The sequence below is a fragment of the Lacerta agilis genome, chromosome 11, assembly GCF_009819535.1.
Source record: "Lacerta agilis isolate rLacAgi1 chromosome 11, rLacAgi1.pri, whole genome shotgun sequence".
Classification (NCBI taxonomy): domain Eukaryota; kingdom Metazoa; phylum Chordata; class Lepidosauria; order Squamata; family Lacertidae; genus Lacerta; species Lacerta agilis.
The window spans coordinates 16,396,778-16,685,135 of record NC_046322.1 but is presented as its reverse complement, the minus strand read 5'-3'; the positions used below and the strand labels follow the sequence as shown (position 1 = coordinate 16,685,135).

The window sequence follows — 288,358 nt, the reverse complement described above, 5'->3', positions numbered from 1 at the left end:
TCAGCTGCATTATTCTGGCAGCAACCAGAAATTTCTGTACAAGTGAGCAATGGCTTGATCATACAGTATCGTCCTGTATACACAGCAATAAATAAGTAATAATTTTACTTGGGGTTATTTACAACAAATCACTAATGGTTTTAGTGGTGATTTTATATCTACAGTGCATGTTACACTACTATAGTTAACTTCATCCAGTAGGGTATAACTTTTTCTCATTTCTGCAAAAAAACCTCAAAGTGGTGTAAATTGTTCTCATTTCTCCTGGTTATACTCATATCAACCCCATGTAGGTTAGGTGGTATTATTTGGCTGTTGTTTGGGTGGTTTGCTTGGTCTTGACTTAATGCAAAGATGAACCATTTTAAAATTATTTATTTAAAATATTTTGAAAAATACAAAATAGATCATTGCCTTTTGGACAATTTTCAGTGATTTGCTAAACAATATGAACAATATTTTCATGGCACAGAATTCCATACGCTAAGATTTCAAATGGAGAGGTGACTCCTTAACTTTACATTAATGCAAAGCCCCTGCTAAACCAACACACTCTCAAGTATGCTTTGGGACCCCCTTTTAAGTTTCAGGATACTTTTTTATTGGAATTACACACAAACACACACAAATTCCAGAAGATATTATAGGTTTTGTCAGATACTGAGTAGTTTTTAGTAACTTATAGGTGAAGTTGCTCAAGGTGGCATACATGTTTTGTTGCATTGGTTGCAGCTAGGATCTGTGAATACGGTAAGTGCTTTCAGAGATTTGATGATAATTTGATGATGATTCTATTAGGTTTTTTTTAAAAAATATTTCTTGTATTGGTTTTTTTTTTTTAAATCCCTTGGTTCTGGCTTATATTTACTATATTTTATATACAGTGTTTTTAGTACAGTATTTGCAACTGCAAATGTGATTCTTTGTCTGTTTTTGAGCCTATTTGAACATTTGCAAAAGCCTTTGGCCATAAGCAATAAAAGTTTGACCTGACCTGAGTAATATGCAAAAATAGGTTGCCGGGAGGCTAAATACGTTGCAGCCATTCTGCAAACAGCACAAGATAATAGGTAAAGGTAAAGGGACCCCTGACCATTAGGTCCAGTCGTGTCTGACTCTGGGGTTGCGGCACTCATCTCGCGTTACTGGCCGAGGGAGCCGGCGTACAGCTTCCGGGTCATGTGGCCAGCATGACAAAGCCGCTTCTGGCAAACCAGAGCAGCGCACGGAAATGCCATTTACCTTCCCGCCGGAGCGATACCTATTTATCTACTTGCACTTTTGAGGGGCTTTCGCCGGGAGGCTAAGTACGTTGCAGCCATTCTGCAAACAGCACAAGATAATACCTAGTTCCAAAATGGCAGGTAATTAACACACACACCATTGTTTGCACTCCTAAACTGAGGATGTGCCAGGACTGAAGGCTACCTGGAAGTGACAACTTCCATTCTTCTTGATTAGAGAGAAATGACAGTCTTCTGGAGGGTGTGTGTGCAGTTACTCAGTGGTGACGGAAAGTAACTGCACATGGGGGGGATGGACAGCAAAGTCCAGGCTCAGCTGACACCTTGTGACCTCTGCCTTTCTCCTCCTCCTTACTCTGTTCTGACACTCTGAACATTTCCCCACCCCTGTACACTGAAGGGAAATGCAAAGGGGTGCAGGGGCTCTGAACAACCCACTGGCAAGCACAGATCACACAGCAAATAAGAAAGCAGATGCTAATAAATGTTTGGCAGGTGCATGTTGAATTTCCCTGTGGCGGTGGGATGTTATATGGCAGAAGAGGAGTAAAATGAAATCTCTCAGCATTTGCAGCTACACTGGAGCACAAGCCTCATTCTTGATTTCTCTCTCAAGTACAGTCCTTCACACCGGGGAACAGAAGTACTTTGCTGCGCCCATAATTGATTTTTCCACATGAATGAGCTCTCTCCTTTATCCTTCCCGCATGCTGTTACACAGACACAAACTCTTGTTCTGAATAGGGTGCTCATTATGTACCCCTGCTCCCACATAAAAGCCCTATTGAAACACAGCAGAATTGCTTGAGCCCTTTTTATTCCAGGAAGGAGGCACTGTTTAGGAGTTTTAACTGTTTAACAGGTACAGTGATTGTATCTAAAAAGCTTCTGCCACTGACAACCATTCACTTTTTAAAGTTGGGCCAAATGCTAACCAACCCAGTTTTCAGAATGCTATGTAGTTGGTTTGTAGGTAGAATTTGCTACTTCTCAACCTGGCCACTGCAAACAAAATTCAGCATAACAACTTGAGTCCAACAAGGGAGGAATGGACATGTATCAGGCTTTCTGTGTATACAGAAGAGATGTGATGCAAAGGCACAAGGAGCCAAGGATGCAATCCAAATGCTCATTATTGGGTGCACTGCACCTTGCTTCTTGACTATTGGTTATATGCAATCCTTATATTGCAAGTCCCGCAGGGGGAAGTTATAGCTCAAGTGGTAGAACAGAATGTCACAGATTCAATCTCCAGCATCTCACCTGCTTGGAATTATGGAGTGTTACTGCCAGCCAGTGCAGACAAGACTGAACTAGATGGACCAATTGATCCAACTCAGTCCAAGGCAGCTTCATTTGTTACTATGTCCATTCATATTTTGGCTAATGTGTACATTTTTTTGTTACTCCTTTGTATCGGCACATTCTGTTTCCCTGTGGCTGTGTGTTAAGATCCTCCTCACTTCTCTAATATACCACAAATGCCAGGTATGCAACAATATGTATGTATTACAAAAACATTTCTCTACAACCAGGCCTTTGGCTGATTAACATTCTATGGCCTTTTAAGTGTGCTTGTGGGAGGTTGTTGTTGTTGTTGTGGTGGTGGTGGTGGTGGTGGTGGTGGTGGTGTATTTTGTGTTCTCATTTTATACTTTTATGTTGTGAACTGCCTGTGATCTTCAGATGAAGGACAGTATACAAATTTAATTAACAGCAACAACAACACACTTGACTGACAGTGCACATAGAGATTCAGTTTGCTGTGTTTCATCTTCCAGTTCTCTCCTCTGTTCCTTTAAGTGAACTGCAATGGCACAGCAGGATATGGTTGTTTCAGTGAACTAGTGAGAGCTAGCATTTCTGTTTAGAGAAGAGGTGGGGCCTGTTAATAGTCTTCTTAATTGAGATGGAATAAATGCTTTCTGGAGGGGAAAAATGGGTTTTTCATCACCTGTCTTTCATATGCATACATAGGAGGGACCATGCTCCTAAACTAGATGCTACAGCCTAGCAGGATGGGAGTGTCTCATAACATGCTCAGTGGTTATTCATGTTAACTGTTTTTGTGAATTAGCCCACAGCATTAACTATGTCGTCCACACCCCAGGAATCAGCCAAAGCATGACCCAGCCTGCATGCTTTACGCCAGACCCCTACAAATTCCCTGTTAATGACAATAAACATGCTACCACATCCACAAGTAATAGATTGGAGGTACCGTGTTTTCCTGAAAATAAGACATATCCATAAAATAAGCCGTAGCAGGATTTCTATGCATTTGCGCAATATAAGCCATACCCTGAAAATAAGACATAGTGACGTGGTGCCTCCCTTAAGATGGCCTGGATAGGCGTGGTTATGCAGCGTACCAACATGGAGCAGTTAAAATAAGACATTCCCTGAAAATAAGCCATAGTGTGTTTTCTTGAGAAAATAAAATAAAATAAGACAGTGTCTTATTTTCGGGGAAACATGGTATACTTGCACTGCTGGGGCTCTGCTTAGTTGCATGTATGCACTCTGGGAAAGGAGGGACATTTTTTAAAAAGTTCATGCTTCATCCAGCGAAGGGAAGGACTGAAGATCAGTGATAGAGCATATGCATTGAATGCAAAATCCCCCATCTTTGGAATCCCTGGCACGTAAGGAGGAAAAAGGAAACAGGTAGAAGGTATTAAGGAAAAGCTTCTTCCTGAGACTCCACAGAGTCACTGCTAGTCAAAATCCTAAGCTAAATGGACAGATAGTCTATCCTGGTATATGGCACACAACGGTTTTTTAAAGTTACTTAAAGTTCAGTAGGCGAGGTAAGCTCATGCTCATGTATTTATTTATTTGCTTTCTTATTAATATCCCACATTTTTTCTAGCAAATGTATATTTTCAGAAGTGGAACTGTGCCACCCATTTTCCCCATCAAATCCTCTGAAGTCACATGATGATGTTCGACTGTTAAATTAAGCAGGTCTAGGCATCTACCTACCTTAGAGGTGGAGAATCTGTGGCCCTTCTAATGTTATCGGACTACAGTTCCATTCATCCCTGATCACTGGTCATGCTGACTGGGACTGATGGAAGTCTAGCAACATCTGATGGGCTACAGCTTCCTTATCCCTGATAGGGGGTACTCCAGATAGCCCACTTTGGAACTATACCATAAGCTGTTTGGAAAGCTCTTCAGAGGAAGATCAGGGTAATAAATAATACAATAAAATAAATAACTAAATGATGGGGAGCTCTATGTTCAGGTGAATGTGTGTCACCAGTAAACTTGTTTCCAGTTTAATTCAAACCATCCACATGAATTCTGCTGTTGTTGTTGTTCAGTCATTCAGTCGTGTCCGACTCTTCGTGACCCCATGGACCAGAGCACGCCAGGCACACCTATCCTTCACTGCCTCTCGCAGTTTGGCCAAACTCATGTTAGTAGCTTCAAGAACACTGTCCAACCATCTCATCCTCTGTCGTCCCCTTCTCCTTGTGCCCTCCATCTTTCCCAACATCAGGGTCTTTTCTAGGGAGTCTTCTCTTCTCATGAGGTGGCCAAAGTACTGGAGCCTCAACTTCAGGATCTGTCCTTCTAGTGAGCACTCAGTGCTGATTTCTTTGAGAATGGATAGGTTTGATCTTCTTGCAGTCCATGGAACTCTCAAGAGTCTCCTCCAGCACCATAATTCAAAAGCATCAATTCTTCGGCGATCAGTCTTCTTTATGGTCCAGCTCTCACTTCCGTACATTACTACAGCTCTCACTTCCGTACATTACATAGCAAATATAATTTTCATGGCTTTGGGAACCTGTCTTAGTTGAAAAGGGGAATATAAATCCTATCAATCAGTCAATATAACTGAAAATAGTGTTCTTAGAGAAAAATTAAACATATATTGTATGGTAGCCTTTACCAACCTGATTCCATGCTGGCTGGTGCTGATGGGAGTCTGTAATTCAAAACATCTGGAAGGCATCAGGTAGGTAAAGTCTGTGGTATAAGTATAAGGTCACTTATACACTATCAGTATTATGCAGGAGAGTTTTCAATACCTTTCCGGACATTTAGGTTTGCTCAGTTAAATTGGATTAATATGTCCTGTTGCTCACGTGCAACAGGGTGCCCTCCAGATATTGTTGGACTACTTCCCTGACCACTGACCATGCTAGCTGGGGTTGGTAGGCATTGGAGTCCAACAGCATCTGGAGGGCATCACATTTGTTCCCTCTACTCTAGTGCAACAAATCCACTTCTTAAAAATGGACTTTTTGCAGCTAGGAAAGTGATGGGGAAATGCACTGAAAATATTGGGCTGAATGAATAGTGGGAAGATGTATAAACATTGTACAAAGAGCTACGGATGAATGGTCATTGTTGTACAACTTTTCTGCAAACAAATGCAAATGAATGTTCACTAAAGACCACACACAGCCTAACCCCCTGTGCCAGTTTTGTGCGAGCAAGTCAGGCTGAATGCTCAAAACACAGGTCCTCTGGAAGAGAGCAGAGATTGACGGCCACCAAAAGCACTGTTGGCTTTGAACGAAGACTTTCCTCCTTTTTGTTGTTCTTTAGTTGTCCAAACACACATCTTTAGAATTGTAGCTGCTCTTTTAAACAAAAGGGTTTTTGGGGGTACAGTTTCTTGTGAAGATGTTGTTGCTTGTCTGCATCTGCAGTTAGCATTCAGGAATCTGAATTTGATATCTTTTTTTGAACCTTATCCAAAAAAAGGGGGGGGGGAGCCATGACAAGGCAGCCAGGGGGTTTCCGCCTGCCACAAGTGATTTATGCATTAGACAATTTAATAGGCAAAATCCTTCCATGTAGTGGGAATGAACCAATTAAAAAAGTGAACATTAGAGCTTACCCAATTTTACACAACACATTTAAATGATAATTTAGGCAAGCCCTTGAATACCGTCTTTGTCCAAAGATACCTTGCTGAGATTTATCTGAAGAAGTAAGAATAGCTTGAACTCTAACACAAGAAAATGGAACTGGATTGAAACATGTTGAGCAACTGATGCTAGCAAAGTTAATCATCATCAAGTTTGCTGTACAAAATTCAGCTGCTGGCAATGCTCCTGTAGCACCATGTCCTCCCCTCTTCCTTCCCAATACTTCAGTATATTGGAATGGAAAAACAAGATTTTGCACATGTGGTTCTGTCTGAGCTCTGTTAGGTCCTCCTTGCAAGCTTCCCACAGGTGGCCCACCATGAGAGCAAGATGCTGAACCAGAAGACCTATTGGTCTGATCCAGCAGGCTCTTCTTATGTTCTGAGCTGTGATTTGTGTCCATGACTTGGGCAAAAAAAAAAAAAAAAAAAAAAAAAAAAAGATTAATTTTACAGAAATGATAAGTTACAACCAATACTATGTGTCAGTTCAGAACTTTTGGGAGGGAGGTAACTTTTCTTGTAGGCTCTCTCATGATGCACACAACTGATGATCCAATTCTGAAGTGAACTGGGGGGGGGCATTCACCCATCACTACATGCATCTTAGTCCTGTGCATGTTTACTTGCATATACACTAACTTGAAAGCAAGTCCCATTGGACTAGTGAGACTTACTTCTGAGTAAGCATCCCATTGCCATCTGGTTGGCCACTGGGCGAAACAGAATGTTGACCTAGATGTGCATTTGGTTCAATCCAGCAGGGCTCCTCTTACGTTCTTTTTTTAAAAAAATAATTTTTATTCATTTTCCAAAAGAAAAAAAAATCATATTAATAACAAATCAAGCCAAATCTTACCACATTCAAAAACAAAAAATACAGCCAATTATATAGTCCGAATTAATTAATTTCAATGGGACTTCCCATGTTCTGGATTTCAAGAGCTAATGTCCATCCTTTATTTTCTGCTAAAAGGGGTGGTGGTGGCTTCTCTTATGTTCTTAACAAGCCTAGAACATGTGCTCTCTTATTATGTGGAAACAGACCTGGTAAAAAGGCTGATCCTGAAATTTACTGCCACTATATGACAAGTTATATAGAGTGTGAAGAAAATTTCTTTTACAGAGTTGTCAAAATATGATATACAACAGTACAGTGGTACCTCGGGCTACAGACGCTTCAGGTTACTGACTCCGCTAACCCAGAAATAGTACCTTGGGTACTTTGCTTCAGGATGAGAACAGAAATCATGCGGTGGCGACGCGGCAGCAGCGGGAGGCCCCATTAGCTAAAGTGGTACCTCAGGTTAAGAACAGTTTCAGGTTAAGAACGGACCTCCAGAATGAATTAAGTTCTTAACCCGAGCTACCACTGTACAACAGAATGTTGGTAAGCAATTCAAGGGCTCCACATATATTGGGATATGCCAGCTCTCCCTCCCCACCTTCTCTCCACTTTCATTAGTTACTGGTATGCATGATCTTGTTGGTTGTCATCATGAACCATAATTTAATTAGTCCAAGTGAGAGAGTGACCTTTTCTTGTTTTGGGTTACAGAGACAAAAACAGATAATTATATATATAACTATTAACAAATTATATATAACTATTAACAATGGCTGATGTCTACAACCCAGTGTCAGCAAAGCTGTCGTATGATTCTCCAAGGTTTAGTTCAAGGGTGATGAACCTCTAGTCCACAGGCTGAATGCAACCCTCCCAGCATCTGCATCCAGCCCTCAAGATCCTTCTCAAGCCATGTCATCTTCCTAGCCTCCCCCCCGGCAGGCCATGCACAACCCCACCCCACCCCCACACCCCATGGTTCTGCTCCACACACTCTTCAACTGTTTTTTTTTTTTTGCCTGAATAGAACATGGCATTAATTTATAATAATGCCTCTTTCTTGCCTGGATGGAGGTGTGTATATGTGTGTAGAAACTGCTGGCTTCTGCATGGGTGGAATGTAGCCTACTGTACAAAGTAAAAGTCAAATCAGTTGTTCTGCTCATTTTTGCCTCTGGCATGCAGTCCAGAAGGTTGACCCCAAAGAGTTGCAGCCATTGGACTGAAAATGCTTCCCCAACTCCCGCAAACATTTTAATAGCATGGAGAGCAGTGCATCTTCAACATTAATAAAATTAAGGTTTTAACATACAGAATCTATGCCTTGTACCAACCAACTTAATCTCTTTTGCATTTAAAATATGCCCCCTGTCCAGCTGTAGTTCCATGCAACTAGCTTTGCATAACAACCAGAGTTCCCAGGTGTGGGATATACATCCCCAGTTGTAGGTGAAGTCCAGTGAGTCGACCCATGATCTCAAAATGCAAGTACTTGGAAATTATGCTGAGCTGAAACATTACACTCACCTCATGCTGTCTGCCATTCTCATGTGATGCATTCGCAACATACGTCATGTTGGAGAGGTGTTTGGAGTCTCCCACTTTCCACCTCAGGAATCCAGCTCATCAATTCTATGATAGTTTGGTGTGCTACTCTACTTGCGTTAAGTGTAGTTTTACATTAAGTTCATGTGGGGCGAGGCTTGGTTTGCCAGATCAGTTTGTGTGGTGGCAAGAGCAGCCAATTCTGCAGAGACAACATTGCTCTCTGTTCCTCTGTGGTTGCCTGTTAAAGCACTTGCATGAAAGGTGAGAATCATTAATGTGGTTAAATAAGAGTAGCAATATTAGTTAAGGACAGACGCTGTGGAAAGAGACTTCCATTTCAATTGAAAACTTTCATTTCAATACCACCTATGTCTGATGGGATATATTTCTGCACTATATTTAAAACCCCCACCCTCAACAAAAATGGTCATGTTCTACAGGGGTGTGGGGGGAATGCCATAAACAGGGGATGTTCTCTCAGAGCGGATGTCTGCAAAAAGCAGGATTTTTATTCCTGCCCCTGTCCTAGGTGCTTGGGAATCATGACATCAATTTTATGATGTCATAATGACACCATCTGATTGAGAGATGGGTTCTCCACAGATATTCCTGTAGTGTGCCTTGAGTCAGAAGCATGATGGCATCACAGTGGCAGTTCACAAAATGGCATCTTAACCTTATACATCCACAATGTTCCTTGCTTTTCAACAATGTACCTTTGTGGAATACTGTTCTGCACATTAATATAGGTTGAATATCCAGTATCACTAGGCAGAATCTAGTTGGGATTGGACTGTAAACATTCTCCCAAGTTGGTATGGAATATTAATTGTTCTGAACTTGTGCCATTTCACATTATCAGATGTGGACTGTTTTCCTGTTAGGTGGCTGGGGAGATCACCTTCTCAGGTGGTACCAATACTAAATTAATCAATAAATAAACCAGAACACACTGCTTGTTCACTACTGTTTAACTTAAAAAGAAGAAGAAGAACTGGGATTAATTTATGCACAACAATGCGAAGAGTCCCGTTATTCTCTGGAAGGCAAAACACCACACAGTTCAAAAATAAAAATGTAAAACTATTTTTTTTTATTGAAAATACATCTACAAAGTAATATTTCTCAAGCCACACTGGGTGCACCCAGCTGCCAACCCAGAGTGGGCAGGGAATAGAGATTGTTCTATGGTACCTGATTTCTGTAAGAAACAAAGTTAGTGTAAAAAATATTTTAAAAGCTGTCATGCTTTGTAACACATTTTCCCCCCCTACAGTGATGTTACGGAAGGACAACCTTTAACACGAAATCTTCTTTGCAGTGTATTTCCATAAAAAATAGTATCCAATCAAAAGCAAAAATGTAATTAAAAAGTTACTCCATATAATCTAATATTAACTTTTGTACACACATACTGTATACAGTATTTCTATAAAAAATATCTCTAGTTACATGTCAGAAGATGCCTGTCTGTAATCTAGTTTTCCTTTCTGTTAGCACAAGTAAGAAATATAATAAAAAGGAGCATCCATTACTGCATTCAGTTAGAGATGACCCAAGAGCTTTGCATTGTTTAAAACACCTCCAATTCCTGAATGCACTGGGTTAACTCCTATCCACTTTCTATAAGGAAAGTGCTCAAGGACAAGCTAAGTACGTAGGATCTGCAACTTGTGGAATAAGGAGCCTGCCTCATCAGTCCAAAGAAAGACCGCCTATGTCCAGCATTCTGAGACTTTGTCCACTTCACATTTTGTTGTATGTGTGTCTGCAAGTTTTATTCACAGGTCACATTTTGGAACCAAAGATCCCCTATACATTCCAGAAAACCCTTGGTGGTCAGTGGCTGTCAGGGCAGGATTTTGGAAAAGTCCATGGTTCCATTCAGCAGAGTGAGCAGGAGGGCAGCATCCAATGCACTGTTAGCGTAAGGATTGACGCTTGTGCAACAGAACTTACCCTCTCCTCCAGTTGCTGGGAATTGAAGGTGGGCAGAGTGCTGTCCAACTTGCAGGCTTCCCACTGGTATCTGGTCAGCCGCTGTGAGAACAGCATGCAGAACCAGATGGTCCACTGGCTTGATCCAGTGGGCTTGTCTAATGTTCTCCTCCTGTGCCTGCCCCGTGCCACCCCCAGATCTGCTCCAGAGGGTTGGGGGGGGGGGAAACCCAGGACAGATTTGGCGGGTGCATGGTGGGTGGGAGGAAGTTCTATTGCACAAGTGTCAATCTTTGTGCTGATGGAACGATTTACTTCATGCTATACTGGATGCATGTTATCTTCTAAAGAACTACATCCCATAAGATCAGTGATTACCTAACTGCACCACTGATGTCAGTGGGCAATTCATCAGATGGGCTTCTTCTCATCTTACCAGCTTGGCAAGGGAATTTCGTACAGTGAAAAGAGGGTATGAGATGGGTTTGGGCCACGTGGAAAGAGCTGATAGTAAGGCTCCTCCCCACTTTTGGAAACAGTGGCACTGTTGGCATAAGGAGGAGCCTCATATTGAATTACTCTCTGATGGTCCAGCCTTCTGATGCTACCTTCTGCACTCCCATGGAAGTGCATGCAGGAAGCATGCACTATCTGCCAGCCAGTCAACCTGAACATACTTTTAGTTTTTTTACAGATGCACAGATCCAACATGGGACATGGAGGAAAGGATGGTTTATTGGGCAAAAGTTCTAGGAATTTTGTGGTGAGGAAGGACCTCTGCCTTCACAATGCTCCCGTGATACTGATGCCATGATTACACATGCATTTGAACTCATCTGTTTTGCACACAAACACACGTGTGCATTGCAGTAGAGTGTGTATAACAATGGAGGTCTCCAGGATCCAGCCTCAGCTGCACACCCAGTTTGCATCTAATTCACAAATCTGTATTTATACAGACCACCTTCACTACTGCTTCAAACCCCCCTTTTCCCATATAAAGGAAGACTGTAGTGTTAGGTTAATTCTGGCCACTTTTGAAGGGAAGCGAGGTAACAAAAAAAAAATCAAAGTTTAACTTCATAGCATATTGCAATTTAGCTGAGATGGTCTTGCAATTCTCAGGGTTCTTTGCCTTCAAAATCTGTGACCATAAGAATGAACTCTCAGGGACAAAAATTACATTGAAATGGTTGAGTGGCAGCTGCAACACAAGAAATTTATTGTACCTATCTCACAGAAATACTATTAATTCCCCCACCCCCATAGACTATGCAACCAGTTTGTGTGTGTATATATATCTACAGTACAGCACACCATCCCTGTTTCACTTCCATAAACCTTTCCCATTTGACTGCTATGGCAATGCATGTGTGTGTGTGTGTGTGTGTGTATAAATCATTCTTTTCTTTTTCATAAATGGGCTTCATTGGGGAGTAAAGATTGGAGCAGGAAAAAGAAATGATAATATATGGATCTCACCTCAGTGTGTAAGATCTGCCTTGCCTCTTACTCCCAGAAGAAGACTTATAATATTGCTCTTTAAAAATCCTCTCTTATATTTTCAATATTTATTCAACGTATTTGCTATCCTGCTGATATATATATATATATATATATATATATATATATATATATATATATTTTCTTCCTACTAAAAGTAATTGAGCACCACGCTAGTTTCACTATTCTAAAAGATTACTCCCCCTACATCAGGGGTGTTGCTAGTATGGAGAACTTGGCAGTGTAATGGGAAAAAAAACCCTCTTCCCTTGTAACCCCAATGTTGGGAAAAAATGCATTTGGCAACAATTTCTTTTGTTTAGCAAGACAATGAAACAGACCAAATTAATTGGAAAATCACCCTGTTTGGAAGCATTCTCCTGTCCCCTGCAGTTCCAGTATGAGAGTGGAAATGTTACTGAATCCTGTCAGATGCTCTGTGCGTTCTGCTTTCTACCTCTTAGTCTATAAGTGCTTCTTTCCATCGGAAAAATCTCTGACACAAAGTAGATAGGCAAGGGTGAAGATGGGCAAACATTTTAACTGTGCAGAAGTGGTTGGAACTCACATTGCCTGCCCTGAAAAACAAATGGTTCAGAATACATCAAAGATGTGTTCAAAAACCACTATCTAGAATGCTACTCTTCACCTTTAGGTGGCCAGTTTTAACGAGCCCTTTACAGCAATTAGAAGTGAGATGATAAGCAGGTTGTATCCCTGTCACAGATTTAAACTAGCCTAATAAGTACCTCTTTTTGAGGGGGCGGGGGCTAGGGATCTTTAATAGAATTATCAGCACCAGCTAAAGTACACACTTGAGTGGGTATAAAACTGATATGCCTTTATAAAGTGTCACTTAGGATCCCAACTCCCATCGAAAGTTAAAATGCATGTCCAACTCAACTCACTGTGCAGCTCGAGATCTAGGGCAGGCCTTCACAATTTATGGCCCACGTCAAAGCCAAATGTAGCTCACTATCGGTCTGATGCTTGATAATCCCCTTGTTTTTGTGATCTGTCGTGTGTAGCAACAGCAGGAAGTTTCTTGAACTTTCATTACTGGTGGGCTACATGCAGTTTGGTGGATCACAACTTGTGCAGGCCTGATCTAGTTAAATCAACGGAATGTTCAGAGTTAAGTAAGTGGTTGGATAATTATGTCCGGTGGGAGGGGGACGCCTAGAAGTTGTTTCTAAAAAGCCCACACTGATGTGGTATCAACAGTTTAATATCCCGCCCCCTGCAACAAAGGGATGAAGGCAGTTTATGTTCCAAAGTGCATGTGTATATCAGATCTCTGATCCTGAAAAGACAGTGCGCATAGGTAACAGTACTTGTGTTAAGTAGTAATGCCATCATCCAAAAGAGGAACAGTAATGTTACACATACACAAATGCATTTCTAGGTTCATGATCTAGGAATTAAATGGGACTTGAAGGTGCACAGTACCAGGAAGATTTTCCTGATCCTAAAATATCCCATTAGGTAGAAATGAAACTATGATACATCCTTTTTTGCTTAGATGGTAACTAGAGCAAGTTGTGGGACATATTGTCCATATATTTAAAACAAAAATCAGTATCCCTATTTTTAGTGCTCCAATAGCAATAAAATAAGGAAATAATATATTTAAAAAGAGAAATCAATATTTGCTACTCACTTTTCTGGAGAATAGCATCAAGTGTAAAAAGTAAATTTACAATGCAATCCTTTATGTGTCTACTCAGGAGTAAGGGCCATTAGATTCAGTAGGACTTACTCCCAGGTAAATCTGTATAGGATTACAGCCTTCCTGGTGTGAAGAATGTGTAACAGTCAAACAAACAAACAAAACCACCACCCACCCCTTTTCAAGATTTCTTGTCTGCTTTGCTGCTTCAGCTTACATAAAGTGAGATCACATTTACAGGACTATGCAACATGTGCACTTGAATATTCTTGGTAATTTGATTACACAATATATCCCATCCCCATAGCACATCACATCATATCATATCATAATGTTGTATGCTTGGTATTTCTTCTTCTTATTATTATTTTAATGGGATACAATCATATAACACATTCATTACTAAGTAATAGGGCATATTTTTCAGCAAGGACTTAACTAGACATTACAGTAGATGTAGCGCTGGAGCCACTCAATCTTCTTTCCCCTCTCCTTCCACATGCCACCTGAAACCTTTATCCAGGTAAACATACCACATGGAATGATGTCTTTGTGCTGTGCATTGCCCTCCTCTGGCCGCACAGGACTGGATGCAGGGCGATGCACACAGTGATGACATCACAACATGTGTCATGCTTACCTAGATGCAAGCACAAGGAGAAAGGGGCGAAGAGACCTTGCATGTAGCCACCATGGGTTTTATCCAGTAACGTCACTGAACTGACAGTAAAGCTTCCATCAGCGAAATGAGGAGGGAAGCACTGTAGCCCCCACTTCCCTAAGCTGCACTGGAGGGTTCCACAACTCTCAGGAGCAGATATAGGGTGTGAGAGGGGCTCTAGGCCTATGAGGAAATTGCTGAAAATAGCTTCCCTTCCTGCTGATGGAAGCCTTAATAACAGCTGAGTGACACCACTGGATATAACCTCATGTCTCTCATCATGTCTAGTTAAGCCCTAAACATTTTCAGTGCTCTGCTTGTATACATAGAGAGAGATGAGGAACAAACGGACAAGTTACAGAAAGGATTGGAGAAAGTGTACGCTTTCTGCGTATCTAGTGCTTCGTATCGTTCCTCTACCTTACATCTTGGTTTCACTGTCTAAGGGCTTTTCATTCTCATTCTCTTGGGAGATCAGCTGGTAAGGCTTCTTCATTTCATTCTCCTCTATCACAGAGTTACCCATCTCAGCATCCTTGTTCCTCAACTCATGCCGTGATAAGTGTTCTACAATCCCTGCGCCGATAGAGTCTCCCAAAACGTTGGTGGTGGTACGCAGACGATCCCTATAGAACAATTAGCAATTTAAACAAGCTGGGCAGTCCCAGCCCTCCAAAGCCCCAATAGATTACACAGTACATTATTACAGTGATTCACTGAAATTAGGAAAGGAAGATGTAATCTGCAGTGTATTTAACACTGCAACTCTATGCTCAAGTAACAAAACAAAACAAAACAAAACATGCAATTGTATATAAAGAAATTTATTTGTAACATTTCCATTTGATCCTTTCATCTAAGGCCAAGGTTCTTAACCTGTGGCCCATGGAGTGGTGGGAAGGGGCTATCCTTTTCCCCAGCACAACAACCCTATGAAGCAGGATAGATGAAACAAAGTATGTTTCTGGCACAACATCATCCAGAAAGCTTCTTGAGTGAGCAGAGATTTGAGAAACACAATACTTTCAGGGCATGGGGAACATCCTAATCAGTGCTGGCTTGCTTTGCACTTAAAATGATATTTTTTTTTCATATTCTATGCAATACGACTGAATATTGGTAAAACATTCATGGGGAAATGAACTAAAATGACTTGCAAGATCAGTTTTCATGAATGCCCACTAGCTTGCTTCATTTTATAATATACTTTACACTGCAGAAATACTCACAAAAACCAATCCACTGCAATGATAAGGGTGATATCGTCTGTAGGCAAACCAACAGATGTCAATACGATCACCATAGTGACGAGGCCAGCCTGAGGAATTCCTGCTGCACCAATGCTGGCTGCTGTAGCTGTAATGCTGTTCAAAGAAAGGAGACACCAAAACAATCACACAGAGCTTTTACTTTTTAAACACATAGGTTGTGTTATTGTTTTTTATGTGTGTGTGTGTGTGTGTGTGTGTGTGTGTGTGTATGTAAAGGGACCCCTGATCATTAGGTCCAGTCGCAGACGACTCTGGGGTTGCGGCGCTCATCTCACTTTACTGGCCGAGGGAGCCGGTGTGCAGCTTCCGGGTCATGTGGCCAGCAGGACTAAGGCACTTCTGGCAAACCAGAGCAGCGCACAGAAACTCCATTTACCTTCCTGCCGGAGTGGTACCTATTTATCCACTTGCACTTTGACGTGCTTTTGAACTGCTAGGTGGGCAGGAGCAGGGACTGAGCAACAGGAGCTCACTCCGTTGCGGGGATTCGAACTGCCAACCTTCCGATCGGCAAGCCCTAGGCTGTGTGGACAGCACCACCCGCGTGATACATACAGTGGTGCCTCACAAGACGTAATTAATTCATTTCGCGAGTGTTGTCGTAGAGCGGAAATTTCGTCTTGCGAAGCACGGTCAGAGGAAGCGCGGTTTTACGAATAAATAAATAAATCGCAAAACGTTTTCATTTTGTGAGTCACGGCCATAGGAAAATTCGTCTTGCGAGTCACCCTTTCGTTAGCGAATGCCTTTCGTCTAGCGAGTTTTTCGTCTTGCGAGGTACCACTGTATGTGTGTGTGTGTGTGTGTGTATATATATATATATATATGTATGTATTACAAAAATGTTTTTCCCGCCTTCCTTTATGTCTTATGAGAAAAATTTCCACATACTCTAGATCAGCCTTTACTTACCTGGTGCTGTCCAGATGTTTCGTACTAAAACTCCCATCTAGCCAGCACAGCCAACTGGAAGGCAACAAGCTCAAAAAGCCTGAGCCAGATCCGTCACCAGGGACACCTCTCTCCTCCACGTTGTGGTGCCATCCAGTTGTTGCACTGAACAGAGGGTTGGCAAAGCACTTTCCTGCAGCCTTGAACTCAGCTGATGGGTGGTTAATTCAAGCCTGCTTTGTGCAGGGATTAGTAGCACTAAGTGGTTTACATTGAAACTGCTAATAAAACGGAGGAAAAAAACTCAGGTGATGACTGATTGGGGCACACCTGGCTCCTGCAAAGGAACAACCAGGAGCTCACCTCAAGCTCCCAAATGTTCCTTTGTAGTCACATGCAGAGCTACCCCACACCTGATGTAATACCGCGTATGACATCAGATGGGTGTGGTTTGTTAGGAATGGCCAGATTTGTCCCACAGGCTGGAGGTTCACCACCACCCCTGCTGTAGCTGATTAAGACAGTGCAGTAATCCTATATACACTTATCTGGCAGCAAGTCTCACTGAACTCACTGGGGCTTACTTCTGAGCAAACATGCATACACTTGTAGTGTAAAGTGCAGACTAAACTGATATGTGTATTATAATGCTTTAAACATATGTGCTATAATATGTTTTTGGGACGTGTGCTTGCTTTTGCCTATAACCTGCATTTGGCTGACTAATAAAATCTGATGATAACAATGATATTCAAGGAATATCTTTACCCCTGATTATACTTATGGAAAATTACTAAAGTTACAGGAATTACTGAAGATTTTCTCAAATGAATACAGAACAAGCTCAAGGAAGTATGCTGAACTGTGTCGATAAAAAGGCATATATTTAAATGGGAGAGAATTATAGCCCAGAAGTGAGTTCAATGGGACTTGCTCCTAGGGAAATGTGCATAAAATTTCAGCCTGAATCATTAAGTTTTTCAAGGACCCCCATTTTATTCAACATTATGGTGATCCTTTTCTTTCTTCTTCCTTGTACAGTCTAGGGCTATATTGTCACACCCATCCCCCTGTAAGTGAGCTACTTCACTATGTTAGGTGATGATTGAAGACCTATTGCTTTCAGTGGATTTACAAAACCTGGATTTAACTCATAATGACAATGTTTTCAATCATGGGCATAATGAGGTACACATAGAGGGCAGTTGAAATATACTGTGGCTCCTATCACATGTCTTTCCCACTACCATATCATGCAAAAAGCAGCCCATGCAAACGTCTAAGGTTTTGCAACATTTACAAACCTGATTGTGATAATCTGTCCAAAGTTGAGTTCCATGTTATTAACCTGTGCAATGAAAATTGCAGCCAGGGCCTCATACAAAGCTGTACCATCCATGTTAATAGTTGCACCCACGGGAAGCACAAATCTTGTAATGCGTTTATCTACTCCATTATTCTCTTCCAAACACCTAAATGTGATCGGCAAGGTGGCAGAACTAAAGCCAAAAGGGGGGAAATGGAGAAAAATTAACTCATCGGAAAAGGCAGGTAATATTGATATGGATGGTGGCTATACACATTATTACTGACATTATGGAGCCACCCAAAACAAGTACGACAGACAGAGATTTCCTTTCTCCTCAAATTACCTAAAAATTATTATTATTTAAATGAAATTAGTTCACATGTTCAACTGTGTACCAGTGCCCCAATCTAGTTAAGAGCATCTCCACACATAGTTGGGTGTCTGTGTGTTATCGATAGAGCCCATACCTCAGTGGTGGATCTCATGAGTTGCCTGCAGATGTGTCCTGGTTCACACCCTGTCATTTCAGTTGAAAGCCTTAGATCTGGAAAGCTAGTGCCAAAGTAGATAGCACTGGATATAAAGTAGCTCCAGATGGATCAGGAACCATGGGCTGTATCCAATGCTAGTCCATCTCAGAGTAGACCCATGAGTGTAAATTGGATGTCCATTGGTATGTGCACCCAAATGTGAAATCTCTGTCCCTCCAGATGTTGCTGGGGTTCAGCTCCCATTAGCCCAAGCCAGCATAGTCAATGGTCAGGTTTGATGGGAACTACAGTCCAACAACACCTGGAAGGCATCAGGTTTTCCACTCCTGGCCTAAACTTAATGCACTGCTGTAAATGTTATGTGAATTGAAATGAAGTTCCCTGTCCATACACTGGCACAGCTTGTCATGTTTAATTCCCTTTGTAAAACATGACTAGAGCTGGACTGAGGCAAAAGTTATTAAAATGGTGTACATGCAAATGCAAACTCAATGAACTCCTCCCATATTAAATTCTACTCAAAATCAAACTTGATCTGGCTATGAATATTCCTACCTTGAAGATGTTCCCAGGGCTGTGATGAGAGCTTGCAGCAATCCTCCAATAAAGACCCAAGGGTTCTTTCGAGTGATTAGGAAGTAGAGTAAAGGGAGCACCACAATAGAATGGATGAGCAAGCCAATGATGACAGTAACAGTATACATGGCAAGCTGTCCTCCAATCACACCCATATCTTCCATCTCAACAATTTTTCCAGCAATCAAAAACAGGATACCAAGTGGTGCATACCTACAAACAAATCACACAGTTAATATAATATATGGCTACCCAATGAGAAGCCTAGGTGTGTACATTTTTGTGGTGCTATTTGCACACACTCAGAAATTTCCTGAAACATTCCAAGGGGCCTAAGGCTGAAATCCTAAACACATTTACATGAGAGTAAGCTTCACCGAATACAGAGGAACTTACTTCCAAGCAAACATGCATGAGATTGTTCTGTTATTTAGCCGCACTGGAAATTAATGGCAAATAAATGGAGAATGTTAGGCAGGGAAGAGATTTTTCCTCTTGTACTCTGTAAAATGCCATGCACACTGATGGTGGTAGATATATCAACAAATGTAGCATTCAACACCTACCACATGATTAGGGATACGAGGCGCATGATAGCCTCATTAAGGCAATCAAAGAATTCTCTCAATGCACGTCCTTGCTCCTTCATGTTCCCTATCACCAGTCCAAAGCTGATTGAGAACACAACCAATCCAAGTGCATTTACTCCATTTACAGCCCCTGGAACAGGGATCATCTCCTTTTTCAACTGAGTTAGGTTTTCCATTGCTTCGGACACATTGTTTATAATGCCAGCAAGGACAGATGTTTCGTTTGAGTCAACTGCTATATGAGGTGTCCGTTCCTCATAGTTTGTTTTGAACTGTGAGAGATGGGGAAAAGGAGAGACGTTATATCCGTGTCTTTTCTAGGCATTACAAAAACATAATGGCTAAGACTACTTAGTTGCATCTGATCAGAAGATTTACTTGAAGCTCCCAGACGGAGATAGATGTAATTAAAACCATACGTTGTTACCTGTTTAAAGCAGGCTTCCACCAGATTCGGAGGGAACATGTTTCTGTGAAGAAAGAACAATAACTATTTGAGGCATAGTACACATCTTTTATCATTTCAAGATGAAGCCCTATTGAAGATGGTGGGATTTACATCAAACGTAATATGTATAGGGTTGGGCTCCATGGTCATCTATTTGGCCTGACCCAATAGGATTCTTCTTATGCTTATAAGAAGCTTCCATACCATACTAAGTCAGGTTGTTTGTCCATCTAATGATGATTATCTATGGTGACTTGCAGTGGTTCTTTGGGCAGAGGTGTTTCCCATCATTTGCTACTTGATCCTCTTAATGGAAGATGTCAGGGACTGAATATGAGACATGTATTCTACCACAGACACATGGTCTCAGCAGTATATTGAACTAGCATCAATTCACTCTCTCCTTTAAAAGAAAAAAAAGACTGCTACTTTTTACAATTCACCAAATTAATCTCAGCGAACTTTCTTCTCAACCTTTTGAGCAGGTACTGCAAATCTACCCTGCCTCAAGTTTACCTTGGTTAGACAGTAGAAATAATAAATACATGTCTTCCTTGATTCAGAATATAAACAACACTTTTGCAGTGAGAGAGTAAAGCCACTGAAAGAGGAGGGTATAGAAAGAGGCCCTCCAAAACTTAGAGCCAGAGCATTGTTTGAAATCATAGTTCCAACAGGTTCACAGTCAACCCACAGAAAAAATTCTCAAATTCCTCACATGCTTTTAGAAGGCACAGCTGTGGGGAGAATTGGGGCAGGTCTGCCTAAGGCGTTTTGCTAACACAAAGGATAAGATGGTGTCCCCCAAATCCACATATCACAATCCACAACATTTTTGTACATTGGCCTTAATGATTGCCAGAATGAAATGTCCACAACAGGAAGTTAGAACAAAGTCCTACTGTAATCTTTCCATTTTAAAAATTCTATGTAAAATTTTATTTTAGTCAGTACTATAAAATTCTAAACTTTAAAAAAGCCACAGACATCCTGTTATTATGTCAAGGAGTCCTACACTAACTACCTTCTTCTTTTACTTTTCCATTCTACATACAGAATCAGACTGGAGCACTGGAAGATAGGAAGCTGCTATTTAAACAAGTCAGGCCATGGGTCCATCTAGCATCAACATGCAGCACCTCTCCATGGTTTCAGATGGGATATTTCCAGCTTTGCTTGGAAATGCCAGGGATTGAGCCTGGTACTGCCTGCATGGAAAGCCATTGCTCTACTATTGAGATCAAAAGTTGCTGCCCCCCCCCGAATCTTCAATACTGGTGATGGGACAATTTCCTCCACCATACTGAGCACAGCAGGAGAGTTTTGATAGTGCAGAGTAGATCAGCTTAGGGAACTCAGGGGAAATGGTGGGTGACTACCACCTCCTCAATTATGTTCCCTGAGGCAGCCATATTTGTTGTTGTTGTTTAGTCGTTTAGTCATGTCTGACTCTTCGTGACCCCATGGACCAGAGCACGCCAGGCACTCCTGTCTTCCATTGCCTCCCACAACATGGTCAGACTCATGTTGGTAGATTCGAGAACACTGTCCAACCATCTCGTCCTCTGTCGTCCCCTTCTCCTTGTGCCCTCCATCTTTCCCAACATCAGGGTCTTTTCCAGGGAGTCCTCTCTTCTCATAAGGTGGCCAAAGTATTGGAGCCTCAGCTTCAGGATCTGTCCTTCCAGTGAGCACTCAGACCTGATTTCCTTCAGAATGGATAGGTTTGATCTTCTTGCAGTCCATGGGACGCTCAAGAGTCTCCTCCAGCACCATAATTCAAAAGCATCAATTCTTTGGTGATCAGCCTTCTTTATGGTCCAGCTCTCACTTCCATACATCACTACTGGGAAAACCATAGCTTTAACTATACGGACCTTTGTCGGCAAAGTGATGTCTCTGCTTTTTAAGATGCTGTCTAGGTTTGTCATTGTTTTTCTCCCATATTACATATTACTCTGCCTAATAGTAGGGCTGGCCCTGAATTGGGGAATTATGAATTGCTTCAAATCTCATTAGTAAACCCCACAGTACATTGTTAAGAAGCTTAAAAAGCTTTAAAAGCCTGATCAGTAAGCCTATGTTTACAAATTATTTCTGAGCCGGGGGTGCCATTTTGAAAGGAAGAGAGACAGAGAAGATTGATAGCTCTGGGTGTTAATGCGTTCAGTCATATGCTGTAACTTTCATTACCTTGCTTATATGACAGAAAATGCATTTTTACCTGATCAAGTCCAGAAAGGCATCTGCGGCTGTCACTCGCACTATCTTGCCTTCTCGATGCATTTTTTCCTTCGATCCTTTCCCTGGATGGATGATGACCACCATGATAATTCCAATCAGGACAGCAATGATCGTGGTGGTCATGTAGTAGGCGACGGCTCGGAGCCCCATCTTCCCTGATGCTTTGCTGTCCAGGGCAGCAACTCCTAGCAAATAGAACAATGAGAGTGAAACTAGAGTCTATACATCACAAAAAAACTTTGAATACACATACTAGAATAAGCATTCTTGTAATACTAGAACCCTGATGAATGGCGTGGCATTCAGAAAATCAAGTATTTCTTCTCAGAGCGTGTTGTTAAATTGTGGAATTTGCTCCCACAAGTGACAGCCACCAGCTCTTACGGCCTTAAAAGAGGATTAGACAAATGGAAGAATAAAGCTATCAGTGACTACTAGTCACGACAGCCATATTAGCAACAGTATCAAAGATAGAATGCCTCTGAATATGAAAGCAGATGCTCTCTCATGGGGCTAAAGTCCAAAGAGGGAAGGGTCATAGTTCAGTGATAGAGCAACTGCTTTGCATGCAGAGGACCTCCCTACCCACAGATTCAGTCCCCAGCATCTCCAGGCAGGTATCATAGAATCAAAGAACTGTGGATTTGGAAGGGACCACAAGCATCATTTAGTCCAATCCTCTGCAATGCAGGAGTGTTTTGCCCAACATGGGGCTCAAACCCATGACCCTGAGATCAAGAGTCTTGTGCTCTACTGACTGAGCTATCCCACTTCAGTGTTGATGATGCTGATGTAGATGGCCCAGTATTTAAATAGAGATGAAAGAGATACATTTCCATCTGAACCAATCTGGCCTGATATAAAGTGACTTCCTTTGCTCTTATGTTACTTTTCTCCCTTGAAATTTGAGACATGGTGTGCTTTATAACAGCACAACTACGGAGGAGATAAAAGCTTCCCCCCTCTCCCTTGATACACATAAACTACCCTTGGATTGGGTGAGATGGTGTGTCTGTTTTCAGAATGCATTCCAAATGCTATATAATACAATTATTTTGTGCTTCGTAATTTCTTATTTACAAAATAAGCTGGTCATGTTCCCAAAAAATGTACAAATTGTTATAATTCACAAATTTTTATTTAAAAATGGCACAAAGTAACATATGAATATATATTAAAAATATATAGTAAAAACATCACATTATACACAGGCTGTAGATGCTATTACCCAAAAATATTGAGCTGGTATAATCTTTTACTATTTCCACATACTTTCTAATATATGTATTCATTATTGATTATTTAATTTCTATAGTGCTTAATATATTAAAAAATATCTCCAAGCAGTGTACAGAAAGCTGAAACAACAGACAACTTAAACAGATATTACAAAAACACACAGCTACATATAAAAATGTTACATTAATATGAAGTTTGTAATATATAAAAATATTACTTCATTTTCCTTCTGACACCCCTTCCTCTCTGCCTAGAGGTTCTCACCCAGGTCCAAACAAACTCTCAGCTCACCCACAAAAGTTTCACAATGAAAAGAGTTCCTGGAAACAGCTGACCTCACCCTAGTCTCTCACTCTGGACTTGATTTTTATGGACATGCCCTAGGCTAGGAGGATGGTACCACCTTAGGCTGCCACAGCTGCACTCTCCATACCCAGTTCCAGATGCAGCAGGTTTGATGAGTTTCCCAGGGGGTCCAAAGAATGGGAAAAGGGCTCCCTTCCATTCGCAGCTCTTTCTTCACTCTCTGTCCTCTCCTCCTCTGGTTTCATACCCCTCCTTCAAGCATCTTAATTTGTGGGAGTGCATCCTTCCATCAGTGCTCCCACAGATACGTGAGTACAGGTGTAGAGGAAATTCCACATTTAAACAGAGATGAAAGAGACACAGGACAAGAGTTCTATCTGAACCAATCAGCCCCTTGAGCTATAAGTGGGGCCCTCTGCTCCCTGATTCCTGCTTATTGCTGCAGGCAATGCACCAGGTGGGAGTTAAGTGAGAAACAGAGTAGTGTTAGGGTCCCACACTTTAAGAACTGCCATTTTTCAGGAAGTGGGTAAAGCTTGGGAGAGGTAATCAGCTCCAGGAGCAGTAAAGGCTTTGCTGATTTTTGGGAAGTATACGAGATCCTGTGACTCTGACCTGATCTGTTAGACCAGCCTTGTCCAAGCTGGTGCCCTCCAGATGTTTTGGATGCCACCCCCTTTCAGCTCCCACTAGAAGGGACAATGGTCATGGATGATGGGAACTGCCGTCCACAACATCTAGAGGACTCCAGTGTGGGGAAAGGCTGTGCTAAACTATCCCTCCTTGTGAACTTCTGCTCATGATCAGAGCAGGATGCTAAGAACACAGCTAGTACAAGTCTGAAGGAACAGCTATCACAGCTAGCTAATCATAGCATGGACTCTGTCAACCAGGAGGTCTGTTGTCATTTCAGACAAAGGACAACAGTCTTCTGATAGCATTAAAAAAACAGAACAAGAAGAAGATTGGAAAAAATTTAAATTGTATTTGAAAAAATATTGTAATATTCAGTAATGCTAACAGAAGTAGCTATAGGTTTTTCGGAATTTAGGATATAGGTTAAATTTTTAAGTTGTTTTATGGAATTATGATATGAGGTAATAATTTAAAGAGACTGCCAAAGAAAAATAGTTACAGGTAGGTAGCCGTGTGCACGCACACAAAAGCTCATACTAAGAACAAACTTAGTTGGTATCTAAGGTGCTACTGGAAGGAATTTTTTTATATATTTTATATTTTATTTTGTTTTAAAGAAGAATAGGTTAGTGAAATCAGAGGGAGGGGAACGGAGGAAGTCACCTATTGATGTAAAGGACATGTTATGATTTATCAAGATGTTTTTGTTTTTGTTTTGTTTCTTTTTTCTATGTCTTTTTATAAAATGAATAAAAATTATTTTTAAAAACAAAAAACAGAACAAAAGCATTTTAAAATACACAGGGAGCCTCTGCAGATATAAAAAGGTCCATGCTTTAGACAACCACTTTCTAGCAGTTGGAAGGTGATGAAGAGGATGAGAGATGGGATGCTGCTAGTGTACTCATCTCTACTTGCCCCCATCACATGTTCACTGTCCCCTATTCATAGCACCTGAATTGCTTACTGTTTTTAGTGTATGCCATATGTTTTTAGTGTAAGTCCCTTGTTTCCTTGGGATGCTCCTAGATTTTTTTTTATAGGGTTGTTTGAAACTCTTTAGAAGACTGGTTGATCATTGTGTGTTTCCAATTTCCTCAGTAAACATTCCTGAAGGGTGTATAAGAACATTAAAAGTGCCTTGGTAGGGTCAAAATCTCAGCAACTATCAAGTGAAAAGAAATTAGCTGGCGGTCCACCTGTGGACTATGGTGGTCTACCTGTAATATCCTTCACTGAGCTCTCATGATGAACCTATGGATATTGTATCCCTGGCATATTATACCTACAGTGTCCAACAAAATTTTAAAAATCAACACTTTTAGCTGCTGAAAATGGCAGGTTGACATGCTGAAGTGTTCCCTATACTTATGGGAACCAGGTGTAGAGGAAATTATCACATAGTGAGCATACAGTTAAAAAATTGGTCTGCAAACTGAATTCCCGAATTATTTGGAGGATTGACGACAAAGCAGCTACTAATATGCTAATAGAAACTCAATTCTGGAATGCCCTCCCCTAAAAGGCTCACTGAGTGCCTAAGTTGCTATATTTTGGTGCCAGAAAAAAAGTTATTTGGCCAGGTATTTTAATTGCTGTCATCGCTAACCCTGTTTAATATAAACAAAGCAAAACAAACCTGGCATTGGCCATGTACGCTATGTAATACAAAGAGACCATGGTTCATGAATCTTTCACTGGGGTCAAGGCCTCTTGCCCTCAGACAGGTTCCCCAATGCCATGTTTTGTGGAGAGGCTGTGATTACTTAGAGACAATTTTGTACATGCTCAGGTTCACTCTTGTCTTTTTATCATCACTTTCCAAAACTCAGCCCTTGGCACCGAAGCCAGGTTCTATAGCTGAAGAGCATAGGAAGGCTCCAAATAAACTCCAGACATGCTGTGCTTTGAGCTGCAACTGATTTATCCTCTGAAACTTGTCAAGTGCAAAGCAACAAGGAACTTTTTGGATGCCCAGACCAGCAGTACATTTCCTGTTCCTCACATCTGCCAGGGCAAAGCCCTGCTGTGGGGGCTGTTTAGATACTAATTTAACTCTTTGCATGATTCCGTCTTTTGCTCACTGTATCGGAATGTGCCACACAATATGCTTTTTGAAGGGAAACTAAAGGCGTAATTTATCTTCTTTATGTGTGCTAAGCAGAGCAAGAGGTAAGGACTCGCAGAGATTCACAGCAAGCCATAGAACAGTGATTAGTAACAGCTGACAGCCTCGGACCAAGGCTCTTTCTCTTTGGTCGCCTCATTGTAATACCAGAGCACAAAGAACTTACTGTCCCAGTGCCAAGAATCAGAAGTGCAGGAGCACAGAGAATAGCAGCACAATTTTATTTTTTTTACAGGAACAAAACACAGCTGATACCTGCTTAGTGGAGACCTGAAAAGGCCATCCTTTTATGGATGTGACATCTTGATTAGCATTTCCCCCCATCTCACAAGAAGGTTTAAAGTTGCTCATTCACAAAAAGAAGAAGAAATGAGTGTTGTCAGGGAGGGGAAAGGGGGCGCATGCACACTCACACTCACACCAGTCATCCACTATTAAAGGCGATTTGCTTCTGGAAAAAAAAACCTTTCAGTTGATGATTTTGTTGGCCCTCCTAATGCTAAATAAGCATGATGTAATGCGGTGAATTGCGGTACTTTAGTTTAATTAGAGGAGAGTTCATCATAGTAACTTATTAAGCCAGTCAAATGGCATGGTTACTTGGGATGCAGAGCAATTAAAGCAGAGAATTAATACACTAGTAAAAAATAATACATCAGAAGCAGTTTCTTGATGCATGGAAATAGCAGACACTTGTACGTGGCAAACCAGATGTTGTTAGACTACAGCTCCCATCATCCCTGACCATTGATCATTCTGGCTGGGGCTGATGGGAGTCAATGTTCAACAATATCTGCAAGGGTAGCCATCTTTGGCTTCAAAGATCATTATGTTCATTTGGCTGGGTTACCCTCTCTCCCACATCAAATTCCCCAGTCAAGAACAAAAGGATTCCAGGGTGCTGACTTGGGCCCCAGATCATGGGTGCCCAGAGGTGCTGTTATAACATGAAGTCATGACTTTACGTCATCCCCCGGAAGTGGTGTTGGAGGCCCTGCGAGGCCTAGGACACCCCTTTCAAGGCCCCCCAAGGCCTCAGTTGGGACCCAGAAGTTGTGTCCAAGGCCCCACAGAGTAGGTGCTGAGCGAGCCCCCAGGGCTTCCTGGAATTGCAACCAGTGATGGATTTGTATGACCAAACTATAGATTCAGCTTCATATCTATAGAATGCTTTCTCAAAATGCCCCACATATACAACTCGCACAACTTGCAACTCAACAGGCTGAAAGCAGTGCACCACCTGTGTACTGCAGCCCACCATAAACTGAGCACTGTTTTTCCAGTGAAAGTGCAGGATGCACATTTTCTCAAAGAAAATAAAATAATAAAGTTTCTGGAACTGCAAAACCCAAAGCAAGAGGTTTCAATGGAAAGTGGAGCATATTGCAAAATGCAGTTGATGGGGTTTCTTATGCTCAGGGGACCATAAATTGCAATGATTAGTATATCTTATACTAATAATTATTACAAGAACTCTGAAAGATAGATTAGCATTATTATCCTCATGTTTAAGATGAGTGGTTGAGGCTGAAAGATAAAAGCTTGGCTAAGACTACTTAGTAAGTTTGAGACTGGGACAGGGCATAAATTTGGGACTTTCACATTAACAAGGGCCAAGTCAAACATTCTCTTAAAAGAACTTTTGGCTCAGGATCTGGGAGCTCTGAGTGAGAGTCGAGATTTCCCAAGACCACCATCCTTCTTGGTTTGCCCACCATCTGTTTTACTGTCCTGGTGATTATGACAATGGTGTTCCTTGGGATTCCAGTGGCTGGTTGCTGGCATTGCCATCCCCCAACTTCCAAGAGTGACAGCAGGAAGTATTGCCCTTACTCTCATTGACTCAATGGTGACACCATGTGGTGACCTACTGCCCTCAATCTAGGAAGTCCTGGAGGAAAAATGGTGATCGCCCCACACTAGGAAACACTCTGGTCACCAACAGCAATTTTGCTGCCTATGTCAGCCCCATCTCTTCTGTGCCACAGAAAATCATCAAAATGACCTTCCAAAATGCAAAGCTGCTGAATGGGGTGGCAAAACTGGGGAGGCCATTTCAGCTCAGTCCTGGACCAGCTCTTCCAAATGCTGCTAGTTCTTCCAGGTCTATGGAATTAGATTTTCTCTGACGATAAGTTTGATGCTTGGAGATGGACTCAAAACTAAAACCAGCAAGATGACATTCCCCTGAAACATGAGCCATGGAGTTTTTCTCCTATAGCTGCAGGCAGGGGTCATGGTGTCACAGAAAAACCAGATTTCCCACTCCAGAATCAGGCGCAACTTTCTGACCCCTGGAAATGTGGGTCAGAGTTCATGGCCTTGTTGGAAATGCTGTCAGTTGTGGCAACGGTGCTCTCTGAATGCAGCCACACATCAAGTTCAGCAAGGAATTCTTGCTGTTCCTGGGAGAGAAATTTAGGCCCAATAGAGTCATGTGGCATAAGGGAAGGGAGTTTTGTGGCCACAATGACACTCATCAGTATGGTGTAATGGTTAAGAGTGGTAGACTCGTAATCTGGTGAACTAGGTTTGCGTCTCCGCTCCTCCACATGTAGCTGCTGGGTGACCTTGGGCTAGTCACACTTCTTTGAAGTCTCTCAGCCCCACTAACCTCACAGAGTGTTTGTTGTGGGGGAGGAAGGGAAAGGAGAATGTTAGCCGCTTTGAGACTCCTTCGGGTAGTGATAAAGCGGGATATCAAATCCAAACTCTTCTTCTTCATCATCACTCACTCTCAGAAAAAGAGTAATAATTGCTGGATAATCTCAGTGCATGAAATGGGGAAGAAGGATGCCAAGCATGAAGCTGCAGTGAGAAGGCAGAACAATCGCAGGGTGCAGGAGAAAGGAAAGAAACACCCTAGTCGTCATGCCTCAGTGCAGTGACTTGAAACTTCATGGTCTCAGAATTGGTCAAATGGGACACAAACTGCTCCTGAGAATGACCACTTGGCGAGCTCCATCTCAAGCTGCTATTTGGTATGGGAGGAAAAACATGGAGCATAATATAAAAATGTTTTAATTATTAAATGCCCCTCTGCCTAAGGGGGAAAAAACAGCTTTCCAGGGGCAGTACTTTCCACAGTACAGGACCCCTTCCCTGCACTGTGGTTAAACCTGCTCTCTCCACCAGTGGCTGCCTTTTTTAAGTTCAAAAGGCTGAAATGCAATGCATGACATTTATTGTCATGACTAGCTCGACTCTCAGTCCTGTAGTGCTGGTTCTGGAGTTTCTCGCTGAATGGGAATGTGAGGAACAGGTTGCATATCTATAGCTATATCTCAGAAACACCTTGTATCAAGATTAGTACGTATATAACACCACAAAACAAACAGTGATTAGCAAAGTTCTGCCATTTCATGCAAGTAACTTGCTTTTTAATAATAATAATAAAAAATAAAAATTCAAGTTTGGTGGGGAGGGAATCTTACATATGCCCAAGGTTAGCAACTAGATTTCTCAGAGGTGGGGATGATTGAGGAATGCTCTATTTAAAAACAGAGTTGATTTTCACTCCCCCAGCCTCTGCAAATGAGAACAGGACAATTATCTTTCAGATTTCACACTGCTCTGAATATTGCGACACAGTTCCCAGCTATTTTTGTAAAGCATTTATACACGTATAAATGTGTACTTTGTGAGAAAATGCACCCAAAGATTCATATTCCAATATGTATTTAAATGTGACTTCTGACGCAGATTTTTTTTTAAAAAAACAACAGATTAGTGCAGAAATGGAATAAGCTTATGAAGCAACAAATGCAAAAATGACGTGGAGCAAAAATAGACTGATCCATCCATCTTTTCATAGAGAATCACTTTGAGAAGGTAGTTTGTGGGGAGAGATGGGCCACGATCCAATGCCCCTCAAAAGACTTACTGCTAAGTTGTATTGCCTCAATGAGACTTTGTATCCAGACAAAAGAAGTGGATTCTTTGCACCACGCGAAGCAGCCAAACAACTTGTGTTGAAACATCAGAACGAAGAATCCTTACCTATTCACACTGGACAACTGACCTCATTCCCTTTACAAACTAGCTCCCTGCTGCAGACAACAGCATATGGACATCAATACTGTCTACAAAGATACTTCTAGCCATTGATAAAGCCACTCTGTCCTCCCTGCTCAAGGAAAGTGGAAACCATCCTGTTTTCTTCTCAACCACCCCACTGCCCCTCTTCCCTCGCACCCTTCTTGGTTCAATGATGGGTATTCTCCCTCCCTCTGATATTTGTTGTATTTATAAAAGGGTGGAGGAAGGAGGGAAAGATATTTTCAGTTTTTAAAAAATATTACTGCAGTCACACAAAGCAGATGAGAAGATTCTTATGCAGAATCGTAAAATAGTCTTATACTTTTGCTACAATTCAAAATTCTCAAAGCACTATCTATGCAGCAAACCTATTTATTAATTTATTTTTAGGAGGGGTGTGTAAATCCTAATTTCCCTGCTTTGTTATTTGTGGCAGCAGAGAGGGTTTGTTGTGGCTAAAATGTCTTCCACATTCTTCCATTCTTCTACTTATGCGCAGCCTGTATAAATACAGTGGTACCTCTGGTTATAAATTTAATTTGTTTCAGAGGTCCCTTTTTAACCTGAAACCGTTCTTAACCTGAGGTACCACTTTAGCTAATGGGGCCTCCCGCTGCTGCCTTGCCACCGCTGTGCGATTTCTGTTCTCATCCTGAGGTAAAGTTCTTAACCCGAGGTACTAGTTCCAGGTTAGCGGAGTCTGTAACCTGAAGTGTTTGTAACCCGAGGTACCACTGTATATATAAACAAAACCTTGCATATCACAGAAATGCCATCATTCTCCTGCGGCCTTCATTCCAAGATAACCTCAGGGCTCACACTAGAACCCCCAAAACCTCTCACTACTCAGAGACTGGGGTGTGTGTAACAATATAAAATAAAGTAAAACATGAGCATATTTGGTATGACCAAATATGACCAAAATAGAGTAAAACATGAGCATATTTGGTATGACCAAAAACAACTTCAGCTCTGAAAAAATATTTCCTTCTATTGTAAGGGTTGCCATGGGATTGCAAAGCCCTTCATTGGCAGCCCCAGGGAGGAGGCCCTGATTCTGATATTTTCTTTTTTTCAGCAAGTAGGTCTGTAGCTCTCCTAGAAAGAAAGTTATGAAGCAAAATGTGCAGGTATGTTTCCGAGCAATTTCTGTGAAATCAGCCAGCCTTGCTGCTGACTGTCAGTGTTTTTAGGCAAAGCAGCTTAGACCAGGCCAGACAATTTGCTCACCTATCTCAATATTGTTCCTTTGAATGGTAGCCACTTTCTAAGATCTCAGGCAGAGAGAGATCTTTCTCATCAAGTGCAAATGATGTCAGAAACTCAACATGGGACCTTCTGCATGTAAAGCATCCATATATAAAGGAATTTAATTTTCAATTTCTTTCCTAATAATTCTCATGATGTATTACTGCAGAGGTCACCAATATTTTTAAGCCAGTGGGCACATTTGGTTTTTTAAGCAACTCCTCATTCTGGTCAATTCTTTCCCCCTTCCTTGAATCAGCCCCTGCCCTCTGAGAAAGAGAGAAGCGCATGTACACACCTCACCTTTCCAAGGGAGCTGGGTAAAAGTCAGACCCAGTGGAGTTAATGAGCTGAAGGAGGAAGTGGGAAAGAGCATCACTATTCCAACTTCCTCCTTCAGCTCTATGCATTTTTCAAGGGAGAAAAAGGTAACCACCACTTTGTGATCAAGGTGTACTCAATGAGAGGGGGTACTCAAAGGCTTTGTTGTGCCAAGGGAAGACCCCAAGGGGACCACTGCACCCAGAGGTACCATGTTGATGGCCCCTGAATTATTTTACCAAGTATCTGAATCCTGGAGTTTGCCATCTTTCATGCACTCGGCTGTAAGCTTTTCTTTCTGTTTATCAACACACTGGCGAAAGGGAAAGAGAAAGCAGCAGCTGCTTGCGAAACAGAAAAAAGGAAAAGATAAGAGTGTACCTGTTACTAAGCTGGATACAATGAGAGGCAAAACCAGCATCTGCAACATTCTCATTAAGAGTTCGCCTGGGAAGGAAAAGTACTTTACTTCTCGGTAGCTGAAGTGGTATGATCGAAGACCAAATCCAAGGATGATACCTGGGGAAAAAGTAAGGGAAAAAAAATGAGACTACCATCTTCATTACAAATTGCATGTATTCAGGGTCAACTGAAAGGAGGCTCATGGAAGCTCTGAGCATACACTCAATAAACTTTCAAACGGTCAAATACTTTGCTGAAATCAAGATAAATTATATCCACAGCATTCCTACAACCCACTAAGCTAGTAACCCAATAAAAAGGAAGGTAACATGTAATCTGTTGGGATACAAATCCATGCTGACTCCTACTGTAAGATCGTCAGTGGTTGCTCATGAGTAATCAGCAAGAAGCCGAACTTCTAACAACTAAGTTCTTTATTGTGCAAATATTTACAGTGGAGCTAAAGTAAAAACGTACATCTCATCCCTCAGCAGAGTCCGGGAATGACAGTTTCCGGTTCTTGGTCCAGCACGGAAGGCGCGGGATTCTGAACCCCCGCCTCCCACTTCCACGTCCTTCCTCCCTGCGAACTCGGAGTGCGGGAAAAGGTCCCTGTTCCCCACTTCCTGCTTGGTGCTGAGGCTCTGTGATCCTGAAACAGCCCCTGTCCCGACTCCCTGCTTCCATCTCCCCCTCCCCACTGGAGGAGTGGTCTCCTCCTCCAGAGGAGGAGGATGACGAACTGCGGAGGGGGGGCGGCGGTTCCCTGTACCGCAACGGACCTGGGAATGCTACCTGCTGGGGTGAGGGGGGTTTCCTGACACCTAGTAATCACTGCATTATTATCAATATGCTTATAAATTGTATCCATTACCGTACATTCTTCACCAGTATCAAAACATTTCCCGTTAACTCTTCCCTTCTCCCCTTTTTGGAGACTGGGACAACATTTACCTGTCTCCAGTCCTGTGCTACCTCACCTGTTCTCCAAGATTTCTCAAAGAAGGTGGACAAATGTTCTGGACGTACACCAGCAAATTCCTTCCTTACACTAGACCTGAACACATTTAAGGTAGCTTTGTATTTCCTCATCAACACCTTAGCAATCATGAACCACAATCCTGACCTTCCTTTAGTTATGCTATTTATGCAAGGTTCCTTGGAGCAAGGCAGTGGCCATTAAACCTGCTTGTCCATAGTACAAGCATGCTCTGAGTTCACTTGCATGCGGCTTGCCCCTGAAGAGAAAACCCCACAAACTTTTATTTCATTACAGTAACTTGACTTGCACTGAAGGTCACCGCACATGAGTGCCCTGCTTACAGAAGCTTGGAAATAATCTTTTCAGACCTCTCTGTAGTGATTCTCCCTTCTTATCCTAAATAGGTCATGAGGCATGTTCACCTCAAGGAACCCTTGATGTTTTGCTCAGCACTATGGCCAGCACACGCAAGGTGGTCCTGTGTACCAGCCTGGAGCGTCCCCAAGGACATATCTGTGCCAAGTGTAATGGACAGCTTGCTCCTGTTTGACCTCAGTGGCTATGGAAGGACAACTTTAAATTACAAACTCTGCAATGTGCAACAGCTCTGTGCTAAGTCCCTAACTATGCTCAATGTGCCTCTTTGGGCAGAAGAGCAAAAAGATGCTGTGTGTAAATGAGTGCATTTACACTCCCACAGATCAGTGTGTGTTTCAGACAGAATCCAGAAATAGCCCAGATATGCAGAAAACTCTTAGCAAATTCGGGGTCCGTAAGCTTTTTTTTTTTTTTTTGCATCTTGCTGATGTGAACACAGTTTGTGCGTAAGAAGGGCTTCACCCATCTGAAGACGCTGGATGCTGCTGGATGTTCTGTTATCAACTCCCTTTTGCTACAGTCTCTCTCACAGCACATCTTTCTGCACAACATAGAGAACACACTTCAGATTTCATAGTTGAGCTGTGGCTCATCCTGTTTCCTGGGTATGTGCTTGTAGAAACTAGCCTACTGCACATAGGTAAATTTTGAATGCATTGCTCCACCTGTTGTTTCCTCTGTCCTTGGCCCACCATGGGCATGTGGCCCTCATAAGAGTGCCTGGGAGAGAATACGGCTCTCAGGATGAAAAAAGTCCCTAAATCCAGATCGGGAACACAGCAGGAGGCAAAGGACTAAAGCACCCTGTCTTCTACTCCAGGATCCCAACCCAGACTGGACTCCTTATGCTGGCTATTTCTGCAAAAAGAAATCCTGCACTCAGGGGCAAACAACATGATAATTGTCATGAGCCGTTTGACCCTCAACAGTACAACTATACTCTACTACAGAGAAATGGAGGTGCTGAGTATCACTTAAGAGGAACTTAGCACACTAAAGGATCAGACGTAAATTGACTAGACCTGGAGCAAGCCCTTTTCAGTAAGAGTTTCAGGTTTCCAAATAATTTGTGAGCCTTTCAAAGGAACAAAGGCTTGTAAGAAATACCCCAAAGCTGTTCTACAGGCTTTGCCTTGACCTTTCACATCAGTGGGGTAGAAAAAGCAAATATTCAGAGAGAGCACAGGAGAACCACATATTTTCATATAATTAAAAAAATCACCAATCCATGCCCTGATTGTTTTCTGGAGAACAATTTATTCCAGTTTTAATATAATGCAGAATCAGAAATGCACTTAAAAGATTCAGCTGTGTATAACCACCAAAAAGAACAGAATAAAATATAAAGCCTTTTTATTCCATTTTATACTTTTTCATGTTAATGGGCAGACATTAGGTTTAAGTGAGTTTTTAAAAGGCAACTCTGCCATGTTATTAGTTACAGCTTGGTAATACTTGTATTTGTTTGACCATAGCCATGCAAGATGATGACAAACAATAAGCACATCAGATGAATAATTACGGAATGATAAAACTACAGAACTATAAAACCAATTTCGAGGCAAGCATTCAATAGATTGCATGCTTATCCAAAATTAGATCTTTTACCAAACTCTGATCACACCAAAAAGACTATCCCAGGCACCCCCAACCTTCGGTCCTCCAGATGTTTTGGACTACAATTCCCATCATCCCTGACCGCTGGTCCTGTTAGCTAGGGATCATGGGAGTTGTAGGCCAAAACATCTGGAGGGCCGCAGGTTGGGGATGCCTGGCTTATCCTATGAAACGTCTATGGGTAAAACAACTGGGTTCTGTGAGGCTCCTGAACAGCAATGAAACCATGTGGTTACATTTCATCCTCTTTTATTCTATTAAAATTGTATCACACTTTTCATTTAAAACAAATCCAAGAGCAAATAATAAAAAGCAGTAGACAAGCAATGAAAATAACCATCTACATACAGCAGTAACAAAATTATCACATCTGTGAAAATAACCCAGCTAACTCCACCTCCAATTAACACAGTCTATGTAAATTAAAACGTTTATAATAGGTGGTGGATAACCATCAAGGTTGTTGTTTTTAACATTTATTGATTTGAATTAACTTGCTAGTCTCTTAGTACAAAAAAGTCTCTAAGAGACTCACACAGAGGGGAGGAGGCATAACGTACAAAACAATAAATGTCAATAAAACCATTCCAATAACCCACAAGGAAACCCAGCAGAGAAATAAAGAAAACTACAGCGCCTAGAACCTTTTTTCCAATAGTCCTTGTCCATCATCCATCTTTTGATTGCAATGGGAGAGGATATACATTTTAGCCTGGTGGCCTAAAGGATGTTGAAGATGGCACCGGGCAGACCTAACTGAGAAGAGCATTCCACAGACGAGAAGCCACCTGGCACTGAGGGGAGAGCATTCCACAAATTGAGGTGCCGCAGATGACAAAGCTCCCTCACTTGTTGCTGCACAATGCATACTTGGCAAATGTGGCACTATTAGGAGGGCATCCCAGCCAATTTTACAGCAAGGGCAGGTGCATAAGGGAGTAGGGACTCCATCAGGTATCCTGGTATGAAGCAGCGTAGGGCTTTATGTAAACACAAGCACCTTAAACTTGGCTTGGTAGTACACTGGTAGCCATTGCAGCTATTTTAGAACTGGTGTGACGTACTCATCAGCCTGCTCCAGTCAGCAGCCCCACACAGAGTGCACTGCAACGATCAATTTGTGAAGTTACCACTGCATGGATCACTGTGGCCAAGTTATCCCTGCCTAGGAATGGCCCTAGATGGCACACCAGCTGAAGCTGGACAAGAGCGCTTCAAACCCCATGGAGGCTACCAGCATTTCCATTGGCAATGCTAGATCGAAGAGTACCAACAGACTACGTAGCTGTTCCTTATAGGTGACTGCAACCCCATTCAGAACCTACCCAGTTCCCAGATGTGGGAACCTTCAATTCACAGGGCCACCATCTTATCAGGATTCAGTCTCAGCTTATTGGCCCTCATACAGTCCATTACTGGAACCAAATATGGCCAAGAGGTTGCCTTGCCTCTCCTGACTCAGGTGAAAAAGAGAAACAGAGCTGTGCATCACCAGCATGATTGTATGCTTGCCTGTCCACATTCACACAAACATTAGCAGCCCTCTGATTTGCACCTTACCCTCTGCCACAAATATTGATATCTACCCTTCCACTCCAATAGCCTTTTTTTCACACATTCACTATGCAGACGTGCTCTTGATTATCCACCCTCCTTCTTGTTATCAATGTCAGCCCAACATGGCTTCTGGCTGAATGTCTGCAGTGCGGAGTCTGCTGGACTTCCCTGCACAATTTAGAAGCTTGATCACGAAGGGAAGTTCATGACGGAGAAGGGAGAAACAGGACTGAAGTCACACAAAAGACTTGGTCCAGCAGGCACAGCATTTTATTAATGGACTCTTTCTAGAGATACCAAACATGATCCTTACAAGGCATTGGGAGGTACTTGGCTTTCTCCAAATCATACACAGCATTTAAAAATAATTATTTATTAATGTCAAATATGTATATGGTGTTTCTGTGGTATATCTGATTGATACCTGCCTCACCTGTGAAGGCGATGGCACTGAGAACTAGGCCCCAGAGGAGGACCTTAAAGAACAGGGAGGTTTACCGGTATATAGGAATGGGCAGTCCTTCAGATAACATAAGCCCAAGACATGGAAGATTTTATTTCTTTTTAACAATGTGATAAATGTCATGTCAACTTTACCCCTTTATATTCCAAAGTTGCAGCCCTATTTTGGTGTAGGTGCCATTTATTTATTTCCTGATACTTTGCATCTTGGTTTTCCATCTTAAAAAAATACTTACAGCTTATAGAAGGCAAAACACTGTCTAAAACACAACTGTGGCAATAAAAATTCACAGAACCCAACCTGAGCCAATGGATTCAAGTTACAAGATGTTATATGGACTTTATATGTTAACATCAGCTCCTTGAACTGAATCTGGTAACTGGAAACCGGTGAGCATTGTTTTAACAGAAATCTGTGTTCCAAGCCACCCATGCCAATCAATTATGTGGTGGCCATGTTCTGAACAAGGGGACAGGAGAGCCCCAACACATTGTAGCAGCCAAATCTTCATCTAGGGGCATGGGTAAGTGTGACGAGGGTCTGGCGCTGGAGAAAGCAAAATCATTCCCCTGATACCACTTGGGTCAGAGCTAACAGTCCTCCTAAGGTGCAAAACTGGTCTTTCAGGGAAGTGCAACCCCATCCAGGAAAAGGTTGAACGTCACTTATCCATTCAATCACCCAACTAGCAGGATTACCAACACTGGTATTACTAACACTGGTATTTTGCTTCAGTTTCTTAACCCATCATTCAGACCATTACTGATTCCAGGCACCCATTCAGCACTTCCATCACCTCATCTGACTCAGATGAAAAGGTCAGGGCACCCGGGTGCTGAATTCTGGTGGGCGTCAGGCGCCCGCCGCTGAAGCCGCCTAAGCTCTTAACTATCTACCTGTTATGAAATAATAAATAATTTTGATCAAGGTAGAAAAAACAAAATACATATATAGGTATACCGAAATGTATACCTACTGTTTCACTAAAGGACTTTCGACTTTGTGTGCTCATTTACCAAAGACATGCCATGCCAGCTTGTCATTCACAACGGTGGCGCTTGTCAGACTTGGGGGCGCTGGGGGGATCTTGCCACCCCGGCGGCGCATATGCTAAAGACCCCCCTGGAGAAAGTGATACGGAGTTCTGCATTTTAGTGACCTATTGGTGACACTTGAGCCCAAACCTCTGAACAGCCTCATATACATTTGGATCAAGGTAGCCAATAGGGTGCCCTCCATATGTTGTTGGACTACAACCCATATCATCTTTGGCCGCTAGCCATGCTGCATGGGAGTTGTAGTTCAACATTACATAGAAGGAACCACATTGGCTAACCCCTCTTTTAGGTGTCTACCACCTATCCAGTGAACTAAAACCAGATTTTATTTCTGACCCAAGAAAAGGAGAATATAATTTAAAGTCAAAGAAATGAAAACAACAGCTCAGAAGGCTATTTTTTATGTTTTCTTTTTCCTTTCATATTTCAACAACACATCTGAGCCCAAAGACTACATGGCTGCTTGCAGGGTAATAAGCACAAAATTGGACAACTGCAGAACTTTTAACAGTGTCTTCTTGGTACAGTGAGCTGTGGCAAAAAGCCCTGGCAGGAAAAAAAAATCATGTACCAACTTAAATTAACTGGAGGCAAAGATAAAATATTATATTTTCATATAGTGTAGTTTGATTTTATCTCACAAACCAGGGACACATACAGCAGCATTTATTACAGCCTCTCTCCAAATGATGGAAAAGAGACTAAGTACACACTGTAATATTACGATGAAGAATACAGAAAAGCTCCAAGTTGCCAATGGATGTTACATAAATGTTTACCTACACAGAAATGAAAAATATGTTACATGCATTACCTTCTGTTAGTAATTACAAGATGTAACTATTTTGTTTACTGTTGTTTGTTTTTGCAGTTTGGATTTTTATTTTAAAAAATACATGCCACTTTGAGTTGTCCTGCATCTGTTTAAATTTGTGGCAATAATTCACATCAGTTAAACCTGTGCAGTACAATCTTAGATTTGTAAGTCTCATCAACTTCAATAGGACTTACTTCCTGGAAAGCATTGTGTAGGATTGCTTAGTTTGTTAATCTACTGATTAAGATGAGTAAAGCTAGCAGTCCTACATAATTTAAAATAGTTATTTTACTACAATAAAATGTAATTAGCAGCTGACTGGTCTAGATTTTTGGAACTCTCATAAGACCCAAAGGATCCAGGTAGGATACATTAGGAGACGGGAAGAAAAAGGAGGAGTGGTTTCTAAAAAGCAATGCAAACTTGAGAAGGAATTCGTTTTGATATGTCATCCAAAATGATGTCCTCTTGTGCAGAGAAGTGTCAGAGAAGTGTTATCTTAGTAGAAATAATGGTGCTTCCTATCCAAAATAAACCAGCTGGAAGAACATGGACAAAAACTAACGAGAAAGATGAATTTATGGCTGGAAGGATAATCTATTTAAAAGAGGTGCACTATGCAAAGAGAATGAAAGGGTAATATAATATAATTCCTCCTCGCGCCATTTATTTATTACACATATAATCCAATTAGGTCCTCTAAGGAAGTCCAATACCAATAAGATTTAGCTTGGTTTTATTTCAGGTTTGTCCAATTCTTTTCACTCCCTTTGATAAACATACACATCCAATTCAGTGGATAAGTTCAGGTGTTGTGGCCAAACCAAGCTTTGTCTACCTGGATTGTTCTTCAGGCTTTTGTGTAACCCCCTCCTTTCTTTCCTGCTTTCTTCTGCACCAATTCCCTCTTTGGTTTGCAATAACTAGTTTGACAAGACATCCCTTTTTTAAAAAAAAAATTATGGTTGTTTCAAACTACAGCTTGGTTTTGAGAATGGGATATCAATTTGAACTGACTTCCAATTCTGATAATAACAATAGTTTGCTCAAAGCCCAGGAAATCTTGGAGTGCCCAATGGGCTACTGTTTTTCTCAAGCTAAGAAGGTATAATAATAAGATAGCAGTATTTTAGAAACCCCATCGTTTGCCCTATTAGTCATCATGGCAATTTATAGTTATCATGAAGCAGGAAATGAGGGAGGGAACCACAGCATGCAAACCCAAGAAAATGGCCCTGAAGACCACCCATAGTGTGGTTGTGAACCAAGCCGCTATTAGCAAACTATTGCATTCTTCTTATTCATTATGAAAAATAATCAAAATATAGTGTATAAAGTCAAGAATCACACAAATAAGCATGAGCTTGCAATAAAACAACTCCCTCCTTATTAAGGCAATTCAAGAGCTTTCTGTGGCATAACAATAAGGAAACTAATAATACAAGAATTGCTGGTGATGCAAAATTATCATCTCACTCAGCAGTCAAGATGATGTACCTGGAAACCTATCAGAGAAAAATGACTGTTCTCTCTTACTGTTTGTTCCAGCATTCAGTAATCATATGTATAAAACAGGGTAGTATACCTCTGCATAGTAAGTAATACAAATATTGTTAACATGTTGCTAGCTTTCCTAGCTAATAGCTATTGCAAGACTGTTCTCTGTCAAAACCCATTCTTGAACAATCTGTCTTATTTAGCAACACAACACACCATCTTGGGATCAGTTCTGTATGTTATTCCATGTGAAGAATAACTAGACAAGGAAAGAAAAACGTAACCATGCCCTGCTAGGAACATCATGAAAAAAAAAAACACCAAAATCTGAAAAAAATAACTGGCACAAAAGACAGTAACATCAAATGCTTGTGAGCAAAGGAAAGTCTTGAGCTGGCACTGAAAATATTGTAGTGTTGGTGCCAGGTGGGGAGAGCATTTCATTATCAGGGGCTCTTCCTCTTTGCCTCCCTCTAAACCACCAAATATACTCACTCCAGAATTTTCATACTCTCATAAACTTCAATGATGTAGTTGCCGCCCCTAAACTAAGAAGCATCCCAAATGTTTCTTCATAAGGAAGCTAGTCCAAGCTCTTGATGCAAGGATGGGGAACTTGCATCCCTCCAAATATTGCTGGACTTGAACTCTGTCATGACTAATGACGTGGGGACCCAGCCATGCATAGTGGGGGACTCTGATGAGGAGAAGGTTCAGGCATCTTCCTTGAGGGAAGAACCATCAGCATCTCATTCAGGGCCCCAGAGAACACATCCCACCATAACTTGACTCAGAGGGAAAGCACCTGCAGAACATCTGTCTTCTAGTCTCAAAGAAGCCATAAACCGCAATATAAGGTGACAACTCTTTAACCAGACAGCCTGCTCTTTCAGGGAGGTAAAGCCTAGTACAAGACAGGCCTGGTCAGCCTACATAAGGTTCTGGTTGGCCCCACAAGGGACATCATCTCCAGTAGCTGTATTAGTAGGGCACCTTGGAGCTGTCCAAGGTTCTGTATACTCGCTTCTTTACCCCAGCATTGCCAGCTTCCCCTAGGAGCCTCAAGTGCCCACCAAACTGGACCAATGCCCATGATTCCTGACCATTGACCATGCTGAATGAGGCTGATGGGAGCTGGAGTCCAACAAGTTCTGGGGAGCCTTAATGGACTGAGCCTTTGTAATGTACATCAAGGGGAAAAGGAAGAAGGCACAAGAGACAGAGCTCAAGGGATTACAATGTTATACTAAGTTAACTGAATGTACAACTAGATGTTTCTAGTTCAGCTGTAATGGTTTTCGACCTTTCACAAACGATGAAAGGAGTTACAGTGGTACCTCGGGTTAAGAACTTAATTCGTTCTGGAGATCCGTTCTTAACCTGAAACTGTTCTTAACCTGAAGCACCACTTTAGCTAATGGGACCTCCTGCTGCCACTGCGCTGCCAGAGCACAATTTCTGTTCTTAACCTGAAGCATTGTTTCTGGGTTAGCAGAGTATGTAACCTGAAGCGTATGTAACTTGAGGTAACACTGTACTTAAATTAACCTTGCAATCAATCTGTGCTGATTGGTTAAACTGGAGCTAAGGCAAATAGTTCCAGAAAGGTAACCAGTTCTAATGTTCTTTTGAGGCCTTAAGCCCTGAGTGAAACCAGGTGCTAAAATCTGAGCAAAACATGATGCCAAACTTAAGTCTCACTCTGAAGTCAGAGCTTTCTCCATACAGAGCAAGCAAAAATAAACTATGTTGGAGGTCAGCTGGTTGGAGACGAGGCAAGCAGTAAATCAAAACAAGAGCTGCAAAGGGCAACATATCTCTTGGATAAGTTGAGACGGAACTGACCTGGCTACCTGGGAGGTATTTATAGGAATCATGGGGCATTAAAATTTAGACAATCAATGTGGTGGAGATGATAGTGTCACACAAGGCGATCCATGTCCAAATCTATGCTCAGCCATAAAGTTCATGTGGTCACCTTGAGCTCCTTACTGCCTCTTAGTTTCGCTTCACCTCACAGCAGGTTAGTGATTATAAAATGGAGGGAGTATTTCTTACTGATTGTAGGTGGAGTTTATTACTACCTGGTCCAAAGAAAGAGAAAAATGGCACAGTTTTGGCTAGAGCAGAAATGAGAAACCCGTGACCCTCTAGATGCGATTGGATCCCATCTGCCCAGACCATTGCCATGCTGCCTGGGACTCCCTTGGAAGGTGGCGCAACCTCCTTCCTTTTTAAGCAGAGGTTGGGTGGCCATCTGTCATGGATGCTTTAGTTGAGATTCCTGCATTGCAAGGGACTAGATCAGGGGTAGGCAACCTAAGGCCCGTGGGCTGGATACGGCCCAATCGCCTTCTCAATTCGGCCTGCGCACAGTCCGGGAATCAGTGTGTTTTTACATGAGTAGAATGTGTCCTTTTATTTAAAATGCATCCCTGGGTTATTTGTGGGGCCTGCCCACAATGTGTGCTTTTATTTAAAATGCATCTCTGGGTTATTTGTGGGGCATAGTAATTTGTTCACCCCCCCCCAAAAAAAATAGTCTGCCCCCCGCAAGTTCTGAGGGATAGTGGACCAGCCCATGGCTGAAAAAGGTTGCTGACCCCTGAACTAGATGATTGGTGCCTTCCAATTCTGCAATTCTATGATTCTGCTGTTCCCTGGTAGACCAGACAGGATAGCAGAATCATTACAGGTGGCAGCTACTGCCTCACCACAGCAGGACTGCTATCTCTTAAAACATCTGCAAAATGAAGCGCCCCTCACTTTAGATGCTTCAAGTTCTATGCTACCATTGCTGCTTGGTGCTGGATCTGGCCACAGGAACATGAGACTTTCCTCCATACTGATCCTGCTAGTCATCATGAATTAGCAGTGGCTGTATCATGCTGCTGGCACTCACAATTCAGATTGCTCATCACACATGGTATCTTTGCTTCCATTTTACCGTGCATTTATGAAACCCACTAAAATATTCCTTATATGAGAAAAATCTTTTCATCCTGGTGTTAACCATTAGGTCTCCTTCCCCCCTCCTCCTTGGTTTTGCCTGATGGACACAAAGTGCCCTTAACTCAAGCTCAGCTCTCTATTTAGAAATGGCGCTTCTCTGTGAAGTACAAATATCCATCCTTTCCTTCACCACTTCTTTCCAGTTTTCATCCCTTCACCCCCCAAAATCATGACCAGTAGGAATGGTTCTCCTTTTCAGAAAGGAATTCTCAATGCTCTGCACCAGGGTTGCATAACCTGTGACCCTACAGAAGTTGTTGGACTCCAACTTCCATCATCACTGACCATAAATCTGGGGCTGATAGGAGCTGAGTCTAACACCACCTGATGGGCCACTGGTCCCCCATTCTTGCTCAATGCATTCCTGATTAAAATAAACAATATCCATGCAGAAAGAGGGGGAAAAACCAAACTCATAGGATTCCAGAAGATGACAATGTAAGATTGCATTGCAATTGGCCCGGTTGATCCATTTACAAAACATCCATGGTACAAAACTAAATATTTTGCATGTGAGGCAAACTAAATTAGCCTGCAAATAAACATCTTAAGACTATCATATATTGCTGATTGGACTTTACTACACTATTTTATAGAATGGGTGTCTGACCAGTGTCTGCATTGCTATGTTTTAGAATCATGCTTCAAACTTTCTTATTCATGCAGGCTTTCCCTGCCATAGTTGCCTGTGCTGTTGAAGATATTTTGCTCTTTTTCTGTATTGTATTTTGCATATACCACAATTTCAGATTTTAAAATGCACATTGCTCATGTATTCTAAAACGTTAAGCGGTATAGAAATCCCAGCAAATAAATAAATTCAACAAATAAGTTCTTGTATCAGCAACATTCTTTTTCTCATCCTCTTTCTCCTTCTCTTTTTCTTAAAGAGCAGGAAGATTTCCGCAATATTCAAAAGTTAACTCACCATATAGTTAGGCACTGCTACTGTATGGATCCCGCCCACAAAGTTAAGTTGCTTAAATTCAGTCCTCCAATGAACCATTTGCAAATGTGTTTCTGTGAGATTGTATCCCAAGACCTGCAATTCTACCAACCGCATTCAGTTTTGGGGGGGAAACACTAGAAAGGCTCATTTCCAAATTATAATAGACATTTCAGAATATGTTAGCACACTAGAAAGATGGAACATCAAAACTTCGAATGCTGCAATTCAAGGTTTCAATGCTGTCCAATATGACTGACAAGACAGGAAACAGCTCATATGAAATCATTCCCAGTGGTTTCTCAAACATGTACAATGTTGCTTTCTGTTTTACTGCAACAAATGGAAACACCAAACAAAAATAGCTGTTGGTTCTGATGTTCAGTTTGCAGCTTGGTTCTGGGGAAAACAACCGCTCATCCCACACCCCACACAGAACTTACAGAATCTCTCTCTTTTGGGGGGGGGAGTGCACAGCAGGTGAATCTAAGTTATCCTTAGAGGAACTGGGCATGAAAGGACTTTTTAAAGTGAATCCACCTGTCCTTTTGGTTCCTTTTTATAATGCAGAAAGTTTTGCCCCGTTGAAGCTATCACCCCTAATTCTTTAGCCGCTCTTAATAATTGTTTGCATAGATTTCAAGACAATTTTTGTGATTGCTTAGAGTTCCACAACAAAATGTGTGTGTGTGTGTGTGTGTGTGTGTGTGTGTGCTAGATAATATCCATACATTAGTCTACGATTCTATCCAGAGACCAATCTATATATATATATGATGGTGCTAGATTGAGAATCTGTTAAAAACCATGCAAATCTAAGCCTATTCAATGCCCGAAGAGAGATTTCCCAAAAGGCGTGGGAGACAGTCTTTGCATTCTGAGGGAAATGCAATTCTTAAAATTGCTCACCAATATTTATTTTTAATGAAAGCTGTATCCATGTAGAAACAGTTAGGATTCTGATGGTTACATTTCCAGTACCTAAACAGTGACATCCTGTAGATCTTATTTGCAGCATAGCCTTACATAGGTCTATTCAAGCCCCACTGAATTCAGTGAGGCACGCTCCCAGGTAACATATGAAGAGTATTGCAGTATCAGGTCAATGGCCCATCTAGTCTAGCAATGGCCCATAGTGGCAAACCAGATGCCAGTGGGAAACCAGGGAACGGGACCCAAACACAAGAACGCTCTCCACTCCTTTGGTTTCCAGCAACTGGGATTCAATGGCATTACTGTCTCCAACCATGGAGGCAGAGAATAACCATCATGGCTGATAGCCATCAATAGCTGCCACCTCCACAAATTTTCCTAACCCTTTTAAAACCATCTAAGTTGGTAGCTATGCACAACATGAAGAAGTACTTCATTTTATTTCTGCTGAATCTTCCAATGCTCAGCCTCATTGGATGTCCATGTTCCAGTGTTCCCCTACCCATTTTCTCCATGTTATGCATCCTTTTTATAAACTTCTTTCATGACACCTTTTACTCGCCTTTTCTCTAAACCAAATCAAAACGTCACACACACTGCAATCTAGGGGAGTCACTCTATCCCCTTGATCATTTTGGTTGCCCATTTCTGAACCTTTTCCAACTCTGCAATATCCTTTTTGAGGTGAGGTGACCAGAATTATACATACTATTCCTAGTGCAGCCACACCATAAATTTGTATAACAACATTGTGATATCGGCAGTTTTATTTTCAGTTCCTTTTCTAATTATTCCTAGCATGGAACTCTTAAGTGATTTATGAACAAGTTAAAAGAACAAGTCCCAATACTCATCCTTGGGGTACTAATTTTTCTACATCTCTTCGTTCAGAGAAATGTCAATTCTTTCCTGCTCCATGCTTCCTGCTTAACCAATTCCTGATCCACAGGAGGACCTCTCCTCTTTTTCCTTAATTGCTAAGCTTACTCAGGGGTCCTTGTTGAAAACTTTTTGAAAGTCCAAGTACATTATATTAACTCTAATTGGTTTGTGAGACAGGTTCCGGGTCACAGGATTTCAGCCTTACTTTTTCCTGAAGTACCACATCCTCCCTCAAATACAGTACATAAGCTTCCTCTTGGGAGTCCAATTTGTTTCTTAAGATGAATCGTGGCATAAACTAACTAGAAGTTTTCACTTGAAAGCCCAACTGCATTGATTCACACTCAACTGGGCCATTAAAATGTAATGACGAAAAGGGTGGAAAGCTTGGGACTCAATCTGCACATAGTGCAAACTTTGGGAAAGTGGTCCTGGGTTCTGTGCATCTTCTCACTGAACCAGACACCCCATTAACATCCTTGTGAAATTCCTACAGGAATATATCCATGATGTGCAATCTTTGCAGAGGTTTAGGAAGCAGGCTGGGTCAGCCTCTTTCGCTGTATTTGGCAGCCTTTCTGTCTTACTTTTAATAATAGCCAACACCTGATACTCTCCAAAATAAAGAATGCGACTCTCCAGAGTGCAAATGATTTTTGTTTGCAGAAAGCAGAATCCCAGAAATCAAATATTTTCATACACACCACACTTTCGTGAATTCTTTTCTTCCTATAAAAATATTTTCTCACAAAAGGAACCCGACAGCGATGGCTCAGAGAGCTACTTTAGGCGTGCCTAAGGAGTTGGACAGGCCTGGTGGGATCAAAATGGTTTTTCATTTGAATGGTGGATGAGAACGCTGTATCTTTTTAAAGTTTCAAAAAGAGATTTGCCATGAGGCAAATGGGGACTATCAGCCCAAAGTCTCCTTGCCATGTAGAACTAGCAACCACACATTTCTGTGGATTTAGGCCACTATAAATGCTTATCTGAAGTTTTATATATATATATACACACACACACACACACACACACACACACACACATATTTGGGTGGATTGTAAACACAGCAAGGAAAATTCCCAAGCCAACCTTTTTCTTTCATCTCACCGGAGATATTCAAAATATATAAAAAGTGCAAACATTACCCTAATCGGCTTTGTAAACAAAATCCAATCAGGTTACCTTCCAGGCAGATATCTTAATAGCTACTGAATTGCATGAGTAACACATGAATTTCTTTAAAAAAAACAACAACCCCAAACCAAACAAACCATAAACTGCTGACCTTGGCTGTGTGGCTGTAATTCTTTAACTGTGAGGGGGGGAAATAGCTTAATATTGAGGCTGTTATGTTCTCATTTTTGGATCTTTAATTTGTTCAAAATTAAGAGACATTGGAAACTTTGCTCTAAGAGCTACCAACTGGAATTTAAGCATGAACACCAGCAAAGGAAGACCAGCCTGACTCAAACTGGGTATAACAAATGCTTATAACTCAGCACTTCGTTCAGGCCTCAAAAAACTGATCTCCTCTCCTCTAACTTTCTTTCCCTTTACTCCTCTTCCCCTTTGAGTCTTGCCTTTTTAGTTTGTAAGTGTGATGGCTGGCCTCTTTCACTCTCTTTTTATTGAAGTGAGCTGCTTGGGGAGACAACGGTTGTCTGGAACGGTCTGAGAAGCAGGATAAAAATATAGTAAATAAATACGTAAGAGAAACACACCCTTGGGGAAATTGCACTGAGGCGGTAGCCAATTTTCTTTAATTGTTAAGAAGGATTAAGGACTCATAAAAAGCGGCTTCTAATTAAGGGCTTTTAAAAAAGGAATCAGTAAAATAACTCAACCATTTTCCTTCTGATTTTAACCCCCTCTGAGCTCTGCTGATTTAAAACACAGAGAAGTGCAACTGCAGTCAGACCTGACCATCAACAGTGAAACTTTTACCAACTCCTGAACAACGCAGAGTGGTTCGGATAGAAAACTTTCCAAGCCGGCAAGTTCTTCTCAACAGGGAAGAAAGTGGACAACAGCAACCGCTCTGTCCAAGTGATGTTTTTTTTCAAGATTTGTTGCCTCAGTCAAAATTACTCACCGACAATGACACCGAGGACGGTGAAGAGCACAAAAAAATTCCTCAGTAAGTAACTTTTGACATCATCCTTTGTGACGCTCTGCACTTTCTTCTTCGCCCTGAGAGCACGTTTCCGGACTCCTTGCTGAATGCGCTCCATCCTGTTGCCTGACCTCGTGTCTTCACCGTTACTTTTAGTCATCTATAGCTCACAAAGCCTCTACTTTATAGATTTGCTGCTTTTAAAATCTCTGTGGTGGGGAGGGGAGGGGGAGGAAAACTCCTTTTCCTTGATCAGTGACAACAGAAACCCTAAGAGAGAGAGAGAGAGAGAGATTGAGAAAGTGGAGTTTTCACTAACTGCTTTCAAAACCATGCAATAGAAACCCAACTTTCAGCTCTTTTATGCATTTTTTTAAAAAAATAATAATATTCAAGGCATTGTAGTTAATATGGAATAATTTACATCACAACATAGGAGAATAGAGTCACTTGTATGAAGAGGGACGTGGACACAATCCAGCTATTTTAGGGCGCAACGGTATGCGTGCTTATTCAGATATGAACTGCACTGTGTTCATTGGAGCTCAGATAAGCAGCATATTAATGCATCCTCAAAGTTCCAGTGCTTACATTAAAGAACAGGTTTAGCACCCCCACTAAAAGCAACAGGACTTAAATTTGCCTGTGTTGCGTCAGGATATCTTAAGGTTGCTTTAAAAAAATCTATTTGTTTCAGATCAAATTACTTATTACAGTATTGTTATATTTTTTGGGGGGGGGGTCATATCACACTTTAGCCAAATTTCACAGGTTTTGTGCAAATCATTTTTAGTTCTCTGCTGACAGTATATGAGTAATTTACATTATCTTGTACATGACCCCAAACAAAAGCATGCAATCCATTCATCTATTTAAGAAGGTTGCTATTAGACAATTTCCCACCCACAGGCACTACTTTCTCTTGAGGTATGCTGCAGTCTGCATATCAACTCAAAGCAGGACAAATTAGAGTTTAAACCCCTATTAGAGGGACACTGCTTGCTTATTACATATTTACACTCACAAATACTAATATTTTGCTGCACTGCAGCTCATACATCAAACCCAATTCTAAAGGTGTGCATGATTGGTTTTTTTTTTTTAAAAAAATCCTTGACTTGAATCCAACTTCACCTTCCACATTTGATCGTAGTATTTAAGACAGCTGTTCCCGTCTCCCACTGCAGAAGTTATGAGGCTGACTCACAAAAGGTTAGAAATGATAATAAGCTGCGTACAGACAACACGATTTTCCAATTGTATCAACTGCTTAACATCTCTAGTAGCTGGTGGTTCCCAGCTACTGAAAACCATAGAAGTTTTAATAAAGTTTCTCACAAGTACCGGTACCTGCTGAAACATTCATCCTCTCACCCGTGTTGAAATATTAATTTCTGCATTATTTAGAACAAATAAAAGTTTCCCACTGTCAGTTGGTTATAGAAAGATAGCGTTTTGGGGAGGAGGATCCTGTGCAGAACTATTTGTAAGGTGTATCTATATTTTTTACCAGAGCTGCAATCCTGTACCCCTTTTTTGGGGAAACAGGTCCCACTGAACTTCGGGGAACTTACCGGTACCTGTCCTAGGAGACACTTCACAGGTCATTACGCTGTTAAAGAAACAGTCGCTCTTCTCCCGCATCCCAAATCAGGAGCCCCCCCCCCACCTGTCGTATCAATGTCCAGGGTGCAAGGAGTACCCCAAAGGGAGACAGCATCCACTGAGGCAGGAAAGGACGGCGGGGTGCCAAGGGGAGAGAAAGGCATATGCAACTTCAGAAGGGATAGTACAGCGAGACTCTTAACCTCGGGGTCGCGGGTTCGAGCCCCACGTCGCGCAAAAGATCCCTGCACTGCATGGGGTCGGGCTACACAATCCCCTCGTAACTCTACAATTCGAGATCGAGAGCGCGCGCTCACCTTTCCAGACTCCGGAGTCCTCTCCGAGCAAAGCGGGCGGGAGGCAAGAGGCGAGATTCCCTCCAGATCGAGCGGAGTCCACGCGGGGAGGGGCGGAAGCTGTCCGGGGAAGCGGGAGCGAGAACGTGGGCCGGGGGGCGCAGGCTGGGACTCTGCCGGAGGCAACTTAGAACCGCAGCAAGTTAAGGAAAGGGGAGGAGCCGGGCCGGGCAAATGTGTGTGCGCGCAGGCTGCGGCGCCGAGGGGCGCTGGGAGGCGAGCTTGGCGAATACTGATGAGCCTCTGCGCTCCGCAATCGGGGTGGTTTTCCTTTGTGTCCCCCCGCCCCACTTTTAGGCCACTTTCACGCTTTGTCAGTTCAGCTTCCTTGGAAATGCAAACTCTGGATCCGGGAGAGAATGGCGAGCGCGCAAGCCTCTTCTCTTTCCTTCGCCGCCTTGCCAAACGAGATTTCTGGGTCTCCAGATAGCGTTATGCAGCATTATATAGGCTACATGCATGCATCTATCCTTTTAGGATAATAATAATAATAATAATAATAATAATAATAATAATAATAATAATAATAATAATAGTGCAAGTGTGCCCTCTCTTTTCAAGGCTTCCTGTAGGAGGCCAGGAAACGAGTTGGCATTTTTATTTGTGTGTGTGTGTGAAATCAATGCTCTGTGAAAGCTGCCCCAGAGGGCGAGTAACCTGTCTGCGATTTCTCGGGAGTGAGCAGGACCAGGACAAGGGAAAAGTCAACAGAAGCACAGACGGCTCTTCTTCCTTTCGCCCTGCCTGCCCTCTCCCGTGACTCGTCGTTACGCTACATTCAAGACAGGGCTTGTTCTGTCAACGTTTTCTTTTAAAAGCCTCCCGAAGTAAATTCAAGCCCAGCCGAAACTTTCAGCGCTTTAGAAGCCGTGAAAGGTAACGAGGGAAAGGACAGCTGCTTCGAAGTTTCTCTTTTGCTTTATTTCACTGTGTGCACCCAGGATGCAGACTTCCAAAGAATGAGCGCATTTTAAGATGCCGAGTGAGACCTTGCACAAAGTTTAAGAGGAATGCTGGCGGCTCCTTCAGGCCACTCATAAGACATTTCCATTTTTATTTTTACTCTCTGAGTCATGGATAAAAAAAAATGCATACCTCTATATCTGCAAACTTATTCCCCGAGGTCACGTGCATACCATACATTTAAAGCACTCTTATATCACTTAAGAAGTCATTGCTTCCCCCAAAGGATCTTGGGAACTGTAGTCTGTTAAGGGTGCTGACCTCCGAGCGCTATATTTCCCAACCTCCATAACAAATAAGCACCAGCACTTGGCCCTTCTGCAGTTTGTGGCAACTGGTATTCAGAAACATACTGTCTCCAATCACGGAGGCAGAGTAGCCTATAGCCATCGTGGCTAGGAGCCATGGAGAGATAGCTTTACCTGCCCTGAATTTCATTTATTAAATCTGCATGCCATCCTTCACCCTTAGTTCTCAGCGTGGTTCACAACATAAAGATCTATAACAATCATAGGGCTTGTTTCTGGAGTATCACAGTTTTAGTCAAGGGCTAACTAGCAAACATCAGTATTATGAATCCTAAACTAGCAGTAGACATATAACCAGAGTTTTGTTGTTCGCTATAATAAAGGAAGTTCAGGTAGAATGTATATCAGGAAAGGTAACACTAAAGTCAAGAGGATGGCAGCGTAGTTAATGGGCAGAGTCAAGGAAGGTAAGAGAGGGAAGGAGGTTTCTCTCAGTAAACGGAAATCTTTAAATCTGTTTAAGCCAGTGTTTTTCAACCTTTTTTGGGCAAGGGCACACTTGTTTTATGAAAAAAATCACGAGGCACACCACCATTAGAAAATGTTAAAAAATTTAACTCTGTGCCTATATTGACTATATATAAAGTAATTCTCTTGAATAGGAATCAAATAAACACAATTTTTCCCACGGCACACCAGGCAACATCTCGCGGCACACTAGTGTGCCGCGGAACAGTGGTTGAAAAACACTGGTTTAAGCGATCCAAGTTGGGGGACATACTACCTCTTGTGGGAGCAAATTTCATAGTTTTATTATTTTATTTATTTATTTCATAATGTTTATATACCACTTGACAGTAAAACAAAAGCAAAAATCCTCAAACCAGTATGCACTGCATTAAGAATTACTTTATTTTGTCTGCCCTGAATCTTCCATATTTCAGCTTCACCGCATGTCCCTGAGTCTCATGAGAGAACATTATGCAGGAAGTGAAGGAAGTGCATATGGAGAAGTAATTTATACACCTCTATCATGTCTAAAGGGACCCAGGTGGCGCTGTGGGTTAAACCACAGAGTCTAGGGCTTGCCGATCAGAAGGTCGGTGGTTCGAATCCCTGCGACGGGGTGAGCTCCTGTTGTTCGGTCCCAGCTCCTGCCCACCTAGCAGTTCGAAAGCACATCAAAGTGCAAGTAGATAAATAGGGACCGCTCCGGCGGGAAGGTAAACGGCGTTTCCGTGCGCTGCTCTGGTTCGCCAGAAAGCGGCTTTGTCATGCTGGCCACATGACCCGGAAGCTGTCTGCGGACAAACGCCGGCTCCCTTGGCCTATAGAGCGAGATGAGCGCCGCAATCCCAGAGTCGGACACGACTGGACCTGATGGTCAGGGGTCCCTTTACCTTTACCTTTATCATTTCTAAACTCAAAAAGCCCCAAACGTTGTAAGCTTTCCTCACAGGGAAGGTGATCGTTTTGATTGCTCTTTTCCAAACCTTTTCTAATTTGCCCAGTGGCCAAAAGACACTGACAACACAACCCTAGATATGCCTACTTAGAAGTTCAATAAGGTTCACTCCTAGGTAAGATCACAGGATTTCAACCTGAGTGTCTGTCTGGAAAATAAACCGAATCAGAACTGGGGTAGGTGTGGGGCCAGCTCTATCGTTAGGCAGAGTGAGGTAGCTCAGGCATCAGCAAAGTGTGTGTACCATGCAGGTAGCTCTGCATGGCGAAGGCAAGCCTCACATGTGCTGCCGTGTGTTGATGTTGAAGTCAGATTAAATTGCTAGCCCAGTTGGCCTCTGTATATAGAATTTTATGTATATAGAATGTCTCAGGCTCAGGCAGCAAAATGTATTGGGCTGGCCATGGGTGGGAAAGGAATGGAGTGTCTGGCGAAACAAATCAAAACATCAAACACAGTAAGACATCAACATCAAACATTAAAAACCTCCCTACACACCATCCCTGACAGCATCCCTGACAGTATTGGCTAATAGGAGCAATTTTTAAAAATCTGGCATTAGCATTAATTACTGATTTCTTAAACAATGTTTGTTGACAAAGTCATTTGCAAAGGTGCTGGTGCATTACAGATAAGATGGTGAACTATAGAGGATGTAGGAACCAATCAGAATGGAGTGTAAATTCAAAAAGTGCCACATGAATTTACCAATAGATGGAATGATTTTAGACTAGGAAGCTAGCAAACAGTACTTTTCACTTGCAGTCATAATTGAAATTGGAAGTGTGCAACCCATTGAAGATCTGTGGGAACAGGGATGATGAACCAGTAACACTCTAGATGTCGCTGGACTCCAACTCCCTTCATCCCCAGCCAGCATGGCAAATGCTTAGGAATGATGGGAGTTGTAGTCCAACAACATCTGCAGGGCCCCATCCCTGTGCTATAGAGACACCATTTAAATACATACCCACCCACCCACCAATAACCTCTAATTGTTTACCATACCCAGATGATCTCAAGTTTGGTGTGGAATATCTGCATGTTGGCTGTGACACAAGGTGGACAAATCTGAGACAGATCTGTTGAGAATTGCAGTTTATGCATATAATGGTGTGAATAGTGGAGGGGGACTCAGATTCTTCATCAATGCAATTTGTTTTTTTCAGCAACGACAATGTTGTGTATGTAATGCACACAAGTCATTTAAACTACCGGTACTCAGCCAAGAGGAAAAAGTTCATTGTATGCAGAGCCTGATGTTAGCATGAATTTGCAAAAATACACATTTATGGCCACAGAATCATTAATCACAGGAATCAAGACATATACAAACCATTTGCAGCAATAATTCTAATTTAAGAGTGCTCGTAGCTCAAAGTTGCTGTTGTAGTAATGACTGTTATAGCTACTCTTTAGCATTTGGACATTTCTTTGGCAGGAGGGGAGATATTGTCTATTGTGGTGAAAGAAACGCGCTCTGAGAAAATATGCAGATTTGGTAGCAAGGGAAAATGCAGCTTCAGGTTTTGAAAACAGGATGCCCGAAAGTCTTATATGCTGTGTATGCAAATTGCATGTATACACATAGCCTAGTCACAATGGCCGAGGTCATTACAAGCCACTCCATTATGTGGTTTTCTATGAAATACCACACTGCTTTAGATTATCCTTGGCAAGTATACATCCAGAATATGTGGTAGGCAGACTTTTAGAAAATATTCTTGTTATGATAGGGGAGGAAAATAATTCTTTCATGGACCTGGTAGACTAGCCTACAGGACAGCAAGATCTTGGATGACATTATCATCATCATCATTACTTACTTACTTACTTACTTACTTACTTACTTACTTACTTGTACCTCACTCATCTGACTCAGTTGCCCCAGCCACTCTGGCTGGCTTCCAACAGAATATAAACACAAGAAAACATTAGACATTAAAAGCTTCCTAAAACATGACAGCCTTCATATATCTATGGAAGGTCGTATAATTGTTTATCTCCTTGACATCTGATGGGATGGCGTTCCACAGGGCAGGTGCCGCTACGAAGAATGCCCTCTGCCTGGTTCCCTGTAACTTCACTTCTCACAATTGAGGGAACAGCCAGGAGGCCTTCAGAACTGGTGTCTGGGCTGAATGATGGGTGTGGAGATGCTCCTTCAGGTATATCAGCCATTTAGGGCTTTAAAGGTACCGGTAAGCACCAACACTTTGAATTGTGCTCAGAAACATACTGGGAGCCAATGTAGGTCTTTTAGGACCAGTGTTATATGGTCCCAGTCCCTGCTCCCAGTCACCAGTCTGGCAGCTGCATTCTGGATTAATTGTAGTTTCCGAGTCACCTTCAAAGGTAGCCCCATGTAGAGCACATTGCATTTGTACAAGCGGGAGATAACCAGAACATGTACTACTCTGGTGAGACAGGGCACAGGTAGGGTCTCAGCTGGCGTACCAGATGGAGCTGGTAGACAGCTGCCCTGGACACAGAACTGACCTGCACCTGGCTCCTCATCTATGGAAGGCTCTTTCCAGGGAATCTGGCTAAAAATACACCATCAGAGATGCTTCTTCCACCATAGCAATGGTGAAATTAAGTCCATAAACTCTGAGGAAGAAGCAGAACATGCCTACATTTTATACTGGAAATGGGGGAAAGTTCTTAGTCGTGCTAAAAGGAAGGGTTGCCAAATCTTCTTGACATGGCGACATCCCGTTCTTAGGAGTGAAATGCAAAATAGCCCTTAGTCTGCTTAATGTACTAAAATTGAAAAGAGCCTATGAGAGATGAGACAGGCACCTTAGAAAACAGAATTTAAAAGGCAAAGCAATGCAGGGGAAACAAGAGAGAAGCTCATTAAAAGTGTTCTATGAAAGCTTGGCTCCAGAAAACCCCCGTCTCCGTCCAGTCCTGTCTGCCACCCAGTGTTAGCTGAAAACTTGTGATGTGTTGGCAAGTGATCTTTGAGTGAATCCCATTGAGCAGTATTCCGGACTCACTCCATTCCATACGCTGGGAAATCCCCCCCCCCCGCCCATTGAAAGCATCCATTCATATGATTCAGGTTTCTCTTTCCTTTCTTTAGAACCAGAATTCAACATCATTAAGAAGGAGATAGGCCTACGTATGGAGGAAGAAGCAGTTGCCAGGGGAGAGAAAAGCATTTCCTCTGCATCAGACTGGTTTTTGAATGAGTCAGCAAGCAGAGGGTGAACTAGGGTTCCCCACCTCCAGCAAGTTCTCATCAATGTGAAATGTCCAGCTTTCATGCACGGTCTCGATTCCTTTGTTCCATGTGATCCCCGTGCCTGGGATTGCGTGGGTGGCAACAGCCAGAGCCAAGCATCAGTTAGATGTGTGGAGGAACCCTTTTGTGGGTTTGCTTCTGGACTTCAGGAGGTTCTGTATGAGAAAGTTTCCCAACCATTGTTTTGTCAAGGAAGCTCTGCTGCACTGCAAGTGAGTCTTAAATGATTGTGTTGAGATGCAAATAGACTTTGCTTTGAATTTTTTTTTTTTAACTTTGGACACCCACAGAAATGATGTGCAGATACTGAGCACATGTGGATGGGTGGGCTACTAGCCTAGTAGTCATATAGAAAAGCCCTCACTGCAGTAGCTCCCAATTAGCTAAGTACTGTAGACTGTTTTCCAAAAGCCAAGCCATGGATCCCCTACTTTTGAAAATTTTGGTATCTCTATGGTAGTTTTTGTTATTTGAATGGTTCCATGGACCACCAGTTGAGAACCACTGCCTTATTGCACTCTTGCTCCTGTACAAGGATGTTGGAGAAGCAAGGCTAACAGCTCACATGGCCAGGTGATGCAGTCATTGCACGGTGAGAATATATGCACCTGTGTGCATGTACATAAACATCAAATCAATGGCCGACATAAAGAAACTGGAATAAGAAACACATAGAACACATTGTCCAGATGTGTATAATAAAATTTTAAAAAATGAATTAAATTAATGAAAGTAGTGTGGAATAAAGTAAAATGGGCACCAGCATTAAAAAAATTATAGTCATAGCACAAACTCCAAAGAGGAAGGTTAAAAAAATGCCTAAGGTCAGTTCCTTTTGCTTGGACACCCTGAGAGTGATAGATGCAAATTTGATCTGAGAGAAGTAGGAGGACATAAAAGACATCTGATCAACCTCTCAGATTTAGGAAGAAAGGTTCAATGAAGATTTTATGCAGACCTCAATGAAAGGAGCAGAGGAGACCATGAGTCACCAATTCAGCCTCTCCAGAGTCACAGGGACACTTGTGTCCATGGGAAGGGATTTTTAAAGATCTTCCCTCTCACACTGTTGAGGGAAAGACATTTGGACATACCAAAGGGAAACCATATTTCATTTGATTTATTCATCCTGCATTCACACTGTGCTGAAAAATTCTCTTTTGCTGAGAAAAGAAAATGATTACAAGGGTCATCACAAGGTGTTGGTGAAATTCTCATGGATGGGATGTAAGGGTTTTTGTCGTGCTTACCTTTCTTTTGAGGTGGCTAGACGATAATCCCTGCACTCCCAGAATTCCACAGAAATTATCAAGTGCTGTGAGAACGAGGCAGATAAAATGGAAACCTCTTTCCCAGAGGAAGAAGATTTCTGAGTAACTGAAGGGCAGATTATGGCACAGTCCTATCCAATAGGGAGCAACCCACAAGTCCCAGTTCAGACAACACACAAAGCCAAACCTTGGCTTAGCATGGCACAGCAGGGAGGAGCAAAGTTGCTGTGAACGCCTATTTGGGAGCCTGCCTGTGGCTTGGCCATTGTTTCAGACTACCCCAATGCCCACCAGACTTTGTTCTAGTCTTGTGAACTGCCGTTAGATATTGTGATGAAGCGCGGTATATAAGTCTAATAAACAAATAAATAAAACAAATGGTTTTCTCTGGATTCTTCACATTTTTTGTAGCTGCACCTTTCTGATCCACTCCATCCAAATTATCTCCAGTCACATTTGTAGTGCTTTTACAAGATCTTGTAATTTCCCATGGCTTATCTCCAGTCTGAACACTCTCTCCCTTTGGGTTTTTCCTCTCCCTCACCCTTGCGAGATCGTTTAACCTCATATATCCACACCGGACTGCTTTGATCTATGCAACTGGCACCATATAATACTTGTTCTGCATTTGTAGGAAAGTGTTCTTTTAGTGTGGCAGCACCCAGACTTTAGAGCTCCCTGCCTATTGACATCAGGCAGGCACTGTGACTGTATTCATTCCAGCACCTGCTGAAAACATTTCTGGTTAGGCAAGCCTACCTAGATATGTAGAACGTTGTCATTTTAATCCATCTTTTTAAGTCTGCCCTTGATTTTAATTATTTTTTTGTAAGTTTTATAGTAAATAGTTGCGTTTAACTCTGTTTACCAATACTTACATGGTTTTATTCTGTTTGTAAAATGCTTTGAGGCTTTCGTTTTCTCTAGCAATCTGGTGGGATTTAAACTTCATGAAATAAAACAAACGACTAAATAGTTGGGCCATCTTGATTTGCTTTATTTGCCTGGTCAGATCTGTAACTGTCATTTTTCAGAAGGATGTTGTAAACTCTTGAAATAGTAGCAATGCCGTGAAGTATCCAGGACATCCTGCCAACCTAGCAGTTCGAAAGCACGCCAAAGTGCAAGTAGATAAATAGGTACCGCTCCGGCGGGAAGGTAAACGGCATTTCCGTGCGCTGCTCTGGTTTGCCGGAAGTGGCTTAGTCATGCTGGACACATGACCTGGAAGCTGTACGCCGTCTCCCTCGGCCAGTAACGCGAGATGAGCCCCGCAACCCCAGAGTCGGACACGACTGGACCCTAATGGTCAGGGGTCCCTTTACCTTTACCTTTATGCAGGACATCCACAGTGGGGAGAGCCCTAGGTCAGGGTCAGTACATTGGCTTCATCTGCAGAAATTCCCATCCTCAGTTCCTAGCATCTTTATGGAGGGCTGGGAGTGTTCCCTGCCTGAAACCCTTAAGAACCACTGCCAGTCAGTGGAAACACTACTGAGCCAGATAGACTAAGGCAGGGTTTCCCAAACTTGGGTCTCCAGCTGTTTTGGGACTACAACTCCCATCATTCCTAGCTAGCAGGACCAGTGGTCAGGGATGATGGGAATTGTAGTCCAAAAACAGCTGGAGACCCAAGTTTGGGAAACTCTGGACTAAGGCAGTGCCCTGTCTTCCTCGCCTAAAAGGTCTTTGAGTTTCCTTTTCTGAAATTTCTTTTACATTTCTGAAACTGTTTTCTAAGCCCTCCAAGTCATTTTAGAACTCTTCCATTCTGTCAAGTGCTCGAGATAAGCACCCCAGAGGCCGCAGGGGCACTCAGTGCCCACAGTGGGATATTGCTCCATTAAAACAACTCTCCCACAGCCCTGCAGTCCTCAGAACTCGTCGCTCCATTCGGGCACCTTTAACACAGCACAATGAAAAGGTTTTCTTTCTTTTCCTTTTCTTCCAAAATGCCCATAGTCTACTTCCTGCCGAGAGCCCCACACTCAGGATGCACAGCGGTGTTCAATAACAACACGGGAAATTCCATTATGATTTTTTTTAAAAAGCAGAATAACTCGCTTCTCGTTCGGCAGCAGAGCAGCTGTGTAAATAGAAAAAGTGTTTGCAGGGCACTACATAGTTATTCGGGGGGCTTTCTTTTTAAGGCACGCTGGGGGTCTTGCATGTGAAATCATCCAAACAGGTTCAATAATAAACAGATTTAGCATGTTGGTGTGTGTGTGTGTGTGTGTGTGTGTCTGCATAAACTGAGCATAAATTAGGCTAGAGCAGATGTCACAATTATTTCACAGAACTATATCTGTGTTTTAGTAGCAGGAAGGCAGACCAGTGCTACATGTAGCTCAGTATTGTCTGCACTGACTGGCAGCAGCTCTCAAGGGTTTCAGGCAGGAAATATTCCCAGCCCTACCTAGAGGACCTACTTGGGACCTTTCTGTATGGAAAGCAAATGCATTGCATCCCTTCCATGCAGTCTCTAATATTCTTTAATTACACTTGTAACCAAAGGGAGGAGTGAAGAGAGAAGAGACGCCATGGTGCATCTGCAGCAGCACAAACAGAAACCTTCATCTGCTCCAGCAGCAAGAAAAGAAAACACGTCTTTCCCGCATCAGTCTACAGCCACAGCAGGCGCTGCAACCTTGTGTCAGGATTTACAATCAACCTCTCACACCAAAAGATGGCAGGCTGGCAGTTTTATAATGTTCAGATTTATTGGTATTTACACAGTAGCTCAGTCCAAGCACACAATCTTCATCACTCGGTGGGTCAGTTGAGCCCACTGGAGGGTGGGCTCTTTTCCAACAGGATATCCGCCATTGGATGCTCCTCCTTCTGTGGGCTTGATGCCAAGCCTGGACTCTGCCCATCCTCCTAGTAGGAGGAGACTCAGGAGCAGATTGTCCAGTTTGCTGCTCCCCCCCTGAGAGAATTCTGAGAGCTGCGGCCCCTCTGCCTGCTTTATGCTGTCCTGGAAATTTATGACCTGCATTCCAGGATGGGAGGGGCTCGCTTCACTCTCCACATGTGAAGAAAGCAAGCCTCCACCTCTTTCTGCCTGCCACCCCCCTTGGTCCTCGGAGCCCTCGCTGCCACTCTGGGAAAGAACATGCCTGACACCTTGCAACAGTGTGACCTCAGCACCAAAGATGCACTCCTCCATTGTCCCCCCGAGATAGATGGATGCCAACAATAACATAAAGATAATCATTGTGAACCACTTTGAGCATGACTTACACTGGGAAGGTAAAGGTACCCCTGACCATTAAGTCCAGTCGCAGACGACTCTGGGGTTGTGGCGCTCATCACGCTTTACTGGCCGAGGGAGCTGGCGTTTGTCTGCAGACAGTCATGTGGCCAGCATGACTAAGCCGCTTCTGGCAAACCAGAGCAGCGCACGGAAACTCCATTTACCTTCCTGCCGGAGCGGTACCTATTTATCTACTTGCACTTGACGTGCTTTCGAACTGCTAGGTTGGCAGGATACACTGGGAAAGCCGCATGTAAATAGTTATGATCCTAACTCAAGGCACTGTGGGGAATTTACAGGTTGGCTGCACCCAGCAACCTGGAGGGCCAGGAGAGCCTTATGCAGTGGGCACTGTCAGGACTGTCTGCAAGCTTAGAATGGGTAGGTCATCTGGGGCAGCCTGGCAATACAATGCTCATACTTCTCATGGCAGCATTGCCCTTTCCTCAGTTCTGGTGGAGACCACCAGAGGCAGACTTCCATAGCAGATTGGAAATTCAGAAACATGGTAGCTGCTGTGGATTGATCACACTCAACTATTTTAAAATACAGTCAGCATGAAAAGGTGGAAACCTCTAGATTGGAAGGTCAGGAAGAAGACAGGCTGGTCAAAGACACTGTTGTCATGGGGGCAGTGGAACTGGGGGCGGGGGACAGATGCCAATAACTTTTCTTGCCATGCTTTGCTCTGTACAAAGTTCATTTAGCATTGATAATTGATTCCATGGACTAATGCTTGCTGGTGCAGGATAATCTCCCACTCAGTTCTTTGAGAGATGGGATAATTGCATGTTTAGAAGGGCATCCGAACCCTTGCATTGTGAGATCATCACCCTTCACTAATTTTTACAGAGATGCAATTATGCTGGGCCACCCCATTGAAGCCAATATTTCCTAGCCCTCATACAACTGTCTTCTCTCGTCTTCTTTGTCTGTAGGCACGGTAGTGAGTCAAATATCCCTGAAATGAATGTGCAATGACTTTGGATAGTCAATGATGTTTGTTGCCCTGTTCTTGTCTCCTAGCAAAATCACTACTTTGACGTGGAATGTGCCTTCCTTCCAGCATTGGGATAGTTCTGGTGAAACAGACAGATAATCTCATATAACGAGAAGGAAATTATAGAGCGCCTACAAATTGTGTAAAATCTTCAGCCAGTCCCATTCAGATTTAATAATTTTTGGTTTTGAAAGAAGTAACTCGGTGATTTTGAGCTGGTGAAATATATTGTCCTAGAATGTGAGCTGTGATCCAACAAGTCCCCAGTTCAGATCCTGCTTTTTAGCCATTAATCTGCAAGGTGACCATTGCAACAGTGGTCCATTAGAATGAATGCGGAACTGCTCTACCAAACTCAGTCTGCTCTTAATACCACCCCACCTCCTTACTTACAGGGAGGGAAGGAGAAGAAATTCATTTCAGTATACATTTAAAGCTCTCAAATTCATACTTTCCAAAACAATATGCTAACTGAAACACAGCTATATTTCCAAATTCACACTTACCCCAATTTTTCAGTGCAGGTGTCCAAACAAAGAATATTACAAAAATGCACATGTTAGGGGGGAAAGTGCATTAAAATGAATATATTAATGAAAATACATACAAAATTGCATTATATTATGGGAAATTGCTTGCAAAAATGTGTACATTAGTCAAAAGTGTGTGTTAAAATGTTTGACAGGAGAATCCACACTAAAAAGCTGATGAATTTTCATGAGGTTTTTTTTTAAATGAAATAGTAATAAATTGCTGCAAAATGTGCAGAACTGAATTTAAGACTGGAAAATATAAGAAATGGAGAGAACAGAAATGGACAGATTCTCCCTCCTTTATTTGTGATTCTAGTCAACATTGACCTTCTGCTGACATGACATTAATTTGGCATAGCCTGCTGTTGACATTTGACCAGTGCAAACTGCACCTACCTGATAGGGATCTAGGAATCCTGAATTTAGGAATTTGGAGTTGGAGTCACAGGTTCTGAACAAACCGTTGCAAGGTTGCTGCCCAATGTGAACAAGTGCTGTTATACACTTTATGACTGCTGCCATTACGCAGTTGATGACCCACAAAACTCAGTAGAACCTGAAAAACTTGTTTTGTGATATCCTTTTGTGATATCCATTTGCCAGGAACAGTATCCAGAGAAAGGAAAAGCCCTTGTTGGCATCTCCACTGGCTGCTTCTTCCCTGGCTTGTGCTGGGCCCTTCCTCCTCTCTCAGAGGCCACCAGAACCAACTGCCCTGCAAGGAAGAAACCATAAAGCAGACAGTGAGTTAAATTGTTACCATCAGGCTAGTTTTTGAAAAGCCACATGGGACCAGGGCCGGTCCTACCATTAGGCAGAGTGAGGCAACTGCCTCAGCCAGCAGATGCTGCAAGGAGTGGTAGGGAGGCACTGGAAAACAGAGCTGTGTGTGCCATATGCCACTGCCCTCAGGTATAATGGAGAGTGCTGTCCTGTTGCCAGGGTTGGAGTAAGGCCCAGCTGGAGGTACATTTATCTTTTGCTTATGCAATAGAGAGGGGCGCCATCTTGTCCCGAGCTGGTCCTGCATGGAACATTGTTTTAATCATTTGTTATTCGTTTTCACTGATCATATACAAGCTGTTCTGAGAGCTTGTCATCAAAAGGGTGTGGTAAAAAAGGGGGGCTTCAAAATGTTTATAAAATATATTTAAAGTTTAAATAAATTTAAGTCTAAGGGGAGGTTGATGTTTGCTTTTATTTCTGTTTCCTGGCTGAAGGTCATCTGAGTAAGGGACAACTTCCTTCCATATGAACCTGTGTATGGTCATTAGTGTCACATTGGGTTCCTCTCCCTCTCCCTCCCTTTTCAGCTTAGGTGGGCAAAGAAGACAGGCTCTTCATTTGATGGTTGACTCAGCTCTTCTGCCTGCTTCCTGCATCCTACTGTTAAAATACTGGAAACAGATGTTCACATACAAATACACCTATTTGTTTGTTTGTTTGTTTGTTTGTTTCAAATATGTATAGGCTGTTTTTCTTCAGAAAAGATTGCAAAGCCATATACAAAGAAAAAGCAAAAAAGAATATGTAAAATACTGTAAAAATTAAATACCGTATGGAAAACATCAAATGCCATAAATAATGCAATTTATAAAACATCAAACTCCATAATTCAGAATTCCATTCACTCGGTATACTTACTCACTTGATACCCATCTTTACATACAAACTAGAATATAGAGTACTGTATAAATGCAAATATCTTACAAGAAATTCCATTTGGGGGAGAAGAATGCTAGTTTTAACTGAAGTAAATCCATCTCTTAATCATTCCATCCCTCAATTAATCATGTCATCATACAAATATGCAGAGACCTGGTTTCTATCAGAAGCATCAGAGGGTGTTCATTCTGTGCGAAATTAGAAAACACCAAGATGAATGCATTGTGTTTAGGACTGAAACTGGTTCAAATCTAAGGGGGAGCTAGTAGCTGCTATTCAATTTGACTTCCGCTAAGAACTATTTAATGGAGTTCAGCAGTTACAGGTTGGCATGACCAATGGAGAATGCTAGAAAGTTTTGATTCCAGTATGAAGGCTGTTGATAGAGGTTTGCTGAAGTTGGATTATGTGATTGAGGAGTAATTTTAATTTGAAGACATTGGGTTTTTTGAAAAGTCTGCATCATCCAGATACTAGACGTCCAAAGCAGTTTTGTCCTAATTCCACCTGTAGTAATACCCACTAACAATGAATTTAGTGAGACTAGGTCTCCACGAAAACCAAGCCAAGTGTGAAATAATATCTACTTGGTACATTCCATAATAAGTTAAGAAAGAATTATGCAGCTTGCACACTTATCTTCCTGGTACTGTATATGTAACATGAGTTTTGCAAGCTGACTAACACTGACTGGACCACATTTCTCTAGGCATTCTCTTTCCCTTACAACTCTGGGCAACACGCTCAGTCCAGCCATTCAGTTTGCGACTGCCTTGGCAGCAATGATTACTTTGTCTGTCCTACTTTTCATCGTTATTACAAGCCCTTTCATCTCAGTTATTGATTGGGCTTTGAATACGAGGGGGTAAATAGTGATGCAATAGGCTGCCAACTTTTTGTCCTGCGTGTGATAAATGAAAAGCCTTTACCATTTGGAGGGTCCAAGAACACTTCAGCCGATTTCTCTGCTGATCTTCCACAGCTTTGGAGAAGGAGGTGGATAAAAGTGTAAGAAACAAAGAGCCCGGAGAAGCATGTCAGTCTCACAACAACATTGTTGGGTAGGTTAGGCTGAGAGCATCACAGCTGAAGCCAGGGCCATATTCACACCATATATTAAAAGCACTGTGATGCTACTTTAAGTGGTCATGGTTTGTATGGAGTGAAGGTGGCCTAGATCTGGACTAGAGATGGTCGGATCCGTTGGTTTCAGTTCTCTCAAGTTATTCGTTTTCCATTCTTAAATTCTTCTCTACACATTTCTGCAGCAGTTTGCTTATTATTATTATTTTAAATCCCCTTAAAATTCATCAGCATTGTAGTATGAATTTCAACCAATAAACACATTTTTTTTTGGTATGCAATTTTGCCTAACATACACATTTTTGCAAAGCAATTTTCTCTAATACAATGCACTTTTAGAATGTTACTTTCACAAATACATGCATTTCGATGCACACTTTGCCCTCGTGTACGCATTCATGTACACATTACTTTGCTGGGGAACTGCGCTGGAAAATTCAGAGAAATGAGACTTTCAAAGGATGGCTCTTGCAGGGATGTGGGCTGTTGCATTCTCAAAGGCTTCTCCAGATCCACTGCTCCTCAACTCAAAGCATTATTTGCCACAAACACAGTGAAGTGAGAGCAGGACAGCCATTTTCTCTCACCATCTCAACCAGTTCCTCACTCTGAGGAAGGACCACTTCCTCAGCATGTGGCATTGAAGGGTGAGGTTGACCCAGGGTTTGTGCTCCTTTGTAGAATTGAAAACGTGGCGCAGACTGTAGTAGCTTTAAGAAATATGAATTATTCAGATTTTTACACCTTCAGTCTGCATAGAGGGAGTCCAGATTTCACAGTATGGTCTTTTCAAGAGGGACTTGTTCCCCACACCAGATATCCGTTTTTGTTGTGTGCATTCATGTTGATTTGTGCTCATGGTGGTGTTGGGGTGGTTAGATGTGATCTGACTTCCAATACTGTTTGCACCTGAAGAGGTTGTGGGATGGATGTACTGCTTCAGTTCCAATCTGTGCATATCTCATAACATTCTGCTGCAATGACCTGTAAATTTTCATACTGCAAATGTTCTGGAGGGAGGGGGTTGTGATGTTTTTGTTGTGCTATAATGCAGGAGAGCCCTTCTAGACAACAATAATGTAATAACACTGACCACATTTACACTGTACATTTAAAGCAGTATGATACCATTTTAAACAATCATGGCTTCCACCAAGAACTCTTGGGAGCTGTAGTTCATTAAGGCTACTGAGAGTACCCAGAGTTCCCAGGGAAAGGGACCTGGAAATTGTAACTCTGGCTGAGGAATAGGGGTCTCCTAACAACTCTCGGCACCCTTAAAAAACTAGGGCTCCCAGGATTCTTTGGGTGAAACCATTCCAGTTGAAAGTGGTACCCTGAAAGTGGTTTCTCTGATGAAAATAGGAACATCCCATTTCATAATGATAATTTTACTATTTATACCTCACACATCTTACTTCCGACATATATAAAACATTAAACATTTAAAAAACAACAACTTCCCTACACAGGATTGCCTTCAGACGGCTTGGGGGGTTGGATAATTCCATACCCTCCAACATTTCTCCAATGAAAATAGGGACGTTCTAAGGAAAAGCGGGACATTCCGGGATCAAATCAGAAACTGGGGCGTCTTCTCTAAATCAGGGACATCCCTGGAAAATAGGGACACTTGGAGGGTCTGGTATCATAGTGCCTTCCATGTATGGTGTGGCCATTTGGGAACCATCACAGAACAACTAATAAAGCGGAATTGTGTGTGAATGGTCTGTTCTTACTTTGTCAGTGGCATGCTGCAGAATGCAGCTCTCCCCACCTCACCCCACAAAAACCCCACCAGTCCTCGAGGGCCCTCTATGTACGTGGGATCTGTTCACAGCTTCAGAGAAATATTTGCAGCTTGGGAATGGAAACTCCCTCCCACCTTGCCATGTTTAGCTAATGTGTGAAAATAGCTGTGTTGAATGGGCCACTGCTCAGTGTGACCTACCCCCCCCCCCAGGTTGTTGTGTGTGCTAAAGTAGTGTTGCTTTGTGTGCAGCTTTCTTGTGTAGATATTAATTCTGGGAAAACATATTCCCCCCTTTAAAAAGAAAAGAAAAGAAAAGAAAAAGATGGAGATTCATGGCTTTGGCTTTAAACAGTCAATATTTTTCAATATTTTCATGAGAAGTATGCACTTCCATTGAACTTGGTTAGAATCCAGCCATCTCAACAGCTTGAAAAGGACTCTCAAAAGCAGGCTTTTATGTGTGTTGGATGGGAGAGCATGTTTCTTAAAAAAAAAAATTCTTTCACTTTTCACTAATGACAGGAATTGCCCTTAGGGCGATTCTCAAACCAAATGGAAGCTTCAGTCACATAACTAATTTGTTTACAATTGCTATGGCAACAAGGGGTTGCATGGCAACTATTAATATACTCACACACTCAGAAAATGAACCAACCAGTGGACTCTTCTTACAACTGTTCAGAGGGAGCTGAAATATTCAGACTTCTAGCTCCAGACAGTTGGAGCTGTGGTTCCCCATTTTGTTCCTAAATTTGTAACCTCCTTCTCCTTCTTTTAAAACGCTGTAAACTTTTCCAATTTGCATTCATAAGCTAACAAACTGTCACGGCAAACAAATGTAAATACGAGCATTCGCATTATCCATGGAGTCACAAGAGTTTTGTTTCTCTTTTGCAGGAAACGTATACTTTTTTTGTGCATTCTGCAATTAAAACACATTGTGCAGAGTTAAACTATGGAATCTGCCCTCACAAGAGGCAATGATGGCCACCAACTGGGATGGTTTTAAAACAGGAGTAGATGAATTCATGGTGGATAAAAGTACCAATGGTTACTAGGTGTGATAGGTATGCTCTGCCTCCAGCAGGCTCTTCCTATGTTCCTATAATCTTACAATCTGGTAGAAACCCCTTATATTATATGGGGAAACCATGACGTCCTCTAGGGCTGTGATAGATATGTTCTGGAGCACTCTTCTACTAAGGTTCCCTCCCCCAAGCTGTCACACCCTTTTGCTTGTGTTTCTTGTAACAGACCACTTGCAGCGCAGTTATGCACTCACCTCATCATGTTCCCTGTTGAGGGTTTTCTTTTTTTGTTTTGCTTTTGTTGCCTTTTCATTCATTTCTGCAGGCTATCAGCTTGACTGGCTGAGTGCCTACTCTGGTTTCACATGATGCATCTTGATCTGCCTCAAGGGAGATCCATAGTAAGTGAGCAGACCCATCACACAGCTGTTCACTCGACAAAGTGCTGGCTGATTGCCAGTGAGACTGCAAATTCCTGGAAGCTCTGGAGGTTGGTCATATACCACAAAATACAAGCAGATACTCCTGTGAACAAAAAAAAATCCAAGCCTTTAAACCCTACCCTGAAGCCAGGGCTGTGACATGTTTTGTTCCGTGCTGCAGATCATAACTTTGGGGCAGTGGTGGCTGCTGCCAACTGAGACTGCAGAGAGTAGGTGATAGACAGAGCTAACTTAGGCGACAACCCACCGATGCATTTAAATCACCATGGTACACGTTACACAGCCATGGCTTCCCCCAAAGGATTCTGGGAGTTGTAGTTCGTTAAGGATGGTCAGAGTTAATAGATTGCCACTACAGTATTCCCCTGACAAGGCTACAGTTCCCAGTTGAACTACATCCGTAGCACTGACAGGAGCTGTGGGTTCTTGCTGGGGCCCTGTCACCAGCAGTGGAGCAAGCTGATCAGGCGCCTGGGGTGGTGCGTGTGCCCTGCGCCCAGGGGCAGGGCCAGCCGTTCATGGGGTGGGGCGAGTCGGGGCAGGACACTCTGTGGAGCCTCCAAGGAGTCTGCCTGCTTCCTCCCACTCAGCCACCCCACAGCTGGGGAGAGGCAGCAGGTGGACTGTTTGGGGCAGCATGGAGCCTGCAGGCGCCCAAGCCACCACGTCACTCCCAGGAGAGACGCATGGCTTGGGCACGCTGCACGCCCCAGCGTGAGTGCTGCCCGCCATTTTGTCACCCCCCCCTCAGTGGTGACACCCAGGGAGAACTGCCACCACCCTTCTTCCGCCCCTGCCTGTCACTTGCCCATCTTCCCTGTGCTGGTGCCAGACCTGCTTTTAATATTAGAATTCACAATGTGTTCCCCTTGCTCAATCCTCCCCCTCCACACTGTTGTTCCAACATGCATCACCCGTATCTTTCAGTAACAGATAGATTAACTGAATTTAGACTGATGGCAACGTTTTCCAGCAGGCTGAAGGATGAGGAGAGCTGTCCAAGTGCTGTAGATTCAGTTGAACAAACAGACTGTACGTTTGAAGCCGGTCTGGCAAGTCTCATAAAAAACTGACAAAAGATACCAGTACTGACATCCTCGACAGGAGAGCTTTGGCAGAAAGATTAAGCCTTTGCACTATTCATGAGTCATTTTATCCCAGCACCTAGGTGAATCTCGGGATCTCCACTCTACACATTCGCATCTGTTTGCATTTACATACAATGAGCTTTAAACACAGAAAGAAACTGTAGATTTGCGACTCCTAATGCAACTGATTTCAGCCCTAGATAACAACAAAAGGACTACTGTGTGTCTGTCGGTGGCCATGCCAGAACTCTTATCACGTGACAGTGTCACATTTCTAAAGTCTGATAACCAAGAAGCTGTGCGAATGTTTTACAGTACCTGATCACTGGATACTCCTCCAGTGTTTTGCCGTAAGTTTGACAATGCACTAACACATTCCCCAACACACTCTTGCACCTGTACAGCTCAGAACAGCAGGCAATAAATAGCCCCATAACTTTGTGGTAGTGCAGGTTTATTCTGCCCACCCGCTCCTAAGTCAGCTGCTCAGACATTTTATTAGGACCACAAGTCCAAAGAAACCTTGTAAAAACACCAGAATACCACAAAATTGACCAAGAGAGTCTTTTGAAAGGGATGGCCTTGCTTTTATTGCGTTGAAGGCTAATGTTATGTCTCAAGACTAAGAGCATGCCCTATTGTGTTCAAAGTGGGTTACTCCTAGGTAAGCATTCATAGATAGTTGTACAGAGCTAAATCACAATCAGAGCAGACCCACTGAAATCAATGACTTTAGAATATACTGTAGTCATATATATTTATTTCCAATGGATTTACTCAGATTATGACTTAGTTTGACACAATGCTATCTTAAGCAGCAGCATCACTGAAGAGGTAAATACTGGCCTGCTTTTCAGGGTTCTTGTAAGAACTGGAGCACAAGGAGCTGTGTAAAGAGCTTAGAACAAGAGAAAGTCCTATACAAATGCTGAGCCCAAATAATGACTTCAATAATAGAGGATGCAATGCTAAGCATATCTCTTTGGAAATAGCTCCCACTGGAAGTAAATCCCACTGAAATCAGTGGGGGCTTATTTGTTTATTTTCTACTATATATTTGTTAGGGCGCCAACAAGTTGGCGTGCTGAAGTGCAGCAGTCAGTCAGATAAGCCGAGGTCGAACAGTCCGGGTCAGAAGCCAGCTGAAGTCAGGTATCAGTATGGGGTCAGGAGAAGCCGAAGTCAGGAAGGAACAGTCCAAGTCAGGAATCAGCCAAGTCAGTCAGGAACAAGCCACGAGCCAGGAACAAGCCAAGGGTCAGGAACACAGGAACAGAACAAGAGGAACCACGCACTCAGCACAGCAGTTGCAGGTGCTAGCTAAGGGAGCAGCCGGCCTTTCTTAAGTAGCCGGCCTGTAACCACGTCTCTTACGAGTTGCAGCTGCCTCTAATTGTTCCCTGCGTATCTCAGCTCTACGCTCTACAGCTGAGAAGGGAGGAGAGGAGGGGCCCTGCAGGTTTCTCTCCCCACAAGGGCCTGATTCTGGCCCAACTTCTTCCTCCTCCTGTTCTGGTCTTTCCCCCTCTCCATCTGACTCTTCCTCTTCTGAGGAGTGCCGCCACCAGTCTTCTCCCGGTATGAACTCCTCCATTTCCCCAGGTTCTTCCGTGAGTGCAGCCTCGCCAGGGGGGGCTTGCCACCACTCCTCCTCATCTGGCTCAACCCTGACAATATTTTGGAAAGGACCTTGTTTGTCTGTTGCCTATGTATTTGGACACCTCTTAGGATATTGTATTTGGACACCTCTTAGGATATTGCATGATGGCTCATGAGATCAAGGAGCAGGCTTTTATCTATGTTCGGATACAATCAGACACCACTATGAATCAAGATGGTGGGCTGAACTATTCAAAACGGCATTGATTTTTCCACTGATTTCAAAACTGCAGTGATTAAAAAAAAAAAAGAATTTCCAAGCAATAGTTATATGCTGCTGTCTCTATATTTGAAGCACCTTACATTAAAAACCACACAGTGAAGAGAACTAATCTCATGACATATATTATTGTAGTTCCAAATATATGCTCTGCAGAGTAAAAAAATATATGCATGTGTTATGTATTGAAGTTCTCACCCTATGCCACTAGGGGTGTTGTGTATATAGTTTCACTCTGCCCACCGTGACTGCAGTTCTCACTCAGGTCCACATGCAAATGAAGGATTGAGAGTGCTGTTCACGGATTGGGTAGCTGGAGAGAGTTGTTACTGTTGCATGTTACTGAGTACTATGTAAGCAGGCTGGCTTAGCCCTTCAGTTCAGTTCTGTTCCAGCCTGAGAATAAAGAGAGCTGCTTGGAGAATCACTGTGTCGTCTGCTATGTCCACCCACTACTTAATAGCATGAACATGCAATGATAACAAATCTTACGGGTTACAGAGGGATGATAAAACCTAGGCAATTTTTAAAAACAGATTTGTGCAGAACTGGGATATGCAGCATGATTATTGACATAATAAAGCATACACTTTTAAAAAAATTAAATCAAAATTAGCATGCCATAAGAATAAAAAAAAATTGTGAAAAAAATGTTTGCAGAGTATGTATCATTACTGTTACACAAAAGGGTTGAATGACACTGGTATGTGTGTGTGTGTGTGTGTGTATAACTATAGTACAATAATTTAACAATGAACTTTCAAGAAAAAGTGACTGATATTGGGACTGTAGTTTTGCTAAGAGAGAAGAATCTCATAATTTCCTGGAAACTGTGGTGTCGCGGATAAATGGCAACATGAAACCAAGTAAGTAGATTCTTTAAAAATCCCTGTCCTTCAGTAAAATGTGTGTTTGGCTTCCCAATTGCTTTCAGATTCTCTTCTAGCTGTTTAAAGGACAATTAGCAGTAAAATACTCCATTCTTAAAGCCACCAATAGATTAAAGATGAAAAACAATTGAAGTTTGTGTTTAGTATGCAGATCAGATAAGCTCAAACTCAAAAGATGGGCATTAGGATTCTGGGCACCTGGTCTTGCCTGGCTGTGAATAGAAAACGGGGTTGAATGTTGCAGTCCAGCCGCTCAATTCTGGTAGTTAATCCTCTTTGTAATGGTCGATTTACATGTTAGAAAAATCTAAAAGACAGGAAGTAAAGAGCCTGGCTTTGAATGTTTGTCTTTAGAGTATCCCTTATTATTATTATTTTTTTAGAGACAAGAATCACAAATTTGTGCAAATGAACAGGAATGATACTGATTTGCTGATGTGTGTGTGCTTTAAAAGGGTCATGATCCAGCAAACGTTTGTAAATCACATTGCTTTCAGTGGAAGCATTTGCTTAGATCTCTGCAGCTGAAAACAATGAGAGAAATATGCCCCTTGGACTGGATTGTGCTCATTCTAATTTAAACATGTTTAATTTAAAAAAGAATAAATTCTTCTGATTTATTCTTAATACATTTCATTTCTATTCCACCTTTCCTCCAAGGAGCTCAAAGCAATGTCAGTGGTCTCCCCCACCCCCACTCTCCTCACATCAACCCTTTTATGTAGGCTAAGCTGGGAGCGCATGATTAGCACAGGTATATAAATTTAATAATAATAACCATTAGGGCTTTTTTCAGCTGGAAGTCACCGGAACTCAGTTCCAACACCTCTCAGGTGAATGCCATTGCCATTATAAGAGAACAAAGGAGGTGTTCATGGTGAGTTCTGGCACTTCTTTTTCTAGAAAAATAGCACTAATAATGATGATGATGATGATGATAAATATCAGTCTAAGTTAATTCCACTCACAAAAGCTGAGCTTTTTGTTTGTTGTTGCCTCCCAGCTTGTTGAGACAAGATGTCTGTTGTTTCTATCTCTCATCATTATTAATCCTTTAAATTGTTTCTACATGAATAAAGCCTTTGAATTCCAGTAAGTGTTAGCGATTACTTCAATCTAATTCACCCAAGATGCAAGATCTCCTAACACACACCCCTGCTACAGATGTAGCTGCACTACAACTCCTGTCATCTCTGAACACTGGCCATGCTGGCTGGCACTGATGGAAGTTGGAGGAGTCCAGCAACATCTGAAGGACCACAGGTTCTGTACTGCTGGTTCTTCTACTAATGAAAGTATCATATGTGGTGGACACGTAGGAAGATCAAAGTATTTTGGGGTTTAATTTATGAAGAATTAAAGAAAATGTTTGGAATTACCTACTCCAAAAAACCAGAGGCTTTCCTACTGAGTGTCATCGGTAAAGATATTCCAAATAAGTTTAGAGAGATATTTCTATATGCAATGGTGGCAGCTCGGATCTTGGTGGCAAAGGGGTGGAAGGAACCAGAAGCCCCGAAGCTAATAGATTGGCAGAATAAACTACAAGAGTTTGCCAAAATGGCACAGCTAACAAACTGTTTGAGAGGTACTGTATATTCTGGTGTATAAGACTACTTTTTAATCCAGGAAAATCTTCTCAAAAGTCGGGGGTTGTCTTATATGCCGGTTGGAGAATCTGCGGTCGAGTATATCTCAAACTCTATATTTTAACTGGAAAAGTTGGGGGTCGCCTTATACGCTGTCATCTTATACGCCAGAAAATACGGTAACGCCAAACAAAAAATTTAGGAAAAATGGGATAAATATAAGTGGTATGTCTGGAAAGACACTATGGGTACACTAACTACCATATGCTAGCATTTGAGTGATCTTGGAGATAGAACGAGTTCAGTAATAGAAGTAAGGGTACACGCTGATATAAGAATGTACAGTATTAGGAAATATAGAAAGAAAGGTATAACAAAAAGGATTACATTCATTTATACGATGGTGTGGCGTTTGCCCTTCCTAGGGTATACATATAGGAAAAGGAGTAAGTAAGGGGTTAAGTGGCTGGCCCTAGGCTAACCAATAAACAGAGGGGGGAGGAGCTAGGGGCAGCTGAGGGAGTCAGTTAGAGTTAGAGAGCGGGGAGTTGAGGGAGTTGTTGAAGAGCAGTTGATCGAGGGAGTTGGTTGGTGGGTGGTTGTTGATTGTGAGGGTTGGTGGTGAGGTAGAGTGGTGAGCGTAGGCAGGGTTGTAACCATTATCTTAAGTTGTTGAAGTTTTTAAATAAACACTTATTATTTTGTTTAAAATTGCACCCTGACTGTGAAAGTTATTACCAGGGAGGGGATCCTGGTTGGTGGCAGCGAAGCGCGTGGTGGCACAGGGATCAATAGTCCGTCAAACGACCGGGGACCCTGTGTGATCGCCACAAAACTGGTGGCAGCGGCGGGATAAGATCAATACGCCGGCAGGAGACATCAATAAGCCCATGGAGGGATATTGAAATCGTTGTGCCTGTTCACCACAAAATTGGCAGAAGCAGCTGGGGTTAAACAATACACCTGGAGAAGGGAAAGGGTAAATCTGTGAAGTGATAACTAGCCCGGGGGTGTAGTTGAGGTTACCCAAGGACGCTGCAAGGCTAAGATAACAAAAGGAGAAAAGAGAGCTCACAAATCTGTTCTGGCAGAGGGTTTTGACTTGGGGTCGGGGGAAGTAAGCTTAACGGGTAGAGAGAAGACCCATAGCAGAACTTTGAGACCCGAGTCTGGAGAAACCTAGCCAGGGGGAACAGTGCTGAGAGGAGATTTCTCTTATTTTGTTAATTTAACTGTCAATCCTCAATCACACAATATGCCACCTAAAAAGACAAAGAACCCTGTGAGGGAACCAGTTCAAGATAGCTCTGAAGGGGAGGAAAATGGGAATCCTCTGAGGGAAGAGCAGAGCTTAGAAGATGAAACTAATATTGTACCTGAGGTGAGAGAGCCACAAGTTTCTATAGAATTAGAAAAGTGGAAACTAGAACAACAATATAAATTTGAATTAGAAAAAGTTAAGGCTGAACAAGAATTAGAAAAGGAAAGAATTAAGGCTGAGGCGAGAGAGAAAGAACTGAGATTGCAAGCTGAGGCGAGAGAGAACGAACTGAGATTGCAAGCTGAAAGAGAGGAGAGAGAGAGACAATATAATTTAGAAATGAAGAGGATGGAATTGTCAGCTCTGAGCAATCAAAATAACAGCAACAACAGTACACCTCAAACCGTTAACAAAGTAGATTTAAAGCGATTCCCTGAGTTCAAGGAGAAAGATAGCCCAGAGGCTTTTCTGATATCATTTGAGAGAGCCTGTAAAGATTTCCAAGTGAAGGATGAGGAGAAAATGGTGATCTTAAGGGCTAGAATTAGTGGGGTACTGGCAGAAATATACGCCCAAATGACAGAAGAACAGTCAACAGATTTTGAGATGTTTAAACAATTAATTTATACGAGGTTTGGAATTACCTCAGAACAACTAAGAAAAAAATTCAGGAGTGTGACAAAGTTGAGAGAAGAAACGTATGCTCAGTTGGGGGCAAAAATTACGAATTACCTCAAAAAATGGTTAGAGCAGGAGGGTGCGGATTCAATTCAAAAAATCAGAGAGGTTATTGCGTTGGAGCAATTTTATGCCACCATAACTGGGGAGCTGAAATATCTTGTAAAGGAAAGAAGTCCTAAAACCATCCAGGAGGCAGCAAACATAGCTGACCAAATTAATGAAATTAGGGACCATGAATTTGATAGTCCAAAATTTGGCGGGAAATTGTGGGGGAACCCCAGAAACCAATTTCAATATGCTAAAGGAAGCTCTTCTCCGGCAATGAAAAAGGGAAACATACCACAGTCAAAAAGCCCAAGTGACGTGGGCCAAACTAACACCCATACCTCTGAGGTAAAAGAAAATAAATCTAATTATACTGGGGGAAGAGATATGAGGTGCTGGTCGTGCAATAAACTGGGCCACAGAAGCTTTGAATGTAAGACTGGTGAACAAGTTAAATCTGGGAGCACAAACACTCAAAAACACTCTTATTGTATCCACTCAGTAGGGCAGGGTGAGGCTAAGCAGGTTGCCACGGAAACCGGAGCTTTAGCTAGGCCTGAGACAGAGGAGATTCCTGAGGCCTCAGTAATACACTGTTACTTGATTAAACAGAATGATTTGCTCTTGAGAAAGTCAGGAGAAAATATTTGGATTGAAAACAAAAAATATCTAGGGTTAAAAGATACCGGATCCCAAATCACGATTGTTCATCCTGAGATAATCAATCCCGAGAGAATAATTCCAGGAAAAACTATAGAATTAAAAGGAATCGCCAAGGAGCCAGTTAGACTCCAAATGGCTGAGGTAAACATTAAGTTACATGACTGGAGTGGAAAGTGGCAAGTGGCCATTTCAGAGGAAATCCCCACTGCGGTGCTTATCGGTTGGGATCTCCTGGAGCATGTACAGAGTGCGTTTGTTATTACCTGCTCCAAGGGGGGCCAACTGTCAACTGATACTGAGGGAAGCGAAACAGTTGCCAATGAGGGCAGGACTCAGAGTCCTCAAGTTGAAACTTTGAGTGAGCCAGGCTTCCTAATACCTTTTAAAACTACTCAAAAGACTAATTTCTCTCAGGAACAAAAGAATGACATAGGACTAAACAGCTGTTTTGAGGCAGCAAAATCTACTGTTCCATTAACCCCTGATTGCCCAGAGAGGTTCTGCCTAGAGGAGGGGCTGTTATATCGTGAAGCCCTTAGCACACCTTATAAAGGGGGAGGAGGAAACCGCAGACAACTAGTGGTTCCTCACATGTATAGAGAAAAAATCATAAAGCAAGCCCATAATAGTATTTTTGGGGCACATATGGGGATAACTCGGACCAAACGAAGAGTGGCACAAAATTTCTATTGGCCAGGCATGGGGAAGCAAATTAGAATGTATTGCCAAGCCTGTGACATTTGCCAAAGGCAGGGATCAGGTCAGGACAAAACCAAGGCAAAACTGTGTCCTTTACCTGTAATCTCCACACCAGCCCAGAGTTTAGGACACGACGTGGCACAACCCTTGCCTAGAGCAACCAAAAAGGGGAATGAAATGCAACTAGCCTGGGAGGGACCATCCCAAATTGTGTCCAAAATAAATAATGTAAACTACCTTATCCAGCAGGGGGATGAGGGGCGCAAGGTAGTTCACATAAACATGATTAAGCCTTACCAGAGAAATGAAAGCTGGGCTCTCTGTGCTATCCGAGAGGACCCAGAAGAAGCAGAAATACCATGCTGGGAAGGGAGAGGGGAGCAAGAATGTAATATACAAGAAGTTAAGCTAGCCCCTACCTTAACCCATTCACAGCAGGAAGAAATAAGAAACATCCTACAAAAATTTAAAACGATTTTCAGTAATACTCCAAGACTAGCAAAAGGGGTAGTCCAACACATTGACACCGGGATTGCAGAGTCTTGTGATTTCATATTTGTTATGACGTACGATGAACAGAGTCATGTGTGGTCGCAATGCAAAGCCAGAGCCAATGCTCCATATAACCACATCATAATGGAATATGTAAAATACATTCACATGGGCATTAATCCAAAGAAGATTGTGATGGGTGTTCCATGGTACGGCTATGATTATACCTGTCTAGGTTCAATTAAGGCCCATGTTTGTTCAATTGCAAAAGTTCCTTTCCAAGGGGCTCCATGCAGTGACATGGCAGGATGTCAGCGCCCATATAAAGTAAACATGGATATAGTAAACAGTTTTATTTCCGGGATCCTGTGGGATGAGGGACAGAAAGCCCCACATTTAGAATGCAAGGTCTTTATATTTGACATTGGGGGGCAGGCCTGGAAAGCTTATGACTGGTCACATATTACCACAGTGGCGATTTTTGGAAAATATGACCCTGAGCTTATGGGTTACGCCCATTCAAGAGGAGTCAGAGTTGTTTTAAAAAGAGACCTATCTGGGAGATCAGTTAGAACAACTATTCAAAGTTATGATAAACCATTCATCAGTTGGAAATATAGAAAGAAAAACATACTGAATGTTATAGTTGCCAGGGTGTCCCATCAACTTTCTATGAAAGTGTTTCCTACACTAGAGATTGTGTGGTGGGAAGTTGGGTACCCTGCTGCTCATGCAACACAAATAAATGCCCAAGATGAACGTGGTTACACAGCATTAACGTGGCCACCACATCAAAGACATAAAAAAGTCGTCTTCAAATTGCTTGAAGTGGGAACTGATAATTCAACACAGATCAAAGATGGACTGACAGCCAGGGAGATTGCTAACAGCAATAGGCAATCAGAGCTTTTTAGTCTACTTTCATTAAGTAAACCTGATTGTCCAAAAAGCTTCAGCAAGCTGACTAAAAAAGAAGCTATCCACAAACTTCTGAAAGCAGTTCCCAATGAATTCAAAAGCCAGACAACCAGTTCTTATGCAGCTTTTGGTGACATGGAGACGTTTGTACAAGACCTCAGGCTTCAACACTTAACAGAGATCCTGAAGGAGAGAGAGGGTGACCCAAGAGAGCTTTTGACCCTGAGAAACAAAGACTCTACACAGCTGGGAATCCACAATAGTTACAGACGCATCGACTGCAGGGATCGGAGTTGGACTGTGTCAACCTGCATCCAACTTGCATCCAATCACGTGTGGCAGAGAAAAGACTGGTGCCCAGAGAAAGACACTTCTTGTGGCGGTTAAGGACAATAAGGAGCGTGAAAGGATCCTGGACATCGTTGCAGATGCCTTATCACGAAGACCCGAAGGCAAAGATTAAAATGGACAGTTACAAATTTTCTTGCAGTTAACTAAAGGTTTAATATTGCATGATCTATTGTATATAATGTGAAAAAAAACAATTATTAAGCCAGTATAAGATGAGGAGTTAAGGTTAGTAAACATAGAAAATGTTTGTTTGAATTAAGGTGTCACGCAGTTTGATCAGGAGTATAACTCTGTGCAGTTATCCCTCCTGAATCAAACTTATTTAAGGGGGGAGGTATGTGGCGTTTGCCCTTCCTAGGGTATACATATAGGAAAAGGAGTAAGTAAGGGGTTAAGTGGCTGGCCCTAGGCTAACCAATAAACAGAGGGGGGAGGAGCTAGGGGCAGCTGAGGGAGTCAGTTAGAGTTAGAGAGCGGGGAGTTGAGGGAGTTGTTGAAGAGCAGTTGATCGAGGGAGTTGGTTGGTGGGTGGTTGTTGATTGTGAGGGTTGGTGGTGAGGTAGAGTGGTGAGCGTAGGCAGGGTTGTAACCATTATCTTAAGTTGTTGAAGTTTTTAAATAAACACTTATTATTTTGTTTAAAATTGCACCCTGACTGTGAAAGTTATTACCAGGGAGGGGATCCTGGTTGGTGGCAGCGAAGCGCGTGGTGGCACAGGGATCAATAGTCCGTCAAACGACCGGGGACCCTGTGTGATCGCCACAGATGGGAATATACAATTGGAATTGACAGGAAGTCTAACTGTTTGGTGTTTTTATGACATTGGATAAAATTTGTTCTTTTTGGTAATTTTGAGTTTTTCTTTTCCTTTTCTTTTTCGTTTTCCCTCTCTGAGGTGTAATATTGTGTAATATTTTGAGGCGAGCACTCCTCCTGCAGGAACTCAGTTCCCTTCGCCTCTCTGCCCTGAGCCTCCGGAGCTCAGGATAGGCTGGTGGGTTACCAGACAGGGGCAGCCTCAGCTTCCCCTGACGGGGCTGAGAGTGGAGCACCTGCAGGCAATGGGTCCTCCATCACATCAGGAGCCAGAGCAGACTCAGCTGATGTCTGCACCTACGGATCCAGCACAGGTGAGGACCCTTCAGACTCAAGCCGTAGTCCTGGCTCTGCTGGTTCTGGAGGTGGGGAATCCTGTGAAGGCTGGGATAGCTCAGGTTCAGCATCTGAGTCTGAATCCCAGGCCATCATAAATGTATTTTTAATGTTTTGTTGGAAGCCGCCGAAAGTGTCTGGGAAAACCCAGCCAGATGGGCAGGGCATAAATAATGAATTATTATTATTATTATTATTATTATTATTATTATTATTATTTCAAAATGTAATGTTCTAGTCTTTATATATTTTATTTGGTCTTCTGCGGTTCCCTATCCACAAGACCTCAGGGTGCATAGAAATATAGAAACACAGGGAGCTGCCTTCAATGGAGTTAGATCATTGTTCCATCTAGCTCAACACTGTCTACACTGACTGGCAGTGGCTCTCCAGGATTTCAAATAGGGTTCTCTCCCAGCCTTACCTGGAGATGCTGGGGTTTGGACCTGGAATCATTTGTGCCCAAAGCAGATGCCCAACCACTGAGCTATGGCCCTTTCTCCAGGCTTCAGGGAATCTGATCCCTCCCCCTTGCAGCAGGCTGCCAGTAGAGATATACAAGAAGCTCTTACCCATGTCCTTTATTCAATGTTCACAGAGAGAGAGAGACTTAGAAATGTGGCCTCTCCAGGCGTCGCTTCGAGTAAAGCCCCACTCCCTTCCTCTCTCCTATAATACGCCATCTCTACGTTGGCTGATCTGTGTTTTCTGCCTCTGAGCTTTCTGTTCTACTTTCAATGCCTTCTGTGTTCTGGGAGAGGGGGAGTCTGCCATGCTTTCTGAAAACACTGAGTCTGTCAGCTGCGTCTCCCCTGGTGCTTCTTCTTCTTCCTGCTCCTCTCCCAATATTTCCCAGCTTCTCCCCTCTGCAGCCTCTGAGCTGTGACCTTCCGCAAACCACTGTTGTAAATCTATATTGTCTTCCTCTTCGCTGGCAGGTTCAGGCTGAGGAGGTGGTATTCCCAATTCCTCCCTCTCCTCTGCCCAGTCCCTGACAGTAACGGACTTAATAACACCCAGTTCATATAGTACACATTCAGAACTCAAGGCAATTCACAGCATAAAACTCTCATAGCAAGCCTTGTAATGGGTTTCCAGCATTATTATTAACACCATGCTGCAGAAGTGGAAGGGACAGACTGAGGCTGAAAGATAGTAGACTGCTCTTGGCCACTGAGTGAAACTGAACTGGTGGCCTTCCAGAGAGCAGCTCATTCTCTTGAGCTGCCCCTGCCAATATAAAGGCTGCTATTATAAACAATTGAGCAAAAACAATGACACCCTTCCATGTTCTGCTCAATTTCCTCCTCATGCTTCATATCCCTTTCTCTTTCGGTCCCCTCTCTAGAGTTTGGCAAGAGACCTGTGCTCCCATCGCCATAGTAACGGCTGGGACATGTGGTACTCCATGTGTGCAGCATCTTTTAAGAGGGGACAGCGTACCATGGGAACTGAGCTGTTGACTTCTGCAAATAGTAATGATGGATTCAGATCCGATGATCCTCTCCAGCAGAAAAAGGAAACGGAAAAGCTTAACCAAAGCAACGTGGGAATCTTCCAGCGAGTGCTTCGTTTCAGCAGTGCGACAGAACATTTGCCTGTCTCTGAACACTGGAGAACACCAATTTGAGTGTTTCATACCCCCTGCCTTTACTATCAGACATTTTTATGTAACATACTGACCAGCTTTCTGCTCATTTAAGTTTTGATGTATGCTAACAAACAAGATATGTTAGATACATTTGCTAAACAACAGGTATAAAATCATGGTAGATAAAACAAGATATGGTAAAAGCAGTAATAAATCATGTGGCTATGGGTATTTCAGAATGTTTACAAAAGTCCAGGGCTTTAAAAGAAAAAAAGTTAACCTATCGAGGTGGCCCTGAGTTTCAGGGCCTGCAAAATATAGATGGCCACACCGCAGGTAACCATGGGGTTGGCATCCACTAATAAGTATTTCATACAGTCATCTTCCAAGACGATGCAAAATTATGTTTATGTGTGTGTGTGTGTGTGTGTGTAATCTTGTACCATTCTCATATGTTTTATGTTACATTATTCTACCACTTTATTTAGATAAGACTGAGGTCACTGTTAGTGGGCAGTTCCCTAGACTGGATGGATAGGAAGTGTTCGGCTCTTGATGAGTTACACTCCCTCTGAAGGAGCAGGTATGTAGCTTGGAGGTACTCCGAGATCCATTGTATGTCATTTGGGGCACTGGTGGCCTTGGTGTCATAGAGTGCCTTCCATCAGTTGAGCTTTGAAGTAGTTTTGTCATCTCCAAGAGCTGTCCTAGGTCCTGTAGACCAACAGCCTCCAGGCTTTAATTATGCTGTTGTGACCCGCCTTAGATCAGGCCGCAACCCGGTAGAGGTTCCCAACCCATCTGTTGATGAATCGTGCTGTAGACCCCATACCTCTTGAACCTCTTCACTGCATCCTTATCCCCAAATGGTCCAATGCTGGAAATTCTTGGGAAAGGTGAGTCCTCCCCCCGCCCCCCGGGCTCACTCAAAGTCCTACAAGAACCGAACAGTGAGAAGTTTTCTTATATACAGCCTCATTCTGTCTTCATGAGAAAGTGCTCCCTGCAATCATCACAACATGAGCATAATGTGCACAAAATACATTTACAAGCAGTGCCAGATTATGCAGAAGTTAAATAAGCTACAGTTTAGGGCAGTGGTTCTCAAAGGGTGTGACGTCACCCCACTGGTGTGGCAGGAGAGCATGGGAAGAAGCCTGGCGGGAAGATTCAAGGACAATCAAAGAAACATCTAAACATTTCAGTATAGTAGCTACACACACACAACCAGAAACAGTATCCACACTGCTCTTCACGAGCATTGGCTATTCTTCTACAGTTCTATATTATATATTGTTGTGAAAAGGGATTTTCAACTGTGACAAACATGAAAGATCCGAAAAGCGAAAGTCTTCTTTGTGTTGATGACGAGATGAAAATTTGTTTGTCTCAAATTAGACCTAATATAAATGAGGTTCTCAGCAAAAGCAAGCCCAGACCTCTTAATGAGTTTGCATACATACTTAAGGTGTACAAACGTAAGAGACTCGTATATAACTATATTTTGGAAATGATTCATGTTCTTCTATAGCTGCATTGCTTTATATTATCATGTCTCATGATAATATTATAAAGTGTTCTATGTTATAAAACAAGCACTGCTAGGAGTTGTTTTTTTCTGTTTTCCAATATAATTCTTCTCAATTAAAATTTTGGTGTGGCGCGAGCAAAGTTTTATTCTGAAAGTGTGGCCTGGAGGAAAAAGTTTGAGAAGCACTAGTTTAGGGATTTAGATTATGAGGGGCCTCTAAATACAATTTAAAAAACCTGAATTACAAGTTTTACATACTTGGTACATGGGAAACTGACACTATCCTTTTCATTGCCATTCCTGTTAAAATAAGATATTTTTGGGGGGTGGGCGTTAATTCTGTGGGACCTCTTAAAACTTGACATGCCTTAGGGCAGTGTTTTTCAACCTTTTTTGGGCAAAGGCACACTTGTTTCATGAAAAAAATCACGAGGCACACCACCATTAGAAAATGTTAAAAAAATTAACTCTGTGCCTATATTGACTATATATAAAGTAATTTTTCCATTTTTCTCACGGCACACCAGGCAACATCTCGCGGCACACTAGTGTGCCGCGGAACAGTGGTTGAAAAACACTGCCTTAGGGGACTCAGCTAGATCAGTAAAAAAAAAGCGATTAATATGTGTTGTATATGCGATGTAACATTGTGCCACCAGATGGAGCTGTGGAGTCCCGTTTTTCTCTACCTGTTTTCCCTGTTTAAATTTACAACGCGTTTAACTGAAACGCTTCTTTGATGTGTCTGGATCCAGCCAGGGTTTGAGCATGTCTTAATCCAGCTTTGGTTACTAGGCTTCAAAATAGCAGGGCAGAGGTGACTTTGGAAGTGGCTCTGCTTTAGAAATGGCTATTTATTTAAAGGTAATTGTCATAAAGTTTCTGAAGAACAGATTCTTTCTTGGAAGATTTATCTCTGTCTCACCCACTCCTATCCTCCCTGATCTTTGCCATCTTTTCCTAGATGGATGACTTAAATAACATCATTCTAACTTCTCCCCTACTGGCGGGAGTTTTGGCAAGACCTTTTGAACCACGCAACAGAGAAATGTAAGACGGCAGCATCCCACTCGGCCTGTAAATAAATCTTGCATCTTTTATTTAATCTTGCTGGATTCCTGAAGGTAGATTAGGGAGTGCCCAATCCCACGGGACAGTTTGCATTGATACCGAGACGTGGGATTGGAGCCCTGAGAGGTCACTGTGAGGACAAAAAACAATGCCAGCATGCCGGGACGGTGATTCTCATGGATTAAACTTCAAATGAGCCATTCCCTTCAATTATTGCTGAGTGGAAAATGGCTGCAGCTTGTTCTTACATCTGAGAACAAGATCTCATTTGGAGGGAAGAGGCCTGATCAGTGGCATATATTGTCTTGAGATTTTTTTGCTGTTTTTACTACAGTATTTTCTTTGCTGGCTTAGAGAGAAAAATGGGCATTAAGCAACAACAAGAAGAAAGAAAGAAAGAAAGAAAGAAAGAAAGAAAGAAAGAAAGAAAGAAAGAAAAGTGTTCAATGTACTTGTCATTTTCTCTGGAATCTAAAGGATAGAATAAAGTACTCAACCTAAATCCCCTGCCAAAATAAGGAAGCAACAAGACACTGAGGCTGTGGGAAGCTCAAAATGTCATTCGGCAACTGGAAGCAGAGTTCTGAAGACATGTTTCAGTGAATCACTCTCTGGTCAGGATTGATGGCAAGGTATCTGAAGGTGGAAAGAGACTATAGTTGTAAAGTGTGACCCTGAATGCCAGTTGCTGGGAATCGCAAGTGAGGAGAATGCTCTTGTGCTCAGGTCTTGCTTTCAGGCTTCTGGTAGGCACCTGGCTGGCCACTGTGAGACCACGATGGGCCATTGGCCTGATCCAGCAGGACTCTTCTTACATTCCCCAAGAGAGTTGAAGGTATCGTAACTGATACCAACATACCAAAGGTGTTAGAGATTTCAGAGTTGCCTACGTGCAGAAATGCAGCTGTTATCTCCAAGCAATTAACTAGTTGGCAGAAAGCCCAGATCTGCTCTCTCTCAGACCCTTAGCAACGACCTGTGATTGGTCAATGAAGTGCCTAAAGACTCAGCTCTGTGAGAGCTTGTTGTGGTTAGTGTGTGGTGCAGGTGTTGATGTGGAAAGTGGTCAGTGCAGAGAGAGAGAGACAGAGAGGGAAAGATTTTATGTTTTGTTTCTTTTATTTTGTAAAGTCTGTAAATAGTAACTTATGGATACTAGTTGCTTCAATCAATAAATACTGTATATAGTTATCCAGTGAGTTGCTGAGTTCCTGCGTTGAGCTGTCTAGTCAATTTCACAACAGCCAGAAGCTTCCAGAAAAGTCTGCGTCTAACTCTGCGGTGTCCAGGAATACATTATATTCCTGACACTAAATCTTAAGAAAAGGAGCAGAATAGACTTTTTATGTATGTGACAACAGCTGCATAGGTCCAGAGATGGAAAGAAGGTGCAAGTCCCTACCATGGCAAACCAAGCTGATGGACTATGTCGGAATGGCAAAGCTGACCAGAAAGCTCAGAAACCAGGAAGACAAAAACTTCAAGAGAGACTGGGAAATTTTTATTATTTGTTTAGGAGCCCATTGTAAGCAGATGAAAACATTAGTAGGATTTTGACAACACTTGTAATGTAACAAACACTATGGACAACATGGAGAGATATATTATATGGGTTATGAAATAATATGCAGTTGAAAATACTGACACTAGGACCCATGGAGGGCGGTGGTGAGAAGTCTGGCGATTCAGAGGAATCTCTAAATATGATTATGTATTTGGTATTGTTACAACTTTACTTTTGTAAAATCAAATAAAAATTATTATTTTTAAAAAAAGAAGGTATCCTAATTGAAGCACTGCTACCAATGGTGAATGCATTCATATCTACAATCCCACTATTGTCTCTGTCAAATAGGTTTTGTAGGTTTCTGAAGCAGCAGAAAACCCTGACAAACCTGTTTATCCATCTGACATTAGCAGGGTGAGTTGTATACCCAACATGCAACAATGATTTCAGGAGCTGCTGGATCTGTAGGCTGCTCTCCAAACTGTGTGAACCACCAAATTGCAGGTGGCAGCTTCTTGGTTGACTACTTCCAGGCTGTGGGTGGTCCCTGCCGGCCTCCAGAATAGCCACTGGATCCTTCTGGTGATCCTCCTTACCATTCCGTTTGAGCCTTACTGGAGCAACATGGTCTACCTGAGTTCTGGTGTGCTCCCATATTCTTGGTTATTCTACAATCCTGCCTCCTGGCTTCCTCCTCGGTCCTAACTTCTGCCTTTTCCTTCAGCCCTGACTTTGGGCTTCCTCTTTGACCCAGCATTCTGGTCCGTCCTTGGGTTCCAACTTAGTTCTCAAGGCCTGGCTTCTGGCCTTTGGTTCCTGGTCCACCTCAGACTGCAGCCCAACAACAACAACTTATTACAGGTGGGTAGCCATGCCCTGCCCTTCTGGCCAGCCCCCCCCCAGCCACTCTGGACGGCTTCCAACAGGGTGTTAAAAACACAATAAAACATCAAACATTAAAAACTTCCCTAAACAGGGCTGCCTTCAGATGTCTTCTAAAAGTCAGATAGTTGTTTATTTCCTTGACATCTGGTGGGAGGGCGTTCCACAGGGCGGGTGCCACTACCGAGAAGGCCCTCTGCCTGGTTCTCAAATGCTTCTTTTGTACCATTTTCAGCTCTCTGAAATAACCATGGTCAGCTCTGTCCTTAAGAGAAGAGACCAACAAATAAACAATGAAATGAAGGAACTCTAGACATATGAAATGTCAAGAAATCGCTGGGGCACAACGCCCCCTCCCCGACATCTTAGGAGCAGGAATTAGATCTGGTGCTACCCTGTTGCTGAAGGGTTACTGTTCTATTTTCTACACCACCCCTTCCATTTACATTTCCTAATGCTGTTGGATAATTACCGAAATCACACAGAGTACTTAAATGATTAATTGAAAGGATTAAAGGGGGATTACATGTGTTTAGGTTATTAATATATGTAAAGTGCCTGAAGATTTTTTTTTAAAGACATATGAAAGTGCTTAGCAAATTGAAGCTTATTCTTAGTTATTGGATAAGCAAATAATATGTAACAGTCTCCGAGCTTTTTTCTGCAAGCATGGGGGGATAACATCTCTCCTCCCCTTTTTATGACACCTGAGATTCTCTTATTGCAAGTTCTGTGCCAGATTCTGCACAAATGCAGCAAACAGTCAGGGCAAAGCCTGCATCAGAAATTCAGTTTTATTATTTCAACTATTCTCCATCTCTTTCCATAATAACAATAAAAAACAATGGTTTGATAATTCTTAATGTAGTGAAGGGAGAATTCGGAGGAGTGCAGCTTTCGGACATGTTTCTTTTTTGGGGGGAGAGCCCTCAGTGATTATGTCATCTGCTGCAGCACCAGGGTAATTGATGTATCCTCCCTCCTCTGACAAGGGAATGAGATGATAATGAAGCTTTCAAGTTTGTCTGTGACAGAACAGCAAAGAAGAAATTGGAGAAAGAGGAGAAGAATTAAGCAGAGGCTGGATAAGTCTTTCCTTTCCTTTGATAGGGTTCCTACTTCATGCTAGCAATTTAAATACTAACACTTCTTGAAATATTATTTCAAGAATTGAAATATTATTTGCATTTCTAATTAAAAGCTAAAAGTTGCACTTCAGTGTATTTTACACGTTGAACTAGGGTTGCCATATTTCAAAAAGTGAAAACTTTAAGATATAATAATAATAATAATAATAATAATAATAATAATAATAATATAAACCTTTCAAAACGCACTGATTTGAGACCAAATTTTGCATGATGCTTCCTGAGATCAAGGAGCAGTTTTCCAGCTATGTTTGGATATAGTTGGGTACCATTTTGAATCAAGATGGCAGACTGAACTTTTTAATTAAAGAAATCAGCTCAGATTTTTTTGGCTGTTCTTCCTTAGACTTCCTGAGCAATGCCAGATATGAGGTTGCTAGTATATAATGGATCAAATAAGCAGCCATTTTTGGACCCTCTCTGGGAACATAGTTATGGGAATTGCCATGATGAACTTATGTGCTTTAAAAGTTGACTAAGGCATTACTGAATGGTGCCATTAGTATGTGCTACATTTATTTTGATGGCCAGTATTTCCCCCCCCTCTAGCCTTGCTGATGAAACATCTCTGCAGATATGAACACATTGAGTGCATGGGAGCAGGATCTTGTCTGCTGCCCCTGCTCTCCACATGCAATCGTTTGCAAGTATCACATGACCAGAAGACATATTTCCTGTCCATGTGCAGAATTTAAGGAATATAGGCTGCATGGATATAAATGGCTGGGTGGAGGAAGCCTATTGCCAAGGGGTCTTCTGCAGGGGTAGGTGGGCTTCAGTCTTCCACCAGCAGTTCCCCCCCCCCCTCGAAGCATCTCTTTAAATCTCTGCTATCCAGCTATCCAATCTAATGGAGAAATGGCAGCTGAAACCAGGTATAGTTGAAGGCCATGATTTCTGCTGTTTAACCCAATATAACGGTGGGGATAGAGGATGTTATGCTTGGGTTATATAAACCTTCTCTTACCTGGTGCTCGCCAGATGTTTTGATAACAACTCCTATCATCTCTGAGAAATGGTCATGCTGGCTGGGGTTGGTGGAAAGTATAGCCCAAAGTTATCTGGTGCAGTCCAAAGTTAATCATGGTAAAGGTAAAGTTAAAGGGATCCCTGACCATTAGGTCCAGTCGTGTCCGACTCTGGGGTTGTGGCGCTCATCTCGCTTTATAGGCCGAGAGAGCCGGCGTACAGCTTCCAGGTCATGTGGCCAGCAGGACTAAGCTGCTTCTGGCGAACCAGAGCAGTGCACGGAAACACCGTTTACCTTCCCGCCGGAGCGGTTCCTATTTGTCTACTTGCACTTTGATGTGCTTTTGAACTGCTAGGTGGGCAGGAGCTGGGACCGTCGCGGGGATTCGAACCGCCGACCTTCTGATCAGCAAGCCCCAACCATCTATTGCAAATTGCTGCTTTCTGCTCTGTCCTTTGGCTAACACAGTTGTTAAATACTGTACATCCCGACTCTTGAATAAAACTTTTAACAAATAGGACCAAAATCAATATTATTATTTTAAAAAAAAAATCTTTCTGCAGATTTCAGTGGCATTGTGGGATATAAGCACCTCTGGAGCAAAAACTGTGTGCCTTGCAGAATGACTAATTTGCTGGGACACTGTGGGACTCTGGGCAGCAAACTCTGCTGAGAGGTAATGAGACAGTCTTTGTCTCTTATGACTAATGATGAAGGCCATTCACAACATACGTCCCCACTTCAGTTCCGTTCCTGTCACTCACTCACACGAACTCACAGCTCCCCATTTCCTGCCGCTAAAGAATGCAAGGACTCCACAGATAACCATTTGCTGTGCACCAAACAGAGGCACTGGCAGTGAAGGGAAAGCCTGTCAATTTCAGTGTCTCTTGAGTTCTGTTTTTTTCAGTCTTAAATCCAGTCCTTCACATTTCTGCAATAATATGTGACTATAAAAAATTTTATTTGTAAGAAAATGCTCATGACAATTCTTCAGCATTTTAGTGCAGATTTCTCTTAGTAACCACTTTTTCGTATGCAGTTTTGATTAATATACGCCTTTTGCAAGCCACCTTCTGATAATATAATGCATTTCTGCATGTTATTTACACTAAAATGTGCATTTTAATGCCCACTTTTAACTAAGGTGTACACACTGAAGGACTGCATCAGAAATTCCAGAGAAGTGGAAATTTTGAAGGAGAGCTCTGTTTCTGTCTGTATACTGGTTCAAGAAGTGTGAATTAGGGCAAATGAGTAAGACAGATAGTAGAAGACATTTAATGGATCTATTCAATTCTAAACTATTTACAAACTTACCTAATCTTTTATTGTATTATTCCAGGGTCTCAGACAGAGGTCTTACTTCTCCTGTTCTGTGGAGGAGTTCTGACAGTCTTCAAAGGCAGTCCCACATAACAACACATGGCAGTATCATGGCAAAATCTGCCATGCCAACTCAGTCTCAGCAACACATTGCTCAGAGAAGCCATTGAGCTCCATACCCACCTATGGGCCAACCAAGCACTTGTTGCATTCCAAATTCGGACTGCCTCTCCAGCTGTCGGAACTGAACTTGCCAGCATACAGGTCTAGGTGCCTGGAATTCTACCCATTCTCTAGCTGGATCTCGAAACAGCTACCTAAACCTGCCATTTATATGCCAATAGCTCTTTCGCATTAGCTGCACCTGCATGTCATGACTGCTTTGCAGAAAACACACTGGCCAAGATCGCAGAGAAGTGAACCCAAGAAAGGGAATAAGGCGAGGGGATTGTTATCAGTTTTGTGGGGGCAAATGGGATTCCTTCGAAGACCATGCAAAAGCCGTTTCCCCCATACTTGGCTAATCAAAGTTACCTTTTCACTCTGTGTTTGTGTGTGTTAACAGAGCAAATATTCATTCAACCTAATTCTCCATGGCCTATTATCAAGCATGTACAATATAGATAAATAAGAAATAGGCTCAGGTCTGGGCTTGCCAAATTTTTGTTCTGCCACTAAGGGAGCAATACTAAGTGTGGGATGCCAGCATAAGTTAAGTTAAGTTGGCTTACGTTAAACAGGCATAAAGTAGATCTGAACTCCATTCATAAGTGGGGCTATTGCTGGCTTAGTCAGACTGAGCCTGGCAGAGGGAAACCATGTTTTTAAAATTGGGTTTGACTTATACCACCCATTTTGCTGGAACACCCATTTGTTCAGGTCTTATTCCACATAAATCCCACCCGTGTTGGCTCCGGCATGGCTGAGCTGAGCTGAGAAACTTACAACATGTACCTCTGGGTGAGAAATGTGGCTTCAAGTTACAAGAAAGGAGATTCTGGCTAAACATCAGGAAGAACTTTCTGACAGTAAGAGCTGTTCGACAGTGAAATGGGCTCCCTCGAGAGATTGTGGGCTCTCCTTGGGGGGTTTTAAGCAGAAGTCAGATGGCCATCTGTCGTGGATTCTTCAGCTGAGATTTCTGCATTGCAGGGGACTGGACTAGATGACTCTCAGAGTCCCTTCCAACTTTACAATTGAATGATTCTGTGAGTCAGGGTTGGGGATTTGCATCAGCACAGCCTTGCTGAGCCATGAACCTGCTGGCTGAGATGGAGAGCGGCTATATTCTAACTCACTCATCCTAGGAGATCTAGGGTTAGAATCACATCCTAAATCTATAAAAGTCCTCATCCTTTTCGGCATGAGGACTCCACTGTGCATGTTGCATAAAGAGTACAATTTTGGTAGCACCCAAAGGGGTATTTTCATTTGTCACGAAGCTGCCATGGATGTATTAAGATTTTCTGTCCCTGGTTTGCAAGAATCTGTGCACATTATGACAAACTTCATTTCCTTTATTAGCTGAGGTCAGGATCTGCCTACTCAAAGAGGCAACCAGAATTATACAGGTTGCAAGTGGTAAATTTTATGACTTGCTTTTCAGTCTGGAGGGTGGTTTGTTTTTTTTAAGGTCGTGGGCATTGGCAACAGCCAGGGCTTGGTTAACAGCACATAAGCGCCACCTTCAGGTAAGACAAACTTGAACAAATATACCATAATTTTAAGATTGGTGTATGTGCAGTGGACAGAGTGTTGAATATGGAAATAAGAGACCTGGATTTAAGTACACATTAGTCTTTCATACCTGGGAAAGACCTATGTGATACCCCCCACCAACATGTCTGTAGGCCTCTAAATGTTACATCAGTGCTGGATTTGGGAGTAGCACCACTAGATTTATGGATCATGTCCCAAGGTATAATTTTATTCTGGGCTCAGTTTGTACAAACAAATTCAAATGTTCAGCTGCCATTTCCCACCCCAATATGTGCAAATACAAAGCAATACCCAAAATGTTGTGAGAGGATAAAATACGAACCAAGTTTTTGAAAAGATTGTAAATCTTGGGAGGGGGGGGGGAGAAAGAACTATTGTTAGAGGGATATAGAATACTACAAGCAACAGCTAATGTGAATACCTAATGTGAATAATATAAACAGCTAATATGAATCAACCTGTCTTTGAGAGAAAATGCTTATAAGATATTATATCAAACAGGAATTATCTCCCTGTTAGAATTGTGCATAGGGAAATGTATCCCAATGTTTCTGATTTACATTCAAGATGTTGTGGAAGAACAGGTACCTTTGCCCACATTTGGTGGGAATGTACTTTGGTTATAAAATAGTGGCTGGATCTCTCACAAGGTACTAAAGGCATATTAGGTTATGAAATCCAACACAATCCACAACCAACACTTTGGGACTAGTTAAAAGAAGAGTAAGAAGAGATCACATGGTGATGGTTATGCACACGCTTGCCTAGTCTACTTATTGTTAGCCAAACCATGGAAAATGGCTCTTTGCAACCTATGGAGAAGGAAAATGTAAAATGGAATGCTGATGAATAAGGCCACCAGCTATAAATATTTATGTGAAAAAGGAATGGTTGAAAATCTGGACTTTATCCAGTTCCAGAACTGATACAGACTTAAAGATTTAGCACCAATGATATTTTAACAGTGTGATGAAATCAAGTAGCTTAGTATGGAAACTGTGTGTTGCAGCCAATACTGCACAAGCAGAAGGCAAGCTTGTGAGATGGACTTTCCCCTTCCTGTGCTTTTCTGTCCCCTGTGCCTTTTGAACAGACTTTCCAGAGAATTTGGGAGAACCTAGCAACTCCATAGACCATGCCTCGCAGGCTTGACTTCCATGCACTGGCAGGCTCGACTTCCATGTGTGCAACATTGAATACACTGGATCAGGATTGAATTTAAAATCACTTTAATTCTATGATATTGGTTAACATGTTTAGACACTGGTCTCATTTTCTTGAGTTGGGGGGTGATATTTAAACCCTAACATTTTGTCAATTTTGCGGGGTAAACTTAGTGAAAAACTGCTCCCATTGTGCTCCTCTAAAAGACACCTGAGTGTGTGCCCTGGCACATTCCCCAGAATATGCTGCAAGGCACAGCAGCTTTGCGGCAGGCAAATTGCTGTGGGAAAAGTTCTATGAAAAGTAGAAAGTTGGATAAGAACCACCACTGAGGATGTCCGTCTCAAATCATTAAAACTGTAGTGATTGCACGAGAAAACACTGAAGTCACGTTCTGTTTTGAGAGCTTGATTTATTGGCTGGTGATAATTTCTGAAGATACAGTGAGCATTTGCAGGATGTTTTCTTTTCTTTTCTTAAAAGCTATAAAATTTGAGAGCCATGGCTGGGAAGACCCAGCTTCAGTTCCCCACTCAGTCACACAGGGAGGAGGGACACAGAGAAGGGCCTTGGATGAAGGGCACAAGGTCTGGGTGGGTTCGTATGGGGAGAGGCAGTCCTTAAGGTATTGAGGTCCTTTATAAGTCAGCACCAACACTTTGAATTGGGCCCAGAAATGAACTGGCAGCCAGTGAAGCCAGATCAGGATCTGTGCTATATGATCAACTCATCCTTAATCCCTTATGCACAGTTATAAAATAGAAAATTCTTTCCAGTAGCACCTTAGAGACCAACTGAGTTTGTTCAAGAACAAACTCAGTTGGTCTCTAAGGTGCTACTGGAAAGAATTTTCTATTTTGTTTCGACTACGGCAGACCAACACGGCTACCCACCTGTAAATGCACAGTTATGTTTGGCTGCATAAAACCTCCCATAACCATGCACTGAAGGCACATTGAAAGCACATCAATTCCCCCAAATGAATCCTGGGAACTGTACTTTTCTAAGGGTGCTGGGAACTGTAGCTCTGTGAGGGGTGAATTACAACCCCCAGGATTCCTTAGTGGCGACGATCTGCTTTCAATGTGCTTTCAATGTATGCATGTGTACTCAACCAAAAAGACATGCTCAGCTCCTTGAAGGAGAGGCAGAATATAGCATACAAAATTTTATCCATGTTTTGCTTTCGTTGTAAAGAACAGTTAGCTCTGCCGAGCTGGAACCCTACGTTTCACCAGCATATCGTCAGAGAAATATCTCAGGCATATTTTTTTTTGTGGGGCTGTGAAATAATAAGCAGTTATAATGACTTATGAAATGCTGCGTCCTATGGGGAAATGTCTTTGAACTGCGAACAAGCAGAGCACACTTGGCAGCACAAAAGAGGTTTTAAATATTTTAGCAAACAGACGCGCACCAGGGAGCAGCTCCTCAAAGGCACCGGCCGTTAAAGAGGCAGGCAGGCAGGCAGCAGGACAGCCCACTTCCAGGTTGCAGACAGCGAACATGATTTTTACGGCAAAGCTTTTCATTCGCTTAACAGGTTTGTTTGTTTTTTTCCGCTTGCAAAGAGCAGATGACTTAAATTACTGGGGCACCGCTTAGGCGGTTCGTGTTTTTGCAGGTGGTAGGGAAAAAAAGCAAAGGTTCCTGGCTGAGCCGGAGAAAGGGAAAGATCTTCCTTTCCTCTCTCATGCTGATACTGATTGAAGTTTAAAGCAAGTAGCAGGGAAAGTTACATTCAGAGAAGATGAGCTCAACTGTTGTCTCAACTGTGACGGTCACTGTATATTGCATCATTTATTTTTTCTATTTGTCTTTATACCTATATCTCATTCTTGCTTGAACAGTTAACATTCACTTCCCCAATGGGCTCCTATGCAGAGAGACTAATCAAATCTACCTTAGCAGCAATTATGCTTGCAGCATTGACTGTTCTGGGCTGTTTTCTGGATGGGTTACACACACATTATTTCTTTCTTTCTTTCACATTGCATTGCACCACAGTTTACATAACTTTCCACCTCTCCCTCCCGTTGTTTATATGCAGTTTTATCCCTTCCCCTACCATACTCCACTTTCTTTCTTCTCTCAACGATAGGAGAGGAGGAAATGATGTGAGTGTGCTACACTCAGTGGTACAGGGGATCCACACTATTCCTGAGATGCGCGTTAGTCTGGCTTGCACAACTCAGTGTCAAGATTTGCAGAGTCCTGGCAACCTGTACACCAGTAAATGTTACCTGTGCATGCAACAAAGTACATGTAGGTAAAGCAAACAGTGAGCAGTAGGTGAGGAAAGTGATTCACTACATCGGATCACCTGACCTCCAAATCACCTTGGAATTAGTCCAAGTTGCAATATGGTGCCCCAGGGGTTCATCAGGTGCTCAAGGTGCATGGTTGCCTGGTACAGGGATTTCTGGTACAGGGTACATGGCCTAGCTTAGAATTTCCCATGTAGCCCCCTCTGTCCTAACTTCCAGTTGTCAGGTCAAGTTGCTTTTATTCTTGGTTTGTTGGATGAGGTAGTTTTAAGAAACTGATCCCCTGTGTTTGGGTCCCCTCCCCCCCAGCTACTCCTCTCTCTGAAGATTTCATGGTGCTGTTCTTTTTTATTCTTTTTTTTGAGGTTTTGCAGGTGTTTTCATTTAATCTAAAGCAGTTATAAGCTGCTTACTATTTTTTAAATCTCTGAGTATGCAACATAAAATACACTAAGCAATGCAATTAAACAAACTAATGCAACACGAAAGCAGTAAAAGAGTAGTATTAAAGCTCATAAAAACAGAAATGGGATGAAATTCAAATAAACCAAAATAGAGTACGATCTTAGCGAAAAGGCTGGTCAGAAAGATAGGTCTTTTTAATTTGTTTCCTGGCATCCTGAGCATTGCAACTGTGACAGAAAATTGAGACATAATGCTTTCAATATCATTATCATAATAGCCACCCCTTTTCAGTGGTTTTGAGACATTCCTCCCTGGACCTAGTTTTGAATGTTTTATGCCATCAGTTTGTTTGGATACATTACCCTATATATCACAGAATGTCGGAGTTAAAGTCTCTTGTGGTGTCATGCCAGGCATGCCATTGGATAGGGATTTATCTATCTATTTTTTAAATTCATGAAATGACTTGTAAAATTAATTCTCTGTGAACTTCACAAACCGGAAAGTAGAACCATAGAATCATAGAGCTGGAAGGTACCCCCAAAGGACATCTAGTCCAGCCCCCTGCAATGCAGGAATCCTGCCCACAGCCATCCCTGGGTGGGTTAGAACCACCAACCTTCTGTTTAATAGCCAGATGCACTATCCCATTGTGCCACAGCCATGGGGTAAGGACATTGCAATAAAATCAAGAGCAAAAAATTCCACAAGAAGCATAAAACTACTAGCCTGCATAATAAGCATATCTGTCTATCTGTCTGTCTGTCTGTCTATCATTGCATTTCATTATACACCTGAGACGTATATTTTTTAGCACCCACCTTATTTTTGCAAATTAAGTTATTCTGAACTGTTTTAACAGTTCAGGGTAAAAGGTGGATAATCATAATCATTTTAAAAAATATATATTTTATTGATTTTCCATTTTTAACAATAATATAACATCTTAGGCTATTTCCTTTTACAACTTTTTAGCTCAACTGAGCCACTCGACTTCACTGCGACTCGCCGTCTGGTTTTTATATAACTGCATCATATTTCCACACATTTATATTGTCTCAATTCTTCTTTTTTCCTTAATATTTTTTGAACTTTAAACAGCTGTAGAAAATTCCTTCTATTAAACCTTGCGAGATTTATCGCAGTCCTACTAGTGTCTTTCTATGTGAACAATGCTTGTCTATATATCATAATCATAATCGTTATAATACAGGCAGACTCTGCAAAGCAACTTCCAATCATTTTGCTTTTCATAATGGAAGTTTCATCATCCCAAGTTAGCAAGGCGGGCAGCCTTGGCTGGCTGGTAGAATACAATCTTGTCTCGAGTCACACAACAGCCAGCAGGTGTCAGTCTTTCCTTTCTGTGTTTTTGAAAAGGTTACCAACATACTTCCCCAAAGTCTTAAAGGTAAAGGGACCACTGACCATTAGGTCCAGTCACGGACGACTCTGGTGTTGTGGCGCTCATCTCGCTTTACTGGCCGAGGGAGCCCAAAGTCTTAGCTGCCTCCATAGAACCTGCATAAAACCAATCAAACAAAATGATTCACATGGTGACTTCATGACATATCTTATCTCAGGCCTTCGGCTAACAATCTATGGACATTTAAACTGGGGGGTATTGTTTTGTTACTATGTTATGCAGTGATTTTTTCTGGGGGGATGCAGAGTTATGCATACCCCTAAACATTGTGCGAACCTTTGTACTTTTGCCCATTTACTGTATTTATTTTTGCCCTAAAATGGTGATTTTCTTGGGTCAAAATGAGAGTACCCCTAAACATTTTTTTTAATACAAAAAAGGGCTGATGTTATGTATTTTTCCCCTATACTTTATACGGCCCTGTGATCCTCAGATTAAGGGTGGTATATAAATTTAATTAAAAACCTTGATTATTTTTTTTTGGTGCATCCTAATTCTTTTTCCTTTACTGGGAAACTCAAGGGAGACTTAATTCAGCAGATTCCACCATTTTAGAAGCTGGTAGTTGAGAGCAGAGTATTTTTGCCTAAATGCAAGTTCTTCTGCTTTTGTGTGTGTGTGTGGCGGGGAGAGGTTTTCTTTAGTTCCTCCAGTCTGTGTCACTAAGGGTCAGATATGCAACATATGTCTGAGGCCAATGGGTGGCTACTGAAGGCATGTCTTTTCTGGGTCGTTTTTTCGTTACAGCGTCTGGGCTATGGAACACCTTCCTGGGGGAGATTCATGGGCCCCCATCACCGCCAGACATCTGGCAATTAGTGTCGACCATCTGCCTCTCCTGGAAGGCTTTTTGACATAAGCTAAACCTGACTGTTGTTTGCTGCCCTGAATGTGAGTTGATGTCACAGTGGCTGTGGCTGTTATTGCTAATCATATTTTCATTTGCCCGTTCGTTTTATAAAGTAGGTATTTTATTGGATTTTAAATCTGCGTCAGCCACCTTTGACGGTGTGCTTTAAATGGAAAGCTTGAATACAATTTTTAAAAATAACAACAACAACAACAATATCCTTCATTCTATGATTTTTATTATTTATTAGATTTATATACTACTTTTCCTCCAAGGAGCTCAAGGAGGTATTTATGGTTTCTCCCGCACTCCCCATTTTATCCTCAGAACAACCCTTTGAGGTAGGTTAGGCGAAGCTAAGAGACCGGGTGAGTGATTGGCCCAAGGTCACCCAATGAGCTTCATGGCACAGTGGGGATTTGAACCCTGGTCTCCTAGGTCCTAGTCCAACACTCTAACCACTGCAACACACTGGCTCTGTTGCTGATCTCCTTCCCCAAAACTTCTGAGTGCCACTCACCATCTGAAACAGTTGTCTGTGGCAGGGCCAGGCCAAACAGGTATTAGCACAATTCAAAGTGTTGGTGCTGACCTTTAAAGCCCTAAACGGCCTCGGTCCTGTATACCTGAAGGAGCGTCTCCACTCCCATCATTCAGCCTGGACACTGAGATCCAGCACCGAGGGCCTTCTGGCGGTTCCCTCACTGCGAGAAGCAAAGCTACAGGGAACCAGGCAGAGGGCCTTCTTGGTAGTGGCACCCGCCCTGTGGAACGCCCTCCCATCACAGGTCAAGGAAATAAACAACTACCTGACATTCAGAAAATACCTGAAGGCAGCCCTTTTTAGGGAAGTTTTTAATGTGTGATATTTTTGTATTTGATTTCTGTTGGAAGCCGCCCAGAGTGGCTGGGGAAATCCAGCCAGATGGGCGGAGTACAAATAATAATAATAATAATAATAATAATAATAATAATAATAATAACAACAACAACAATTAGTTATCTAGTTATACAGGTATTAGTTATCCAGGCAAAATGTAGGGCTGGGGAGTGTTTCTGAACTGGAAAATTCCGTTTTCCTGGCACCCCATTGGGATTTCTCTTATGTTTTTGCATTTCCTTGATCCTTGTGGACTTATAATTACTACTGCTTAGACTCCAAATCCCAATTAGAGCAAGAATGCCTGTGCGCTGCCAAAAGCCCCAAGTTTCAAATTGTCTCTGTGGAGATTCTAGGGATGCCTTCATTCATATCAAACAGGTTTGCAGGCTTTGCAATGGCCCTGGTGCATTCTGATGGCGTCCTTGCTGGGTCTGAAAGGCCCCTTTCAAAGATTTACTGAATGCTCCACAATGAATTTCCACAAGCGTATCCCTAGTTCCTTAACGGGTAGCAGCGTTGCTTTATTTATTTGAAACAAAAACTCGTAATCTACTCCCAAGGTCTCACCCCCAACCATACCTTTAAAGCACTATTGTAACACTTTGTACCATCGTGTGGTTTGTTAAAGGTGCTCAGAACTATAGCTCTGTGAGATCAGCACCTTTAAGGAACTACAGGATTCCAAATGACTCTGAGAGTGGTGTAATAGTGTCACATGGAAGATGGAGCAAGCTGGTTTTCTCCTGCTCCTGAAGGCTAGGACCTGAGCCAATGGCTTCAAGTTACAAGAAAGGAGATTCCGACTAAATATCAGGAAGAACATTCTGGCGGTAAGAGCTGCTTGACAGTGGAACAGGTTCCCTCGGGAAATTGTGGGTTCTCCTTCCTTGGAGGTTTTTAAGCAGAGGTTGGATGCTTGAGTTGAGATTCCTGCATTGCAGGGGGTTGAACTAGATGACCCTCGGGGTCCCTTCCACCTCTATAACTCTACGATTCTATGTATGGCAGGGATGTGCCCCCAATTTCACTCTGATGGCATTTCTATTTAGCATTAGTTCACAGGCAGTATAACAGGAGTCTGCCCATTTACTTTTTGATCCTATGCAATAAGCTGCGATTCCCTTTCCACTTCCCCTTCAAATGTAGGTCTACCATGTGCCCTTACTTCTTCACTAGTTTGCCTGCCCCACAATGTTTTGGGGTGCTGTTTGTTTGTTTGTTTGTTTGTTTTAATTGCTGCAATACATTTAAACAATCTGCAGCGCCAATTATTATTATTTCAAAACCACAAATGACTTGTTTTTAAACTGGAAAATCACTCTGGGGAGTGGGAGAGATTGCTTTGTGATATCACAAGTTCCTAACCAATCAGCACTCCTGAAAAAAGCCCCTCCTAACTTTGAGGTGGCAAAACTTGTTTGCCCTGTGCTTGATCCTCAGAGAAAGATTGTATGTGAGACAACAACATTGCTTTCCTTAGTGGTGTAATACCTGTTTGTTTTTAGTGCAGGTCTAGAATTTCCCTTATGTAATGTACCAGCCCTGCTACCCATTGTGGGTGTTCCAAGATTGCAGTTGTTCGATTTACAGGCAGCACATTTATTCTACTTAGATGTGCTATTATAATATCTATAAACGACAAAGTGGTATACATGCTCCCAATAATATCTGCATTGCCAGCCAGTGCCAATTCCCTCCCCACCTTCTGTTATGCCAAAGTGACGGCATGAAACATTGCCCTTGCTCTTATTTGGCTTGGTGACATCATTACATTGCCAAGCCAATTAGCTATGGGAGGAATTCAATGTCACATTAAGGCGATCATTCTGCCGGGGCAAGCAGATGGTACAATCCTCTCGCTTCCTTCGGTGTGCTGTTTAAAGGATTCTCCTGGCCCTCCCCAGAGGCAAAATTGAGAGGGAAGGGCACAGAGAGGAGGAATGCCCCATTGCGCAAGCGCTTCCACTGACTTGGCTTCCTGTCTGATTCCTGCCCTATATGTAGCATTATCACAAGCCAAATCAGAGCAAGGGTGGTACGTCTTGCCCTCAACTCTGCCCACATCATCAGAGGGGTGCTGTATTCGGCACCACCTGAAAAAAAACCTCACTTTGCCGCACACACCTTTGTGCTATGGTGTGAGAAGGATGGGAAGCTTCTCATGCATTTGATCTCGCTGTGACAGCAGCAGAACATTGCCACACACACACACACACACGTCATAAACTCCATAGTCTGACATGCGATTTTGAGTCCCCCTGGGCCTGCACTCCTGACGGGTGCTGGTTTCACCACCCCCTATGTACGCCTCTGCACATCATGAAGCAAAGGGAAAACAGAAATCCTGCTGCGCAGCAAAAGGGAGTGCTGATATCTGCAATGTACTCTGGGCTTATTATGCAGAGAGGCGTAACTTAGCCAGGGGGTGACTGTGTGCGTGCTGAATCTTCCAGCATGGGGGTCACTGCCTTGGGGTTCACAATGCTTTGTTTCTCTGCTGATTCTGGAATGGGGTAGTTCCAGACCCATTTAGGAAAGCATTCTACCTGGAACAGAACCTGTGGCTTTTTTTTAGAACACGAAAAACACATTGATTCACCTCCATCCCCACTTGCGTCCCTCACCGTACTAGTGAGATGCAGTCCATCTGGTTAAGTAATAAACAGAACACCCAAATTATCCGTCTACAAAGGATATTTCCTATTTTACAGAGGGGAAGACAGCAGCCTGAGAACACAGCAAACTGAGTGAAAGAGATGGTCCTCTGCATCCTTTACCCAGGCAGACACAGCCCCCGCTTCCACCATCTGTAATTCTGCAAATATGTACTTTGTGACCCCATAAAACTCCAGGAAAGCACAAAAACAAAAAGTAGTCAAAAAGCTGAGAAAGATAATGTGACCCAGCATTCCAGGGTGTTTATGTAGAGACCACACACATGCATAGGCACCCTATCTGATGGGTATGGCTTGTTCCACTTACCAAGAAAGCACACAGTGGAAATTTCCACTGCAAGTCACAGCCCATCCCCAGCGTTTAACCCTAAACTTCCTGAGCTGTTGCAACTCGAGTGATGGTTGAAAAGCACAACCTTTGCCTTAGTAAAGATAATGATTTGCAACCCATTTTTAATCTAACCTTCGCAGCTGACCAATAATAAAATCATTTTTGAATGGTTTCTTTTAAAATTGAGGTGTACCCTTCATCTGAGATGATCTGAACCAGCTTAGCTACTTTTCGCAACTCCCCTGTCCTCCCCACTGCCGCGGTCAAAATTGCTTTATACAAATATAGCTCTTAACTGCAAAAAGAGAGAGAGAGAGAAGCTCATTGGGATATATCCGGCAAAATATCACAGTGATGATTTTGCTGTGAACATGTGTACCACTCTATTACTAACAGATATTATGATCACTGTACTTTGCTACAGCACTATCTTTGGCACAGGATAAGAAGATAAAGAACATAAGAACAGCCTGCTAGATCCAGCCAGCGGTCCATCTAGCTTGGCATCCTGTTCTCACATGATCTGACCACAAAAAGACTCTCCTACCCTGTGGTTTCCAGAAACTGCTACACAGAAACACCACTGCCTCCAACCAACTCTGGTGGCAGAGCATAGCCACCAGGCCTACTAGCCATCAATCGCCCTCTCCTCCAGGAATTTGTTCAATCAGGTGCAGGCCCCCTGCCAGTCACCTTCCGTTCTGCTCAATTCACTACATCACTGTTGCGACACCCTGCAGCACCCCTACGCTCGGCATTCAGTGGCCGGCAGAAGCGGTCACATTGCCCTGAACCTGCCTCTTGGTCCAATCCTCTTTTCCAGCCATCCAAGCTGGCAGCTACCATTGCCTCCTGTGGGTGTGAGTTCCATAGTTTAGCTATGTGCTGCACGAAGAAAGGTCTACCAGCGGCAATTTCCTATTGCAGTATTCATGTTCAGAAGTCGTATGCCATTGCCCCTCCCCGCAAGTTGCTGGGAGGTAACAGCAGAGAGGGAACAGCTATTGCCTTCATGCACCGCTTTTGGTCTTCTAAGGGGCACCAGATTGTCTTAGGGGATGGGTGGCAGCTCAATGGTGCAGAATGCAGAAAATCCCAGACTCAATTCTGAGCATCTCCAGATAGGACTGGGAATGCCCCCATTCTGAAACCATGGAGAACCGCTGCCAGGAAGTTTTGATGAGCTAGATGGACCAAGAAAGCCAGATAGCAGGTTCTGATGTTCTACTGTGGGATGCGGGATGCTTGGTCTGATCCAGCAGAGATCTTCTAAGTGGAGGCTGATCCATTTGGGCAAATGGGCTGCTTCCCCACCAACCTCAGTCCTTCCCCAGCCTGCCTCCACCTGCCTGCTTTCTTACTTACAGCCAGGCCAGGGGGTGACCCTGCCTGCCAGCTTCCTCCTCCTTAGTCTCAGTGCTGCCCTTGTAGAACTCAGCAGGGGCACAAAGCTAGAACTCGTTTGGATTGCCACTCCTTGGCTCTGGCTCCACCTACTGTTGGCCTCCTTGCTTTCTATCCTACCAATCCCAATGAGGACTGATCTCATGTTCTCGTCTAAACTGTAGGGTTCCATAAGAAGCCACGATTGTTGTTTATCCAAGTGTTCCAATTATCCCCCGATCAAATCCAAGAGCCAATAAATTTGTGGTGCTACTGTTCACTTCTCCCTTATATGAAGCTTTTCATTCAATTAAAACGAATGGAACTACATCCCCCACTCTGGTGGATTAAGCTAGGAGAATGGGCAGGAAAAAACAGCTTTCCACGTGTCTTTCCCTACCTGGATGTAAATGGGCACACATATATGGTTCTTCTCTTGCTGCTGCTGCAGCTGCTGGTGCAGATGACTTTCAAGAAGCCAGTGGTAGTGCTGACCAGCTGTCTAGTGATGGGTGGGGCTGGATTTAATCTCCTCCCACTCTCCCATCCCCACCAATTGCCAGTTTCAAGGAGGTTGGGTGTCCACCTATTGGCTGTTGCATGCATGTGTACATAATTGGATAAGGCCAGGGAAGGGTATCTCTTCCCCCCCAAGGCAGAAGTCATTCTCAGCATTCCTTTCATAATCTAGGGAAGGAAGGAAACACTGCCTTGACAAATCAGATGTTTCTCCCCACCCCCCTTCAGTCACACCTTCTCCTTCTTCTCCTTCTCCTCCTTTATCTCGTCACATTTCCCTTTTCAGTGCAAATTGTGGTTAGTGTTGTGAGGGGTGCGTTGGGGAACTCTGTTAGCTTCGGTTAACCAAATTCCTGATTTTTCCAATATTAAATTCATATCTCCACATTTCTGCAACAATTTGCAATTTACAAAAACCACCATGAAAACTCATTAGTGTTTTAATATATTCTAATAAACATATATTTGTATGCAATGCTGACTCATATACACATTTTTGCAAAACAAATATATTTTGTTATGTTATTTTCATTCACATGTGCATTTTAATGCACACTACACAAATATATGCATTGGTGTACACATCAACTGAATGGAAAACTGCATTACAAAATTCGTAGGATTGCAAATTTCAAAGTATGGCTGTGTTTTGGCTCATGCATTGTTTCAAAAGGTGTGAATTTGCTAGGTTCGCCTTTAACTGAATTAGTTTCCTGTACCATTGCTAGTTGGGAGTGCACTGAATTGAATGCTGTCATCCAAAAGCATTTAGGAACATAGGAAGTTGTCTTATATTATTGAGTCGGACCATTAGCCTATCTAGCTCAGTATTGTCTACACTGATTGGCAGCAGCTCAGCAGGGTTTCAGGCAGAAGTCTCTCCCAGTTCTGCTAGGAGGTGCCAGAGATTGAACTAGGAATCATTTGCATGCAAAGCAGATACCCTACCACTGAGTAAGGCCATTGAACACAGTGTGTCTTACTTCCAAGTAAACATGCATAGGATTGTACTGTTAATTTCTCAGGCCAGAAATAGCATGTGCATTGCAATCCATAGATTTGCCATTATTACCAAATAATATAATACCATTGGGAAGTTTTTGCTCCCTGAAATATTACTAGCACTTGATGCTTTCTGCAATATAGATTTTATATCCACAGGGTTTCTTTTTTTAGTATGCAGCTGGACACAAAGTGTGGTAGGGACAGTATGTACACAATTATATAAAGGCAGAATGTTCTCAGTTTCCATACTTAGAACAAAGTGCATAAAGAATATTTTTTTAAAAAAACCTTCTTTTTAGCCAGAACCTCCTGTGCTGCACCTTCATCTTCAGGCTAGTAATGTTTCATCACATACTTGTAAATAACCTTAAATTGCTCAATGCTTGTGTGCACCTGCCAGTTACCGAACTAAGGCAGATAAACAAATGACTCCTTATACAGTAGAGAACTACTAACATATATGAGAAACCACCACCAATTCGGGGTCCAAGCAAGAAGCATAGCACACGTTGTGTTGGTTTGGCTTTTCTTTTAAGTGTGGGGTTTCTGATGGAGAGGTTCTGCAGTCGAAAAATCTGCTTTTAAAAAACGAAACTCCGATATCCCAAGCTTCATATTTGCAGACGCAATTTGAACAAGCTGGACACTTGATCCCCTTTGCAAAGTGGAAAGTTACAGGTATGCCCAACACTTATCAGCCTTCCCAGTGAGATCAGGGAAATAGCATGCCGTGTACTGGCTATTCTTATAAACTTGAGCAAACAAAGCAATCACTTGTAAAATGTTTAGAACTGGGTCAAACTTTTCAACCAGTGAGCACTGTCCTGCCCGCCCCCCCTCTGCCCTGCGTTTTCTTTTTTCTTTCTTTATTTCTGGCATTCACTGAGAATTGGGGGGGGGGGACGGACACAGAATCAGAAATTCAGCCAAAGGCAGCACATTTCGGATGAAATTCATGAAAGCAAAGTTTTGAACCTTTTCCAGAAAAACGTTTTAACACGATGTTGGGGGGGGGGGCAGGGGGCGGGGAGGGAATCAAGTTGCTTAAGCTTGTTAGGAAAAAAATAGCTAAACGCAGGAATGGGGTGGGTGGGATTGCATTGTTTAATAAGCATCAATCTCTGTTGTGCAGCTTTGAAAAGATTGAAGGAGGGGTGACTGACCAGCCCTAAAACCAATTGTTTGTTCCTTTCTTTTGAGGATAATACTAAGATGGTGAACAGTCCACACAAGAAGAATTAAGTCTGCTTCAAAATTCTTATCCATATACAGAAGTATATAGCTAACAATATAGTTAGCAGAAGCAGTTGTAGAGGACAAGCTGCCAAATGCAAAACCCTGCCAGGCTCAGGCAGGGCAGGGCAGAGGGTGGCGGACAAGCCTTCCACTAGATTTCTGACAGAGCTCCCCTTCACCACATCCCCCCCCCCAATTGGCTTAGGTTTGGACACAAACTAGTCTGTGAAACCATGGTTTGCTGCAGGTTTTGCAAACCATGGTTGTAGTTAAGCACAATTAACCATTCATTCATTTATTATCACATTTCTATTCCGCCTTTCTGCAGAACAACCAAGGTTGACCTCTGCACTGCACAAACCATGGTTAAGGCAATTTCCCCCAGCCCTTCTGCTTCAAAGGTGACACGCAAGCCTGCGTGGGTTCCCCCCGCTGGACATGTTATCTGGGAGTGGGCCTGGCTTGGCAAGCTAAACCGTACCTCTTCCCGCTGCAGTGTTGAAATCTTAACCGAAGTTGGGGCAGAAAACCATCGCGGTTAGTACCAACTGTAGTGGCTGGTGCAGCGGCATGAGTAGGACTGCATTGCTGACCTGGCTTTCCAGTGGTGAGCACCGGTTACCAAAGAGGAATGGGGGACTTTGGGCAAGGCAGCAGGGAGCTTAGCACGGTGTGGGTGCAGCACATGGATTGGCTCTGCTGCATCCACACCATGCCAAGCTCCCTGCTGTCTTGCTCATCTACCTCTCCATTAACTGTCCTTGGCACAGAGTGCTGAGAAGCCAGCTCAGCTATGGAGTCCCACCCATGCTGGCTGCTACTGGTTAAGTGTTATAGATGCAGTAGACTCAGATCTTTTGAGCAGAACCCATCTACAAATGACCCATCCTGTCTTTATGGAGCTTAATGAACTGCTGGTTCCAGGATCTGTGCTCTGGTCTCACCAACCTATCGGTTTCATTCCACGTTCTTACAGCAGATCTGCGCAACTTGCAACACACCAAGCCAAACACAAGCCTATCAGCAGAATAGCAGACCACCTGCCATGTATCAATAGCCAGCTTGGGCTGGGTGTCCAGAACGGAAAAGGATTATGTGTGTCAAATTCAGGGCAGGCTACAATACATAACCGGTGGGGTGGTTTTAGGGTAGAGTGACTGCTTCGGCCGCACTGGGCGCAGCGCTACAGGGAGTGCCACAACCTTGCTGTAGAATGGAGCACAAGAGGCTGGGAGTGAATTTTAGCATCTCATGGGGTGCTGCTGAAATTTGAGAACCCTAAGTCTGCCGCTGACCGTGTTTGGTTTGGAGGGTCACATGCTGTGCAGGATGCTCCGAGGCTGGCGGTGGACAAAACTATCAATTTAGGTTTCTTTCAGTTCCTCATTTTACCAATCTTATGTTCAGTTCTCCACATTTCCACGTTTTTGTGAAGAAAAACTCATCAGCATTTTAAAGTGCATTTCCCCCAAAACACACATTTCTGTAAGCAATCTTCTGCAATAAAATGCATTTTTGTGATATTTTTGATAATATATTGCATGTTGTGCATGCTTTCCACTTAATATATGCATTTTTTTGCACTCGTTTGGTCGGAGAAGTGCACCGAAAAATTCAGAGAAGTGTGCATAAAGGATAGATGCATTTCAACCTGTGAATTGTTTTTGGAAAATGTGCTTTAGGTAGGTTTGCCTTAAATTGTTTTGCTCTGGAAATGCCAAGCTACTGTTTTGTAGAGAGGCATGGAACTGCTGCCATCCCATCATGCCTCTTTCCTTTTTTGTATTTTTGTTTTAATCTCTTAACAGGATGTGATGTCATTGTGTCTCCTCCCTCTCACATTCCTGGCTGTCAGGGATGTGGAAGATGCACAGTGTCACTGCACATTGTTTATTTTAATTTAGTCACCGAAATAAATCCTAGTCCAATATTTTAACCACTGCACCACACTGGCTATCAAACTTACAGTGGGAAACAATACAGTGTTTCAATGGGAATGAACATGGAGAAGAGACTTGGGCTGGAAGCAGTTCAATGTCTCTTATAACATCTGGTTTTGCCCCTCCAATCAAAGCAACAACAACAACCGTAATTGCAGTGGCAGGTATAGCTAGGTCTAGAGAAAGTGATATGTTAGGAATGCTAGTGACAGCAATTAAGAATGTGCTGAATATCAAAGGAAATGAGATGGCATGGCATGAAGTGGGATATAGAGTGAAGGTATAATTAACCTCTTTGATGTTTACCGGGATGTCTTAATTCTTCTTACAAGTGACATAGCAGGTTTAGCTACTGAAAAGAAAGTTTGATCCGAAACCTACTGGAGAATTGCAATAATGGGTGGGAGGGAAGGCTTTGGTTATCTGGCTTCCCAACATGGAGGTTGCTGCCAGTAACCAAGACGGAGAGGGGCAAGGCAATAAGAAGACTGGCAGTGTGCAGTGGTGAGAGCAGTGGATTGGCTGTGCCGCTGTAGCCGCACCACACTGCCCTTCCAGCGCCTTCTCCTCCCGGTTACCTGCAATACCTGGAGATGCCAGGAACTGAACCTGTATCTTTTCACGTGCAAAGCATGTGTTCAGCTGCTGCTGAACTATGGCTCTTCTGTTTTGCTGGATTTTATACAGGTGAATGACCTTGCAAATCAAGCCTACAGGCCATGGAATTTACATGCATAAAGCTTATGCAAATGTCATGTTCCGTGAATGAATTCTACCAGGCTAAGATGTCCACTGACACATTGCCCAAAAGGAGGGAAAGCATCACAAAAAGAGGGTGCAGATTTGCACAAAAATTACCTATGCTAATTTACATGCATAGATGCACATTTTATAAACAATTGCTATCATTTGAATGGAAATATGTTCATCATTGTGAGGAAGATCGTGACCAGGCGTCCTGCATGCCTGCTCAGTCTGTTGTTCGAGTGCTCACTGTTGAAGGCAGCCTTTCACCAAAGAAGACTCCTTCAAACAGAGGTTTGTCCTCCAAGCAGAAGAAACATAGCCATTCTAATTGAGCCACCTTGGCTGTGGTATAAATGGAAAGATGGCAGGATTTCCATAAAACAAACAAACAAGGTGCTGACTGCTGATGGGCCGCATCAAGGCCCCTTCTTCTCTGCCGTCTTACAGTTCTGGGCCATAGTTCTAGAGGGAGAGAATTCCAGACACAATTTTCTAATATTGGAAAAGGAATATGTTTTGTGACGTTTGTGTGTGTGTGTGTGTGTTTGAATCCCATTGCTTGCATTTTCCTATTTCTCATTCCTAATGAAAACTAACATGCAAGAAAATTCATGGGGGGAGATGTGGCTGCGGTTGTTCTGTTTGCCGGGGGAAATGCAAAATTCTCTCATTCCTACTCATAAGTTCTCAGTGTGGGATGGGTTTTAATAGGTAGGAGAGGATATATTAATTGCAGTTTATCCATTCAGGCACCCACGTATGTGTGTTGAACAGAGTTTAAAGTCCCATCCTTAGCAGCAAAATTGAAACATAGGAATTAGGCTGCAAAGCAGGGGTCAGCAACCTTTTTCAGCCGTGGGCCAGTCCACCGTCCCTCAGACCATGTGGTGGGCCAGACTTTATTTTGAAAAGAAAAAAAATGAACGAATTCCTATGCCCCACAAATAACCCAGAGATGCATTTTAAATAAAAGGACACATTCTACTCATGTAAAAACACACTGATTCCTGGACCATCTGTGGACCGGATTGAGAAGGCAATTAGGGGTTGCCTGCCCCTGCTGTAAAGCCTTCTTTTGAACAAGACTAGCTACGAAATAAGCTGGCTCCCTGTTTCCTTACCCTGTTTAACAAAGAATCAGACAACTGACTGAAAAGTAAGTTTAAAATATGATTTACTTACTCATAGTCTGGCATTGGTTCTCAGCTACAGCAGCAGTAAAAACTATGCAGGTAAAATACTTATATTTGCAGTAAAAATAGGCATGAGCTGGAGCTCGAGCAAGCGGAGGACATGTCTGCCCCCATCACTGGTCAAAGGAAGGGGTGGGGGAAGGAACAGGAAATACTTCTTTGATTCTTTCCGCTCAAGAGAGGAGAGGAAATGACATCACACAGAGGCCTGTCTACCAATCACATTTCTATGGTCTAAGTCTCTGCCTATCAGCAATACAGCTCTGTGGTCATTAGCTCCTAATCATACTAACAAGCAAGAATACAGATGGTTGGATTTGACTGCATTCTCATCCTTTAGCCTTCTTCTTAACACAGTAAACTTCTCCCCAGCCATGTTTTCTCCCACGGTCTCTTTCCCATGCCTTAGGCTTTCTCCAGGCCACCTTCATTGCCATTCCACACCCTCCTGCTCTTTCATGCTGCAGTGCTAAAAAACCCCAGTGCAATATTTCCCTCTTCCTCTCTTTAATGTGGGATGAAAGGGGTAGTGTCTATTCATCCCATGTTCCAGAGAAGAAAATACTCAGGGCGCTGGACAAATTGCCCTCTGACAGGCCCATCCTCCTCTGTCAGTGAGGCCTGGTGGTGGAAGGCAGCAGCTTTCCTAAGTAGGCTCTAGTTGTCAGTTTATTTTCTCACTCTGACACTAAGGTGGGAAATTTCAATGGTGGCTAGACTTAAAGAGCAGGCAGGCATCGGCAATGGGCCTTGCCCTGGGTGCTGATACCAGCTCTGCAACTATTGCAGAATGGGTAGTAGCACACAGCTTGGAGTAGGTAGAAAAGGAACAGAGGTTCACAAGCACAGTAACTGAGCTTGGCTGCAGAGCCAGGTGTACTGATGTTTAAAGCCTGAGAAACATTATCCCCAGAAGTTCCCAGTAATCAACCATGAATCATAGAATCATTGAGTTGGAAGAGACCACAAGGGCCATCCAGTCCAACCCCCTGCCAAGCAGGAAACACCATCAAAGCATTCCTGACAGATGGCTGTCAAGCCTCTGCTTAAAGACCTCCAAAGAAGGAGACTCCACCACACTCATTGGCAGCAAATTCCACTGTCGAACAGCTCTTACTGTCAGGAAGTTCTCCCTAATGTTTAGGTGGAATCTTCTTTCTTGTAGTTTGAATCCATTGCCCCGTGTCCGCTTCTCTGGAGCAGCAGAAAACAACCTTTCACCCTCCTCTACATGACATCCTTTTAGATATTTGAACATGGCTATCAGATCACCCCTTAACCTTCTCTTCTCCAAGCTAAACATACCCAGCTCCCTAAGCTGTTCCTCATAAGGCATCGTTTCCAGGCCTTTGACCATTTTGGTTGCCCTCCTCTGGACACGTTCCAGCTTGTCGGTATCCATCTTGAACTGTGGTGCCCAGAACTGGACACAGTATTCCAGGTGAGGTCTGACCAGAGCAGAATATAGTGGTACTATTACTTCCCTTGATCTAGATGCTATACTCCTATTGATGCAGCCCAGAATTGCATTGGCTTTTTTAGCTGCTGCATCACACTGTTGACTCATGTCAAGTTTATGGTCTACCAAGACTCCTAGATCCTTTTCACATGTACTGCTCTCAAGCCAGGTGTCACCCATCCTGTATTTGTGTCTTTCATTTTTTTTGCCCAAGTGTAGTGCTTTACATTTCTCCCTGTTAAAATTCATCTTGTTTGCTTTGGCCCAGTTCTCTAGTCTGTTAAGGTCATTTTGAAGTGTGATCCTGTCCTCTGGGGTATTAGCCACCCCTCCTAATTTGGTGTCATCTGCGAACTTGATCAGGATACCCTCAAGCCCATCATCCAAGTCATTGATGAAGATGTTGAATAAGACTGGGCCCAAGACAGAACCCTGTGGCACAGGGTTGAAAGCCACGGATAAAGCAGAACCAAAGGTATATCAAGAGATCTATGCTTTGAAGACCTGTACATCGCAATGGGGTAGTTTGAAGTGTAGGTGAACCAACTGAAGACCCTCCCACTGCTAGATTCAAGGTAACTTGCTCAATTCCCAGCTAGGTGTTTTGCCTGGCAAAGTGGAACAGAGTGACAGCTGTGAAGACTGGTGGCTCTTTAGAAGCCAGCCAGGATTTTGATAAATGGAAAAATGTGATTGTTGCCCCTCCCCCTCCCCCTCCCCCTTTTTTGGATGTATAGGTGAGTTTTGTTGATTGACAGCTCTGCTTACCCTCCTGGTATCTACGCACGACCCTCACTCCAAATGGAGAGCCTTGGCTAAATGATCAAACTGATTTTTCCACTGTGGTTTCTCCCTCTCAAAAATATCAGTGCGGAATGATGAACATTTACAGCAATTCATGCTTGTGGGTCTGAGCTCATTGCAGCACATGCATTTTTGCAAGGCAATCTCCCCTAGTTTAACACACGTAGATGCATTTTTCTACAGATTTCTTGGCTGGAGATATATCAGTATATCACAATGTTTAGCTGGTGATATATTGTGATGTTGAAAACCAGATATTCACACTTATTGAAATAATACGCAGATTAAAGCACAGACCATCCTTCAAAATGCAAAGTTCTCCAAATGCAGTTTTCCTGCAGGGTTTTGGGTGATATCTGGTTTTCAACATCACAATAAATCACCCAAAACCCTGCAGGAAAACTGCATTTGGAGAACTTTGCATTTTGAAGGATGGTCTGTCCTTTAATCTGCGTATTATTTCAATAAGTGTGAATTAGGTAGGTACACCTTTAAATGGAAGTGGGACCAAATTTCTCTAGCATCCCGAGTTCTCTGCTCCCATGGAGGTGGGAGAAAAAACAGGCATGGCTTCTCAGCGGATGACTCCATCTGCCCATTGTGCTGTCCTGTCTTCCACCTCCCTCCCTCTCCTTGTGCATTTCCAGATATTGCAGGTGGTGAAGATGACTATATACATTTCTGGTGCTGGGGTACCAGCTTGGGAGGATGGGAAGTGCAAGGTGTGCAGGTGGGCTCAGAAGCAGTAATGGCTAAGGATGCTGCTGAGCCCCAACCCCCAGCATTCACTGCTGGAAGTGGCAATCTCACTCTACCCAATGGTAGGACTGGCCCTGGACTTCAGGGGGACAATACTTCCAGGTAAGTTTATTTTGGAGTTCAGCCTGGCACTTAACCCACCTTTGTATGACAAGCTGAACCTGATTAAATGCCCACTTCCATACAGTTGTCAAAGGTACAGTACACAAGCCCTGGACTTTTGTTCAATTGTTAATTTAATATCTAATTCTTCCTCCCTCTTTTTCTCTCTCCTCCAGCTGCTTGAACAACCTTTTAGGAACTTACTTACTTAGGTTTATTGCAGCTTTAAGCTCATATACAAAATAACACACACCTTTTTAGGAATAAAATGGGCAAAGCCAAGACTCATAAAAGCTAAAATTTTAAAATAATAATTCAGGAATAGATTTCAGTTATTTAATCCAAGAATCCCTTTCTGTGACCTAGTTGTGTTTGTGTGTATGTGTGTTTTAAAAGAGTTATTATAAGGACACCAAGTAAATCATATTTTCAGCTTATGCTGAGCCATAATGTTAACATTCATATCTGAACATTGAATTGATGGTAAATAGGATCTTGATACAGACAATAATCTGCCCCTAATCTAGCACAGGGTTAGAAATGCAAAAGAGCCACCCAACTCCATGTGATTTAATTTAATGAGCTGGCTGGGGAGAGCATAGAGAAAGGGCACTTCCAGATAACCTCTTTATTCAGCAGCCATCCTGATTTCCTTGCACAAAATTTATGTAGTGGTTAGGCTATGGGCACCTCCAGCTGTTCTGGTTGTTCATTCATGATGATTTGTGAACATGTGATGATATTGTCTGCAAAAAGTCCTTTATCAAAAGAGAGACAGAGAGAGAAATGAATTTGTTGCACTAAGGAAACAAAGCCTTTTTAGAAGACGCCTGCTTCTTGGGAGAAAAGCAATGACAAACCTAGACAGCATCTTAAAAAGCAAAGACATCACCTTGCCGACAAAGGTCCGTATAGTTAAAGCTATGGTTTTCCCAGTAGTAATGTATGGAAGTGAGAGCTGGACCATCAAGAAGGCTGATCGCCGAAGAATTGATGCTTTTGAATTATGGTGCTGGAGGAGACTCTTGAGAGTCCCATGGACTGCAAGAAGATAAAACCTATCCATTCTGAAAGAAATCAGCCCTGAGTGCTCACTAGAAGGACAGATCCTGAAGTTGAGGCTCCAGTACTTTGGCCACCTCATGAGAAGAGAAGACTCCCTAGAAAAGACCCTGATGTTGAGAAAGATGGAGGGCACAAGGAGAAGGGGACAACAGAGGATGAGATGGTTGGACAGTGTTCTCGAAGCTACTAACATGAGTTTGGCCAAACTGCGAGAGGCAGTGAAGGATAGGCATGCCTGGCGTGCTCTGGTCCATGGGGTCACGAAGAGTCGGAGAGACTGAACGACTGCACAACAACAACAACTTGCCCAAACCTAAAATTCCAGTATATGCCTGGATCCCTCCTGCAAAATATTGACAGTCAGGAGGTACCCAAAGACAGAACAGAATGCATCTTTCTTCTAAAGCAGGATATAACTTTCATCACTAAAACTGGTCCACGGTACTTTATTTAGATAGGCTATCAGGCTACATTTTGGCATCTTGCTCTCTCAATGTTAAAAAATAAAACTGCTCTCATCGCTTCTGTATTTGGCCAGGCAATAGCTTGTCGGATTATTCTGAACACGTCTGGAAAAAGCTTCCGTTGGTTGAAATTGAGCCAAAGTATGCGTGCGGAGAGAAGCAAATGGCCAGTTGTAACGTTTTTTGCCAACAGCTTCCTTAGTCAAGCAAATCAAGTGCCACTATTATCAGCACAAGAATCAGATAGCTTGAGATTCTGCTGCCCTTTGAAAAATTTCCCTAAGCTATGACACTGTAGTGGAAAATCCCCAGCTCTTAGGTGGTACAAGAGGAGAAGTAATAATTTACCTGTTGCTGTGTTGTGTACAGTATATATATAAATATATGTGCAGGCTTGCTTTCCAGGTAAGCAGGTTCCCCATGCAAGATTATGGGACTGAGCCAAGAAAAAGTAAGAGCACCCAGAAAACTTAAAACAAAAAGCATGTACACATGGGAACATAGGGAGCTGCCTTATGCAGACCATTGACTCGTCTAGCTCAGTACCCTGAACACTGACTGGCAGCAGCTCTCCAGGCTTTGAGACATTCCCAACCTCAACTGGAGATTCTGGAAATTAAACTGTGAGGGGGTAAACTACAGATCCCAGGATTGTTTGGAAGTTGGGATGTGCGTTACGTAGTCAGTCAGAGCAAGTGAAGGTAGCTGAGAGAGGGCAAGTGAAGGCAATTGAAATAAGCGGGCTTTTCCACAGGACTGCTGAAAAAAATCACTAGGGAAAAGGAGCCAGTTGCTGGAAATGTGGTTTCAAGAAAACTCTCAAACATTGCTCTCTCTCACTCTCTCTCCAGCTCTCTGCTTTCCTTCCAACTCAACAGTTAGAAAAGGACTATGGAACTTTGTTTCAATATATAATCGCAGCACTGAGACTTCTATATACAGAACAATGGAAATGACTCGTCATTACCAACAATGGAAGAGTGGTTTTTAAAATTAACGGATTTAGCCAAGACAGAGAAATTGACATGCTTAATCAAACAAAAGTCATTGTTAACATTTACTAGCAATTGGAAACCTCTCATAGACTTTTTGCATGAAAAAGAAAAAGAAATAATGACATTTGGATTTGAAGATTGAAGATAATGTTTGTTTATAGAAAGTGGTGTTGCTGGGTGTTATATTGGATTGGATTGGATTAAGTGAATGTTGTTTTTATATAGTGGGCAGACACCAGAAGTTCTTTATTTTCTTAACTGTATTTCTGTCTCTCTTATAAAATATTTTCCACTTCTTAGTCTCTCTCTCTCTCCCCCCCCAATTCTCTCTATGCTTTTATTTTATTTAGATTAATGCTTTAGTTTGAATATGTATTTTATATTAAGCTTTGTATTTCCCTTTATAAACCTCAACAAAATTTACTAAACTCGGGCTTTGTCCTTTTAATTATCTGTTAGTTGCAGTAGGGACCCCAGGACCCCACCCATTTGCAATCTCACACAGAACCATAGCTGTCCACTTTTCCCTTTTCTTGAGAGGAATCCAATTCGGAATAAGGGAATTTCCCTTAAAAAAGAGAAAAGTTGACAGGTACGCACAGAACCTCTTTCCTTTGTTCCCCTTAATGGCTCATCACTCAGGCTATTACCTCATCACTCATCAGGAAGCTAGCCTGCCTTATATTTTAACACTTGCTGGATCCAGGGATTAGTGGGGTCTGGCATACAGTTTAACACCCCAAACGCACCACTGTGATTAGTGCACAGTCCCCCCCGGGCGCTTTCGAATTCAAGTCTCGTATGACACTCTACTCACTACACCCCATAAGGAAATGCCTTCTGTGTTGGAAATTGTGTTTAATGGTTGAAGCGACCCTTAGTAAAAGAGGTCAGAGTTTGATTTAAAAGAAGCCTCGTCTCTCTCCAGAGATACTTAAGAATGTTATCCAAGATGGGAAAGGAATTCAGAATATGCCACATGCTCATTCACACCCCGGGAAGCTCAATCTGACTTGCAGGCTTTTTGAAACACACTTTCCAGAAGGAAACATAACCTAAAACACAAGGAGATGGCAGGGGTGCAGGATCAGTAAATAAAATGTGTCTCCCTGTAAGGGAACATCAAAAGAAACATGTTTTTGTTTCAAAAGCCGCAGGGATGGTGTTAAGTTCGCTGACCTATGTAAACATTTTGCAATGGGGCAAGGTAAGAAAACGATCAGAGTCATGAAAAGAAAACCTGAATAAAAGCAGAAGCGGTTGCTTCAGTGAGCGAAAAGGAATCCTTTTCCAGTACATAGCAATAATGGTTCCTGAAGCAGGTTTTTGCCAACCTAAAAAGGCTGGATCTGCTATTTGCTGTGAGTTTGAGATGTTCCGCCTGTTCACAGATGGCTGGATTATGATGACGATGATGGATGTAGCACCATCTGTGCACATGGCGTTTTGCAGCGTGTAACCCAAAAAAGGACAAGTCCCTGTTCCAAGGAACTTACAGTCTAAAGCTTGACAACGGGGTGTGGCCAAAAGGAGAGGAAGGGCGGGTAGAGCAAATGCTTGGCATGCAGAATTCCCCAAGGGACATTCCTGGTAGCTCTAGTTTTACAAAAGGATCAAGTGGCATCTGATGCAGAAGGAAAATGCATTCCGGAGACCCTGGAGAGGTGCTGTCCGTCTTTGGAATGAACTACTTTGATTTAACAAAGTTCACCAAATTAGTTCAAAAATCTCTGAGCTACACTTGAAAGTGATTTCCATAACTTCCAGGTGAATTGAATGCGAACTGAGTTTATCTAGGGGTATGACTTTGAATGGTTTCTGATTCATCTTCCAAGTTCATTCTCTTACATGTGTTTCGAAGTGTATGTGGGTTCCCACGAGGCAAGACACAGTGATAACAGAAAGAACCTTTATTGAACTACATAACTGGGAAACAGGGGCAAAGCAACTGCCTATATACATTCCTGAAGCCACTCCTACCCCCAACACTATTGGCTGTCTAAGCTTCCAAGCTGCGAATCATGACTCAGAGTTCAAGGGCCAATGGCAGAGGCCCAAATGTCCTGAAATGTTCTGTGATTGGACATCATGTATCGAATCAGAACACAGGAGCTCAGAATCCTTAGTCCAAACTCAAGTTCAGGCAACCACAGGCCACTGTATACATAACATGTTTTTTTGCTCTGTATGTGTGTGTGTTGATGTTTCGTTATTATTTATTATTATTTATACCCCGCCCATCTGGTTAGCCTTCTTAAGTATATGTTAGACTTCAGCACAGCAGCCAGTCACGTTCTGAATGCTGAAAAAGAAATTGCTGAGGATGGTTTGGATGAACTTGAATAGAACTGTGAACAAAATGTGAACTGAAGTTCATTTTGTAAAAGGGGTGAATGTGAACTGGAGTTAGTTCCTCTTTGGACATGTTGAACTGGAGAGCCAGTGTGGTGTAGTGGTTAAGAGCGGTAGACTCGTAATCTGGTGAACCGGGTTCGTGTCTCCACTCCTCCACATGCAGCTGCTGGGTGACCTTGGGCTAGTCACACTTCTCTGAAGTCTCTCAGCTCCATTCACCTCACAGAGTGTTTGTTGTGGGGGAGGAAGGGAAAGGAGAATGTTAGCCGCTTTGAGACTCCTTCGGGTAGTGAAAAGCGGGATAACAAATCCAAACCCTCCTCCTCCTCCTTCTATAAACTCATCCCCAGTGTCTGCTAACCTGCCCCATTAAAAACATTCAGAACAGTGGTTTGCATGGCCCACTAAGGAAGACAATAACACAATAAAATTAAACACTGTAACAATAAATTGCACATTTACTGTATATTCTGGTGTATAAGACTACTTTTTAATCCAGGAAAGTCTTCTCAAAAGTCGGGGGTCATCTTATACGCCGGGTGGAGAATCTGCGGTCGAGTATATCTCAAACTCTATATTTTAACTGGAAAAGTTGGGGGTCGTCTTATACACCCAGTCGTCTTATATGCCGGAAAATACAATTAAAACTATTTAGCCTAATTAATTCAATAAAACCGATGAACTTGAGCCAGTGATACAAGCTTTTCAAAATCTGATAGTCATTTACACGTCCAGTGCCCCCCCTGCTGCCCCCTGCCTCTTAGCACCCTCCTAGGTAATACCATTGCCCCACCCAGGGGGTGGTAGCACTCTCTTTTGGAAACATTGGACTGCAGGGTAGGGATAGCTATGTTGTTTTCCACCAGCACAGTGACACACATATTTATGGAAAATTCCAGTTCTTGTAAGCCGAATGGTTTTTAGAGGGCGAGCCTTTCACTTTGGGTTCAGGGAGCATTTAAGCAACAGCCGACTTTTTTTCTGCAAACCCAAGACGCCGGGGTGTGCTTCTCTCCCTGCTTTCACTCTCCTTTTAATTTATTTAGAATGTTGCTTTATGGAAATTCTGGCTTTGTGTTGAAAAATGCCGACGTTGAGAGCTAAAAATGCTGCACCTTCTATATATATATTTTAAAAATGTAAGTAAGAGGGTTATTTCTTGCATGACTACTATTTGTAATGGTTTTAGCACATGTTCAGCCCGACCTTATGCACAGAATCATAGAATTGTAGAGTTGGAAGGGACCACAAGAGTCATCTAGTCCAACCCCATGAAATGCAGGAATCTTTTTGCCCAACATGGGGCTTGAACCCACGACCCAGAGATTAAGTCTCATGCTCTACCAAGGCGGATACATCTTTATTTGGATGTGAGCGCCACTGAGTTCTGTGGAACCTGTAAGTGAATGTGTGCAGGAATGTAGTCTTAATCCTGGGGCTAGTTGTGGATATTTTGCTACCCTGATAAGTGGAGTACAATCAAAGTGATGCAACCCAGAGTCGCTTTTCAGTGCCCTGGAGGATGCCTGCTAAAAGATTATTTATTGCTCTGTTGCCACCCTTAACAATATTGCTCCCCTGAGTGACTGCTTGCCTTGATTCTGCTCTCAAGTTGGCCCTATTTAATTGTAGTCAAGATAAGAACCAAGGCGTTTTTCTCCTTGGTGCACATAGCTGTGTCCTCCAACAGTGCTACACCATAGTCTCTCCCCCCCCCCCGGCATTTATTGTATGAAGCAGCCACCTCACGTTTGGGCTGGCCCTGCTTGTAATATTCATATAACAAAGTAAGAGCCTTGCTTGATCAAACCACAGTTCCATCTGATCCAGTATTCTGCTTCCAACGGTGGACAGCAAGCAAGGGGGAAGGGAATCTAACTCTTTCCTCCGCTGTCCTGACAAAATCCCCCCCTCCCCAGTTGCTATTTGCATGGGGAGGAAATCCCCCATTGGCATCATCTTCAGAAGAGGGGTTTTCTTCAAGTCCATAAGAGGGGGAGAGGTGTTTAAATCCCCCCTCCCTGCGATTTCAACAATTTTCAGCACCCTCCCCTCGCCATTCATTTGGTGCTATGAGCTTTTTTAAACCGAACAAATGTGCACATCAAAAGCGAAGACACGTTTAATGCTGCATCCTGTTTGGCCCTGAATGAAAAACGTTCTCGAGAAAGCACAGTCAAGAGAGTGACCTTGCCATCGCTCCCTTGAACTTGCCTTTCGGAAGGGAAGGTCCAGTGGGTTCAGATTCTAGCCATGTGTCAATGGTGCAGCTAAATATGTTACAAGCACACGGTTTTGTTTCATGCTCCTTGTTTGTGTTTGTCCTGGGCTCTTAGGGAACAGACTGAAGCAGCTCTTTCCCCAATGCCACTGGCTCAGGTTCCTGCCTCTGCATGCTGTGCGCTGTTCCCTCTGGTTTCAACAGGCTTCCTCTGGAGAGAGCCCTGGGCATGACCCAAGGTTCAGGAAAGTGTCCCTCTTCTACGTGACTTCGCCCATGTCAGGGAGCTGGTTTGTGTTTACAAAACCTCAGGCTGCCGAATGAGTCCATCGTCAGCGACAAGGACTCTCCTTGTACGCTCAAGCAGTAATTGGAGAAGCAAGAGGCAGGCAGCGACCGGCTTCCGAGCTCCTCTTCAGCATTATTAAATAGAAGCAAAACGGACAGTGCTGGGTTTGGGGCGGGTACCTGTGACCCCCGGTTTGTGTATCAATCACTCAGTTTGGGGGGCAGCACAAAATAAGTGCAACATTTTGGCACCGGTTTGGAGTGAATCAGACAATATTGGATTTTGGGGTGTTAACTGCAAACCCCGGTTTGATGTTTCAATTACTCAGTTGGGGGGCTGCACCAAAACGTAAGGCTCGCGGTACCAAATGGTACCAAATGAGTACAAAACTTTGGCATCAGTTGGTAGGAGAATCCCAAAACTGGGGGTTCCTATTTACTAGAGCTCTGCTCTTTCTTTGCCCTAGACATCAGGGGGGACTTGAGACTTGAGCATTTTGAAATATCTCAGGAGTGTTTGTTTGGTGCTTGAAGGACTTCGGGGCACAGTCCTATTGCACAGAATTGCATAAAATTTACATATCTGCTGTACATATATGTATAGATGCATCTGGGCCCCTCTGTAGTAGTAGTAGTAGTAGTAATAATAATAATAATAATAATAATAATAATAATAATAATAATAGTTGTTGTTGTTGTTGTTCAGTCGATCAGTCGTGTTCGACTCTTCGTGACCCCATGGACCAGAGCACGCCAGGCACGCCTATCCTTCACTGCTCCTGCCAATCTGGCTGGGTTTCCCCAGCCACTCTGGGCGGCTTCCAACAGGATATTAAAAACACACTAAAATGTCAAACATTAAAAACTTCCCTAAACAGGGCTGCCTTCAAATGCCTTTAAAAAAAAGTAAGATAGTTACTTATTGCCTTGATGGGAGGGCTTTCCACAGGGAGGGCACCACCACAGAGAAGGCCCTCTGCCTGGTTCCCTGTAACCTCACTTCTCGCAGTGAGGGAACTGCCAGAAGGCCCTTGGTGCTGGACCTCAGTGACCGGGCTGAACGACAGGGGTGGAGACACTCCTTCAGGTATACTGGGCCGAGGCTGTTTAGGGCTTTAAAGGTCAGCACCAACACTTTGAATTGTGCTCGGAAACGTACTGAGAGCCAATGCAGGTCTCTCAGGACTGGTGTTATATAGTCTCGACGGCCACTCCCAGTCACCAGTCTAGCTGCCGCATTCTGTCCATCCCTTTGAGCCCCCCCCCCATCCAGGCTGTGCCCCCTCTCCCCAGACCACACCTCTCAGTGTCCCTGCTTTGCACCCAGAGCATTTTTTGTCTGGCTAGAATATACCCTTGAAATCTGATAATGCTTTTTGCTTGTCTGGATGGAGGATGGAAAGTTGTGCAGAAGTGTGTATAGAAACTAGCTATTGCACAAAGCTAACATTTGTGTTCACAGCTCCACCCACTTTTTGCCTTTGGCCCCTCCCACCTCCCACTACTCTTGGCATGCTGCCCAGGAAAGAATACAGCAATGTGGCTGAAAAATAGTTCCTTTAAAAAGTTTTCTTTTCTGTTCTTTTCTTTTAAAAAGTGACTCTCTTGTACAAACAGCAGCAGAGTACTTTAATCCACTTAAACTGCACAAACCTAAAGTTTGTGTGTGTGCTTGAATCCCTTCCACAAAATACTGGCTGTCTGGAAGGTCTCTGAAAAGACACTTCCTTTCACATTAAGAATGGGCCACGGGTAGCATCTCAGTCAGCCTGCCTGAATTACATTTGCTTGTAATACCCAATTCACTTTGTAAACTTAGCTGGGGTTTGCAAGCATCAGAACTAAGTGGAGGTGGGGGTGGTGTTGTTGTTTTTATGATGGTTGAAATGTTCAGGACAGGAGCTGAACTGTCACCGATGTAGGAACAGCGTGTTTCCGAAGAGTATCCAGCATGACCTCAAATGCTTTAGAATCTCTGCATGACCTCAAAATCACTGCAAAACCTCACTGCAGCTTAGAACCTTTGAAAGAGGGGAAAGTAGAAATTAACCATATTCCTGAAACATACTCATTTTTTTTAAAAAAAGTAAATAAATCTAAAATTCCATTATATTTTCAACCACTCCATTTAAGAGATTTGCTTTTAGCATTCTTTTCATTTATAAAGGGTACACAAGTCTTTTCAACCATCGGTTCCTCAGATAACCAGCAGCATTTACAATGCTGTTTCCAATGGTAGCTTCGCACCAGCAGAAAGCACTGCTGCTTGTGGAAAAGCTGTAACGCTTTGTACCAACCACCTCCACCTAGGGATGGCAAGGCCTGGGAAAAAGCCAGAAAAATTGGGGGAGGGGGAGAAAAACACATTTCCCCCTTGTTTTTTCCAAAGCCGTTTCCCCCCCGGGAAAATTGAAAAAGGAATTGTGTGGAACATGTTCTTTTCCAATAATAAATAATATATCTATGACATGGTATTCAAACTATATAACATGAAGACCTTAATGAAATATTTCTGAGACTTTTTGTAAAGTCTTACATTATTGCAAGTTCTCTCAGCTGGAGGCAAGCAACTCCTGGAATAGAATTCAGATAACACTGTACAGGTACTTCTATATGCAGTTCTCAAACATGAGAAATATGCATTTGTGCCACTAGGGGGCACTGCATGGAAAAGCCTCCAGTTTAGTTTACTTGTGTACCTCGAACCTCCTACAGTTGAGTAATTGTTGGTATACAGGAGGTGATACTTTCTGTCCTCCTCTCAGGCCTCAACTGACAGGTAAGAGGGTAAATTTGTCTGACAAATTAGTTTCTTTTTCGTAGCCCTGAAATGATTCCCATTAATGTTCTCCACCATCAAAGCATTATGTTTACCTATAGTCTGGCCAGTAAATTGGTGTTTTTTTTCCCTTTTCTTTTCCTCCTCTCAGTAAAATGGTGAGACCAACATCTAGAGTTTGGAAACATTTCCACAGTGCAGTTTCTGCTGAGAGCAAAGCTGCAATTTGCAAATATTGTGAGAAGAAATATTCTTTTCCAAATGCTACAAGGATGACAAAACACATTCTTGCATGCCAGAGGTGCCCCAAAGACATTAAAAAACACTTTATGGAATTAAATGACGAGGACAAGAATGAAAGTGCAAGCCGCTTTTCCTTCCAGAGTTCTAATTCCAGAAAGACTATTTCTGCTGCTGTTTCTTCACCAGCAGCATCTTCACGTAAAGAAGTGTTGCAAACCACTGCCTCACAAAAACGCACCATACCTTCATTTATAGATAAAATGACACCTGAAAATCAGGAGAAAATGGATCGTGCCCTTGCAAGAGCAATATATGCTTCTGGATCAGCATTGTCAATAACTGAAAATGCATATTGGCAGGAAGCTTTTAAATTATTACAGCCATCATATCGTTTGCCAAGCAGACATTCCTTGAGCAAGCCCCTTTTGGAGTCAGAACATGAGCGTGTGATGGAATCTGTACAAGGAAAAATCAGTGAGGCACTATGTCTTGCAGTACTTACAGATGGATGGACAAATGTTCGGGTAGAAGGAATCATCAACTTTGTGATAACAACACCTCAACCAGTCTTTTTTAGAAGCGTTGAAACTGGAGAGAACAAACATACTGCAGAGTATATCAGCAGTGAAATATGTGCAGTTTTAGAGAAAATTGAGTGTGGTAAAGTATTTGCTTTGCTGACTGACAATGCAAGTAATATGAAAGCTGCATGGGAAATCACAATGGACAAGTACCCACATATTACTGCAATAGGATGTGCATCTCACGGACTAAACTTACTTCTTAGTGACTTCATGAAACTGGACACCCTTCAAAGGATTTATAGAAGAGCTAAAGAAGTTATCAAATATGTAAAAGCTACTCATGTTGTCACCACAGTCTTCAAGAAGAAACAAGCAGAAAAAAGCGCACAGAATAAAATAGTGACACTGAAGCTCTGTAGTAAAACACGTAGGGGTGGAGTGGTGATCTCCTTTGAAAGTTTACTGAAAAACAAAGAAGCGCTTCAAGCAACAGTAATAACTGAGGATCTTAAAATTCCCAGAAATATAAGGAACACTGTGCTTGATGAGGACGTGTTTTGGGTTTATCTGCAGAACTCCCTTCAGATTTTAGCACCAATTTTTTCAGCAATCCGTTCATCTGAATCAGACACTGCACTTTTGTCAGAAATGCCTAACCACATGGCTATGATAAAAACATCTGTTTTTGAAAACCTAAGTGCATCTCCACTTACAACCGCTGAAAAAGGTAAAGTGAAAGATTTTATTAAGAAACGGGCAGAATTTTGTTGCCATCCAATACATGCTGCTGCAAATCTACTGGATCCAAGATTCAAAGGCTGTGGTGTGAGTGATGAGAATACAGCTGCTGCGTTCGACTGGATTACGAAACAAGCTGCACACTTAGGACTTGATGTTGGAAAAGTACTTTCAAATGTTGCAGAATATAGAACATCTTCAGGGATTTGGGCCAGGAAGGCATTATGGGATTCTGCAAAACATATCCCCCCTGCAACATGGTGGCAAGGTCTCTGCACCACACAACCTCTGACACCTCTTGCATCTCGCTTGCTGCAGATTCCCGCATCTTCTGCTGCATGTGAAAGAATCTGGTCTATGTTTGGTAATATTCATACCAAATCGAGAAACAAACTGACCCGTGAAAGGGAAGAAAAGCTTGTTTCAATCCGTGCAAACCTAAAGTTTTTAGAAGTCCATGAGAAAAATGACAAAGAGGAAGAGGAAGAAGAAACGGAAAATGATAGCAGTAGTTCAGAAAATGAGATAGAATAAACTGCATGCATATGTTGTGTCTTCTGTTTCTTTTCTTTTTTTAAGCACCAGTCAAAGGGTAGACCTTCTATGGAGCTTAAAAATTGAGGTAGACCTTAACTTTATTTGCTGTTGGTGCTAAGGGGCAAATCTGATTATTTTTTATGTTGATGGTTTCTTGCTTTTTTGTTGCTTTTGAGGGAAAGGGGGGTGGTTACCTGTTTTATTGCGAACACAATACTTTTATATACACTCTGTTTCATGCAATTTGTAAAACTACTCCACACTGAACTTTTTTCCAAAATTTCTATTTTTTCCTGAAAAAAATGGGGGGGGGGGCATTTTCTTTTCATGGCTTCAAAATTTCCATAAATTTTACATCTCTACCTCCACACACACACACACACACACACACACCACTGCAGCTCCCCCATTCCCTACCTAAAGCTGTTTCCGGTGGTTAATGGATTATGAGATATGGCACAGAGAGCTGCCTTAGATGCACGGAGAAGGGAATCAGTGAAAATTGGAAGCCCTACCTTGAACGTTCAATATCCCACATATCCCAGATCATGGAAGGGGCATGATAACCCCAGTACAACTGAGGACCTTGAAGATCCTGTTGGTCCCTGAAGTGCCTTGTCTAATGATTGCCTTTCCGAGACCCTAATAACCACTTCAACCACATGCTGAGACTTGCCTTGTTCTAAACCTTCCCCTTCCAGCTCCAGTAAGGAGAGAACAATAATACATATGTTCTACTACTCCTCCCTTTACTTCTCACCAAAGCCACTTCTCCCGCTGCAGCTCTCCAAAACTGTGTGGCTTTCTTGGGCCACCTGGTCACCTGCCATTCTGCCCACCCAGGGTTACCTACCTGCCTGCATCTCCAGTCCCTGCACCATCATCCTCTGATGCTGCTATGGTGACCTGGCGGCTCTGAAACCCCAGTGTGTCATCATGCTGTTGTTTGCAGTGCCCCCTGTCTGTGGCCAAGTGAACTGCTACATGGTGACATTCTTGCATTTTTATTGTATGTAGATAGATGTTAGGTAAATATAGAGATCGGAAATTAAAGTGAAGTGTGACTTTTAATTATTTCAGAAGCTATGTGCATGCCCTCTGCTTTTGAAGAAAGGGGGAAAGGAAAAACGGTTTTGGTCTGTTATAAAATTTTATCTACAGTTTTCTCATGTTTTATTTTCTGTTCCCTGCCCTAAAATCTGATATGATGAAAGGCAGTATAAAAATGCTTAAAATAAATAAAATAAGAAATATGTTACGACCTTGTGACATCCACACAACCCAATTCAACATGGTAATCATAGCAAAAATCTAGACTTTTGAGTAAACATGCATTAGGCTTGCATTTCAGGAGAAATAAATGTTTGCAACAGTTAGATAAATGTGTGCAGGCAGATATGATAAAAGAAGTTAGATTAAAATATTATTTATTTATTACTGAATTTGGATTCTGTCTTTTAACTCAAGAATTCCTAGGGCAGTACATAACAATAGACACCAGGTATGCATACCCACTCACAAAACCAACAATATAAAATATAATAAAAATAAATTACTAACATTGCAGACAATCCAGCAGTAACCCTGTTATCAACCAGTTCTATATGCTTGAGAAAATGAAGAACTGAACTGAAAATTTGTATGGGGGGAATTCCACAGCTGGGGTGCCACAATGAAGAAGGCACTGCTCTGTGAACTGTGCATATTGGTGGAACTATGAGCAGATCTCTCCCACAGTTCTTAAGACATAGGCTCACAGGTAAGAGAAGAGGCAGTCCTTCAGATACTTGAGCCTTAGGGCTTTATAGACCATGGTCAACAAATGGTATTAGGCCCAGTAGCAAAATACAGTTCAGATACAGATAATGGCATATATGTTGTGGCCATGGAAAGTCGGTTATATGAAAAACTGAAAACCATATACATTTCTTTCCCTTTCTGTTCAACTCCACATCAGACCCCCAATGACTACCATAAATCCCTTAGCTTGTAACAAGCTGTCACATGGCAGTCAAATATTTGCTGAGAAGGAGCAGCTCTCTTTGTCAGGGACTGCCATTGTGTTGCTTCTATTGTGTTGAGCAGATAATATTGATACCTCACCTACAAAAAAGTCTTGCTTTAATCTAAACGACTTTCTGAAATGTCTTTAGGGGCTCCTTATTTAGCTCCACATGTAAGTAAACATGCATACATTCTCCCACCCCAGTCTAGTCTGCACATCACCTCCTCGCTTTGTGCCCTGTCTTCCCTTTCTTAATTCTCTCTGTAATTCTATGGGGAAAACCGCCATCCCTATGCCGTGAGTGTGGAGCCTATTGCCCTCAAGGTGTTGTTGGACTTAAGGTCCCATCAGCTCCAGCTAGCATAGCCATTGGTCATGGGTGATGGGACTTGCAGTCCAGCAACATACAGAGGGCTACAGACTCCCCTTACTTACTCTATGCTTTCTGTTCTCCCACATCTAGATTGATTTGGTTATTACCAGCCATTTACACCTGAAACCCCCAGAACAAACAACCACACCACTTCAAATGCGCAGCAATAGAATGTGGCAATACCTTTCCTAGACTGTATCACGTTGGACTGCAGCTGGGTATTGTACTGTAAATCTCTGGCTATGCAGAAAATATAATAGGCTTGAACATAGACAGGGAATTGGGAGCTGTTTTTTGTTTTTGTTTTGTTTTTTTGCATCTCCTACAGCTGAGCTTTCCAAACTGTGTGTCACGGCACGTTAGTGTGTCGGCTGCGGTGTGCAAGTGTGTCATGCAAACGCTCCTTGCACTCCTCCCGGGGCCGGAAAGGGGTTAGTTTAACTCAGTGTTTTTCAACCACTGTTCCGCGGCACACTAGTGTGCCGCGAGATGTTGCCTGGTGTGCCGTGGGAAAAATTGTGTTTATTTGGTTCCTATTCAAGAGAATTGCTTTATATATAGTCAATATAGGCACAGAGTTAAATTTTTTAACATTTTCTAATGGTGGTGTGCCTCGTGATTTTTTTCATAAAACAAGTGTGCCCTTGCCCAAAAAAGGTTGAAAAACACTGGTTTAACTTATGGCTTGCTAGGAAAACTGAATCACTGTGTCGCGAAATGATGCATGTCTAAAAAGCAGGTCACCAACATGAAAAATTTGGAAAGCTTTGTCCTACGGCATTTACTGAGCTCTCAGTTGTAGAGGTGTTAGATGTGAAAAATTCTCATACAGTTATGTCCCACCAACTTAGATGTATCTCCAGAATCTGAGCCTGGTACACCTATCAACAGTCTGACGGATGTTGCTGAACTTGCTGAACCAAAGATCATTCCAGGATTACTTGGCCCATTGCCAACCAGCAACGCACCTCCTAACCTTCACCTCCTAACTCAAATAGAAACAGGAGGGGTCCTGTGAGGATGAGCCTCTAGTTAGCAAGTGGAGATGCTTGAGTGGAATAATCATGTTCAGAGGAGTTACTAGGTCTTTTGCTGACTTAGGATGCACAAGCCCATTACACAAATTTGTATAAAGATTGCATGTGCTGGTTTTATATGCATAGGTGCACATTTAGGCCAACGTTCCGGGGGTGGGGTGGGGGTGGGGCAAATTGTCAGGGCTTCCTCTGAGCCAACAGGATTTTCTGGGCCCCAAAGTTAAGAATGTGGGTGGGTGGGGTCTCACTGGCGTTGCATGTTGCAGTTTGCCCACCTGTCCTGTAAGCATTTTTTTTTTTAAGTTTTTAAAGTGGGGAAAGGACAGGAGATCTTGGGCTCAGTGCAAAAGACCTGAGGCTTAGGTGTCCTGTGCCCAGAGCCGGCTCAGTCATTAGGTGGACTGAGGTGGCTGAAGTCCCCAAAGCAGCAGCCTTGCAGACACCCTGCTTGCCCCATTGCCCATGCAGAAGTGGCACAAGTACCAGTTGACATTGCACAAGCTCTTGCAGCAGGATCACACCCCAAATTGGAGCTGATACTAGTGCTTCTTCTCAGCCTGCAGCAGGGCAAGTACAGAAGCAGCAGTGGCAGCAGCAGTGGCAGCAACAGGTACAGTGGTGGCAGTGGCAGGACAAGGCAGCACTTCCCATTTCACCTCAATCAGTGAAGCGGGATGCTGTGCCCTTTCCTGTGCCACCCCTTAACAATACATCCCAGCCCTGTTTTTGTTGACCCACCGAATTAGTCAGTCTCTCCCATATTTATAGTTATAATTATTTGTCATCTTCCTGGATTCTGATTGCTTGGGTTCCTTTTGGAGAAAGGTAGAAATACAATAAAATAAGTAAATTTGAAGCTATGTTTCCCTTCTTCCACCAACTTTCTTGCCTAGGTCAATTGTCTTGCTAAATTGCAACATGCATTTTGTACCCATGGGATTGTATCACATGGGCAAGTCCTACTTAGAGCAGACCTACTGAAATGAATGGACACAATTAAAGCCCATTAATTTTCAGTGGGGCTTATTAGTTGGAGGCAACCCATCATAACAAATATCTATTATCTTACCCTTTCTTGCAAAGGAGCCCAGGATGGCAAACATGAAAGCATTAAAACAATGCAATTAAATATAAAATAGCATACTTAAAAACACTAGCTTTTCCTTGGCTTCCTTTTAGCCGAGGCATCCGTGCTATTTTTCAAAACACTCTCGCGTTAAGCTGAGCAACCTCAGTAACTAGAGTACCCCTCACTTGTGCACAAGTAAATATCACTGGGTCAGATTTGGAAGCAATAAAGGAGGTGTTGAAAACCAGATGCTTGGTTGGCATCTTCTAGATAATCACTCTGCCATTTAGTAAAGCATACAGAGTGGCCGGGGGCATTAATAAAACAATAATAATGCTGCTCAAAGTGACAGAGCTTTCCTTTGCTCCCGGAGGTATAAATTGAAATTGGTGATGTTCAAACCAACTTCAATGTTTATGCCCTTGCATCTTCCTGTTCCGACACCTTCCAGGCATGGGGAACATCTGGCCTCTAAACCCCAGGTACTGATCCCAGGCCACAGCCCTTTCCCAGGCCCCTCCTGCCTCTTCCATTCCACCCTGAGCGAGGAATCTTTTCTCCCATGACCCGCTACAGTGGTCTGTTCAGCTGTATCACTTGCGGCCGAAGTATTCAGTTGCTCCAAATCCAGAGCAGACACAAGAGCTGTTCGTGCCTTCAAGGGAGCTTCCCCGAGCACAACCCTCCAGCTGAATTTACTGCTGAATTGGAGCAAATGTCAATCGGGTTTTCTGTGGATTGACGTCTGCTGTGATTTATCGTGGGTTTTTCTGGGGGGGAAAGTGGTGGGGCAAAGGTAAAACTGCTTGGACCCGTGTCCAGAAAGTGCAGGATAAGTGGGAGACTGTGCTTTCTAGGCATGGTGCAAGAACAAAGTCTGGATCAGCCCATAGATGAAGCAGAACGGTTAGCAATCTGTAAACGTGGTACACTTAGGTGAGTTCTGAGTGTGTATTCCTATTAGATCTGAAAAAGGTTGGAGGGTGTGCATTTTGTTTTCAGATGTACATTATTAGCTTTGCCCAAACCCTCCCTTTTCAGAATGCACAATTATTTTACTATAGTAATTCCAACAAGCAAGGAACCAGGAATCCCTATTACTTTCAAAGGCGTTCCTCTATCAAATCTGCAGCTGAGAGAACAGGAAAGCTGATCTCCCACTTCACCACTGGTAAATCCCGGGCAGAGGAAATCTAAGTCTCCCTACTGGCCCACCCTCTTTATGTTAATCTTCGTGGCTTTACATATCCCCTCCCAGAGTTCTGCCTCTCTCTTAAGTACTCTAGTCTGAGCTGTCAGAGACAGCAAGCGCAGACCTTGCTGAGTGAGCAGCTTGCTCTCCTATGAACTGCGACACTCCCCCAGTCCTTTAAAGTTGCTTCATTCTTCTTTAAATGTTCAATTGCAAGAAGCTGCTTTGGGATTCCGAAGAAGGTTGCAAACGTCACTGACGACTGCGCAAAGTTGCATCTGGCCAGCTACTTACTTGGGAAGCTGCAGTCACCACTTGCAGAGGGCAAGAAAATAAGTCTTATCTTTTCAGTGTTCTGTCAGCTGCATTTGGAAAGCTCTATGGACTTCCGTGATGAGGAATCAGCAAATTCCTGCAAGTAGGGTGAATGACTTGTCTGCAGGAATAGGTGCTTCCTGCACAGAGCACGGGTCTCAATTGTCTGTTGGCTCTGGACACCAAATGAAGGGCCAGCCTCATTTCATCAAAAGGAGAGATCCCAGTGACACATGGACCATGGACCAAGCACCTGACACCACAACAAACGTGTACACGTTCCGCACGCTGGACAACAGTAAACACAACGATGAAGGTAAGCATTTTATTTTTTCATTTGTTTCAAGTGACTTTTTCCCCCCATTTGCAGCTCAAGCCTTGTGTGCTCTCACAAGGCAAATACCTTCAATGATGAGCCTCACAATCAGATTGTGCAGAAATAAATACCATACCTTGCACTCGTAATAAACTATGGAGATCGAATATACTAAAGTGAAGACTATTTGGATTATGGTTATGCTTGCCTACATAGTAAAGCCAAAGTTAAACATTTTTAGAACCCATTTATTCCAGTGATTTAGGGTGAAATCCTGTGCACCTTAACTCAGATTAGAAGAGTTTGCTGTGCTCTCATTGCATTGAGGGTGAGGGCTTCTTCCTGACTGGAGTCCATGCGTAACTCTTCCATTGAAATCAATCAGATTTAAAAGTGTTTGATGTTGACTAACTTAGCCCTGTATACTTTACTGTTGAAATTTTATTTATCCAACAGAGCAACCCTGACTTTGAGTCCTCAAGTTACTTTGAGAGATAGCTTGCTTTGTTTATCTATAAATTATATCAATCATCTTTCCACTGAAAAGGCTGTATTTCAGTAACTGAGCACAAACTGTGCACACAGAAGTACCCAGTTTCGATTGCCGGCATCTTCAGGAAGGGCTAGGGAAAACTTCTGAAACCCTTGAACTCTACTGTCGGTCAATACGAATAATACTGTGCTAGATGGACCGGTAATAAGTTGCCACAAGCCACAGGCATCTAAAGCAGCATGATCTGGTGCAATGGGAATACTCTAAAGATCATGGTTTGCGTATTATGACTTGCCCAAGGCTACTCAATCAGTTTTTTTGCCTGAGTGGAGTTTTGAAGCTTGACCTTTCACTTTCCAGCTCATCTCCACCTGCTGCACCTCTTTGGTTCTTGAATAAACTACACATGCATTTGCATGATTTGTGTTGCTTCTTGTATTTTTTCCCCCAGTGAAAGTGTTTTTTTTTTTTAAATAATAAAAAAAACTTGATCAGTGGACAAGGAATAAAATGGAACCGTTGGGAACCTCTGAAGTGCCAATGGGTTTATGGTTTTGAGTCACCACCTGCATGATTGCAACCTTTTCAACAACAACGAGAACTAGATGCCTTAAAAATTGAAACTTGACATTCTTCTGATTCTCTTCTAATTAGGATAATGAGATTAGTAGAGTCTGTTTTTAGCAGCCAGAAATACAGTTATCTATGCGGAAAGTGCTTAACACTGGAAATTCAAAGAAGACAGATATACGGTACTCTTTTTCTTCTTCAGCTCTTCTTTGTTTAAACACCTTATGGATTGGCATTGCCCATTTTCTATGAACCCCTCCATCCATTCTGCTATGTCAGGGAAATTGACATTTGCTCAGAAGATTCATCTGCCTCTTCAAATGTCAATCTGTTCTATTCAGACTGCCATTCATTCATCATTGCCAAGCACCAACTTCTATTAAATGCCCTAGATATTTTGCAGCACATGTGCCCATTTATGATTGCACTGCTAAATACAGTATGTTTTTTTCCTTCTCTTCCAAGGTGTTTAGAACAGCATAGGTTAGATATCCACAACAACCCTGTGAGGTAGTTTAGGCAGAGAGATGGCGATTAGCCCAAAGATACCCAATGGGGTTCACAGATAAGGAAAAATAGCCCAGTTGCACTAAGATGAAAATCAGTATAGTGCAGAAGGTAGGGTCTCATACTAGACACAGAGACACCAAGCTTTAAATTTCTCTTGGCTATGAAGCTCTGTGATTTGTGCAATGATAGAATATTTTGGCTCTGTAATTGTTTGATGACGCTTGGGACCAATTGCATGGTGCCAACTTTTTCTAGAATTATGGTACCTCGTTATAGTATATATTTGAGATCTCTCAGCATGACACAATAAGCTGCAATGCAAGGTCAAACTTAAAGTCCTAGTGATCCTGTAGATGTCAGAGTCTTCCGTGTTTCATGTCTGGCATGAACTCTGCGATCTAGTGGCCCAATTTGTGCTGTCAGAGCGCCTCTGATTAAATGATGGTGTTCTGATGCAGCATCCAAAAATATCTCCAATCGTTAGAAGACGACCTGTTCCCCAAACACTTCATTAAGCATTTCAGTTGACAGTGTTCATTGCCTGCCAAGTGCGAATATACTGCAAATTTCATCTTATATTGCAGCCTATCTCTTTCTAAATTAACTATTGCGGTTTTCATGCTGAAGGATCTAAATTCTTTAGCATCAATTTTTTTTTAAAGTATGCTTTAAAAATAATGTCACAGTTGCTCTAGAGCACAGCTCTTCAACCTTGGCCTTCCCCAAATGTTGTTGGACTACAACTGCCATCATCCCTAACTTTTGGATATGATAGCCAGGGATGATGGGAGTTGTAGTGCCACAACATCTAGGGTACCCCAGGTTGAAGAAGTCTATTTCAAAGCAGCACCAAGCTTCCGAACCCAATAAATGTCCTTTATTTCAGTTGCATTGTACTCTAATCGTTCCATATTTTTTGATGTTTTGGTCTAGCAACCCTAAATGTCCCTTACAATATGAGGTTACAATATATGATGTAATCAATAGTGTAGTCGCACATGAATGAGAAGTAATAATAGTCTTTACCTTGCGATAAGTTTAATTACCATCTCTAAAATAAACCCTATTGTCTATGTCGCTACAGGTTTAGGCAAGTCTTGCTTTCAGCTCAAAGGCTTTAGTGAGATTCTTGGCAACAATGTAGGTGTCGGTAAAACAAGCTAAACATATACTTTTTTCACAAACTACCAGCAGCTAATGTGCTAAAGTCACTGAATACCTGCTAAATATAAAAGGAATCAGAACTCTTTTTTAAAAGGGGGGAGTTTCTCTACAAGTTGAATGGGAACGGAACCAAGATGGCTATAAATTGTAACCAATTTATGAGAGTATTTCAAGTTTAGACTGGAAATTAATGAATAGCTCTGTATTTATTTTATACATATATACCTTACCATTTGATGGCAGTGGCAGCATACATAAAATCATAAGCCCATAAATTAATAGAAAAAAATAAATAAACTCAGCAGCAGCAGAAGAACAATAAGGTGAAATATATTAAAAATTCAATCATCAAAGCAGGCGAAGAACACACTGCAACCAGCTTAGTTTCAAAACTGCAATGTTGAAAAGTTTAGTGTTATTTCTTACCACTATCTTTAATTTAAAAAGAGAAAGAAAAAAAGGCACCACTATTAGACCAAAAAAAGTAGCATGCATTGAACAGAATTCCAAATACGGGCTTATCTACACTTCCCCTGCTTTCCCTGGGGGGAAACTGCTCTTTAGCGCTCAGTTTGAGCAAAAGGCAATTCCAGTTTCCCTTAGATTGCCATTTGTTCCGATCTATTGCCAAAGAGCAAGTTTCCCCTTGGAAAGGAGTTGGGCAAGTGGAAAACCACCGGGACATGTGCCTAGAAAGCAATCTATTTTTGCTGACAGCCATACACCAGAGCTTCATGAAGGAGATGAAAGAAAACAATGTACTTCTCTGATGGTCCTATGCACCATGTACTCAGAAGCAAGCTCTATTGAAGTGTGTGGCTTACTTCCAAGTAAATGTGTTTATGGATGGGGGGGGGAGATGCTAGGTTTTTATCACATGGCAGGTGAAAGGTAAGGTCAAGCTCTGATAATGCCAGTTCTGCATATTTGCATCAGAAGTCAGCTATGGATGGTGTCAATTGGTTGGCAGCTGTGATATCCAAAAGCTACCTCTCCGAAGTGAGTGAATTGGCAAAACTGATGGCTGAATCAGCATTTGTTTTGCTGATGCATGTGTCTGTTATTTCATCTGTGAAGCTGGTAGGAAGCCTGTGTCGGTCATTGGGCTGAATGATTTCCATCCCTCCCCCCTCAAAATACTGGTCCTTTGGGGAAACCCAGTGGATAAGGCTGGGATAGGTGGAACACTGGAGCCAAGGCAAGATTTGGTAGGTTCTGGGTAGAGGCTGGAAGAACCTGGTTGGTCTGGGACAGAACCAGAAAGGAACCTGATAGCTTAGGAGTGGAGGCAGAGTAGAACATGCCATTTGCAAGTTTTCAGCCTCTTGTGCTGGTTACCAAACAAAAGACATTGGGTGGAATCCAGTGTAGTTCTAATGAGAAAGTTTTGTCAATGCAAGGATTTCTGCTTGCACACCATTCTCCCCCTCTCCACTCCCTGTGTGCCCCTAAATGTGCTCTAGAGATTCCCTCAACCATCTGGAGCAGATCTGGGGAGGGCCTGGGGTGGCCACAGAGAGGAAAGAGGGGAGAAGTTCAATTGTGCAAGTGGAATGGTAAGATTCTGCCTGGATAGCATTGAGGTGGCCCCTTTCTTACCATAATAAAAGAGGCAATTCATTGCCAAAAAAGGGAGACAGATCTGCATTAGATATGTGCTAATATGGATGTTTAGGTGCAGCTTTAGAAATAATTTCTGTAATTAAAATAGCAGTATCTCATCCTAGTTTAATGTATTTTTAACCTTCTGATGGAAGGTGCCCAGAGTGGCTGGGGAAACCCAGCCAGATGGGCGAGGTAGAAATAAATTATTGTTATCATCATCATCATCATCATCACTATTACTAGTTCAGGTGGGCTGTCTGCTTGCTCTCCAGGTGTTAAATGTTGATAGGCAACTTACTCTCCCTTCTTATGGCTTTTTATCTCTAGAATGGACCCAAGATCCTTTCAAATAGAGGATTTTTTTTCTCTCTGTAAAGTATGGCTAATCTACCTGGCTTCCAGAAGTGGGAACTGGGGACTGTTCAACAAAAGATGAGCACAAGTATATAGGCTAAAGGAAATTTTAAATCAGTGTTTAGTTCACCTCTGATCTTAGGGCTCCAAGGTCTAGTGGGGACTTCTTATCCATTCTTCTTTAATCTGCTTTCAGCTCTCCATTACAGTGCTTGAGTTATAGGGGGAGATAGGTAGGGAACACTAAATGAAACCCACTAAATCCATGGCCCATGCAACTTTATTGAAAACTGTAGCTGAGGGGGCCTCGTACCACCTTGGCCGCTGTATCATTTCAGCACCGCTCCCTCACCATGGTTGTTTCCATGCTAGGGTCTTCAGCCCAATATTCTTGTGAACCGGACCAAATTCATGATCAGCTGCTTCAGTTTAACAAACCCTTCACATGCTTGAACTCCGGCACTGTTCTTACTAACAGCTGGAACGCACACCGCGGTCACCACAAGAGATGCCAAAGAAAGCAGTTTAGCTGTGAGCAACCACAGCTCTCAATATGTAACATATTGTGACACTCAGCCCACTTCTACAAGGAGGGCTGTTCAATTTTCTGTTCTTTCGGTTTCTCATTTCCCCAATCGTGAATTCAGTTCCACATATTTTTTGCAGAAATTTCTGTGGTTGATTTAAAAAAAAAAAATATTATGGAAATTCATCAGCATTGTAATGCAAGTTCCTCGCAATAAGGTTTTCTTTTGTATTTAGTTTTAACAAATATCTACATTTTGCAAACAACTTCCCCTAATATAAATGCATTTTTGCACTTTTTTTTTTACTAATATATGCATTAATATGCACACCACTCCAATACATGCTTTTTGGTATGCAATTCTTAGTTGCAGAACTGTATTGCAAAATTCGTAAAAGTGTGACTTGTGAAGTATGGCTGTGTCTCAATTTGCTTACTGTTTTAGAAAGTGCAACTTTAGTGCAATCACCTTTAAATGCAAGGTGAACCAAATTCCATCCCCTCCCTATCACCAAATACTGAATAGTTTCAGGGTCATACAGCACTTATCCTGAGGTTGGTTCCTGTGGAAGGAGGTCACTGGAGACTTATTAGAATTTTGTAATGTTTACAAATGTAGAGGTTGAGTACAAGTGGAGGAATAGCTTACACCAGGGGTGTGGAGCCTGTGCTCCTCCAGGTGTTGCTTGACCACAACTCCAACCATCCTTGACCATTAGCCATATTGGTTAAGGCTGGTGGAAGTTGGGTTTAGCAAAGGGTTCCTAAACTTGGGTATCCGCTTGTTGTTGTTTTTTAGACTACAACTCCCATCATCCGTATCTAGTAGGTCCAGTGGTCAGGGATGATGGGAACTGTAGTCCAAAATCAGCTGGAGACCCAAGACTGGGAAACTCTGGCTTAGTGCTATGTATAAACCGGGCTGACAAATCACTAGTAAAATTAATATAAAACCAAGATAAAACAGCTCATGCCCCAAAAAAGCATACTAAAACAACTCTACACAGCCATGTCTTCCAAACACTTCATAAAATAAAAAGGCATGCAGATTTCTTGATGAGCTACTCTTGGACTGGGAGTGCCATGCCCAAAGTACTACGAAAACGATCTTTGTTTTTTGGAGAATAGGAATGCAAAGAGAGAGAGAGAGTCTGAGCAGCACAGGTGTAAATTGCACTCCTCTTTATTCTCTGGCTAAAGCAGCCTTCCCCAACCTTAGTGGCCCTGATGGGTATTGTAGTTTTAAACAATTTGAGGGCACCTGGTTGGGGAAAGCTGCAACCAAAGAAAATGTGTTTGCTGCAGGCCAGGGTGCATACAATATATTTATGTAAATGAAGACGGGGGAACGGGACAAGAGCCCTGTTCTGCCAGGATTGTTTACAAGGCTGGCATTATTTACGAGGTCCGGTCTTCTTTTGGCAGAAAGGGGTGGGTTATTCCAGTCCCACCAGCCAGAGGCAGCCCATTTGGCAGGCTTCTGCAGTGACTTTTCCAGCAGCCTCCTGTACTCAAAGTAGCTGAGCTGCTCAGGGCTGGAGCAATCCAGTCTCAACCAGTTTTGAAACCAGCCTGCCGAGAGTGTGCGTCCTGCTGTTGTTCAGGAGGAGGAGGAGGACTAGGAGGAGCAGCCCCTGTATCTTACTCCACCCCTTTCCTTTGCCTCATTCACTGTGTTTTGCTCTCTATGGGTCCTCGTTGGGCGGAGTGCCTCTGTGAGCGACTGTGCCTGTTTGTGGACGACTTCTGCTTTTGTCAACAGAAGAGTTCAGGCCATGTGTGTCTTCTGCCTCCCTTAAAGCTGGCTGATAGTATCAGATGGCTGCCAAGTGAGCTGGCACGGTTAGAAGGAGAACAGTCCTCTCTATTTGCTCCCATCTGTCCCACCATAGTTTCATTCTGCAGCCATCACTAAAGCACTTTTCTTCTCCCCATGCACATGAGCACTTCTCATTCTGGAACAAAGATTCACTCCAAATGTATATCAAGGCCATGCTTTCTGTAGAAGCTCAGTGGTAGAGCATTTGCTCTGAATGCAGAAGGTCCTAATTTCAATCCTGGGCATTTCCAGGTATGGCTGGGAGAGACCTATGTCTGAAACGCTGGAGAGCCACCTCCAGCCAGTGTAGACACCAACATGGTGTCCTCCGGATATGGATGGACTACAGTTCCCATCACCCCCAGCCAGTATGGCCAATGGTTAGGGATGATAGGGATTGTGGTTCAATGACATCTGGAGGGCAGCAGATTAGCTACCCCTGGTATAAACAATAGCGAACTAGATGGACCAATAATCTGACTCCTTAAAAATCAGCTTCCTGTGTCCCTGTCAGCGAAGTTCGGAAAACAGAAGCAAGCCCAATGGAGAGGAAAACAACCATGTGGTGTGTGTGTGTGTTTGTGTGAATATTTGCATGGCAGAATCAGTTGGCAACACAGTGCATATAGATATAGATATAGATGCATTGGACTTGCCTCACTGTTTTGGTCCTCTGGGGTCATCTCCTTACATGCTATGTTGGCCCAAGACTGAGTTTGCTTTGTTTTTTTTACGGGGTACAAATGATAAAATTATTTTAGGGTTGCCATATTTCAAAAAGTGAAAATCCGGACACAAAAGTTGTTGAGTTGTTTTTTGGTTTTTTTTTGCAAAGTTGTTGCCAAAGTTGTTGTTGTTTTTCAAATTGCAAAATCTCAAAAAACAAAAACAAAACACGCTTATTTTTCCTGGACATACCATCAATTTCCTCTGGATCCTGCTTCCAAAGGCCAATTCCCGGCTATGTGCAACCCTATATAACCTTGATACTTCTGTACTTCTGTGATCTCGCAAATGTGGGCTTTAACTATAATATAAAATGGGCTGGCAGGTTTGTGCCTGTATGTTTCCTGGCTTGGCCCAAGACTGTTTTGCTGTCTGGGGTGGAGCAGCAAACGGTAGTCTTGTTTCCGGTAAAGGTGCACAGTACCCAAAGCCAGCCAACTTAATTTGGCACCTGGGGTTGCAAAATATATATACAATAATAATACTCTAAACAACTAACAGTTTGCTGCCATGTTTCAATTGTTCACACCGTGGTGAGATGTTTTGTATTTCTATCTAAATTAGAGTAATCATGGACCAGATGCCATTGTTATCGTGCATGATGCTAATGGGGTGGGCATACCAAATACTGCTTTCAATATACTTTGCACCTGCAGAAATTTTGGGATGGACACACTGCTTCATTTCCAGCTGGCGCATATCCCATAGCTTCCTGCTGAGACCCTGCCACTTTTTATACCATAAATCTTTTGTTTCACTTTTGTTCCACTTTTGTTCTGCTATAGGCAGCGATAATGAGGTGGCATTGGGGATGTATCACAGCAGAGGGGGGGAAATAAAGCAGAATAAATCCACCACTAATGTACTAATGCATTGTGTGAAGAATTTGTTGCAGAATGCACCAACAATACTCCAGTGGTCTGGAGGGTCCCTGTTTCTATATTTGCACCAATATGTCAGCATATGAAAATTTAATGTGCCGTCTGTTTTGATAATACATTTTCTTTTGGAAGCAATGTATAAGTGGCTACCCTACACATATGTTTTTCCTCCCACCCACCCCGACTAGAATAAGTCCTTTACTGTTTATAACATACTATGATACCCTAGTCTCCTGATTTTTCTGCCAGTCAGAAATGCAGCCACTCAGAAACACTCCCTCAGTTCCTCCCAGATCTGAGCTTTCAGCTATTGCAACAGTTTGTTTTCCCCTGATCCTAATTCTGGCACAGAACATTTCTTATCCTTGCCAGCTTCCTACGGCCTTCCAGCTTTTAGTAAACAGTCATTCTCTCATGGTTGTCCAAAGTGAATCGTGTTATTTGGTTTCCCAAATCCTTTTTTTCTTCCCTTTATTTTGTTTTGTTTTGATTTTTTGTTGGTGCAATATGTTTTAAAGTCACAAGGCTAAAACATTTCTGCTTTTCCATGATAAAAATGGGTGGTCCCATCTAATGCTTGAACTAAAGAAAGCAGGAGGAAGAGACCTATGGGAAAGATGATAGAATTGTTAAAAGAAAACTCTGAATGATGAGGCTAGTAAGCCTTGAAGGTAAGCATAGGGGGCCTGCAGACCTCAAGATGTTGTCAGACTCCAACTCCCATCATCCCTGAATATCATTCCATGCTGGTTGAAGGAAACTGGAGTTGGAATCCAACAGCAGCTGGAGGTTCCCCGCAGCTTCCCCATTCTAGTTTTAAGGTTGCAGTCAAAGCTGAGAAAATTGTTATGCTTCTGCAATGGGCTGGACACTACTGCCCTCTGCTGAGTTTGAGCAGCACCAGAACTGCTCTGGCCTAAGTAGACACAGTAGAGAAATTTGATTCAGGTTGCATTTGAAGGAGAGCATGCCTAAGTCACACTTTGCGAAATAATACAGTGGTACCTCAGGTTAAGAACTTAATTCTTTCTGGAGGTCCGTTCTTAACCTGAAGCACCACTTTAACTAATGGGACCTCCCACTGCTGCTGCGCCGCCAGAGCACAATTTCGGTTCTTATCCTGAAGCAAAGTTCTTAACCTGAAGCGTTATTTCTGGGTTAGCGGAGTATGTAACCTGAAGCGTATGTAACCTGAAGCGTATGTAACCTGAGGTACCACTGTACACAAACTCTTCAGAACTTATTCCTCTCTGAAGTTTTGCAAAGCAACCAGGTAATGTATCTAAAAATGCATAGGCGCACAGAGCAAGGTGTGCATAAAACTGCACCTATTGTTGAAAATACATTAGTATTTTCTACATGTTTTGCTTTGCAAAAAAAATTGTATGTATATTAGGAGAAATTCACACTAAAATGCATGTGGATTTTTGTGATTTTTTTCAAAAAATGCAAAGTGATGTGGAAATGTGGAGAACGGAACTTAAGATTGGAAAAAGGATAAACTGAAATGGACAGATACACCCATTTCTAACCGTCTTCAGCTACTTATGTCAACTAATTTTTTTAAAAAAGATTATATTTTACTCCAGGTCAAGGTGGTTTGGATGTTAGAATGCAAGTTGCTATGGAGAACATAAAAAGGACTCATGTCACAGACATTTGGGTTTAAGGGTCATACTTCAGGTTTCACCCTGAAGCACCTACCCGGTACATCCTGCTGCGGGATCTTTAAAACTATATGGGTTGACAAATTGAAGATTATTCCCTTAATCAGGCTGAGACCAGACAGTATCTGAGAATGTGTGTATACATGCAGACTGCCTTATATACCGGTTGCCCCCCATTAGATCACCACAGGAGCACTTATCATTGGAAGAGCAGATGAGAATGAAAGCTCCCTTCCGAGGAGACTGCCTTGTACATTACGATGATTTTTCTACATATTGATATTAACAAAAACAAAGGCATTTTTAAGACCATAAGGTGAGCCTCCCTGGATCAGGCCAAAGGCCCAGCTAGTTCAACATCCTTGCCATGCACTTGACACACTGTTCCTGCCTCTACGTGGGGCTACCTTTGAAGGTGACCCGGACACTACAACTAATCCAGAATGCGGCAGCTAGATTGGTGACTGGGAGCGGCCGCCGAGACCATATAACACCGGTTCCGAAAGTCCTACATCGGCTCCCAGTACATTTCTGAGCACAATTCAAAGTGTTGGTGCTGACCTTTAAAGCCCTAAACGGCCTCAGCCCAGCATACCTGAAGGAGCATCTCCACCCTCATCGTTCAGCACTGAGGGCCTTCTGGCGGTTCCCTCACTGCAAGAAGTGAGGTTACTTGGAACCAGGCAGAGGGCCTTCTCAGTAGTGGCACCCGCCCTGTGGAACGCCCTCCCACCAGATGTCAAGGGAAATAAACAACTATTTGACTTTTAGAAGACATCTGAAGGCAGCGCTGTTTAGGGAAGTTTGTAATGTTAGATGTTTTATAGTGTCTTTAATATTCTGTTGAGAGCCATCCAGAGTGGCTGGGGAAACCCAGCCAGATGGGCAGAGTATAAATAATAAATTATTATTAAAATTATTATTATTACCATCAGATGAAATGGGATGTCTGAATGCTACGCACAGTAAAGCATGCATAGGCAAATACCCAGTGGCTGGTTTATTGCTTTCCTGCAGTGCTGTGCACAGTCACTTCCCCATTGGGCTATAATATTATTTCATATGGCATGCTATAATTAACAACCCATTACACAATTTTGCAGCTGGTTTTATGAGAACAGAATATATTAGATTGCATAGGATTTGTAAGGAGGATCCCAGATACTCGGGAGACTATTCATATATGCACAAATATACTGTACACTGAAAGATTAAATATATCTTACAAATATTTTTAAACAGCCTGGAAAGGAAGTGTCCAATCTGCATTTGGCAACTATTTCAGAATGTTCCAACATCAAATGGTTATACTAGCTAAGCCAAGCTCTGTATAAAGTTTCTTAACTGTCTATGTGGTGAATTGATGAATATTTTAATAAGTTTCACTTGAGCAATGCTCATATAAATTATACAAGCTTGTGGGGTGGCTTCACAAATTATACCTTTGTGGGGTACAGTCAAATCTATCTCTGTTTTTTTAAACATGCGGTTAAGTTATCAATAACCTCCACATGCAGAAGTCTGCCTCTGTGCAATTTGTCCGAGCTGTAATTATTAACAGCTCAGGAGAAATACCGGTAGCTCATTATTCCTTTTCTTTAAATAGAGTTGCATATATAACCAAACTGCGGTTTGTTTAAAGATGGGTATATGGGCCATAATTGCATCCTTGCTCAGTTTTAACCCTGCGGTTACGTCCATTAAGTTACTTTTAGGAAGATGAAGAGAAGCACCTAAAATTGCTTGCTTTTGATTTGAGAACAACACTTACTGTCATCATCATTATTAATTAAATTCATATTCTGCCCTTCCTCCCATAGGGGCCCAGGGCTGCAAAAACATTAATTGACACACCTAAAAACATCTGGAAATAGTTCCAATACAGATGCAGACTGGGAAAGGGACAGCACCTGTCTAATATTTAACAGGAGAGAATTTCACATGGTAGGCATCAGGACACTAAAGGCCCAATTCCTATAGTGCATGGGTAGGCAAACTAAGGCCTGGGGGCTGGATCTGGCCCAATCGCCTTCTCAATCCGGCCCACAGACGGTCCGGGAATCAGCGTGTTTTTACATGAGTAGAATGTGTCCTTTTATTTAAAATGCATCTCTGGGTTATTTGTGGGGCCTGCCTGGTGTTTTTTACATGAGTAGAATGTGTGCTTTTATTTAAAATGCATCTCTGGGTTATTTGTGGGGCATAGAAATTCATTCATTTTTTTCCCTTCAAAATATAATCCGGCCCCCCACAAGGTCTGAGGGACAGTGGACCAGTCCCCTGCTGAAAAAGTTTGCTAACACCTGCTATAGTGTGTCGAATGGATCACCTGCTAAAATGGTATCTGCAGAAGGTTCTATAGGTGATGCTCAAACAGAATAGTTTTGTATGACATGGAAATTGAAGGTTTGTGCAGGCAATCCATGCCATGGGGTGAGGATGAAAAGAGGGTGTGTGCATGGGACGCACTCCCAAAGAGAAGCCAGAGACAATGGACTTAGTCTGAAGTGCAGGTTTCCACTGCAAAGGAAACTGGTGGGCATAGAAACGCCCAAGCGATTGGGTGGGTGTATGTTAATGTTGCACAGGTGGAGCAAAGGAACCTTCTTTGAGGCTGAGCCACAACTTGTCCTTCAAGATGAACAAGTCGTTGTAAGAGGTGTTTCTGGGTGCTGTTTCCCTGCCACTTTCTGAGGCCCCAGTCAGGCAAATGGCTGAATTGGACCACACATTCTATGTTGAAACAAGGTGATTACGGGGCAACTGGAGCACCTCCTAAGCTGCTCCTGCTACCAGAACTGTCCCTGTCATTAGGTAAATGTACCAAACCTGTTTTGGAGAATAGAAACATCAAAGTACACAACAATAAACACATTTTCCCCAATCTGGTACAAAGCTGCTTTAGAGAATACTGTACAAACGTAAAAGTTGTTGTTGTTCAGTCGTTCAGTCGTGTCCGACTCTTCGTGACCCCATGGACCAGAGAATGCCAGGCACGCCTATCCTTCACTACCTCTCACAGTTTGGCCAAACTCATGTTAGTAGCTTCGAGAACACTGTCCAACCATCTCATCCTCTGTCGTCCCCTTCTCCTTGTGCCCTCCATCTTTCCCAACATCAGGGTCTTTTCTAGGGAGTCTTCTCTTCTCATGAGGTGGCCAAAGTACTGGAGCCTCAACTTCAGGATCTGTCCTTCTAGTGAGCATTCAGGGCTGATTTCTTTGAGAATGGATAGGTTTGATCTTCTTGCAGTCCATGGGACTCTCAAGAGTCTCCTCCAGCACCATAATTCAAAAGCATCCATTCTTCGGCGATCAGCCTTCTTGATGGTCCAGCTCTCACTTCCGTACATTACTACTGGGAAGACCATAGCTTTAACTATGCGGACCTTTGTCAGCAAGGTGATGTCTTTGCTTTTTAAGATGCTGTCTAGGTTTATAGGTACGTAAAAGTACATGACAATAAATGCATTTTTTCATCTAGTACAGCTGCATCCCCGAAAGAGAACAGAAAAGGGGATGGCGTGGATTTGAAGAAGGCATAGTTTCAAAAGATGAAATATTGCGTTCCCAGAATAGCTGAGTTCTGTTCAGAAATCCCAAATCAACGAAAACATGTTATATTTATATTGTGCAAAAGGAAACATTATTTGAATTCACACACTGTTTAATATGGAGTCTTTCTTCTTTCCCAAGGCAGATCCGTGATTGCACAGCCCATATTTGTTTTCAAGAAGGAACGCCCTTGCAAGGTACGAACGGAAGCCTCCCCTTCTTGCATTTCTCCTGACAACACATCTGGGGTGAGTCAAGGCGCAAGGTGGGAGGCGCAGAACCACAGCAGCAGGCCTATGTGGATTCAGCAGAGAGTCTGCATGCATAGATACATCTCTGCACACTTGGGGCAGATGTGCAATCAGGAATCCTGGAAAACTTGGGTTCCTTGGGGTCTCTCTTAAAATAACTGACATCTGGCAATCCTCAACTGAGGGCTGACTACTCTCTCTTTCTGTCCAGAGGCCTGCAGAAGACCCTGTGTGCAAGACTGAAAAAGGTAACCAGGCGGCAAGAATTATCCTAGCTAGGAAATGGGAAAAACAAGATGGATTCCAAATAGAAGAGTGGTATAAAGAAGTGTGGGATATAGCGATGAATGATAAATTAACGTGTGCTATCAAAGTAAGAAGGGGAATATGGAAGAGAAATGACTTTGAGGAGATATGGAAAGTATTTGTGGAATTTGTATTGTTAAAAGAGAAAGGGGTCAAACCATCTCAAGAAATAATTAAATTTTGGAAAAGTTGGATAATTATGATAAATAATGGCCTTGAGGGTGGGCTGCACATTTTAATTTTTATTATTATTACTTTGTTACAAATAAAATATTTTTTTTTTTTTAAAAAAGTAACCATTTGTTTTTGTTAAGAAAGCTTCCAACACCAATTGGTTGTAAAGTACATAGTATCGTTTTTATTTAGCAGATAGGTATTCACCTCACTCAGGGCACCAACACATCACCTAGATTCAATCCTCTGCCTCAGGATTTTTCATGCCAATAAAAACCTGTTTTGCTTCTGGTTTGGCACCAAATCTGATATGGCATCAAACCTGAGACTAAGCAGCTGCATACATTCTTATCCCCCCCCCCCACTTTTTTTTGAAAGTAGGGTCCCTGCACATCCAGCATCTGCATTCCTATATATATATATATATATATATATATATATATATATATATATATAATAGGAATATACAAAACATGTTTTATTCAGCCTTTTAAACAAAGGGCTGTTCTCTGCCCTCTGGAAACCAGGACATGTGATTATCTTAGTCATCAGTGGGATATGGACAAGAGAGTGCTCTCTCTTGGACAACTTCCTCAACACGCAATAGATTTTAATTATAATTTAATTATTCAAATATAATATACTTGTAACCCTAGGATAATCTACCCTTGTTCAGGGAGAACCCTTGATTTATCAGCCATCTTCTGACAATCACAAGACAGCCTTATTTATTTATTTATTTATTTATTTATGTGCTATTGCGTTTATAGTCCATCATTTCCCCCAAGCAACTCAAGGTGACATAAACAGTTTTCCTGCCCGTCATTTAATCCCAACAACAGCCCTGCCTTTCTCCACATAGAGGACTGATCACATAGGTCCTTACCACCTGGGGGAAGTGGCAAGGATATTTTTTATTTTAATAATAAATTGTATTGAAGATTATTGGGGGGTTACAAAAGCACGTGCTTTGTCTCTTTTTTCCAGGTTGTAGAGTCTTTATTGTTTATTTTAAACTTTTATTTGGCATTTATTTCCCACCTTTTTCTCCAAGGAGCTCAAGGTCGCATACATGGTTCTCATTTAATCCCCCAAACAGCCCTATGAGGTATTTTGGCTGAGAGGCAATGGCTGGCCCAAGGTCACCCGGTGAACTGAGGGAGGATTTGAACCTTGGTCTCCCAGATCCTAGTCTGTGTAGCCTTGGGTTTGATTCCTTTGGGCTGTTGTATTGCTGAGGTTGAAAGGAATTGCGGTGCATGCTGATGTGTACTGTGTTTCCCCCCCTTTTAGTTTCCACTGGCTATTCCAGAAAACGTGCAAGATCGTCGTCTTTTTCTTTTCAAACTTCCGACTCCCAGTCATACCGAGGTATGACTTCTTAGCCCATTTCCCTTTCCAGTACTGTGTTGTACATTGAGAGTAAAACCCTTATTCTACCTGGTTTCAAATTTGTACTCACCCAATTGGAATTAAATGCTGAACAGCACGTTTTAATTCCCACTGATTTCAAAGGGACTTAGTTAAGCATAGCTTAAAATGGACGGCAGTGGGATGTCAGTGGTGTGGATGGTTGTAGGGCAGAAACTGTAAGAATAATCTCATGCTTAGTTCAGATTTCCCCAACCAAGTGTCCTCCAGATGTTTTGGATAAAATTTCCATCATCCCTGATCATTGGGGATGGTCATCCTGGCTGCTGTTGATGTGAGTTGGAATCAAAAACATATGGAAGGTACCAAGTTTGGGAAGGCTGCCTTAGTCTATATATCCGCCAAGTTTTGTTATCAAAGAAACATACTTCTATAATTGTGTTTGCATGCTGGCACAATTACATTTGCTTAAGTTATACAGTAAGTGTAAAATACCCTTGGGGGAAATTATGATTTGCTTCTTGTGTTTCCAGAAAATGTGCTTTCCCCCAAAAGAGCAAGATCATCTTCGTTTAACATCCTTCCAACATTTCCACCACCCCAGCCAGGTAAATTAAAGTATGACTAAACAGTGATTTAGTAGGCCAGTATATTATTATTATTATTATTATTATTATTATTATTATTATTATTATTATTATTATTATTTTGTCAGTGCTTAAGGGAGTTTTGACTCACTGGTAAAACTCAGTACAAAATAAACAAAAAGAGGAAAGAGGAAAAAAGAAAGCCAATTTAGCTAAACACTTTCCATTGTTTTGCAGTAAAGAAGAATAACATATTCATGACCTCAGCGCTACTACAAAAGAACACTGCTGTGAAAGAAACAGAAAAAGGTACAGTTATTACAGTGTAATGGAACCATTATATGGGGCTACTACATAGGCCCCTTTATATGGACTAGAAGTGAAGGAAATAGAGGACGTTACTATGGAATAGCCACTATTGTACATGAAATCCTGCCATGTATATCACACTGCCCCCTAGAAGAAGAAGAAGAAGAGTTTGGATTTGATATCCCGCTTTATCACTACCCTAAGGAGTCTCAAAGCAGCTAACATTCTCCTTTCCCTTCGTCCCCCACAACAAACACTCTGTGAGGTGAATGGAGCTGAGAGACTTCAGAGAAGTGTGACTAGCCCAAGGTCACCCAGCAGCTGCATGTGGAGGAGTGGAGACACGAACCCGGTTCACCAGATTACGGGTCTACCGCTCTTAACCACTACACCACACTGGCTCTCTAGCTTGTGGATGATCATAGAAGAAAGTTTCTAGGACTTGTAGATTGTGCAGAAAGAGTTGTATGAACCTCATTTAAACCCATTGTTCAGGCATATCATATAACTCTTACCTAATTTACCATGTATACCACGCACCCCATTTGTGTCCTATTTGTTTTTCCATGCATGTGGGATTTTGAAATTTTGCAAAATATGCTTCGGCTCTAGTGTACAGATGTAAGAGCAAATTTTGTTTTTAACCACCTTCCCTCCAAAAATCTAGAAAGTCTTAGGATAGAGTTGGAAGGCACTTCAAGGTCACCTAGTTCAACTGCATGCCCAATCAGGAAACCTCCTACTAGAGCTTCCCTAATAAGTGTCCACCCAGACTCTGCTGAAAACCCTTCAAATTATTGCTGTGCACAAACCATCAATTTAAAGTACATTCTCCCCAAATAATCTTGGAGATTGTAGTTTACCCTTCACAGAACTACAATTCCTACAACTCTTAACAAACTGCAGTTCCCATGAGTCTTTGCCAGAGTGGATGTGTGTTTTAAATATATTGTATATGCGTAGCCTCACGATTCTATGACCTAGCTGCAATGTTCCTAGTGTGAAAATAAGACAGAAGTTCAGTTGGCATCACTATCATAACGAAGGATTAGTTTTTCCTTCGTTCATGTGACTTCAATAAACCCTTGTGCAAGAAGGGTGTGCAATAAGAAATAACTTTTTAAAAAATAAATAAATCCCTGTTTCTCTCTATTCTGCAAGGTCTTCCTTCAACAAATGTACAATGGGATGTTTTAAGGCCTGCCATTTTACAACCTCCGCATGTTCCTTTGCGCAAACCGGTAGAGAAGATTGAGATTGAAAATGTCCTGGAGGATAAACACGAATCAGACAGTGAGGTAAAATATAGCACACATAGGAAGACTTGTTCCATACATGGCTCATAATACCTTATGGAATTGGGTTTTTATCTCTCAGATGTCTTACCAGGACTGAGTACTAGTTCAGTATTGCAATACTCACACATTAGTCACGTGAAGCCATGCTGGTAAGGCAAAGATCTGAAGTGGGAACTGACCATACTCACGTAGCCCCTTTACTGAAACTGGACCACAAAAGGGAGTCAAGTTGTGTCCTCCTCCTTCTTTTTCTGCCAGTGTTTCTGATCCAGATTGAGGACCACACTTGCAAAAGAAAAATGATGGGCAAACCGTGTGATGGATTCCACATGTAGTTTGGCCTTGAGGCAGATCGTAATAGACAGGCTCGTGCAGCAGATGCAGTTCTTAAAGGCACTCGAACTGGCAGTGGGGTGGGGTGGGGTGGGGCAGATGACCAACCCACGCCAAGTATTTCCTGAGTTCCATTAAAATAAGGGGACCAGTTTGTGTTCTGGTGTGAATGCCATTTTAAAGTTGTTCTGGCTAGCATTCCATCTATTTTTAATGCCCCTATGGTAGGGTAATTGAAGGTGCCACTCGACATATCGAGTGACAGTGTATGCTTTCAGAAAACAAGAAAAGCCAAACTGGTTTAATTAATTGTTTTTAGGTATCTGGAGACACCTGTTCGTGGGCAGATGACTCAGAAAGGCCGCTTCCCTCTCTTCACATTTCAGGCCTTCGAACAATAAGGTAGGCTAAGTGCAATATTTTTGGGGTGGCGAATGGTTCTGGAAGAAATGAAGCATTCACCCAAGTAGCCTACTTCTTCTTCTTCTTTTTAAGTATCTTTAATAATAAAGACCCCCTATTGCCAATGGGCCCTGTCCATGATTGCCTGTGTACATTCCTGCCACACTCCCATATGCCCACATAATATCAGAAAGCAAAGTCTACACACCATCAGAAACCCCAAACCCACAGGCACTGTACACACGAAGGCTCCCCTTTCTGACGTTGCAGTGGCATATGAGCATCCTGAGCAGAAATATTTGGGGGCAAGATTGGTGGTTCTGGCCCTGATGCGGCTTCTAGGTGTTGACTGAATGCATGGAACTCTGCCTGGAGAAAAGGTGATCAAGGGGAGATATGATCATTGTCTTCAGTTATCTGGAAGGCTGTCATTGCAGATGACAGAGCAGACTTGTTCCCTTTTGCTCCAGATGGCGGGACTAGAACTCATGAGTGGAAACAGCAAGGAAGCAGATTTCCACTGAACATTAGGAGAAACTGTGTTTTTGCAAAATGAAACTGTGTAATGGCAAGAACTGTTTGTCTTGGAAGGTGCTGTGCTGTATTTAAGCAGAGGCTGAATGTCCATCTGTCAGGGAAACTCTAGTTGCCAGAGTCCTGTGCTGAGGAAGGGGATTGGACTAGAGGACCTCAGAGGCTATCAGTCTATGGAGGGATCTCTTCTGAACAGCCCAGTTATCGTTTCTCTGGCTTTGGAATATCTGGCTTTGCAACCTGGCCACTCTAGCTATTGCCCTAAAGAGGTGTCCTATAAAATCCAAATGGTTTCAACACGGTCTACTCAAAGTAGTCTGCATTTGTATTGGATTTGATACTTCTATTGATATTCGTATTATAATTGAAATTGATTTTATAAACAGACCTGTTGGTTTTAAAAAAATGTTTTATATACTATTCTTTCCTTATTTTTAAATTGTTTTGTATATTGGGCAAATGTTTTAATGGCTTTTATATATGCAATTGTTTTCCATCTGCTTTTATCGCATTCAATAAATGGATGCCCCATCATAAGCAATTCAGAAAATAAATAATAATTGTTGACACTAGGCTTTTTTTGCAGGACTCCAGGAAAACAAACACAGAATCTGTGAATCAGATTTACTTGTATTTTCTTTTTCCAAAAGTTGATTAGGTTTCTTCTCCCCTGACTCTTTCTTTTTTCTTTTTTCCTTTTAAAGCAACCAACTACCTGAAGGCACAACTTTCTCAACCAGTAGACATTCTGACTTTGTGTTTGGAGAAAATATAGTAGAAAGAGTTTTGGTATGTTTTAAAGATTTTTGTCTCATTCTGGGGAGGGGAAACCATGTAAAATGACACAGATGAGTCTGTATCCAACGTTCCAATATAGTAATTTATAAGTTCTGACTTTACCATAGATATCCCTTAATTTAGAACAGTTCAAAAAGCTCTCATAATTCTAGTTAAGGAAGGATACTATTCATGTTCTGTGCAAAGATTGATATAATGCTTGGTTTAGTACAGTGAACAAATCACGCTTTAAAATCAGAGTAAAATGATACCCAATTCAATTTACCTAGTCCAGAATCTAATGTATACCAAGTCTTCTTGTGGAAGAGAATTATCTGCTGGATTATTTTACTACTAAAATATTCCTGGAATATTTTACTACAGGGTGTTTGTAAACATTGGACATTAACCTGCTTTATTAAAATCGGGATACTGTCATACAAGTATAACCTGCTCCTCGTCTCATTGCAAATTTTGCAATGCCATTCATTTTTTAATTTTTTAAAATAAGAAAAATATCAGCGTCTGACATGCTCCCAGTTGTAGTTCTGATTTTGTCACTTGCCTTCCTGCAATTTTCCTAGAGGCCAGTGAAATCCCCAGAGCTGCATTCTGGAAGTGACAACAATGGGAAAAAACCCACGTCTCCTATAGGTTTTCATACCAGGTGTCCACAGACAGGTAGGTGATCTTTCTTACCAAATAAATAACATTAACTTGTTACCGTGCAGCTTTCATTTTGCACTTCATGATATTGTGATTGCATTTGATAATCCAAGAGAAAAGACCCACTTAATTATGAAGCATAGCCAAAAACACATTTAAAAGCACATTACCTTCCCCCCAAAGAATCCTGGGAAATGTAGTTTAAGGGTACTGCAAATTATAGCACTGCGAGATGAAAACTACAGTCCCCAGGTTTCTTTGGGTGAGGTCACGTGCTTTAAACACATGTGGGATGTGCTTCAAGTTCCTAGTGTGGATCTGCCCTCAGACTGTTGGGCTGTTCAGCAGATGTTGGGATCCTGTAGTCCTCCTTTTTTTCTTCAGCAACATCTGGAGGGTCAAAGGTTCTCTACAGGAATCCAGAATTTAGATCAGGGTTCTTTGCTCTAGCTGGTAGTGACTTTCCTATGACTTTCACATCCTTCACTGCTTGATCCTTTTCAGACTGTAGGTGCCAGGGTCTGAGCCTGCATACAAAGCATGCCCTCTCTCTCTCAGAACTGAATGGAAATTTCTCAGATGACATTTTTCTGAGAAAATTTCTGAAATCTTTCTTTCCCCCACCCTGAAAAAAGACCACTTTGCAGGATTTTCCTTGAACATTCTCCAGCATTTTTGTCTGTGGGATGGCTGCCATTCTCCAGCTCCTCAGAACAATGCTTCTTCTTCTTTGGTGATCGCTCGTAACCGAGTAAGATTGCCTTCCATAAACACAGTTTTAACAATGATTCTGTAAGTGACTGTGAACGCCAATTCTGGATCCACATGTCCTTCCACAGTGGGGACACTGGTTTCCAGGCGGGAGTTGATCACGGTGTGGATTTGCCAAGCGTGCCTTCTTCTTAACACGTTTCTCCTTTGCGTCCTGAGTTTGAGTGTCTTCAAAGCCCATGACACTTTTGGTAAAGGTTGTTCTCCAATTGGAGCACTTGCAGGCAAGTGTTTCCCATTTTTTAGATTTGCCTTGAGACAGTCTTTAAACCTCTTTTGTTGACCACCAGCATTACGCTTTCCATTTTTAAGTTCAGAATAGAGTAGTTGCTTTGGAAGACTATAATCAGGCATCCAGGAACAACATATTATTATTATTATTATTATTAGAATTAGAATTGCGCTTGGAAACGTACTGGGAGCCACTGTAGATCTTTTAGGATTGGTATTATACGGTCCCGGTGGCTGCTTCCAGTCACCAGTCTAGCAGCTGCATTCTGGATTGATTGTAGTTTCCAAGTCACCTTGAAAGGTAGCCCCACATAGAGCACATTGCAGTAGCCCAAGCGGGAGATAACCAGAGCTTGTACTGCTCTAGTGGGACAGTGCTCAGGCAGCTAGGGTCTCAGCCAGCGTACTAGATGGAGGTGGAGGATTTGAAAATGTGGCCAGGCTGCCAATAAAATAGTAAGGTTTTCCTTCCATAGAAACCTCAGGATTTTCTATTATTCTCCTTTTTCTGTAGCGCCATTTTTTGCCAAGGATACAACACTAGTTGAATCAGCTGCTGCTTATGTATCTAGCAAACCGACACAAAGATATTTATTAGATAAAGTTGAAGTTACTACAGGAGAAGAAGCAGAGCACAATGTCTTACAGGTATATCTTTTCCTAAAAGATTTATTGGTGGGGAGTTTCTATTATATTTGAAAAACAGACCATGGCCTGGTCTGCACATAACACTAAGCCATGGTTTGTTAAAACAAGCCATGAGGTACCCATTAGTTGTCTGACAGGTGTTCAAACAACCCAGAGGTTGTTTCTCCAACATTTGTTCTATTTTTCTTTTAAAGTTTTGTGAATAAGCTATAGTAATTCATTTAACTGCAATTTCCTTTAAAACAACAACATTTTTATTTAATAGTAGGAATATAAATGACACAGAGGTTTTAGGTTGTTTTTGTTAAAAAAATATGTGTCTGTCCAAATTGACAATTTTATCATATTTTCCCATTTTAGATCAATTGCAGGCTCTTTTTATTTAATAAAGTATCATCATCCTGGACTGAAAGAGGCAGTGGCTCTCTGAGACTTAATGATACATCTAGCAATCAGTGTGGAATGCTGCAGTCAAGACTGAGTAAGAATTAATTTCACCATTAAGTCCATCTTCCCCATAGGCAATTGTCAATGTGGAAAATGTGCAAAGACGAGCAAATTGTATTTACAGCTATAACATATTGCCAAAGGATTTAGAATATAAATGTCACAATCCAGCATACATTTTATTTGTTTAAGTTGGGGAGTCTCATCCATTTAACTACATGTTAGTCAATTAATCAAATGAACTCCCATCCAGTAATTGATTTATTAATTATGCACACTATGCCTTGGGAAGCTTGCATACATCATGGTTTATATATGATTCAGCTGCAGTATTTTTTATAATTTTTTCCCCAAATAGGTAAATAAACACATGCAAGAAACCTACACACACACACAAGAAAAAAGGCACTCCTTATGCATAGTGCAAACATTAAAACATTAAACACTGACACGTACAATTACATTTGCAAAAGTTATGAATATGTCCGTATTGGCAAAATACATTCATTTTAAAAAAAATCTTAACCTTTATAAATTTTACAACTTTATTAATGCAGTATCCGAGTCATTTGTTTGAAATTCATTTCTAATACATATTGAATCACGTATATTACAAATGAATTTCGTATAAACAACTTGGATACTCCATTAACAAAGCTGTGTACTTCCTCTTTTAGAGACAGTCATTTGCAGACATACATAAAGTTTAGTTTATAGTACACCATCATGACAGGCTATGGAGATAGTCAAAACATTAAACATTCTCAAGAAATGGGAGTGTTTGTCACAAATGGTGACTAGCTGAGTTAGACGATTTAGGAACAGTGGATAACTGAGTTTATTTGTTCTACTACAATGCATTCCCAGACACCAGATGGGGTGGGGAGGTGGGGAATTCCAAACTTCTCATAGTTTTAAAAGCCAGGGTAGCAGGATGCTGGACTCATTGAGCCATTGGTCTGATCCTGCAGATTCTTATGTTCTTAAGTTTCAGAAGTTGAGTAACTTGAGTTTTGTAGTGCTACTAGAGAAATCTCCCCCATTAAGAAAAGGGGGTTTAAATCTGCCTTTCTTTCCAATGTTCATTTTCTCCTGTTTATAGTAATGCGAAATCAAGGGAGCATGAGGCTCATTCTTAACACCAAACTTTGGACTCAGATGGTCATAGAAAGAGCAAACCGGAAGAGTCTGTGCATCACGGCTACAGATTTGGAGGACTGTTGTGTCAAGGTGTTTCTAATACAGGTATAGCCAACCAGGAGCTGCTGCAGCAAAAATTCCTGAACCTCCCCGCCTCCACCTTCTACCCTGGCCAGAAAAAAGCAGCAGGGTTTGGGATGCAGTAGTTGATTTGCTACTCTGCTTCACTGTTCCCTGGCCAGCGGTGTAGCTAGACACTCAGGTGCCCGGTGCGGTGCGCGCCTCCTGCAGCCCAGGGCGGGGCAAGCCACCCATGGGGGTGGGGTGAGCTGCCCATGGGGGCGGGGTGCACTGTGTGGAGCCTCTCTGCCGTCTCCCCCTCAGCTGTAGGGCAGCTGAGGGAGAGGCAGTGGGCAGGCGCAAGTCCCACACTACCGTTTTAGGTAGTGTGGAGCCTGCAGGCACCCAAGCCACCACGTCACTCCCAGGCGAGACGCGTGGCTCGGGCACGCTGCAGGCACCGCAGTAAGTGCTGGCCCCCAGGGTGTGGCTCCCAGTGCTAGCCATGTTTCGTTACGTTTGTTGACTGAACAAAAAAGTTTCATGAGCCCATTAAAAAAAACCCCTCATATTTTTGTCATTTTGTCACCACCACCCCTCCTGTGATGACACCCGGGGCACTCCCCTTCCTCCACCACTGTCCCTGGCCAGATTGTTTTGCTACCCCCTCAGCTGAGACCTTTCTGTTTGTTTAGCTTTAAAATTTTAATTGCTTCACACTGTTTGCATATTTATTGACTGTACTTTCATTGCTTTTTGATTACTTGTATCCTGGGTGCAGATTCCCCAGCACTGCCTGCTGCTGCCCCCTACAACAGGGATGCAGAACACTTGACCCTCCAGATGTCGGGGTGTAACTATGATCAGCTGCAGTCAGCAGGGCCAATGGTCAAGAAGATAATAGGAGTTGTTGTCTTATCTGGAGGGCGATATCTGGAGGACCACATGTTCCCCATCCATGCCCAAATCTTGTTTTATTGTATTCCAGAAGAGTCTTAGTAAAAACTTACATAAGACTTTCTAGGATGTTTTAACTGTTGCCCCATTTTTGCCATGGACTGGCTGGATGCAGAGAGGTGGTAGGAGGCACCAGCTGGGGAACCCCCAAAGGAACTCCCAGGGGAAGAAAGTTTCGGAGCCAGGGGATTGGTGGTGGGATGATGATGAGTGGTCAGAGGGAGAAGAGGGAGCAGACAAGGGGGAGGATGAGATGTTGGAAGCTGAAGAGGTAGCAAGGTTCAGTGAGCAGGAAGAGGCTGTGACAGAGAGCAGCCCAGACTCAGAGGCAGAAGAGGAAGCAGGAGAGGAGAAGGGCCAGGTGATAGAAGTGAGGCAGACTGCTAAAGAATCTAGGGAGTCTCCCCCTCCTGGTGTGATCAGCTCCTCTCCCCGCTGGTCTCCCAGAACATGCAGAGGAATGAAGAGGGTGAAGCAATGAGAGGCAAGACACCAGAACATTAGATTGCTAGGGAAGGAACCTTAGAGAGTCTTAGAGAGCAGTGGGAAGGCGAGACCTTCAATCCTCACAACTGCTGCATTGGGACAAGACCTACTGGGAAGAGTTGCTGTGATCGCTAGGCCTGCAATGTTTTGGTTTCTTTGATTAATGAGTTAACTTCATTGACACCAGTGATTTTGATTGCTGACCTACTCCTGACTCTGACTCCTGACAATTCTACTATGTAAAACCACACCGAGCATTTGAAAGGCAGTGCATAAATAATATAGAATCACAGAATTGCGAAGTTGGAAGGGACACCTGGCATTCCAGTTCTTTTCAGTAACTTTGGAATCTCTTTGGTGTGCTCAATTTTTCATTGGTCAACTGGAAAACAGTACCTAACAGACCTATTTGTCTTGTGTATTACACAGGCAAGCTCAAAGGATGCTGCTTCTCTATACGCAGCAATCCACCACCGCCTTGTTGCAATGAGGAGCTTTGCTGATCAGGAATGTGATGTAAACCACGTGGAGCAAGAGCCAGATATTCAACCACTGAATTGTGACAGTGATGAGGACGAGAATGAAAAGATAACTCAAGCGAGCAACAGCAAATCAGGTGAGCAAAGCTCTCTGCAGGACCAGACAAAGGCTGCATTTTTCATAACCATTATCCAAAGCCATCTACATAAAAAATGGGGGGTTGGCTTTCCTGCAAAGTGAGAAGTAGCTCTGCTGTTCTTCATGGTCCTTTCCCAGTCCCACAATTTGGTGGGATGTGTATTGCTGTAGGAGAAGGGGGTTATACACACCCCAATATTTTCTTTTTTTAAAAAAAAATAGAGGCTCAATGAGGTAGTAGAACAGATTCCACTGCCTTCATCACCACTTTGTGAAAACAGAAAACGATAAATGCATCCAGTATTTTATGTCATTGTGCTATATTGTATTTTTGTTTTGGATTGGAAGCTGCTTTGAGTATTATTTTACTAGAAAAATGGGGAATGAATATTAAATCACCGTAGCAGGATTTACTTCCGAGCAAACATGGTTAGGATTTTGCTGCCAATCAAAATAAGGAATGTAAACAGCAGCTACCCCACTCTTGAAAGTTTCCTGCTTCTGAAAAAAAATAGGGTGAGTGGGAGATATTCTGAAGCAACTGCTTTTCAAAGTAACAATTAAAAAGGGTTGACTACTTATGAGCATTCATTCTTGTTTGTGGTTATACTGAAGGAAATGTTGTCCCATATTTTCTGGTGCATTTCCCCATAAATTTAATTACTGTGAAAAATCTGGTTTTGGAGGAGGAGCTCCAATCCGTTTTAATTGTGCAACCTGAATTTGCTGGTATGTGATGGAATCCTAGCTTCAATATTACTCTTTTCCTTAGAGAAGTCACTAGAAATTGTGGACCTTTGCCACCAGAGGGCATAATGTTCCTCACATCTCTGCCTGGCTGGCTCCTACCTGTGGCTTCTTTGCATAGGCCACTGCTGAAGGTTTCCAACCATCTGCCATTTCCTTTCCTTGGGTGAACATTCCACCTGTCCTTGGCATTAAGCTCTCTTTTTAGTAAAATTCATAGCCTGCCTTTCTGACCTGCTTCTACCCTGAACTCCTTTTCCGTCATCACTTCCTGCTTCCTGCTTGGATAGACCACCTGAGAGTGACTCCTCTCAACTCTGCCTCTGGTTCTCGCTCCTATACCACCATGTCTGCAGGTCCTTTCATGGAGAAGTAGGGATGGAAGGATCTGTCCATTTATGTTCTCTCTGTTTCTAATTTTTCCAGTCTTAAATTCACTTCTTCACATTTCTGCAGCAATTTGCAATTTTTATCTCCTCTTGGAAATTCTTCAACATTTTAGTGTCAATTTCTCCTGACAAAGACACTTTTGTATGCAGATTTGACTATTATACACATTTTTTTTGCAAGCATTCCCATGAGGGCACAATAACTCAGTGGTAGGGCATCTGCAGTGGTAAGGTCCCTGGTCCAATCCCTCACATATCCATGCAGGGCTAAGACAGGCTCATTGCCTGAAGCTCTGGAGAGCTTCTTCCCAGGCAGTGTGGACAATACTGAGCCATACTGACCCATTATCTGACTCGGCACACAACAACTCCCTACGTTCCTAAGATGAAACCTAGTTTTTGTCAACGTGAATAGTGTCTGCTGAATGGTTACCATGATTGGATGGTCTTCATAGTTCCCTGGGTGCAGCCAGATGTTACATCAGACATGTGGCTACCACCAAATATAGCAGCTCCTTCACTTTTCCATGTAATGCCTAGCAATACAAAATTTGTGACTTTCCTCATCATTCTTCCATTTCATCGACTGCTGCTGCTCTGAGGGGGCTGAGAATTTCAGAGCACATAATAATGCAGGTTTTTTATTGCTAAATGTTACCAGAAGTGTGCTGGTTTCAGTAGCTGCTACACATCTGTTGTGCTGCACAGTGTTGACCTCACTGGTGCCGCTCTCATTAATTTCATTCTGGTCCTCTTCCTATGTTTCTTTTCGGCATCTGTTCAGCTTGTGAGGCATGTGCTTGTGCTCGAACCATAATCCTGCACCATGTCTCTGGGGAATTACACCCAACATGCATTATCGTTGTGGGGCAATTTCCATCGGGTGTGCTGGCCCCAGGGGTATGTCCGTAAAACGAGGTCCAAGTCCAGTCCTGGGTCAAGGGGTCCAAAGGAAGTCAGTCCGGCAGGGAGCAAGGCAGGGAGCAGGTCAAAGTCCAAGGCACGAGGTTGCAGGTTGAGCACACGCTTGCAACAAAGTTGCTCATGCAACTTGGGCTGGGTCTGGCTGGCTTTTATCTGGCCCTATGCTTAGGGCGGTCCCGATCCTCCGGAGACTCGCCTCTCCTCCGGGCCTGGAGGCGAGCACTCCTCCTGCAGACACTTAACTCCCTTCGCCTCTCTGCCCTGAGCCTCTGTAGCTCAGGAGAGGATGGTGGGTTACTGGACCCAGGGGATGCCTCAGCTTCCTCTGAAGAGGCTGGGAGTGGAGCACCTGCAGGCAATGGGTCCTCCCTCCCATCAGGAGCCAGAGCAGACTCTGCTGATGCCTGCACCTGGGGATCCAGCACAGGTGGGGATCCTTCAGGCTCAAGCCCTGGCCCTGGCCCCGGCTCAGCTGGTTCTGGAGGCGGGGAATCCCGTGCAGGCTGGGATCCCTCAGGTTCAGCATCAGAGTCTGACTCCCAGGCCATCACACCATCCCCCCTCCCAGGCCTCCCCCTCAACCGAGGGGCCGGACCAGGCTTGCTGGGGTAAGCTGCATGGAAATCACGGAGGCAGGCAGGCGCGTGGACGTTTTCCGCTGGTTCCCATGAACGATCCTCAGGCCCATACCCTTTCCAGTCGATGAGGTATTGGAGCTTCCCCCTGCGGTGTCGTGAGTCGAGAATGCGCTCCACCTCGTACTCAGGCTCCCCCTCAACCAAAACTGGCTGCGGTCGTGGGTTGTCTGGGTGGAACTCGTCGGGCGGGGCGACTGGACTAAGTAGGGACCGGTGGAATACCGGGTGAACCTTGAGCGATGGAGGTAACTGGAGGCGAAACGCCACCGGCGACACCTGCGCAGTGATGGTGAATGGGCCGGCAAACCGTGCATCCAGCTTTCGTGAGGGCCGAGAAGGATGCAGGTGACGGGTAGAGAGCCACACCCGATCACCAACATGGAGTTCTGGCCCCTCCTGACGATGTCGGTCAGCCTGGGCCTTGTATGCGTCCTTGGCCTGGTGCAGTTGCTCCATCAATAATTGTTGCTGGGACTGAAGCTCCTGAAGCCAGTCTGTCACTGCGGGGACCGCGGAAGCTGGCAGCACGTCTGGGAACAAACGAGGATGGTAGCCGTAGGAGGCCTGGAACGGGGTTTGCTGGGTGGAGGCGTTCACTGCATTGTTGTAGGCGAACTCCGCCAATGGCAAGTGATCGACCCAGTCATCCTGCTGAAAGCTGCAGTAACACCGGAGATACTGCTCCAGCACTGCATTTGCCCGTTCCGTCTGGCCATCGGTCTGCGGGTGGTGGGCCGAAGATAGACAGACCTCCGTCCCAAGGGTCTGGTGCAGGGCTCGCCAGAAGTGGGATGTGAACTGGACGCCGCGGTCAGAAACCACACGCTCGGGCAGGCCATGCAGGCGGAAGATGTGCTGCAAGTACAGTTGAGCCGTTTCCTTAGCTGTGGGTATGGACGGGCAGGGGGCACAGTGCACCATCTTAGTGAAATGGTCCGTGAAAACCAGGAGGCAGGTACAGTGACGAGATGGGGGCAAGTCCACCACAAAGTCCAGCGAGACCGTGTGCCAGGGACGCGGTGGGACTGGTAATGGCTGGAGCAGACCGGGGGGTCGCCCGGTAGTCATGGCAGAGGCGAAGCTCCCCACACTTCTTCTTAACGAAGAGTACAGGAGCGGCAGTGGGTGAGGTAGAGGGTCTAATGAACCCGCGTTCCAGGTTCTTGCGAAGGAAGTCCTGCAAGGCTTCACGCTCTGGCTCCGAAAGAGAATATAAGCGGCTCACAGGCAGGGGCGCCCCAGGCTGTAGGTCTATGCCGCAGTCGAAGGACCGATGAGGCGGCAGTTTGTCTGCCCCCTGTTCCTCGAACACGTCTAAATAGTCCTGGTACACGGCAGGGAGCGTTGACACAGCCTGACCCATGGGGGCAGCTGCTACTAACTCGGACTGAGCATGGGAACCCGGGTCTGGGAAACGTACAGTCCGATTGACCCAGTCGATCTGAACATTGTGCGACTCCAGCCAGTCCATCCCAAGCACCAGGGGAAACCGGGGCATGGTGGCAATGTCCAGGGTTCGCACCTCCCGGTGCTGCTGGTAGCACAGGACCAAGGGCTGGGTCTCCCGAGTAACAGCGCCCGAGCGTAGGAGCCGTCCGTCAATTGCCTCCACCTGTACTGGTTCCGGCTTGTTCTGAAGCGGCACCTGATGCTGAGTGGCGAAGGCAGAGTCCATATAGGAGCGGGTTGCCCCCGAATCCACCAGAGCGTGGGTGAGAATCCAGGGCCCACCGGGGGGGTATAGACGCACCGGTATCATGAGGTGTTGCAATTCCACTGGTGAGGGCCCATCATGCGATGCTTGGGACCCCAGGTAGCCTGGGCCATCGGCTACTGGGGTTGGCCGTTTTCCCTGCGGCTGGTGTTTCTCAGGGCAGGTTCGGGCGTAGTGTCCACTCCCACCGCAGTAGAGACACAGGTTCCCCTCCCGACGCCGAGTCTTTTCCGAGGGGGAGAGGCGAGGCCGCGCTGCCCCGAGCTGCATCGGCTCCTCCAATGACTCAGCTTTGGCCACGGAACTGCAGGGAAGCACCGGCGCCGGGAGCCCGGAGTGCCGGCGGCCCCGGGCCTGGCGCCGGTCCTCCAACCGATCGTCTATCTGCAGACTCCGTTGGATGAGGGCATCCAGTGTGGCAGGGCGATCCAACGTGGCCAGCTGATCCAGTATCTCGTCTGAAAGCCCCTCGAGATACTGGTCCCGCAGGGCAGAGTCGTTCCAGGTCAAGTCCTGCGCCAGCAGCCAAAATTCCGTGGCGTAGGTGGCCACTGTGGACTTGCCCTGTTTCAACCGCCGAATTGCCCGATTGGCTTGACTCCCCTTCTGAGGGTTGGCGAACGTGGTTTCCAGATGATTGCAAAACCCCGTATAGTCTGTCAGCAAGGGGGAGTCTTGCCGGAGCAGCGGCAACGCCCACTTGGCCGCCTGGTCCTTCAGCAAGCTGATCAGGAAGTGCACCTTGGTGCGGTCGTCAGGGAAATCCCGAGCTCGCCCCTGAATATACAGCTTGGCCTGGGCGAGAAACATGGGAAAGCTGGCTGGGGACCCATCAAATTTCTCTGGCAGGGCCACTGGGTACTTGCCAGGAGCTGGGGCGGCAGCCCCAGGAGCCGGTAAGGCATCCAAACGCTGCTGAAGCGCCGTAACCACATTGCTTAGCTGCTGCACGGTGTGGGTCAAGGCCTGGTTCTCCTGCGCCAATGCCACCAGCGCAGCCGCCTGGTCAGCCATGGCTACTAGTTCCTCCCGAACGCACCCCAGCAAAGGGGGAGTGCGGGTGTGGCGTGAGCAAACTGTGCTGGCCCCAGGGGTATGTCCGTAAAACGAGGTCCAAGTCCAGTCCTGGGTCAAGGGGTCCAAAGGAAGTCAGTCCGGCAGGGAGCAAGGCAGGGAGCAGGTCAAAGTCCAAGGCACGAGGTTGCAGGTTGAGCACACGCTTGCAACAAAGTTGCTCATGCAACTTGGGCTGGGTCTGGCTGGCTTTTATCTGGCCCTATGCTTAGGGCGGTCCCGATCCTCCGGAGACTCGCCTCTCCTCCGGGCCTGGAGGCGAGCACTCCTCCTGCAGACACTTAACTCCCTTCGCCTCTCTGCCCTGAGCCTCTGTAGCTCAGGAGAGGATGGTGGGTTACTGGACCCAGGGGATGCCTCAGCTTCCTCTGAAGAGGCTGGGAGTGGAGCACCTGCAGGCAATGGGTCCTCCCTCCCATCAGGAGCCAGAGCAGACTCTGCTGATGCCTGCACCTGGGGATCCAGCACAGGTGGGGATCCTTCAGGCTCAAGCCCTGGCCCTGGCCCCGGCTCAGCTGGTTCTGGAGGCGGGGAATCCCGTGCAGGCTGGGATCCCTCAGGTTCAGCATCAGAGTCTGACTCCCAGGCCATCACATCGGGTCTGATCCCCAAACACACCTGCAATTCCTCAAAAGAGGAAGCATGTGGGTCAAACGAATGATGTCGTTTCTGATGCTGATGTGGGAAGGAAGCACATTATTTAGATGGTTAGTGAGTAGTAGCTAAGAAACTGGGGGACAAATCAGGAAGTCCTTGTTTTGAATCTCATGTGTTCCATGAATTGACTAGGCCACTCTCTCCTATCTGCAGTATGGGGACAATAAGACTGACAGAGTTTGGGAAGGATTTCAACAAGATGATGCATGCAAATGATTTGAACACATGAAAGCACTAAACAAATGTTAAGTAGAAGTAGTAACCAGTGGCAGAGTGCATGCTTAGCTGAATCTGTGACCTCTTCAGTTAGAGGGGTCCCTGGTAGCAGGCTAGGGAAAGACCACTCAGTATAAAAGGACAGCAAAAGACCATTTCATGTGACCACAACATGGTGGTTCTCATGGTGCTACAACAGGAGACAATATAAAAATTGTGCTAGAGCAGAGAACTGAGTAGGTGAAAAGAATGGAAGAGGAACTGAATATATCCAAAGATCCTGTCCATTGCACACTGATTTTATGCTATTTTCTGAAGGAAAAATGCACACGGACCCTCTCTTGGAAGTAAACCCTACTGATTACAGTGGGACTTACTTCCAAGTAAACATGCACAGGAGTGTGCTGAACCATTGCTTGGGTAAGGAGGGCACAAAAGACCTGCGATAAACCTGAAGAATCAAACATTTATTTTTGTAACTCTGACTATGGTATACTATACAGCTCACTCTGCCCACCAAATAACAGTCGCTTCAGTCAGCATTCACGCAGAACCTCTCCCCTTCAACTAGTCTGTGTGACTTCCCAGAGGGAGATAATAAAAGGCTGGAATTTGTTTGCGAGTTGAAGGTACTCTCCAATCTATGTGCCGACTTGCAAGTTAAACAATCATGTTGACAAGCGAAGGCCTCTGACACAGATTTGGGAAAAACAGCTAAGGGTCAGTGGCCAGTGATAGTTAACTGAGGCCACAGTCCTTGAAGGACATCCAAACTGTGGTACATACAGTATTATTTTCATTGTGATAGACTTCACAGTGAGGTGTGTGTGTGTGTGTGTGTGTGTGTGTGGTGCATGAGAAAAATGAGTGAAGTTATATAAACCCTTATGATTCCCTGCAGCCAGTGAGTCCAAATTCCTCTTCCATCCAGGTCCCAGAGATTGCTGACAACCCAGGCCCCATCTGTTATCAAGCAACCTTGGCAGGTCCTCTGACGGTCCCTGCTTTATTTTATTTATCCTGACTATGTCCACCTCAGTCGGCTTATCTTTCATGCCAGCTGGTCCTGATGTAATACCATCAAGGTATGCAGCCCAGCCTTTGCTGAGATTTCACTCCAAACACCATTTGCAAAATGTTTCCTGCTGCTCTAAAGTTGCCAGCTTTTGTTATGTTCTGTGTTTTCAGTAGCATGCCAGGTAGAAATCAGTGGGTATAGTTTTTCCCATTAATGCATCTCCATGCCAGAAAAAAGGATCATTTGGTGATTCTGACTATTCATTAGTTAGAGATTTTTTTAAAAACCTCTGTAGATAAAAAGAGGGGCAGTGGAGTCATCGAGTGTCACTCTTGCAACTCCACACATACTGTATCAGGGCAAGTTTACATGTATGTATGATGTTCTTTTTGCAGTTTTAAAATGGGCTAATAATAGTAATAATAATTTATTATTATTATTATTATTATTATTATTATTATTATTATTAATACCCCTCCTATCTGCCTGGGTTTCCCCAGCCACTCTGGGCAGCTGCCAACAGAACACTAAAAACAGAATAAAACTTCAAACATTAAAAACTTCCCTAAAAAGGGTCTTCAGATGTCTTCTAAAAGTCAGATAGTTGTTTATTTCCTTGACATCTGATGGGAGGGCGTTCCACAGGGCGGGCGCCACTACTGAGAAGGCCCTCTGCCTGGTTCCCTGTAACCTCACTTTTTGCAGTGAGGGAACCGCCAGAAGGCCCTCGGAGCTGGACCTCAGTGTCCGGTCAGAACGATGGGGGTGGAGATGCTCCTACCTTTGCTATTATTTCTTAACAGCTGTAGTGGGAAAGCCAACCATTGTCTGGCTTGGGTCCCAAACAAATAGAATCAAATGTGTTCATAAATTCTAGTTCAGCAACTTCATGCTGGAGTGTCCCTTTGAAGTTCCTTTGCTAGATAATGTGACCTGCTGGCTAGCAGCAGAATATCCTGGGAGACTAAATATTCTCACCCTGGCTTCTGATAGAAGCCATTTTTATTGTTTTTTATTGTAGAGAATGACTTGTAGACAGAAGAACGGCATTGTTTGCAAGTGAATGCATATATCCCATTGAGGGGTATGCCAGTGAAGGAGTTCTGAGGATGCTTCTCATATTGATGTCTCATAATTGTACACCTGAGTGGAAACATTAGTGCAATAATGGCTATTTTCTAAGTTTATGGACCACCACATTTTCTTTTGGTTTATAGCTAAAAGAAGCACCACATGAGATGATAATTGAAACCCTTCCAAATTAAAACTCAGCTCCTTGGTTATGATCTGCTGAAGCTATCTGTGTGTGTATTTGGGTTTTTGTTTGTTTGTGAACAAAAAGAGTCAGGGTTTTCTCTAAGGCTTCCACAGCAGCCGCTTGTGCTGCTGACAAGGCAAGCTGTTTCATTTTAACATTAAACAGAAAAAACTCTTCCTCTTCAGCATGTGGCAGGAAACTTCAAAGAAAGCTCTTAGTCTTTTTTCTTTATTAAAGTGCTTGGGCACCACCTGAAAGTGCACAAACAACCACTACTGATCTTAAAGTTATACAAAGAGAGAGAGAGAGAGAGAGATACAAAGAGAGAGAGAGAGAGAGATGAATGAAGTCTTTGAAAAACTGGCAGGCGAGAATGCTCAACATGCTTGGAGCGCTCAGAATTCCGCTTCGCTTTGTTCTCAAGAGTTCCTTTGTTCCAGTTTGGAAAGTTTGCCTGCTTACAAGCCCCAACAGTCTACTCAAGAGCTGCCTACACTCCTGCTCATTGCTCCATTCACAAATATACACTATTATTGTCCTTGATTATATCCAGATTTTGTTTTATGTTATATATCTGTAGGTTATACACAAGGGAGATCTGCAAAAAAATGTTGCAGTGTTAATTCCTCCTGTTCAGGATACTCTTGGTTTTCTCTTTTTCTCCCCCTCCTCCTGGCCAAACAGTCTGCATTCCGTACCCATTCAGCATGCTCAACCATTATTGGGTTGTTTGGCTCTTGCACCCCAGGGTTTTTTTCTAAACATTTTGTACCTCTATAAAACTTTGGTTTCCCTTCAACTTGCTGGAATCTCCCTCTTGTTTATGGATGGTCCTGTTTTGGCTACCTAAGGGCCACCATACAAAGAACTGAGTTCTGTTATTACAATAATAGAATTATAGAGCTGTAGCGCTTAAAGGGACCACAAGGGTCATCTAGTCCAACCCCCTGCAATGCAGGAATCTTTTGCCCAACATGGGGCTTGAACCCATGACCCTGTGATTAAGAGTCTCGTGCTCTACTGACTGAGCTATCCCAGCTGCCAAATGGGCTTTATGTGACATTGAGTGATCTGGGTGTGTGGGGGGAAATCCCTACAGACATTCCAAAAACCAGCATGAGCAGAATAAATTAATCAGCCTTGGATTACAATTCCCCACCCCCACCCCCACGAATAGCCCCTAACTAAATGAGAAAATAAATTTAGGTATCATTGTTTGTGCTGAGAATTCGGGGTGGGGGAGTTTATGCCAAGCGAATAATAATTATATATTTTGTTGTATTAGACTTCAGGAAAAAATAAAGTAAAAATGCAAATATAGCATAAATCATAATAGACCATTGTTGCAATCGAAAACAAAGTTGTTCAGTGAGCATAGCACCAGATGTGGCTGCAGCCGATAACTGTTGAGGTAGAAAAAATTCTGGTACCTGTGAGGGGCTCTGATGATGACACCCAGGGACTCAGGTGTACGGTAGAGCCAGGGAATGAAACCCTCTGACTGTGCCAGAGTTCTGCCATTTCTGGCACTGCCCCTTTTCTTTTCTGGCAACTAGCAAAATCCCAGCCAGACCTCTTTCTTCTGATTGGTTGGCAGCCTTATTTCTGATGCCAGTGAAACTAAAGTTGCAATCCTATGCATAGTAAAAATGAATGGGATTGAGGTTTGAGCCACTTTTAAATTAATGGTGGAAGTGAGTTGTGTTCTTCTGGTGGAGGCTTGGCTGCAAAGGTTGCAAAATAGAGAATATGATAAATAATAAATAGCTTTATTGAATAGATAGCTTCAACTGGGCTCCACTGTGATATGCAGGGAAGTTCCATTAATCTGGAAATAGTCATGTATAACAGCTTCTGTATGTTGACCAATGAAAAGCATATCTATATTTTCCCCCCATTGCTAGGTTCCCACAGGAAAAAATAACCACAGCAATGCACTTGTTTATGAAACACTCTTCCTGAAAAGCATAATCAATAACCCCACACTTCATGTAAGGCTGATGGCATTAAATAAAAAGAAAATTCCCTGCAGATAAATGACTTGCACTTCATTTTTCTTTATGTCCTGATTTTAACCAATATCGTGACTTTCCAGGGGTCAGCAAACTTTTTCAGTAGGGGGCCGGTCCACTGTCCCTCAGACCTTGTGGGGGGTCGGACTATTTTTTTTGGGGGGGGGGGATGAACAAATTCCTTTGCCCCACATATAACCCAGAAATGCATTTTAAATAAAAGTTTTTACATACTACTCATGTAAAAACACGCTGATTCCTGAACCGTCCACGGGCCGGATTTAGAAGGCGATTGGGCCGGATCCGGCCCCCAGGCCTTAGCTTGCCTACCCATGGGCTAAGTCATGCTCTGAGTAGATCCACTGAAACCAATGGACTCAAGCTAGCATTTTATTTCAGTGAATCTACTCTGAGAATTATGTGGTTGGAAACTTTCCCTTCCACGAAATGTTGGCATCAGTTGAAACATCGTATTAGATATAGACGTACTCTATGCAATTCTATTTGCTTTCGTTCAATAAATCAATCCCTTAAGGTAAAGGTAAAGGGACCCCTGACCATCAGGTCCAGTTGTGTCCGACTCTGGGGTTGTGGCGCTCATCTCGCGTTACTGGCCGAGGGAGCCGGCATTTGTCCGCAGACAGCTTCCGGGTCATGTAGCCAGCATGACAAAAGCCGCTTCTGGCAAACCAGAGCAGCGCACGGAAACACCGTTTACCTTCCCGCCAGAGTGGTACCTATTTATCTACTTGCACTTTGACGTGCTTTTGAACTGCTAGGTGGGCAGGAGCTGGGACCGAGCAACAGGAGCTCATCCTTCAAAATTAGCTTTCCTTCACCAGAACATAAGAAGAATCCTGATGAATCAAAACAAGTCCCATCTAGCCAAGCATCCTGTTATCGCAGTGGCCAACCAGAGGCCCATGGGAAATCCACAAGCCAACCTTGAGTGCAATAGCACTCTTTTCACTTGTTCTTCCCAGGAGGTGGTATTTTTCAGGAGTATATTGCTTACAACACTGCAGGGGGTACACAGCCACCTTTGACTAGTCGCCAATAATAGCCTTATCCTTCATTGATTTATCTAACCTCATATTTAAATTTATATTTGACTATATATATAAAGGTCTGGTGACTTCTCTTTCAGTGTATCTGAAGAAGTGTGCATGCACATGAAAGCTCATACCAAGAACAAACTTAGTTGGTCTCTAAGGTGCTACTAGACAATTTATTTATTTTTTATATATATTTCTCATTTTTAAAGCCATCCAAGTTTGTAGAGATCACTACATCTTGAGGAAGTGAACTTCGTAGCTGTTTAGTTGCATGTTTATTTCATTGTCGGAAATGTATGTCACAAGTTATGAATAAGTTCTCTTCGTAGTTTTGGGGATGATGCCATTTGTCCATTTAAAAATATATATAAATAAGGAAACCATCAATCTTCGATTGCTTTTTTTTACATTTCAGTCATGCCCCTTTAACATGTGGCTCCCAAAGGGTTGACTATGAGTCAGTGTGACTCGATAGATAGATAGATAGATAGATAGATAGATACCGGTATCAGCATGTTCTGCACAAATTAACTATTTGCTCTCAACGGCTGAAGTCAGGAAGAACCTGTTCTCATAGGTAAAAGCTGACTGTGCACATTCCAAGCCACATTCCAAACCACTGTGGGGATGGTTTGGTTTAAAGAAAGAATCTTTGCAGATATTTTGGTACTTGTGGTTTCCTTGAGATTACTCCCAAGTGTACTTGTCCTTCTCTCTTGTGAATCAGTGGTGCTGTTTGGACTGCGTAAGCACAAGCTGTGGAAGTCTCCAAGTGATATTACCACATATAGATGACGTAGTAGTCTCAGGAATGTTGATTTTATTCATTCCATGGAAGTAACCAATCACTTTCCATTCTTCTCCAGATCATTCTGAGTGGATTCGCCAACAGCCTGTGGTCTGTTCGTGACAACTTGCTACCTCCAATCAAAGTAAAAAAAAAACCCCAGTAACGTCTGGTTTTTAAAAAAAAGAAAAAGAAAAAGAAAAATACCCTAGGAGCTCTTACGACATCAGTGTGTGAGGAAATTCTGCACACTTTTTGTACGACTAAGGGACAAAAACTTTTCAGGGTTGACTTAGCACACAGAGGATACATGAAACAAGCACTTTATGGGTTCCAGTCGTCCTTCCTTTTACTTAAACAGGAATTAGAGAATGGCCCCAGCTCTTTAAGAATTTTTTTTTTAAAAAAAAAATTCATTTTTTGAATAAATGATCTTTAAGGACAATTTAAAAGAAAGAGAGAATCCTAACTGAAGTTCTTTCATCATATTGATGGAATCCATCATTTATCAATGAATTACTGACTGCGTTAATTCCACATAGATTTATCTACACAATGACTGTCCACAAAAATCTCTTATGAGTACAGCTATATAATAATTATTTTTTCTTAGCAGTCACAGCACAGCATTCAGCAGCTGATATTTGTGCGAAGTTTTCGGCATGGTAAGCTATTTTAGGGAACTTTCCTGATCCAGAAAAATAGAATATGAATGTAGAAATAGTTCTTTGCAATTGGTTGTGCTATATGCACAGATCTGGTGTGTTTGTGCATGTGGGGGGGGGGGGATTCAGCAACCCTGTTATACACAACAAACCTCCTATGTATCCAAAACTTTTGCTTTGGGAACTTAAAAAAACAACAACTAGGGAGGATAGCAGCCCATTAGCAGTATATAAGCAGTATATAATGGAAAGCCCATTAGCAGTATATAAGCACAATAAACTCCTGTTGTTATTCTCTGGCAAGTGGTGTTCACCCTGGTTCAGTCATAAGACTAAACTGATTGTTTATTAAGATATGGCTTAGTGTTATGTGCAAACCATGTCTTACACCTGAATCTATGGCATGTTGTTGGCTTGTGAACCTTGGTTTAATCGTGGCTTGTGTTACAGGGGAACAACACCCTTTGTTAACCATGGTTTGTTTAACCGTCTCAGGTGCTCACCAAACTATAAAGGCAGGAGACAACAGCAGCTGGAAATGAAAAGCACCTGTGGTTGACGCATGGTAAACTTGTGGTTTGTTAAAACAAACTATGGCTTAGCATTATATACCAACCATGCCAATTACGTTTCCTTCAATCCTGGAGATAGCATATAGCAGTCATGACTAGTGGCCATTTTATAGCCTTATCCACCATCTTTGTAAATCCATTTAGACTGGTTGCCATCACCACATCTTGCAGAAGTGAGTTCCACAGTTTAACTATGTGCTGTATGAAGAAGTATTTCCCCTCCTCTGTCCTGAATCTCCCACCATTCAGCTTCATTGGATGATTCTGAGTTTTTGTATTATGAGAGGGAGAAAATCTTCTGTCTGTTTTCTCCATGCCGTGCATAAACTTACACACTTTATACCTCATGCCCCACACCCGATTTGCCTTTTTCTCAGCTAAAAAGCCCCAGGCATTGTAACCTTTTCTCACAGAGCAGAGGCCAGATTTTCCATAAATACCATTTTCTGAAGATCATACCTCAAGCTTTCAAAACCAGCAAGAAATGAAAGAGAAACGTTTGCCAACGCACCTATTTGCCATCATTAAATAGGTAGACAGTTAAATATTTTTCCAGTGCAAATGAACACATCAAAAATGCTTCTGAAATCCTGCTGAAAACTTTGCCTGATGTGAGGGATATCCTGCTGCCAAAGGTAAAAGCTTCATTATTAACTACATGAACACTTAAAAGCTAGTTTTTGTTTGCTAAGGCTGTATCTGTCAGCCTAGCACATGCAACAGTCCAAAGACTATTTCCAAGGCTCGTATTGGTATCCATAATTCCACAAGTCGCTGTGTGTTTTTGGAAGAAATATGTTCAGCGCTGTGCTCTTTGTGTGTTTCTAAATGAGCCATGGGTTTTCTTGGTCATCTACATTTCCTGTTTGTGGACAACACCTTTCATATGTAAAGTGCTTCAGGCAGTGCAACCCTTCTCTTGACTTGGAAGTAGACCCCACTGTGTTCGTTAAATGTGTTTAGGATTGCAACCCCAATATCATCCATGCTGTATGAGGAATTGAGGGTGCTATTCATAGGAATGTAAGATGTGCGCAAGCTGGCTATGGGTGCCACAGTCATGCTTCCCAGCCACTGGTATTCACTGGGAAAGCTCAGTTGGTAGAGCATGAGACTCTTAATCTCAGGGTCATGGGTTTGAGCCCTACATTGGGCAAAATATTCCTGCATCACAGGGGGTTAGACTAGAAGACCCATGTGTTGCCTTCCAACTCTAGAATTCTGTGATTCTGTGATTCTACCCACTGATATACAGTGGTGCCCCGCTAGACGAAAATAATTCGTCCTGCGAAAATTTTCGTCTAGTGGGTTTTTCGTCTAGCGAAGCGGCAATGACAGCCGCGCTTTCGCTAAACGAAAAAAAAGACGAAAATTTTTCGTCTTGCGAAGCAGCCCCATTGACTTGTCTTGCGGGGCAGCTTCCGCTAGACGAATGCCGTTCGTCTAGCGAGTTTTTCGTCTAGCGAGGCACCACTGTACATAGATCTTTCCCCAAATAGGAACAGGGGAAGCCTCCTTAGAAATAGCCTGTGGCACTGGAAGTAGTACACAGCCATGATTCACAACTAGTAGTCGTCAACAACCCTATCTTCCATGAAATTTTATAAATCTTTTTTAAAGCCATCCGTTGGGTGACCATCACTTAAGAACATAGAACAGCCTCTTGGCAGTGGTCCATCTACTCCTGCATCCTCTCACAGTGGCCAACCAGATGCCTAGGAGAAACCCACAAACAAGACCCGAGCAGAAGAGCACTGTCCCCACCTGCATTCTCCAGCAAAATCACTACATCTTGTGGCAGTAAGTTCCATAGTCCAACTATATACAATCCTATGAAAAATAAGAAAGTGGCCTGAGTGCATACAATGGGTGTCCACCTCAGAAAGACTGCACTGTTTGCTTCACGCTTTAGTCATCCTTAATCCATCTTCCCTGCTAGCCTCTTGTCTTGGATAATTTGCTCTAGGCATCCTGTATAAAAAGGACAAGTGGCTCATGCAACTGTTAGGAGAAAATCAGAAGAGCCTGATGTTAGGTGCAGAGGCAAAGCCCTTGAACCATCCATGGGTCTTGGGTCCTATCCAGCCTTATCAGGTGCTAACACAATCAATACGTCTAACAGTGAGTGATTTGCTCAAGAATAACTAGCAAATTCATAACCCAGCTCTGCCACAATCAGCTCACTCCACTATATTATATAGATACAATCAGTTACATTTTGTTGAACTCTTCTTGATAATGTACGTAATCTACCTCTAACAAATTAAAGATTTAGAAAGGGGGGGGGGTTGTCAGAAAAGATGCTGCTGTATACCATGAGCAATACTTTCTTCATCAAACATTACTTTTTCAAAGCACGCTTTCTGTAGGATAGTTGAGAGAAGAGCCTCCTGCCAGCAACCACAATGGCAATCAAGTTACATGTGTTTTCAAACAAACTTTTTTATTTGTGCTTAGTCAAAAAATATTTGCTTAATAAATATTTGGCAAAAAATAATATTGGCAAGACTTAAGTGTTGTTAAGTTTCCACAAGGACTCTACTTTGATCATCCCCAAACTGACAAGGAGAGCACAACTATCAAATTGTAAAGGCAGTCCACAATTTTAGAATCTGTGTATATGTATGATCAAACGTAGCAAAAGCAAAGCCCAACTAGATCATACCATTATGTCCCTTCTGTCTAAGCTGCCACCCATAACAGGCAGATTAATTCCAGAACAGTTTTTGAACAGTTCCTATCAAAACTCAAAGCCATAAACCATGTTTGCGAAGCACAACAGTCTGTTTATTTCATAACCAGTCATATTGAGGATATGGCCCATCAAATCTCTCTCTGAACTGCATCTCCACTGCACTCTCAGCCTAATTCAGGATTTGTTAAGCCACCAATCAGAGTCCAGGAATAGGACTCTTAACAAATTTCTAGTCCCTAAATAAAATACTTAAATAATAAACACATGCACTTGAACCTAAAGTTGGTCTTAATAGATTTTAATTGCGCTTACTTCCAGAAATCGGCTGAACTCGTGTAATTCATTTTGGGCAGACTGACGTGGATCAGATAATGAGTGCACTCCTGAAACTGCAGTTCAGCAGATTTCTTTACAAGGTGGTTTGAGAAGGGGGAAATGGCCTTGTACCCATGTAGAACTGGGATAGACTGGACTTTAATGGGTCTGTATATCCCTAGTTACAAATACATGTTATTTTCTCACTGAAGCCTACTAATAAATCAGTGTAGGTTAACACTGAATAATCTACTTGTACTGGTTGCAGAGGAATGCAAATATTCTACGACTTGCCCCCACACTTTAACTATATGGGAAAAGTTAAAATACTATGCTGAAAGGTCCTACATGAATGGGATCAACTTTTATTCTTGACCATCTTATACTTTTTTTTTTAGTGCTGCTTTAGTACTATTGCATTGTTATGAAGGTCTTTAAAAAGGTAACATATACTATTATTCATATACAAGATGTTAGGAAAGTATTCCATATGCTGTGTTTTGGATATTATTATATAATAAACAGAACAATAAAACATAACAGTGACAAAATTAAGCCTTGGCTTTTATTTTCAATAAAGTATAGCATGTCTATCTTCTGCAATACATCATTTTAAACATTGTATGTGGTTTCCCCAGGCCCTTGCAGAGCCAGGCAGAGGCCCTAGCCAGGTAGATAATATGGCCCTTTAAAAAAAATTATTTCAAGGCTTGAACCATATCTGCATATAAAGACAAAATGAAAAATATAGATATACCACAGTGCTTTTTAAAAAATACATAGGGAAAAGGATTATTTTAAGCATTTACATTTAAATAATGGTGAGCGATCGTGAATATGCTGACCGAGGCCCCCTTTGGAATCGGAGGCCCTGGCCAAGTGGCCCATATGACACCCCCCCCTCTGTTTGGGCCTGGGTTTCCCCTGAACTTCCTAAATTGTCAAAGTGACCTGTGAGGGTGAGGGAGGGTAGGATCATACTCTCTCACCACCTCAGGCTGAGAAGGTTCCTAACCCTGGTGTAGATAATACTGAACTAGGTGGACCAAAGGTCCGAGCCACTATTTTAGTGATTATTCCTAAAAAAAACTTCCTTAGTGAGGAATAGACCCCTCCTTAGTGAGGTTCGCCTGTCTCTACTACTGTATTAACTGGTGGCTGAAGAATACTTTTCCTGGCAACCCCAAGATCATTGGATGGAATCAGGTTTTCAGCTGTAACTACTTTTAGATGTCTTTAATTGTAATTGGTTTTTTAAAGAGTGCTTTAGCTGTTTTAGAATGTTTTTGTTTTTAAATTGTGTTTCTGTTTGCTGCCTTGGGCTCCTTGCAGAAGGTGGGATATAAACCCAATATATAACAATACAGTACAAGACAGCTTATGTTCCTTTGATGCACCACTAATATGCTCCTGCTTGGTTCCCACCTCTGGCAGAGTATGTCTGTACTGGAGGCCTCCAGTAGTATAAAACCTGTCACTGCCCTGCTGCTGAGCAGCACTTGTCCCATCTCCACCAGCTCATTGGCTGGCTCTTAGAATGCTCTTGGTAGTTTTGAAAAAGAGCAATATATTGCTTATACATTCCAATGGTTAAAACTTTCTTTCCCTCCTTGCTGTAATCCCATTTCCTTCCTCTTTCAGTTTTAATAGTACGTGAAATAAAGCATTCCTTTTTTAAAAAAAAACATTAAGTTAGATGATCACAGAGATACAGAAAATGAAGGTTAACTGAACAATATTCTCCCCTTGGTTTTAAGCCAACGGATCACTTTTTGGAGCTCCACCTTTGCTTGGTTAATATTTGTTTAACTTCGGGAGGCAGTTTTAAAAAGAATTATGAGCAAATGACCTATGGCATACATTTCTCTTCGCTCCAGAATGTTGGCAGACTTTCTTTTTATCACTGTAACTATGGCAAGTTACAGCTTCAATTTGTTCTGGCCTTTCAGATCGTGAAGTGGCATTTTTCATCTAGCCCAGATTTAGTCACCTTTTAAATCACCAGCAGGGCTGTTGAATGTGTGCTTTGTTTATAGCATGGAAGATATATAATTAAACCGAACACATTTTCTGCAATTGTAGCCACAATGTTTTTTTTCCTTTAAAATCAAAACAGATTTCCATCATGCATCTCTCACAATTTTTATATTGTAAAAATAGTTCTTAGGTAGGAAATGTACAGTGCTAATAAACTGAATGCTTGGCTGTTGCTTATGATAAATGTATACTTTTACTGTGTCTGGAAATTTATGTCGAGGGGATTTTTTAAAATATCAGAACGAGTTTTGTACACTGTTCCTGCAAGTAACTCATGGTTCCACACACACTTGCGCACCACCGATCTATCTGTGGGATAGCTCCGACGACAGGGTCTTCTCCTAGATTTTGCATGGCCTCGTGGGATCATGGGGACAGAGCTTTCCTCACCAAAGTCTAACAGCCCTCCCTCCCTAGGCTTGCTGTCTCTCAATGTCCTTTATGTGGGTCCCTGGTTTTCAGGTCTGGAAGGGATTTGTTCCAAACACAGTTGGCTCTGGGTTGTGAGCGTCTCCCTCCCTTTCTTTCACTGAACAGCCTCCCTTCGCCGTGTGTGAAGCCCTGCAGAGCTGCTGCCAGTCCGTGCATGCAATACTGTACTGAGTTAGATGATGGACCAAGGAGGGTCAATACTGTGTATAAAGGCGGCAGCTTCCTGCAGGAAAGTGGAATCGAGCCGCGGGACTCACGCGACCGCAGCTCACGGTGCCCACCAGCCGCCTTCGGCTCTCTCAACCTTCCCCCCTTTATCCCTTTCCCAACTGAGGAACGTCCTCCGCCGCCGCCCGCGCGCTCAGGGCAAGGGCATTTCCTATTGGTCAAGCGCGGCGGGAGGACCTCGAGCCCGTTTCGTGCCTCGCGCGGCTATAACGTCGCACAGAGGAGCCATCAACCAATGGGCGGTTTATGGATTGGGCGAAGCCTGCGCAGGCGCAGAAAGCGAGTCGACGTCGAAGGCCCGTATGGGACCCGCAGGGCTTTAGAACGCGTGGGAGCGCGATGTTTTATCTCAGTGGCAAAAAAAAGGAGAGGGGAGAGAGCGCGGGCTCTCGGCGCCTGCGCACGGTGTCCCTTCCCTCCCGCTCACCAACCACCACCACACACACTCTCCCCTTTACGCCTGCGAGGGCCGGAGCGCTCACGTTGCGTGCGTCTTGTGCGTCAGGCGGCGCGCGCGGAGCAGAAGGGGGCGGGGCTGTGCGTGCTAGATGTGTTGCTTTTCCTCACCCCACCCCCCACCCCCGCCACTTTTCCCAAGCGCGTGCTGCGCCGTTGTGGCGCAAAACCTGAGGGGAGAAGGTCGCCGCTCTGTCCCTTCGCCTCCCTCGCTTCTTCGTCAGCGGCTGTGGCGGTTGTGGCGGCGGCGGCGGCGGCTCCAGGAGGAACCCCGCGAGCCCGGGCTATGACCTGCCTCCCGAGCTACCTGAGCGGCGGCAGTCCCTCCGCCGCCCTCCGCGCCTTGCTCAAGCCTTCCCGGAGGCACCAGCCGCCTGCTCCGCCACCGCCGCAGAGCCACCTCGCCTTAGCGCCCAGCGCAGCCCGCCTGGCCGCGTCGGTGGCTTCAGCCGCCTCCGCCGCCTTCGCCGCGTCCGGGCTCCCCTCTCAGCCTTTAGCGCTGGCGGGGCGGGGGTCTTCGCCGCCGCCGGCTCCGTCTGCCCCTTCCACCTCGCAGCGCTGCCTCAGCTCGGATGCTTCCTCGGAGCTCCCTTCGCGGTCGGCAGGCGGCGTCGGCGGCGGGTTCCGCCCGGCCCGGGTGGTGGTGGTGGCCAAGACGACCCGCTACGAGTTCGAGCAGCAGCGGTACCGGTACGCGGGGCTCTCCGAGGAGGACCTCAAGCAGCTGGTGAGTGGAGGTTTAAATCTTCCCTTTCGGTCTGCAAATGGGCCGAGATCATAGAATGGCAGAGTTGGAAGGGAACCCTGAGGGTCATCTAGTCAACCCCCTGCAATGCAGGGAATAAGCAGTTGTCCCTTAAGGGGGTCGAACCTGCAACCTTGGCGTTATCAGCACCACACACTCACCAACTGAGCTATTCAGGCTGGATGGGAGTCCACCTGGAAACCTTTATGGCGATGGCCTTGACTTCCACTGGTCGGGAAAATGCTGGCAATGTATGTGCTGAATATTCCTCTTAAAGGAAAAACAAATCTGGGAAGAGGTTGTGTCCATACAAGAAAAAGAGACTATAGATAGAAACAGATGTAGCATGTGCTTTCATTGAGCAAGCCCACTTAATTGCATGTGCTTGAATATGGGTTTAGTGCACAAAAGTTTATACCGCAATAAGTCTTGGTGTTTGCAGTCCAGTAGGCAGCCTCATCTTTGTGCAAGTACAGTATAAGCCAGACCTTGACATGAACACACACTCTTTCTCTGATAACAAGGTAAGTTAGCACAGGGAGGTGACTGTTGGAGGCAGATACTTAACACCCCAAACAGCACCCAATCAACAACTGTTTTTGTGATTTGTAGTACAGTAGTGGCAATTATTCAAGCTGGTGTGTGGCTGGGGAGGATTTCCTTTTTAGTAACAGTATTTGGTGATTGCCTGTTTATTCTACCGGTACCTACTTACTCAGTATGAAAGAAGCATAAATGTAGTGGGCACCACCCGAACTAACTGACTTCCTCCTCATTATAGTGACTGTGTAATATCAACAGGTATAATTTGATTAAAGCCATCTTCTACTACTGTACATCAAGAATGGGAAAGTTATGGCCCTCCAAATTTGTTGAATTCCAGCTCCATCTGCCCCAACCAGTATGGTCAGATTGTAGTTCAGCAACATCTGAAGGGACACAAATAAAAATGTGTCTGCCCATTAAGTGTACAAGAATTTGGCAGAGAACACTTTTGGGATGGGTGGTTCAGAGTTCAAATTCCTAACTACCAAAACAATTTGGAGTACCACCCTTGCAACTTTTTTGGAGGGCATGAGTGCAACTGGAGCAGAAAATGAGTTACGGTAATAAGGAAAAGACCTCATCCTTTTGTTCCTAGTTTTATCTACTCAAGGCTGCATCTGAGTGTTACTAAAACAAAAGAACAAAAAATGACCACAGAATATTAACACTTGTGTAGTTTGGCCTTATGCTGCCATCTATTATTTGGTTAATTGCATACAGATTTATTTATTCCAAGGATATTGTCAACTGTCAATATTCACAACATTATGATAGTACCATCAGCTATTTGCTTTTTGATACATCTAATAACTTTTACTACTAAGAAATAGGGGTTTTATCTGGCCAGCACTCGGGCTTTGAAAGATCAAGACTTTAATATAGAATCACTTGATTAAGGAAGTAGCAGTTATACATGTTTCCACATCCACAGGTTCACATGGCAGTGACTGCTAACACAGATTCATCTTGATTATTTACTCTTCAGGAAAGTACCATCTATTTTGGTAGGACTCAGCCCCAGTTCAACTACCTAACTTGCAGCCATGTGAGGCTAAAATTATTGGCTCTGGAGGGAAGGCAAGTTAAATGAACTGTTGCATGTTCATTTAACTGAACTGATATGTGTATAGTGCTGTCTTTCTCCCTTCTGGCCTTAAATATACACTTTGAGGCTATGAAAGAGATAATTGATCACATAAGTATAGTTTATGTAATACATTTACTAGCTCATGCCATCTTAGCACATCTTCTCTATAGCAGTCATAGACTACTGTATGCTGCGGACAAAGATTCATTCCACCCACGCAAAATTATATCACAGGCCAGTCTCACTATGCTGTTAGCCAGTAATCTGATAATTCCTGCTATATATCTATAAAGACACAGCTGTTCATCCTGCTTTTTCCCTGATTGACCTACTTTCTGTCTTATTTTTCTTTTTCATCTAATGCATTATGTGCTTTCTTTTGTACAGTGAGTCTGTAAGGAGGGCATGTATTATTTTAACAATTCATCAGATAATGCAAAGAAGACTACAACAGTGTTCAAAGAAGTTACTTTTGTATCTACTTTGCCAGGAACTGAATATACAAAAGTGTTTCACATCAGTAAGAGAATTTCTAAGGCTGTGGGAAAAGAAAGCCTAGGAGATTTTGCCAACTGGCAGAATCAAAGCAGAATGAATATCACTGATTAAGAACTACTGTTTCCAAAGCCAAGGCAGCCTCTGAAAAGAATAGATCCTGAGGAGTTATACTACTCTAAAGGGCTGCCACCACAATCCCCTCTGCTGCCATCTCAAAAGCAGAGCAAGACTAGAATGACAAGAGCGAGCTTAATGGCACCATATTTCCTCCAAAGAAGCTAGTCCTTGGCTTCACAGCAGCCAGTCACAATCTATTATTTTTAAGTCATCATTTTTATCCATTCTGATCATAAGTTATTATTTAGAAAACCTAACGGTCATAACAATATTACCCAGTATATTTCATAAAGAATGAACCAGGAAGCCTCACTGACATTGCTGGAAGTTTCATGAATACAGAGTCTCTAGTGCAGTTTGATAGCTCATTCTGTATACTGACATGAAGTAATATTTTCACTGAACAAAATTCATTTCATTATGTGGTTTGTTTGGGGAACTGATCTCTGAAATGACAATCCTTGGAATCTTTGACGTACATGAATTGACTTGATCTTCAAACTATTGTCATAGCAACTCTTTAAACAAAGGTGCTGTACACAAGGTTGTGGAATGTCCTGCCATGTGATGCCCAAAATCTTCCTGACTCAGTGCATTTGGAAGGCACTGAGGCATTGCTGCTGGCATGCTCAACACGCAAGCCTGGTAGACCATCTTGGTATTGGTCATTAGCATCATATTATCACACCCTTTTGTGTTCAGAATTTTTATGGTCACTAAAATTCTTTTTTAAAGCAATTGAGAATGTTGTTTTTTATAACATTTTATTAATTTTCCAAAAATAACAAAAAATATAAACCACAGTACAAAAACAAAACAAATTGACTTCCCTCTAGTCCCTTCCTTGGTTCTATTATTTATCAACATACTGCATTTCCATTATTCAATTTAGAACCTATTTAAATTACCTATTATCCATTCATAACAAAATTACAATCTTAAAACCCTGCTAATGTATACAATGCTTCTGTATATATGCAATAAACATCTTCCATTCTTCCTTAAATTTGTTGTCATCTCTTCCTCTTAGTTTCATTGTCAATTTTGCCATTTCAGCATATTACATTAATTTAACTTGCCAATCTTCTTTAGATGGGACGAAAACAATTGTGAATGTAATGTAGTATGTGTGTTACTTCTGTTGGGGTGTTTCTGTGGAAGGATTAATTTAGAGATTGGTTCATTTAGTTACACGGTTCCATTTCATTCTTGCCTTGTTTATACAACTCACTGCAGTACAGTCCCCACTGAGTATAGTGTGATACATTTGCTGGATTTTTAGAGAACGTAGATGTGCCATGAAGGAAGCAGGTGGTTCTGTTCCCATCCTTTCAGTTTAGTTCCTGCCCTGGCATTCATTGTACTCTGTTGCACATTGTACTCTAATGTACATTTACAGAGCTAAGGCAAAATTAAGTAGCAGCTTTTCATCCACCTTCCCACAGACCCATGTGCTGTCACTTTAAGTTTGTAACATGTACAGCTTGTACATTAAGAATATAACTTACTTTAAACATGCAGTATTGAAAGAATTCAGACCAAATTCTTAGTTTATTCAGGCAAGTATTTGTAAGCAGATTGAAACCTGCCGAGAATTGCAATCAAGTAAACAGGCTGGCAGGCCAAAATTCTGAAGGCTAAGGAGAATTACAATGAAGTGTGCTCACAAAAGATAGTGACATTCGTAAAAACAAATTTAGGCATATTTTGTTTCCCTCTTCTCTTCTGTAAGCTCAGTGACTTACTTGATTTTATTTTATATTATGTTTTGGGTGACATTCAGTGGCACATGAAAATACTTCCTCTTTCCTCCATACATGCTCCTCCAAAATCTGCTCCAGAAGGATGGATGGCTTTTCTGGAGCTGATTTTTCAGGTGCTCAGAATGCTGCAGCGGAGGAGAGAAAGAGGAAGTCATGTTGTGCAAACAGAAATCATTTGTGCAATCTTTCGATGCATGTGAAACTCCCAACTTTCTACAAGTTTTCTCCCTACTCCCTACAAGTTTTCTTAAGCATTTAGTGGTTTAATTGCTGATGTTTTCCTTATTTTTGATAATTTTGTCACCTTGGGCACTTTTCTAAGAGTTATACTGGATAAAAATTTACTTAAATATTTTTTTGTGTATATTCAGTGGTCCTCAGAAAAGTTTGCCAGTGGTGGCCAGACATTTAATTTTGTTACTAGAGGACAAAGTCTTCCATATACACAACCACAGGAGTAAGAACTTTTTAAAAGCTGGCAATAGTATAGGTACACAGAGTGCTTCTTTCAGTATGGTGTCATTGTGCTTTTCGTGCAGTATCCTCTTGCCAGGTAGTAGATAGGGAAGTAACAAAGCCAAGCTTCTTTAGTGACTAGAAACAGTTGCCAGTGAGATGCTGTAATGCACCATGACAGGAGATACTGCTCCTAATTTCTTCTAAACTGCAGGCTCTCATTTCATCCCAATTCAGAACTCTTAGTAAAACTTACTTTAGGTTATATCTTATTATAGTTGATTGCAGCATTTGAAATTCACCAGGCACATTTTGCACCTGGCTATTGACCACTTGTGACCAAATGATCTGGAGGTGCATGCCTCGGATTTCGACTGTTTTCACACATTAACAACACATCTTATATAATGCTATTTGTTATATTTTATCTGCACAATCGGAATGGATTCAGGAACAAAAAAGTCGTATTGAAAATACCCCCAAATGGCAACTAGGCATTCCATTTTGGCAACTATAACCCTGGTTTAAGGAGCCATTTTGCACCTAGCTCATATATTTGTGTTTCTAACACGGGTTGATTGGTATGTCAGAATGCATATGGCTGGTAGAATAGAATTGTATGCTGGAACTTTTCATTAAAATGGTAGTCTTCCACATGCTTATATGCAGATTCTGAATTTTGAGCAACATTTAAATACTTTATTGCTTGCTTTGTTTTAGAGAATAAACCATTCTCATGTTTCTGACAGTTCCAATTTTCCATAATTAAATTTAGCTTTTTAAAATGTAGTGTGTCCAAGCTTAGCTGTTTACATACTGTTTTCACATGCTTAGAAAATTACTGCCAACTTCATTAAATTCTGATTTTTGTCTTTCACAGCTTGCATTAAAAGGCTCTAATTACAGTGGACTACTGGAGCGACATCGGATTCATACAAAAAATGTGGAGCATGTAGTAGATAGTTTAAGGTAAGGGTATGTATCAATAATAATGATTATAATAAAATTAATATAATATATAATTTCAGAGAGCAGAGGTTCTAGAAGTTTGGCACATTATTCTAATGTCCAGTATATGAAATTATAATTACTTTGGTCCAGTAATCCATGTTTATACATATTTGGGCTGGGTTATATATTGATTTCAACATCATGATATATCACCAGCTAAACATCACAATATATCACAATGTTTGAAATAAGGATGGAGCTATGTAGAGGCATTGGCCGGCTTCATGGTTTTTCCCGCATCATGGTTTTTGCTGGTGCCTGCTCTTTTGATTTGCTGCACCCTGCGGACAGCTGAGCTGACAGAGTTAACGGGCTGCAGGAATTGAGAGAAGCATTGGCTAGCTTCACAGTTTTCCCCACATTGTGATTTTGGCATAGCACACATAAACGCACACATCATGATTCATGATATATACCCAGGTCAAAAAGTATGAAATTGATAACAAAATATGGACGGTTTTGGATGATTTATCATCTAGCCATAATACATATGAAGGGGACTGTATATATATATATATATATATATATATATATATATATATATAAAAGAAAGGGAAGCAAAGACTGGCTCTTATTTCTTTTTCTGTTAGCAGCCCTCCACATTCAGTTTCAGAAGTTTCTCATAGTTCAAACAGGATAGTTGGGGCATTTTAGTTTAGAGAAAGGCACATAGGAGGGGGCATGATAGTGGTGTATAAAATTACGCTTGGTGTGGATAAAATTGAGAGAGCAAAATTATTCTTTTCCCATAATACTAGAATTCAGGGACATACAGTGAAGCTGAATATTGGAAGATCCAGGATCGAAAAAAGAAAATACTTCACATAGCACATAGTTAAACCATGGAATTTGCTCCCACAAGAGGTAGTGATTGCTACCAACTTAAATAGCTTTATTTCTATTAATTTATCTAATCCTTTTTCAAAAGCCATCAGTGGATATATTCTACCCCCACTGTTGAAGGCAGTACTACTTTGAATACCAGTTTCTGGGAATTGCAGAAGAAGAGAGCGCTGCTGCACTCCGGTTTTACTTATGGTCTTCCTATGGCCATCTGTTTGGCCACTGTGAGAACAGAGTCATGGACCAGAAGGGCCTTTGGCTTGATCCCACGGGGCTCTTATTTTCTCTGTTGAAAAAGATGTACAAAGGTTATCTGTATGCAGTTCTCTGCATACACAAGCGTCAGTGTGCACTCAAAGCTATTGTTGCATCATTTAACCAAACTGGACAACAGTAGGATATTGAATTTTTGACTGACCTTGTAATCAGTAAAGCATAACTGGCAGTTTCACCTTTGAGTTAGTTTTAAATTGAACAACATAGTAACAACCACAAACTATTTTTGTTTGTTTTTTCTTTCAACAACAACACACACACACACACACACACACACACACACACTCATTGATTGTCATAAAACCTCCTAGTGGTTTACACAAAAAATGCCACAATCACGAAAAGATGCTTAGAAGCAGGTGTTTAAAAAATATTCAAAAGATAATTAGTCACCAATAATCTAACTACAATTTTAACTACAGTTTACACTACAGGTTTTGATGTATATATGTGCAGGTTTTGCTGACACTAGGTTGAGCTCTTCCTGAATAACAACCCAAAAACTTTTGATACATAATCCTATGCTAGTACATTGGATTTAGCAGAGGAAGGTGATGAAAGGGAAGCATTATAGCAAAACCTCTTCTATGTAAATCAAGAGTAGTTAGCCTGTGGGCCTTGAAGTTGTTGGTCTCCAACTCCCTTCAGCCACAGCAAGCATTGCTGATAGACAGGGAAGGTGGGATGTAGTCTATCAATATCTGGAGTGACATAGGCTAGCTGTTCCTAGTGTAAAATAATTAGAAGCTTTCAGGGAACTGGTAAGTAGAGCTAGATGCAAGTGATAGTTATATTCCATGGGACTAATAATAATAATATTTTTTAATCTGGCTGGGTTGCCCTAGCCACTCTGCACGGCTTCCGACACACATAAAATAATAAAACATCAAGCATTAATAGTAACAATCAGATCCTATATAAAAAGTCACAATAATCCAATATTCATACTTGTGGGTTTTTTTGCTTCCCTTTCCTGAGGTCATTATCAAAGTTATATAAACTAGCTTTTTAACTTGACAGTTTGCATTCCTTTTAAGCCCTTCAAACCTGACTAATAATCACTTGCGTTTCCATAAATCTTCAGGAATGAGAAGATCGAGGTCCGACTTGTGAAGCGCAGAGAATATGATGAAGAGACAGTTCGGTGGGCAGATGCTGTTGTAGCAGCAGGAGGTATTAACTTGTGAGTGGGGATGGGTATTTTGAATTACAACAAACTTGCAGGAATAATTGTTTAGCAATATGAAGAATCAATCAGTTGGCTTATCAATATATAAGTCTTAACTTGAACTACCAGAATAAAGTTGATTTAGTGTCAACACACGTGTGGGTCTGGAACGTAACCCCTGCACAAAACACTCATTGCCTGTATACAAATTATGAAGCATTCAGTAGAGATTGTTACCTAGGCTTTGTGCATCCATTTTTCTTTTTCTTCATAGGTATAATTTCCTTATGTCAAATTGAGTTCTGCATTAAAAATTATTTTCACTCTTAATTTTATGCAATAATGGTTTAAAGGTTTGAGCACACAATTCACTGTAATAGATACTTCCATTGGAATATTTAAATCTTATGTAAAAGTAATCTGATCTCAAACTATATTTCATCTAGGTGATGGCACAATGCTTTTGGCAGCCAGTAAGGTGTTGGACCGGTTAAAACCAGTTATTGGAATAAACACAGACCCAGATAGGTGAGCCTAAGACTTACAGATATCTTGTCATATTGTAAGCCACATCATTTAAAGTCTAGTGGCCTGTGAGTGCCATGTGGGGCATTTTCTGTGATTGATAAGCATACAGTGACTTCCTTTGGCAATTTATTATGCACATTATTCACAGTTTTTCCTTATTTCTCACAAAATTGATTGCATGTTTGTGACTTCTGCATGGGTATAAATGGTCAAAGCTAGGTAAGAGTAGCATGGACAGAAGTTGAATTTTAACTATACTGTCCTGCTAATCTAGGGTATCTTTTAACTGGGCTATTGTATAGTATGCTAACTATGACTGTAGTTCAGAGATTGTCAGGCTGGCACCCACAGGTGCCATGGTGCCTGCAAAGGCCTTCATTGTTGTCTCCAGGCAAGGCCCTAGCTTTCATTTTAAAACATAGCAAGACTTTAACCCTCCTACAAAGAAAGTTATAAAGCAAAATGTGCAGGTACACTTCTAAGTGATTTCTGTAAAATGAGCAAGCCTGGCTGCTTCTGCTTGTCAGTGCTTTTAACCAATGAGTGAAGTCAGAGCAGTGATTGATAAATGAGTTGTTTAGACAGTCCACAATATGAATCCTTTGGACCCTAAGGAGCTGCTCTTTCCCCCTCCCATTTAATATACTTTTCCTGCTTATTTTCTAGGCAGAATTTCAACAAGTTAAGCCTTTTCTCGTGTGGAAACACAATTATGTGAAAGGCTTCACCATGATTGTACACTCTCCAATTTAGCGTTATGCCCCCGTGGCAGCCATCTTGTTGTTTTTAGTCACATCAATACATGAACAACAATTGTTGTAAAATAGAGTGCCTAGGCATATCTTGCATAGAATGCTGTCTAAAAGTGAATATTGTCCAGCTAGCTACAATAATGTAACCCAGTATTGTATTACTTATTCCTTTTTTTTTTTTTAGAATGGGTGAGAGGGAACAGATCTTTGCCTGAAGGAGGTAGCAGAATACTGTGATTTCATGCCTTATTCTCGCCTTGTTATGTTATATTCAGATCTGAAGGCCATTTGTGTTTACCTGTACGATATACACACTCATTTCCAGATGCCCTACAGAAACTCTATCGTGGTGAGTTCAGGTAGGTTAGAGCTTACGTATCTCTAGACAGTTATTTTAAAGAAATGTAATGTTTTGTATTAATACAGCTATAGTAGGGAACAGACCCGAAGACTGTTTGCTCCAGCTCTGCATCAATGTGGGAACCAATGTGTCCAAAACAGTGCTTAGTCTGATTTATGGAACAGTCACACATTTCTGTTTTATACAGAATGGCTTGGAACTGGGAGCACAGATTAAAGCTGAAGGAGTTACGTGGATGCATTTTTTTGAAATGTGCAGATTCAAGGGACCACTACACATCCCTAGAATTTATTGAGTGCAGTCCATATCAAAGTATGCAAAAACATTTCTTTTCAACCAGGTCTTGGGCTGATTATTGTATTGTTTTTATTATTGTTGTTTTTATCATTTTGTGTTTTTATGTTTTAAACCACTCTGTGATATTCAGATGAAGGATGGTGTATAAATTAAATTATAAAATAAAATGCATTTAAAACATAGAATGTATACATATAGGACCTTCTATACTGGTACTAAAATACTGAATTTGGCCCAGTAGCAGATAAGCAGCCAGTGCAGATCTCACAGATAAGATATTTATATATGCTTGACCCTACAAGCTGTCTGGCCACAGTGTTATCAACAGCAGACCTTCCTTTCTTGATGCCTGCCTTAAAGCAGGATATGATTCTTTTGTGCAAACTGTTAGGTACACATAACGGTAGATATAACTCCTGAAAGTGAACTCAGCTGGTAAGTGCCCAGCAGGATTATAGACAAAACAGGGTCACTGAGAAATCAACACACTTAAAGGAAGCCCGGAGTTAGCTAAAATACAAAAGAATTGGGGTGGGGGTGGTTTAAAACAGCAAGAACAAAAACCCTAAAACAGCCTAAAGAGGACTAAGCATGCTCAGTGATCACAGAATTCCAGGAATCTGTAAAGGCATGCGGGAATGGAATGGAGCATGGTGGAGGAGGACATGACTGAACAGGTCCCTCTTGTAAATTGCTTTAAATGATGGTGAGTTCTTCCTCCCCTCTTCCAGTACTACAGCTCAGTTTGTTCAGGAGGATGGGAAAAGAAAGTGATCCTTCACTTTGTGGTGAGCACCTTGCTAGGCTACCAAGATTTCCTGGTTCACATGCCTTCTGACAACCTCCGGTTCAGATGGAGGAAAACACAGAAAAGCTGTTGTATACTCAGCAGTTTAATGCTATAAAATGGCAGTAAATGTACAATGTAATCCATCATCATTTAGTCTGGATAATTTTGGAATTTACTGAACGTTTGACATTTTGCTGAATGTGTTGCATTTGGGGGTTTGTGTTAATTATCGAAACAGATAAAATAATATCACTTATTTCACTAAAGATTGTTAGGTAAAAAAAAATGCATTGATGTTTGAGTGATCTTGTTCATGTTGAGTTACATGGGAGGATATTCATTCCAATCTCTTGAAGACTCAGCATTTAGTGATGCTGCATGAACAAATTTTAGGAGCTCAGTTGAGTAAAACTGTAGAGAGATATCTGACACTAATGATTTCATCATAGCTATTGCTGATCAGTGTTCAAGAATCAATACCCAACAAGGCAAATTTTGGATGTTCATGTTTTGGAACATTTACTGTTGACACACACAATAATAGGCATTTAATTCTGAAGCGTAAGATACTGGAGATATCTTTATAGCCAAGGATGGGAAACCTGTGGCCCTCCAAATACTGCTGGACTCAAACTCCCTCAGCCCTAACCTACATGGCCAGTAGCCAAAGATGATGGGAATTGTAGCCTAGCAACATTTGGAGGGACACAGATTTCTCATTAACTTTATACCAGTCAAATAGAACCAATGGGATTGGGTTTTGTTTTTTATCAACTGGTTTAAAATGTTGCAAGCTACTTTAAAATTAGGCACAAGAAGTCTTCAAAACAGAAATTAAATCCTGCTGTAGTGTAGTCTCATAATAGGTCGGTAAAGGTAAAGATAAAGTCTCATAATAGCTTGAACACCACTACCATAAAACCAGTTAATTGAATAGGGTGTCTTTCTGCATTGTGATCTTATAAATGAAGTTGGGACGTGCTTTTGTTTGATGTTACTAAGTTTTGTCTGTCATGAAAATCAGTAAAGATAAATATTAAATTTGAAAATAACTTGATCAGTAATGATAAATATTAAATTAAAAATAACTTTATTGTCTGCAATAAACAGAGGTAGAGATAACAGTGATAACCTTTAGGTGATATTATCAGGTACTACCCAGGTTCTCTTTATACCTTTATATTCACCAAAATAACTTCTGAGTTTCACCTAGGGGTAGAGGCAGAACTGAGTTACAACTAGTTGTTGATTTGAGAGATGGGGAACCCTCCATTTCAGGGTCAGGGAACTTCCAATTTATGGGCCTAATTAGGCTGGACACTAGTCCTTATTTGGCCCACAAGACTGTTTCCCTCAGACTTGGCCCACATCTGACAACATACAAACCTCCTGATGGCTCTTTGAAGCAGGGGTTGCTGACAACTAGCCTCACTGGGATCTCCCTGCACTAAAAAACCTAACCCCTGGAATGGTCTCTGTTGAATGTCTGATAACTCCCCCCCACACCATGTAAGTTTTAGAGTTTAAAAGCTTGCATTGCACATTTTGGTTGGCCCAGTAAAGATATTGCCCTAATATGGAATTTATTTTCTTGAACTATTGATTCATGCAGAAAAATTGCCATACATTTCAATTTGTTTGATTCTTGTGCTATTTTCTCCTTTTTAAAGATGGCAGTGGCGGCAACGAATCCGTTTATATCTTGAAGGGACTGGCATTAACCCCGTCCCTGTTGACTTGCATGAACAGCAGTTGAGTCAAGAACAGCACAGCAGGGCCCATGTTAATGGAAGATTTCAGGATCAAAGTGAGTATAGTTTCAATCCTAAAATATAATCCACTCACTGGTATGCAGTGATCTTTTATTCAATCTTAAAATGTGATGTTAATGCTAATCTCAAATATGTAGGAAAAACACGTTCAGAATAGAAGGTAACTCATCGATTAGGTGCAAGGCCCTCTTCAGTAAATGAATAGCCATACTTTTGTACAATGAGTTCTTTCACATCAAGTGTGTGCATCAAGAACCACTTTATTTTGCTCCTGGTAGTCCTCCATATCTGTGTGTATTCACACACATCTCTAATAATCTTACCATTTTGGTTTCTAGTGATGCTTATCTTGTTAGCCTGTCAGCACTGATTTGCCTATATTTGCAGGGTCTCAGATATCTGAACCACACCTCTTGCCAGTGAGATCATTAAATGAAGTGTTTATTGGAGAATCTCTCTCATCCAGGTATGCTAGAATCATGAATGAATATTTCTGTTTGGGACCGCTTGTAAACTTCAATATCCTTTTTTTCCTTCTGTGTGTAATGTATGCAAATATATTCAGACTTAATTACTGGATCCAAATTATACATTTCTGCAATTTCCCAAATCTGTGAGAAAACAACATAGTTCTACATATTTTTTTTCTTCCTATCATGTTTCAAGAGGGCTTATTTGGACACACACATTTTACTTTGGATTCTTTTCCTGCATGTAGTATATCATCTTGCATATCAAGCATATGTTATTGAAGTTCTGATCTTCATTGTTTATCACTGACTCCAACCATTTTTCGTAACTGGCTCAAACTGTAAAACAACCTGATGGCTTATCTAATAGTACACTATCACCCCCCCCCCCATTTCCACACAGTGTCTGACAAGATCTCTTTGCATGTTACTGTCTAAAACACATAACACCTTGTAATTAGTAAAAATGGGGAAATGATTTTTAATCATAGTGTTCAAAACTGTGACCTATTTCACTTAATTGCTGACACTTTTTCATCTTACAGTTCTTCCTCGCTTCATGCTTCCTAACACAGTATGTTTTATGTAGGAAAGGAGAATTGAAGTAGCAAAGTTGAAGTTGAGCTTGCTGCCCCCCCCCCAAAAAAAATATTAAGCAGAAGGTCATGGAAGATTGTTGAGATCATTCCCTTTCCCTTGCTGGCAAGGATTAAGAGCGGGAGCAATACTACCAGTTCCATCAAATAATGGGGATTATTGAAGAGTTTTGAATGAGCAGGCCCATAAGTGTTTTGTGAGTTGAGAATTTGAAGTGTGTGGAGATGATTGAATGATGATTGTGGAATGGGATTGCTTGGTCAAGTGGTTGATGAAAAGGTGAGTGTTAGGCATGGTAGACATTTTATGGGGTGTAAATTTGGGAAGTGTAGTAGAAATATCTATTTAGATGCCAAGTTGAGTATTAGGTTGTTGGTAGCCAGTTTGATGCTCTTCAGATTTTGTTGGACTATAGCTCCCGTCATCTCTGACCATAAGCCATGCTTGCTGGGGCTACTGGGAGTCATTGCCTAACAATATGCAGAAGGCATCATGTTGGCTAGCCTTGGTTTAAGTAAAATGAATAGTTTGGAAAAGCAAAACGGGGTGGGGGTGGGGTGGAGAACCTGTGCCCCACCAGAAGTTTCTGGATTCTAGCTCCCATCTGCTCCAGCCATCATATTAGTGGACAAAACTGATGGGAGCTGTAGCCCAGCAGCATTTGGAGGGCCAGAGGTATACAAATTGCAGGCACAAATTATATTACTTGCAGTTCAGTCTTAAAATTCCTTTTTTATTTCGATGGCACATACATATGGGAAGAAATTACTAAAGCTGTGTGCACTAATGCTGCAGTGTGGGAAATACTTATACACTGTCCTATTAACTACAGATGAACCCACAAAATTAAGGTAGAAAATTCTAAAAGGCTTTCAAAATGGCTTGCTATCTTACTAACAATTTGCTGTATTTTTGAAAATTGATGAAAACTTACCAATCAAAAATAAACCTTGTTGCTTCATTAAAAAACTGCTGTACTAAATTTAATGTGAAATTTTCAGCCATGTTTGAAATTGCCCTTTTAGATTGGTACATGCCTGATGTGGGGCTGTGTTCTGTCTTATTCAGGGTGAACTATAAGTCCTGCAAACCCAGTTTTAAATTCTCCCTTCATAGGGCCTCTTACTATGAAATATCAGTTGATGGTGGTCCATGGGAGAAACAAAAGAGCTCAGGTCTCAACATATGCACTGGAACAGGATCAAAAGCCTGGTAAGTTTGGTATAGTCTTAAAATGTTAGTTTTTTGGCTTTTCCTATAGGAGTAATGAGTAAACACATTTTCATAGAGGATAGAACATGTTGTATCACCTTGAAGAAGTTGAGAACTAGTTCATGAAATGATTAAGTCCACTTGAGTTCTGTCAAGCTGCAATTTTATACCAACTTGCCTGGAAATAAGATCCATTAAATCCAATGAATCTTAATTTTGACTTTGCATGTAATGTGTTGAGTTGTTTGGCTTCTGGGTGCCAAGCAGGTTTATTTTTATTTTTTGCAAAGGATGCAACTTCCCCATGCTAAATTGTGGCTTCTTGTGAAATTCCAGCTTCCAAAGCATTTTGTTAATGCAGGACTGGTGGCTACTGTTGTTAGGGAAACAGAAAATGGGTTGGTGGTAATTTTAAAAATGGGTGTGCAAAGTTGTGTGATTCATTAAATTGTGGTTTTAGTCTCTAAATTCTGTAATAACGTTTGAGTGTGCTACATGTGTAGACAAAGAACCAATTTGAATGCTAATACATGGTACGCTTCTGGGACTGTACCTCTTCAAAATTCAGATGAGGATGCTTGAATTCTCCCCATGTAACACAAACTCCTCAAACATGGATAGCAGGCCCATTATGGAAAGAAATAGTTGCTCAGTCTTCACACTGCTGGGTGTAACTTGACTGAAAATTGTACTTCCTCTGATCTTTGGATGAAGGCAGTATAGAAATTTACTACTACTACTACTACTACTACTAATAATAATAATAATAATAATCAGCCCTTTTGGAAAGGATTATTCTTCCCCAGTGGGGCTTGTTGTTTTGTTTTATGAGCATGTATGTGTTTTATAAGGTTAGTGAATTTGATGACTAGTTGAAAAGTGGAATATAAACTGAATAATAAAAATACAGCATTTAACATGATAATGAAATAAAGGAAAAATTCCTGTTGAGTTGATACTTTCCAGTATTTAGGAGATTTCAAGTTTAGTTTTTTTTTTTAAGTCAGAAGTTGTAGTAAGGGGTTGAAAGGAAATGTTAGTGTTGCTTCCAGTTGACATAAAATCTGTTCCATTGAGGTTATTTAAGTATTTTTCCCCCTCCTGCTTTTCAGCTAGAAATTGGCTCCCATTTTTTAAAAACCTCTACATTTAAGACAGTAGAGAATGCTAGAGAAAGGTTTGGGAAGTCTCCCAGCTGGAGCTAGTCCAGGTCCTTAAGAAGTACCTTCTTCCACATAAATACTTCCTGTATCTGAATATTCTGTTCAGAAGCCCTGCTCCATGCGTCCCTGCCAAGTGAAAGGAAGCAGGTGGCAACTGGGGAGATCTTCTCCATGGTAGCATCCTAGCTACATTATAGCCTCCAAGAGGGGTCACCTGGCACTGTATCTGTGATCTTTTCAATGTCAGATGAGGGGATTTTAAAACAACTTTTAATCTGAGCTGCTAATGATTTTATTTGTTTGTTTATTTATTTATTTTTACTGCTGCAAAGCTTTTTGGACAGTAAAATTCAGTTTTTGTTGCATTTTAAACGTATCCTAATATTATTCAGTAAGCTACCCAAAGAACATTTGTTGGTGGGCAGCCATATAAAAATATAATAAAATCCTTGTTTTTATTTTTGTTTGTAGGTCTTTTAATATCAACAAGGTAGCAAATCAGGCTGTGGAAGAAATCCTTAAGATTGGTGAGTTACCAACACCATAACTGTTCACCAGCAAATGCAAAAGATAATTGTATCTAATAGAAGAATTGTGTCTAATTCTTCCTTTTTTTTCAACAGCTAAAAGTTATGAGAGCTTAAGCCTTCCATTGAACAAGGAACTTGTACAGAAAGGTATATTTGACTTTATCATAGTTTGTGAGCTTATGGGCAATATGTTTCCTTTTAACTTTTGCACAGGACTTTGTTTTTCAGAATTGTAGAAATGGACATTATTTTATGTATTTAGCTTTCACATCTCATGTCACTCAGTTCTTCGATAGGACAGACTAACAAGTTTTTTTAATCCTCATAATTAGAGTGAAAATAGAAGATGCAGGCAAATATATTTTCACAAATCTTTCAGAATAGGAGTGTAAGCCATTTGTTATTTAAAAAAAACAAATGTCTTGCCATTAAAAGCCCAACTGATTTGAGAACTTACTGTTTATTGCTTCACACACATGCAGCAGTTGATTATCTAATTTGTGTGCTTTCAGTAACAAATGGATATAATGAATCACTACTGTATAGTCCAGAGGAACCCAAGATGCTTTTTAGTATACGAGAACCTATTTCAAACCGCGTTTTTTCAAGTAGTCGACAACGGGGTTTTGCTTCAAAGTAAGTATTGACTGCAGGTGTTTGGTTTAAATTCAAGATTGTGACAAAATATTTAACTACAGTTTTTCAGAGAGTAGGAATCCTACTTTCAATCCTGTGATTGAAATGGGTTTTTGATTTCACTTTACCATATCATAATCATGGTTGCCACTTTGACTGACGCTGCTATCCAGTAAGCATCAAGGGGACCCATTGCATCTTTGAAATCTTGAGGAATAAATACTGTTTTAAAAGTTAAATCTAGAGTTTCCTTAACTCATAATATACCATTCCATGGGTCGTTCCTTCCTAATGGTGTTGGCCAGATTTTCTCTTGCTGCATCTATGGAGAAGGCCATTTTAGAGTGGGTAACTCTGCCTAGCAAGTCTAAAAGCAGGGCTGTTAACATTAGTCTTACCCTATAATCTTGCCTCCCCCCAAAAGATATTTCTGCCAGTATTATCTTTCCTTCATCTTAGCTTAGCTACAGTGAAACAGAAGATAACTTCCTGGTGTTTCTGATGAATAGTTTTTACACCAGGGTTCCCTCCCCTCATCCAAAACACAGATTAACTATATTATTAGATTTTAATGTTTTAAAGCAGGGATAGGAAGCCTCTGGCCCTCCAGATGTTGTGAGACTCCCATCAGTCCCAGCCAGCATGGTGTGATCTTACTTTGCATTAGTTCAGAGGGACTTCAGTCTGCAGGTTAATACTGTTGCTCATCCCAAATGCATGTACATGTATGTGAACAAGTCATGAATCCCTCAACGGTTGGAAACTTTATTTAATACTGCTTTCATTTCTACACATCCTAAAGCATTAAGCTTTTCAACAGCACCCCCTCTCCAAAAAAAGTTTAAAGTTATCAGGAACAAATGCACATTTGTGGAATATGGTTCTGTCATAGTACCTGTATTTTTCTGTTGGTTAAACTGGGCAGCTGAGTAGGTGTCATTTGACAGATGAGATCTTAAAAATAGCATACCAGTGAATGGATTTTCATTTTTAATTGGTTAAGTAGGTATGACCTGATTTTACTTCCAATAGTGTAGAGATTAACAGTGATAAAATTACTCAAGCATGACTTTTGTAAAATAGTGTATTCCTTCTAGCTCCCATTGTAAATGAAACTGTTCACTTGATTTGTAGGTCTGTAGTAGTGTTCTTTAAATGTATTTTCAGAGTTTGCATTCGCTCTCGTTGCTGGGATGCCTGTATGGTTGTAGATGGAGGAACTTCATTTGAATTTAATGATGGAGCAATAGCGTCAATATTGATCAATACAGAAGATGCACTGCGTACTGTTTTGCTAGACGAATGAAGAAAAAGTTTGAACTACTCACAATTCAAAGAAGGGATGCTGCCTCATTTCAGATGAGAAACTTGCTCTTTTATATGGACAGACGTTGGGAAGCAACAATTGAAACGGCTTTTCATTCCTTTTGGATGAGTTATTTTTGGAAAACCAGTGTTTGTGAAGCCAGCAAAATCGCGACTCTTCAGAATCTTAATGAATCTGGCAGGATACTTTAAAACCTAGGGCAGGGCTTGGAACAAATTGGTATTAATAAATTGTACAGTTCTGTAGTAGCTATCTAGTACTGATTCTGCAAAATGCCTTGACACCCCCCATATGTATTTCATTGGTTTCTAAAAGCAAATTATGTTAAAAGTAATTAAGCAACAAGGTTAGGTCAGTGTTTGAATTTAGCTGCCAAGAAGTAACCCTTTTGTATACACCCGTGAATTTTACTTTTCTGATTGGTCATGTTTGATTGTAATGGTTTTCATTGCTTTAGTTTTTCTACAGTTCAGTACCATAAACCCAGCATCTTGTATCTAAGCTCCCCAACCTCACCAGTTTGATGTTGTGCCTACCTTCTATATGAGGAACCTATGGCTTTCCAGATGTTGCTGGACTGCAACTTCCATCAGCCCTGGCTGGGACCAGCAACATCTGGAGGCCCACAGGTTGTCCACCTGTTGAATAGCAAGAATTAAACTCCCTTGAGATTATCCCCACTGCCTGTTGAAAATCTGGCTTGCCAACAGTTTCAGCTGTGTTTTGAAAAATGTGTTAATGGTAGATTTGTGATAAATCTCCCCACCAGAAAGCATATGGTAATGACTTTTGGCACTCAGTCTTGAACTACCATTTAATTCGGCACTGTCTGGGTTCCTGATTGGGCCTCTAAATTATGACCCATGAGTAGACAGGAGAAGTTCCTGTGGTCCATGCTGAAGCCCCGTTTTTGCTGGGGGAAGAGCGTGAGCAATGGCATAGCCAAGTGACGAGGCAAATTACAAAGCCTCCCAGCAATGTCAGAAGGATGCTTTTCTGCCACGCCTTCCCGCAAAAGTAAGTTCCCTGCTTACCAGGGCTAATTAGTGAAAATACATAATACTATTCCTTTTAAAAATGCAGATGTTTGTAATACACTGCATGCTTTATGAAATGGGTACAATGGGGGGGGGACTCCACTTGTGCAGTGAGGAAATACTTGGACGTTTTGAAAAGTACTCATTTTTCAATGCAGCCTGTATTCAGTGTTTTTTAAAAGTACATGATTGTGACCAATTTGAGCAAATTTCACATTGCTGGAACTCCTGTTCTTTTGCTATGTAGACAAGGCATTACAAGCCATAGAACTGTGACTTAGAGCTGACTATTCACCATTATTTCTTTGAACTAGCCATATGATTACCTGTAAACTGTAGTGTATTGTGTAGTTTATTGGTTGACGCTACTAAACCCATGCACAGTGCAGTTATGTGAGAATACTGCCTAATGCATTCACTGTTTACATTTTAAATAGTGGTAATGAACCCTTGGTGTGAGTCAGGTAAATGATGAGGCCTGTTTAAAGTACACAGTAAGAAGTTCAAATAACCTTATGTCTTCAGAACATAACACCAAAAGTTCAGACACAGTTTTGAAAAGATGGTGTAAGTCTATTTTACAAGGCCACCTTTTAGGAAAAGAGTCAAGCCCATTATACTAGCTCCTTAAACTGCACTGTGAAGAACTTAACGGAGTCTTGAAAGCTCCCACTTAAAATATGTATTGTACAAAATTTCACATCAGTCGAAGTATCCAGTGATCTGTATTGGTACGGCTGGGGCTTTACAGGTTGTTTGGAAAGGTAGTGGGGGGTCTACTGAATTTAGTGGAACTTGCTTCCAAGTAAATCAATTTAAGATGAGGAATAGTAACCACAGAATGTGAAAAGGTGCTGTAATAATTTGAAATGGAGAAAGCTGTGAAATTAGTTCACTGAGATTGAAACTGTTTTATGAACTTCACAATCTAAATTTTTAAAATGGCTAAACTTGGGAGCATGGTCAACCAACATTATGGGGCTAATGCCTGTACTTGAAACATTCTGATAAACCTCAGCAGAGCCTTCCCCTACATATGCACATACTCCGGTGTTCATTCCCACTGCCGATACACATAAAGTGAAGGGATGGGGAAATAGGGCTGTGTGGGGATTCTGTACCCATGATGCAAATAGATTCTTCCACTGTGCCAAAGTGATGAAGTCTGTAAAGTGTTTTATGTAAAGACAAGTACTTAGGCAAGAAACTTATAAAGCTGTAAGCAAGGGCAATTACTTTCTCAAACTTGGGAAAAGGATCAAACAATAGCTGTCCTTGGGGGTGATCTGAAATGTGAATTTGTAGATAATGAAATAAATAACTATACTATTATTGCACATATGATGTGTTCCTGGGTGCCCTCTACTGGTGTTGATTTGTGTCAGGCAAGCATTGTACTAGAGTTTTTTGAGTGTCTGTGTCAAACATTTATAAAATCATAAGGTGTGGGGGTTTTTTTAAGTTCAGGGTAAACCCCCAATAAGCTCACTTTATCAACCGCTCCTCTTTCAGCCAACCCCCTCTCTAAGCCAAAAAATCCTTATTATGGGGAGTGGGGATAGTACCCATTGAAAAGTACCTGTGGACTTGAGAGTGTAGCAGCAGATTATGCTTAGAGCATTTCCTGCTACAAATCATGGGCACTTTCCTATGTCTGTGGAGGTGCTTTTTGACCTCTTCTCTCCCCTCTAGTTTTAAAAAAAAAATCTTTGGAAAGGAGTGCTGCATGGTATAAGAACAAATATGGCTATATTTGGTGTGATTGAAAAATGCACACACACACAAATCCAGATCAATCACAGGTCTCACAGCTTAACGTACTTTGGCTCTAATGGGAACAGAGGGTGAAGAATGTTCATAAAAACAAGGCATTCATTAGAAAGACAATTCAAGCTATTTAAAGATTTATTTCTATGTAAATTGTTTGGTGTTAAGGGAGCTGCTAAGGCAATTTTATATGTGAAATGTGTGCAAGTATGAAAGCCAACATATCCCCTCCTAAAATGGCCTAATTCTAGCATCCTGGACTAAAGTGTTCCTGTTAATAATTTAACCAGGATTCCGCATCTTACTAAAAATAAAGGCATTGATATTTGGTTTTACTGAGAAATAATGTATGAGGTGGATAGTAATTAATGTAATAAAGGTGAGCTAGTGTTTTGGAAGTATTTTATGTGTCTCTGATGCTTGAAGACTACTTCAGATGTAAATCTTCAATACTTGTTATCAAAATGTTTTTGGCCATATATATATAGATATAGATACAGATATAGATATAATACTGTCCATCTGCAGATTTCAGAGCAGTTCACAACATGAAAATACAAGGTAAAAAGACAAACCTATGCAGTTCCTTATGAATCCTAACAACACTATCTTAAATGTGGAAGTTGCTTTTACTACTGAAATTATGTACCGGTACTTGTCAGTGCTACGGGGTGGGGTGGGGGGGTGGGAACCACCCATATAGTGATTCTTCATCAATTGTCAGAATAAAGTATACAATTAAAAGTATTCTACACAGATTGGTCTAGATTGGGGAGAACAAACAGATCTTAAAGAAAATGCTAACACTGCCCACTGCTTTTCAGTTTTACCTACATTCATTTTGGAGGCAGGGAAAGAGAGCAGCCATATATCTGTGCAATTGTGGAAGAATTTTTCTTCTATGATGTGATGTTCAACTGCCATCACTGAACACTGACTAAGATTTAAATAGCCCCAGTCTAGCTGTGAATTTAGGAAACAGGTAAACACATTCTGAGGAATTATAAAGCATATGAGGAGTGAACAGAGCACTAACTCCTCTCTCTTAATCAAGAAGAGCAGTAGTGTTGGCTATTTGACAGGTTAGATATTACACTTCAAAGGATGAGTGAGGAGTGAGCAACATAAATCTCAATGGTGCTATGAATAAGAGAGTTCAGCTAAATGCCTTGTTCCAGCATGAACTTCAAAGTGCATATTCAGAATCTTGCCAGTAAAGTTTCATCTCACATGGTTTTAAAGGCCTTCCATCATTACTTTCCATTTTATTTAACAGAGCCTGCTATTCTTTCACCTAAGACTATATTGGGATTGTGTGCACAGCTCTCATCCAAAGTTGGCTTCAGTTAACTTTCCACACAGAGAAAAAGGTTGAACACAATAACAAAATGCTAGTGCCAGTTAGAACTACAAAATACCCCCACCCCCTCCAAATATTCTCTAGCTCAGATCAATATAACATCTCAACCAGAAGAGGGGAGAACCTCTGAAGATGGTAGTTCCAAGAACTTGAAGCCACCTTTTTACAAGAGTTCAGTTGTGTGTGAGACCATTGATAGATTGCCACAGGAGTAGTTTAGCTATAGAGCTGAAAAAGTATATAAAATTTTGGAGCATTTTAATATTTAAAAATCACACTTAGCTTGTTTTCAATAGTGTTTAAAAAAGCATGGGGTTCATGTTGCTTAATGTCAACTATTTGTACATAATTGGCGTGTTTTTGATACACTTCAGCAGAAGTATGACTGACAGCACTTGCACACAAACTGATTTAAGTGCATTTACAAAGTTGTGGGCTGCAGCGCGTGTCACAAAATAAAACAAGATTAAAACACATCCTATGAACTCGGCCGTCCTTCGAGGATGCATCACAGCTCTTGCTAGTAGCTAAAAATGTCTTTCAAGCCATTTTAAAAACCAACTTGACTTTTCAAGCTCAGTCTGCATTGGATTCCCCAAATCTGTTCATTCCTTTTACAGCCAATGGTGGGCCTTGCAATAGGTGTAAAATGGGAGACGTTGATCTTTAGGCGAGGAAGTGTTGCCTTCAAGAGTTGAAGGGAGCTAGCGGTCACTATTCCAAAAACCTGGAGTGTTTTGAGTGTGGCTATGTCACCAAGTTCACTATAACAAAAAGAGAAAGGAAAGTTAAGTGAAACTGGATAATGCAATTTCCTTGAAAAAGGAAAGTTAAGGAAACTGGATAATGCGATTTGTCAGATCTGAAATACAGAGTGGCAGCATGAGCCATGCAGCAAAGGCTGTGCCCCTAACCATCCTTGTTTAAGATCCATTTTACTACCAGGTGACAGAATGGGTTGCATGAGAAGGGGGTTCTCACCCAAGCAAATGCTTTGCAGTGTTTCCGGAGTTTGTGATCTTGGGGGTTGGATTAAGGGTACAGCAGCACATGTACTGTGCCAAACACAAAGAAAGATTGGGGGATGGCAATAATAATAATAATAATAATAATAATAATAATAAATTTTATTTATACCCCGCCCTTCCCCGCCAAACCGGGCTCAGGGCGGCTAACACCAATAAAACCACAACAAAAACATAAAACAATTCATTAAAATACAGATTAAAATACAATTTAAAATTAAATCTAAACTGCAGCCTCATTTGTGAAGTAGCCCACCAATCACACCAAAAGAACGAAATGTCAGGGTTAAACTGAAACCAACCCAAAGGCTAGGTGGAACAGCTCCATCTTGCAGGCCCTGCGGAAAGATGCCAAATCCCGCAGGGCCCTGGTCTCTTGTGCCAGACTGTTACAAGTCGGGGCCAGTACTGAGAAGGCCCTGGCCCTAGTTGAAGCCAACCTAGCATCTTTGTGGCTCGGGACCTCCAACAAATTATTATTTGGCAAGATACCCCAAACCCACCCTGCTCTGCAGCATCCCTATTCCATGTAACCAGCTTGGTTATATATGTTACTGAGAGATGAATATTCATTCTCCTCCCCTGTTAAAATGAACAAGAAGCCTCTTAGGCAGAAACCGAGATTTCTGGTTGCCACATAACAGGAGGCGGTTCACAAGTTAGCAAAGCTACAAAAACTCCCAACATCCATCTGTCGGACAACATTACAAGGCATGCAAACTGATGAATATGTACCTTGTGGTTTGGGCTTTGCTAACGAAGTGGGAATTTGGAGGTGGACGATAAGCCAGCCAGAACTGGTTCCCACTATACAGAAGAATGGCAGAGCGCAATTATACACCCACTGATTCTCATAAAAGGCCTGTGGACACCCTTTTATTCACTTGTTACATGTTTCTTAATAACACAGTCTTATACAGGTCTACTCAGAATTAAGATACAGGATTGCAAACGAAGCAACTCAGGAAATAATGTGGTGCAACGGGCTAGGAAATAAACGTTGGCAGAAAAGATTCAAGCCCTTTCAATGATGAGATGTTCCCGATAAGCTAGCAGGAAGAGAGAGCGAAAATATTGTGGGGATGGGGAGCAGATATGGCTTGCATGAAAGGATGGATACCTGGAAAGTGGGGGTGTGGGGCGCAGAGGCCCATGTGATCCTGCTCACAGCGCCACACCAGACTCTGAAACGGGTATCTAACTTAAGATGTTGGACTACAGTTCCCATCCCTGATCATTGATCAAACTGGCTGGGGCTGATTGAGTTGCAGTCCATGTTTGCTATCCTTCATGCAGAAGGCTTGGTACATAGTGGAGTAACCATTAGACCACTTGAAGATTGGAGCAGACTATCTTCACTGGGTCTACTCAAAGTAAAACTTAGTTGAATAACACCTGCTTTTATTGAAGTAGTTAACATTACTCACAGTAGGGCTGCAGGAGGTATCTGATAGCATCGACTAAGACCCAGGTGTTCAAGAGATGCCAGATGGTGGAAATACTGAAAGCAATCCGGCTTCAACATAACACTGTCACTGTAATGAAAAACAGCAAATGATTTAAGAACTCCAACCTCTGCATGTTTAAGCTTGGCAGGGTAGTAGAATAATAAAGGAACACATTTAGCACAATCCTAGTTTTGCAGACTAGTTTCCAGTTATCCCAAGTACTTTTATAGCCAGACTCTGTACAGAAACTGAATTTATGGAGACTGCTTGGAAGAAGGGAGGTCTATGGGACAGTTTTATGGAGGGCACCCTATCATTAAAGGGAAACCTCTCATCCATTTAAAAGGTGGCTTGGAGCAAATGGGCATCGCAAGAAGACACTTCCTACGTCCAAAATAATCCCCATTTAAAAGTGCCTCACGCTTTGTATGCTCTCATGCAGATTTTGGGGAGATGATGGAAACAGGAGATTTCCTTTGGAGAAGAGAGGGCCCACAGTTGCTTTGTTTGAGCAAGACTGGCACTCGCCGCCTGCTTAGAAACAGTTGCATTGGCCACCCCTCCCAATTTCACACAGGAACTTGCAGGCATTGCTTCCCTTCCCCTGCTGCGAAGCCAAAGTGTTTTTTTGTGGCCTCACAAATCTGTCCATTTCTTTTTTTAAAAAAAAGAAAATTAATTTTGGGGAAAACAGGTTTTTACTGATCACTCCCCATGGGCCCCCTGCTGTAAATCTGGACAGCTGAAAGGTTTTTGTGAAACTCCCCAATTTGTCACTTTCAAAATGTTATTTTAAATGTGCACACCCACTTTGACACATAGACCATTGTGGGTTGAACCCCAAGTCCATGCAGCCCTTAGCCTGTTCTGCTACTAAGATGTGGTACATGATTGGACTCAAAATACAGTCGTACCTTCCTGCCCACCTAGCAGTTCGAAAGCACGTCAAAAGTGGAAGTAGATAAATAGGTACCGCTCCGGCGGGAAGGTAAACAGCGTTTCTGTGTGCTGCTCTGGTTCGCCAGAAGCGGCTTTGTCATGCTGGACAAATCACCCAGAAGCTGTACACCAGCTCCCTCGGCCAGTAACGCGAGATGAGCGCCTCAACCCGAGAGTCGGACACGACTGGACCTAATGGTCAGGGGTCCCTTTACCTTTACCTTTACAGTCGTACCTTGGTTGCCAAATGGAATCCGTTCTGAAAGTCAGTTCGACTTCTAAAAATGTTCGACAACCGAGGAAGCTGCATTGGACGTTTGGCTTCCAAAAAATGTTCACAAACCGGAACACTCACTTCCAGGTTTGCGGCGTGCGGGAGCCAAAATGTTTGAGCTGCAAGGCGTTTGAGATCCAAGGTACAACTCTAGTACTATTGGGCTGTACTGAAAGTAGAGCTATGTAAACATTCTGTTGGTGCAATGATTTCTACTTTTGCACAGTGGAACATTCTCTACCTCCGCCTGCTGCATAACCCATAAATTTGTTCTATGGGTTCCCCCAACCCTCTGGAGCAAATCAGGGGAGGGCTCAGGGAAGTCCCATTGCACTAGCAGGAATCCTTGTGTTGATGACCTTAATTTATTCCTTAGCACAGGACTTCAGAGACACAACTATGGGGTGGGGTGTGTGTGTGTGTGTGTGTGTGTTGTTAACACTCAAATTCTTACCTTAAATCTAAATGGACTAGACTGGAACACCTCTCAGTTAATGTTTTGATATCTGAAATGAAAAGTCAAATGCAATCTGGTCGTCACACGACAATAAGCAGTACAGTTTTTGCCTAGAGATAAAAATGCCTTAAAGTTACGCAGTTCAACACTCTCCTTCCTGCAGCTGTAGGCATACATTTCATATTATCTTAAACGTTCCTTCTAGCAAGTTTGCTTCATTTCCAAAATTTACTGTAACTGGAAGACTAGAGTTATTCCCACAGCAGGCTTCCAAGTGTGGATGGTAGGTTACTCGAGCAAGCTGGTTTCAAGCCAAAATTGGCATCTCACCTGGCATCAGTAGATTCTGCCTATATCCACTGAGGTTCAGCTGTGTTACCGTTGGAGAAATGTGGCCGACTGCTGATTTCACGTGATCAACGGTGAAGTCACACCAGGCCAAGTTCAGCTCTTCCAACCTGTGTACAAGTTGAGAAAACATTACTTTCAAGACACATGTTCATTTATTATTTGTTTATTATGGTGGGGGATTTGTGGCCTTCCAGATAAGATGTTCTCGGACTCCCAACTCCCATCAGGCCCAGCCAGCAAGGCCAATGGTCTGGTCAGGGATGGTGGAAATTGTAATCCAGAAAATGACTGGAGGGACGCAGCTTCACTATCCATTTTCTAGGTGCTGGAAAGAAACAAAAACCCAAACACAATATAAATGGAAATCTTAACTAACTTTTTTTAAAAAAAAAAAAATACACACAAAAACCCGGGTTTATACAACAAAGTTTATCGGTAGAAAAGTGTTCCCCGCACATAATGAAGGTACAGGATTGACTGTCGCAAGATGTGCTGATGACCACTTATCTGATGGCTTAAAAAGGACATGAGACAAATTCATGGAGGAGAAAGCTGTCAAGGGCTATTATTCAGGATGGTTTTCCACCTACAGTGGTACCTTGGTTTATGAACTTACAGTAATCCGTTCCAGAAGTCTGTTCTTAAGCCAAAGTGTTCTTAAACCAAGGTGTGCTTTCCCATAGCAGCGGGGGGGGGGGGTCAATTTACAAATGGAACACACTCAACAGGATGCGGAACATGTTCTGCTTCCAAGGCAAAGTTCACAAACCAAAAACCCTGCTTCCAGGTTTGCAGCGTTCTTAATCCAAATTGTTCATAAACTAAGCTGTTCTTAAACCAAGGTTACCACTGTATAGGCTCAGAGGCAGCATCGTTGCGTACAAACAAAAGGAGAGGGCTATCACTTTCCAGTCCTGCTTGTGGGCTTTCAGAAGCACCAAGACTCAACGCCTCCAAGGAGGGTTGGGGAAAAACCGGCCTGATATTCTGGACAGCTGCTGCCAGTCAGTGTAGGTAGTATTGATCTAGATGGGTAAACTGACAGGCTATGTATAAAGCCGCCTCCTATGTTCCTGTCCACCTAGAAGTTCGAAAGCACCTCAAAGTGCAAGTAGATAAATAGGTACCGCTCCGGCGGGAAGGTAAACTGCATTTCCGTGCGCTGCTCTGGTTCACCAGAAGCGGCTTAGTCATGCTGGCCACATGACCCGGAAGAGTTGTACGCCGGCTCCCTCGGCCAATAAAGCGAGATGAGCGCCGCAACCCCAGAATCGTCCACGACTGGATCTAACGGTCAGGGGTCCTATGTTCCAGGACACTGTCATGTTGTTAGGGCAAATGAGAATCCCTCTTGCCCCAGTACAGGTGAAACTCAAAAATACCAGATATTAAAGCTGCATTTGCTCTTAAGCTTACAAAGAAATAGGCTAATTTGTTCCTACCAATAAGTGGATGAAATGTTCATTACAAAGAAGAAAGTGAATGAACAAGCCTTATCAGAACTAAGTGTCTACTTTAAAAGACTATTCAGAACAAACAAGTTGGGTGGGCGTCCCCTCCTCTTTTCCTTTTTATTATTTTGCTCTTTTTAGATGTTAGCTTTTTAGATGTTGGTTTATATTGTATTATATGTTGAAAACCTTTAATAAATCTGATTTTTAAAGGAACAAACAGTTCAAGCGAAAGCTAATTTGCAGAAATAAAATTCGCAGAAAACTGCAGAAATAATCAGGACCAGTCTATATACAAAACTATTTAAAACGCATTTTATGGCTCAGCAGAACGTCAGTGGAGTGAAAATAGAAACAAGCACAGCATGTTGCATGCATTTCTCTCTCAAGCAAATATCTTGGTTAAGAGTTTCTGCAAACATATCCAGTTTGTTTGCATCTTGCCAGTGCTAAATCTACTGTTGCTTCTTGCATAAGTCAATGAACTTTTACTACCTGGGGCAACTGTCCAGCATTGTCTCCAAGGCTTCTGCAGAGAACCCAGAGCATCCAGACAGGTTTAGTCGCACCAAACAGGGGTTGTGTGCTATATTTCTGAAAGGTGAGAAGAAATAAGACATTAAGCTGCCTGTTCACAAAGCTAGTCTCCACACCAGCACCTGTGGCCCTTAGGGAGCAGTAGGGGAAACTGCAAGAGGCTGATTATATACCTTCCAATGTCCACACTGCACTCCTTCACATGGAAATATTTTAAAGCATCAACTACAATGTTCTGAAGCCAGAATATTTCCAAAGCCCTCTGCAAGTTGTCAGTTCAGATCTGTGAGTGTGATCTTTCTCTGGCCTGGCAGCTTGTTGGGGACAGAGGAAGAAGCAGGTGAAAGGACAGGGTTGCAGAAAGAGGGCACCCCATTCACTTTTGGATCTGACTTCCCCCCTTCTAAAGAGTATCCCTAAACGAATGTAGTGCTCAACAGAGAAATAGTTGCCCACCTCTGATACAGGCAAACACTGGTTGATTTCTACATAAGGCAGTTTAGTGCTATAGTAATGAACTATGAGCTTTGAGCTCTCATAATTTCCACTCTCCTCCATTACTGGGGCACAACAATAAGGAAGAGATGGGAATGTCCTCAGAGAGCCAGTGTGGTGTAGTGGTTAAGAGTGGTGGATCATAATCTGGTGAACTGGGTTCGTGTCCCTGCTTCTCCACATGCAGCTGCTGGGTGACCTTGGGCTAGTCACACTTCTTTGAAGTCTCTCAGCCTCACTCACCTCACAGAGTGTTTGTTGTGGGGAAGGAAGAGAAAGGAGAATGTTAGCCGCTTTGAGACTCCTTAGGGTAGTGATAAAGCAGGATATCAAATCTAAACTCCTCCTCCTCTTCTTCTCAGAGGAACTCTGGTTAAACTATGGTTTATGAGCCTAACTCCTAAACGAACCATAGTTTAAGCTAACTACAATTTCCTAAGCTTGGCTTAGACTGTTTTTCAAAAATTTGAAAGGTTTTGGCCCCGCAAGATTTTTTGAAACACAGATTTTGTGATCAGTCTGTACACAAGTGAGACAATAAGCCATTATTGCCAAAATGTGTTGAGTACATTCAACAATAAACTATTCCATTGTTTTAGCATCTTTGAAATACATTTCTCCTTTTTTTGGTCCACATTCTTGTATGCTTCCTGGGTTTTTTGGGCATTCATCTGTTAACTCTTGTGTGCCTGAAATATTGCAAATCCCAAGAACACAGATTTATTTGGTAAGGTCTACTTGTGCAAAAAGGTTAAAGGATTGGGGTATTTTGTACACTCACTTAACTATATCATCAGAAAGCTCAAGCCCTTCCAAGCTGAGGTTCTGTAGCTCCTGGCACCTGCACAGAATACTTTGGAGATCTCCGACTTTTATTGTACAATTCGATAGGTCTAGATGCTGTACCCGAAGAGGTCTACAAAATAATGGGAGGAGCAGGGAGATGGGGAAAAGCAAAATGAGTTTTAGAATGCCATTTAAAAATATAATCAAAAAAGAAGACCCCCCCCCCTCTTTGCAACCTGAAGTGGTGTATTCTTCTCTGTAGAATACAGAATCCTGATTTCAGGACTTCACTAGCTCATTTTGCTGCATAAAGCAATGTGCGGTCCACATTGAAAAGATTCAAAATGAACCTCCCAGCAAGCTAATGCATATTAATATTGCAGTATCATTAATCTAGAAACATCAGTTAATGTGGTGCAGTAGTCAGAGTTTGGGACAAAGGCTAGGGAGGTTCAACCAGTCCATGAAGCTCCCTGGTGACCTTGGGCCAGTCACTATCTCTCAGATTAACCTACCTGGCAGGGCTGTTTGTGAGGATAAAATGGAAGGGGTGGGGAGAACTCTGTGTATGCTGTGTTGAGCCATTTGGAGAAAAGGCAGGATATAAAAGTGGTTAATCATAATCATAACCAAAATGGTCACGGCAGGTTAGGCTGAGAGACAATCACTCTCCCAACACCCACACAAAGAGAGATCCAAGTCTGAATGGGTTTTTTTTTTTAACAGCCACACCCAACACAAAATGCTACACTGGTTCTCAGTGTCAAAATGTAGACAAGCTCTCATAAGGCTCCCGGTGCAGTGGAATATAACTACTGTTATGTTGCAAGGGAATAGGTAGCACAGGCCTGAATACAAGGCAAGAAAATAGGAAAAAGGAGGATTTGGAACAGCATTACCTGCTTGTTTTGAACAAAGGGTTGCCAACACAGGACCTTGGACAACGGAAGGCAGTTATACCCAATGGCAGCAGATGGCCAATCACACCTGGCCGCAGATTTTTTCCTGCAAGGTCGAGAGTCTGCCAGAGCGACTCGTCAATCCTAGAGGAGGAAAATTGTGGGGTGGTTAGAAAACAAACTGGAAGCTTCGGCAGAGGTTGCCATTAGCACCCTCTTCATATTTACTCAGAAGGTGAGCCTCATTGTGTCTATTGGGGTTCACTCCCTAGTTTAAGGATTGTAGCCTAATTCTGCTAGCAAAGCTCTGGTTTCCACTTCACTGCTTAAAACTTCTGATGGAAGTAGATCACAGCTCTCCCATTCTGGTTGAGTTCTAGAGAGTTTTTATTTGCATACCAAGCACTAAAGCAGAGATGGTGAACCTGCAGTCCAACAGATATTCTTGGGACTCAGCCCCTGCAAGCATTCCCTACTGGCTAGCAGCAATCCCAGTCAGTCACTCTGTACTGGCTTGTGTATTACTATTATTATTATTATTACTATTATTAGAAAGTTGGGACATAAATTCAAAAATAATTAATACGAGTTCAGAAGTCAGCCAGCACTTACGAAAGACGATGCCACCTCCGGCAAACCTGGGGAACTTTCAGCAGATCAGTCAAGGACAGATAGGAGAAAATTCCCAGAAGCAGTTCATCAGGCAACGAATCCCAAGAAACTCCTGTGTGCAGAGGTTTGAGGAAACAGATACCACACATAAAATGTAAATGGGGACACTGTTATTAAGGCTACAAGCTTTAAAATCAAGACATTTCATACTGTTAAAACACACGAACTGTGAAGTTCTCCTACACTCCTTAGCCTATATATCTCCATCCATCCATCCATCCATCCATCCCATGGACTGCAAGAAGATCAAACCTATCCATTCTGAAGGAAATCAGCCCTGAGTGCTCGCTGGAAGGACAGATCCCGAAGCTGAGGCTCCAATACTTTGGCCACCTCATGAGAAAAGAAGACTCCCTGGAAAAGACCCTGATGGGAAAGATTGAGGGCACAAGGAGAAGGGGATGACAGAGGGCGAGATGGTTGGACAGTGTTCTCGAAGCTACCAACATGAGTCTGACCAAACTGCGGGAGGCAGTGGAAGACAGGAGTGCCTGGCGTGCTCTGGTCCATGGGGTTATGAAGAGTCGGACACGACTAAACAACAACAACAACATATATATTCAAGGGCTCTGTAAATGCATTTATTTAACAAGATTTATATACTGCTTAATCAGAAGCAGTCGACATAAAATAATATAAAATCTTCCTTTAATAATAATAAAAACACACTTTAAAACATAATGCAATTAACAAAATATATAGAGAACAGCCTTTTTATTTATTTAGCAAGGTTTGCATCCATTTAATCTTTAACATTACCAATTAGCTGTATCTTGAATATGTATTGTTGTTATTATATTTTACCTGCTCCTGCCTCTCGAAGCAGCCTAGGTCTGCGGGCAATAGTAAATTCCTTTTCCTTCACTTTCTGCCGTTTTGCGGGTGGCCCCACGCACATGAGCAGTTCCTGGGGGGTGTTCTCATTGCCTAGCTTATCCTTAAGAACTGACACTCCCATGCCCGAGAGCAGCTCCGAAGTCTTGCTGGGATCCCATCCCCATGTGAAACCGGCGGTGACATTGCTGCCTGAATCTGGAATTTCCTGGAGGTGTCTCCTGCAAGAAATAAAAGGCCCAGACAGAGATTGACACACTCTTAGTATCAAGCCATGGTTGCACTTCAGCAGACATGTCAACACAGGCAGAAAAAGTTGCTATAAATACATCCTCTGAAATTATAGTTTTCTAAAATGGCATGAAAGGGAAATGTGGTCTTCTCCTGGAGGCTAGTGGTCACACATTCCAGCCATGGATGAGACACAGACTGGATGAAGACTTGCTTTCCTCTTCTCTTCTCCTGCCCCCCCCCCCAGCAATATATCACAGCTTCTTCCATAGCCTACATATAGTAAGGGTATTTAAAATGAGTCCTCTTTTTTGCTCTTCAAAATATGTCAATGAGGACTTTACTGCTCATGCAAGCGGGATGTACCAGAGGAACTGGCAGAGATGGTGGTGGAAGCAGATCAATTTTTTTTTGCTCACACATGTCCTAGACAGCCTTCAGGATCTATCCTTCCAGTGCTCACTGGAAGGACAGATCCTAAAGTTGAGACTCCAGTACTTTGGCCACCTCATGAGAAGAGAAGACTCTCTGGAAAAGACCCTGATGTTGGGAAAGATGGAGGGCACAAGGAGAAGGGGACGACAGAGGATGAGATGGTTGGACAGTGTTCTCGAAGCGACTGGCATGAGTTTGGCCAAACTGCAGGAGGCAGTGAAAGATAAGCATGCCTGGCGTGCTCTGGTCCATGGGGTCACGAAGAGTCAGACACGACTGAACAGACAGCCTGAAAAACTGTTAGGCTGCCTGTTCACAAAAAACCCATTGAATACTGTACAATATGGCATTCAGCTAGCAAGTCAATAGCTGGACTTGCTTTGAATAGGAGGGAATCACCCCTTTTGCCTTTTGATAACTAGTTTCACATGTCTCAAGAACAGCCCTGGCACTGACCGAGTTGCTGGACAGAAATCATAGATGGATGAGGGAGGGATGTGGGTATGTCACAAAGTCAGTGGTGCAATATGGACTTTAACTCTAGATGTTTCTGAGTTCAATCCCCAGCATCTCCAGTTAAGGGGACTTCAGGACGCAGGACTGAGAAAAGCTTGTGCTTGAGAACTTTGGAGAATTGCTGCCTGTTACAGTAGAGAGCTATGGACTAAAAGGGATGACTCAGTATAAAGTAGCACCCCATTCAGTTGTGCAGTAGGCCTGAATGCACGAGAACACCCATTTCATTTCACACAGGAGGTAACATATGACAACACACACCAACATACATGTATGCATGATCCCCATAACATGTAGTCCCTAAAGAAATGGAATCAAGGGTTTGTGCATACAGCTATTTCACAGAGACATTAGACAGGTGTTCTGAGGCCTCTGACACACACACAAAGTATTTTTGTATTGCTACAAAAGTTGGATGCCTCACAGTGGCAAGAGCCCATGGAGTTCCAGGCACCCACCCAGGGTTTGTGGTCCTTTGGAGAATTGAGACATGGCGGAGACTGTTGTAGTTTTAAGAAATATGGCTTATTCACCTATTTATACCTTCAGTCTGCATGGAGGGAGTCCATATCTTACAGCATGGTCATTTCAAGAGAGGCTTGTACCCCACAGCATTGCAGCCCTGGAGACCAAGGCATCTCTCCAAGTCAAAACATAAACACCACAAACTGGCTAGTAAGTATAAAACTAAATTTACTGGAATGGTAGCTGAGCTAGAAACCATTCAAACAACAAACGTACTAAAGTGCCCTGTGCAAAGACAAGACATGGTGACACTGTAAACACGGAATAGACAAAAATACAACTCTATATAAACAAATCACATATACAATAAATGTTATACAGACTGGATTAATGAATTGTTCAACAAATAGCATGAGTCCAATCACGGAACGGTAACCCAGTGCCGCCACAACAGTGAGGGTAGCACATGGGAGAATATAAAAAATGTTCAAAGATGTTATGTCAATGCTGAACGAGATGAAATGGGTCTTGAGTTGGAAACAAAGCCGTCTTCATGGATCAATCATGGGAAGGCAACTCAAAGCCACCACCCCGATGAGAGTAACGCAAAAGAAAGGCAAAAGAAAGACCTGTTTTCCGAATACATTACAGGTTTCGCTACACACTTCATCAGTCTAAAAAGCCAATCATACAAAACACTTTGCTCAGGATAAAGAAGATATTCACAGGCACATGAATTCGTTCATTCCCCCCCCCAAAAAAAATATAGTCCGGCCCACCACATGGTCTGAGGAACAGTGGACCGGCCCACGGCTGAAAAAGGATGCTGAGCCCTGATTTAGAGGGTCCCCCACAATCTATAACAGTATTCTATCACAACATTTTCCAATGCGATTTAGAAGCAGCACATAAATTCATTATCTTTGTTAGGGGGATCCTTTTTCAGCCCAAGATAAGGGTATTTCATTTGAAAATACCATTGGGTAGAGCAATAAATGTGAGTTACCTTTATACTGCAGGCTACAATCCAGCCATACAAAAGCCAGAGGTTTCTACACGTATCTCCATCCAGGCAAGCAAACTGCATTTCAACAGCTCAGCTGGTAGAGCACAACACTCCTAAATCTCAGGATTGAGAGTTCAAGCCCCACGTTGGGCAAAGTATTCCTGCAATGCAGGGGGTTGAACTAGATGAGCCTCGTGGTCCCTTCCAACTCTACATTTCTATGATTTCAGACAGGCAAAAGCACTGAAAGGAAGGCAAACCAATGAGGGGTGAGGCCTTGGGAGGAGGCATAATCCAGGGAGTTGTTTCCAGGGGGCCTGACAGAGAGTCCTGAGGGTCACTTTCAGCCTCCAGGTTTGATCTACTCTTGATCTATGTTCCTAATTTATTTTGCTGAGCAGATTCCCACATGCACATTTTCCACTGGTGTGTAAGAAAAGGAGAGGAGGAAAGCACACAGAACAGCCACACAACCATTAAGCTTTAGGTACATAAAAACATTTACTGTTGTTGTTTTTTAAAAACCTGACCAAGCTTTGGCACTCAGTGGCAGTGTAACAGCTCTGAAGCTAGTAGGACCAGTAGCACTCTACCCAGTCTAGCTTTTGTGCACTTGCAGACTGCAGAGAATGGCAGGACTTTAAACAGGGATGTTTATGGATGCTATCAATCTAGAGAAACTAACATGTTTACTGAAATAGCAGAGTGTGGGTGGGATGGTGCAATCCGCAAATGAATTGCAGCCAGATCCTATGCATCCTATGGGTACAGGCTTACACTTTGCAGCTGGACTACTCTACCCTGTGTGTGGACGGCTGCAGCCTTTAACTGGAAGAACCTAGCGGAGGAAGGCAAGGCAAAAGCGCGCGCAAGCTGCCTTCAGCTTTCGGCGGGATCTGCTCGCCCTTGATATTTCTCTGCATCCACTCCTCCACCTATCCGCCTTTACCTGTGCATGGCGGACGCGATGATGCACCGAGAGCTGGGATCCCCGACCCCTCCACTTTTCTGGCTCCCGCGCCTTGCGCTGCAGTGCAACACCGGTTGCAACACCGATCACAGCAAAACCCAGGTCCCCGCAGCTCCGGAAATCTCAGCAACAGAAGCTCGCGCGCTCGACCCGCCCGGGCCAACGTTCTCCCGGCTGCCGCAATGATTTCTGGGAGTTGTAGTACCTTGCGGTGGAAAGAGCTTTGAAACGCATTTCTGCTTTGCTGTCTGTTAAAAGGTTAAAACAAATAAAACCAATGGGAGGCCATATGCGTCCCTGCCCCCCAGCAACAATAAGGAATGTCTTTCAAATATAAATATGCTCTTGGCACACAGATCTTTAGCTTTTGCTAAAGATACACTTTTGAAAGTAAGGAATAGCAGCGCATGCATGTCACGCAAGGCTTCCTGCCAGGTTAAATGTGCATAGGATTGCAACCTCACAGTGCAATCCTAGAACTGTAAAGTTGGAAGGCATCCCCATGGGTCATCTAGTCCAACCCCCTGCAATGCTGGAAGGTCAACTCAAGCATCTATGACAGATGGCCACCCTGTGCACACCTTACAAGCAAGCCACGTTCACTTCAGATGGGGCTTACACTCAAGTAAGCGTGTTTAGGGCTGCTGCAGCCGTAGTAAACCAAATACAAATACCGGTAGGCACGGCATCAACAATAACAGCTTTCGCGATGGTTCCTGGGCATTGTAGTTCTATTACATAACCGAACGGGCGGAAGACTGCTTGCGCATGCGCACAGCAGGTGCGCTCCCGCAATGGCTCCTGGGTGTTGTAGTCCAGTGCTGTGAAAAGGTTTTTATTTTTTCCAAGTATATTTGTGTGGGTTGGTTTTCTCTCTCTCTCTCTCTCTCTCTCTCTCTCTCTCTCTCTCTCTCTCGTTTACCCATACTTCCTCACGGGTTTGAGGCCGAGTCGTGACGAGAAGGCGGCGGCGAGCGATTGGGCGAAACAGGAAATGTCAGGCGCGGCCGTGGCTCTGCCGGCAGCCGGCTTTAATGCTCCGCTGACGAGATCCGGGCCTGGTTCCTGAGGAGAGTCTGACGAAAGACGCCCGAAAGACGCGGGAGCCTGCTGCGAGGGGAAGCCGACTCGGGAGACAGGGCCGCTTCGTCGCACGGTAACCTGGCGGAGGCCGGAGCCCTGCAAGTGGCTCAGCTGAGAGGGGAGCGGCGGACGATGGAGCTGGGAGAGGCCTCGCCCCGTCAGCGCTGAGTAAGTTCCCGAGGTGGGAAGAGACGTTTCTTCCCAATTTTGGAAAACAGATGCCACGAGTCTTAAGCGGGACCCTGATGCGTCCCATCCACCATAGCGGCGGAGGCTGCGACCCGCTCAGCCTGCTTTCTCCCTGTGGGCAGGCGGCTTCGGGGCACCGCTTCGCTGCCTCGTCTTCGTGGTCCTGTGAATGTGGGCCAGAAAGAGAGAGTCAAGTGTAAAAAAAATACTGTAGATGAGCTGTGCTTAGGGGAGGGGGCGTTGTTGTTGTTGTTTGTTGTTGTGTATTTTGTGTTTTCATTTTGTACTCTTGTAAACCGCCCTGTGATCTTCGGATTGACTGGCGGTACGTAAATCTAAATTAATAATAATAGTTATAATAATACAGGGTGTATTATGGCCACTCTAAATTCTGGTAGCGAACGTATGTAAGGTATGTATTGTCTCCTGACAGCCTTTGCAACAGAGAGAACAGTTGTAATAGGTAAAAATTAGGATGCACCAGCCACTCTGCAGCGAAATGGGTTGTGCCTCTTGTCTGCTGAATTTCTGGAACCCCCCCCCCCCCCGGTTTTTATGTTGTAAGCTGCCCTGTGGATTTAGGATGAAGGGAGATTAATAATAGTAATAGTAATAATATATTGTTGGCTTGGCATCCATCTGTCTTGAGAAACAATGGAGTGCTTCTCCAGGGATGAAGTCAAACAGCTGCATTATTTTCTTTTTATTTATTTTATTTATTGAATTTATATACTGCTCTATACCCGGAGGTTTCACAATATATAAAATCAAAATAAGGACAATAACCTAATAAACCCCCCTGATAACCCAATACCCCCCCCCCATTAGCAGTACTGAAGTGACCTCTCTGGGGCGCAAGCCTGGGCAGTGTGTATGGAGGTCCTGGGCTGGCCAGAAGACAAGACCCCACTTATCAGCCTCGCTGGTGTGGTTCAAATGAAATCAGAGCAAACTGTTTGGCACCAGCTTCCCACAAGTAGAAAAACAAGTGGAACAGGTATGCAGGGTAAGCTTGAACTTTTATCCATGGTGCCTTTAACTTTTTAGTTGTAGGGGGATACATAATAGCATGATGGATCTCTTAAAAATGGCATTCCCTCTATCAGTACTCCGAAATAGCACAGTTTATTCTGCTGCCACACAATCCACTGCCTCGTACTCTAGCTTGCCTAGGCCAAGCATAGAAGATTGTCCCACAAAACATTAGGTCAAATTCTAACTTTACTGCTTCAGGCACTAGGGGAAGTGGGTCATATCATTTCCCCCGTAGTTCTTCCCATGTGAAAGCTCCCTCTGTGTACATCGGAGAAAAGCTGATTTCACTAAACATTAGTGAAATTTTAAAGGAGAGGTTCTGGCACAAAGAAAGAGGGAAATGCTCCCTTTGAAAAGTCCTTTCCCCAGATCAGAGAAACTTAAGGAGCATCTTCTGAAAGGCAAACATGTGTGAAGGCAGGAAATTGGACATGCATAAATATGCCCCTTTAGATTGCTGCCTTGGTCTCATGGAATTTGATGTTTTAGTTAAACATTTCATATTGGAAGTCCAGAGGGGACTAAAACAGCCTGATAAATAAAGTTGCCAAAGATTACAAGCTTGCAGCTTTTCCACAGTCGACCAAGGGGCTAGTTGCCTACCTTTTCTTACTGGAGGAGCAGAATCACCTTCTCCCCAGGCAGTAAATGCAAGCTAGTGAACAAAATTGCCTTTTGTTTGGCCTGCTTGCAGAAGGAAGATGAAGCAATCTGTCTTTCCTCTGCCAAACAGCTGCTCACTCACTTCTATGGAATTCGTGGTTGCCTATAGCTTGGCAGGCTAGTTGTTAAATACAGAACAGAAATAAAAGAATAGGAATAAGTCTAATTTTTGCATTTTTTATGTGTGTGTATTATACCCCCTTTTCACAAGCATGGAAAGGCTATATACAGGTAAGGAGTTTTGAAATCTTCACCCTGCAATTCAGAAAGCTTTCAGTCACTTAACCTTCACTGAGCACGTCCCATTGTGAAGACTGTTAATATATTTTTAACATTTTTACATCACCTTTTCGTTGTGCTGTAAAAATGGTAGAGTAAAAATATGTTACCAGACTTTAATATTTCATGTCAATTCTGCCTCTGTACATTCAAGTATGCCTTGTTTATATAACTGCAATTTGCAGTCATTGCATAATGACTGAATAAGCTTTGATAGGTGGAAGCAACTTTGGGCTGCTGAAAAATTCAATAAAATGTAAATATTAAAAAGAAACACAAAATCCACTGCAAATCTAAAGCAAATAATAACAGGCAAAAAGTCAGGAACAGAAATTGAAGCATCTTAAACGACCAAAGGTTTTCTGTTTTTTTCTGTCTTTTAATACTAAGCAAACAGTGCAAAGGGTTTTTGGGTACTTTGATGTAATTATGGCCATCTGCTCTTCATTTCCTTAGCATTTCATCTGAAATGCTACAATATAGCTAGGATTCAAAGTAGACCTGTATTTTGTGGTGGGTGCACACAGTGATGATTAACTGGTACAGAACAAGCCAAGATATTAAGCCATGGTTTGCTGTCGGCTTAATATCTAAAGCTGTTAATCATAATTTTCTGGTTCTGATAAAACAGGGAACTTATAGGTAACAGGAGACTTCCATGTTTGTTTGTGTGAAGGTAGTAGCAAAGTGACTGCATGCATGGCCATATGGTTCATTCATATCTATTAATCCAAGTTGTGATCTGAATACAGCCAGGATGTTTATTGCAAGTCATCGACCAGAGAACTTAATTAAACATTGTTTGTTTTTATTATAGCTATGACATTACTGTAGATGAGCTATATGCCCTGGTTGGATTCAGCGGACAATAATGAGTGGTGCAGCTTTGGGCATTGAGATAGTAGTTGTCTTCTTTCTGGCATTAATCATACTACATCGGTATGGAGACTTCAAAAAACAGCACAAGCTTGTGATTGTAGCTACCCTACTTGCTTGGCACCTCTGTTTTCTCATAGTATTTATATTGCCTTTGGATGTCACAACGGTAAGGAATTGCGTTTTATTTCCCCACTTTGTGTGAAAGTTGATTATTATGCATAAAGTGTTCTAGGTAGGAATAGCAGATTTTCTTTTATTAAGTGGGCAGTACTGATACTTCTGGGATGCAGTCTAAACCACAGAGCCTAGGGCTTGCTGTTCAGAAGGTCGGCGGTTTGAATCCCCGTGATGGGGTGAGGTCCTGTTGCTTGGTCCCTGCTCCTGCCAACCTAGCAGTTTGAAAAGCACATCAAAGTGCAAGTAGATAAATAGGTACCGATCCAGCGGGAAGGTAAACGGCGTTTCCGTGCGCTGCTCTGGTTTGCCAGAAGCAGCTTAGTCATGCTGGCCACATGACTCGGAAGCTGTACGCTGGCTCCCTCGGCCAGTAAAGCGAGATGAGCGCCGCAACCCCAGATTCGTTCGCAGCTGGACCTAATGGTCAGGGGTCCCTTTACCTTTACTGATACTTCTAAAAAGTTGTATCAAGTTGCATAAAAGCTTTGATTTTCAAAACAATTCTTTGTCAGCAGGCAATATTGGAAACAATTAAAAATAAGAAGTGAGTGAGGATTTGGATATCCACTATATGCCATTGCTCTGTCTAAAATGAAATTTCAGCTTGGCTCCATATTGATTGTTGGTATTTACAACCCCCCCAGCCCTTTCATAGCTGTTATGCCACAAAAGTTACAGTGATCAAAATGAGGCACAATTCACCAGCTTTTCTCAGCCCTACCTCTTTGAAGCTCTCCAGCAGTATTCATTACCCTCTTTTTGCCCTGACTAATCTGAACTAGCACTAGAGGAGCACAGCTGCTCTCTTGGTCCTAGAAATGCCACTCATGGCTTATAGTATGGCTTTGACCCATCTTGAGGCCCTCCCCATTCTGACAAAGTTGCTTACATGTAGGAAGTTTCCCCAGCATGAGCATGACTGCTGATGGTTATGATCCACAGTAAACAGGACCAGGTCTGGACATGCAGACCCATGCTCTGCTGCTCTGATCAGTGGATTCCTTCTATGCCAGACATAGGCAAACTCGGCCCTCCAAATGTTTTGGGACTACAACCCCCATCATCCCTAGCTAACAGAACCAGTGGTCAGGGATGATGGGAATTGTAGTCTCAAAACATCTGGAGGGCCGAGTTTGCCTATGCCTGTTCTATGCTCATACATGCCTGCAAAATAAATACCTGGAAATGGTGCATTATAAGTAAAGCTAATTTATTTCTCTGAAGAAGTGTGCTTGCACATGAAAGCTCATACCAAGAACAAACTTAGTTGGTCTCTAAGGTGCTACTGGAAGGATTTTTTTTATTTTTTATTTTTGTTTTGACTATGGCAGACCAACATGGCTACCTACCTGTAGCTAATTTATTTCACCTTATGGTGAAAATGAGTACAGGTGACTCCCCATTTACATGGAGGTTACATTCCAAAACCCCATGCGCTTATACAGAGTCACTTAAAATGGGGAGTTGCCTGTATCAGCTTAGCTGATGAGTGAGGGAGAACCTTCCCCACCCATCAGCTGTGTGAGAGCCACACTGTCCCCCTGGTTCTTGCATGCGAGTGGAAGGACATTGTGGCTCTCACACAGTTGATGGGTGGGGAAGCCACCGCCGCTGCGCTGCCACACACGTCAGCAGTTAGGTGGGGAGGCCTCCTCGCGAGGAGACCCTCCCAATAGCCTGAAGAGGATGTCCTCTGGGAAAAGTCTCCACACGAGCTAGGACTCCTCTCCAAGATGTTTCCGGGATCCCGACACTGCATGTGTGCACGGTCACGTGCAAATAGAGCAAGCATAAGTGGGGAGTTGCCTGTATTAGATTTAAATATGCAACTAAATTAGCAGACTTCTTTATAACCTTTCCCCCACCCAGAAATATCATTTCACTTTTCTCTAATGGCTGACTCTTTTTTGTTGTCCTCTAGACTATATACAATCGATGCAAGGTTCATCTGAATTCTAGTCCACTTGAAAGTACCACCAGTAATGTTTCATACACTACTCCTGCTCCAAGGTACTTATGTTCTTATGCACAGCAATCTTAAACTACCGGTACTTCTTTTCTGTGACTAGAAAATGCCTTAGTTACTTTATGAAACAAGTAAAAGATCTACTCTTTTCTAAAGTTCAGTTTCTGTGTAGCATGGGCACTGAAAGTCCTCATCAATATACAAATGAGAAAAGGGTAAACCTCTCATTTTAAAAGGTTACTATACATTTTAAAATCTGGTTGTGCTTTAGAAGTTGTATTATTTCAAGTACTGCTCTAACTGGAAAATTTGGATGGGGGGGGGAGGGAACGTTTAGTCAGAGTATCCCTTCCCTCTTCTCCTGGCTTATTTCCTAACTACCACATCTTAAAGTGGAAAGGTATCACATAGCATTTCACAAGTGCCTAAGATTATCTTGGTGTCCCTCTAGGAAGAGTCAGTTTCTAGTTTGTGCAATAGCTACTGAAAATGTTTTGCACCTAAGAGATCTAGGCGGCTAAAATGCCATTCTTAATTATTGTGATGGGATATATAGTGGGGGGAAGGCAATCTTTATAGCCTGCAAAGCCCATGTGCTCAATCCAGTACAGATTTTGGCACGTTGAAGCTCATTGACATCAGTTGCTTGAAGGTTTAGTTGGCCAGTCAGATTACCTGCAAACCTGTGGGAAGCCAGAGTAGGCACTGGATCACTGTGAACCAATTTTTCCCCCTCCGGTTCCTCCTCTACCATATGAAACATGATAGGCATGCGTTTTAGGAAGAAGATAGAAGTTAAAGAATCATTGTAAAGTCTGAGTAATCTACAAGTTATGATGTATAACCCATATTGAGAAGGGTGGAAATTTGTATTCATGTGTGATGATGGAATAATTATAGCTGAGGTGTTATTCTAAGCTTCAGTTTGATTCAGAGAAATCACTTTAATTTGCATGTATTGCTTTCATGACTCTTAAATAGTGCCCATTATATGAATTACAGTACTTCGGCCTTTTCTTAAAAGGCTTCTATGATTGTTGTTTCTGGTTTTTTAAAAAAATAAAATAAAGCAGCATGGATTTCTGAATATCGCAGTGTTCCATTTCTGACTAATTTGTGATTTTATGAACAAAATAATTAATGTTACTTTGCAATAACATAATCTTTTTTTTTTAAACAACTAAACATAACTTTTGGAGAAAAATGATGCTTTCTCCTATGTTATACGCAAATCTGCCCTTGTTTCTTTACAGAAAACATGAATGTTTCAAACCATGGAGTTATATTCCTGATGGAATTATGCCAATCTTTTGGCGGGTGGTATACTGGACATCACAGTTCTTAACATGGTAAGGAACTGGAGAAACTTCTGGAATATTTGAAACAGCTCAAATTAATACATTCAAAGGAACAACATTTTGTTTAGTATTGTTTAATATGTAGTACTTGGGGGCAGCCCATTCATGTAGAACTTTTGGTTACTTTAATACAGGGTTAACCAATGTAGTGCCCTGCAGATGTTGCTGGACTACAGCTCTCAACATCCCTGACCATGCTGGCTGGGGCAGATGGGAGATGTAGTCCATCATATTTCAGAAGTTATAGCCACTGTTTTTCCAAGGCTTACAGTTATGTTTTGTTTCAGGCATGTTATGCTAACAAATGAATAGTGGATAGGTAAGATGAAATGGTTTTGTTCATTAATTTTGTTGTTTGTTTCTAGGATTCTGTTACCCTTTATGCAGTCATATGCTAGGTCAGGAGGCTTTTCCATTACTGGAAAGATTAAAACAGCATTAATTGAAAATGCAATCTACTATGGGACATACCTTCTGATATTTGGAGCATTCTTAATATATGTGGCTATAAATCCAAAGTTCAACCTGCAATGGTAAGATTTGCTCTACTTTCATACTTCAGATCTTTATATATTGAGGATTTTATTTTAGTACACAGTTGATTTAAATCTGTGTTATGGGGTTAGATTTAGAGGACATATTTTATGTCACATATAGTGAAATACATATAGTATTTTCATAACTTGGATTTTTTCAGAAATTGTCAGACTAGGAACCAAAAGCTGATTTGAGCATCGCCCAAGTTCAGTCACTCCCCTTGCCCCTGAAATTTCATTTCAGTGCTGACAGCATGCTCTATTTTCAGCAGGGATCGACTCCACTCAGGAGCTCCAATCATGTTTGCAAGTAGAACCAATCCAAGCAGGGCTTGCGTTGCCAAATTCAAAGGGTGCCGAATGCAAGCCAGACACAAAAGAACACTCAGAAACACATTATAAGGCTCCTAATGGTTCCTCTAAGTCCGTGGCCTTACATATGACATGGGTGGGGGTATTATTATTATTATTATTATTATTAAAGCTCAAGTGTGGAGCACGTGGACACAGCTGGTGGGAAACTGCCTCACATATCAAATCAGCAATGATGGCAGGCCTAGTCGGCAAAAGGATCCCCATCCCTGATTTAATGCTTCACACATAATGAGGGTCATCTGCAAAAGAAATGTTTATCTAAATTAAAAATAAAGGGGAGAGAGTGAGTTTCTATTTTTAAATACACGAGTGAGCTTTGTTTGCTTAAATATCATTAGTAATTATTTCTATGTGTTAGGAGTCAACTTCAGACAATTGGAATAGCTGCTGCCAACACCTGGGGCCTTTTCCTTTTGGTGCTGCTGTTAGGGTATGGCCTGGTTGAAATTCCACGCTCTCACTGGAATGGAGCAAAGAAAGGTTACCTTCTTATGAAGACTTACTTCAAGGCTGCTAAACTGATGACTGAAAAGGCAGATGCAGAAGAAAACTTGGAGGATATAATGGAGGCAAGTTAATTCTGCAACCTAAGTGTGGATGGTAGTTAAGGCCCTCATTTGCTTTGGAGATTAAGGTACATTAGAGCAAAAAAGTCAAAATATCTCAGATTATATTCTATGCTTTGCTTATGCAAGGGGAATTCCCTGCTCCCTGGTGGTTTATATTCCAGTTTGTTTCATATGCCAAAAGCGGCCAAGTTGTGTCTCCCTCATCTCCCCGTGCCCATCTCCTCCTCCACCATTTTTTCCACCACTTTTTGCCGCTAGGATGAAATGAAGTCATAAATAAGAATGCATTGCTGGCAGTTTGATAGAAGTCCTACTGCAATCTTATTTTCGAAAATACTTTTAACTTTAGGCAGCATTGCATCTTGCTGAATTGCACATGAATCGAAAGTGGGGATGGGGACTCAACTACACCTTATACTTTATAAAAGTTTTTCTGGTCTTTCTCTTAAATAGGAGGTTCGCAAAGTTAATGAAAGCTTCAAATACAACCACCCTTTGAGAAAATGTGTGGACACAATATTAAAAAAGGTAACAAATTGATCTTTGCAATATTATTGAATATCACGTTTTATCATGGGTAATGAAAATACCACTCAGCATGGCAAGGCTTGTCAGCCTAGTTGCCTGGGCAAGGAGTTTGCTCCCTCCTCTTTCCCTTATGCCATGACATTGTCAGCTTGAAATCAATCAATCAATCAATCACAGTGCAGAAGCAGCAGTAGTATGGGGAAATTGGGATGCATGGAAAATGTGTGGAAGAATGGAAGGTAGAGTTTTTCCATTTATTGATTTAATATTCTGTCCCCCCTCCCAACAGCTTTTGCAGCAAAAATCAAATCACGAAAAGCTGTTGCATTGCTGTTACCTGTTACTACCCCATCTCAGCAGCAAACACTTGTAGCCAAGAAGCAGCACTCATCGCAGCAATTTCTCTGGCTGAAATGGTGCTATCATATAATACACTCTCTTCCACAGGGAGCTATTCTGGCTCCTGTTGCCACTTTAGAGGGTCAGGAGGAGGAGATGAGAGACACCCCCTACTCTCTTTCTGGCTGGAAAGTCTTGTTCTAGAAAAAGGAAGGAGGCAAGTGTCCTTTCAGCTGCTACTTATGAGGGTTTCAGGCTAGCTAGCTTTGCTGTGGTGATGTGTAGTGCTGTTAATATGTTTTGAGACTATTATCTTTTCATTTCAGTGTCCTGTTGAGTATCAGGAAAGAATGGGTAGGAACATGGATGACTATGAAGACTTTGAAGAAAGGCCCAATACTTATCCAACAGAGAAAAACCTGGCTAAACTTCATAAGCAGGTAACTAGATAGCTTAACTGAAATGTGTATTAAATTTATGTAGAGCTATTCCATTTCTAGGTGAATCTGCAGTCCACTAACGTGGTCTGTATACTCATTCCAAAAGGGTTTGTTTTTCTAATAGAGCTGGTGTGCATTTGAACCAATATTTGATTTTTTAAAATATTTCCAAGGCGGTTGTAAAAACTTGTGCAGAAGTCGCTCAAAGCATGAGAATATTGTATTTTTTGCTCCATAGGGCACACCTTGTTTTTAGAGGAGGAAACAAGAATTTTTTTTTCTGGTTTTCCTGCTCTAAAAACTCTGTTTTTTTGAGGATCAGCTAAAAGTTTTGCAGCTTTTTTGCAAAGGGAAAAGCCCAGGTTTTTTGAGGATCAGCTAAAAGTTTTGCAGCTTTTTTTTTGCAAAGGGGGGGAAGCAAAGCTCCTTTTGCAAAAGGGGAAAAGCAAAGAGGAAAAGCCCCGTTTTTATGGGGTTCAACTCACATTTCTGCAGTTTCTAAAGGAAAGGGAGCCTTTTCTACAGTTTCCAGACAGATAATCTAATCAGCCAGTCACATGTTGCTGGGGAAACAAACAACCTCCCTCTGCAGCACATTCAACAATGGAGGCCTGGGCAAGGGGGCGGGGCTGAAAGGGAGCCGGGGACTCTTATCTCCCTCCCGATCTTTTGCTGATCAGCTGCTGAGCGGGGTCCTTTCAATACCCCCTTTTCTCTTTGTAAAATAAAAAGCATGATCCTCTTTTGGCCCCTGGGCAATTTAGTTCCAGGGACCACCATTCACGCCATAAGACACACAGATATTTCCCCTTACTTTTTAGGAGGAAAAAAGTGCATCTTATGGAGCGAAAAATACGGTACTTAGCCTGGATGCTGCAAGGGAGGCAGGAGAAAATTAATCAAAGACTAATAAATCCAAAAAAGTGACAGTGAAAGAGAAGTCTCTGTGTGTTTAATGGCATGTCACAAATTCTACTTTGCAACTTTGGACTGTGAATTCATAAGACGTAACTGGTGGCCATAGACATTGCTGTGTATGGGAAACTGTTTTCAGTTTCAGTTTGGTGTGTGCATTAGTGTGTGTGTGTGTGTGTGTGTGTGTTTGTGGTACATCGCTTTGAGATATATGAGTAAGGCAATAGAATAATAATAAAATGTGCATTTTTAAGGAAGTACTGTAGTACTTTCCTCACTTGCTGGAATATTTGAGCCATTTGTTCTGTTTATTTATCTCTCTACCGCCACCCTAGAATTATTGCCATAAATAATTAGAATGTTGTTTTTGTTTCTGTAGGTAATTTATTCTGTACAACGGCATCGTCGTACGCAGGTCCAGTGGCGAATTCTTTTAGAGCAAGCCTTTTACCTGGAGGATGTGGCAAAAAATGAAACCAGTGCAACTCATCAGTTTGTTCATACTTTTCCATCTCAAGAACCTGAAAACAAGATTGCTCGGTATCTTTATACACCAACTGTTGGTAAGTGTTGTTCTGTATATTTAGGATACAAAATGCTAGAAAACAAATAGTAAAAAACTAAAGTCCATCACAGCACACTGCCCAGATCACTCTAACCTGCACCAGCAGCGCATGTGCAAGCAGTTACAATAGGCTGCGGGAGAAAAGGATGTCTGTTCATTTCTCCTGTACCCAACTTAAAGTCCTCTTTCTCATCATAATAGTAGTTATTCATTTCTACAGTGGCTGTTAGAGGAAATGAGCTGCCTTGAAATGATTTTTACGTTTCCTTCCGTTGCTATTCCCTCGTTTAATAACCTCTTCAGTAATCATATACATATATATTTCCAGAGTGGTACTGGGAGTGTCTGCTGAGGCCATGGTTTCACAGAATCCTTGCAGTTATTTTGGCCACATTTTCTATCGTTGTCGTATGGTCGGAATGCACGTTCTTCAGCACAAGGCCAGTCCTGTCTCTGTTTGCAGTCTTCATAAAACTGGCAGAGAAGAATTACAACTATTTCTACATAGAGGTCAGTTTATCAACGCTTAATGACATTTGGGAGTAGTTTGCTTGTTTCTTAAATGCTTGTATCTTCTGATAGTTTTAGAGTTGGAGTTTGAGAAAGGAGGTTTGGAGGAAGCAATTGTGGTGGAGTTCGGGGGATTTTTGTGGGTGGAGTTTGGCTTTTCAGATGGTGTTCCCCACAATACGCAATTTCATGTATATGTGTGGTACAGGACTGTAACCCCCATGTAAGTCAGGAAATGTGATTTCACAGCTATTTCTGTTGGGGGAGGATTGGCAGCTTATCCCATGGTACATGCTTATTCTCATTAACTTTTCTCCATCCACTAAAGTACAGTGACTTATAACCATGCATAGAAATATGCAGTTGTACCCTGGAAGTTAAGCTGAATCCGTTCCGGAAGTCTGTTTGATTTCCAAAATGTTCGAAAACCAAATTGCGGCTTCTGATTGGCTGCAGGAAGCTCCTGCAGCCAATCAGAAGCTGCAGAAGCCCCATCGGACGTTCGGGTTCCAAAAGAACGTTTGCAAACCAGAACAATCTCTTCTGGGGTTGTGGCATTTGCGAGCCAAAACTTACAAGTTCCAGGGCATTCAGGATCCAAGATACGTCTGCAGAAGTATGAATAAGTCCAAAGAGCATGTCATTGGTAGGCCCTTGTTTTGTGCATCATGCAAACAGTGTTATTTGCACCCTTGCATTTGCATAGTCTCCTCTCATGCTATAACCCTTTGTATAAAGAATGCATGATCAATTTATAAAGCAGCTAACAAAGCAGATTATACTTACTTGACTGTGAACACAATCTTTGTCTGTTTTGCAGATGGCTTGTTTCTTGACCATCTTTTTCCTCAGTATCTGTGTTTACTCTACTGTCTTCAGGATCCGTGTATTCAACTATTACTATTTAGCTTCTCACCATCAGACGGATGCATATAGTTTGCTTTTCAGTGGCATGTGAGTAGTTAATTAGTGTATTTCTTGGATAGCTTTAAATAGTTACAGGTGATGCAATGCAAAAATTACACTATAACATACTTAGTTCATAACCCAGGTACATCCAGAGAACACTATCTTCCTTCATTGGGATTCACCTCAAATACAGTATATCAGTGTTGAGAAATCTCTTGTCCATTAGCCTGATTAGGTCTGCCAGGCCTTCCCATTTAGCCCATGATACCATTTTGGCCAAGCCACACCCACCTGTCCTACACTGGATGTCACGTATGATGTCAGATGTGAGGCAGGTGAAGACACAGCTTCCTGCCAAAAGCAGGATTTGCAGGCACTGCCAATCAACTGATCATCAGGGTCCATAAAGTTCCATGGAAAGGAAAATGAGTGTCCTGACCTCAATTAGACTTCAGGCCAACTGACCAGATAGATTCTCACCCCAATATATGAATGCTGATAGTTGGTGACAATTGCATGTAGAACAGACACAAAAGTTGGCTATTTCGTTTACTACTAAGCATTGAAAGAATCTATGACAGAGAGTGCTCAAAACATGCAATAGGCATACACAAAAAATATAGATACAGCTCCTAGATGTTTTGAAAGTTAGCATGTGGTTGGTTGATAAGATCTTAGTAATGTGGAAGGAAGATGGAGATGCCAGATACAGAAGAAAACTGCTTCAGAATTGCCAACTCTTTTCATGCAGGCTGTTTTGCCGTTTGACTCCTCCACTATGTCTGAATTTCTTGGGCTTGACTCATATGGATTCAACAATTGCAAAGAGTTTAGAACAGCCAACTGCATATACATCCGTAAGTAAACAGAATACGTCGTGCTGTAGTGCGTTTCAACAGTAGATGTTAAATGATGTTTACAGATCAAAGTTGAAAGTGTTTTGCCTAAAATGAAAGTTAAATTGAGTAAGAGCCAACTTTCCAGAAGTGATGTTCTGCCTGTCCTTTCCTGCCTCCTGCACACACACCCATCCTGCTCTGGAAGGTCTCCCCACTGGGGAGGAGAAGCTTGCAAAATCCCTTTTGTGCAGGTGGAAGTCCATTGCACAAGAAGAATGCTGCAATTGGATATTGTTGATTTCAGCTCAAGATTTCAACTTTGTTGGGTTTTATCTGACTTCTCTTTTGGCTGCTTTATACCAGATAGAAGCTCTTTAGTTCACATATGTGTATCCCAACGCTGGACATTGTTTCTGCTAGCAGTAACTGACATATTACATTACATTACATAATATTACATCCATCCACGGTGAAGCTCTTAAATCCCATTAATCTCAATAGAAGATGCCCAACTCTTTCACCAAATTAACTGGGAAGAACTTACAGCTACAATCCAAAGCCCAGCCACTGACTTGTGGGAGTTTGTGGAGCAGCAAGACCATACCCACAGCCCTGCTGTACATAGTGGCAGAATGAAATATGGGGCAGTGAGAGGATGATCTCTGCACCAGCCAGGAGCTGGTGCAGTAATCCACCCAGGTCTTACCACACAAAGGCAGCTGGATAGATCCTGAGCTAGCTCAGCCGCTCCCCACTTCTGGAATGCCACCTGAAGGGATCTCCCAGTGGCACACCTGTCCTGGAGAGCATAAGAGAGAGCCCTTTATCAGCAAAGTGATGCTGGCATCACTCCATTGGTAGTGGCTGTCAAGAGGCCAGCGGAGGAATGCCTCAACATACTGTAAACACAAACACCAGTGCAATGATTTGGATTGCTCTACTCCTTTTTGTTGTATTTAATTAAGCATCTAGCATAATCATAGATTTCTAGCCTGCCAATTCTTAATAAAAACCAGTGCAATAAAATACTATATGCAAAGTGGCTCCATGACAGCTTATCCTTCCTGCTGAAGGTCAGCCCCCACAAAAGAATGTATTCTAGTTCTAGAGTTCTGTGGTTTGACGGTAACTACCAAAAGCACCCCTCTGTGCACCTTTGTTGTACACAGCTTGAGTCTAAACTGTGAATAATAAAATGGCACTTGCAGCAGATCAAGGTCATTGCAATGAAATATGCAGCCCCGACTTATTTGAGGCCTTGAACTGCATCGGGACTGCCATGGAAATGGAACATGCCACTTTTCTGCCAGCAGGTGGTAGCACAGAGCAAGTTGTTAGATCTGCATCTAAAAGCTATCTGTTAAAAAAGTTAATCACCCACCATGGCCCCCTCCACCTCTCCCCGACCCCTTTTCTTCCTAATGTAACACTAATGTCTCAACAAATGTAGAAAATGTAACTTGAAAAAAGAGACATTGCACATACAGTAGTATCTCTGGTTACGAACTTAATTCGTTCTGGAGGTCCGTTCTTAACCTGAAACCACTTTAGGTAATGGGGCCTCCCGCTGCTGCCGTGCCAACAGCATGCGATTTCTGTTCTCATCCTGAGGTAAAGTTCTTAACCCCAGGTACTATTTCTGGGTTAGCGGAGTCTTTAACCCAAAGTGTTTGTAACCTGAGGTGTTTGTAACCCGAGAAATCTTGTAACCAAGAAATCTTTATTTAAAAATACATTTTAAAAATAGTACTTTGAGTTGGTGTATTTAAAATGGGCATCAGACTTCCCATTCCAGTTGATTGTATCGGTACAAGCTTATGAAGAGGTAGACCAGGGGTCCCCAAACTTACCTGGCCTTGGGCCGGTTCCTCCAGCGCCGATTGTGTGGCGGGCCGGAGGGCGGGGGAGCGTGCGCCCATATGCACGTGCACTCGCTTTTTCTGGTGTGGCGCAGCACCGGAAATAGCTTGTGCACATGCACAAGCGTCATTTCCGGTGCACTTCTGGCGTGGCACCAGAAATAGCTTGTGCACATGCGCATGGGCCTCCACAGACCCAGAAGTGCACTGGAAATGACACTTTGCGCATGCGCACAAGCTATTTCCGGTGCTGTGCCGCACCAGAAGTGTGCTGGAAATGATGCTTGCACTTGTGCACAAGCTATTTCCAGTGCCATGCCAACCCGGAGATGGGCAGCCATGCCACGCCAGTAAGAGCGGGCGTCGGTGGCCGGATAATTGGCTCACACGGGCCGTATCCAGCCCACGGGCCTTAGTTTGGGGACCCCTGAGATAGACCATAAAACCAACATCCTTGCTGGTTGTCATCTGTGGCAAATTATAATCCAGTTTTGTTCTTTGGTAAGTAGCTGCCAGTAGTACTACAATGTCCCAATTATGGAATTGCACAAGAGGTACCAGCATTGTTAGCACTGTTGCGCAAAGTAAAAACATACCTGTTAGCCCAAGCCATTAGCCTTGCATAGCTCTAATTACACTGGCAATCTGGGGTTTTAATTATTGATTTTGTTACTGCTTTGTTTGCTTTTGTTGGCTGTAGATTTAATCTGAAGGGTAACTTGCCCTGTGATTTTCATATGAAGGATGGAATATATGCATGATGTATATTAGTACAATATAAGTTCTAATGCCTAAAAGTTGCAGTAACGAAAACACCTGAGTGGTGATCAAAATCGCCATATTAAACCTCTGTTGCTTTTTGCCTTCCAGATTATGGGATCCATGAAAGTGTTGTCCTTCATTGCAGACGGATTTTATATCTATTATCCCATGCTGGTTGTCATTCTTTGTGTTGCTACTTACTTTAGGTAAGTAACAATTCAGATTTAATTTGTTTGCTGGGATATTTGAAATGGCTAGTCCGTTCCTTCACCTGTATATTTGGGTGTTTCCAAAAAGGTTGGGAAAACTTAATTAAACTGGTGCCATCCTTGCGCAGTAATAGAAATACTGTACCAACCTTCTTTGTTAGCATCAACCTTCAAGTGCTTAGTCGCCCATGCTTCCTTGTTTTTGTAACACTGTTTCCAGTTAAGTTTGTTTATGATAGCAGGCTTAGCGTTTACCAGCAGAGTAAGCCTCTTGAGTTAGCGTGGGTAGAAAAAGATGGGATGCAAGACAAGCTCAAAGTCAGGTAATAAGTGACCAGAATGAATTTGTACCATAGAATTTAGAGCAAGCTACTCTACCCATCCCATAACTGGTGTCTTTCCCCATATTTTACGAATTGTGACCCAAGCAGTTGTAGTCTGTTGTAGGTATTCATAAGTTGATGGTGGTTCTTGGTACATACACTTCAGCATAAAATATATTTTAAGGATTTTAAAGCAGTACTATGAACGAGCTTTCGTGATCTCGCCTTTCATTTTTTAATATTCAACTGGACTTCAGATTTCCCCCAAAAAACCAGTTTCCCCGCATGCACCATATATGTTAACTTGTTTATGTTCATTTCTGCTTTGGAAGTGAGAAACAGTTGGGGGATCACTTTTCCCAAATCACATTCTTTAGAATTGTGGAGTTGGAAGGGACCCCAAGGATCATCTAGTGCATGTGAACATAGGAGTGCCCCTCTTCATTCATTATATTATTCTTTTTCTGGCTGAGAGAGCAGAGGAGGGGTCAGGAAAGGGAAGTCATAAGCTCAGCTGCCTTCCAATCTCACCCTAGGATTGAGGTCAAAACAGTTTTGAAGTCAAACTCCAAAAAAGGCAGTAGGTCATATCTCACCTTGCGTCTGATGTCTATGCTTTTATTTTTTGGCAATGGAAAGAACTCTTCCCCCCACTTCTTTTATCAGTTTAGGAACTCGATGTTTGAATCTTTTGGGATTCCAGCAGTTCATGGGAGACAATGAGATGACTTCGGATTTAATAGATGAAGGAAAAGAGTTAATCAGAAGAGGTAAAAAGAAGAAGAAATATTTTATGGTTTTTAATTTTTTTAAACTGTTGTAAGCGACTAGGGAAATAGATGGAAGCTAGCATCATTGACCTAACCATGTCAACTCAGAAGTGAGTCCTACTGAATTCAATAAAGTTTACTCCCACACAAGTGAGGTTAGGAATATAACCCAATATGGCACCTAATACTATATATGCACCTCTGCTAGCATCTCTCAAAATTGGGAGAAAAGAAAGATAAACCAACTACTTTTCAGGGCTACTGCAAATTTGAAGTATTTTTGTGCATGCTTGAATTATCTAATTTTGTTAGTTGGGGAAGGAAGACAGGCTGATAATGCATTAATGGAAAAATGAGTATATTGTGCACTGGAACTCAAAGGTGCAGGACCATATGAAGCATTAAGTGCAGTTTAGGAAAAAGTGAATTTTATTTTTAAAAAGAGCCAGTGTAGTGTAGTGGTTAAGAGCGGTAGACTCGTAATCTGGTGAACCGGGTTCGCGTCTCCGCTCCTCCACATGCAGCTGCTGGGTGACCTTGGGCTAGTCACACTTCTTTGAAGTCTCTCAGCCTCACTCACCTCACAGAGTGTTTGTTGTGGGGGAGGAAGGGAGTGATAAAGCGGGATATCAAATCCAAACTCTTCTTCTTGTGTTTTCTCCCCGCCCCCCATTTCTCTGATTGTCTTTTTTCACTGCCAAAGTTGAAAAACAGCAAAAACCACCTAGTACAGAGCATTGTTGTTTGAAATTCTGTAAGTTTATATGAATCCATAGAAATAAGTAAAAACAACAACAACAGTACAAGTTCAGATTAAATTTACAGAGGAATAAAAAGTAAATGAAAGTATTTTCTCTCTCTTTAGAAAAAAGAAAACGGCAAAGACAGGAAGATGGTGAAAACAGGAGAAGGGTATATATGAACAGCTCATTATTTTTCCCTAGTCAGTAAGAGACAGCATCAGAATTGAAACACAGTACAATTATGCGCAGAGTTAAACTTAAAAACCTAAGAGCCCTGATGGATCAGGCCAGTGTCCTGCCTAGTCCAGCATCCTGTTCTCACAGTGGCCAAACAGATGTCTGTGGAATGCCTGCAAGCAGGACCTGAGTGCAACAGTACTCTCTCCAATTGACACTCCTCATCAACTGGTATTTAGAAGTGTGCAGACTCTGACACTGGAGGTAGAACGTAGCCATTGTGGCTTTTAGTCGTAGCTAGCCTTATCCTCAATGGCATGCCTAGCTTTGTATAAGATTGCTGCCTTGGTTATATTATTTAGGAATGCACCAGGTAGATAGATAGATAATTTATTACGGTTGGAGACCAGCATAAAATGCACCAGGTTATTACTGCACCTTTGAAACTTGCATTCTGTGTAGAACATCAGTTGCTCACTTTTTGTGGTTTAAAATAAGCCGATGCTAATTTTTATCAGCTGAAGTTGTGACACACAGAGTTCAACCACATACCTACTTAAGGAACAGGATAGGTTTTAGACTTGTAGCAGGCAGGCCTGCCCCTCTGTTATGCCGGCCAGTCTTTCCACTAATCTCTAATAAGGATCCTGGAGATCTATAAATCTGTAAAGATTTCAGAAGATTGGAGAGAGTGATTTAATATCATTGCAATAAGAATAATTGTCAAACAATATTATTCTGCTATTACACGTGTTAGAGGATGTATAGGTTTATACAATCTGTTGTAGGTGTTTGTTTTGTTTTGTTTTTGACCAGGAATGGAAAGAACGATATGGGAACAACCGTGAAGATTCTTCTAGAAACAGAAATGTTCAAGCAGACCAAAAAGAGTCTAGCTTCACAGAGACGAATACAACTAGATGTAAGAGCTTATCTTGTTTGCTGTGGCTTTTGCTTAACAGAAGTAGTACTGGTATTATGGTGCTCCTCTTTATTTCAGATTTAGGTACTTTCCAGCACTGCAGTAAATTAAGCTGCATCTACACTATCCATTGTGTAACCAGCATCCTATCATTTTAAACAAACATAGCTTCCTCCAAAGAATCCGGATAACTAGTTTGTAATGGGTACTGAGTTATTAAGAGACCTCTATGCCACGATTCCACAGAGCCACGATTCCCTCTTCCCAGGGAACTTTGAGAATTGTTGCTCCATGAGAGAAGTAGAGGTCTCTTAACAACTCTCAGCACCTTTGGAAAGTAAAGTTAACACTGTTCTTGGGGGGGAAGTTTTGACTGTTTAAAGTGGTGTGATACTGCTTTCAATGGATAGCCCAGATAGGGCCTTTGCCTGCTAGCTTTTTTCTCGCTTGTACATTCTGTATTAACTTCATGCAACCGAGACAGAGCATTTACACATCTTTCCTGCCATGTGATCTCTTCTCTTTCTTAAGTGAGGAGTGACCTGCTAGTTCAGGCCTGACCACCTCTTTATTTATCTGAGGATCATGGCTAGTCTTCTGTATTTTGGTTCTGGTCCTGCAATAAGCTATACGTGGATTAGTCTGCCTCCTAGCATTTTGATGAGACTTGAGTATGAGCGACTTGGAATCAAGTTTGAAAATAATTAAATAAGTTTATGAACCAGTGCTGAGTGCTGCCTTAAAGCCAGTCAATATGCTGTGCTGATTTTGGAAAATACACATTCTCATTTGATGAAGAAGTAGAGAAAAAGCTGCTCTTAACCCCTCAAAGCCATATGCTCTGACCTTTGGAAACCCTGATGGCCTGTTGACAGAACCATTTATTTATTTATAGTTTTAATGCTTAAAAATATTTTTTTTTCTTTCAGCAGTAGCTTCTAAGTACACCAGATCAAATGGGAGGAATGAAAGGGACACAGTTGAGCTTCTTCAAGATGCAGAACCTCTGGACTTTAATGCTGACTCAGTTGGTGAAGATCCTCTCGACTCTGATTCAGGAAGGTGAGAAATTCTCCAAGTTTAAAACATATTGGTATGGGAATCAGCAATAAATAAAAAGGGGTCACGTAACTATAAATATCTAGTTCTTTTTCTCCAGCCATCATTATATTCTAACTTATATTTAGGATCTTTTATAAGGCAAAATTAGAGAATTTTTTAAAAGAGATTATAGCTTGTTGTTCCTTTTCAGGTTTTATAACATACAGTTGTTCTTCATATAGTTTCTTTATATACTCTACAGGTACCAGCCTGGTGGAAGATACCTGTCGATGTCGCGAAGCAGAATATTTGACGATGTCTAAACCAACAGGACTAAGTCTTGCATCCATTGCTGTGGTGAATGTTCTTTCAGTAATGCATTCTGCAACCAACACGACCTCACTTTACAAACAGAAAACAGAATGTGGGAAATAAGAAACTTTCCCCCTTTAAAAATGCACTTTGTGTAATTAATTGCCCAGTATGTGCTGGGCTAGAGCATTGGCTTCTAAAACTGGAACCACCTCAGCTGTGCCTTGCCCATCTTCTCTGCCCGCTCCTTGAATGTCCCCCCCCCATAATATGGGAATTGTGAGCCATAGGCAGAGAGAGTGACCCAGAAGGGAGGGAAATGAAGGGATTTGGAGGGTAGGAATGGGGTGCTGGGCAGTGAGCCATTGGGGGTCAGTCTTATTCTGGATATGATCTGTTCTGAACTGGAAGACCTTGTGTTGATTTTGCTTAGAATCCTCTGCTGGATTCACTTGTGTGTAGGCAGCCACTGATATATAAAGGTGTTCTGTTGGGTCTTTTATAGTTGAATCAGGGAAATAATTATCAGTCTGTCAATTGTCACTATAGATTCGGTTTTGAATAAACAAATGTAGGGCTCAGCTGGAGTTACCATTTTTACATGTTGAAGGTTATTTCGGTTTTCTTTCTGTCCCCTTTCCTTTGTTCCCTTTTTCTTTTTTTTAGAAGGCTGTTAGCCTTCTGGGGGGGAAAATGCAATGCAGCTGGGTCATTGTAAGTGCAACTTAGTCATAGTTTGATGCAATTGCATGGTCTACCTTCAATTGAAACCATGGGCGTGATTAAAGAAGCCACTCTGGTCAGGTCATAGACTATCATGGGCCTTCACCTCAAGTTTGGGAAAAGCTGGAGAGATTTAAGGGCAAATCTCTGCAAAATAACTTCACCATCTGGAATGCCTGCACATCAACCATCTGATTTCTGTTAGCCTTGTATGCATTTGAATGGCATTAGCATGCATGATAGGAAAGACCCAATAGAATCTTTAATGTTCACTAGCACTGACTTAAATTCATAGATACTAGCACATGCTTAATGAGGAGGAAAAAATATACCACAGAGATTTTATGTATAATAGCTGCAGCTGAAAATCTAATTCAACTAAACCACACTTTAGTGGCTCTGTGCACAGTGTTAATTTCTGCTGGAGGCAAGATCATCACTTCAAAAATAATGCACTGTTCAAAGAGTTCTTGAAGTGTATGAAACTGGACCTTTCCTTTTGAAGAAGTGAACTTCTCTGCAGAGTAAGATTCCTTAATAGTAAACAGCACTGGTGGCAACCCAGTTCTATTGCCTTTCACAAGGAATCCACATTTTCATGCTACATGTGCTTTTTGCACTCAGCGCAGATTTTCACTGCAACAGAATAAATGCTTCCTCTTTCCAAACAGAAATGTCTGTCAGCAAACGCCAGCGGATGTGCTACATAATGGGCTTCATCAGTGCTGGGTGGAAATATGTGACTGTAAATGGGGCTGGAGGAAATATAAAGCAAATGTCATTCTGAGGGAGGTTTGCCAGTAATCGTAGGACACCTGGGAGTAAGTCCCCTTGAACCCAGTAGGGTTTACTTTTTGAGTAGACACATATAGGACTGCACTTGCTTGCTTTCTTAAAATGAAGGCTAATGGTTGGCCATGACCATATATTGTAAAGCTACGAGATATCCACTCTTTCTTACCAGCATGTTTAATATATGAGGAGGAGCTTTTTAACTTATTACAAGATCCTTGGGTATTTTAGGAAAGCAATGGATTTGAGTGCTTTGTATATTGAATAGCGTGGCTGTAATCCTGTAGACAGGCTGTTCAAATTCCATTGATTTTGATAGGACTTAAGGAGCCTAACACTGTGCAGGATTGCAGTCCTTAAACTACATGTTACTAGGCATGGGTAGACTCTGCTGCTTTCTCCTTCTTCATACCTAAACAAAGAATGTGTGATGCCATACTGTGCATTGCTCCACTCCTGCCTCGCATCATTGGCTCTTGGCCACAAGGACAAAGCATGACACGTCTATGTGATGTCATGCACAGGTATTACAAGGAATGGAGTGGGGGAACAGTAGTGGTTTATCCATGTCTCATATAACATTTTAGTTAAGCATTTTAGGATTTAGGGTTTTTTTGGGGGGGGGTGCACAAAATCAGTGTTAATGTGATTCACAGTAGCTTCAGTGAAGTGTCATTTAAGTAATGCATATATTGAAAGTGAATGACTGTTGAAAGCATGTTGTCTGTCTCTTCAATTAACTGTGATTTCACTTTCATAAATGTTGGAATTCAGTCCAATAAATGGTCTGATGCTGAATCCCAGTGCATGCACATCTTTGAAAACCAGTGGGCTCCTCATATATCCTAAGTATGTATAATGCATTAAACATGGCACAGAACATATTTTTAAGCTATTTTTTAAAAAATATATAAAAAGCCCTAAATGTTTTATTTCTCCAAAACACTGATGGAAAAAATAATGGATTATGACATTAAAAAGGATTTTCACATGTTGAAAATGCTGGTACTTTTAATGATGTTGTTAACTAGTGCTAATCAGCAAACTGTAATGTGGTGGATATGTGAAATATTGCGCCAGAGATGTCATGTTTTTAATAGTTCATTTCTTTTGAACAAGGGTGTGAAGCCTTTAACCCTCTAGGTGTTGCTGGACAAGCCCCATCACCCCTGAGCAATAGCTCTGCTACCTGGGGCTGATGCAGATTGGGGGCCCATCAACATCTGGAGAGCCACAGGTTCCCCAACTCAACTTTCAACTGATGAAAACACTGTTATAAGAAAAAACATGCATTGAGACTTCTGAAAGCTCCCTAGCACTTGATTCGGATGATGATGGGTGAAATGCCAAATTGTAGTTTACCTCTCATGTTTTGGAAGGTAAGCAGAGGTTTACTGGTGATCTTCAAGGTGGGCAAGTCCTGCTGAAACTGGTTGATATGGGATGATTTTCAATACAAGTAAGGTGAACTGACATTATCGCGAAAAACAAAGTGTCTCACTGGAGCTGCCTCGGTCTTGGGGAGGGGGGGCAGTGATACTAAGGCAGCCCTGTGTCTCAGGTCACTTCAGAGTGAGGCCAGGATTGCTTGGGTGATGTCCCTGAGACTTAAACTGCATGATGCTAATATTTCCAAGATTCTAGTGTCTTCCTCTTTATATACCGCTGTGGAACTTCAAACCAAAACATAAGTTTTGAAAACATTCTTGCTTTTGCTTAGAGCTCTCTATCTACACTGGTGGTAGCAGAACAGGCCACCAAACAGAATAATGCACAGGAATGTAGTTTTTCAAGTCACAGTTTCTAAAAATTCTAGTGGTACTTGGATGTGACAGTGTTGAGATTCTGTGGTGGTGTACATATTTGTGATGCTGACCAATTTTTTTGAACTTGTAATAATTTTCTGGAACCTTACACTTAATGTGTTTATAAGAATTTTTAGATTTCTTGTTTCAACTCAGATAAGCGAGAATACAGTTTTCTTAGCTTCTGCAATCATGCAACACTTGTCTTTGCTACCGTCCCTGATTTATTTCCCTGTTAATGCCTCATTCATGGTTAAGGTACATGTTGCTCTCCTATTGGAAACAGGAATAACTGCTATGTAAACAGCATTAGGATTTGGAGTCATGAACAGTGAGATGTATATTTGCTGCCAGTGTATAATTATTTATATCTAACAAGGGATATATGAATCACTATCTTAATAAATTAAAATGTAATGCTGTATATTGGTTGAAATTAAAATTAATTTTATTACATCATGCTTCCCTTCTCAGTGTTTGCTGTGTAATTGTGAAATGCCAGAAAGGTTATCAAGACTGAATACAGAAAATTCAGTAAATTAGCAGAGCATATAGCCCTAAGATGCAATGAGAGTCGTATTCATTGCAGATATCCTAACAAAACCTCTGACAAAAGAAAGTTTCCAGAGCTTACGAAGAAAACTGGGATTTTGTGTAGTCGAGTAAAGTTGTTTAATTTATTAATGTTGTATTTGACTGACATATCCCACATTCATGAACAGGATCCATGCACTTTTTTTTTGGTTTTTCCTTAAAAAAAGAAATGGAATGAACGTATTTGTTGTCCTAATTAAAAAAAAGTCCTATTGATAAACCAAATAGTATAGATAGAGTCAACTTAAGCCCCACCTACATTGCTGATTTGCTTGTTTAAAAAAGAATACAGTAGTACCCTGGTTATTGAACTTAATCCATTCCAAGAGTCCGTTTGACTTTCAAAACCGTTCGAAAGCCAAGGCACGGCTTCTGATTGGCTGCAGGAGCTTCCTGATGTTCGGCTTCCAAAAACCATTCGCAAACTGAAACACTTCCGGGTTTGCGGCATTCGGGAACCAATTTGTTAGGGAGCCAAGCCGTTCGGGAACCAAGGTACCACTGTAGCTGCTTTGAAGATCACATTTTCTGCAGTTCAGCTATATAGCTGTCAGTATTCAAAGAGAATCTTCACACACATATGGATATGCTTCTTATTGTCATTATTAACAGGTATATATATTAATTTCTTCCATTACGACTGGAAGTGTTAAGACAAACTCTTCAAAACTTAGACCTACATCATACTGCCAAAGAATACCTATTTGAATGTCATTTGTAACCAATATCTTTTAGCATGTTTGGAAGTTGAAGGGTGTTGAAAATGTTACCGGACAAATATTGGGTGGTATTCATGTTTTACTCAGTAGACCCATTGAGATTAATGAACGTTACTAAATTGAGGCCACTAATTTCAATGGGTCTACTCTGAGTAAAACTTTGTTGAATTCCATCCGTTGTTCATTCTTACTGCTTATATTTTGGGAGCCAAAGTTATGGTGAAATAAGCATTGTTTTAGGGGAGTAAAGATTCCCATCAAGTCTAATAGGTGATTCAGGTGACAACTTATAATCAATTTTTATTTTATTTTTGCTATTCTTATGCTAACATTCTTATTCTTATTTATTATTCTTATTACAACATCTTATTAGTCACTTGTTACCTAAAAGCTTTCCAGAATTCCACTGAAACTTAAAACTATGCATGGCATGGAGGCCACGGATAGAGAAAAGCTTTTCTCATAACGCTAGAAATAATGGGCATGAAAGATTCAGGACAGAGAAAAGGAAGTCCTTCACACAGTGCAAACTACAGAACTTGCTCCCACATGTGGCAGTGATGGCCACCAATTTGGATGGCTTTAAAAGAGGATTGCTGTAGACAAATTCATGGAGGAGAGGGCTGTCAATGGCTATCAATAGCCATAATGGCTGTGCTCTGCCTTCACAGTTGGAGGAAGCCATACTTCTGAATACCAGTTGCTTGAAACCACAGGAGGGGAGATTGCTCTTGGGCTTGAATCCTGCTTGCATGGGCATCTGGTCAGCCACTGTAGGAACAGGATGCTAGACAAATGGGTTATTGACCTGATCCAGCAGGCTCTTCGTTAAAGCTATGGTTTTCTCAGTAGTAATGTACGGAAGTGAGAGCTGGACCATCAAGAAGGCTGATCGCCGAAGAATCAATGCTTTTGAATTATGGTGCTGGAGGAAACTCTTGAGAGTCCCATGGACTGCAAGAAGATCAAACCTATCCATTCTCAAAGAAATCAGCCCTGAGTGCTCACTAGAAGGACAGATCCTGAAGTTGAGGCTCCAGTACTTTGGCCACCTCATGAGAAGAGAAGACTCCCTAGAAAAGACCCTGATGTTGGGAAAGATGGAGGGCACAAGGAGAAGGGGACAACAGAGGATGAGATGGTTGGACAGTGTTCTCGAAGCTACTAACATGAGTTTGACCAAACTGCAAGAGGCAGTGAAGGATAGGCGTGCCTGGCGTGCTCTGGTCCATGGGGTCACGAAGAGTCGGACACGACTGAACGACTAAACAACAACAAAGCAGGCTCTTCTGCCCTTAGAGTACCTATATCCACCTCTTAACACTGAAATTTCTTCTTTTTTAAATCCCCTTTCTTCCTCTCTGTTATTGTGCCTATTGCTTCCCAGGCGTATGCTGGCAGCTGTCAATGTTTCAAGCTCAGTTAAATTCTTAAGAATCTGTAGTGTTCCCTTTGCCATACTGGTACCAGCCAAATACAGTCGTACCTTGGAAGTCGAATGGAATCCGTTCCGGAAGTCCGTTCAACTTTCAAAATGTTCGGAAACCAAAGCTGCAGCCAACCGGAAGCCGCAGAAGCCCCACCGGACTTCAGGAGTTCAGGAGCCAAAACGTTCGAGAACTAAGCTGTCTGAAAACCAAGGTATGACTGTATATCATTTTGCTCTATTGTACTAAATTTGGACTTGTACACACTCGCTACCGACAGATATCCCATGGGGAAGAAAGCATGTCCATGTAAGATATGGAATGTGCTAAGGAGCAGTGCTAAGTTTCTGTACTTTTGTACACTTGCTCAATCTGTATATTGATTGCAGTGGATAGATCATTTAAACCTCTCCAGCTCTCTCTCTGTGCCTGAGCACAATACTACATTTCTTGCAAAAAGCACACGAGGGCTTCTGTTCTGCTGCTTTGCCCCTGTGTTTCAGAGAAAGCATTTTCTTCCTGAATATAGCAAAGCCGAAGTGAAGGCAGAGGGCTGGGAGGAGCATTGCAAGCCGCAGAAACAATGAAATCCCTGGCAGGTTGCACTAGGCCTTTCACAGCAAGCCATGTCTCCCTGGAAACAAGGTGATAAACTCTAGGCAGGGTAGCAATATGTAAACAAGTAATCTGAGATGGACAGACACTCACATCTTCCAGTCACCCTTCGCTGCTCTCCATGGTTCTGCATCAATTACCACAATCTGTCCAATCAGAAGGGGGAGGTGTAGACCAGGGGCGGGAAGAGATGCTAGGAAGAGACAGGCCCACTTTTCCCAAACTGTACAAGGGAGCGCCTGTAGTTTCAGGTTAGGAGCAACAGGTAACAAATTAAAGGTAAATGGGTTTTTTTCCCCTCTTCATTTCTTTATTGATTGGCTCAGGAAAAGTATCCTTTAATTTAGGTTGATATAATCCAGCTTTCCCCTGCTCTTTACTTTTTAAAGATACTGCCTATTTTAAAAGTTGGTGCATATAGAAATATAGTAGGATATGCTTCCGGGACCAGTAAGCTGTTTATATTTACAGAATAAGCTCTGTGAACAAAATTGGAGGAAGAACCGATCTGGCTCTAGCGCTAGGGGAGGAAACAAAGCTGGGTTTGAATGGGACCTGCTCATGTTGCCTTCAGAGTTTGTGACTGTGCTTATCTCTACTTTTTTTACCATCAAATTACTATTAAACTTCATTGGTATTCTGCTTTTGGGCCTGAAGGCCTCGAAAGCAATGAACACCAGATTAAAAATACAACAGACAAAACACAATCAACAGGCCGTCTGTCGAATTAGCAGTAAATAAATATGACCGTGTAGTCAGAGGGAGATTTATGGCATGTTTTTGGAAATCAGTGCACAAGAAAGTACACAGGATTATTATGTGTAAAGAAAGACTTTTTCTACCTTGCCCATTTCTGCTTATTTAAGACCAGACTTACTGTCAGGGACAAAGCAAAGGCAGCTGTTCATCCTGATTGACCATCAGTCTAAATCATACTTGGTGTTCGAAGGGCGGTTGAGTCCAGGGTTTGTGCAGCACTATGTAGAAAGGTGTTTGGAAGAGATCTGTCATGACTCGGGATTTTCACCATGCCAGTGCAAAAAGAGAGACTGTGTTGGAACAGTAAAAATGGTTGCAGCCAAGGCCAGCAGCTTCCCACAGGGTTCTTTCAACAAAACAGTTTTGCTCTCTGGCAATAGCCATCTATGTGGTTTTGGCTGTTATATAAGTATTTATGGTGCATAGGACAATGAATCTGGTTCTTTCAATTGGATCATAACTGGGTTATTAATGCACTGTTCCCAAATCACTGAGATAAGACTCACTTATTTATAACACGTCATCAATTTCCAAGATGCTGCCACACCATACTGACTGATGGTATCAATCAGCAAAGAACTAAGAGCTGGTGCCTGCTCTCACCCTCTTTGAGGCAGCTCCTGTATTCCTCAACTTTGATTCACTTACGGAATTCACTGCCGCAAGATATGCTGATGCCCACTGACTTTAGATGGCTTCAAAGTCAACAAAGAAACTGTGACACCAGAAAGACTAGCAACAAATTGTGCTGGTTATAGAGGAGGTTCAGTGATAGGGGGACACGCATTGCATGCAAAAGTTCCCAGGTTCATTCACTGGCATCTTCGCTTGAAGAGCGACGGCCAGAGTAGCCACTCTTGGGCCAGATGGACCGAAGGCCTGCCTCGGAATAAGACTACTTCCCATGTTCCTTTCTTAGGGCACAATCGTCACTTGGTGTGGGTTCACGTAGTGGTGGAGGCTGGACAGGCAAGTTGCTGCACCAATCTGAAGCTGGGATAGTGATTGAACCCAGATCAGGCCTGATGCTGTCTTGTGATGGCAGTGGGGCCTGCTAGGGATACAATGGATTCTGGGGCAGCTCAGTCACTCCCACCCCCAAAAAACATCCCATTTCAGGGCTTTCCACTGGCTGCCTTCTATCCACCTGCAATTTCAGTGGATGGAAGCAGGATCTTGACCCCCGACTCCAGCAAAAAAAGGATGGGGTTGCTGTTAAGTTCCTTAGCTGCGGAAGTGCTTTCAACATTTTTCTTTTCTTTTAAAAATTGCCACAGGATTATATTCACAATCCCTTTGGAAACTATATTTTTCCGTGTGTAAGACGCCCCCTGCTTTTGGGGACCCCAAATTTAGAAAATGTGCATATGCACTATCCATGTATACGATGCCCCCAGATTTTTAACCTTATTTTAAAGTAAAAAAACGTAGTCTTATACACGGAAAAGTACAGTATTTCTTTTTAAACATTAACTTTTTTGTCAGAAAAGCCTTGTGCAAGAAACGTATAAATAAAAAGGAACAATATAAATATTTTTTAAAATATACAAGAGGCAAACGAAAAATGAGACTTCCACAATATGAAAAAGATTGGGCCAAGGAGAAATTAAACAAAGAGAAATATATGAGGGAGAACCAGGCAGAGGGCCTTCTCGGTAGTGGTGCCCGCACTGTGGAATGCCCTCCCACCAGATGTCAAGGAAATAAACAACTATCTGACTTTTAGAAGACATCTGAAGGCAGCCCTGTTATGGGAGGTTTTTAATGTTTGATCTTTTATTGTGTTTTCAATATCCTGTTGGAAGCTGCCCAGAGTGACTGAGGAGGCCCAGCCAGATGGTCGGGGTATAAGTAATAAATTATTATTATTATTATTATTATTATTATTAGACAAACTTAGAGAGTAGGCTGACAATGAAGTTGACATGGACTAGGGACATAGTAAAAAAAGAAAGATGTTTTTAAATGTACTGTGAAAAGTGTCTGTGGAACACAGAAATTCCACATGAAAGGGGGGAAATCAATATTATGTTTTGTTTTGAGTCAGGGTAGAAAACCCCCCTTTCTGTTCCCAAATGTTTTGCCCTGGCACCCCTTGTTAGGCCTACTGCCTGAGGTTTTGTGGAGGATGCTGCTCTATCATCAGTGTTGAAGTAAGGTTCAGCTGCCAGTCCAGTCCATTTCTGGTATTTTTTTGGGGGGGGGACTATCTTAACCCATAAATAACATGTATATATTATTAATTAACATTTTGGAAAAGATTTTCCCTTTTAAAATAACACTTACAGCACCTTCTTGGGTTTCCAAGTGTAAGATGTGTTGCTACACTGAGGAAAAAATGTGTGCATCATTCAAAACCTAATACAGTATGTTTGTACTATATGCTTACTAGATCTCTGCATTTCTTCTTAAGAGAAGGTTGAAATTCCAGTTTAGCACAATGACCTTTTGGACTGATACTATCAGAGGGTTGCAAAACCATTTCTGAGAATTCATTAATTGGATGTTTTGAAGGGGGGGGGAGAGAAATCTACATTTCACTGCTAGCTAGATATAACAGCAGAACATATTTTGCAAACATTCTTGTGTCGTACATACACACCTTGAAGAAATTCTCCTTTTCTTTTCACTCCAACACACACATAGATTTATAGTCTGGAGTATTTAGCAAAAGGGAATCTTGGTGATGGATGGGAAAAGGGCAGGACTATGCCATTTCTGTCCTCCGCCAAATGAGAAATTTCCCAGTTGAAGAGATGCTAAATCATTTAGGCTGCAACATAATGCACTCTGATTGGGTATTAAGCTTCAGTGAAATATAGGAGGCGTCGTTTTCAAACAAACATTTGGAACCTCTGGTTGTATACTTTGTAAATTACTATTCACTGAACCTCCATTGCTGTATAGAGACAGAGACAGGGCCAGGTTTGAGGAAGCTGCCTTCCAAGCCCGACAAACTATGCACATAAAATTCTACACAGCTTATGCATTCTGGAAAAGTGGCCAAATATTGTGACTGAATCCTTTTCTTCATTTGACTGACTCACACATTCCATCTCAGAATTCATCCATTGCATTTTTACATTCATCCATTCTGTTTTATTTTCAAAACTCCCCTTGCAAAAGCCTTTGCAACCAGACTCATATATGTATATGCGTTATTTATGTACAGGTGTGGACATAAAACATATTCACTCTAGCAAATGAAGCTCCTTACGACTAGGGTTGCCAACATTTTTGCCATTTTTTCTCTCCTAGATGCCCGGCACAGCAAGACACGACCGGGAGATGGCAATCCGGGCCAAAAGAGACCTTGCCAAAACTACAGATCCAATCGAGAGACTTCGCCTTCAGTGCCTAGCAAGGGGCTCCGCTGGCATCAAAGGCCTCGCCAGGTAAAATGAGTTTATGAGGTAAATTATTAAACCAGCCCACATTCTTCTGTAGGCCAGGGGATTACTGAAGCACAGCTGGCCTTGCTTAATAGACATTTGGATTTCCGTGTTCTGTTTCAAGAGGCCCTCAAGCACTGATGTTATGAGGCAACCAAACTGTCAAGAAAGAGAAAATACTTACCTGAACCAGTTAAAGGCTGTAGGGGCCTCATTACACCTGAATTCACTTCACAGCTCATGAACTCACTTAATGTTAAATATAACTGTAGAGTTGGAAGGGACCCAGCGAGTCATCTAGTCCAACTGCCTCCCCCTGCACTGCAGGAATGGACTGAAGGCAATCGTAAGAGGGCTTGGAAATGAGGAAGGAAGGAAGGAAGGAAGGAAGGAAGGAAGGAAGGAAGGAAGGAAGGAAGGAAGGAAGGAAGGTCATAGACCCCAAACAGCATCACTTAGGGCAAAACTATTCAACTGTAGCTTGCAAAAGGAAGCATAAAATGCATGACTGTCAATAACAACACAGCAGTAGGCCTACTGATGATGAGTTAAAGCAATGAAAGTAGGGTATTTTTTCTGTAGCAGACTCAAGCAACTGCCTTGAACCTTAGAAATAACATTAAAAATTGAAATATAAAACTATTTTGGGGACTATAGGACTTGAAGCTGCACATTTCAGTTGCAATATCTGAAAACAGAGTCCAAATTTATTTATTTGTATGCTAGGTCTTGGCTGATAGGGCTCCGTGAATGACTTATATACAGTTAGAACAAGACAGGTCTTTTGTAATCTAAAAGGCATGACACAAAAGGAGAAAGAGAGAGGGAGGATGGAACGGAAACAGTTCAAATGAACGCTACACATTTTTATTTTTATTTTACATAGGAGCTGACTGAGCTGACCTATTGGATGAAAAAGGATTGTGTTGTTTCTTTTCTCTTGAATGCCTGTGTCCTAACTTCTTGATATCAGTTTCTGCTCTCTATTCTTCTTCCACCCTCTTTTATTTTATTAATCTTCGAAGTGGCCCTTCTTTTCTTCAGGGTCTTTCGAATCATGGATGATGACAACAGCAGGAGTATCGATTTCAAAGAGTTCTTGAAAGGCCTCAATGATTATGCTGTGATGATTGAAAAAGATGAAGCTGAAAAGATCTTCAAGATCTTTGATAAAGATGGGAGTGGAACAATAGACTTCGATGAATTTCTCATAACATTAAGGGTAAGGCTCTTTTATTTTATTTTATTTTTTTAAAAAACAGAAATGCTTTCTGTGTCATAGAAATATAGAATGGTAACTTTAGTGCGAAAAGGTCTTAAGGAATGCTTTTTTCTGGGGGGAGGGGGACGCAGGGAGACTCATACCCCTAAACATTTTGTGAATCTAAGTTTGGCCTCGTTGAGGGGCAGTATTTAAATATGAGTAGGAAAGCTCATAAACATTTTAAAAAAATCACTGGTCTTAAGTATTACAAAGATATAATGTAACCATTGTTTAATAAACAATGGCTTACTGTGATCACTTGAACTCTGTTCAGCAGCTTAACCATGGTTTATTAGTCACAAACAAACCACACACATAGGCCATGGTTTGTTGTTGATTTATAAACTTTGGTTAATGTTAACAATGGCTTCCCGTTGCATGTGAGCCAGGCAAACACTACCGTATTGGCCTGAATATAAGCCGCACCCGAATATAAACCGCACCTTTAAAACTGGAGGAAGGAAAAGAAAAAAGAAAAAAATAACCCCAAATATAAGCCGCTCCCTTCTTCGCTACTCCTGGCTGGGGGTGGGGGGTGGGGGAGGAGCTGTGCTGCATTGCCGGGGGCCTTTCCCCTTCCTCGCTCTCTCCCTTCCCGGCCTTGGGGGAGAGGATGGGGGACTACACGCAAGGCAGGCACTGCTTTGCCGCGCTCCTGGCGCTGTTTGCCCTGCGCTCCTGGCTGCATACCGTAAGGTCGCGAATGTAAGCTGCACTTTAACTTTTCACGGTCGGAATTTGGGGGAAAAGTGAGGCTTATATTCCGGCCAATACGGTACTATATAAGCTTATGAATTCTATTCTGAAAACACACCTGCAATGTACCATTTCCTTTTGTGGGTGGTGATTCATAAAAAGATCCATCATGCTGAAATGAAACAGTCATGAAAGCCCAAAGTAAGTTATATGAAAATGCAATCATATGCAGCCCATATTCACTCTGGAGCAGGTCCCAGAATGTTCATTGGCCTTGCTCACTAGTAAGTGTATGTAGGCTAGTAGCCTCAGTATATTAACCAATCCTTTGAAATCAGTTTTAAACTCCTTTCACATGGCTGTATGCATTCCACCATGCCCTATGTCAGGGGTGTCCAAACTTTTTTCAAAGAGGGCCAGATTTGATGAAGTGAACATGCATGTGGGCCGACCAAAGCTGTTGACCTTTTTTTAGGTTTTAAGTTGCTGACCTTGTTTTAGGATTTTACCCTAAGACATAAACTGCTGCAGGGGCCGGATTAAACTGACAGGCGGGCCGGATTAGGCCCCTGGGCCGGACTTTAGACATGCCTGCCCTATGTAAATGCCCATACATGAAGAGATGGGGGTTTGTTTTGTTAGCTCTGCCTCAAACACCACTTGGTTGTCACGTGCACAGGATTTTATGCCTGCCCATCTAACTGTATGTAAACTAGCCTCCTTCCGGTGTTATATTTTCCCCCTTGTGAGCAGTATCATGTGGGGGGGGGGAGTGGGGCTGAGAGTGCTGAGCTCCAGCCCTGTTGCTGTCACCCTCCACAAGTTGGAGGGCAAACCTCTGAACCTCCTGTACTCATGAAGGCTCTCCATACATTATTATTTTTTTGGCTCTCCATACATTTTAAAACCCCGATCACAAATGATTATGCCGTAATAAATATATTAGTCTGTGAGGTACCACACGGCTGTGTTGCTTTTCCTGCAGATGGCAACCCCTCTGATTGTATGAACACAGTCTTCCAATGGAGAATCAGCATTCCTATCCTTTCTATCAATTTATCCCAGGTCTATAAAGCAGGATATACCTGTAAGTCCTTTATGATCAAATGGGTCCTGCAACCTTCCTTTTGGTGACCCAAAGCGCTATGAACACATTAAAGGAAACACAGCCCATCTGCCAATATTTTTATTACAATAATAGTGTTGGTAGGTACAAAGACCCTGCTGGACATGGGTGATGATGCAATGACTTTACTATGTTCATTTGGGTGTTGTTGTTGTTGTTGTTTTAAAGCCTCCCATGTCTAACGCAAGAAAAGAAGTCATCATGCAAGCCTTTCGAAAGCTAGACAGGACCGGGGATGGGATTGTCACCATTGAAGATTTACGAGGAGTCTACAATGCAAAACACCACCCCAAGTACCAGAATGGGGAATGGTCCGAAGAGCAAGTTTTTAGGCTGTTTCTGGATAACTTCGATTCGCCTTATGATAAAGACGGACAGGTGAGTGAAATACTGCAGGTTGACAGAAAGGTGGCGCCTTTGTAACATTTAAGGGTTTTGCTTTAAAAAAACAACAACACAAAACAGTTGGCACAATAATTACGCACAGTGCAGAAAATTATGCATAACTACTAGCCATGGTGCAGCTGGATGCAGACTGGCTTCTGAATTCCAGTTGCTGGAAACCACAGGAGGAAGTTATTGCTTCACAGGCATCTGGCTGGCTGCCATGAGTAGTAGAAGAAGAGGAGGAGTTTGGATTTGATACCCTGCTTTTCACTACCCTGAGGAGTCTCAAAGCGGCTAACATTCTCCTTTCCCTTCCTCCCCCACAACAAACACTCTGTGAGGTGAGTGGGGCTGAGAGACTTCAGAGAAGTGTGACTAGCCCAAGGTCACCCAGCAGCTGCATGTGGAGGAGCGGAGACATGAACCCGGTTCCCCAGATTACGAGTCTGCCGCTCTTAACCACTACACCACACTGGCTCTGTGAGAACAGGATGCTGGAGTAGATGGGCCATTGGCCTGATCCAGCAAGTTCTTCTTCTGCCCTTGCTCTTTCATGAACATTAGTTGGATTGGGGGGGGGGAATGGGATATGTGAACTCCATGGGGGTTTGGCCAGTGAGCAGGAGTGGAGGAGACAACCTTTGTGTTTATACACCTTAACATGCAAAATTCCTATGCCTTTTACATCCCACTTTTTTTTTTTTACCATTATCCTTCAACATGACTGTTTCCTATGTTCCAGTGCCCTGGGACTCTAAGGAGGATCAATGCAGCTGATTGCTCAATGTGCCTTTTACTAACAAGGCCTTCCATTGCAAATAATAGCTGGATGCCCCTCATAAGGTGTTCTTTGCTGTAGGGAAGGGGAAAGTAGGACTCCATAATGGGAATTCCCATCTCATGTTCAGCTTTTTATTTTATTTTCTACTGTCATGGTCTCCACATTTCCCCCTTTTTGATAGGTTCCTTCTCAAAACCAGATGCCTTCTAGATGTTGTTGGACTACAACCTCCATTGGCTCCATACAGCAGGACCCAGTGGTGAGGGATGATGGGAGTTATGGTCCAAAACATCTGGAGGGAAAGGCAGCAATACATAGTCCATGTGGAGCAATTTCCTTCCTGATTTCTTGTCTGTGGTAAACATGCTCCAGGAGAGACAAATGAAGATATTAATATTTTTTTTCTTTACAATTCCCCTGCTTTAGGTCACACCAGAAGAATTTATGAACTATTACGCAGGTGTCAGTGCTTCAATAGACACAGATGTCTACTTCATTGTGATGATGAAAAACGCTTGGAAAATCTGATTTTGTTATTGTAATGCAAAGTGCTACTGCAGTTGTTGTCGTTATTGTAAACATCTCGTAAGCCCCATATACAGGACAGTGCTGCTGTATTCAGAGCAGTAACCAGCTGCACCATTCCTAGGAGTGAATTAGAAGAAGCAATAGCCAAAATTATCACCGTGCCTATTATTTTGGGAAGACTGATCTCACTGAGGGACTGTGCTTTTTGTTTCAGCAAACAGGGATTCCTAATGTAACAAATGTGAACAGGGGACAGGAGGACAGAAGTAGTGCTTGAGTCAGGGATGATAAGCCCTTCCCCCACCTGCTGCTTTTCAACTCCTTTCCCTGCCCTTGGTTTCCTAGCCTCATTACTACCCCCTCAGTCAGGCTCTGAGATCAGTAATAAGAGGGGGAAACAATATCTGGGGAGGGGTTGCAGGAAGAAAAGTGGTGGGTAGTGAAGTGTCACACCTGAAATTCCTCCGTGTATCTACATTATTCAGCAAACACAAGGTTGAGAATGCTGGGTTGCATCCAATGATGGTTTTGCATTAGCGCAGGGGCGAGGAAGCTTTTTCACACTCCCCAGGGCCACACTCCCTTCTGGCCAACCTTCCGGGAGCCCCACATGGCAGTGGTGGGTGGAGCCAGAGGCAAAAGTGGGTGGAGAAACAAGTGAAGAAGTTACCTTTATGTGCAGCAGGGTAGAGTCTGCACACACACTCACACAACCCTCTCTATCCTCTAGTCAGACAAACAAGAGGCATTATCAGAGCTGGAGGACATTTTCATCCAGGCAAAGAAAACCACCTGGGGTAGGAAGCGAGGTCAGTGAGGGGTTTGGTCTGAGGAGAAGGGTGTGAGGCCTGGGGAGAATATGAGGGCCAGATAGAAAAGCCTGAAGGTCTGCATTTGCGCTCCCTCCGCCCCCCTCTTCCTCCGCCCCTGGCACCTGCATTTTATTGGTCCCTCCCACCGACTTAATTTCCCTCTCCACTGAAAAGCTGTTCCTGAGGGTTGGGGGGGACCCACTAGTCAGCATGGGGATTGATACACAGGTTTGTGGTAGGTGAGTGGAGGGCAGAACAGTAAAAATGGGGTGCCTCCACTTGTGCAAGCAGAGTACTTTCTGCTAAAGCAAAACCAGTGTTGAAATGCAACCCACTCTGGTTGCTGAAGCCATAATTAGTTTCCCCCCAATAAGATGAGCACCTGAAGTAAAAAGACGAGTGATGAAATCCTTTCCAGAGTGCATCTTTTGGTTTTCACCTGCCATTTCTCCTTTTGCATATGAAGTCTGCTTCTGCTCAGAAATATATGTGACCCCTTGCTTCCAGAATGTCCTCTAACATTTAAGATCAGGTTCATATATTAATTGAGACAAAGTCTCTGGATTTATACAGATTTTTATGGTCCAGTATGTCAGCAAACAATTAAACGGGCTGTTGGTAGGATGACTCATTGGCAGGGAGGAAAGAGAGAAAAACCACTTCTGGTACTCCTCAGTAATGTCAAGTGTATATGAATTAAAACTGCATTCACTGGGTAACACTGACGCCAAGAGTTTACTTCATTTTCATTTTCAAACATACATTCAAAAAAATGTAAGACATTTTCAAATAATTGTGACCTTTTTCACCTGTAGAAAGATGAGCACATATACATTTTAGCAAATTCTAGCATATCTGAATACGTTTGGGTGTGTCTGTGTGTTTATGTTTATATACACACACACACACACACACACACACACACACACACATATATATATATATTAGAAGCTGAATGTGCCCCTTCAGGCATTTCTATCTGGCCCATAAAATCAGAAAGAATATCAATATGCTGCAATAAAAACCACACAGTAATCTTTATAGCCAACCCAATAAATCTTCAGCAAAATCTTCAGCAGCAAAAACATATCATCAGTAAACAGCAAATGATTGGTATGTGGCTGAGCAGATACACATTGGATTGCACTGTCAGCATCCCAGAATCCTTGAATGGCCTTGTGAGAAATTAAGCAGCAATTCATGTCATAATTCAAGTTTTAACTGTTGCTACAGTAGCAGGCAATGAATTGATATCTGTATTTAACCAGTACATACAAAATGCTCTGGTCCATGGGGTCACGAAGAGTCGGAAACGACTGAACGACTGAACAACAACAAAATGCAGCAGTAGAATAACATATATAACCATGAGTTATTCACACCATACACAGAATTCATTGCCAAAGTTGCAATGCAAACCACTAGGAGTTGTTGCGCTTAGGTCCTGCTTGCAGGCATCAGTTTGGCCGCTATGAGAACAACATGTTGAACTAGATGGGCCACTGGCCGGATCCATCAGGGCTATTCTTATGTTCTTAAGAGGATTAGAGACATTAATAAAGGGCAGATCTATCTATCAGTGCTTTGTTGATCAGCCAGGAGCCACCTTTGCAGGTGCCAGACCGGTTTGGAATAGGGCTGTTAAAAGATCCAGAATATTTCTACTGTCAGCCACCCTTTTCAGGATTACTTGAGAAATGGATTTTTGCAGCAACAAGGCTACCCCCCCCCCCCCGAGTATGTACAAATCGTTGGCAGCCTCTCCCATGGAAACCTCATTTCGACGAACATGCTCTTGTGCAACTTTTTGGCTGTTTCCCCACAAAAGTCAATTGAGGTGGTGGATACAGCCAATGGGTGCCCTAAATTCCAAAGCGGTGCAATCCGGTATTCTGGCAGTGCAATCTTGTCTGGGTTTAATGAAATCTCTGCAAACATCCCAGTGTTTTGTACACATCAATTATTTTAGAATGCAGCCCTTATTCTGGTAAGTCTCCATTGAAAAAAAAAAACAGACAAAGCACTATTGTAAGTACCTGTTCTTTCCAGAGCATTTTTACTGCATTGCTCAGAAGGAAATATTTTCAGTGACTTGTGTTTACAGCAACAGGCAACTTGACCTTAGGGAAATATCTAAATACAGACATAAGAACACAAGAAGACCTTCTGGATCAGGCCCTGTGGCCCATTTAATCCAATATCCTGTTCTGATCAGCCAACCAGGTGCCTGGGGGGGAACTGTCAGGGTCGAGTCAGATGAGGAGGAGTGGTGGCAAGCCCCCCCTGACAAGGCATCACCCACAGAGGAATCTGAGGAATTCGTACCTGGGGAAGACTGGTGGCGGCATTCCTCAGAAGAGGAGGAATCTGACAGGGAGGAGGAGGGAAGACCAGAGCTAGAGGAAGAAGTGGGGCCAGGAGCAGGTCCCAGTCAGGAGGGGAATCAGCCGATCCCCTCTCCTCCTCCCTTCTCAGCTGTAGAACGCCGAGCTGAAAAGCGAAGGCGGCAATTAGAGACAGCTGTAGCTCATAGGAAGCGTGGGAGTGAACCGTCTTCTTAAGAAAGCTAGCTGCCCTATTCCACAGCGTCTGCAACGATTGTGCTGGGCGCGTGGTTGCTTTTGCTCATCTTGTTCCTGGTTCGTACCTGACTGACTTGGCTTGTTCTGACTTGGTCTGTCTCTGACTTCGGCTTCTCTTGACCCCAATACTGATACCTGACTTCGGCTGGCTTCTGACCTGGACTGTTGACCTTGGCTTATCTCATCCTGACTGCTGCGCTGCAGCACACCAACTTGTTGGCGCCCTAACAGGAACCTGCAAACATGACCCAAGCACAAGAACACCTTCTCCTGCAGCTCGCAGAGGCTGGTATTTGGAAGCATTGCTACCTAAGACTCGATCCCACCTGACCTATAGTATTTTTTCATTTAAGAGCTTTGAGGCAGACGGTGGTTCTGCTGCTGCGGCTTCCCAGTGTTGCTACAATGATGAGAAAACCAGAACCTGTCCCTGACACACATCAATTAAAAGCTGAGCAGCAAACTTCAGAGCCAGGGCAGGGCAAGAGATGCCAGCATGGAAAACCAGATCATGTAATTCAGCCTTGCAAACAAGTCCACAAAAGTTACTAGCCTGGAAAAAGGTTCGATGGCTGTGGGCGGGATTCCTGCATCGCAAGGGGTTGGATTAGATGGCCCTCGGGGTCCCGTGCAACTCTGCAATTCTATGATGCTGTGAAAAGTCACTTGCTTGCTGATGGCTGACAGAAGTTGGACACTGAGGACAAGACTTATTTCCTCTAGCAGCACCCATGGTTTCTATGCATGGAACACTCTCCTCCATGGAATTCCTAGTCACCTACGGCTACCAGGCTAGCGGTTAACTTCAAGACTGGTGTAATCTTCTCACTGATCTGGTCAATGCCCCAAAAATGATACTTGGAGAGCCCAATCATTCCATGTGCTGGAACTGCTAGTTTTGAAAATTCCCCTTGTTTTCGAAAAAACTCGCCATTGTGACATAGGCCTCTTCTTTATTTGGAACTGTTACATCTGTGTAAGCTTGAAGACAGTTATTGGACTCAGGTCCAGGCAGGATGGTGGCGGGATGCGTAGAAGAACTGGCATGGTTGAGGAGAGCATCACTACTGCCATCTTGGTCGCCAACACCACCTTCCTCGTATCGGTTGGCATTGATTAATGTGTCACCATCAGGAGCGAGGAGTCTTCTGCCCACATGCTTATCCAGCATCTCAGCCGGCCACATTCCTTCATATGCCAGAGGCAGTTTCAGCCACCCATGGTTGATATGAACCAGGTTCTTCTGTTCCAGCCCATTCCCCATCTTTGCTGGAACATCAGAATCGCAGGCAAGCAGCAAATGTTCTGACTTGGCCCGAATGCTATCCACCTTGTGGATGGGAACGTATTCCAAACTCTCAGGACTGAAGAAGCTTACGTGGGAATTCTATCGGGATATTTCGTGTGACAGGGGAGGGGTGGGAAGTCAAAAAGAAAAATATAAGTGACTGTTATAGTTTTTTGTGAAGTAAATTGGTTAAAATCTTTGAAAAATCTAATAAAAATTAATATGAAAAAAGAGAGAATGGACTGCACCACTTCAGAATACACGTGGAGAATGCTACTTCCAAATGTGAAAGCAAAACAAACCTGTGTGCAAATAGAAACTAACATCTCATGGGACAGGGGGCTGTATAGCCCAGTGCTTTGACTGCTGTATGGATTTATAATTTGTTGAGAGTTTTTAACATGAAGGAGCAGGTCATTCTACCACTCAGCATTCTGCCTTCTGAATCTACGGCATGAGTAGGTCTCTCTGGGCAGCAGGGCCAGATTTAGGTTTGATGAGGCCCTAAGCTACTGAAGGTAATGGGGCCCTTTATATGTCCAGCTGTCCTTTGTCAACAACAAATTGTCACTGTTTTTTGTGTTGAATATATGCTATATGGTAATTTATGGACCTAATAGGTATCTAAAGCCATTTGCACATAACAAATAGGAGCCTACACAACACAAAACACTGTTGCTGTATGTAGGTTTTATTTTATTTGGTTTTTTATCCTATATTTTGGAAATGTACATCCAGTTGTTTTCCCCTTTAAATTTTTTTGGGGGGCCCAAGAGAGTGGGGCCCTAAGCTATAGCTTGTTTAGCTTATATGTAAATCCGGCACTGATGGGCAGCCTCAGGCAAGCTGTGTCCTCTCAGCCTGTTCAGAGATCTTAACACCGGCCCTCTTGGCAGATTTACTGCTTAGGGTGAATGAGACTACACTTTGAGCTCTCGGCATGCATTGCACTTAAACACTTGAAGTAAACAATAATCATTTCTACTGAGAGAACTTCCCAAGTGCTGAGTGATTCTGGGCCCTCCTCTCGTTCATCCTCAAAATGAACAAGCCGTTATTCATTTTCTCTTTCTCACATTTTATGGATAGGAAATGAGGGCTGGGAGAGAGTGACGAAGAAGACCACCCACTGAGTTCAGGGTGAAAGAGTTTTGCAGACGGTAAATTTCCTATGTGGGAAGTACCACAGTCTGAGAAACCACATGAAACCTCCTCCATTGGAAAGTAAAGGCTTGTGAGACACTTTCCTACTCCTTTATGGAATCGGAATAAGGGCGTCATTGCTGTGGCTGGGGAAAGGCAAGTCTGTCAATTGTGCTGTCCTTCATTTTCTCATTCTTACATTTCTGCATCAGTTTGCAACAACAGCAAAAACCAACCCTTATGAAAATTCGGCAGCACATCAGTTTGCATTTCTCAAAATACACACATCTTTTAATCCTATTTTGATTAATATGCCTGGACTCCAATCAGCCTCAACACAGTGCTTATTGGAAGAGTGAGGCAGTGGAGAGACCAGGGAGTGCAGTGGTGGAAGTAATCTGGCACTTCTGCCACTGCACTTCCACCACAGCTGACAGGAAGCCTACCCAGACATGTAGTACTGTGTGTGTGTGTGTGTGTGTGTGTGTGTGTGTGTTAAAACTGCTAATATTATCTACATTTTTATATACTTTGTATCTATTTGTTTTTAAAGTTTGATTTTATTGTTCATCCATATTTTATATTGTTTTATGTAAATGGCTTGAAAGTTTTCATCAGTTAAGAGGGATATAAATCTTGTTTTTTAAAAATATAGCCAATAAAGATTAGGCAATTTTTACAATGAAGAAAACTGATAATGGGAGAAAATCCCCCCCAACCCTCATCCCGCAAAAACAAACCTGCTAAGGACTTGATGGTACTAGTTTCTACGTAAGCTTTCCTGCACTGGGAAGAAACAAAAGCACCAACCTTTCTTAGTTTGTGGCAGAGTTTATCCAAAGTTTTCTTATTGTTAGGGAGGGTGGGCCACACAGCAGGCTTTATTCTGAAAAAGAAGAGATAACGCAATAAAGGAAGTGATGAGGAACATTATTACAACATTGCTTGTGAATGAGCCTTGAAGAACACCAACAGCCCTTGAGTGGTTCTCATGACTACCTCCATGGAAATGTTGTTCCCAGCTTTCTAAATCCATAAAATTCTGTGGCAGTAGAACCTACTGTGAACCTCTTTCGGGTAGCTCCATTGGAGAGTCTCTTTTCCTCAGTGAGGAACATTGCAGGCCTAACCTCATATTGAATATCTTATTCTATACTGGATTCTACTGAGGAAACTTTCAGATGTAGATGGAAAACCCAGCATCTACAATCCACTGGAGATATATTTTGAGCAAACTCATTCTGGCACGCTCCTTTTAGGGATGGTGTGCCAGACAGATTGGCAGTGGGGCTTGGGTTCCGCTCATTAGACAGCCCCTGGGTTAAAAGTTTGGGATATTTTTTGCCAGTGTAGGCTCCCTTCTACCAGGGAAACCCTGGTTATGCTATATCCTAAACCCCTTGTGCATTGCAGAGTTAGTGGTTCTATATTAAGTTTTTCCACACAAAACAGTACAGGCCTGCAGTCAACTATGCCAACGCCCAACTGCTTGCTGTGATTTGTCCACCCGTACTAGTATAGGAATTGAGTGCCGGTGCACAAGACAAGCTCCCCATGGTAACGCACCTCTCATTTCATTTCTGGGTTTGCAGTTACTGTAGCTACACTGAACTTCATGTCTGAAACAACCATTAGTTTGTACTGACTCCATGTTTTTATGCTTTTTGCAATGTGATATTATTATTATTATTATTATTATTATTATTATTATTATTATTATTGTTACCCCACCCATCTGGCTGGGTTTTTCCAGCCAATCTGGGTGGCTTCCAACAGAATATTAAAATGCAATAGTCAGGTGCAGAGGAAGCCACCCAGCCACCAGGGGCGGCAAATCCGGAAGCACCCGGGGGCGTGGTTTCGCTCCCAGCACACATGTGCAGCGTTCGTACATGCTGGGAGCGCCGTGCCGCCATTGGGCGAGCCCTGGGCGGGACGGCCTTGCTCCATGGCTTACTTGGGGTTTGTTGGTGGCGCACAGTGCGCCGTAGCAGCACACTGCTGGTGGGCAAGCCCCGAATGTGCAGGCACAGCGTACGACGCATGCATCAGACACACGCTGCACCTGCGTGCTGGGAGCGGCGCGCTGCTGACGGGCCAGCCCAGGACGGGCTTGTGCGCTGCCGGCAGGCAAGCCAGGAAGGGGCACCCAGAGTGTCACCCTCTCCAGGGTGGTACCCAGGGCTCACCACCCCCTTTGCCCCCCTCCTTATGCCACTAGCAATAGTCTATTAAACATTAAAAACTTCCCTAAACATGGCTGCCTTCAGATGTTTTCTAAAAGTCTGGTAGTTGTTTTTCTCTTTCACATCTGGTGGGAGTGCGTTCCACAGGGCGGGTGCCACTACTGAGAAGGCCCTCTGCCTGGTTCCCTGTAACGTTCTCATTCACAACATTAAGGGTTGCATGGGAGGAAATTCCAGAAGTGAATTGTGTTCTTAGGACCACTCTTTTGATGAAGAGTATTTAGGATTACCTGTTTTTCCAAAGTATTGGGATTAGAGCAATCACAGCGAAGAGCACAAAGAAGCATAAAATGGATGCAGCCACCGCGATAATGTTGCTATTATAATCTGAGGAAACAAACACCAAACAGGCTTATAGACGATGATGCTTGAGGACCAAACTAGATATGACACTAAACATGTATGACAAGGATCTGTGTTTTGAACCAGGACTTCTCACAGGCAACATTACTTCCTGTGCCACCATCACTTGGCAGCCAGGCTAGGCCTATAGGGGCAAAGGAACTCTCTAGGCTACAGTCACAGCTTAAGTACTGCCAGCTGACATCACATTAGGTGCTATAAAGTCTTTCCCTCCCAGATAGTTCCTCAGCGCTGACTCTCAGGTACTGTGTAGCATAATTAGTTACTTAGATAAGCGGCCGCAGGCTGGGCTGCTTTCGGACGCTTACTATCTGGGTCCACGCGCTTCCTCCTGCGATTAAACTCACAGTTCACAGCAGAGCAGTTCTTTGTGTAGCAGAGCAGAGCAGCGCAGCTTCGTCCCAAAGAATGAGGCTTCAGAAGTCTGTAGTATTTTGTCTACAAACTACTTTTATTCATAAACTATTTACAGCTTAGCCCGGAGCACACTCCTGTAACATGGTGCTCAGAAAAACGAAACCGAAAGCAGTAAAGCCATACAGCTACTGAAAACGAAAGTAGAAAGTACAATAGCTTCAAGACATCAGCAGTATATATCCAGTGAGGGACGTCACATCCTTGCCAGGCTTAACCCTTTGTTAACCTGTATGTACAACACCCCCTCTCGTACCGAAATCTGGATATTATAAACATAACAGTTCATCCCAAACCAATCCCATCACAGAACACCTTGTGTTTGACGTTTCCTAGAGGTTTGGTGAATCCATCAGCCAAGTTCTCCTGGCTGGGACAGTATCGCAACTTAACCATCCCGGTCTTGATACTTTCACAAACATTCTTGAAGCGTATGTCCAAGTGTTTTGTCCGAGATTTAAACTGTCCTGACTCAGCGAGTTTCAGGCAAGGCTGATTGTCTTCCCAAACTGTAATGGGCAATGGACAATCCCCACAGATCTCACGAACTAAACACTTGTAGAACTCAAGTTCCCGAACTGAATCTGAAAGTGATGCGAACTCTGCTTCTGTGCTCGAAAGCGCTATAAGGCTTTGTTTCTTGGATCTCCATCCAATGACAGCATTTCCAAATTTAACAATCATACCAGAAACAGATTTTCTATCTGCCAAATTGGCCCAGTCAGCATCAGTGGAACACTGAAGCGTAGTGTCACCCTGTGCTGACAGTTTGAGTCTGAACGTTTTAGTATCTTGCAAGTATCTCAGAACCCTTTTTACACCATTCCAGGCAACTGTACTGGGTTCTGCAGTCTCCCTACTGAGTAGGTTTACCGCATAGGCGATATCGGGTCTGGACCACTGGGACAAATACAGCAACATGCCGATTGCAGACTGATAGATTTCCGGCCTTTGAAACTTGGGTGTCCCTTCAACCTGAATATCTTTTACAAAGCATGATTCCATGGGTGTCTTTGACCCTGCACAGTCAGACATATTGTACCTTTCTAGTAACTGTGCGATTTTACCTTGTTGGCTCAAAAGAAAACTTCCATCTTGAGATCTGGTGATCTCCACACCAAGGTACATGCTCACTGGGCCTAGGTCCTTTAGCTTGAAACTCTGACCTAGCTCATGAGCGAACTGTTGTACCTGTTTATCTGACTGACAAGCCAGAATGACATCATCAACATAAATTAGAGCCAATGTTTGGTGCACACCTGCCCCTTTCAGGTACAGGCAGCTGTCTGCACAACTCCTTTTAAAGCCTAGCTTGACCAAAGCTGCATTAAGAGTAAAATTCCAATTGCGTGCAGATTGTTTCAATCCATAAATAGACTTCTTCAATTTCCATACCTTTCCTGGCCATCTATCTTCAAAACCTGGCGGAGGAATCATGTAAATCTCTTCCTGCAATGGAGCATTGAGGTATGCCACATCAACATCAAAGTGATTTACGATGTACCCTCGCTGTGCAGCTACAGCTAGTAGCATGCGCAAGGTTTCACACCTGGCAGTGGGTGAATACACCTGTGTGTAATGCACCCCAGGTCTCTGCGCGAAACCTCTTGCGACAAGTCTGGCCTTGTACTGTGGTGTACCATTAGCAGTGGGTTTCAACCGGTACACCCAGCGGCAGCTTACAGCTTGCTGTTGTGCTGGTAGAGGTGTGGGAGTGAAGACTTCCAAAGACTTCATAGCATCCAGTTCCTTTAACATGGCATGCTCCCACTTCTCTGCTTCTGCTGCAGGTAAGCGTTGTACCTCAGCATAACTTTCTGGTTCACACCTTGCAAACCCAATAAACACATTTGAGGCTTGATACCTATCAGGAGGTCTTGTGGTGCGTCCTGTACGCCTAGGCATCACGGCAGCCTCATTCTCAGAGCTAGCTGAGCTTGAAGATTCTAACTGAGAATCTCTTTCACTGGTTGCGCCACCTAGTGACCTACTATGTTTACTCACTCCACGTTGACCTGGTCTGAACGTGGGTGATACAGGAGATCTACTTCGTTTGCGTGATCTGGTTGACCTGCTTCTATCTGAAGGAGAAGCACTTCTGGTCTCTTGCTTCACTACCCTCTTAGGAATTGCCCCCTCTGAACCTGCAACCTGTCTGGAGTCGGGCGTCCGCCCCTGACCTCCAGGAGATCCGTTCTGGACAGAGGGTTGACCACTAGGAGGAGCCCCTCCTGAGGGTCCAGCACCACCTGGGTCCGCTCCAACCGGAGCGCTTGGTGCAAGTAGTTGAGGGTCATTATCCAGTTCATAGAACACGTCTGTGAGCACTTCTGGGTTACCGTGGATTCTCTTCCAACCCTCTTGCTCACAGAAGTCAGCGCTTCTGCTCAGCAACAAGCGTGAACGATCACCTTGTGGATAAGCAAATTTCCACGCTTTTGACGCTGGCTCATAGCCGCAGAAGATCATTTTCTGTGTTCTAGGACCACCCTTTCTGCGCTTCTGTTTGGGAATCAAAACCCAGGCAATAGCTCCAAAGGTCCTGAAGTAGTGCACCTTGGGCTTCTTGCCATATAGCAGGAAATAAGGCGTGGTTCCAATCACAGAATTGTAAGTCCTGTTAAAGACATGGGTACAAAACTTCCAAGCTTCCCCCCAAAATGGTCTGGGCAAATTTGCATCAAAGAGTATTGCGTCTACTGCCTCCTGCATCGTGCGATTCCTTCTCTCCGCAACCGAATTGCATTGAGGCGAATAGGGAGCACTCAGTCTGTGTTTGATGCCCTTTGCACGAAAGAACGTCTGCAAAGTAGACACCAAAAACTCGGATCCTCGATCCGATTGAATGGCTTTTACACGGGTGTCAAATTGTAATTCCACAGCATTCACCCATTCTATGACTGTGTCAGCAGTCTCACTTTTGTCTCTTATCATCAAAGACCATGTGGCTCTACTAAAATCGTCCACCAGAGATAAAACATATTTCTTCCTTCCAAGACTCTCTACAGGGAAGGGTCCACAGAGGTCTGCATGAATCAACGCGAAAGCCTGAGTGGTGACCCTGTCTGATTTTGGATAAGTGCAAGTGTGAGTCTTTGCACGTTTGCAAGCGTTGCAATCCAGGTACTTAGAACATGGCTTCATCTTGCAGCCTTCAGCATAGTCTACCTGTTTGCGTACATACCCAAAATTCATGTGTGCGAAGCGGCGATGCCACAAGTGCGCACAATCCGAATGCGTGGGAGCGTTAGCACACTGCGCCTGAACCTCTGCAGTTGCTACCTCCTTAGCACCATCAGCTTGAGCCTCAGCTGAGTACTCTTTACCTGTCTCCAAGACATATAACCCATTCTTGGATGGTACCTTAACCAGCAGTTTCCCACCTCTGGAGATGGAGCAGATTTGGTTCTCAAACTCCACTTTGAAACCTGCTGCATCTAAGGCTGAAACAGAAAGCAAAGCGTTAGGCATCTCAGGCAAAACATACACATCTAACTCAGTGTTTAAGCAGTCCAAAAAGAAAACACCAGTAGTCTGTAAATGTCTTTTGGAAGAATCAGCCAAAGTAACAGTCTGTCCATTCTCAACATCTCTGCATTCCAGCAGGTCAGCTGTTGAAGGAAAAATGTTTCTGTTGGCTCCCGAATCAATAATTAGTTTAAGAGCTGGTCGGGCAACTGCACTCCCCACCATTGCATATGTAGCAGACACATGGGAAGTCTCTGAATTGCCAGCAATTAAGCTACGTGTCTTGTAGCACTTCTTTCCTCTCCTTATCTGTCCGTCACCCCTAGCAACGGCCTTGTGGGAGGAGGAGAACTCCCGTTGCTTAGGACAATCTCTACGGAGATGGTGGGGGGAGTTGCAGCTGTGGCAAAGCTTAACAAGATTAGCTTTTACGAACGGCTCACCAACTGCACCCCCACTCCTGGGAACAGCAAAGCCCCCCTTCGCAACATTTCCTTTCTCTCTAAGACGTTTATTCTGTTCATCCAGCAGTCGCGAAGTTACGTAGTTCATCGATAAATCGTCAATTGGCACTGACTCCAAAGTTAACACCATTGTTTTCCAGCTAGGGTCCAGCGAAGACAGCAAAATATAAACCTGCTGCTCAGCAGTAAAAGGCACATGTAGCTGCCTCAGTCTAGTATACAGCGATAGCATCCTGGTGATGTGGGCTTGAATGTCCCCTCCAGGTGACAAACGCGTCTCAAACACTTCACGTATTGCATGTAAGCGCGAACCTGCTGTATCTCTCTCGTGAAGGCGTTCCAAAGATTGCCAAATTTGCTGTGCAGTGCCATCAGGATCAATATGAGGAAGCACATTCTCATCTATGGCCATGCAAATGCTAGCAGCTGCTTTGGCATCCCGAAGCTGTTCTCTTTGTGCTCTAGCCACAACATCATCGGCAGCACCATCTGGAGCAACAGCCGGGGGGTTTAATACACAAGTCCATAAATTTCGTGCCCGCAACCAAAGTTTACAACGGATCGCCCAGTCGGCCCAATTAGCACCGTTAAGACGTGGAAATGGGACTTGAAAACTCTCATGGGGTTCAGCAGCAGCCATTTTCCCTCCCCAACTCCAGGGATTTGCGTACTCACACTCAGACGCAGGAAAAACGCTCTTCTCTTCCCCTCAGTTTCTCAAGCCACCGACTGTAACTCGATCTCGCAGGCAGCAAACAAAGCAGCAGCTTCTAGCAGCTTTTTCTCACAGTATTAGCATTCCAAAAGCTTTTGTTTTCTTTTCGCCCGAAGCCAGCAACGAAAGGCAAACAGGCAAACAAGCTAACGAGCTCACAAGCTGCTCGACCTTGCAGCCAAGTCAACATTCTTCCAGGGACATCAAAGCGCTCTCATTAATCACCCATAACCTGTAGCATAATTAGTTACTTAGATAAGCGGCCGCAGGCTGGGCTGCTTTCGGACGCTTACTATCTGGGTCCACGCGCTTCCTCCTGCGATTAAACTCACAGTTCACAGCAGAGCAGTTCTTTGTGTAGCAGAGCAGAGCAGCGCAGCTTCGTCCCAAAGAATGAGGCTTCAGAAGTCTGTAGTATTTTGTCTACAAACTACTTTTATTCATAAACTATTTACAGCTTAGCCCGGAGCACACTCCTGTAACATGGTGCTCAGAAAAACGAAACCGAAAGCAGTAAAGCCATACAGCTACTGAAAACGAAAGTAGAAAGTACAATAGCTTCAAGACATCAGCAGTATATATCCAGTGAGGGACGTCACATCCTTGCCAGGCTTAACCCTTTGTTAACCTGTATGTACAACATACTGCCCTCCATACCTGTCCAGTGCCAGACCTCCAACCTATTCTGAAATAAGACCTCCATTGTGACCTGTTGCTCTGCTCCTTGGGAGAGCATGAGATTCTTAATCTCAGGGTTGTTGGTTCGAGCCCCAAGTTGGACAAAATATACCTGCATTACACCGGTTTGGACTAGATGCCTTTTGCGGCCCCTACAATTCTGCTAACAATAGAATGTCCCTATTTTCTGAGGAATGTTGGACGTATGTTCAATACTTCATCACCTATCCAATGGTTTCACCTTTGAAACAGAAACTGCAGGAGGGATCAGGAACCATGCCATTTTCCCACAAAAAGTCACCCCCCTAGAGCTACTCATCTCTGAAGAGAAACTGTGAGAGAATTGTGGTGTAAAATATCACATTCAGTTGCCACGGCTTTCTGCATTCAAGAATAAAGCCATACCAGGCACATTCTGGCTCAGGTGCTAATGCTTAAAGCCTTTTGTCTTGATCCAGTGCTAGCGCCATTTTGTTGAGGGAGTCTAATAGACCCCATGGCCAGCCGTCCCATTAGCCACAAGGAGACCATTGTCTCAGGTAGTAGGACTTAGACAATCTCCGCCAGTGTCTCTACCCACCTACGCTCAGGACTGTCCCATTTTGCCTTGTTGACAAGTTTACCAGGATGGGGGATCAAGGCGGTGGGGAGGTTGGTGCAGTGCAGATGCCACCCTGAGGATGTTATATTAGCTCCACCATATTTTTTAGGTGCTAGGCAAAAAAAAAGTTCCTCTTCTCCCATGCCTTTGGGCCTTTTAAACTGTTGGGGTAGGGGTTATTGGTTTTGTTTGTTATTGCTTTCTGTGAAGGGCAGTATATAAATATAAGCAGCAAGCAAGCTATTAAGTAGTGGGTGGACATAGCAGACGACACAGTGATTCTCCAAGCAGCTCTCTTTATTCTCAGGCTGGAACAGAACTGAACTGAAGGCTCAGCCAGCCTGCTTATATAGTACTCAGTAACATGCAACAGTAACAACTCTCTCTAGCTACCCAATCCATGAACGGCACTCTCAATCCTTCATTTGCATGTTGTGGACCTGAGTGAGAACTGCAGCCACGGTGGGCAGAGTGAAACTATATACACAACACCCCTAGTGGACTAGGGTGAGAACTTCAATACATAACACCCCTCCCCACCAAGATAAGGCATTAGGTTACAATCATAGTGGTTCCCTTATATACAGCAATACTCTGTATCGGTTTCAATTTTCTCAGTTCGCAAGCATAACTAATTCTATTTACAATGCGGCATTACGTGTGCAATTTGTCGGTAACAGTCTTTTAAATAAGCTGGGTGCTTGGGAACCCTACCTGACTGCCAAGGGCCAGTATCAGACTCCGGTTGGCTGCCTGATTCCTGCTGCGACTGCGGTGCAACCAACGGTGGCGTTGAGCCCGAGTTCCCTGGCTCCGCTGCTGTTGAAGGAACTGCCGTGAGTGGACTCGGTGGAAGGTCAGGCACGGCAGTGGTCCGAGTCTCAGGGGAGTCAGGCAGAACCACTGCAGTGGCTTGGCTCAGCTCCATGTCCACAGTTTGTGAGGGAGATGTAGGTGGAGCCTCGCCTTCTGTTAGCGTCTGCTCCGGAGCCGAGGCTGCAGTTGGGGACACAGCAGTATTGTCCAAATTCCCAACTCTGCGCCTTAGCTGGTCTATGTGTCAGCGCCACAAGCGTCCTTTCTCGAGTGCCACTTGGTATGAGCGGGGCCTAGTGACTCCCACTATTGTGGCCTGCACCCAAGGAATGTCCCCCACAAAGTTCCGGGCAAAAACCCTATCCCCTGGAATAAAAGACGGTGGTGCGTTAGCACAGCCTGGGGGCTCAGCCACCCCAAAGTCCGGGTGCAACCAGTCAAGCGGAAACCTGAGACGGCGGCCCATAAGCAGTTCAGCTGGACTCCGCCCTGTGGCTGAATGAGGGGTGATGTGCTGCACGAGCAAGTATTCAGTGACCTGCTCATGCCAGTGCCTCTTTTGCTAAGCACACCATTCTCTCCGCCTGTCTGTTGCTGGCCGGGTGAAATGTTGCCGTTAGGGCATGGCGGATGCCCAGCCCCAAGAGGTACCTTTCAAAGGTGCCTGATGTGAACTGAGGTCCGTTGTCGGAGATGAGGACATCAGGACATCCATGAGTTGCAAACAGGCCCCGTAGTACCCGGATGATGGCTTCAGTAGTGGTGGAGGGCATCAGGGCCACCTCCAGCCTTTGAATAGGCTTCCACTACTACCATAAAGGTCCGGCTGTGAAAGGGGCCTGCAAGATCGATGTGCACTCTCAACCAGGGTGCCTTGGGAATCTCCCAGGTATCGCCTTTAGCTGCTGGTGGTGCAGGTCTCGACTCTTGACAAGCTTGACAGGAGGCAACCCAAGAGGTGATGGCATCGTCCATGTTAGGCCACCAGACTAACACCGAGCCAACACCTTCATTTTGACAATTCCCAGGTGGCTGATGTGTAGAGCCTCAAGGACGCGTTGGCGGAGTCTTTGGGGAACCACGACTCGGTCTCCCCACAGTAGGCGGAACCGATGAACCGAAAATTCGTGCTGTCTGGTTGCAAATGGTTGGAACTCTAATGTGAAAGGCCCTTCTGGCCACCCCCTCTACAGCCTGTTGAGTACACGTCTGATGGTGCGGTCCTGGGCAGATGCGGAGGCCACATTGGCGGCTGACACTGGTGCTGCCGGGAGGTCTTCAATCAGGAGTAGCGATGAAGCAGGAGCTGGGTCTTCCACAAGTGCTGGAAGAGGGCAACTACTGAGGGTGTCGGCGTGGCCCAGAGATTTTCCCAGGCGATGGACGAAGCGGTAGCTGTAGGCTGCCAGAAAAACAGTCCATTGCAGCATGCGTGGCAAGAGGACTGGTGGGGTTGGTCTGTCACCAGTGAGGAGGCCCAGAAGTGATGAGGTCGAAGGTTCTCTCGTAGAGGTATTTGTGGAACCTCTTCACTCAAGCCACAAGTGCCAGTGCCTCCTTGTCGAGCTGGCTGTAATTCCGCTTGGCTGGAGACAGCGTCCGGGAGAAGTAGGGGAGCGGTGCTACCCTTCCACCTGGAAAACGGTGACTGAGGATGGCGCCGATGCCAAAGGGTGAGGCATCGCAGGCGAGGAACAGCAGCCTGGCTTCACTGTACTGTACCAGCACACTATCTGATGAGAGGAGGGTTTTGACTGCATTGAAAGCCGCCATTTCCCGATGACCCCATGACCACAGTAACTTCGTGCTGAGGAGGCGGTGGAGAGGCTTGGCTAACATTGCTTTGTGAGGCAGGGACATGTTTTAGAAGTTCAGCAGCCCCAGAAATGCCTGCAACTCGGTCTTGCTCCTTGGGATCGGGGCCTGCTGGATAGCCCTGATCTTGGAAGTAGTTAGGTGAAGACCGGAGGCGTTGATAAGATAGCCCAGGAACTCCACCTGTGGAATGGCAATCTGGCACTTTTCCTTCTTCACCTTGAGCCCAGCTTCCTGGAACCTGGTCAGCACAGCGCGGAGGCGCTCGAACTGCTGTTGATTGGAGCCTGTGGACACCAACACATCATCAAAATATGGCACCATGCCCAGGAGCCCCTGCAGGAGATGCTCCATGAGGCTTTGGAAGATGCCAGGAGCCACACTCACCCCGAATTGTAGCCGGCGGCACCAGAACGCTCCTCCGTGGGTGACAATCGTCTGAACTTCAGCAGTGGCATCATTGACAGGCAGTTGTTGATAGGCTTGGGCACGGTCCAGTTTTGTGAAGACCTTGCCTTCGCCCAGGGAATGCAGCAGGTGTTGGACAACAGGAACTGGATAAGCGTGCTGCTGAAGTGCCTTGTTGCTCGTGCACTTGTACACTGCGCATATTGTCAATGACCCGTCCGGCTTGACAGGCATGACGATAGGTGTTTCCCACTTGGCGTGGTCAACCGGCTCCAAAACGCCTTGCGCGATTAGTTTGTCAAGTTGTTTGTCCACCTTAGCCTTGAGGGCGAACGGGATCAGGCGCGGCTTTAGCTTGATAGGAGCAACTAGCGGATCGAGGCTAAAGGAGATGGGCGTGCCTATATATTGGCCCAATGTGCCGTCAAAAACCTCAGCAAAGTCTTTGATTAGGGCCTCAACCTCTGCATTGGAGATGCAGTTGATGCTGGTGACTTCCAGGCTGAGGGTGCCAAACCATTCTAGCCCTAGGAGGCTAGGGCACAAGCCTTCAACCACCACCAGTCAGAGCAGGCTCAAAAAATTCTTGAACACGACCCGGAACTGGCCAACGCCTACCACAGGAATGTCGTTTCCCTGGTAGTCTCTCAGCTGTATGTGGTGTGGGTTGAGTTGCCTCTTAGATAGCTTGGGCACAAGTCTTTTGATGGTGCTCCAGGACACAATGGACAGGGCAGACCCGGTGTCAATCTCCATGTCACATGGAGCTCCTTTGATGAGCACTGTGATGTGTAGCTTGCGTCGCGTAGGCGAGTCGGTTTGTCCAATCGTGGTTCCGGATGAGCAGCAGCAGTTGGTGAGAGCGAAACAGCTACTGTTTGCAGACCGGGGTGACGACTTGGACTTGCAAGATGGTGAAGAGGCCGTGTCTGACGGAGCTGATCAGCAGACTGTAGCGATGTGGCCCTTTCTGGAGCATCGCAGGCAGATGATGTCTCTGAATCGACACTTGACATGGGGGTGGTTGCCTCCACAGCCAGCACATTCTGATTGGTCCTTGGACCTCTGTTTGAACTTCCCACACTCCCGCTTTGTCTGGTGCACGCCATCATCTTCACTGGAGGATGCCTCATCACTGCTAGCCTCCTCGTGGTGTACTGCAATTGGCTTCTTAGTAGGATGCGGGCTGCTGGCCTTGCGGATCTCCTGGGTGGAGAGTTCAGCAGCTTCTGAGGCCACGGCCTCCTTGATGGCCTTCTGCAGCGTGAGCGCTGACTTGGTGAGGAGACGCTGTTGCAGACGGTTGTCCCAGACTCCACAGACGATTTGATCCATCAGAGCACTGTAAGTTTCGGAACTCGCAGTGCAGTGTGGCCTTTCAGAGGGCGGCGATGTAGCTGTTGATCGACTCTCCCTCTGCCTGGTTCCGGTGGTAAAATGCTTGGCGGGCAGCAATTTTGGATATCTTTGGAGCGTAGTGGCTGTGCAGCTTCTCTTGTAGCACGTCCCACGGCGCTGCCTGGACTACTAGTGGTGCCACCAAAGCTCAGGCCGTCTCGAACACCTTGGGCCTGCAGAGGCTGAGGAAGAAGCCTTGCTTTCGCTCCTCTGACCCTGTCAGCTTGTTTGCTTGGAGGTAGCAGGTGAACTGAGCGAGGTATGAGTCCCATGATTCAGAGGCTGGGGCAAATAGCAGTAGAGGCACGAAAGAAGCCATGGTTCTGATGCCGATGTGGTGGGCGATGGATGGAACACAGTGCTCTAGCCAGAACGGTCAGCTCTGAATTGGTTCTGTTCAGTGATTTCACTCAGTGTTTCAGCTCAGTGGTGTTTCAGATCAGTGATTCCACTCAGTGAGTACCCGAGTCTGGCTGTGCTCTGATGTCCATCAAATCCCACCTTCGTCGCCAGTATTAAGTAGTGGGTGGACATAGCAGACGACACAGTGATTCTCCAAGCAGCTCTCTTTATTCTCAGGCTGGAACAGAAAAGAACTGAAGGGCTCAGCCAGCCTGCTTATATAGTACATTACTCAGTAACATGCAACAGTAACAACTCTCTCTAGCTACCCAATCCGTGATCGGCATTCTCAATCCGTCATTTGCATGTTGTGGACCTGAGTGAGAACTGCAGCCACGGTAGGCAGAGTGAAACTATATACACAACACCCCTTGTGGCCTAGGGTGAGAACTTCAATACATAACACAAGCAAGCAAGCAAATAAATAAATAAGAAGTGCCCTGTCAGTTTCGACACAAAGCCCATCTAGTTCATGCTAGTGAGAAGCCTCCTGGGAAGACTCCAAGCAGGACCTGGGCACAACAGCACTCTCCCGACTTAAGACACTCAGCAACTGGTATTCAGAGGGTGGGAGAACAGGGCTACTAGGACCACCGATAGCTTTATCGTCCATGAATTTGTCTAAGCCCCTGAGGTGTGGAGATCAGAGATAATTTATGCAACAAGGTCCACCGCCCCCCCCCCCGGTCTCAAGCTCCAATCAGAATTTTACGAACCGAATGACAATGAAGCTCTTTACTGGATGTGTCATTACATTTAGCATATGTTTGTAATGAGATACATGTGATGCACTTTGGTTTGCAGTAAAGCAAAAGTCTGCACTTACTTTTTGCTGCAGTTTCGAAGAATTGCGAAGAGCTCCATTCACTCCACGTGCCCTTGAAATCTTTGCCATTGGGCTTGGACCGGACTTTCATCTCATATGTTCCCAGCTGAAATTCCTTTGCCAGAAATTTTAACGTCAGGAATTCAGTCTGTCTGGACTAAAAGGGGGAATAATTTTTTGTTTATCAAAAAGTCAGGGGGGGAAAATCGCTTTGAGAACCAGTAGGTTTCTATGCATTTGCACATAGTGAAACATTTATTTACCTCAAAGCTTCCTGCTTATGAGAAACCTTCTGGCAGTGGGAACATCAGCCCATTTCAAAGCTGTTTTATTGGAATCCAGATTACAGGTACAGACGGAAGGGAATTTGATTTGGTCCCCGTATTTATGTGAGCTGACCCCACGTCCTGTGTGAGAGAGTGGCTGAGAAAATCTGGGCTACACCGGCCCTGCAAAGTACCCCTGTATGGTTCTATCCATATTATTGAAGGGAATGTGGCCTTGCACGTTTTGTTTTTTAGAGAAATGCAATGGGGAAAGGGCTGTGAAGTTTATTATAGCAGCAGTGCAATGAACAAAGGCCTGGAGGAGATGAAGGGAGCCAGGGAAAATATTATCAGAAGACATTGTCTGGATGCCAGCTCCACCCATAGATAGAGCGCAGGTCTACCATCTGTGAACCAATAGAGGGACAGACCTGGAATACAAATTTCACAAGGCTAGTTCTAACCAGGCCTTGGCACTGCTCAGTCACAAATAAGTGCTCTGACGTTCAGTGAATGTGTTTAATGTCATAGCTTTAGAAGCCTTGAATGGAGGTATTTAAGTGGTCCAGTGTATGCTTAAGCAACAGTTAAATTGTAGTTGAATTCAATTTTCCTATCTGTGGCCCTTCTATATAATAGCCTCTTTCCCTGATGATTTAATTCATATTGTTTCACACTCTCATATAATTGTATCCTAATCCCACCCCACCCTGCTTACACCGTTTATGGGTGGACATAGCAGACAACACAGTGGTTCTCCAAGCAGCTCTCTTTTTTCTCAGGCTGGAACAGAACTGAACTGAAGGGCTGAGCCAGCCTGCTTATATAGTACTCAGTAACCTGCAACAGTAGCAACTCTCTCTCTAGCTACCCACTCCATGAGCTGCAATCTCAATCCTTCATTTGCATGTGCGGACTTGAGTGAGAACTGCAGCCACGGTAGACAGAGTGAAACTATATACACTACACCCCTAGTGGCCTAGGGTGAGAACTTCAATACCTAACACTGTTCCTTGTATTTTCCCTTTCCCACAATTAATTTATATATAAAGCGCTTCTGATTTTCCTTCAATAACATTTGTGGGTTAGGCTTACACCTCTCATAAGCTGAAATACATTTACTCGTTTTCTCCTAACGTATGTTATATAATTTTTCCAAATAGATTTCAGCCATTGCTGCTACCTGCTTACAACTCCCTCACCTACAGGGTTAAATTAAGGAGCCCACTTTTTACATAAATTAGTCCACTGTGTGTTATGCTGTGGATATTTTTCATAGGTTACATCCAGAGCACACCCACAATCCTATAAACACATAGGGCTAAGGTTCATTGAATTCAATAGGACTTACTCCTGAGCAGTTATACATATGATTGCATTGCAATTTAGCCACATTTTTTATTCATTGACAACAATTTGAAAAATTAGCCATGATGACTAACTCCGGTCTTGTTCATTATAATGGGAACAAAGTGCAACTAACTTTATCTGGATCTAACTGCATGTAGCTTTCAACTAAAAGACAGATCTCTCTTTTTTTTACACATACAGAACTGAAAATGGAAAGAGCACATTTATGGTTGATTAAAATGACACATTCTTACTCACAGTCCAGTGTTTGTTTTGCTGCCGGTACGCTAGTTCATGCGTTAGTTTCCCCTCAAGATACGGTCCATTGTGTGGAGTTGAGAAATTAACGAAATACTCATCTGCCTCTTCTTCGTAGATAATTCCTAAGTCAAAAGGTGCTTCGGGTTTAACTGTAAATGAGAACATAGAAATCTAAAAACAATTCTGGTATGGAGGCAGACTGAGAAAGTTCTCCAGTAAAGAGACTTGTGGGAAGATGAAGGTATGCAGCTGGCACCAAAAAGACAACAGAGATGGTGCCTGTCTAATGTTTAATGAGAGAATTCCAAAGGGCATGTGCCACAACACTAAAGGCCTGTTTCCTGTATTGTGCAGAATGGACCTCCTGATAAGATGGCATCTGCAGGAGGTCCTCACCTGAGGAGCGCAGTGATCTATCGGGTGTATGAGGCGCGTGACACGTGTTGGATATTCTGTGTGTGTGCGAAAGAGAATAATTTGTTCCAGAAACAGAAGAAAAGAGAAGTAGTTTCAAGAAGCAGCAGAAGGCTGAGATTGTTTTGTCTATGCAAGGACATTTTATGTGGGAGCTGTTCTTTGGACCTGCGCAGTGTGACAGGAAGTCCCTTTACCTTTATATGTATTGGCTATGTGCATCAGGAATCAGGGGAATGCTGTGGGCATAAAGTATCTTGATTTCAGTACGGCTTTTGACAAAGTCCCTCATGATATTCTTGTGAAGACAGTGGTCAAGTGTGGGCTTGGAAGAGGTACAGTAACTGTTAGGTATAGAAATTGCAAACATGTCTGAATCATGCACATGATAACATTGGGAAGGAGCTCACCGATATCTCTTGCTTTCAAGGTCTTGCATTCCACGCATTGCTGTATCGTCGTCACGCTCAAGCAAACTTCCACGGGTCTAATGAGTTCAACATTTTTCAAAGGACATTTGCCTTGCAGCTGGCTCTCCATTAAGCAGCTGGAGGGTGGTTTTCCATACCTGTGAAGGATATTAGGGCTGAAATGAAATAGTTGAAGCTTTCAAACGCTATGAAAACATAACAATTATGACTCTGTTTTTGGAAACTGACAATCAACCTAACGGTCCTAAATATACAGAATAGGAGAGGATTTCAGCACACTCCTTGCACCACAGTGCTGGATGTGGTGTTGGGGAATCTCTTGTCAGTGGTGTTAGACGATATTTCTCAACCCTTTTAAATTTCCTTTAAAATGTAAACATCCCCCTTGAGGGTCATGTTGGCCCCCCCAAAAGAGGAGATATCCAGGATTTCCCGGACGTATGGCAACACTGCTTCATACATTACTGCACATCCTTGCAGTAGCATCTAATGCTGGATTAATTCTTCTTGATGAACTGTCAAGATCAAGAAATTCTAAGAAGGTCCACTGAAACATTGAATTATTAAGATAACTTAACTAAGGAATTATTACAGAAAGGTAACCACATTTTAATGCACTGGAAAGCTTCTTACAGAGTAAACCGAGCGTTAGCCTCACTCAGGTTCATCCCAGTCCTCATGATGTTGCAAAGTAAGATATTTTTTCTGAACTCTGGCATTCGAATGACACACGTGAAGTCGGTGTCCATTTCACTTTCTGCACAGGTGCCTGAGGAGAAAAGACTATAAAAGCAATGCTGCGGACTGCAGTCTGACAAGTTGTAAGTACTTCTTAAGGAATGGACTCTGATAATATACCGTTAATAGTTTAGTTTTTAAGTTCAGCCTCCCCCTCTTCCTTCTGTTTGCATTCTCTGATGGTTCATGGTTCCATTTTGTATTTACCTTCTTATAGTTTTTTTGTGGTGGTTGTGGTGGGGGAAGCTGAGAAATATCCATCAAGATTGCAGGGGGCCAAGGTTGCCCTATGACCAGATTGCTTGAATCTTGGCAGAATCACGTTTGCCTTGAGCGTTCACTAAGCTAACATGAAATCTTGTGTGTCGGCATCTGTGCTTAACCCTTCCCAGCCCCACCATATTCCATGGTATGGGGTGGCGGGAGGGGAGGGTGTTGTTAGCATCCAGCATGATGCTCCACACAGCTGGAGATGGGGAAGAAATCCAGCTCAGTTCACATTTCAAGACAAGTATACCTAATTCACTCTTCCTGCAGTCCTATCTCTTCTGAAATTTTTGTATTCTTTATTTTATTTTTTGGGGATTTTTTTTTAAAGTGTTGCAAGCCACAACTTTAAAAAAAAGTGTGGGAGATGCATATTTTAATAAGTACGTAAATGCAAATTTTACTGCTTGCTTGCTGGAAAGGGGCTAGGCTGGGAGGTGGTGTGGATAGCCGCTTATGCACTGCAAAAAAAAAAAGCGCCAAGGCACTAATATGCATTTAATTTGCATGTGCTAATTTGTATGTATAAACACTAATTTATAAAAATAATAATATAATTTATATAGGAATACAATACACCTTACCCTAGTGGTGGAAACTGGCTGCTTCCTCTGTCTGCTTGCCACCCCTGGGGGTAATTTCAAGGCGCCTCCTGTTCTTGCTTCTTATGCTTCTTCATGTTCATGCCAGATTTGAACTGGACAGCCCTTCAGGTAAATCTAAATCCCCCAACAGTCCTTCAGCTAGAGGACAACCCTCTGTTACAGCCTACCTTCGTGCCCTCCAGATATTCTGGACTGCAATTCCCATCATCCCCAGTCAGCATGGCTGATTGCTACGGATGATGGGAATTGTAGTCTAAAACATCTGGAGGGCACCAGCTTTGGGTAGGATGTGGGGTGCATGGCCACTTCTCTCTTAGTCAACGTGTTCCCTCTAGAAGAGGCACTTGAGAGTCGCAAGGAAACTTTCAACAACAGATTTTTTTTTTCAATGACTCATTGTCATTGCACTACATCTTTCGTTTGCATGTTTCCTAGAACGATTGCACAGCACTGTTGATCATCTTTTAATTCACAGGATTAACAGGTTCAGCACCACATGGTAAAGACATGTGAGAGGTGTTAGGAGAAGCCGATTACGCATGGCTAGAAGGTAGCTTTGCTCACTTTGCTCGAAACCTTCAATGCCAGCTCATGGGAATTTCCAGCAAAGTTGCTCAATTGTTTTTTTCAGTAATAGGTTGTTTTATGGTTTCCTGTGCAGCAGAACTGCTTTTAGGATCCACAGGTGACTTGACATACAAGGCTGTCATGTGCAAATAGAAACATTTAGACCATAGTTTAAGTGAGAAGCACATCCCCATTCTGACGCAGACAGCTATTACCATATTTACATTCTGCCCTTTCCCCAGACATGGACTCAACGCAGCTTTCAAAAATTGAAACAACATGGATGAAATACAAAAAGCAATTAAACTGTGATAGAATTAAAACAGTATAAAACGAATTTATTAAACTACAGATTGTAAAAACAGTCCAGCGCTGTTAGAGCCCCTTTCCTTAAAAACATCCTAAATACACATTCCAAAAAATAAAATGATGCCACCTCCTTTCATTAAAGGCAGTTCCCATCACCTCTGCTTACTTATTGACCATGCTGGTTGGGGATGATAGGAGATGAACGCCTGGAAGGCCACAGGTTCCCTACCTCTAATTTAATTTGAAAGCTTTGAGAAAGGGGTGGAGAACCTGAGGCCCTTCAGATGTGGTTGGGCTACACATCCCATCATCCCTGACCACTGGTCCTGCTAGCTAGGAATCATGGGAGTTGTAGGCCAAAAACATCTGGAGGGCCGAGGTTGAGGAAGGCTAGACTAAGCTGTCCAGGGCTGAAGAGAGCTGTAGTCTGATGGGACTTAGGCTCCCACAGGGTCTCCACTTCTGGATAAGCGCTATGGTGACCAGATACAGAAGGGGACTGGGATCCTCAGTGGAAGGTGGGATTTTGGCAGAAGCAGCATGGTAAGCAGGTCCCAGGTTATGACAGTGGCATTGCTTGTTAAAAGGAAGCAGGTAAGACCTTGGCCAGAGAGGTCCCTTGAGAAATGCACCCAGTGGGAATGGGAGAGAAAGTTGATTTTGTTTGCATTTGAATGAGAAATACCGTAACTTAATTCAAACTTCTAGAATCAATAGGTGAACCAAAACACAAATATCCTTCGAAAGTCACACTTCCTTGAATTTTGCAATGCTGCTCTTCAACCAATATGCACAAAAGTGAACGTAGTAAGAAAATGTGAGCATTAAAATGCATATATTTGATAAAAGTGTGCATACAGGTCATATATTATTTTAAAATGCACTTTATTAGGGAAAACTGCATAGAAAAATGTGTTCATCAGGAGCACTAAAATACTGATGAATTTTCATGAGGATTTTTTTAAAAAAGCAACAACGACAAATAATTGACAAATTTATTCAGGAATGTGGAGAAATCAATTTTAGAAAGGAAAAATTAGAAACAGGGAAATATTGAAGCGGATAGATTCATCTACCCATAGCTGGTACACACAACGCCGGGCTAGATCAGCCTGTAGTCTGACTTGGGAGCAACCTGCATTGCATGTGCATTTCTACAGGGCAGTGCACTTCATGACAAATCAAGGGCAACTCACCAGTTGCAGCTGTGCTGGTCCCAAGGATAATCTGAGGAGTGAGGTCAAGGTCCGGAATGAAGCCTAAGGGGTCAACAAGGAGTCCGTCCGAAGCAACCGGGGCAGGGAAACAGGCAAGGTCAGGCAAACAACAATTTTGCTCCCGCAACCTGGGGTGGGGTCCGACCGCCTTTTATCTCTGACGGATCCCCCAACGACTCACCACCCTGTCTCGCCTGAAGGCGAGCACTCCTCCTGCGAGTACTCAGGTCTCTCCTTCTCTCAGACCTGAGTCTCTGCAGCTCGGGAGACGCCGGTGGGTTACTAGACCCAGGGGCCGCGTCAGCCTCTCCTGACCCAGCCAGTAGTGGACCAGCTGTCAGTGATGGCCTGGCTGACTGGAACGAGGTATCCTCCGCACCTGGAGCCAGGACAGGTTCAGGCCCCTGACTCAGCCCAGCTGGTGCTTGTTGCAGGGGAATCTGTGCAGACTGAGGCTCTTCAGAATCAGACCCCAGACTTAGTTCAGCTGATGTCTGAGGCAGAGGGTCTGGTACAGACTGAGACTCCTCTGGTTCCGAGTCCGAGCCCAAGTCCCAGGCCATCACAGCAGCATAGCATGACACACAAAAAAAGGAGGATTGGTCATTTCAGACCAAGCTGTACCAGGACCAACAGCCTTAGCAAGGGATGAGAACATCTGCACCTCCTTGGGCCGAATTGGACATGATGTCCATCTGAATTGGGCCTAGGGTTTGCTGTAGGTGTACTTAGTTGCCCTTATGCAGCTGATGTAAAACAACAAATAGTTGTTGTGGGGCCAAGATGGATTGGGACAGTGGAGGTGGGTGGGAAAGAGATTCAAGCGGGGTTGGGGAATTTGCGCCCCTCCAGTTGGCTTTATGGCTGGGGCTAATGGCAGCTGGGGTCCAATGACATTTGGTGAACCACAGGATCCCAATTCCCCAAGTTAAGCCTCCATCTCCACACCCAATCCAGCTCAGACTCCACTGTACCAGCTATTTTCTTGCAAAATGAATAAATAAATAAATAAATAAGTGTAATGGCAAAATTTTTTTGGAAACACCACATCTAGCTTGGCCCTTTGATATAACCACCATAGATACAAGGACATCTGTACTCATTTGCCCCCCCCCCCCCCGGTTAGTCTGAGCAAGGATGACATGAATTCAGGTTATCAAGGAGGTTAAATAAAGTCATGGGGATTTTGGCTGCCATTAATTTTTTTCCTGTGGCCCTCCAGAATCCCATCACCCCTGATCCTTGGCCATGTTGGCTGGAGCTGATGGGAGCTTGAGTCCAATTAAACCTGCGAGGCTGCTGGTTCCTGTCTCCTTTGAAAGGTTGGTCTGACTAGGCAGCTTTTCAGCTAGCAGACTGGAGCTTTCTATGAATGCTTATTCATGAAGTGCTGAACTCTGTCCTTTTCTGGCAGAACTCCAGGGTAACACAAGCACCAGGAGGCTTGTTCACATTTTACACTGAACACGAGTACATGCTGTCTCTACACATGTACCACTGTTTGGGTAAAAGAAGTGCACCCGTGTTTATTTGCGCAGCTTGACTTTTGTGCTGAGATTGTATATTCACTGAATGTCAATGTGTGAACACCCCAAAAGTTATACCATCGAGGAGAAAATAACTGTGCACCGTATTTGTTGGCGATTAGAGGGTTCTGCCCCAAATCTGACCACTCTGTGGCAGCTTGGCATAAACAAAAATACCACTGGCAGGGCTTCCCCCCCAACTGGAACTCACAGGAACTCAGTTCCAGAACCACTCAGGTGGGTGCCATAGACATTATAAGATAACAAGGGAGGTGTTCATGGTGAATTCCGGCACCTCTTTTTCTAGAAAAATAGCACTGACCATTGGTATAAGTTACAGCATAAGGTACAAAATTCATTAATGTTTACATTTTAGGTGATGGGGTTCCTTTCCTTCCCAGAAAAAAAAATCAGTGGGGTGGAAGTCCAGGCCCCACCAAGCAGAATAAGCGCGGGGGGGGACACACACACACACACACACACACAACCTTCTAGAGTAGGGAGGGGGGAGCAATCCACTTCCATCCACATATAAAGGTGAACCCCCCGAACTCACAGTTTCCAGAGCAACATGGAAACTGAAACACCGCCATCCTCTGAATTTTGAATTTCGGCATTATTCCGCGCTTTAGAGAAAAGCATGAGATGACTCACCAGAGCCTGAATAGTCTTCCATGCCGCTTTCAGCAGCAATGGCAGGAAGAAGAATGAAGAAGAAAGCACACAGCCCCGGGCTTGCAACGGCCATCCTGACTTCACATTCTTCTCTCCCCTGTTTCTGTGAAAGAAAAGGCGGAGAAACAGCATGGCTTGCTATTTTATATCCTCACTCTTAGAGAGAAGCCTTTGATAAGGCAAACCACAGGCAGGGAGGGGGAACATAAACACAGAGACAAGTGGGCACAGAGCGAAACAGGAAGCCAAGGAGTGTGTTCTTGTGGAGGGAAATCAGATGAAAAGATACCACCACAGTCTACAGATTCACATAGCATCACCTCCTGGTTCTGCACCAGAGGCAGACCATAAATTCCAGGGTCAGGACAGGAGCGGAGCTAAGTTCTGTAGCGTAAGCCAATGTATGCACTGGCAAATAAATAAACAGGTGCATTTAAGGGGTATTTCTGTTGATTTTTTTTAACACCCACATTTGCCTAGCCTTCTGTAACTTTCCAAAATCACAGTTGCCGTGTTGCTTTGGTTTGTGTTTATGAAACCATGGCAAATATTGCTGCATAAGCAAAGCAGTTTTCTCCCGCTTGAATGCTCCTGTCCTCTGGTAAAGAAAAGAGCATTCATTGCCCAACTGCATTGATATCTTAAGAAAGAAAGTTTAAATAGGAATAAAAAGGTGGTCCAAAGATGGAAAGAACATTAACAGAATCCTCAGAAACCAGACCAATATTATTTTTTCATTTTTTTAAAGTTCTGGTCTTGGAGTTATATAAGAAAGAAAGAAAGAAAGAAAGAAAGAAAGAAAGAAAGAAAGAAAGAAAGAAAGAAATATAAAATATTATTTATACCTCACCCACTCTGGGTGGCTCCCAACAGAATAAAAATATATATGATAAAACATCAAACATTAAAAACTTCACTAAACAGGGCTGCCTTCAGATGTCTTCTAAAAGTCAGAGTGTTCTTTATTTCCTTGACATCTGGTGGGAGGGTGTTCCACAGGGCGGGCGCCACTACCGAGAAGGCCCTCTGCCTGGTTCCCTATAACCTTACTTCTTGCAGTGAGGAAATCACCAAAAGGCCCTTGGAGCTGGACCTCAGTGTCTGGGCTGAACAATGTGGGTGGAGATGCTCCTTCAGGTATACTGGGCCGAGGCTGTTTAGGGCTTTAAAGGTCAGCACCAACACTTTGAATTGTGCTTGGAAATGTACAGGGAGCCAATGTAGGTCTTTCAGGACTGGTGTTATATGGTCTCGGCGGCCACTCCCAGTCACCAGTCTAGCTGCCACATTCTGGATTAGCTGTAGTTTCCGGGTCACCTTCAAAGGTAGCCCCATGTAGAACGCATTGCAGTAGTCCAAGTGGGAGACAACTAGAGCATGCACCACTCTGGCGAGACAGTCTGCGGGTAGGTGAGGGTCTCAGCCTGCGTATCAGATGGAGCTGGTAGACAGCTGCCCTGGACACAGAATTAACCTGCGCCTCCATGGACAGCTGTGAGTCCAAAATGACTCCCAGGCTGCGCACCTGGTCCTTCAGGGGCACAGTTACCCCATTCAGGACCAGGAAGTCCTCCACACCCACCCGCCCCCTGTCCCCCCAAAACAGTACTTCTGTCTTGTCAGGATTTAACCTCAAACTATTAGCCACCACCCATCCTCCAACTGCCTCCAGGCACTCACACAGGACTTTCACCGCCTTCATTGGTTCTGATTTAAAAGAGAGGTACAGCTGAGTATCATCTGCATACTGATGAACACCCAGCCCAAGTCCCCTGGTGATCTCTCCCAGCAGCTTCATATAGATATAAAAAAGCATGGGGGAGAGGACAAAATCCTGAGGCACCCCACAAGAGAGAGCCCAGGGATCCAAACACTCATCCCCCAAACCACTTTCTGGACATAGCCCAGGAGGAGGGAGCAGAACCACTGTATAACAGTGCCCCCAGTTCCCAGCTCCTCTAGACGGTTCAGAAGGATGTCATGTTCGATGGTATCAAAGGCTGCTGAGAGATCCAGCAGAACTAGGAAACAGCTTTCACTTTTGTCCCAGAGGTCATTGACCAGCGTGGCCAATGCAATTTCAGTCCCATGATGAGGCCTGAATCCCAACTGGACGGGATCCAAATGGTCCGCATCCTCCAGGCATGCTTGGAGTTGTTCAGCAACCACCTGCTCAATCCCCTTGTCCAAGAATGGAAGATTTGAGACTGGGCGATAGTTGGCCATATTGGCCGGGTCTTTATAATCAATGCAGTTTTGAAAGGTTCTGTCCACCATTCTGATTCCAAATGGCATTGAATTGTATCCAAATATAGACAAAAACCCATTCCTCGATCTCAGGAACCACCATGCAAAAATTATGAGATATCCAAATGCAAAGTGAACAAGCATGTTTCCAAAATTGCCTATTTTGTTGTTCAGTCATTCAGTCATGTCCGACTCTTCGTGACCCCATGGACCAGAGCACGCCAGGCACGCCTATCTTTCACTGCCTCTCGCAGTTTGTCCAAACTCATGTTAGTAGCTTCGAGAACACTGTCCAACCATCTCATCCTCTGCTGTCCCCTTCTCCTTGTGCCCTCCATCTTTCCCAACATCAGGGTCTTTTCTAGGGAGTCTTCTCTTCTCACGAGGTGGCCAAAGTACTGGAGCCTCAACTTCAGGATCTGTCCTTCTAGTGAGCACTAGCCTACAGTGGCCAATAACCAACCCAAGGGCCCCCAGTGAGCTTCATGGCTGAGGGAGTGGGGATTTGAACTCTGATTTCCCAGGTCCTGGTGTGACACCCTAACTGATACATCACACATAGAAAGCTATAAAAGCTATAGAAGCTGTCATCAAGTTGCGGGGGGGGGGGGAGTGGGATTATTATTTTTGTCCAGGGAAAGCTTTCCTACCACCACTTTCTGCTCCAGGTGCGTGTTCAAAGATACAACTTTCCACCTGCACATTAACTTGAAGTGCTGCAGTTCGAGAGAAGTGTGACCACTTAATCACATGTAACTATAAAGTGGATCACACACTGACTCCCAAAAAGGAGAGAGAGCAGCCTAAAGACGAGAAAAGAACCAAAACACTATAAGGAGTCTGGTGCCACCACAGAGACAGAGGACTTTCCCAAGGAAATTCTCGTACATGGAAGCATCTCCTATGTCAGCTCCTATTAGGTAGTTTTGGTTCTCCATTTACTGCGTCAAGAATTGGTGGGTTTGGGGTTAGCTGCTGTCAGTCCCCACCCCCACCCCCCGAATGCATGGTGCTCTCAGTATGGAAATAAAACTAGATGGGCATCACTTCACAGACATTTCTTCCTGTTTTGCATTTAATACCCAGGGAAGGGGTTTTCCAAGCATAGGGAAACCAATATGGTAGGTGCTCATTGCCTTTGTCTTTGGTGCAAACTTGTCTGGATCTGTAATTTAGAACTGGCAGAGGATACCACTTGCTAAGGATAACTGCCTCAACATGGCGCTTTTGTCTCTTGCAGGCAGTTCTGCTGAAATTACCCCACATGCTTAATAACGCCGTAGAGATGTGGTATATCAAGCAATACACATGCACACACACACCACCCCCTTCATCTTTCCCGATGATTTATTCACACGCAAAAGCAAAATATGAAAATGAAGGCCATAGACTGGGTAGGAAGCTGAAGAGTGAGATAGGAAAGGAGAGATCCTGAAGACACGGGGGAGGGGAGGCGGGGAGGAGTCTTAGGGTGATGGTGGATGAACGATAGGAGAGAGAAACAATGGGCAGGAAGAAATGAACATAGGTGGTGAGATGAGGTGTGCTGACTTCTGCACATTGACTTAAAATAATTCTGAAGACTCCTGGTTACCTGAAATGCCTCCAAGAAAACTGGTGTTGTCTCCCTCCCTGCCCCCTTAGCCGACGAAATGCACTCTGAGGAACCAATTCTCGTCTACTTGAAAAACATACAAGCCACAGTCACTCACTTTTACCCTGAACTCGTCAGTATAACGTTGCTAATGAGCACCAGTGGTTCTTCTGGTGAGGCAATTGTAAAGAAATGTATCAACCACAGGCAAGAGTGTCACATTTTGTGCGTGCACTCGCACACATAAACACACACGCGCGCACACACACACACACACACACACACACACACACAGCAGTCTAAAAGCTGGGCTGGCAGAGATTAAAATTAGATAAATGCTATGGGTGACAGAGAAAAACAAGCTGTACTTTGTTTCAGGTGCCCTGAAGTTTGAGAATGAAACTCTTTCAAAACTTTGATTCACTTATCTGAGGACAGAGCTACAAAGCTACACTACGCTCCATGTAGTTTTCTGATTCTCTTTTTAAGATTTAACCTGCCACCACCCCCCAAACAACAACAACAATGAAGTTGCTGTGGAAGACAGGGAGGGACTTTCTGCTTGCGCCATTTCCCAACTGCATGTCATTCCTCCTGGGGAAAAGATATACAGGTAAAATCCACTGCGGGAAGGCACTTTTCAATGGGAAAATAGCATATATCATTAAATTGTTTTTTGTTTTATTATTCATCAGTTGGATTTCTTATCTGCCCTTCATGATAAGGTCCCAGGGTGTGTTACGACAATACAAAAATTCAATATTAAAATCAATTAAAACAATTCCCAATCAGAATAGGGTGGGTCCTGGAAGAGATGAATCTCAGGTGTCAAAGGCCTGCTGTGTGAATCTTCAGCACAGAGCATAAGCTATACAGTGATGATGCCAGACACACCTCTGTGGGGAAAGATTATGAAATATACTCGGAGTCAAGTGTGAATTTCATGCTCTTTATTCAGCTCATAGTAGTAATGAATGAATTTCCCCCCAAAATGTCTGCTATATATACATTATTTACGCAATGGGCCCCACATGATTGGCTAATTCTGGGCTACTCCTGTAGGCCAATCAGCTTGCTGATTCACTTCCTCCACGAGCTTGATTGGCTGCTCTTGCAGGCCAACCAGGTCGCTGATTCACTTCCACCTGGAGCTGGATTGGGTGGCTCCTGCGGACCAGACTGCTGCATTCTGGATCCTATTGTTCTAGGATTCAGCTCAGTACATAACAGATTATTTAGTGGAACCAGAAGTATATACAAGATGTTCTTCTGACCTAAAAACCTGCCATCAAGTTTAGCAGGCAGGAAAGGAGGGCTGCATAGTCAAGGAAAGGCAGCTTCTCCCCCCTCATACCGTGACCAGCTCCCCTCCCCCATCGTCTCCCAGAGCATGCAGAGAAATGAAGAATGTGGAGCAACGAGAGACAAGGTGATAGAGCCTTAGGCTCCTGGGGAAGGAACCTTAGAGAGCGATGGGAAGGTGGAGACCTTCAGCCCTGCCTCATTGGAGCCAGACCTACTGGGAAGAGTTGCTGTGATTTGTTTTGTTTCTTTGAGTAAAGAGTTGACTTCATTGACATCAGGTGCTTTATTGATTTCTTGCTGACCTACACCTGACTCCAGCTCCTGAGAGTGACATCAGCTGATGGGCAAGGGTGGCACTCAGTCCAGCTGGCTGCAGGAGTCTGCTTCAGAATGCGCTGGTGATGCCGGCCTCTGCTGCTAGCAGGATTGGACCTTCCACTTGGTCAGCTGAGAGTGCAATCCTGCTGGCTGCATTGGTCTGGAGACCCTTTGCCTGACTCCTGAGGGTCAACTTTGACAGGTGGCTGGGAACACCCAGCTTTTGGTCACCTGATGTCAGCATGCCGCCAGGTGGTTGACAGGTGGATGTCCCATGCACCCATCCAAGTATGTATGTGTGTGTGATAAAGATCTGGCCCACCATCTCAGAAAGGTTCCTCCATGTGAGTTTAAGATAATGAGAAACAGAGAGAAATTGACATTCATCCATCCCTAGTAGAGTGTTGGGACCAGAACCGGAAAGATCTACATCACAGGGTTCCTGAGAGGATAAAATGTTTGTGTGTAAAATAAAGTAAAATCTATATGTGCTCTATAAAAATAGATTATTGCCAGTGTTAAAAGTGAGAGGACTGGTGATGGCAGCAGAAAGCAAGGAAGTGGGGGGAGCAGGAAACTTGTTTCATGCACAGCCAGAGTCAGAGGACAACAATTTCTAGTTATAACTGATGGAAATTAGGTCATTGTATGACTACGAACTGCCACATCACAGCCACATTCAGAATGAGGACAACATTTATCTACTATTTCAGATCAGAATTAGGTCATCTTATGGCTGAGAATTGTTACATCCTTAGATCAAAGTAGGCCAGTATGTACCTGTCCCCCTTTCAAGCTAGAGCAAGGAATCGTGTAGCATTTATAAGAAGGGTGAAGTTATGGTGCAAGCCTGAATTAGAGCAAAATTAAATAAAACACCAGGTCTTCTCAGGTCTTCTAGTTCTGGAAATGTGTGTAGAAGGAAAAATGAGGGAGCCCAGGTCAGGTTTTTTGCTGCGGTCCTCTTGAGGAAATTGGGGTCACATTTGAACAGGAGCCTTCTGGATCAATGGCCCTTCCAGTTCAGGATTCAGGTTTCACAGTGTTCAACCAGATGCCTACAGGAAGCCCACAAGCAGGATGTGAGTGCAATAACTTACATTGTTTTGAGAAACTCTGCACAGACAATTTGAAGGCAATGAGAGGTGTCACTTCCAGCATTTCTAATTTAATGGTTTAAAGCAAATATGAGTGTGGTGAAGTTCTGAAGATGGTCTGGGAGTCTTGGCTTAGGGGTACAGATGAATGAAGCAGAATGGAGAACAATGTGGTTTCTGCCCCAATTTAAAGCCACAAATGACAAACCATAGGGCGAAATCCAATGGTGTCCATCTATCATCTGAATGGACACTGAATGGATTCATTTAGCCTGAACCAATGCGATCTGAGCTTGGGTGAGAGTTCTCCCATAAGTACCACAGTAAAATAAAAAGTTGTTGGACATACAAAGAAAATTGCTTTAAAAAAACATTATGAGGACAAATATAACCTTCTGAATTTGATATTCACCTTTGAAACAAAAAGAGAATCACAGGGCAGGGCCAAATCAGCAAGATGATTACTAAATCATTGCAAAAACAGATACTTTTCTCATTTAAACACTGAAGATGGAGGAAAGCTGGGCTCAGGGGACAAGCTGGGCTCAAAAACACAGAACACACACGGACGATGAGAGTTTTAATATCCATCTGTTATGCACAAAGTGTGGCTGACCCAACAACCAATGCAAGCAGCTTGGTTTCACCCTTCCACTCTCCACAAGTGGGGCCCAACTCCGAGAAACCACTTTTGTGGATTTATCTGCCACCTTTTGGATAAAAACTAAAGGTTATGGTATTTTAGAATACTGGGTGGTCCTAAGTGAGTGCCCCCCTCTTCTTCATTTTGACTGTAGCAAAAAGACATGGCTTCAGGCACCAGGCCTGTTGGCAGACCAACTCTGTGTTACAAAGATGTTTGCAAACATGGCATGTGGACTGGCAACATTAACCCCGCCGTGTGGGAATCCCTTGCAGAAGACCACAGTGCCTGGAGAAAGTAAGTCAAGTTGTGCATCTATAGCAGTGACCAGAGGAGGAATAACTGCTGGGAGGACTGCAGAGAGAAGAAACGCCATGGCGCATCTGCAGCAGCACAACTGGATGCCTTCATCTGCCCCAGGTGCAACAAAACATGTCTCTCCTGCACTCTA

General features: G+C 42.9%; 7 protein-coding genes across 12 annotated transcripts; 4 read left to right on the top strand and 3 right to left on the bottom strand.

Moving 5' to 3' along the window:
* Positions 1 to 12,110: 12,110 nt before the first annotated feature.
* On the bottom strand, positions 12,111 to 50,827 carry SLC1A3 (solute carrier family 1 member 3). Its single transcript, XM_033163943.1, has 10 exons — positions 50,620 to 50,827; positions 48,677 to 48,967; positions 32,419 to 32,556; positions 22,102 to 22,306; positions 19,857 to 19,899; positions 19,406 to 19,701; positions 18,819 to 19,052; positions 17,768 to 17,962; positions 15,531 to 15,665; positions 12,111 to 14,927 (listed from the first exon to the last, which is right to left on the bottom strand). Exons 2-10 carry the CDS (start codon positions 48,855 to 48,857, stop codon positions 14,723 to 14,725), a joined length of 1,632 nt encoding a protein of 543 aa, XP_033019834.1. The 5' UTR covers positions 48,858 to 48,967; positions 50,620 to 50,827; the 3' UTR covers positions 12,111 to 14,722.
* Positions 50,828 to 131,198: 80,371 nt separating this feature from the next.
* Positions 131,199 to 170,615, top strand: RANBP3L (RAN binding protein 3 like). The gene is made up of 15 exons (XM_033164484.1): positions 131,199 to 131,734; positions 145,745 to 145,800; positions 146,066 to 146,102; positions 147,628 to 147,705; positions 148,239 to 148,313; positions 148,530 to 148,601; positions 149,763 to 149,899; positions 150,552 to 150,634; positions 151,873 to 151,957; positions 152,530 to 152,626; positions 154,128 to 154,261; positions 154,622 to 154,742; positions 155,811 to 155,953; positions 157,781 to 157,967; positions 170,538 to 170,615. Exons 1-15 carry the CDS (start codon positions 131,497 to 131,499, stop codon positions 170,579 to 170,581), a joined length of 1,587 nt encoding a protein of 528 aa, XP_033020375.1. The 5' UTR covers positions 131,199 to 131,496; the 3' UTR covers positions 170,582 to 170,615.
* A 7,405-nt stretch (positions 170,616 to 178,020) lies between these two features.
* NADK2 (NAD kinase 2, mitochondrial) lies at positions 178,021 to 200,008 on the top strand. 5 transcript variants are annotated; one of them, XM_033164031.1, is made up of 12 exons: positions 178,025 to 178,585; positions 183,951 to 184,039; positions 186,285 to 186,373; positions 186,815 to 186,896; positions 187,924 to 188,007; positions 190,767 to 190,903; positions 191,256 to 191,334; positions 193,004 to 193,147; positions 194,782 to 194,837; positions 194,934 to 194,987; positions 195,353 to 195,476; positions 196,644 to 200,008. In XM_033164031.1, exons 1-12 carry the CDS (start codon positions 178,145 to 178,147, stop codon positions 196,780 to 196,782), a joined length of 1,518 nt encoding a protein of 505 aa, XP_033019922.1. In that variant the 5' UTR covers positions 178,025 to 178,144; the 3' UTR covers positions 196,783 to 200,008. The 5 variants fall into 5 exon arrangements, with proteins under 5 accessions (XP_033019924.1, XP_033019922.1, XP_033019923.1 ...); XM_033164032.1 differs by having other exon boundaries at positions 178,027 to 178,585; positions 193,052 to 193,147; XM_033164033.1 differs by lacking the exon at positions 186,815 to 186,896 and having other exon boundaries at positions 178,021 to 178,585; positions 186,285 to 186,383.
* A 1,191-nt stretch (positions 200,009 to 201,199) lies between these two features.
* SKP2 (S-phase kinase associated protein 2) lies at positions 201,200 to 214,870 on the bottom strand. The gene is made up of 10 exons (XM_033164036.1): positions 214,738 to 214,870; positions 211,106 to 211,356; positions 210,242 to 210,353; positions 209,630 to 209,773; positions 208,726 to 208,860; positions 207,408 to 207,506; positions 205,441 to 205,568; positions 205,108 to 205,159; positions 203,420 to 203,527; positions 201,200 to 201,731 (listed from the first exon to the last, which is right to left on the bottom strand). The coding sequence occupies exons 1-10, from the start codon at positions 214,743 to 214,745 to the stop codon at positions 201,518 to 201,520; spliced, it is 1,251 nt and encodes a 416-aa protein (XP_033019927.1). The 5' UTR covers positions 214,746 to 214,870; the 3' UTR covers positions 201,200 to 201,517.
* Positions 214,871 to 215,714: 844 nt separating this feature from the next.
* On the top strand, positions 215,715 to 236,293 carry LMBRD2 (LMBR1 domain containing 2). 2 transcript variants are annotated; one of them, XM_033164030.1, is made up of 18 exons: positions 215,715 to 216,009; positions 218,825 to 219,052; positions 220,985 to 221,073; positions 222,283 to 222,378; positions 222,753 to 222,920; positions 223,657 to 223,867; positions 224,321 to 224,395; positions 225,061 to 225,174; positions 226,469 to 226,652; positions 226,983 to 227,164; positions 227,985 to 228,118; positions 228,825 to 228,930; positions 231,642 to 231,739; positions 232,732 to 232,835; positions 233,701 to 233,747; positions 234,572 to 234,677; positions 235,610 to 235,739; positions 235,981 to 236,293. In XM_033164030.1, exons 2-18 carry the CDS (start codon positions 218,879 to 218,881, stop codon positions 236,039 to 236,041), a joined length of 2,079 nt encoding a protein of 692 aa, XP_033019921.1. In that variant the 5' UTR covers positions 215,715 to 216,009; positions 218,825 to 218,878; the 3' UTR covers positions 236,042 to 236,293. The 2 variants fall into 2 exon arrangements, with proteins under 2 accessions (XP_033019921.1, XP_033019920.1); XM_033164029.1 differs by having other exon boundaries at positions 235,607 to 235,739.
* Positions 236,294 to 242,874: 6,581 nt separating this feature from the next.
* On the top strand, positions 242,875 to 251,962 carry CAPSL (calcyphosine like). The gene is made up of 5 exons (XM_033164624.1): positions 242,875 to 242,984; positions 246,723 to 246,859; positions 247,901 to 248,078; positions 250,111 to 250,320; positions 251,537 to 251,962. Exons 2-5 carry the CDS (start codon positions 246,723 to 246,725, stop codon positions 251,636 to 251,638), a joined length of 627 nt encoding a protein of 208 aa, XP_033020515.1. The 5' UTR covers positions 242,875 to 242,984; the 3' UTR covers positions 251,639 to 251,962.
* Positions 251,963 to 255,657: 3,695 nt separating this feature from the next.
* IL7R (interleukin 7 receptor) lies at positions 255,658 to 280,809 on the bottom strand. The gene is made up of 8 exons (XM_033164623.1): positions 280,683 to 280,809; positions 275,433 to 275,568; positions 274,779 to 274,936; positions 273,952 to 274,103; positions 272,078 to 272,234; positions 259,940 to 260,036; positions 258,274 to 258,349; positions 255,658 to 256,419 (listed from the first exon to the last, which is right to left on the bottom strand). Exons 1-8 carry the CDS (start codon positions 280,774 to 280,776, stop codon positions 255,925 to 255,927), a joined length of 1,365 nt encoding a protein of 454 aa, XP_033020514.1. The 5' UTR covers positions 280,777 to 280,809; the 3' UTR covers positions 255,658 to 255,924.
* Between the last annotated feature and the right edge of the window lie 7,549 nt (positions 280,810 to 288,358).

Bases quoted from the DNA above. Each gene is read 5' to 3' on its own strand.
- SLC1A3 (XM_033163943.1), bottom strand. From the start codon at position 48,857: ATGACTAAAAGTAACGGTGAAGACACGAGGTCAGGCAACAGGATGGAG. The intron at 19,053-19,405 runs GTAGGTGTTGAA...ATTTGTTTGTAG, and splicing joins CTCGTATCCCTAATCATGTG to GTATGCACCACTTGGTATCC. The intron at 14,928-15,530 runs GTGAGTATTTCT...ATTGTTCTATAG, and splicing joins ATTGCAGTGGATTGGTTTTT to GGATCGTCTGCGTACCACCA.
- RANBP3L (XM_033164484.1), top strand. From the start codon at position 131,497: ATGAGGAATCAGCAAATTCCTGCAAGTAGGGTGAATGACTTGTCTGCA. The intron at 146,103-147,627 runs GTAACCAGGCGG...CCCCCCTTTTAG, and splicing joins TGTGTGCAAGACTGAAAAAG to TTTCCACTGGCTATTCCAGA. The intron at 154,262-154,621 runs GTATATCTTTTC...TTCCCATTTTAG, and splicing joins CAGAGCACAATGTCTTACAG to ATCAATTGCAGGCTCTTTTT.
- NADK2 (XM_033164031.1), top strand. From the start codon at position 178,145: ATGACCTGCCTCCCGAGCTACCTGAGCGGCGGCAGTCCCTCCGCCGCC. The intron at 191,335-193,003 runs GTATGCTAGAAT...TGTCTTATTCAG, and splicing joins GGAGAATCTCTCTCATCCAG to GGTGAACTATAAGTCCTGCA. The intron at 193,148-194,781 runs GTAAGTTTGGTA...TTTTGTTTGTAG, and splicing joins GGAACAGGATCAAAAGCCTG to GTCTTTTAATATCAACAAGG.
- SKP2 (XM_033164036.1), bottom strand. The intron at 210,354-211,105 runs GTAAAATATAAT...CTCTGCACACAG, and splicing joins GCTTCGAGAGGCAGGAGCAG to GAGTTTCTTGGGATTCGTTG. The intron at 201,732-203,419 runs GTGAGTAATGTT...TTTTTGTTATAG, and splicing joins ATACCTCCTGCAGCCCTACT to TGAACTTGGTGACATAGCCA.
- LMBRD2 (XM_033164029.1), top strand. From the start codon at position 218,879: ATGAGTGGTGCAGCTTTGGGCATTGAGATAGTAGTTGTCTTCTTTCTG. The intron at 228,931-231,641 runs GTAAGTAAACAG...TTTGCCTTCCAG, and splicing joins AGCCAACTGCATATACATCC to ATTATGGGATCCATGAAAGT. The intron at 232,836-233,700 runs GTAAAAAGAAGA...CTCTCTCTTTAG, and splicing joins AAAAGAGTTAATCAGAAGAG to AAAAAAGAAAACGGCAAAGA.
- CAPSL (XM_033164624.1), top strand. From the start codon at position 246,723: ATGCCCGGCACAGCAAGACACGACCGGGAGATGGCAATCCGGGCCAAA. The intron at 246,860-247,900 runs GTAAAATGAGTT...TCTTTTCTTCAG, and splicing joins GGCATCAAAGGCCTCGCCAG to GGTCTTTCGAATCATGGATG. The intron at 248,079-250,110 runs GTAAGGCTCTTT...GTTGTTTTAAAG, and splicing joins AATTTCTCATAACATTAAGG to CCTCCCATGTCTAACGCAAG.
- IL7R (XM_033164623.1), bottom strand. From the start codon at position 280,776: ATGGCCGTTGCAAGCCCGGGGCTGTGTGCTTTCTTCTTCATTCTTCTT. The intron at 274,937-275,432 runs GTAAGAAGCTTT...TATCCTTCACAG, and splicing joins GCTAACGCTCGGTTTACTCT to GTATGGAAAACCACCCTCCA. The intron at 260,037-272,077 runs GTAAGTGCAGAC...TTGTTTCCTCAG, and splicing joins CTTCGAAACTGCAGCAAAAA to ATTATAATAGCAACATTATC.